General features: G+C 38.1%; 1 pseudogene; it reads left to right on the forward strand.

Moving 5' to 3' along the window:
- Positions 1-261037: 261037 nt before the first annotated feature.
- On the forward strand, positions 261038-261163 carry LOC132222974 (U2 spliceosomal RNA; annotated as a pseudogene).
- The last annotated feature ends 27195 nt before the right edge of the window (positions 261164-288358 follow it).

A 288358-nucleotide genomic window follows, 5' to 3' on the forward strand; every position in this document is an offset into this window, starting at 1 on the left:
TTTCTTCATTCTTTAGTTTCTCTTTCTTCCACATTCATCCAATCAGAAATTCCTGTTTGTTCTATCCTAGTAAATAGTTTAAACCCATCCTTTTCTCCGAATCTCCATTGCAATCAGCCTAGTCCAGTTGAACATCACTTCTTCCCTGGCGCTACATACTAGCATGTCCTGCTTCCACTCTCGCCCTTTGGCAATTCATTTCTCTACATTTGCTCTAATAATCCCTCTGAAAAATACATAACATCAAGTGATTTTGTGCTGAACACATGGTAGATGTTCAATAAATATTTTGAAATGACAGAATTAGTGTGTTATTAATTCATAGCATAGAATCTTAATTATTAAAAAGGGCAGATATTGTCTTACGTATAAGAGCTTACTGTGAATCATAAGAACAGGGTATTATGAGAGAAAGAGAACAACTAGGAAGTGGTCAACATACTTCAAACAAGACGGCTCAGGTGTAGCTACTCTGAGTAACTATGTTTGAAACAAACACGTGCAGATGAGAAGGAGCTACACTGGTGAAGGTGGTGTGCAAAGAATTCCAGGCAGAGGATCTCTGGGTGGGGGAACTTGCCTGTTTCACAAAAGTCAGACGGCCAGTGTAAGGGAGACAAATAAGTTTGGAAATGAAGCAGGAGGCAGATCTTGCTAGACCTTAGTCTGGTAATTGGTGAGGAAGAGAACAGTAGACAGCTTTAAGAAGGGGCATTACACAATCCAATTGATGTTCGTAAAAGGTAAGGACTGGCTTCTTTGTAGAAGAACAGGGAAAAATGAGTGAAAACAAGGATGCTGTTGAAGTAAACCAGAAGAGAGGATAGTCACAGGGGAGATACATTTTGGAGATATAATCAGGTATGAAGTTGGCTTGCTGATGTATGGCCATAGGGAATGGGGAGAAAAACCAAGGATGATTTCCAAGTCTCTTGCTTGAGCTACTGGGTTAGATATTGATGCCAGTTAATGAACTGGTTGATCAGAAGGTACATATTTGACCCTGGAGTTTAAAGGAAAGGTTTGTATCAGAAATATAAATTTGAAAATAATCAACAATAGAGAAAGAAAAGGGGAGGAACTCCAGTTTTTAAAGCTTGATAAAAACAAAGGGATTATCAAGAATATCACCACATTTACCATGTTATTTTTCTACATCTATTTTTTTGTTTGTTTTTGCACAGTAACACCTCCATAATCTGCTTGGCAAACTCCTATTCAACATAAGTATGCTACCACTATTTAAATAATGATCATTATTTAACCAACATTTACCAAGTACCTATTAAATGCCAAATGTACTTTAATATGTATGTTAAATGTGTTATTCATTACAATGACTCTGTGAGGTAGTTATTATTATATGATTTTACAGATGAGAAACCTAAAGTAACTTACAACTGGTTACCAATGGAACTGGGAGTTGAGCCCAGACAGTAGCGAAAGCCTAGGGGTATACATTTCTAGACTGTGTTGTTCCATATATACCTAGTATTTTATTCACAGTGCACTATAATATATTTTGCATATACACATAAGTATAAATATATTAAATAAAATTAAATAAGAATCTAAGCAGATTAAGTTATACTTGTTTTTTCTTTGTCTTTCTTCCTCACTAAACTGTGAGCAAGTTGAAGGTAGAATTTATGGATTACAAAACTATGTAGCTTTCAGGCACCATGGTGTCTTATTTATAGCAGACACTCAACAAATATTTGCTATATGATTAAATAAATATAGACCCTCGATCTTGAGAGTGAATTTTTAAAAATTTTAAGTTCTTCTGCTTAAATTCTTGTTTGCCTGTCTATCCGTTCACTTGCTCAATGTTAGAGGTGGAATCCAATATTCATAAGTGGAGTTTTGAATTTAAGTTTTAAGTAAGTTTATTAGACCTAAGCTTAGCTGTGTGCATCTTCTCCCTACCAAAATTACTTTTTCTAAGATTACATCACCAAAATATCATGCTGGTTGTTTATTGTTATTTTATGTAATTTGTTCTAAGTTGTTATTTCATGCAATTTTCTCAATTCTATCTCTCTTTTTCTCCTGGATTCCCCACCATTTTGAAGTAGTCTTATATTACTAAGAATTTAATTTCATGCTGCTCTCAAGTATCTTGAATAGAGACCAAAATGTGTATGACTTCTGGAATGGTAAAATACTAATTTTGTATAATTCACCAAAGATAACTGTTAAACGTTCTATGCTGTACAAATGCAATAGAAAAAAGGTGAAAATATTCTTTTAAAGTAGTACTAATTCATCAAACTACCTTTTATTGTTAGGATTATGAAAGACTATGGCTTAAAATGGACTAGAATTATCACTGAATTAAAAGACAAATTGTCTCTATTTTAACAATGACTGGGTTCTGCTTCAGAAAAGTTGACATCGTTAAGATGTTTCACTTTGTCAGGCATTTTCCAGTTTCTGTTATTAAGAAGCTTTCATTGCTTTGACACATTTTCCAAAATGCATACTGTTTTCCCATATAATTGAAATCAAAACACTCCAAAACAAAATGTTTCTATGCAATGCAATATTTCACATTCGCAAGGCTCTATTTATTATTTCAAGCATACAGGTAGCAACAACTTTTTCTATTTTATTTACTGGACAATTTTTCTTCCTCCCTTTCATCAGTTAGGATTCACAGTTAGCAGGCTATTTTGGCTACAGGGAGAAATCATTGAAGGTAATTTTATTCTCCTTTAAATGGACTTTGGTTAAGAAATAAATTTTTATTATTATTAAATTTATTGGGGTGACATGGATTGATAGTACCATACAAGTTTCAAGTGTGCATTTCTATGTACAAGATCTGTATATTGCACTGTGTGCCCACCATCTAAATTCAAGCCATCTTCCATCACCATATACTAGGCTCCCTGAATGTAGGCTTGTACAGCTACTATGTATGGAAAAGGGTCTGGTGGTTCACCAAAAAATTAAGAATAGAGTTTTACCATGTGATCCTGCAATCCCTCTCCTGGATATCTAACCAAAAAACTTGAAAACCTGTATATGCACCCCTATCTTTATTGCAGCATTATTCATGGCGGCTAAGACATGGAGACAACCAAAGTGTCCTTCCATAGAGGATTGGATAAAAAGGGCATAGGACAAACATGTAATAACTTAATCAATAAAGAAATTAGAAAAAGAAGGCATAGTACATATATATAATGAAAAAAATGAGCAGAGGATCTGAATAGAAAGGAATTTTTAGTTGGACAATCTCCTTATGTTTACCTAGTCTTTATTTTGATACCTGGGGATATCTACTTGGCAGTCAAACCTCCACTTAAGCATTCACTAAAGAAATGAATCAATATATCCACCATAACTTAACCATTTTATGAGGACAATTTGTACCTGGCAGGAGGTGAATAACTTGTATATATCCTCTAAATAACGACACCCCCGACAGTTTTATCACCTGGGATATTGTAAGTCATTAATAGAATTTATAACTTTTGCTTTAAGGTGGTTAATTCTATCTCATCCTGTTTAACCGTTGGTTACATTTAAACTAGCTCTCTGATGCACTGCACAGGACAAATGGATTTGCATTTTCTAATGATTCCTTGCTAACTCCTTCATTTCTTTCACTTGTGTCCAACCCACCTCTCCTCACTATGAATTCAGTCTCCTCATTCACGTAATCTATTTCTCTACATTTGCTTAACTGGGATCTTTAACATAATCAAGCATTCAATTAAACTCTTAGCATTATAGAATCTATTATCTCTTTGGCCTACTTAATATCTCCAGACTTATCAGCAACATTACTGCAATTATCTGCACCTTCCATGTGTATACTCTGTGCCCAAGCTGGACAGTTATATGCGTATTAACCATAAATAAAAGTCCACCATAAACACATGTTAGCTAACTTCATCTTGATCCACATCAGAACAATTATATTTTTATTTCTCACAAAACTTTTTATTCCCCACTAAATTGTTTATCACAGTGAGTTTGGAAATTTGCATAACCTTAAATTCCCAGACTTATTTTAGTTCTCACCATAAATACATTCATAACAAATGATCTCACCTTCTATATTTAAAATCAAAGGTATTTGAAGTATATTCTGCCCTATTGTATCCTCCATTAATTAAAACGTATCTGCACGTTTAACTCTGATTTCTATTTCATGTTCTTTCTCAGAAGAAAAGGCATTCCTTATCATTTATGAATGCGACTCTCTGCCTGTGCTCTTGTTATATCCCCTCTTGTCTTCCCTGTGAATTATTACCTTTCCTTGCATAAATCAGTCTTACAGGACTATCTCCCTTTGTCTACAAAGTGACTAAGTCATCTTCTAGCCTAAAAAGTACTGCTATTTATTTTACTCTCTTTGTTTCACTACCAATATACCAGGGACACTACTTTCCCTCGGTAACTTTTTATTTTTCACACACAGTTGCCTTTCTTTTCCACCACTCTTCAGAATCTGTTTTCTTGAAAATGACTAATGTCCTCTCTGGAGTATTTGATCCCCTGCCAACCAGTCCTTCTCCATATTGCACCTCTCCTTGGCTCCCCACTACCAGGATATACAAGCACTCAGTTTTCCTTCTTAATTTGTTATTCCTACTTTATTCATTCTTTTCCCTCATGCCAATGGGAATGCTGTGAAAAATCCATCAACACCTTTGACCTTTTCCATTAAAAATATTGGGTATACATGTGAAATTAATTGATTGTTATCCAGTTTTTCAAATGGAAGAAAAATCCCCAAATTAGTTATCATTGAGTGAGTTCTAGGAAGTAAGGCTTCATCTGGACTCATATGTTCTGTGAGAGAGAAACATCTGGCCAGTAAAATATCATGTGGATGGAGACACTATTCATTTTTCAGGTGAGTGCACCACCACAAGGTTAACTTAAAAATGTAAAGAGTTTTGGTAAATTATACCTTTAAATCAATAGATGCTTGCGGAATGGATGAAGTTCCTAGTACCTTGTAGAAGTCCCTTCCAAAGATGGCTTCTACAGATCAACTAAAGAGGAAAACGATCACAGCCATGGTGATAACTGTTATCTTAAAAATTTAAAAGAATAATAGCTACCCCCCCAAAAAATGTGGCATTCTGAAGAACTTTGTTAAACTTGTATATTCCACAGGGTAAAAAAAAAAAAAAGTGTAGGACAAAACTAATTCCGTAGAGTAAAAAAATCAGAGCACTATAATTTTAGTACCCAGAGGGTCCTAAATTACAATAAAAGAAGAGATGACAACAATTTTAGACAAAATCATAGAACTAGAAAAATAATGAGAATTTTCTTAAAATATATAGGTTAGCAATTTGATAATAATAATAACAACCATAAAAAGCAAACTTTTTAAAAAATATATATTTTATTGATTTTTTGCAGAGAGGAAGGGAGAGGGACAGAGAGTTAGAAACATCGATGAGAGAGAAACATCGATCAGCTGCCTCCTGCACACCCCCCACTGGGGATGTGCCCGCAACCAGGGTACATGCCCTTGACTGGAATCGAACCCGGGACCTTTCAGTCCGCAGGCCAACACTCTATCCGCTGAGCCAAACCGGTTTTGGTGTCTAACAGGCCAGTTCTCAATAAAGTACCTGCTCATAAAAGTTTGCAGCATGAGGAATGGCAGACAAAACCATTAAAGCCAGAAGAGGTCAAAAGACTAGCCCCGCGCTGCTAGTAGCTGTCGTGGGCAAAGGTTGGACCGGTCCTCAGTGAACCAGTCCTCTCCACCACCAGACCGCTGGGCACATGAACCACAGAGGTGCTTGTTCAGATGCACATTTCCGGCTCCTACACCTGAGAGTCTGATTCAGTTTGTGGGGCCAATGCGCCTATTAGCCATAGTAGGCCCAGGACCTAGGACCCACACACTTCTAGGGGCCTATGAAAATATTTTTATTTTTTTTAATGTGGTTTTATTGATTTTAAAGAGAGAAGAAGGGAGATGGAAAGAGAGCGAAAGAGAAACATTGATGTGAGAGAGAAACATTGACCAGCTGCCTCCTGCATATCCCCTATTGAGGGTCAAACTCACAATCCGGGTATGTGCCCGACCAGGAATCAAACCGGTGACCTTTTGGTGCATGGGAGGATGCTCAACCAAGACAACTGGCAAGGGTTTTGATATTTTTAAGTATGAAAAAATACAAAAACTTGTAGGTCAAAGAAAACATTTAAAATTTATAATATTAATATACTTGTCTTTATACTAACCTATGTGAAACGTGATTTTCGATATTTCTTATGGAGAAAGGGGCTCATGAAGGTAAAGTTGCCTAAAGCCCACAAAATCATAAAGTGGCCCTGTCAGCCCTAACTGGTTTGGCTCGGTGGATAGAGCATCAGCCTGCGGACTCAAGGGTCCCAGGTTTGATTCCGGTCAAGGGCATGTACCTTGGTTGCGGCACATCCCCAGTTAGGGGGTGTGCAGGAGGCAGCTGATCGATGTTTCTCTCTCATCGATGTTTCTAACTGTCTATCCTTCTCCCTTCCTCTCTGTAAAAAATCAATAAAATATATTAAAAAAAAAAAAGTGACCCTGTCAGTAAGTCTGAGTGGGACACTTTTAAGAACCTGCTGAAATGATTTTAAAGAAGGCGATCCTTAGAACAGCTTCTGAGAAACTGTACTAGATTCTTCTGCTTTAGTCTGGACTCAAATAGGTTTATTAAAGGATTGCTATTTAATTTTCTAAGGAAAAGATATCCCTTTATTAAGAACATCGTTTCTGTCCTAGCTGGTTTGGCTCAGTGGATAGAGTGTTGGCCTATGGACTGAAGGGTCCCAGGTTCTATTCTGGTCAAGGACACATGCCTGGGTTTCGGGCTCAATCCCCAGTAAGGGGAGTGCAGGAGGCAGCCAATCAATGATTCTCTCTCATCATTGAGGTTTCTATCCCTCTCTCCCTCTCCTTCCCTCTCTGAAATCAATAAAAATATATTTTACAAAAAAATAACATTGTTTCCTTGTATTGAATATGATTCTAATCCATAAAAAATATATATAACTTATCTTTGTCACATTTTGGAATAAAATTATTAAATCACATAAGATGACCAAACCAAAGAAAGTGACTGGTAACATTTGTAAATAGAGACACTGGAATTATAAATAACATTAGCACACTTCAAAGAGTAAACAAATTAAATTAAAATATATGTTTCCATAATGACTGAGTAGGATTTAGCACAGCCAAGAAATTCTGGTACATCATGGGAGAGATTATTAATATAATTTGTCATATTATTAGGAAGGATATTAAAAATCATATATAATCTCAATAAATGATGAGAAGAAATATCAAAATTCTATACCTATTCTTTTTTTAATATATGTATGTATATTTATTGTTGACAATATTACAGATGTCTCCCATTTCTGGATTCTTTGTTCTGTTCAATTGATCTATTTGCCTGCTCTTGTGCCAGACCCAGGTTGTTTTGATTATAATGGCTTTGTAGTATAGTTTCACATCCAGTATTGTGAACCCTCCAACTTTGTTCTTCTTTTTCAAGATTGCTGTAGATATTCAGGGTCTTTTATGATTCCATATAAATTTTTGGAATTTTTGTTCTAGTTCTGTGAAGTTTGCCATTGCTATTTTAATAGGGATTGCACTGAATCTATAAATAGCTTTCAGTAGTATGGACATTTTGATGATGTTAATGCTTCCAATCCATGAACATGGTATATGGTTCCATTTGTTTGTATCTTCATCTATTTCTTTTTTCAATGTCCTATAGTTTTCCAAGTACAGGTCTTTTACATCCTTGGTTAAATTTATTCCTAGGTATCTTATTATTTTGTTTTATTTTGTTTTGTTTTGTTGCAATGGTAAATGGGACTGTTTTTTAGTTTCTCTTTTGGAGAGTTCATTATTGGTGTATAAAAATGGTACTGATCTATACCTATTCATAATTAAAACATTAATAATTATGTTTGGAGTATTTCTTTTTTAGCAAGACAGTGTTTATTTAAGACTTGGTACTAACATCATATTTACTAACGAAACATTACAGTTATTCTTTTTAAAAACAGGAATATGGAGAAGAGAAAATGGCGGAGGTTTAGATGGACGTGTCGGTGCCTTGTCCCGGAGCAGATAAGGGCGAGCAGCTGAAAAGGGTAACATACAGCCCGAATAAGCAGAAGAGATTCAGCTGAGAGACAGTCTGCAGCCAGGAAAGACAGAGAACTCCTAGAAAAAGGGGACGGTTAGAAATTGAGGCTGAAACCTCTCCTGGTGTGCCGGCTCAGCTGCAGAGACCGCGCCATCTTGAGTAGCATCCAGAGATCGGCTACTAACCCGGCAACAATGGCTCTCAAGCAGCGAGACTACATGAACTCAGACGAGCCCTGCTTCTCCCCACGGAAAGCAGATCCAAGCAACAGCGGCCTCCTGATCACCACACGCTCTGTCTGAGGAACAGTTGCTGTGTGTGAAGCCTCCCCCCACCAGCCGGAAGAGCCACCACAGCTGTGAACAGCACCCACCAGAGAACCTGCTACCAACGGAAGAGCAGCTGCTACCACAACCACCCAAGGAGCAACCACAGCCCGAGGAGCCACTGCCACCCAGGGAGCAGCCACTGAATGACTCAACAACTAGATCAAACATGGGTAGACAAAGAAACCCCCAAAGGCAAGAAAAGGAGGGCTCTCGAGAAAAGCAGCTAAGCAATACAGAGGCATGCAACATGACAGAAAAAGAATTCAGAATAAGGGTCCTAGAGTGCATAAACCAGATGGAGGAAAAAAATCAACAACTTATGCAAGAAGCAAAAAGAAACAGATGAAAAGATGAATAACTTATGTAAGACCCAAGAAGAAATGAAGAGCGATATAGTTTCAATAAAAAACAGCATTGAAAGTATCAAGAGTAGACTAGGAGAAGTGGAGGACTGAATTAGTGAATTAGAAGACAAGGAAGCAAAACACACCCAAACTGTACTTCAGTTGGAGAAAAAAATTAAAAGACAGGAGGAGAGCCTAAGGGAGCTTTGGGACAACATGAAATGAAACAACATACAAATAATAGGGGTGCCAGAACAACAGAAAGAGGAACATGGATTAGAAAATCTATTTGAAGAAATAATATCAGAAAACTTCCCTGAGGTGGGGAAGAAAAAAGTCACAGAAGCCCAGAGAGTCCCAAACAAGGTGAACCCGAAAAGACCCACATCAAGACACATCATAATTACAATGGCAAACATTAATGACAAAGAGAATCTTAAAGGCTATAAGAGAGAGACATAGAGTTACCTACAAGGGAATCTCCCATTAGATTATGAAATGGCCAGACAAAGGAGGCAAGATTGGGACCATGGGAGGTTGGCTCTAGGGCGTGTTCAGTCCACTAGTCCTACAGGCTGAGTGCTGAGGAAGAGAGTGTTATGAAACAGCAGTAAAGTCAATAAGTAAAAATGTGGAGGAACAATGCTTCAAAGGAATAGAGAATGAGGTATTGGAGGTAAGATCATAATGAAGACAGTACAATTGCTATATTTGATTTGAGGGAAGGTAAATGAAGAGGAATTCAAAGCTGCTGTGGAGGTACTAAAACAAAGCAACTCTGGTTCTTCAAGTAGTAAGGAAAATTGGATAAAGTCGTTATTCAAATGTTGAGGTTGAGGGGCAGCAGGCTGTTCAAAATCAATATTATCATAAAAATAAGGTAGATTTGATGAAATCCAAAAACTTCTGGACCTTAAATCAGAAGGTTTAAGTTTACTATAGAACCTTTCACAAGTCATATAATTTGAGTGTCAGTCTGCTCAAATGTAAAAATGGAGATAATTCTTCCTTATCTATTAGTGTTGTTATGGATCACAAATGACATAATGTAGGAAAAATAAATTTTAATTGTAAAAGTTCTTCAAGATAAGAAATTAATTACCTCCCATTTATATATTTTCATAATTAGACATATATTACTTGTTTTCCTCATTGGAAATTGAGGATATTATTTATAGTCTCAACAAGTTCCCAAGAACCAGTAAAAAATAAATATTTGTCAAATGAACAAATTATTATGAAATGTAAAATAAATTTAAAAAATGGATGCTGACTTGCATCTACAAGAATTAAGAAACTGATAAAATATTTAGATATGTAGATGGATAGATGAATAAATAATTTTAAAAACTGTTCATTTTTCCATCTTTGGTTTTGTATTGTTCTTTCGTATAACCATCCTAATACTTTGCCTTGAGACTCTTGATTACCAGATGTACTCAATGTGGAATTATTTTTACCCCTACAGTAGCTGTATTAGGCTAATAAGAGCATCGTGGGATCTGTTTATTACCTTGGCCTGATCATTAATGAGACTCATGTGGGTTTCAGTGTGTAATTAGCTACGTTAAGGGAATGAGGTGGTTTCCTGCTTGGGAGTCAACCCGGCTACCAGAAGGAAGAGTAGCAATATTTCACCCTGGCAGTTCAATTCTATTTGGAGATAATAATATAGATGACATAACATCATGCTCATAATTCTTAGTGTATTTTATCAACATTAACTGATTTATGTTTAACAAAGTTGTTTGCTGATCTGGGTATCCAGTTACTAATGTGATATTGAAAACGGTGCTTTTGACAATAAAAGCTAAGAAAGTTAGAAGGCTGCACTGAAATTAGAAACGGGATGAGGACTAGTGTAAACTATCCATGTGGTTGTCTTATTTAAAAGAAACATAAAGAGTTTTAAATAGTTTTGAATTGCAATAGAGCTCTGTCCTAAAAGAGTGATTATGAGTCATTTTTTAGAAACCCAGTATTCATTTTCTTGGGAAATTTACTTAAAATGTTGTTTAGGTACTCAGGTCCACCACAGCACATTTACTGTTCAATGGACTGGAACCATGGGTAGTAATACACCTATTTCATAGAAATTAATCCCAGCAATTTTATGGGAAAATATACTCCAAATTTCAACTTAGGTGTCAGGAATATATAGCATTGAGAGAAGATAGCCCATTCTATACCCACTTAACTCCCACCCAGAGAGGAGAATTAGATTCTCTTCTGGTCCCTGGAGAGTAGTAACAGCTCTAGTTAGGAAGGAAAAGGTGTTAAATATTCCAGGACACAAGTTGGCAAGCTTTTTATGTAAAAGGCCAGACAGTAAATATCTTGGCTTTGTGGGCCCAGGGAAAAATTGAAGCTACCATGTAGATACTTATAAACAAGAGAGAAAATAAACCTCCACATTTTTGAGAGGGAAGTGGGGAATGTGGAAGGGGATAAGAGGGGATGAATGGTGATGGAGGGAGACCTGACTCAGGGTGGTGAACGCACAGTACAGTGTACAGGTGATGTGTTGTAGAAATGTGCACCTGAAGCCTGTATAATTTTGTTAACCAGTGTCACGCAATAAATTCAATAAAAAGAAAAAGTGAATAAAAATAACAACGATAAAAAACACTTAATACATGTTTATTTTGTGCCAAGACACACATACACATATAATAATTGAGTATTTTTTTTTAAATCCAGGTCTACTAATGAGAATGGAATTCTATTTAGAATAATATTTTGGTTAATTTTGGTTCAGTCAATATTCTCTATCACCAAAATCAATTGCAAATCTTCACCCATTGAAGCTGATCTGAAAAGAGAAGTTACATATTCCATCTTTTACCATATCTTTTCACAGATAGGTACTGCTAAATATTACTAATGGACCATGATTTATGACCTTAAATTAAACATCGTTTTCATCTGGCAGGTTTTTTATAGAATCCTGTTATATGATTCTCTTGACATTTGACACTTGCTATGTCATTACCATGCATATTAGTCACTGCCAATAGGAAGGGGGAAGCTCCTCAACTGCACAGTCAGATGGATTCTGAAATGTAGAAATTCCTTTGGCACGTCCACTGAGCCCTGACAAATGCTACTGAAACTGTCATCTAACTTCACAAATATAACCACTAAAATATTTTATGAAAATGGATATCTCACATCTTGTTTTAAGTTTTGCTATTGTGGGAAATGTATAAAGCAGCTTGATTGTACTCCAAATTGTAACCCAAGTAATGTTAGTAGTCTTAAAATAAACTTTACCATGTTGTGGGTTTCTCATATAAAAGCAGTTTATCTTGTAACTTTAAGTTGAATTAATTAATAAACATCATTAAATCTGCAGCAAAGCATATTTCCAAAGTCATTCAGTGCTCAGTAACACTAATTGAGGTTCTCACTCATAAAAATTTCCATCTTGACCCTGACCTGAAAATAAATAGATCATAATGAAGCTTTACTGATTTATATATATAAAAGCCTAAGCGAACATTTGCCCTTTTAACCGTTAGCTATGACACGCACTGACCACCAGGGGGCAGACGCTCAATGCACAGGCATGGAAACATGGACCAGACTGATGAATCTCAGAGGGAAGCAGGGAGGAGGGAGGGCAGGAAGAGATTAACCAAAGATCTTATATGCATACTAGAGGCCTGGTGCATGGATTCCTGGACCGGTAGGGTCCCTAGGCCTAGCCTGCAGGGATTGGGCCAAAACCGGCCCAGTGCATGGGTTTGTGCACCAGGGGGGTTCCTTGGTCTGGTCTGTGTGGATTGGGCCAAAACTAGCAGTTCAACATCCCCTGAGGGGTCTCAGATTGCGAGAGGGCGCAGGACAGGCCGAGGGACCCCACCGGTGCATGAATCCATGCACCAGGCCTCTAGTGCTAAATAATGGAGTTGCTATAAATATTCACATAGAACTATTTGTGTGGACTTAAGTTTACAAAACACTTGGGTAAATACCTTGGAGTGCGATTTCTGAGTTGTGTGAGAAATCTATGTTTAATTTATAAAAAAAGTACCAAATTGCCTTCTAAAGTGACTGTACTATTTTTCTTTCTCACCAGAAAGTAATGAGAGTTTATATTGTTCTGTATTCTCATCAGCATTTCTTATTGTCAATTTTTTTTGGATTTTAGCCATTCTGATATGTATGTAGTGGTATCTTGCTGAAGTTTTGATTTGCATTTTTATAATGACAAATGATTTGAGCACCTTGTCATGTGTTTATTTGCCAGTCATATATTAGTTTCAGTGTCTGTTCATATATTGTGTCACTTATAAATTAGTTTTATTTTATTATTGAAGTTTTAGAGTTCTTTATATATTCTGGATACAAGTCATTTATTAGAAATATCACTTGCTAATACTTTCTCTCAGTCTATGATTAATCTTTTCATTCACTTGACAGTCTTTCACAGAACAAAAATTTAATCTTGATAAAGTCCAAGATTTTTTTTCAATTTAATTCAATTATTTTTTTTCATGGATTGTGCTTTTAGTGTTGTATTTAAAAACCCATCATTTATGTAGTATAACTTAATATCTGGGATTGTGATTTCTCCAACTTTGTTCTTCATTTCAAGATTGCTGCAGCTATTTGGGGTCTTTTTTGGTTCCATATAAACTTTTGGAGTGTTTGTTCTAAATCTGTGAAATATGCCATTGGTATTTAAAAGGGATTGCACTGAATCTATAGATTGCTTTGGGTAGTATGGACATTTTAATGATGTTGAGTCTACCAACCCATCAACATGGTATATTCTTTCACTTGTTTATATCTTCCTCTATTTTTTTTCAATGTCTTATAATTTCCGAGTACAGGTTTTTTACCTCCTTGGTAAAGTTTATTCCTAAGTATCTTAATTTTTGTTGCAATGGTAAATTGGATTTTTTTTTTACTTTTTCTTTCTGAGAGTTTAGTACTGGTGTATAAAAATGCTATTGATTTCTGAGTGTTATACTAAAAAGCCACTGTACTCAAAACAGCCTGGTAGTGGCACAAGAATAGGCATATAGATCAATGGAACAGAACAGAGATCCCAGAAATTGACCTAAGCCATTACAATCAATTAATATTTGACAAAGGAGGCAAGAGCATACAATGGAATCAAGACAGTCTATTCAATAAATGGTGTTGGGAAAATTGGACAGATACATGCAAAAAAATGAAACTATACCAGAAACTTATACCATACACAAGAATAAACTCAAAATGGATAAAAGACCTAAATGTAAGTCGTGAAACCATAAAAATCCTAGAAGAAACCATAGGCAACAAAATCTCAGCCATCTCTCACAGCAATATGTTTACTGATACATCTCCTAGCCGTGGTCAGCAAACTGCAGCTCGCGAGCCACATGCAGCTCTTTGGCCCCTTGAGTGTGGCTCTTCCTAAGCCTTAGGAGTATCCTAATTAAGTTAATAACAATGTACCTACCTATATAGTTTAAATTTAAAAAATTTGGCGCTCGCCAAAGCCGGTTTGGCTCAGTGGATGGAGCGTTGGCCTGCGGACTGAAGGGTCCCAGGTTCGATTCCGGTCAGGGGCATGTACCTGGGTTGCGGGCACTTCCCCAGTGGGGGATGTGCGGGAGGCAGCTGATCGATGTTTCTAACTCTCTATCTCTCTTCCTTCCTCTCTGTAAAAAATCAATAAAATATATTTAAAAAAAAATTGGCGCTCAAAAGAAATTTCAATTGTCGTACTGTTGATATTTGGTTCTGTTGACTAATGAGTTTGCCGACCACTGTCCTAGGGCAAGGGAAACTAAGAAAAAAATATACAAATGGAAATACATAAAAATAGAAAGCTTCTGCACAGCAAAAAAAGCCATCCTATATAATAAAAACATAATATGGAAATCGACCGAACGATGGAACGACTGGACAGTGGGAGGCAGGGTTGGCGAGCAAATGGTGCCAGGCCAGCCAAGGCGTGTGCTGGTGGGAAGAGGGAGGGGATGGTGATGGGGGTGGTGGTGGTGACCAGCGGCACCAGAGGGGCGATCGGGGAGGTGGGGCCAGCTGCTTGCCAGCCAGCACCATCCCCTGATGGGCCTGTTGGTTGCCTCCCACAGAGGGAGGCCAGACTGAAGCTTAGGCCCGCTCCCCACAGACATTCCCTGAGGGCTCCTGGACTGCAAGAGGGCTCAGGCCAGGCTGAGGGATCCCCCGAGTGCACAAATTTTCATGCACTGGGCCTCTAGTACTCAAACTAAAAAGGGTACCCACTGCATGGGAGAACATATTTGCCAATGATACATCTGATAAAGGGTTCATTTCCAAAATATATAAGGAACTCATAGTACTTAACAAAAGGAAGACAAACAATCCAATTAAAAAAATGGCCGAAGGACCTAAATAGACACTTCTCCAAAGTGGACATACAGAAGGCCAAGAGTCACATGAAAAAATGCTCAAAGTCACTAATTATCTGAGAGATGCAAATCAAAACGACAATGACGTATCACATTATACCTGTCAGAATGGCTATCATCAACAAATCAACAAATGACAAGCGCTGGAGAGGATGAGTAGAAGAGAGAACGTCCCCTAGTGCACTGCTGGTGGGAATGCAGACTGGTGCAACCAGTAAAAAGCAGTAGGGCATTTCCTCCCAAAATTAAAAATGGAACTGCAATTTGACCCAGTGATCCCACTTGTAGGAATTTATCCTAAGATACTTGAAACATCAATCAGAAATAATATATGCACCCCTATGTTCATAGCAGTTCAATTTACGATAGCCAAGATCTGTAAACAGCCCAAGTATCCATCAATAGACAAGTGGATAAAAGAAAAGCTGTGGTACATCTTCATCATGTAATACAATGCAGCTATAAAAAAGAAGGATCTCTTACCATTTGAGACAGTGTGGAGGGACCTGGAGAGTATTATGCTAAGTGAAATGAGCCAGTCAGATAGAAATAAGTATCACATGATTGCACTCATGTGTGGAATTTAATGAACAAAATAAACTGATGAACAAAATAGATCCAGCAACAGAAGCATGGAATAGACTGGAGGATTGCATTGAATCTATAGATTGCTTTGGGTAGTATGGACATTTTAATGATAATGGAATCTCAGAAGGATGGAAGGAGAGATTAACTGGGGAATTTATATGCATATATGCATAGCCCATGAACACAGATAATAGTGGTGAAGGCATGGGAGGGGCAGGTGAGGGGTGGAGGGGGTCAATGGGAAAAAAAAACAAAGGGGACATCTATAATACTCTCAACAATAAAGTTAAATTTAGCCCTATCAGGTTTGGCTCAATGGATAGAGTGTCAGCCTGCAGACTGAAGGGTCCCAGGTTCAATTCCAGTCAAGGGCACATGCCCAGGTTGCAGGCTTGATCTCCAGTAGGGGGCATGCAGGAGGCAGCCAATCAATGATTCTCTCTCATCATTGATGTTTCAATCTCTCTCTCCCTCTCCTTTCCTCTGTCCAAAATCAATAAAAAAAGAGATTAAAAAAAGATAAATTTAAAGAAAATAATAATAAAACAAAATGGAGACAAAAATACTTATAATAAATACAATAAAATATAATAAAATAAAAAATAAAAACCCATCATCTAAGTCAAGATCATGCATATTTCTTGTAGAAATTTTATAGTTTTACACTTAAATTTAGGTCTATGATTTTATTTATTAATTTTTAAAATTTATCTTTATTGTTGAAATTATTACAGATGTCCTCTTTTTTCCACTATTGTCCCCTTCCACAACCATTCCCATCCCCACCCCCAGCCTTCACCACACTATTGTCTGTCTTTGTCCATGGGTTATGCATATTCCTATATAATAAAAGCCTGATATGCAAATTGACCGAACAGCAGAACGACCAGTTGCTATGATGCGCACTGACCACCAGGGGGCAGATGCTCAATGAAGGAGCTGCCCCCAACCTGCAGGCCCCAGGCCAGCCGAGGTGGGTGCCATAGAGGGAGGCGACTGGCAGTGGGGCTGGTGAGTGGACGGTGCCAGGCCAGCCAAGGCAGGTGCCTGCGAGGGGGCCCCTGATTGCCTCGCTGGTCACCTCACAGATTGGCCTGATTCCCAGCCAGGCCTAGGGACCCTACCTTTGCATGAATTTCGTGCACTGGGCCTCCTCTCTCTCTCTCAAAGCTTAATATGCAAATTGTCCTCTTGGGAGTTTGAACAGGAGACCAAGAGTTCTATTGCTTACTATGATGTGCGCTGACCACCAGGAGGCAGTGCGAGATGAAGAAAGGCCCTGACCGGCAGCCAGAAGGCCCTAATCGGCCCTGATCACTGGCCAGGCCTAGGGAACCTACACATGCATGAATTCTGTGCACTGGGCCTCTAGTATTTATATAAGTTCTTTGGTTAATCTCTTACCACCACTCCCTTCCCTCTGAGATTAGTCTATGATTTATTTTGAATTAACTTTTATTTAGGGTGTTATATACATGTATATGTTTACTGTTTTTTGTATATTCATATCTAATTTTCCCAGCAATGTTTGTTCAAAAGTTATCCTTTCTTCACTGAATTACTTTTTATCCTTTGCCAAAAATTACTTGGCTGTATTTGGATGGGCTCTTTATTCTATTACATTGACCAATGTTTCTAATTTTTGTCAATACTACACTATTTATGTTAATGTAGCTTTATAATTAGTCTAGAAATCAGGATATATATTGTTCTTTGTTAGAATTGCCTTGGCTATTTTAGTTCTATGCCTTCCTATATGAATTTTAGAATCAGTTTATTCATACCAACAACAAAATGGCTTGTTGGAGTTTTGATTGGGATTGCATTGAATTCTTAGATATTAGGGAGAATTGATGTCATAACAATATCGAACTTTCCAAATTGTTTACATGGAATATCTATTTATTTAGATATTTTGTGGTTTCCTTGATCAGTGTTTTGTAGTTCTCTGTATAAATGGACATACTTAAGTATTTCACTTTTGGGGGTTGCTATTTTAAATAATTATTTGTTTTTGCATTTAAATTTTAATCGTTCCCTCTTAGCATATAAAAATAAAATTGACCTTGCATGTTCTTTATTCTGTGAACTTGCTAAATTTACTTATTAGTTTCAAAAGGTTTTTGTAGCTTCTATGAGATTTTTCTACATAGATAATCATATCGTCTGCAAATAAGGACCATTTTATTACTTCCTCTCCAATAGAAATGCTCATTATTTCTTTCTCTTGCATATTATTCTTGCTAGGACTTGCAGCATGATGTTGAGGCCTTGCCTCTTAATTTCTGATTTGTTGATCTAATTCAATAACAAAATAATTCATACTCTTCTGTGTCTTAAAGGAACACAAGAACTCTGCTTTTATTTCTTTTTCTGTTTCAACATAATGGGCATGCACTGGTTTTAAAAATAATAAAAAGAGCCCTGGCAAGGGGGCTCAGTTGGTTGGAGTGTCCTCCCAATGTGCCAAGATTTCAGGTTCGATCCCTGGTCAGGTCACATCTAAGAGTCAACTAATGGATGCGTAAACAAATGGAACAACAAATCTCTCTCTCTCAAAGTCACGAAAAAAGAAAAAAAGAAACAACAGAAGGAAGACACTGCGATTCAGCCACATCTTAATAAAAGCAAAAAAAAATATTAATAATAAGGTCATGAGATGGAGATGTGTGGCACTTGAAACACTGGAGATGTATAACTGCATCCCTAGGATTGGTAGTGTTTTGAGCAGCAGCGTGAAGCAATGAGAGAGACACATAAGGTCTTTGTAGCAATTGTTCAACTCTGCTGTTGTAGTCCAAACACCCTTAGATAATATGAGATAAATATTTATGGCCACTAAAATATAAACCCCATACAATTTTTATATGCATAAAATATTGTTCGTTTTATTTATTCAAACCATTTATAAATGTAAACACCATTCTTAGCTTTCAGACCATATTAAAACAGGTGGCAGTCCAGATTTGGCTCCCAGACTGAGGTCTGCTGACCCCAGATCTTCATGCTATGGAAAATATAGAGGGTGGAGGGGAGGAATAAATGTTGCATAGAAAGACAGAAACCTAGGGTTAGGTCAATACCCTACCATATATTCTTCTGAGAGAGGACGAGTCTGTGTATAAGGGTATGCATTTATGTATGTGTATGTGCATGGGTGAGCATATGTGTGAACATGTTTATGTGTGGGCAAATCTATACATTGTATTTATGTGTCTATTAACATATGCATATGTGTATGTATGTGTGGTTTCTATGCATATTTGTGTGTGGATGTGGACTTGAGTAAGGACTCAGGAGCAAATCTTGCCTTTTCCCATGAGATAGGAACAAATAGTTGTACGTTGACAATTTAGAGTTGCCATCTATTAACTATATCTTGACTTCAGGATCTAGTTCAAAACTGCATTTTGTTATCCTGTTACAAAAGCATGAAGATATGTCTCTTTTAGTAGTATTACTCTTTTGACCAGCTAATTAGAAACTAACTTTTGCACATAACTATTCAGACAATTACCCTGCCTTTAGGACCAAAATTTAAATCTCCACGCCTCTAAGACATTTCTCTGTTTATTTACTCTTGATCTTATCTAAAATCTTATATTAATACATACTGTTCTTTTTCAGAGTACATGACTTAATTTGTCTTCTAGTTTCAATTTTGTTTTCTCTTTCAAATATGTTATTTAACTTGTTGACGTGTTTGGAGACACTATAGATAAAGAAGGAAACTGTTGACTAGAAAAAGGTTTTCTCATCCTGTATGACTATGTGCAGGTAGTGGGGTGGAGGGTGGAAAGGTCAGCACACATTTTGTTGCCAATTCCATACGTGAAATTCATGGGTTACTCAGAAAATAGTGTGTGCCTCAATCTACTCAGCTGGAAAGTCGGATTTTACAAACTGGCATGCAGAGAGAGTATGGAAGATATGGTTCCTGGCAATTGAAGGGACTGTAGGAGATTCCTAACATATTACATGTCTCAAATGATGAGCACTCCAACTAATATAACCAGGAGAGAAAGGGTATTATCAAACACTGCCTTAGTCAACAAGAGGGTTTCCTGCTGTCTGTGGACACTGAGGATGAGAAAACATGAAGTCACGGTAAAATATTTAGAAGTAATTTATCATAAAATTTACTTCTCTTCTGTTAGCTGCCAGAAACCTCTAAAAGGAAAGAAAGGTTTGGGCAAATGAACAGTTCCTGGATCCATCATGTCTAAATACTCGTTTAATGATACACTCTTTATTTACTCAACCTCTAATTACTTCATGTCTGGGGATGGATTGAGATGGGGGGGGGGAAGAATTTTTGACTTGTTTATATAAAATATTTTATTGTTTTATTTCCAAGAAATATTCTGATTGCTTTTCATTCTTTTTTTTGAAACATAGCATTATTCTTATGTTATGCATCTAGCAATATATAAAACAATAGGAAATGAACTTGATAAATAATGTATCAAAACTTTCAACTTTCACAAGTGCTTTGCCTGGCTCAGTGAGGACAGAGTTGTACCCATCATTAAATATAAAAGATACTGCCACCCCCCAAACCTATGTGCCTGTCCTTCCCAAAGACAGAAAGAGGAAGTCAGCTTCACGTGAATTAAAACAAGAATGCATATATCACTCATTATTTATGACTCTAAATAAGTATGTGGACACAGCAGATTATATATTGTATCAGAAATATGGGAAATATCCTGCCATTATGATGTTGGTGAACTGTCTTTGAATACACAATTTATGCTGACCAGATTGTTTCTGTACTAAAATTACCAGTAATATGGGTCTATAGAATCTGTGGAAAATAGATTCTGAATTGCAACTGAAGGTGGATGTTTACCTCTATTCCTGTTTAGATCTGTAAGTCAGTGTTGTTACAGGTCAGGTTTGAAAGCTAAATCCAGTTCATATATCTCCCCCCAAACAAATTGCTCAAATACATGTGATTTTATGCACACTGGCAGTGTATAAAGATTAAAAAAGTTGTTGGCATCCTTGAGGAGGAAAGAAGCAGAAGAAGGAGAGCCATGCAAAATCTTCACTACATAATTAGCCCTAGATTCATCAGACATTTAATCTTGAGTAAACAGAGTGACTTACCCACCCATCTCCAGATTGGACCTCTGTAATCAGCTCCTATTTTAGGAGTGTACATGAGCCATGACTGCATCTCTGTATCTGTCTGTGTCTTTAAATATCTTAGTTTGACTTGAAAAACTGGAGATTACAACAAAATTAAATCAATATATAAATATTTAATGTTTGATCTTAGTTGAACTTAATAATGAATTTTCTTTCTGTTTATAGATAAGGACGTTTCTTCCTAAACTGTTAGATTTTATCATCTGCATGGCAAACATCTTTTCATCTCTATAGTATGAAAACATCCATATGGATAGGCATCATTGTTTTTCAGGTGTCAACATTTGTTGATAAATATATAGTTTATAAGAAGCCTATAAGTGGCAAATAGCCAACTGTGACTATTAAGCTAATCTGAAATTCAAAATGTATATGTGGTCTAATAAATAAAGCTAATAGCCAGGTTCAAATTAGGAATGAATTTGTTCAATCAGTAAAGTCATTTTGACTGGCTATGCATAAAGACAATAAGAAAAAAGAAGCAAAAACTTATTGAAAATTATAAACTATGTTTGGTTTATTGATAAATCACTCAGCATCCTTGTACTGAAATTATCTCTATTTCTAACCTATGGTTGTTTCCGTTCATGTTATGTTCAGGAAGAACAGACTTTTATTACATAGAATGGTTAAATTTGGTAAATCGTGTTTCTCTCTCAATGTACCATCTGTTTGAGTCATTGTTAAGTTGAAGATAATTGAAATTGAGCTGGCTATTTTAATACAGGAATTTAGTTTGTATACACTTATTAGAAAGCCATATAAATAACCCACCAGAGAATCTCTCCCTCTGTTATAATTAAGAACATATACACCCCTATGTTCACTGAAGCATTATTTACAATAGCCAAGATCTGGAAGCAGCTCAAGTGTCCATCAGTAGATAAATGAATAAAAAAAGCTGTGGTACATTTATACAATGGAATACTACTCGGCCATAAAAATGAAGGAAATCTTAGCTTTTGCAATAGCATGGATGGAACTGGAGAGCATTATGTTAAGTGGAATAAGCCAGTCAGAGAAAGACAAGTACTATATGATTTCACTTATATGTGGAATCTAATGAACAAAATAAACTAGCAAACAAAATAGAAACACACTCATAGATACAGAGAGCAGAATGACAGCTGTCAGAGGGGAGTGGTCATAAGGTTATATTTGGTATTTATAGCATCTTTTTTCTATACTGAATTCCATGCTACCATTGCCCTCAGCTGTTTGGAGTTAACTGGTGGGTAGGTTGAAGCAAACCTTCATTCTTTTTTTTAAAAATATATTTTATTGATTTTTTACAGAGAGGAAGGGAGAAGGATAGAAAGTTAGAAACACCGATGAGAGAGAAACATCGACCAGCCGCCTCCTGCACACCTCCCACTGGGGATGTGCCTGCAACCGAGGTACGTGCCCTTGACCAGAATCGAACCTGGGACCTTTCAGTCCTCAGGCCGATGCTCTATCTACTGAGCCAAACCGGTTTGGCCAAACCTTCATTCTTGACGAGCCTGAGCCATTGGTGGTCATGCCTGTCTTGGGTTGTTGGAATTGTATATGAACTTTAACCTCAAGACATGGTAGTATGAGGAGACACCCCCCAATATCCCTTCCATTCCAGGTACATACATACTACTTCCTGACACATGTTTTGAAAGCAGTCCTCTTAAAAGCAACATTAATCTTCCCATCCAACGAGAGGCCTCTTTAAAATCATAAGGCGACCCCAAATGGCCTCGTGGCAGTATCTCCTTCCAGATCTAGGAACCAGTGTGTCATCTGGGGGAAGTATTGTCAAGAAGGCAATACTACCACCTCTAAACCTGGATCAAGTAAAAATTGTGAGAAGAGTAAGACAATTTTTGCAAGAGGACTCACCCTCAAATGTCCAGATTATATATTCTCATTATAGGACAAAATGCATCAAAACAAATGCCCTGCATTTGCCTCTCAGGACCTATGGATTTAATGACTCAACACTGGGATCTCTGCTAATTTTGCCACAGGAAAGTCCAATGTCACCATGACCAGGATGGCCAGCAAAGAGAGCAGAAACAGTGGCAGGATAGCTCCACCTTGCTTCTGCCTACCGATCGCATGTAAGTGCCTCTGATTGTTTGAACCCAGACTATATCTAGACCCTTGCTGCAAGGGAGTTTGGGAAATACAACACATTAGAAGGGAAGTAGAATGGGTGTTGAGTGCCAATCCATACTACTCACTACACTACCTCATTTTACCATTGCAATATTCACTTTAATTCAGGTCATGAGTTGTCCACTTTTAAAAGCCAAACATGATACATTGTTTTTCTGCTAGTTATTATTCAAAATGGCATACAATATTTCTTTTCCCCAATTTGTTCCTCAATTTTCAATTGCCTTTATTTCTTGCTTTACCCTACATCATAATTGTGCTTGTGCCAGGCAGATTTAAATTTCTACAGTTGCAAACAAGATTTGCATATCATTATTATGTCTGCAATGGGTGACCTCATGTTAGCTTACCCAATAGCCAGTAACTGCATCTCCTCATTGTTCTTTGCTAAAAATTGTGCTTTCTCTCTTTAATAACACCCAAAGTCTAATTTTTTCACACCTGCTTTTTGAGAGTCTGGCTACCTGAATTTAATGGATAACCCTTTGTGTTGCTAATTATTTTTAGCCAAATTTTCCATATATATTTGGTTCTAATTAATATTCTTGAAATTTTTACTTTTGAATGTTTAATGTATATTAATTTCAATTTTTTTACATAAGTATATAACTCCTCCCTCTTTTTTTCATTTAACAAATATTTACTCAGTGCTATGATGGGCATGGTGAATTAATTAAATCACAGGGATAGGAAAATGGGTAGCCTGATAAATATGGAATAGTGTTCTATTCATAAAAGTTCTCAGAATGCTTTTGATGTATTATATCACCAAAAAATGTGCAGATGAATGTTGGACACAGAGACACTAATTATATAAATCTAACTCATATTTACAAAGTTACACATCACTCTGCAGACTGACATCTAAATACATATAAAGAAATGAAGTGGAGTTTCATGGATTTAAATATTTTTTATTTTGCTATCAAAGTAATCAACCTTGTAAATGGAAATAAACACTAAATAGGTGGCTATTTTTAAAAAGTCAGTGACTAACAACATTATTATACTTCATGTTGCCAGTTTTATTGTTTAGTTCTTTTGAATTCAAGGGTTATTCCACAAAGAAAAAAATAGTTTTTTAAAGAACATTTAGGCAGTAATTGATTCTTTTATTCCCCTTCCTGCTTAATGGGCTTCAGGAAGTCACATCCTTTCATAAAATGGAGAAAAAAAATCATAATATTACCTCTTTCCTAACACTGCTTTTAAAATATCTAGTGATATTTGTTCTCAAATAATTTGAGTGAAAATTTTTTGCACATAACTGTTTCTTTATGTTTTAGTTGGTATTTGGGGGCCAATTTGTTTCATGATTTTAAGGAAGAAACCTTTAGTGGTCCATATAATTTAAAATATGATCAGTATGACATATATCTAAATCTATATAGCTATACACATATATGCAGATAAATTATATCTCTATATTTATATAGCCACACACACATATACATTAAAATGTCTGGTTTATTTGGGGAAAATGCTTTAGAATATACAAGTCAATTCCTTAATTGCTACCCATATCTAGCCAGTTCTTAAAAGAATAGCCAGTAACTCCCTCCTCCCAGAAGTGAAATAAATAATTATGTGTCTACTAAATAAGTTTTTTTTTTTTTACTTCTTAGTCATATTTATTCATTTAATTCATCCAAATTGTAGAAAATTCATTGTAACTTCTGCAAGGAGACACATTTATACCTAAATACTGTGTTTGTTTTAGGAGAAGTAGAATAGTAGTTGTAGATTTTCAAACTTACTTTAAAAGATTTTAGATCATAAACAATAAGTATTCAAGTTCAATCTCATTTGAAACCCTAAAACAAATCAGGGTTGTATTAGCATATTCACACATAAATCAATTAACAACATAGAACTGTAGACCTATACCTTTGTGTCTCTGCAATTGTCAATTACTAATACAGGTAACAGGGTATAATTGGACCATTTCATAGTGTGAAGTTGTGATGACTTCTTTTTTAGATCCTTGTACCTGTAAATCATAGCAGGTAACACATCTTAAAACTGAGGTGACAGTTTTGCATTCACACACTTGGTGTAAGTCTTCACACTACGTTCTACAGGGTACTGTAATATTTGTCAATTAATATTACTTTATACTTAAAGTTTTAAACATATTTCACTTCTTCAAACTTTACTTGGAAGAATTTGAAGTCAGACAAGAGTCACTTTCCGAGAATCTTGGCCATTCTGGGTTTTAAAACTAGTTTCGGATAGGCTCAGTAACTTGTTAGATGGAGGAGGGACAGGTCTCTTAGGAGCACTCTTCTGCGCTCTAGACTTCCCTTCAGGTCCAGAGGTTCTGGTTCTCACCTTGGGATCGCGTGTCTTTCTGCAACTCTTAGTATCAGCCTGTTCTATCCTTGAGCAATGTGACCAAACTGTAGCTTAGTCTCACAGGAGATGAACAACTTGTGATTCATTTATATACCCTCAGAAAATGGATTTATTCCCACAAAAGCCCTTTATCTTGAGCTTCAGGATATTTCCTGATATGTTGAGTATTAATCATCTGCATTGATATTACGCAACTCACTGGTCAAAAAGCAGTGGGGACCATACCCACAAATCTATGTATCAGAACTTCTGGCAGTGGAACTCAGATTCTTTCATATTCCACAGTTGGTTAATTGCTTACAGAAAAATGAGAGGTTTACATAAAAGAGTGCTTTCAGACAGTGGGGGAGAACAACTTGAAGCTGCAAAGTTCGCTAGTCACACTCTCTGGCCTCTTGGCCTGACTGACGTTCATCACAGTGGTCTTTGGGTTCCCTAGCCCAGGGGCCAGGGAGCAGCAGGGATCACTCAGACCCGGGAGCTCCAATGAGCGAGTACTATTGCGAAACATACCCTCATACCTGACATTTGGGCTATTTTCTTAAATTGAGATTAGAGTCAGACAAAAGATCAATAATGTGCTGATAAGTCACATTTGCAAAGAGGCCAAAATAAAGAATGGATTGGAAAACATAGTGAAAAATGTAAATGGTAGAATTAGGATCCAAAGACATTGTTAATAGGTGACCATGATATGGAGATGAATTATAATAGGACTTAACTTTAAGAACATCTATAAGTCATGTTGAAAATCACTGGAGAAGATAATATATATTTGTTTAGATAGAGAATAGAATGAACTAAATGTATCCCAGTGAGAAAAAGATATGCTTTCCCCCAAAGCAAACAATTTTTTTTCTCTCATCACTTATAAAATTAAGATCCAACTAATGATGAAATTTTGGTTCTTGTTAGATGATAGAATGGGAAATCTTATTAGCTTTTTAAAGACAATTTAATATCTTTATTAATTAGATAACTAAAATAATTAATATATTGATTTATAGAAAAGGTCTTTAGAGTATAAATGAGCTTCTGTTTAGTAGATAAATTTCTAAGTATGTAGGTCACTTTGATGCATTTATACCCTGAACATAGAATTAAAATGGCATTTTATTTGAATGTTATAATTCATGCTAAATTATGGTGATAAAAGTGAAAACAGCACCTGGCTGATGTGGCATGCGGGAGGCAGCTGATTGATGTTTCTCTCTCATTGATGTCTCTATCTCTCCCCCTCCCTTCCTCTCCATCAAAGTCAATACAAAAATATTTTTTTAAAAAAGTAAATAGCAATGAATAGCAAATGAGCTAATACAATATATAGCAAATGAATCAGTCCTCACAGAAAATGTATCAGACTGATAAAGTTATAATTTTTAGTTTCTTTAAGATATTATTTGAATTTTAAGATATTACTACAGGCTATAGCCTTTGAGGTAGTTATGCAGTGTTTTTATTTCTTTTAAAGAGCTTGTGCTTTGTAGTATATTTCTGAGACACACATTCTCAGGCTAATCAAGATCCATCTTGCTCCTTGGGTGTTTTTGTTGTTGTGTTTACTGAATCTACCTTCTCAATTCTCAGTCTTTAAGAGTACACCAAATTACCTAACAAGTTTGGCTTGGTGGATAGAGCATCGGCCTGTGGACTAAAGGGTCCCAGGTTCAATTCCTGTCAAGGGCATGTACCTTGGTTGCGGGCACGTCCCCAGTGGGGGGTGTGCAGGAGGCCCCTGATCGATGTTTCTCTCTCATCGATGTTTCTGTCTATCCCGCTCCCTTCCTCTTTGTAAAAAATCAATAAAATATATTTTAAAAAAGAGTACACCAAATAAATAAAAGTTATTACTAATATGCTCACAGGATTAAGAAGAACATTATGTCACATTCATTTTCATAGCCACTGCTATATTTTGCCTCCTTGATTTTAAAACTATGCTCTCCTTTGTTTATACCTACACAGATGATATTATTTTCTTGTTTTACTTTTTTACTATCTGCATTCTTTCTTTCTGTTTTTAAAATCCTCACTTGAGGATATGTTTCTATTGATTTGAGAGAGAGAGGGAGGGAGAGGAGGAGAACAACCTCTCCTCCTGCTTGTTATTAAAGTTCATAAAGTTCCCAGGAAGAGAATGGCGATCATGCCTTTCGGGGTGCTGAGACCTTTTACGCCAACCACATTCCCACACCAAGGACAGTGGCTGAGATCTAAAATGTAACCGTAAACGAACTGGAGGGTGGGGAAACCAGGAAAACCAGCGATAAGAATAGTGGGTCAGAGAAGTGGGAGACAGTGCGAAGGATGGTGATGCCCCCAGCCAGAGTGTCTTCTTCCCTAGCCCCTCTGGCTTTGCTCGGGAGGGCTAGGCTTACAAAAACTATTTTCTTGAAGGGCCATTACCATTTTTTCACATTTCACTGGGGTCCCTCAGACACCTCTAAACATTTCATGTTTTTTTTATTAGTTATTGAGGAATAAAATTTGGTTTTGTTGTCTCTATTTCTAGTCTATTTCTTGACTGCAAAGGGTTTGAGTATGCAATTAATAAGAAAAACTCTAGCCAGTAAAGACTGTATTGATTTCATACATTTCAATATGGTGATTTCCATGCTGTTTCTATATCACAGAGCCTTTTGATATAGTTATGTGAGTGGGAAATAAAAATTGCAAAAAGATCCAAAATTGACAAGACATTTCCCCTTTTATTATCAGCATTTCATTAAAGGAAAACATTAAATGCCTGCTCCTTTTTGAATAATTCATATTCATTTGGTATTATTAAATTTTTGCCTCTCAGATTGATCTTCATTCACAAAAGCAAATTTAGGTAATGGCTTGGTTGGTGATATATCGTAATTTCAAACCACTTTTCATAAGACTTTAAAAAGAGTTAACCAACTTCCCTTTCAAAATATATTTCTTCATGTATAGACTATGTTGACATTAAGTGAACATGATAGGGCCGCTTTACATGCAATATCGTAGCACTAGACAAAACAATGTTTTACGTAATTAGTGATATATATTAATGCCTGCTCCTCATGATGTGCTTTTTTTTCATTACTACTGTCATTGCAAGAGCAGTTTAGACAAGGCTAAAAATCCACAAGATGACATTGGTTAATACAGTGAAGAGAGCTGAAAATGTAGAGCATTCACGCAGGAGACAATGTATTGTAATGGAGATTTCCGTTCCGTCTCTTAGCAGAGAGCAGCCACTGTCTTTTGTATTTAGATAGACATATGGATATATGAAAAATTATAGAATAGGGTAGAGTACATGGTAATCTAATGAGTGTTCTGACTGAATGTTCTAACCTATGAAATTATCAGTCCATAACTACATGTTCAGAACTTATGAGCAACATTATCCTGCATTATATCAGTAAGTACATTAAAGGAAATAGCTGGAAGAATAAAGTTAAGAAAAGAAGATTTTTACCTAAAAAGCTCCTTTTCATGAATGGTAGATTTTCCCCAAGCCACCTTAATTTTAAAGTGCCTATAAAAACCAAGAGAGTGGTTCTAAAAGTAACTAAAAGTCTCTTAAGAGGTACTCACTTTTCGAAGCTATTGCTGAGATTCATGTTAAATTAAACGTGTGCAAAGAAAATATGCAGAGAATGATTTTAATAATTTTGACTACTTGATCTGATTTGAATTCTTTAGAGTCTTTTTCTCTCCCAAAGTCCATATTAATAAAATATTAAATATTAAATTAAGAGATATTAAAAGGAAGATGTATTTCACTGAACATATCCTTTCCATTTATCAAGAAAAGCATTGAATTCTAGCATACACTGTAATAATAAATTTTCCTCTTAGCTTTTTGGTAGCATAGTTTAGGTAAATTGAAATCTTCTTATTTTTTAGAGATCACACCATTGGTTGCTGGTAAGATAGGAAATACTGCATTCTTTAATATACTTATGAAATATGTAATTGTGCTGCATAACACTCACAAATTGGTTACTGATAAAATCAGTATAATTTTACAAATATTCTTTACCTGGAGGCCTGATGCATGAAATTCGTGCAAGGGGCTCGGCCCTCACAGCCCCAGCTTTGTCTGGAAGGTCGTCTGGAAGGACACCCGGAAGGTCTTTCAGCTGTCTGATCTAATTAGCATATTACTCTTTTTTATGATAGATTCTTTTGATTCTCTATTAACTCAAATCACAGATAAGCTTTAGAGTAACCATGCACATGACTGACAACAAAGATGGAATATTTTCTCCACACCTGAACATCGGGGTTGGAAACCTATACCATTTAAATTGCTATGTAAGAATTAGAAATTACTTTCTAATTTCTCACTTTTGCACATTTTATTTTAAGCTTTTCTATCCTTTTAGTTATGCATGGATTAATTCAATCAACCAGCAGGTAATTTTTGAGCTCCAGGTAATAGTTATAGAGTGAGGTACGGAAGGGTCAGACAGGTTTGTTTCCCAGAACTTCCATTCCCGTAAGAAAAGGCAGGCAAAACAAAAATTAACTAAATAAAATAATTTCAGAGAGCCATAGCACTAAGGAGAAGACAAGCCAGGAATAGGAAGACAAATACTACAGGATCGCACTTATGTGGGAAATCTAAAAAAGTCAAATTTGTAGATAGTAGAACAGTGGTTAACAGGGGCAGAAAAAGGGGGGGAATGTGGAAGGGTACAAAGTTGCAATTATGTAGGAGGAATAAGTTCTAGAGATCTAATGTACAGTTAATAAAACTGTCTTGTATACTGGAAATTTGCTACGAGAATAGATCTCAGGTGCTCTCATTACACACACACACACACACACACACACACACACAAAATGGTTACTGTGAGGAAATGCACATGCTATTAGTTTGACATGTCTATGTATGTTGTATACGTTAAATATATAATTTTATTTAAAAATTAGTAAGGTATAAACAATACAAAACTTTTTGAGAATAGACTTTGATGAGATATTGGAGACTAAAGAGAAAATGAGATCTATGTGTCTTGAAATAATGGTCTCATGGTGAGAGAAGAATAACTTTTACTGTATTTTCTCCTATGCATTAAGATGAAGTGAATCTATGAAAATTGTTCCAATAAAGCCTTAGTGTGGGACTGATACAAAGAAAGCTTATGTGGTAGAAAAAGATTGGTTTAGGGGTAAGGGTACAGTGGGAGCTTCTTCAGATAAGATGGTAGGGAAGGTGTTTCTTAAGAGGTGACCTTGGAGCTGAGAACTGAATGATGAGGAAAGGTTGAACATGACAAAGTTGGGGGGTGGGATGTTCTGAGCAGAGGGAACTACATGCGCACAGGCCTGAGGCAGCATTAAGGAAGGTCCATTCAAGGAAGTGAAACTGGTCACTGAGGCTGGGGCCAAGAGTCCTAGGAGGAAAGAGGCATAGAAAGAGGGGCAGGCAGGTGACAGACCATCTGAAGCTTTATGGGCATGGTGAAAGTTTACATTTATTTTCAAGCAGCGGGAAGCTACCATATAGCATATAGTTAAAGCAAGAACCATCTGAAATATTAGGGTTTCTACTTGGTTAATGAGGTGTGGGGCTTCATTGGGGAGGAATATGATGGTTTGAGGAGAGAGTAACAGATGCACAATGACTGTCTTGAATTGTGGAAAGTTAACATGCTCAGGTAATACTGGCATCTAGTTGCAATTTATAAGTACAGGTCAAATCACTGTCATGTCATGTAGTCTATGAATCAGATTATCTATAGATATAAAAGGCTAAGCGACCAGCCAACCGGCCGATCGGCCGACCAGCTGACCAGTCAGTAGGTATGATGCACACTAACCATCAGGGGGCAGATACACAGCACAGGAGCTGCTGAGTGATAGCAACTTTGCAGAGTGACCTCTCCCATTCCGGGACCCCTTGGGGATGTCAGACTACGGGTTTCAGCCCCATCCATGCAGGCCAGGCTAAGGGACCCACCTGCCAGAGGGACTCCACTCACTCCACAGACACCCTTCAAGCCCTGGTGCTGCCCGAGGTGCGGCTGGCCCGGGAGGGACCGTGGGAGGTTGGCTCCAGGTCATGTCTGGTCTGTCTCACCCAGTTCCACCCTGCCGGCCACCTTCTAATTTTCTTTCAATGTGCATGAATTTGTGTACTGGGTCTCTAGTCCTATGTAATAAAACCTTAACATGCAAATCGACTGAATGGTGGAACAACCGGTCGCTATGATGCACACTGACCACCAGGGGGCAGACGCTCAATGCAGCCGGAGCGCTGCTCAGCCAGAAGCTGGTCTCATGGCTGGCTAGCACAGTGGTGGTGGTGGGAGCCTTTCCTGCCTCCGCTGCAGGTGGATGGTAAGGAGCGAGGGGTCCCAGACTGTGATAGGAGGTCAGGCTGAGGGATCCCCCCAGTTCATGAAATTTCATGCACCAGGCCTCTAGTAAAGATTAATTATCTTGATCCTTCTGCTGACTCTTATTTTCTGTATCAATAACTATACTACTTTACATGGAAATATTTCAATGTACTCAACTATTTATTCCCAATTTTTATAAGTTCCATGATAATACAGATAGATATCATTTATTTCATTATATGCTCTGCTTATTGCTATTCCTAGCAATGTCTTTAAAATATCAGGCACCCAATAACTATTTTTGTGAACAACTTATAGTCCACTGACCTAGGCTGTGTCTATAGCATGTTGCACCTAAGAAATGAATGAGATCAGTGCTAAAATACAAATTTCTCTTAGTGCCACCTGCAATATTTTCCTAAAGACACTGATGAATATGTATGCACAGATTGGAATGACGGTCTTCAACTGAGAATTTGTCATTCTTTTTTCGAATGAATCCCTAGTAGAAGTGACTTTGGGAGGATGTTCCTCTTTGATAAATCGCCGCTTAATACCATGTTTGAGTTCAAACCGGATGCTTTGAAACTCCAGATTCCTCAAAGAGACACTTACTTTACCCCTTTCAGATTTTGAATCTGATCAGTCACTGGAGAGAAGATACATTAACTAACATAAGGTCAAAGAATAGAGTAGCAGCTGCAGATTCTTTAATTCCTGTTTTAACTTCAATACCTTTTTTTTCTTCCATATTTCATTCTGGGAAGGAGGAAAAGGGAGGGCCAGGCTGTCTTTGTGTGTGAGAGGAATGGTGGTTTCCTTCAATTGTCAGCCATTATTGACACAATGTTGCTCTGTCAAAGAGTGCCACAAACTATTTTTGGGGACAGTATTTTAGTGAAACTTGATATGATGTCAGAGAATCATTGAAAACTTAAGGCAGAGAGGGCCCCTGTTAAGTCTTCCTTGTGCATCAGTCCCTGCTGAATGCTGAAGGATTCCAGTATGTATAGAATTGGTCCACTTAGTCTGAAAAAGTACAAGTTAAAAAAACTGTGTTCCTTTTCCTTCTACGTATATCGAAGTTTTTGTATTCTTCAGCTGACCTTTCTGTTACAGTGTTTTTTGTTCTCTACCAATTCAAATCCAATATTTCTGGTAATATCATTGCAGAGAATAAAAATAATCTCCCTCCCTCTGAGAAGCATGCATTTATATGTTTTATGCTAACAACCATCCCTCTTTCTCTTCAAATTATCCAGGCTGCACATTCAGTTGCCATGCACTCTTACATTCAGTTTCCCTTCTCGGTCTGTCATCTTTGTTTACTGGTTGGGTTATACAGCTGCACCTATTAGCATTCTGGGCCCAATTATGACTTTATTTCACAATACTCTGTTGCTTTAGCAGGAAAATGAAATCACTGGCTTCTGATATCACATTAGTACTTGTGTGGCATGCTTCTTCTCAATAATTTCACATCTGCCATTTTTGTAAATCCCAAACACATTCCTGGCATAGTGTGTGTGTATGTGTGTTTTCTCCCAGCCCCGCTCCTCCATTCCTGTCATAGATGGATAGCAAGAGAATGAAAAGGAAAGTTAAGTTACAGGAAGATCTGAAAAGAGCATCTCAACACTCAGGTGGTCATTTATGGAGTAGTGGTCCAGAGGGTAGGCTTGGGAAGTTACAGACCTCCATCTGACCTCTGCCTCTGCTACTTACTTTTTCAGCAACTTTTGCAAGCAACTAAATTTTTGAGATATTAGTATTTTTAAATAAAATGCCCATCCACTGACTGTGATTTATCATCAACTCTCTCCAAAGGTAGATAGTATCTCCCATGCTTTGATGTCTGTTCACCTCCTCAGGTTCACCTCTCTGTCGTACCCTCTTCTTTATGCTACATGAGACTTAACTGTACGAAGAGCCTGGTACACACTGTGCTGTTTGATGTTTTCATGTTACTTTATCTATTTCCTCTGCCTAGTTACTCTTTACCTTTGTTTATCCTTGTCTTACTCTTCCTTTAAGACTAAAGTCGGACATGATATGCTTAAAGACACCCGCTTCCCTGATGCCCCTTGCATGGGCTCACTGTCCTTCTTTCATCTTCCTTTTACAACCAATGCATCTCTCTGTGATTGCACTTGACAGACAGCAGTGTGAGTCCACAATTACCTGTCTGTTACTCCCCTGGAACACAAGCTCCTGGAGATCACAGACCAAATCCTCCCTATCCTTGTATGTCTACTGCCATGTTTAAAGTGACCTCTACCACTTTTGCTGACATTAGGGAAACTCATAGAAATCCACCTCCTATGAGTGGCAAACAGATTGCTATCAAGTCCTTCAGAGATATCCTAAGTATTTTTACCTTTTGGAGTTAAGAGTAACAATATACCCTCATCCATTTGAGAGGGAAATCTGTACGCCCTACAAGGAGCTATTCTAGTGGAACTAGAGGAGAAGGTAATAGAAGATGTGAATAACTGCATGTTCTGCCTACCCTTCATCACCCCCTACACTTTGCTCATACTTTTAACTCAATTCAAAACCTACACACTTGGCCTTCTCATTTGCTATCCCTAATTAGCTACTCCCTAGTCTGTGCTTCCAAGATGTGTGGTTCATGCCTCTATTTCAGCCTTTGCCACATGGCATTGCAATGATCTGTGTATGTCTGTCTCCTCCTACTCAGTGTATGTTTCCTGAGAGCAGAGAGGGCATGCATTTCTCATTTGCCATTTGCAACTGTTATCAGGCCTGGCACACCATAAGAACAAAGTCAATATTGAGCAAATGAGTCGAGTCAGCCAAGCGCTGTGTTTGGGTGAAGTGACTCAATATTACCTACTGGTCAGGAGGAATAGAGTGTATGAAAATGCATTTTAATGGGCAAAGAAGTGAGAAGCTCTTCTCTATACTGGGTGTATTTGTAGCGCCTACTTAAATGTCAAACAGTGAATCAAGTTCACAATGTTCCTGAGAATTTAAGGTAGGAAACATTTCTGTGTATGCCAGGACTCTTATGTTCCTAATTTGAGTGTAATTTTTGTACAGCAAATAGACTCCACTGATCAGGGTGTAAGACAATTTTCTGAACACTGGGCCCTCCCGCTGGGGGTGATTCTGGTGTAACTGTGGTGCTTGCTTCAGGTTCTTCCTGTTCTCACTTGCACTTTTTTAAAGTAGAATTCACCTGAAGCCAGTTTTCACGCTGCAGAGCTCATTTCTATGCAAGATGATGTCTCACATTAAATATTCCCAAGAGCAGAAATATGACTTTGAATGTAAAATTTTAATCAGCTCAGGCAGTACTCACTAAAGGTTGACACAAGAGCAAGGATCACAGGAAATGTAGGTGAGAAGGGAAATGATAGGCACGCTAAGGCTTTCCCATCACCTCAGTGCAGTCACATCCTCATTTATCTTGCTTTTTATTTTTAAAAACTGGGTCAGATCCCTTAGGAAAACCTAAACCTTTGAACAAAGATTAGCGATATTAAGAATCATTAACTCTTCAAGGCCACCAGGAAGATAACGCTGCAAAAGGGACAATGATACAGTTTACTAAACGGTATCTTAATTGTCTGACATACAAATCAGAGTTTATAATTATAAAGGTTTAAGTTTCAAAGTGACATCCTGGTGCTAAAGGTAAAGTTGGCAGATTTACTTCTTAAGTAGACATGTTAGCGAAGAGACACATTTCACACAGTGGACTCCCAGGCCAGTGGAATCCATGAGTGAGTAATTGTAAATATGTAGAGTTGGAGGAAATTCCACATTTGATGGCATGAAAGAGTTAGGTACTCTGTATCCAGGACAATTTTGGATTTAATTCAGGCAAAGACATTATTTATTTAAAATTCATTTTAGACTGTTGACCTTTTGTTAAGCATGGTTGCTGAGGAGAGGAGTGTGCATTCAGCTAATTCCACATGCTGTGAGTTATGTAAATGCACACTGAATGCAAAGGAATCCATGAATACTTTGAAATTCATATGGAGCCCAATATATACATATAGATTGTCCTTTGTATTTGAAGGTGATGCTGCCATTATTGTCTCTGCTATTTTCTGTGTGTTCAGATCTGGCTGTTTGATTGGCAATTCCTACTGTGCACAGTCTGCATATGTGTCAACTAACAACTGCAGCCATTGCCTCGAGGGCTTGATTGCTGGGTTGTTCAATATTTATTAAGCACCCAACAAGTGCTAGGTGCTGCACTGCATAGTGTAAAACTGCTGCTGTCCTCTAGAAATCCTATTCTAAGGTGACTAGTGACATGCATATAGTTTTTATTTCTTATGCAAATTCACTGACACTATGCAATTAGAACAGGTAACACCACTCACCTGATGTTGTTCTTCGGCAATATGTACAGTAAGTGGCTAGTGCCTTTCCCATTCACTTGGAAGTGCTCAGGTTAGAAGGCCATGTTTAAATGAATCTATTATAAAGGCCTACTAGATGCGAAGACCAGGAAGGATGATGTGAAAATATATTAGGGCAGAACAGGATGTGAAAGCAACTCTGGGTCAGAAAAAGTTTGTTTTTTTTTTAAATGAAGAGAACAGGTTTTAAGGGTTGGTCAGAGTAAGCTTTTGAGTCAAATTGAGCAATCCCATCTTTGGCCACAGATTACAATGAATTCTGATATAGTTTCTCCACATTTTTAATCATAGTATTTATGTTGATAAAGACATTCTATAAGATAATAATGGAAACCAGTCGACTCAAATGACAATATTCGTTTTTCAAGTTTGGGTGCACTCTGTCACATTTCTTAAAGTAAAAATCATAGTGTTTCCTCTTGGTGACAATGCATGTGTGTGTTACATGCTGTTGTTGACATGGCGCTGACTCTTAGTGACACTATGAGTGTTGCCACGATGTTCTGTACTCAGCATCCCTGCTCAGCTCCTGAGGTTAAGGGCAATAGGGTTTTCAACAAGTGGAATCAGTAACTAATGAATAGGATAGAGGTTCAAGAAATTGGTTGAAGTCTTATAAAGTGCTATTTACCGTCAGTGTTAACCCAAGCATATTGAAAACAATAAATAATTCAACGTATAAATGAAATCACTAAACTCTTAAATGTTCTTCTTTAACTCAAACCTGAGAGGCTTTTATCCTTGAGTTATTTGCAAGTAAAATAGCCATTATGTTAGACTTTGAAGTGTTTTGGTAGAAAACATGGTGAAAGATTGTGTGTATTAAAAATAATGTAATGTGTTGCATTTTCTTGTAATTGAAGAAGAAAAGCATATTTTAAAAGTTTAGAAATTTTTGTTTTGATACTTTTCAAATGACAAAGATGTCATCTACATAATCAAAATAACTCTCATTTTTACATTCAAACAATTTCAAGGCATTTAGTTCAAAATATCCTTTCGGTCTGATAAAGAGAGTGCTAATACAATGTCTTTTCTTTAGTCATAATTATAACAAAGTGGGTATTACACAAAGAATAGTCGGTCAGGACATGAGTAATAATGGGTATTGACAGCCAACCTGCTTTTTCTTTTGATGATTTTAATTTTTGGGGAGTTAAGTAGAGAAAAGTAAGAATACCACCACCCACTTTGCTGCTACTCATCTAATAGCTTCTTATCTAATGGGAGGGATGTGCATTAGTTCTTTTATAACTGACTTAAACATCATCCACATTTTAGCATAATTATATGGTCATAATGTACCCTGTAACTATGTGGGCAAAGTTAAGAAAAAGTCAACTGTAGGTTTGCAGGAAATTCAGAAACCAATTAGAACTTGATATATGAGCTGGAAAGTTCCAAAGGTAAAACTGAAGAAAGTGTGGGTGGCAGGAGGAGGAGGAGGGGTGATTCGAGGGGATGTGAATCAGCAGAGGAGAAGAAGATGGTATGTGTAAACTGATAAAAAAAAAAACCCCACAGCATATTAAAATTTGAATAGAGAATGAAATCTTATCACTTAAAATGTTTTCCTGTTAGATGGTATGAGTTCTGATTCTATGTGAATAATACATTATTATTTTTAGGCATGACTATTTTATTTTTTTGCCTCATTTTATGGACACATTTCTTCTTAGTCAACAATCATGAATGAAAAAAAATCAGTCTTAGTTCAGAGAGACATGGGAATATCCACATTAGAAATCTAATGGTAGAGAATAATGTATTTTATTCTCTCTCCTTTTCTTTTTTGTATCAATAAAAGATTTGATCAAAATGTGATGCTTTTACTGAAATGACCGAAAAACGATGGGCCCTGATTCTAGTGATTATTGTAAACATTATATCTATTAAGCCTATCTCTTAGCTATGAAGAGATGTGAAGTTTTCAAAAATACAGGGGCAATAAAAAAGAAGGGACCAGAGCTAGAATCCGGGAACCTAGGTCTTTTAATTATTTGTGTGGAGAGATTTTTGCCATCACTCAGCCTTCTGTGGAATTGAGTTCTTTAAAAACAGAAATGCTTGCCGAGAGATGTTTTATTATTTGGTCTTACCCAGAAAATTGAAACGTAATGAATTTAGGATTCAATTATTTTGCTTTGCATTTATGTTTTCATCACAAAGAAAAGGTAGAGATATTGAGTTTGAGTCTCTCAATACCTTCTATAGTTAAATGTGCTTTAAAATGATCATTCCATCAAAACTGTATACACGAAAGGCCGAATGAAAAGTAGATTAAAAACAGTTATTTGTTTAAGTCAGTTCAAATATCCAGCTGTTAGCATCATGAAGATGAGTGTTCTTAAACTCTGGTCGACATGACTGTGGGATTGTCGGACTCCTTTTAGTAAGAGGAGCCAGGCTGGAACAGACGAGGGTAGGTGGAGGGTGGCAAGGGAGGATTTTGCACATTCCTCAATTCCATAAGAGCCAGTGGGCTCTGATTTGTTTAATAGGGTGGAGCCTCCTGGGTCTTATCTTTTGAAGAAATAGTAGCAGGATTAAATAAATTGGTACAGACAATGTATTTAGATGCATTTTTGCATGTTTCTGCAAACACATCACATACTTTATCTAGCAGTTAAATATAGTTAAGATTTTCATGGGTTCTGTTTTGCAGATAAGAAAACAGTGGCACTGAGAAATAAAGTCTCACAAAGAATCAGACGCTCAGCCGAACATAATTTTCAAGGCCATTCATTTCAAATGCAGTGCTCTACCCACTAGACAACACTACCTTTTCGATTCACAGTTGTTTGTATTTGGTTTAATAGCAGTTTTCGGTAATGCCTCCTAAATGATTGAAATACAGTTTTTAAAACCTGAATTGTTACTACTGCATTGTTACCTTTGTCTTTATTAGTAAAACAATCTTTTTTTGTGTTTACTCTGTTAAGTGCTAATGTAAATAACAGCTTTTATTTAGCATATTTTTGCTGACTGTTTTTACACTTTTCTGCTACCTCTAGCCTAACCATATTTGTCTCATTCTTCTGCAAATCTTGGAATTCTAAATTAAATGAGGCTAGAATCTACTCAAAAAGCAATGGTTCCTCCGTGTTCCTGTTTTTCTATTCTAATGTAAAGCAGTCAACTCCCAACTTCTACTTCCTCTAATTTCATCCCTGCAGCACAAACGCTTTGCAGCTTACACGGGAGTAATTTTACTATACTTAAAACTATCTAACATTTGCATTGTTTGCTGGGAGACTAAGTGCACTCTGTGTAGACACGCATCAGTTTAACTTTTACATAATATCAAAGAAAAACATGCCATCTTGATCATCTCCTGCCTGATACAGAACAGTTGCTTTTTGTTCTTGATATGATAATTTAAATATTTATTTCCTTCAGCCTGTCCTGTTGCTTTTTTAAAATTACACTTCTGGTGATAATAAACTGTATGGTTCTAAGAAAAGTCCTGATCTCCTCAAGGCTTTTGTTTCACCAAAGGAGCGGCTGCTAGAGAAACATTCCCTTCCTTCCTTGTGGTACAGGGTTCACAGATGACATGAAGGGGCTTTCAACCTTCCCAACGCCTCCATCTGGGTTACAGTGTATGAGAGTCCCCACCCCTTTCTTCTTCTTCTTCTTCTTCTTTTTTTTTTTTTTTGCATTTTTCAATTTTATTTCAAGACCATATAGTTTTCATCTTCTTTTCTTTTTTTAAATTTCTTTATTGATTAAGGTATTACATATGTATCCTTATCCCCCCATTACCCCCCCCCCCCATGCCCTCACCCCCCTGGTGTCTGTGTCCATTGGTTATGCTTATATGCACGCATACAAGTCCTTCGGTTGATCTCTCCCCCTTACCCCCACCCTCCCCTACCTTCCCTCTGAGGTTTGACGGTCTACTGGAGAGCATTATGCTAAGTGAAATAAGCCAGTCAGAGAAAGGTAAATATCACATGATCTCACTCATTTGTGGAATACAATGAACAACATAAACTGATGAACAAAAACAGACCCAGAGACAGAGAAGCATCGGTCAGACCATCCCCACCCCTTTCAAGTTAAAGCTGTCTCACAGGCCAAGTTAGTGCTGCAGTGGAGGCATGGGTTCCGTGGGTTCCCTTGACTCTGCGAAGAGCAAAAGCAAATGTACAATCCTGAACACCCAGTGGCTGCGCTCTTCTGATCTGCATTTAGGGCCCATAGTCACTAGAGAAAGAAGACCGCACCTGCTCTGTGGATGACGAGGTCTTCAGGTCGTCTCAACTCCAGAATAACCGAAAGGTAATTGTGCAGTTCCTGAACATACAACGACCTCGTTTGCTTGAAGAATAGAAATAAAAAGCTACCAGATGATGAATCTAAAGGAATAGCTACAAAGAGTAAAGGTGAACCAAAGCGCAAGTGGAAAAAGGTGATCCTTTTCCCTTTTCATCAGAAACATCATGCAGGCTCCACCGGAGGTCTGATTTCTCAGCTTCCGCTCAGGGCCCGCTGTCCTGGCTCACACACAGGATATCTCTCCCAGGATGGGCGCTTAGTATTTAGGGGCTTGCTTCTCCCACTTCCTCCTAAGCCAGCCCATTGAACATTCATTCTTTCCCTCACTGCACAGTTGCCATTAAGGACAGGGCAACAGCCATCTATAATTAGAGCTGTCTTGGCATTCCTCTTTCTCTTCAGCTCCTGTCATTTATTCATTTACTCACAAGAACAGTTACAAACAAGAGAAACAGATGTTGTTGAGCTCCTCACAACGTGCACTTTTCTTTGGTTGAATCTTACCTAGTTTCAGATGGGAACAAGATGTTCCTTCTGCTGTGGATGTTCTTCTATTGCTCATTTCTAATGCCTATAGTTTTCCCAACTTCAGTTCAATGGCGTCAAAAGCCATAAAATCCCCAGAAAACAAAACAACGTCTACTTGAGGACAAGACCTTCCTTTCATGAAGGCAAAAAGTCATTAGCAATGGATATTTATTCCTTAAGAGCAATTTAGACTTCTTCGGAAATAAAATTAATAATAGAAACAGAATTGTATAGCACAAAGAATCAGCAATTGTCAATTTCTTACCCTATAAACCTCATTTTTCAATAACTGCTATCCAATGTAATTTGAGGGGTATTATCAACCTTTAGTTTTCTTTCCTACTGGTATCAGGTTTTCATGTAGTCATTCTGATCTTCCTGTTATTTGCAGGTTTGATAGCCAGAGGGGATGTATTGCCTCCAAAACATGAGAATTTTAGAGGAAGCACCCTAGGGTGCTCTTTCTTATTGTCTCCTTCAGTGACACATAGGTATTCAAATTTAATATAATTATCTAAGAAATAATAGAAATAACTGAAAGAAGAATATCCAAGAACATTATAATAACAATAGTTTGTCAAATACTATGCACAGATTCTGGACTAGATTCATTCATTCATTCAACAAATATGTAGAAAATATACTGTTCTCCAGGGAGAGTTATAAACTCTTGGGATATAACAGTAAAACAAACAAAACAAAAACAAACAAACAGACAGACAGACTTTCCTTCTAGCATGTTGTAGGTAAGCAGCCTCTACAATGGCCCCCAATGGCCCCCACTTCCTGATTTTCACTTCCTCGTTTAGAACCCTTCCCTTCACTGTGGGCTGGACCTAGTGACTTACTTTAAAAGAATATGGCAAAAGTATCACTTCCAACATGAGGCACAAACATAATGTGGCTTCATCTTGGAATTTCCTTTCTTTTGCTTGTTCTTTCTTAAGAAAGCCAGCTGCTCTATTGCAAGTTGCTTTATGAAAAGGTATATGCGGTGAAACTGAGGGAAGCCTCTGACCGACAGCCAGCAAAGAACTGTCCAACAGTCCACAGGGAACTAAGTCCTGCTAACACTGCAGAGTGGACTTGGAAATGCATTCTTCCTTGAGCAAGCACCTTCAGATAAGGGCGCAATCATGGCTGTAAGTTTAAGTGAAATCTCACAAGAGACTTTGAACCACAGCCCCTAGCTAAGCTATGACAGGAATCCTGATTCCAGAAAGTGTGCCAAGATAAATGTTTGTTGTTTCAAGCCACTATGTTTTGGGTAATTTGATATGATATGTAATAATAGATAATTAAAGAAGAGACATAGAAGAGAAAATAGGTAATAAAGAAGAGAGATAGGTAGGACTGGAAGGATGATAGCATGGTCACAAAAGGACTCACTCAGTAGTGAACATGTAAGGAAAAAACCTGAAGGAAGTGAGAGGGTAACCATCAAGATATTCAGGGGAAGAAATTTCCAGGACAATGAAAGAAGTTCAAACTCCCCGAGGCGGAAGTAATTCTGTAAGATTAAGGAATGTCAGGATGCCAGTACAGCTAAAAAGGAACTAGTGAGAAAGAAATGATCAAAAAATGAGATCATAAAAGCAAGGAGAAGTCATGTGTGTGTGTGTGTGTGTGTGTGTGTGTGTGTGTGTCTTTTTTTTTTGGAGGAGACAGGTAGGCAGACATTTCAGTACTTGTGGTTTGTTGTAAAGACTGGATTTTTACCAAGGCAAGACCATAAATATTTTTATAGTTTTTAGTAAAGATTATACCATATAGGGTAGCCAATCAGAGGTCTAGTTAAGCAAAGAGATGCAATGCATATCAAATAAAATTTAATTTACTCTTTAGAACAACCCTAAGAGGCAGATATCACTAACTATAGTTTAATGGCAAGGAAACAATTCAGAATAATAAAGGGGCCTGCCCAGGACCATGCAGCTCATTAAACAAAGAATCATTTGAACTCATGTTCTTCTGTCTATAAATTGGAGTCATTATTTCATAGTAATAATCAGCATTATTTGTCCCCTCACCCACCAAGCACCCATACGTAATACTGCCAACAATAAAATAAAATTAAAAAAAATAAGACAAAATACTGAAAGATATACAAGCTAAAAAAGAGAGAGAGAGAAAGAGATAGGACAAATGAGAAACAGGTGACATGGATGGAGGGAGGGGAATTACTTAATTATTCTCTGCAACAGAAACAGTGGAGAAGCACATGGTCAACCTCTTTTAAAGCCAGGAACATTATACATGAAGAAAACAGCACATGTCAGGTGACTTACCTACTAAAGTTACTGAAGTCAATAGAGGGGACAAAAATAGAACTCACTTCTTCGAACTTTCAATTTCTTGTTGAACCATCAGAGAACATTCCTTTCCTATTAGTTCACTTTTGTAAGGTATCTTGCTAATGAAAAGTGCCATTATTACCTTGGAGTTCTTTTTTTTTGAAATTAAGACAAAAACATTTCTAAAACAATTATAATTGATTATGTCATCCTAGTACTTTCAGCTGCTGAAGTTCACCAAATTATAGTGCACTAATAAATGAAGATAGTACTTCATTAAAGACTTTAGACAGTTTCTGAAATAAGTTGAAATTAACAAAAGGATCTAAAGTGTAAAATTCAACTCTTCTGTAAAGTTCTTTTCTACAAAACTGTTCAAAAGCCCAAATGATTTAATACAGCAGTAGATTAGCATGAATTAAAGCAACGCAAGTGAACTTTGCAATCAAAGAAATGAAAAGCTTTCCCATATATTTGTATGTCCAGCCACTGTTAACTTATGACACCATTTATTTTAGCTAATAAATTTTTATCTGTGTAAGAACATGGAAAAAGCAATCTCTTAGCTCTCTTGAATCTATGCTATTTCTCTGAGAAAACATTGTTATTAGATGGATGAATATATTTTCTTTTATTAGAGAAGACTCCCAGTCAAGTAATCATAGTAGGTACAGGCCCTGTGTATAGTTCTCAACATCCATTGCAAACAATGCTAAACAATGCTAATTCTTGCAAACAATGCTAAAAATATCTTTAGCCCTGTTTAGACAAATGAGGATCAGAGAAAATGCTCACATAACTAGTAAATGAGAAAGCCAGGATTTCTACCCTGATGACTTAGTCTTCTATATCCACATACTTCAACTAAGGGTTTAGACAGTGAATAAGAATTTTGGGTCATTTCCTATTTATTTTGTTTACTTGTTTGTTTTTTCTGTATATGTGAACAGGAGAGAGAGAAAGTTCAAAATATTTGAATTTTTTAAATAATTGTTTGTTAATGTCTTCTCTTTCTCAGGAATAAAACACAAAGGAGAACCCAAAAGATGCTGCCTAAAGCTATCATTCTGGGTTTTTCAGCTCAGCCTGCCATGGAGTTTTGTCGTGTGTGTGTGTGTGTGTGTGTATACAAATTTATATGTATATATATATATATATATATATATATATTTATATATGTAGATCTTGTGTATGTAGATTTATATATGTCATTATTTTACATGTTATATGTTATATATGTGTTATATATTTTTTATAATGGAAAACTTTTTGGGGAAATATATATATTTCTGTATATACTAGTATATACATATATATCACTTATTTTTATATCTATTCCCCAATGTTTTCCATTGCTTAACTCCCATAGTTTACCTATCCTCGGAGTACCACCCAGTTGAGGATCTTATTCCAGGACAAAGTACAAGAAGCCTTATTTTTCAAGCACATTAGAAAGGTTGCTAGCTTATTCCTTTCTCCAGCCACTCCCGTGGAGCTGGCATTAAATCAATGCCAAAAGCAACCTGATAGCACCAGAAACTTCTTCTAGTTTGTAAGGTGATGAACATACACTTATTCATTCAGAAATATTTGTTTAGTATCTACTATGTTCCAGGCCCTATTATAGATGTCAGTCATAGGTTGTCTTATCATAAAGTGACTATTACTTTTAAAGTTAGTTAAAATCTCCTTATCACCAATACATGCCAACCTTGACATTTATTGAGAGCAGGGTAAAATTGGGAGGAGAGTAGGCAATTTTGACTTATAAAATCTTTAAAATCTCTCTCTCTCTGAGTTGGATTTGACTTGAGCCAATTTCACATTAATGTAGTATATTTAAAACATGTACAAAAATTATCCTTAAAATTCTGGCAGTTAATAGTTTCATCCTTCTTTTACATTTTCTCAGAAAGTAAGGGGCGATGACTACTGAGGTGTTAAGTCCCAGAAAATTAACCTCCCTGATTTGTGTGTACTTTTCTCCCAAGCTTCTTTTAGTCTACAGCATTCCTTAGATTGATTCCCACTTAGCTACAGACAATAATCAATCGCTCTTTCTTGTTTACTTCTTACTTCTCAGGAAGCTTCATTTTCTGAGCGGAGTTGTCTAGGAAGCCAATAAGCCCCATTACAAGAAGAAAGTGAATCCTCTCTTGAGTGGGAAAGGCTTAACCTAACTGCCATCACATTGGTTACCCAGCAGTTTAGAGGGACAGCATACAAAGCCTTGAAAGGCACATATGGACTGATATAGTACAAGAAGGATGAAATTAATTCTGTTCCTTGAGAAGACTTTGCAGAAATTGCTGTTTCGACCTGAAATAGTTTGATTCCCTGTCCAACTTGCGTCAGTTACTTTTGCAGTCTCTCCGGGCCCTCCTTCACACTCAGTTAATAAGCATTGTCTCTTTCTTCCGTCATTCTTTGTACATATTTTATTTACATGTTTATTACCCCCTATGGACATTCTATTGAAAGAACCATGTAGTTCAACATTATCCCACAGAGGTTTGTGAAAGCAAGTATGAGAGGATACAAAGGAGAAGGCTTAGACAGTGGTTCTCAACCTTCTGGCCCTTTAAATACAGTTCCTCATGTTGTGACCCAACCATAAAATTATTTTCATTGCTACTTCATAACTGTAATGTTGCTACTGTTATGAATCATAATGTAAATATCTGATATGCAGGATAGTCTTAGGTGACCCCTGTGAAAGGGTCATTCGACCGCCAAAGGGGTCGCGACCCACAGGTTGAGAACCGCTGGCTTACAAGAAGAAGGAGGTGAAGAAGAGAAAGAGGAAGGAATGAAGGAATAATGAAGGAGGGAAGGAAAATATATTAGGATTGGGGTTTAAACCCTGTATTACCTGTTTGCAGGGCTTTGGCGCATGTTTTTATGTAGTTTTTCTCTACAGCCACAGCAACTAATTAACCTTTGAAGAATGTATATTTCAAAGGTCCACTTAGTCTTACAGATTCTAATGAACTGATTAACATTATTAGAGCTCAAATGAAAAAATAAAATATAACTTCTTTTTTGTTCTACGATGAGTCTTCTATTATGATGGGTGATGGCAGCACTGAAAAATGTTAGGTAAATTTAAACAAAGCCTGTTTCATTAAAAATTCACAACAAATTTGAAAAGTAAAAAATAGCTTAACATATTTGGTTGGAATAAAAATGATGCCTTCTGTAACTATACCGGAAATTTACATTGTAAAGTTTATTCTCCTGTTTGGATAGGGATAACATATTTTGACCTATCAGAAATAATTTATCAAATAGAGGCTACAGTGACTGAAACATTAATTATTGGTACAGTCACAGGGAGCATGAGTCTGGTTCTCCCGTCTATTTACCCATTCACTTATTTGTAATAGAGTGAATGCATTAATGGGTTCTCTCCCGTTTGGGCGCCCCCAGACTTTTCTCTGTTCAGCTCAGTAGGTTGCTTCCCCAATTCACTTACAGCCAAATCTGCAATCCAGTGGGAATGCTATCCATCGGAAGCCTGAAAACTAAGATTGTAATGTACATTCTGAAGTGTCCCACATTTAAGACATTCACAATTATTTTAATGTCTATGCAATTTTTGCTTTTATTATAAAATCTGCATTCTATATATCTTTTTATTTATCAAGTATATCATTCATGTATTTATTTTTCTTCCAACTAGAGTGTGTTATAGTCTATTGATACTTAACATGTGCTAATAGTACAGAATGCAACACTAGATAATGGGACAAAATGAAGGAAAAAACTGGCAGTTATCCAGATATTTTGATTTCTCTGGAATGTTGGTCTATATAATTGAATCTCCAGTTTTATTTTTTTGAACTTGATTTATATGGCTCCATCATCTGCTAATTGTTAAGCTGATAATCATCCTTTATTTTAAAACCACTAAGCACTGGATTTCATTTTTATGAGGATAAATTGTGATTGTTTATAATGTTTAAACAGTGAAAAAATAACCAAAGGTGACATTGAAAGAATCAAAATCCTGGAAAAGCTATTAACAATTTAGTTTTTTCAATGCATCTGGGAATATTAATTCTACTTTCCTAAGATAATTTGGGGATGTGTTTAATAATATGAAAATACCTCAGATGCTGGCATGTGTCTTTGCTGTGTGTTTTTGACCCTATCATCTGACATTGTTAACACAAGCATAGGTCTTTCTTAAGTCCTTAAATAGATTATTATATCAGTCAATTTATACAGAGGTTGATTACTTTAATAAATGAAAACAAAGTGAATAGAAAGAGTTAATACAAAGTCCCATGGAACAGCAAAATTTCAAATCACTTAGTGATTCTGAGAGAAGAAAAAGTGATTTAAGTTCTAGTTTCGGAAACTGTTAATACAATAATAAAAAGGAAACCTTTGATTTTGGACAAGACATTTCACATCTGTGGGCCTCAACTTTTTAAGGTGTGCCATGATGTGTTGTGTTATAAAATTTTTAAGGTTACTTCTGGGTCTAAAATTATTTGTTATATTATATTGTATTATGTATTTTATTCTATCATATCATACTGTATTTATAATTCAGTCATTCAGAAATAATGGGGTCGTTTTGAACTGTACATGACTATACTTAAGCAAATTTTGAAATTTCATGTAAGAGCATCAACAGCAAACTTGAATTTAATAATATTTAAATAAGCTGCATTGCCAACAACTTTCCATAATTATCTGACATGACCCTCTCAAAAAGTCTTATGGAATATATATCCTGCTACTATACACAGTGGTATAGATAAGGAAATGGAAGCATTGAGAGGTTAGATAACTTTGTCAATTAATGAGGAGCCATGATTTGAATTGTGGCCTCAGTCTTCAAAGTTTTGATATGGTCTGCTTCTTGGATCACAAGGTACTGCTTGAGACAGTCTGTTCTTGGATCCCACTGTTTCAAGATCTACCGACCAGGCGTCATCACTGTGAAGCCATCCTTTCTGTGGAGAGGATCTTTGTCTGACTTCATGGTATTGAAATGCTCTACTTCTGAATTTAAAGAGGCCAGGTCATAGAGCAGCATCACATTCCAGATTTCATAAGTGACAAGGCCTCAAATTCTCAGATGCAGAGATTGGACTTGATGCTCTATCATGCAGAAAAGGTCAAAGTAAAGAAAATACCTTTTAGTTCCTGCAGATAATTTCTTTCTTCTTCTTTTTAATTATTTTATTTTTATTTTTTTCTTTATTTTATTTATTTTTTTTAAATAAATTTTTTATTGATTTTTTACAGAGAGGAAGGGAGAGAGACAGAGAGCTAGAAACATCGATGAGAGAGAAACATCGATCAGCTGCCTCCTGCACATCTCCCACTGGGGGATGTGCCCGCAACCCAGGTACATGCCCTTGACTGGAATCGAACCCGGGACCCTTCAGTCCGCAGGCCGACGCTCCATCCACTGAACCAAACCGGTTTTGGCTATTTTTTTCTTTATTGATTAAAGTATTACATCTGTGTCCTTATTCCCCCATTGCACCCCCCCACCCCCTTCATACCCTCACCCTCCTGGTATCTGTGTCCATTGGTTAGGCTTATATGCATGCATACAAGTCCTTTGGTTGATCTCACCCCCTTACCCCCACACTCCCCTACCTTCCCTCTTAGGTTTGACAGTCTGATTGATGCTCCCCTGTCTCTGGATCTGTGTTTGTTCATTAGTTTATGTTGTTCATTATATTCCACAAATGAGTGAAATCATGTGATATTTATCTTTCTCTGACTGGCTTAAAATTTCATTTAAAAACCTAAAATTATGGATAATTTCCACTTTCAAATACCAGTGTCTTCATTCTTTTATTGTTTTGAAAATATTACATTGCTAATATTTTTACCTCCTTTCAATTAATTCTCTGCCTCCCAAATATTTTGTTTCCTGGGTTTTGGTTTGAGGCTGAATGATGGAGTTTATAAATTACAATTGGGGAGGCAGGGTTAAAGCTGAGCATTACATGAAGAAAAACATCACAAAATTTGTCAATTTTGCAATATTTTCTGTTAAACATATTGGGTACTTTATATTGGTGACCTAAATATACATATAATTACTGCTTTAATTATGTCTGTGATTGCCACTTAATTTACAATACATTATTACCATGAAAATAAGACATTTTAATTAAAAATTTTTATTATCTTTCCTTCCTTTTGTAGATTTTTTAAAGCAACATGTTTAAGAAAATGCCATCTCCATTGTGGCATTTATATATTTGTATACATAAGGATCATTTAGATTCTATCTAAGGTTATTCAAATAGTGAAGTTTTCAGCTATTTAAAGAATTGCTGTAATTTTCACACTAGATTTAATATTCATTTTTTCTTTCTAATGTAAACATTGAGAAATGTCTCTGCAGGGTCATATTTTTTTTCTATACCATGATGAAAAGGTCTAGCATTTAGAAATGCTTTCAGGCAAACTTATATATGACACATAATTACTTATATATTTCCAACAAGATAATAGTATTTGTGAAGGGTAATATGCCATTAGGCATATTTATTTTGTTAAAGTATGTATGTATGTATGTATTTATTTATTTATAAATTAGTCATTATTGTTGAGATTATTACAGATGTCACGCTCCCCCCCCCCCCGCACCCCCCCTCCGCCATAGCTCCCCTCCTCCGGGTTCCCACCCCAGGCCCTCGCCACCCTATTGTCTGTGTCCATAGGTAATGCATACATGCATATAAGATCTTTGTCTAATCTCTTCCTGCACCTTCCCACACACCCTTCCCTCTGAGAATCGTCAGTCTGTTCCATTTCCATGCCCCTAATTGTTTTATTCACCAGTTTGTTCTGTTCATCAGATTTTTTATTCATTTCATTTTTAGATTCAATTGTTGATAGATATGTATTTGTTGTCACTTTGTTGTTCATATTTTTTATCTTTACCTTTTTCTTCTTCTTCCTCTTCTTAAAGAATACCCTTCAGCATTTCATATAATATTGGTTTGGTGGTGATGAACTCCTTTAGCTTTTTCTTGTCCATGATGCTCTTTATCTGACCTTCAATTCTGAATGATAGCTTTGCTGGGTAGAGCAATTTTGGTTGTAAGTTCTTGCTACTCATCACTTTGAATATTTCTTGCCACTCCCTTCTGGCCTGTATAGTTTTTGTTGAGAAATCAGCTGACAGCTGTATGAGCACTTCCTTGTAGGTAACTAACTGTTTTTCTCTTGTTGTTTTTAAGGTTCTCTCTTTGTCTTTTGCCCTTGGCATTTTAATTATGATGTGTCTTGGTGTGGTCCTCTCTGGATTCCTCTTGCTTAGGACTCTCTGTGCTTCCTGGACTTGTAAATCTATTTCTTTCTCCAGTTAGGGAAAGTTTTCTGTCATTATTTATTCAAATTGGTTTTCAATATTTTTCTGTCTCTCTTTTTCTGGCGCCCCCATAATTTAGATGTTGGTATGTTTGAAGTTGTCCTAGAAGCTACTTACATATTTTTGGGTTCTTTTTTCTTTTTGCTCTTCTGGTTGGGTGTTTTTTGCTTCCTCATATTTCAAATCATTGACTTGATTTTGGGATCCTCTAGTCGACTGTTGGATCTCTGTATATTATTCTTTATTTCAGTCAGTATATGCTTAATTTCTGACTGGTCCTTTTCTATTTTTTGGGCATTCTCACTAAGATCCTTGAAAGTCTCACTAAGTTCCTTAGAGGTTTCTACAAGATTCTTGAGTAACCTTATAACTGTGGGTCTGAACTTTATATCCAGTAGTTTGCTTTCTTCCATTTCTTTCATTTGTTACGTGTTTCTTTGTCTCCACATTTTGGCTGCTTCCCTGTGTTTGTTTCTATGTATTGGGTAGCTGCTAAATCTCCTTGAGTTGATAGAGTAGCCTTGTGTAGTAGGTGTCCTATAGTGCCCAGTGGCTCAGCCTCCCCAATCATCTGAGGTGGACACTCTTGGTGCAGCCCTTTGTGGGCTGTGTGCACAGTTTTATTGTAGTTGAGCCTTGATTGCTGTTGGTGTCACTGGAAGAAATTGACCTCCAGGCCAATTGGCTGTGGGGACCAGTTGCGAAATCCACTGTGCACAGCTTGGGTGAGGTTGTAAATTGGGTGGGGTGGTGTTTCAGGAAATCACCAGGGCTGAGCAAACAGAAATGGCTACCAGTCAGCCCTTTATTGGGGACGTCCCAGCACTGGAACAATGACCGCTGTGAGCACCTCTGTTTGGAAAAAAACTGCCCCCGCAGTCCTGCCCCGATGCTAGAAAGTTTAGTTTCTCCCTGTATGTGTCTGGGTCCCCCAGAGCCTCCCCCGGCATTGGAGCTCAGAGGAAGTGGGAGATTGTAAATTCAGTTTGCAGTGCCGGCCTTTTAAGAGGAGCAGCTGGGTCTCCAGCAGCCTGTGTGTCACTCAGCCCCAATCAACATGGGTTTTTACAGTCCGTAGTTCTTATTGCCCGTAGGGACTTCTTTCCCAGCTCTGGAGCCCTGGGCTGGGGGTCTGGTGTGGGGCTGGGGCCTCTCACTCCTCCAGGAGGCCTCTGCAGAGGCAATCTCCCTCCCGATTAAAAAACGGCACATGTGGGCGCCAGACCAGCCCGTTCTGAGCCTCCACACCTCCTACCAGTCTCAGTGTGCTTTCTTTTTTACTGCTCTAGTTGTAGGACTTCCATTCAGCCAGTTTTCTGGTTGTCCTGGATGATAGTTGTTCTGTATTTTAGTTGTAATTTTGATGTGGTTGTGGGAGGCAGTGAGTACAGGCGTTTACCTATGCCGCCATCTTGGCTCTCCTAGACATATTTCTTATTCTCTCATTTTTTAAGCTCATTTAGAAGTAGGTATTTCCCCCACCCCACCATCTGTTTTTTCACTTCATAAGAACCAAATATCTCATAGAGCTTGTTTTAGTAATGAATATATATATTCATTTGAGATAACTCCTGTTATTTTTTTTTAAATATCTAATTTCCCCCCTCAATATTAAAAACTAAATTTTGTTCAAACTTCTAAGGTCAAAAACAAGCAGAGCCCAGCTCATTGGTGAGATCTTGCAGAAGTGTGACACAGACACTACTAGGGAACAAGCCACTGTAGTCCTTGTATTTGACTTTTCCACGGATTAAGTTCTTTTAAGTGATTTTTTCTCTATTTTCCTTCACATGTATGGTACAAAGATAAAGCTACAAAGGGATGCTGTTACCTTTACCCCTGGTTCCTGGAGGGAGACTCACCTCTTTGATTGTAATGGAAAGACTGAGGCTGTAATCATTGTTTCTTTTAATCTTATTGTCTAAAATTCACAAATTCTTCTCCTTCCTGACTGTTGCCACCTTAAGCGCTCCAAGAATGCAGTGCTGTCCTTCCTGCTCTGACTTTGGCTGCTTTCCCAATAGGAGAAGATAGAATTAGTACCAGCTTCCTGAGGAGGAAAAGGCGGGGCGGGGGGGGGGTGGAGGGCGCGGGGGGGGGGTGCTTCCTTAGTTTCTTCAACTCAAGCCAGAGAGTATTCACAAAGGCTCCCCTGGAACCAGCTAACATCGTATTTTGTGATGAGTAATACCAGTGCCTCTGTATTCATGTATAGCCAACCTAAGGGAATTAATACACAGATATTAATTATTTGGAGGTAACAATATGTGTACAGCATTTGATCTGCATGTATAACTCCTGTTGATATTCCATTAAGAAAACAAAAACACATTCACAGTCAGTGTTGGCCCAACTTATTTTTAAAGCAGTGTGGGTGTCTTCTAAGGGGAAAGGTATAAAGAATTGCTGCTTAATAAAATCACATGCCTGCGTATAATTTTAATAGTTGGAGTTAGAATATAGCTTTTTCTTTGCATGCTATTAATGGGGAAGAATGCTAAATTACTACTTTTTCTATGTAAGCAAAGTCTTTAAATTAAATGAATAAATTTGACCAGATTTTGCTCATACATTCCGGATCTGCAGAGCAATCAAGAGGTAAGAAAGTGGCCCACCCGGTATGGCTCCATGGTTGAGCGTTTTCTATGAACCAGGAGGTTAGGGTGCGATTCCTAATCAGGTCATATGTCTGAGTTTCGGCGGGGGGGAAGGGGGGCATGCATGAGGCAGCAGATAATTATCTCTCATTTTGATCTCTCTCTCTCTCTCTCTCTCTCTCTCTCTCTCTCTCTCATATTTTCTCTCTGAAAGCAATAAAATATATTTTTTAAAAGAGGTAAGAAAGTGAGTTATAAGATCATTATTCCATATTATTAGAGGTCAAATCAAAGGAAGAAGGTTTTATGTACTTTTTCCAAGGGTGTGGGTGGCTGTGTTTTCTAAATGGTGTAGATTATTTTCCATCTGTCCAAGCTTTACTTTGTGGGCATAGTCAATGGGATTTCTAAGTGCAGTCATATAGTCTGCCTCTCTGTTAGCACTGGTAGATTCTCCTCCAGACTTGCCACTAGATAGGTATGTAGTAGATTTTACATCTCCATTTCAGTACAATCCATGCTGACACATCTTCTCTCTGGAGAGAAGAGTGTGGCCTGATGATAACAGCACACACTTCAAGAGCCAGGATTTACTGAGTTCTAATCTCAACATCAGGTTTCTCAATGACTTTAGGCAAGTCACTTTCTTATCCCTTAGGTTCCAAATCTGTAAAGGAAAGACCATAATGCAACGGTAGTGTGAGCACTGCTTAATGTTGGTAAAGTGTTACAGTAATTCTAAATATTATCATCATTACTTTCACACAGTTGGTTCATTTGAGCAACCTCCCATGAATTTAAGCATGCTAGTTCATCAAACTATAAATACGCATGGCATGTATTTTCTGCAATCAGGTATATGCCAACAATCTTATAAACTTATAAACAGACCACAGTCTAAAAATGTATTAAGGTCACATTTTCAGTTTGAGATATATTTTCCTATAGAAACAGTTTCACTAATTATCTAGGCACTCCTATAGTGCCTTATCCATCTGGTGACATGCATTTGCAATAAAAATATTGGAAAATTGTAGGGCACGGCTATAGGGTTAAGCCTCAGACTGACCTGTTGGCAAAGCCACAAACAAGTCCCAGCTTAGAGGGCACAGTACTCTTAGCATAATTAGGCTTCACCTTATGACCCTCCCTAGATCTTATCTGGGTAGCTAATGGGCTGTGGGAGGTGCACCAAGTGCTGCCCAAACAAGTGAAACTCACAAGAACATTGTAACTATGGTGACCACGACCTTGTTTACCTCTAGCTATAAAATAGAGGCTCAGCTTGCCTCTGGATCTCTCTCTGTGGCCTCAGCCAGGCACAGGAAGATCCACCTAGACCAGTGGTTGGCAAACTGCAGCTGGCGAGCCACATGTGGCTCTGTGGCCCCTTGAGTGTGGCTCTTCCACAAAATACCATGTGCGGGCATGCATGTACAGTGTGATTGAAACTTCGTGGCCCATGTGCAGAAGTTGGTATTTTGTGGAAGAGCCACACTCAAGGGGCCAAAGAGCCACGTGTGGCTCACGAGCAGCAGTTTGCTGACTACTGATAGACCCAGCTTATTCTCTTTGTCTGTCATTTCTCCATCCTTCACCGCCCTCATTCAGGCTTGTGGAACCCTTGGCTAAGCTGGCTCGGCCCAGAAAATGATAATGGTTTTATTTTTTAAATATATTTTTATTGATTTCAAAGAGAAAGGAAGAGGGAGAGAGAGATAGAATCATCAATGATGAGATAATCATTGTTCGGCTGCTTCCTGCATACCCCCCACCGGGGATGAACCCGCAACCGGGCATGTGCCCTTGACTGGAATCGAACCTGGGACTCTTCAGCCTGCAGTCTGACACTCTATCCCCTAAGCCAAACTGGCTAAGGCGATATTGGTTTTATTGCAAAGGAAAGATGATAAATTATTTTTACATTTCATTCTTAATAAGAATGAGAAAATATCTAGAGAAACATTACGATTTTCAAGAGGCTACCTGAAGACACTGGTACAGAAATCATTCATTCAACATTTACTTCTTTGTTTATTATTTAAGAATAATATTTGAGTATATCCCTGTGTGAGACATTCTAGGTGCTGAGAACACAGCAGTGGCCGAAACACAAAACAAAATAGTATTCTCAAAGCAGGAGAAAGATGCTAAGCAAACAAATATATATTATTTCAGATGAATCAAGTATTATGAAAAATAACAAAGTGAGGTAAGGGTTGGGTGATTGAGAGCTGAGGGTGTATTTCCCATGGGGTACAACAGAAGCCTGCAATTAGTTGATATTTAATTGTAAACCTGAAAGCAGTTGGAAAGCTAGGCATGTGGCTTTCTGACAGGAGAACATTCCAGGCAGGGGGAAGAGCAAGTGCAAACGCTCTACAGTGAAAGTGTGTTTGGCATGTCTGAGGAACAGCAAAGGTCTCTGTGGCTACAACACACTTTATATAGGGTTAGTGATGTTAGATAATGTTGGCGAAATTACCGAGTGTCTGATCACACAGGGCCTTCAGACTGGGGTAAACTTTTCATGTTTCATGCTGTGTAAAATGTCAAGCAAAAGGAAGATTTAGAGTCTAGGATTATCCTCTGATATTTTTCATTCTGGCAGTTTTTCAGGGGAACTGATTGCAAGGGAGGGTGGTAGGCTGAATAATGGTACCATGCCCTAGTCTCCAGAACCTGTGAATGTTACTTTACATGCCAAAAGGGACTTTGCAGATGTGGTGAAGGATTTTAAGGTAAGCAGATTGTCCTGGATCAACAAAGTGGGCTGATTTACTCACCACAGTCCCCAGAGGAGGGCAGAAGGAGGGCAGAGTATTACTAGTAGATGATGTGACCGTGGGGAAAGAAGTTGGAGTGACGCAAGGAAGGAGTCATGAGCCAAGGAATCCATGTGCCTCTAGAAGCAGAAAATACAAGGACAAGGATTGCTCTTTCAGAGACTCTGGAAGTAACCAGCCCTACCGACACCTTAACGTTAGCCCAGTGAGAGTAATTGCAGACTTCTGACCTTCTGAACTATCCTATCTAATAAAAGAGAAACATGGTAATTAGCGTACGACCGCTACCCTTCCCATTGGCTAATCAGGGTGATATGCAAATTAACTGCCAGCCAAGATGGCAGCCGGCAGCCAGGCAACTTGAAACTAACATGAGGCTTGCTTGCTTCAGTGACGGAGGAAACCAACGTTCCCCGCCTGCCTTGCCGGCCTCTGAGCCTGCAGTTTGAAACATTGTAACAAATATAGAAGCTAAACAAAACCCCAGAAACCTGCTTTCAGTGAGCAGGGATCTCAGAGCTGGAGTTATACATTGTTTCGATTATAGAACCCAAACAAACCAGATACCTGTTTTCATCAGCAGAGGCCTCAGAGCTGGAGCCAGAGCTAAAGCTGGCCCAGAATAAAAAAAAAGAAAAAAAGGAGCAGTTGGGAGCTTCAGCCCTCAGCCCCTCACCCAGACTGGACAGGCACCCCAGTGGGGACCCCCACCCTGAAGGGTGTGTGACCAGCTGCAAACAGCCATCATCCCCTCACCCAGGCTGGCCAGGCACCCCAGTGGGGACCCCCACCCTGAAGGGTGTGTGACCAGCTGCAAACAGCCATCAGTCCCTTACCTAGGCTGGCCAGGCACCCCAGTGGGGACCCCCACCCTGATCCAGGACACCCTTCAGGGCAAACCAGCCAGCCCCATCCATGCACCAGGCCTCTATCCTATATAGTAAAAGGGTAATATGCCTCCCAGCACTGAGATTAGCAGAGCCGAGAGGCCTCCCGGCACTGGGATCAGTGTGACAGGGGGCAGCGCCCAAACCCCCTGGCTCTGTGTGTGACAGGGTACAAGGCCACAACCTCCCTATCCGCCCTGCTCTGTTCGTGACAGGGGAAGGCGCCCCAACCTCCTGATCAGCCCTGCTCTGTGCCTGATACAGGGGAGCTCCCCAACCCCCTGATCGCCCTGCGGCTCTGTGTGTGACAGGGTGCAGTGCCCCAACCCCACCCCCCCACGGGCCCTGCTATGTGTGTGACGGGGTAGAGCCATAACCTCCCCATCGGCCCTGCCCTGAGTGTGACAGTGGTGGCACCCCAAACCCCCTGATCGGCCCTGCTCTGTGGGTGATAGAGGGCAGCGCCCCAACCGATCCCTCCATGGGCCCTGCTCTGTGTGTGATGGGGTAGAGCCATAACCTCCTCATCGGCCCTGCCCTGAGTGTGACAGTGGCGGCACCCCAACCCCTTGATCGGCCCTGCTCTCTGTGTGACAGGGGGTGGTGCCCCAACTCCCCTATGGGCCCTACTCTGTCAGTGACAGGGGGAGCTCCTCAACCCCCTGATCGACCCTGCTCTGTGCGTGACAGGGTAAGGAGCCCCAACCCCCCTGATTGACCCTGCTCTGTGCGTGACAGGGGGCAGTGCCCCAACCCCCGGATTGGCTCTGCTCTGTGCGTGACGGGGTGGCGCTGCAACCTCCCCATCGACCCTGCCTTAAGTCTGACAGGGGGCGGTGCCCCAACCCCCCTATTGGCCCTACCCTGAGCGTGACTGAGGGTGGCATCGCAACCTTCCAATCAGGCCCGCTCTGAGCCCGACCAGGGGCTGCACCTAGGGATTGGGCCTTCCCTCTGCCACCCAGGAGCAGGCCTAAGCCAGCAGGTCGTTATCTCCCGAGGGGTCCCAGACTGCGAGAGGGCACAGGCCGGGCTGAGGGACCCCCCTACCCCCCGAGTGCACAAATTTTTGTGCACCGGGCCTCTAGTAAGAAAATAAATTTATATTGCATTAAGCCACCAAGTTTGTGGTCATTTGTTAGAGCAAATGAATACAGGGTACAGAATATGAGGTTGCTAAATGGCTGGACTCTGGGGAAGAGGATGGGGATGATTGGTACTAGAGCAACGATGATGGAGGTGGTGAGAAATATTAATTAAGGTTTGGAGTTTGTGCTAATATGATTTGTTTATGTATTCCATGACTTACCTGGGAGAAAAGTGATAGGGAAGAAGCGACAGAAGATTTGAGTGGAAGAAAACTGTTTTTATATGGGGTGAAAAGGGAGAAGCAAAAGGTGTGTTTAGGGGATAGGTGTAATATATATATATATATATTATGAGGCTTTTTTTTTTTTCGAGATCCAACATGCTTTTGCTCAATTGCTGAAAGGTGTACTCGAAAATACCCCTTAACATATTTTATTTTCACACTAACATTCTGACAGATAGGTAAGTGGTAGTAGTAACAGCTAGGTGATGGGGACAGGACTTTTACCCCTATTATATAGATGAGAATATTAAAGCTAAAGAGTGATAAGGCAATACATTTATAACATTGCCACCATTAAAAAAAATCAACTTAGCCCTGCTGGCATGGCTCAGTGGTTGAGCATCAACCTATGTACCGGGAGGTCCAGGTTCAATTCCTGGCTAGGGCTATCCCCGGGTGTGGCTTGATTCATAGGGTGGGCATGTGGGAGGCAGCTGATCAATGATTCTCTCTCATCATTGATCTCTCTCATTCCTTTCCTTTCAGAAATCAATAAAAAATATATTTTTAAAAAATCAACCCAATATTCTGGTTTAATATAACATACATGAAATCTACTGTGTGTGTGTGTTTTTTTTTAAAGGAAGTTTTCCCCTCCTACTGCTTTATTTTTATTTATTTATTTATTCATTCATTTATTTTTTGTTAATCCTCACTGGAGAATATTTTTCCACTGATTTTTAGAGAGAGTGGAAGGGAGGGAACAAGAGGAGAGAGAGGGAGAGAGTGAAACATCGATGTGAGAAAGACACATAGATTGGTTGTTTCCTGCAACCCAACCGGGGATGGAACCTGTAACCCAGGTGCATGCCCTTGATCAGGAATTGAATCCCTGACCCTCCAGTGCACTGGCCAATGCTCTAACTACTGAGAAACACTGGCCAGGGCAAAAATCTACCTTTTTAAAGATGACATATGCTCCTCTAGATTGATAGCATCTTAACACAGAGTAGGGCAAAAGTAGGTTTACAGTTGTTCTGTACGGAAAATAATACAATAATTAATAAATAGTAATACCAGAATAAAATGGGTTTCACATACAACTGTAGACTTACTTTTGCACCATCCTGTATTTTTCTCTGTATTTTTGTTGTACAAGAGTCTGAGTCAAGTGAAAAACTTGAAATTCAAGTTTGACATATCATGTAATGATTTACTTTGAAACATCATATTTACTAAAATTTTATTAAATTTATTGGAGCGAAATTGGTTAATACAATTATATAGGTTTCAAGTGTACAATTCTATAATACATCATCTGTCAATTGCATTGTGTATTCACCAGCCACAGTCAAATTTCCTTCCATCACCATGTATTTTACCCCATTTACCCTTTTCTACATCACCCAACCACTTTCTCTCTGATAATGAACGGTTTTAACCTGCAGCCAATAAAAAAAATGAGGGCATAAAACAACCATCAGAAAAAAACCCATAATATTTAAGTATCACTTCCCAGTGAGAAAGTGATTTAAAAATGCATTAAGATGATAAATTGATTTACAGATATGTGGTAAAATCTCTACAAACCAACTTTGTGCTTAATTTGCTATTAAAAATTCAATTCTATATATTTTTTTCCTTGATGCCCCAAACTCCAAACCTGGTTTATAGCCTGGATTGTTTTTTAAAGTTTATCAAATACTTCCTGTATGCTAAATATCACATTAAGCAATATATGTGGAATGGCTCACTTAATTCTCAGAAATGTTTACAGTTATAATATTACCACTTTGCTTACTATTGCTGCAGAATTCGTAGCACTTGTGTCAATGAATAGTCTCACAAATTTTTCTAGGTAATTAGTTTCATGGAACATTAAATGGTTGACATTATCCAATTAATGAGTTTAATTAATATGAAGAGACATTCATTTAGTTGATTATATGTGCAGTTGGAAACTGCCCTACTTTAACTATAATGTTGAATTTCCAACTTTATGTTTGTCAGTTGGTTCTCAAATGCCAAATACATGGTGAATCTCTGTGTTTTAGCTCCTCAATTCTAACTTGGGTTCCCTGACATTTCTATACTTCCTGCTCTTGCACTATCTGCGACATAATAGACTTTGTTCACCCTGCAGTATAGTTATCTATTCGAAATATGTGACTCATATCTTGCAAAATTCACTACCACCTTGCTGGGAAGGAGCTCCTTATTTCCTTTCATTATTTTCTTCAGTCATCAATCACCGTACCCCCTCTTGTCACCCACCGATGTAATTTTTAGTTTTTTCCCCCAATTTTATTTCATGTAATGCAGTCATCTCCCACTGATATGCAAACAGGGCCTCTCACAAGGGCCACTACTGAAGTGTTATTCCATTTAATCTATACCATTGCATTATATACACACCATTCCTACAGCCTAGGCCCTAGAACATCAAAACCTCTGCAATATATCTGAAATAAACATACTGCTTAACCTATATATTAACAACTCTGATATTGGAAGTGTAATCAGCCTCAAAGCAGGGTTGTTTTTTGCAATTAAAGCTCTAATTTATAATCATATATTCACTGGAAAACTTTGTAGCTATAAAGGAGAGAGAGAGAGAGAGAGAGAGAGAGAGAGAGAGAGAGAGAGAGAGAGAGAGAGAGAGGAGAGAGAGAGAGAGAGAGAGAGAGGAGAGAGAGAGAGAGAGAGAGAGAGAGAGAGAGAGAGAGAGAGAGAGAGAGAGAGAAATAGAGAAAGAATGGATATTACTAGAAAAGTTCATATCAGGACACAGTTTTGGCTGCAGTAAAAAGTGATTCCAAAAGAATATAGCTTAAGTAAAAGTTTATTTCTTTTACCAGGTAACTAGTTAGGAATGGTATGACAGTTTGATGGTATCAGGAATTCTTCCTCTTTCCATCTTCTTGCTCCTCTGTTGCTAAAGTTTGTTCTCATTCACGTGACCGAAATGCCTTCCCATAGTGTTTGTAGGCCAGTCAATGAAAAGAAGAGAGAGGAGGAAGACAGACATATTCCTTCTCTTTAGGAGCACATCTTGGAAGTTGCACATATCACTTCTCTCACATTCCATAGATCAGCACCTACTCTCATGGTCGTAGATAAATGCAAAAGAGGCTGCTACAACAGGAAAAGTTTAGATAGATTAACCTTTGTGCAGCTAAAGCTTCTGCTCCTATGGAAAACAAACAAATAAACAAAAACATATGTTGGCAGAATAACTATTAGTCTCAGCCAGGAAGAAAATGCTGAACATTTCTATATCATGTACCATGAGATTTTCTTGCTTTTGTGCTTTCAGTCTTCCCTACATATAATGACCTTTACTCCCAATTCCATTGTCAAAGTCAAACTCAATCTTTAAGGCCCAGCTCTCATTTATCTCCCTTTTGAAGCATTCTGTGGTAGAGAAAGTAATGTTTATCAAATATTAAATCTATTTGTCTGTATTTCCCAGCAGTGTTGTAGTGGACTAGGGTGTAAGGGGTGGAGGGGGTGTGGAAAGACTCTGGCTAGTTGTTGCCAATGGACTGTAAACTGAAGTAATGAGGGCTTCCTGGCTTAGTCCCCTGTCAAGGTCAATGTGGAGGTTACTCCAGTGGAGGCTACTACAGTGGAGCCTGCTCCATTCTGGATTCCTGACTGGTGACCCAGCTTGTGTTTGAGGTTGTTTATTATCTCAGTAGTGTTAAATCACTTCTGGGTCTTTCTCAGATTTGATTGCCTTTAATTTCACACTTTCACACACACACATACACACACCATTCTCCCTCTCCCTCTCTCTCTCTCTCTCTCTCTCTCTCTCTCTCTCTCTCTCTATATATATATATATATATATATATATCCTATCTAATAATAGACAAACATGGTAATTAACCATACCTCCACTACGCTTCCAATTGGCTAATCAGGGAAATATGCAAATTAACTGCCAACAAAGATGGCGGCCAGCAGCCACACAGCTGAAGCGAACATGAGGCTTGCTTGCTCCAGTGATGGAGGAAGCCAAAGTTCCCCACCTGCGCGGCCCGGCTCTGAGCTCTGGAAGCAACAATGTTTCAATTATAAAAGCTAAACAAACCCCATATACCTGCTTTCAGCCGGCAGCGGGCTCAGAGCTTAGAGCGCCAGTGATAGAAACGGAGTTTCAATTATAGAAGCCAAACAAACCCAGATACCTGCTTTCAGCTGGCCGGGGCCTCAGAGCTGGAGCCGGCTCTCAGCTCCAGTGACAGCTATAGAAGGTAAATAAATCCCAGAATGAAAAAAAAAAAAGAAAAAAAAAGAGGCTAGGAGCTTCAGTCACCTACCAGCATGAAAAACGGCCCTCAGCCCCTCACCCAGACTGGCCAGGCACCCCAGTGGGGACCCCCACCCTGAACAGGGTGTGACCAGCTGCAAACAGCCATCAGCCCCTCACCCAGGCTGTCCAGGCACCCAAGCAGGACCCCCACCCTGATCCGGGACACACTTCAGGGCAAACCAGCCAGCCCCCACCTGTGCACCAGGCCTCTATCCCATATAGTAACAGGGTAATATGCAAACTGACCATAACAGCATAAGGACTGAGAATGACTAATTGCTATGACACACACTGACCACCAGGGGGCAGACGCTCAATGCAGGAGCTGCCCTCTGGTGGTCAGTGCGCTCTCACAGCGGGGAGCTCTGCTCAGCCACAAGCCAGGCTGATGGCTGCCAGTATAGCAGTGGTGGTGGGAGCCTCTCCTGCCTCCTCAGCAGTGCTAAGGATGTCTGACTGCAGCTTAGGTCTGCTCCCCACTGGCAAGTGGACATCCCCCGAGGGCTGCTGGGCTGCCAGAGGGATGTCTGATTGCCATCTTAGTCCCAATCTCCCGGGGAGCAGGCCTAAGCCAGCAAGTGGTCACCCCCGAGGGGTCCCAGACCACAAATGGGCACAGGCTGGGCTGAGGGACCCCTTCCCCCCGAGTGCACAAATTTTTGTGCACCGGGCCTCTAATATATATATAATGTTTTATACTTGTCACATTATGCCTTTTTTGTCTGAGTGTTTCTGGTTTCCTGGGAAGATCAGTGAGTTCCTCAAAGGTATCTGGTACACAGTAGAGCTCAGTAAAGGGTAATTGTCTAAATAATTATAAAAAACTGAATGTGGAAGTAAGAAGTGGGGAGGTATCAGAGAAGATGATACTTAGAATGAAAATAGGAAAATTTTATGCAGCAAAGGTATGGCATGATGTAGTAAATTAGATGACTATATTTGGCTAGAAGATAACATTCCCATTTATTGGCCTCTGCACGTCTTTTTGAAAAATTTCAGATAAGGTTATCTTTCTACTAGTTCTGATTGCATCAAATATCCACGTTTGAATGTAGCAGTTGCTTCTTTTACATATTTTAAAACTGCTTTTGTGTTAAAGGATTGTAGTAAAAGTTATCAGTTTATTTAGTGCTATAAGTGTTTACTACCAAACATACTCCAAAATGATAATCTTTCTGATAAGAAGTCCAAAGTAAATGATTTAATATCTAAATAAAAATATTGTACTTTGTGGGCTATCTCATCTATTACTCATGACGACACAATGACTTAGGGGTTATCATCATTCCCATTTCCCAGATGAAGAAATTAAGTGAATTGAATGCTGTGAACTAGAGGTCCATATTTTTATGGAACCATTCAATATATTGTGCAATTACTTGTTTCATGTAATAATACCTAGATTTACTATAATATAAATTCCAACATTTGAGGTTTAAAAACATTTCCGCTGATTACTGAATATATTTCAATCATTCAGTTACTTTTTCCTTTATCTATAATAATTATTACATATCTCTACTTTGACTTATCATTTGGATTTAAAATCTGAACTATATTCTAAGATCAACATACACAATGAAAAATGCAGGACCAGGGCTATCCTAAATTGTTTATCACTGAAGTAGTTACTCGAGGGTAGCCAGAAGAGCTGAAAGAAGTAACCCAAGAAGTTAAATTGATCTTTGTCAGATTTTTAAAAGAAGCAAAGCACCATAGATTAGATAAAAACTTGCCTGAGTTTATCCACTCCCTGTACGTAAGTGGGTTTTGTAACTTGTATTTACTTAGATAATGTAGTAGGAAACCCACAGTTTAAGTTCATGTTTTATCAACAGCAACACAGTTGTTTAAGGCTAAAATTAAATGAAAGAATTTAGAGCTGCTTTTCAAGTCAGAGTCGAAGAAAACATTTTAAGCAACTGAGATGTAATTATTTAAACATAGGATTGTATAAAAAGGAGTACATCAGTCATTTCTTTTGGTTTCTTTTTCACATTCATTTTATGTGATGCAGGCATTGGCCCTCATCCTTATTTACATCTATTCTTTCTATTTTAGAAATGTGTTGTAGGGTGTTGAAAAATTATTATTTGTAGCGTTTCCTCAGAGAAGGAAAAGGGAGAATAGTTCAGGGTTATGCATGCCGAAGGCAACAAAAATTACTCGTGCATATTTTAGAGAAGATGTTGGCTCCCTGCCACCAAAGTTCAAGTGACCACTCAGGACTTCTCATTGAGAACTACTGTATGCAAACACATGAGCTGTGGATTGATTCTTACTTACTTATCAGACCACCAACTTTGCCAGTGCCATTAGCTGCAATACAATCTTGGACAATGTGTGAAACCATCATGATTTTCTCTTCTGATCTTTCTGGTATGTTTCGGAACATCTATGGAAGGCTCAAAAGTAGTACATATACTAGTAATTTCACACTTATGTGTCAGGTTGATGAAGAAAATGGGCTTGCTACAATGCTTTCATGGTTATAATTCAAGTGAGAAAACCAACTGCATATTAAATTTATGGATGAACAATGGAAACTTGAAAGCCATAATTTCAAGTTTTATTTCTGCAGATATTGGCGTATGGCACCAAATTATTAAATCTAGCATACTATAAAAGTGAATGCATGAAAAATTTACATAGGGATAAGAAAGTATTGTGGAGTTTAGGAATATGCAAAAAATGTAAAGTGCTTTCATAATAATAAATATTATAAAACATCAACTGAGCAATAGTTTTCAAATAAAACAACCACCTAATTTCTATGGTAACTTACATATGTGTAACCCTCACATATATGTGCAAGAAAGTACTTAAATGAAGAAACAATCTCAGGCAGCAGGTAGACACTTGTTAGCTTTAGTTGTTTATGCATATGGTTAGCTAATGATACAACAGAAAAAATATCTTTAGCACACAGAATTTTCTGGGTAAATGGGGTGGTGGCAGATTTTTATAAGTAACTAGAGGCCCGGTGCACAAAAATTTGTGCACTCGGGGCAGGGGTCCCTCAGCCCAGCCCGTGCCCTCTCGCAGTCTGGGGCCCCTCAGGGGATGACCACTTGCTGGCTTAGGCCTGCTCCCCCGGGGATTGGGCCTAAGATGGCAATCAGACATCCCTCCAGCAGCCCGGCAGCCCTCAGGGGATGTCCACTTGCTAGCGGGGAGCAGGCCTAAACTGCAGTTGGACATCCTTAGCACTGCTGAGGAGGCAGGAGAGGCTCCCACCACCACTGCTGTACTGGCAGCCATCAGCCTGGCTTGTGGCTGAGCAGAGCTCCCCCCTGTGAGAGCGCACTGACCACCAGAGAGCTGCTCCTGCATTGAGCGTCTGCCCCATGGTGGTCAGTGTGTGTCATAGTGATTAGTCATTCTCAGTCCTTATGCTGTTAGGGTCAGTTTGCATATTACCCTTTTACTATATAGGATAGAGGCCTGGTGCACGGGTGGGGGCCAGCTGGTTTGCCCTGAAGTGTGTCCCGGATCAGGGTGGGGGTCCCGCTTGGGTGCCTGGCCACTTGGATGAGGGGCTGATGGCTGTTTGCAGCGGGTCACACCCTGTTCAGGGTGGGGGTCCCCACTGGGGTGCCTGGCCAGTCTGGGTGAGGGGCTGAGGACCATTTTCAGGCTGGCAGCCTCTTTTTTTTCTTCTTCTTTTTTTCTTCTGGGATTTATTTACCTTCTATAGCTGTCACTGGAGCTGAGAGCCGGCTTTAGCTCTGAGGCTAGCTCCAGCTTGAGGCCTCGGCTGCTGAAAGCAGGAATCTAGGGTTTGTTTGGCTTCTATAATTGCAACATTGTTGTGGTCCTGCTCGCTTCAGCTCTGCTGGCTGAACGCAGGTATCTGAGGTTTGTTTGGCTTCTATTGCAACATTGTTTCTTAGAGTGCAGCTCAGAGCCCGGCAAGGCAGGCGGGGAACCTTGGCTTCCTTCATCACTGGAGCAAGCAAGCCTCCTGTTTGCTTCAGCTGCCTGGCTTCCGGCCGCCATCTTGGTTGGCCATTAATTTGCATATCCCTCTGATTAACCAATGGGAAACATGTCGGAGGTATGGTTAATTACCCTATTTGTCTTTTATTAAATTCGATACTCTTCCCAGAAGTTGTTTTCTTTACACCCAAACTAGGGAAATTTATAAATCTATTTCATTATAAAGTCAGCAGTGAAGAGAGAAAGTGTATCACTGAAATGAAATATAAGATGGCATGGCAGGCACATTTGCAATAGCAAATAGAAGAAACAATCTACTAAAGTAATGTAGTTGACAAAAATGTTAAAGCATAGATCATGGATTAGAAGACTTAATATTGTTAAGATGCTACTGTTTTTCAACAGTATAATCCCTATCAAAATCCAAAGTGACTTCTTTGTAGAAACTGACAAACTGATTCTAAGATTCATATGAAATTATAAGAGATTAATACTAGCCAACACAATCCAGGAAAAAATAACAAAGTATATGGACGCACATTACCTAATTTAAAAACTTACTACAAAGCAATTGTAATCAACACAGTATAGTGCTGGAACAAAGATTGATATATAAATCAATGGAATAGAATTGAGAATTTAGAAATAAACCCATACACTTATAGGTAATAAATTTTTGCCAAAGATATCAACACCACTCAATGGGGAAAAGAATCATTTTTTCAACACATAGTGCTGGGACAATAGTATATCCACATGTAAAAGAATGAAATTGGATCCTTACTTCCACCCCATATGAAAAAATTAACTCCAAATGAAATAAAAACATAATTGCAAGAGCTAAAATTTTAAAACTTGTAGAAGAAAACAAAGGACTAAATCTTGAATACCTTGAATTTGGCAAAGGATTCTTAGATATGACTCCAAAAACATGAGTAACAAAAGAGAAAAAAAGATAAATTAAACTTCATCAAAATTAAAAACTTTTGTGCTTCAAAGGATACCATCAACAAAGAGATATATGCACCTCTATGTTTATTGCAGCATTATTTACAGTAGCCAAGCTATGGAATTAGCCTAGGTGTCGATCTGTAGGTGAATAGATAAAGAAGTTAAACATCACACAGCAAAAAAAAGAAAAAAAGAATGAAATCTTGCCATTTGTTACAACATGGATGGCACTAGAGGGTATTATGTTAAGTAAAATAAATTGGGCAGGAAAGACAAATACTGCATGGTTTCACTTATATGTGGAATTAAAATAAAATAAAAACAAAAATAGAATAATAGAAACCGAGGCCAAAGTCATGGTTACCAGAAGGGAAAGAGTGGGGGGATAGGTGAACATGGGAAGGGGATATAATGAATAAAATTGTGATAAGTTTGCATGGTGACCAGATGACTACTAGAATTAGTAGGAGATCATATTTTAAGGTATAAAATGTTGAATCACTATAATATACACCTGAAACAAATATATAAGATTATACACTAACCCTATTTAAATAAAAACCAAATAAATAAAAAAAAGAAAGTGAGAAGACATCCCACAGAATGGGGGAAATATTTTCAAAACATATTTGATAAGGGATGTTTATCTAGACTGCATAAATAACCCTTACAATTCAATAATAAAAGACCTCAAACCCAGTTTAAAAAAATGAACAAAAGATCTCAAAAGACATTTCTCTAAGGAAGATACAAATATGGCCAATAAGCACTTGAAAGATATTCAACATCATTAGCGAAACAGGGAATGCAAATCAAAACTGCAATGAGAAGCCACTTTACACCCACCGAGACAACTAGTCAGGTAATTCGTGCTGGTAACTATATGGAGAACCAAAGCCCTCATATTCTGCTGGTAGGAATATAAAATGGTGCAGCTGCTTTGGATAACAATATGTGAGAGCCTCAAACAATTAAATAGAGTTACTATATGATCCAGCATTCCATGCCTAGATATCTTTCCAAGAGACAGAGAAACATATCCATATAAAACTTATGTACGAATATTTATAATATCAATATTCATAATAGCCCAAACATGGAAACAACCCAAATGTCCATCAAAATATGAATATAGAAACAAATGGAGATATATCCAGACAAGGAAATATTTTTAGCCATAAAAAGAAATGAAGTACTTACACATGTTCCAACTTGGATAAACCTTGAAAACATTTCTCAAAATGAAAGATGCCATTCACAAAATATATTGCATGATTTCCTTCATATGAAAGTCCAGAATAAGGAGATCAGTAGAGACAGAAAGTAGATTAGTGGTTGCTTAAGGCTAGAGGGAAGGAGTGAATGCAGAGGGGATGCACATATGTGTGGGGGTAATAGTTAAAGGGTGTAGGGTTATTTTTTAAGGTAATGAACATGTTTAAAATTTGGGTAATGGTTACATGTATATATGAATATACTAAGATATGTTGAATTGTATATGTTAAATAGTAGAACTGTAACAAATGAATTATATCTCAATAATTCTGTTTTTTTTTTTAAAATAAGGAAACCTTTAACTATGGCTAGATAGCAACTACATAACAGACAAAAATATGAATTCTGGTAATAAAATACATTATGGTGATATGTCCAATCCTACAGAATTGAATATTCAGTTCTTATAGAGCAGTGGTTCTCAACCTGTGGGGTCGCGACCCTTTTGGTGGTCAAACGACCCTTTCACAGGAGTCGCCCAAGACCATCCTGCATATCAGATATTTACATTACGATTCATAACAGTAGCAACATTACAGTTATGAAATAGCAACGAAAATAATTTTATGGTTGGGTCACAACATGAGGAACTGTATTTAAAGGGCCAAAAGGTTGAGAACCACGGTTATAGATAAACAGGAATACAAAATATTCAGCTTCTTTTATACTGAAGCAATTTATTCATTAATGTTAAATAAATGAGGTAGAAACACCAACAGCCACGGATTAGGTTTCTATTGAGAAAAATAATTATAAACTGGAGACTATCATGGTTCCTACTTTACTTACACTGAAATTAAGGAGAGCTATCACAGATGGTCTTTGAAATATTTTTTTTAGAACACAATTCTCTATAAAAGGAAAAGAAAGAGAAAAAAAAGGAAGTGAACTCAAGATCAAAAATAAAGGAAAGGTGGTTGAGATATGTACTATGTAGCCACTGAGACGGTTAATTCTGGAGGTATGACTGATTGTTCTAGACCAGTGGTTCTCAACCTTCCTATTGCTGCAACCCTTTAATACAGTTCTTCATGTTGTGGTGACCCCCAATTTCATTGTTACAAATTGAACATAATTAAAGCATAGTGATTAATCACAAAAACAATAAGTAATTATATATATGTTTTCCGATGGTCTTAGGTGACCCCTGTGAAAGGGTCGTTTGACCCCAAATGGGTCGTGACCCACAGGTTGAGAACCACTGTTCTAGACAAAATAGACTGGAAGACTGAGCACAAGGAAGTTTTGCAACAAATGAATGATACCCATATGAGCACAATAGAGGGTATTCTGTGTAAAATGCTCTCAAAGCTCAAGAGAGCACAGTACACAGTATTGAGACTTATTGTCATTGCACCTCTTCTGTTGATTTTTCTTGGGTGAAACTGTAACCTATTTTAAGTGTTTAGGAGACTCACACATGTGTTTCTCTCTGCACCAACTTCAGGGTTACTTTGGACCTCTAACTCTTTTCTACGTTTCTTTAAAAACTAGAGGCCTGGATGAAATTCGTGCATGGGTAGGGTCACAAGGCCTGGCCGGCGATCAGGGCTGGCTGGGGCCTTCCTGCTGCTGGCAGGGGCCTTCCTTTATTCTGCACCACTCCCTGGTGGTCAGTGCACATCATAGCAAGCGATCAAACTCCCAGTCTCCCGATCAGATCAACTCCCAAGGGGACACTTTGCATATTACCCTTTTATATATAAAGACTAGAGGCCCGGTGCACAAAAATTTGTGCACTCGGGGGGAAAGGGGGGTCCCTCAGCCCGGCCTGTGCCCTCTTGCAGTCTGGGATCCCTCGGGAGATAACGCCCTGCTGGCTTAGGCCTGCTCACGGGTGGCAGAGGGCAGGCCCAATCCCTAGGTGCAGCCCCGTGTCATGCCCAGAACAGGGCCGATTGGGGAGTTGGGGCGCCACCCCCTGTCATGCACACAGCAGGGTGGATCGGGAGGTTACGATGCCACCCTCAGTCACGCTCAGGGTAGGGCCGATTGGGGGGTTGGGGCACCACCCCCTGTCATACTCAAGGCAGGGTCGATGGGGAGGTTGCGGACCCAGCCCCTGTCACGCACAGAGCAGGGCGAATCAGGGGGTTGGGGTGCTGCCCCCTGTCACGCACAGAGCAGGGCCCATCAGGGGGTTGAGGAGCTCCCCCCTGTAACTCACAGAGTAGGGCCGATAGGGGAGTTGGGGCACCGCCCCATGTCACCCACAGAGCAGGGCTGATCAGGGGGTTGGGGAGCCACCACTGTCACATTCAGGGCAGGGCTGATGGGAAGGTTATGGCTCTACCACATCACACACAGAGCAGGGCCCGTGGGGGCGGGGGGGGGGAGGAGGGTTGTGGCGCCACCCTCTATCACCCACAGAGCAGGGCCGAATCAGGGGGTTGTGGCCCCGCCCCCTGTCACACACAGAGCCACAGGGCGATCAGGGGGTTTGGGTGCTGCCCCCTGTCATGCTGATCCCGGTGCCGGGAGGCCTCTCGGCTCCGCTGATCCTGGTGCTGGGAGGCATATTACCCTTTTACTATATAGGATAGAGGCCTGGTGCATGGATGGGGCTGGCTGGTTTGCCCTGAAGGGTGTCCTGGATCAGGGTGGGGGTCCCCACTGGGGTGCCTGGCCAGCCTGGGTGAGGGGATGATGGCCGTTTGCAGCTGGTCACACACCCTTCAGGGTGGGGGTTCCCACTGGGGTGCCTGTCCAGTCTGGGTGAGGGGCTGAGGGCTGAAGCTCCCAACTGCTCCTTTTTTTCTTTTTCTCTTTTTTATTCTGGCTCCAGCTCTGAGGCCTCTGCTGCTGAAAGCAGGTATCTGGTTTGTTTGGGTTCTATAATCAAAACAATATATAACTCCAGCTCTGAGATCCCTGCTCACTGAAAGCAGGTTTCTTGGGTTTTGTTTAGCTTCTATATTTGTTACAATGTTTCAAACTGCAGGCTCAGAGGCCGGCAAGGCAGGCGCGGAACCGTGGTTTCCTCCGTCACTGAAGCAAGCAAGCCTCATGTTAGTTTCAAGCTGCCTGGCTACCGGCTGCCATCTAGGCTGGCAGTTAATTTGCATATCGCCCTGATTAGCCAATGGGAAGCTTAGCAGTCGTACGCCAATTACCATGTTTCTCTTTTATTAGATAGGATTAAGGTGAGTGTACATTTTGAACAGCAAATGTGAATCTATACTCACTATGCATCCAAGCAGCCAGCCCAGTTACCCTATCTGCTCCATAAAGGGCAAGAAAGAGCAAAAATAGACCAAGAGAACAGATGTTAGTTGCACCTATATACAATGAAATCAACTTGCTCTGAAACTGCTCTTGTTCAGCTTCATACTTCTAGGACAGCATCCAGATTTGGACTGCAAGACTGCTTTCTATAGACCACTCATTTGACTTTGACTACAGTGTTTCATGATCAATTTGGTATATTGTCTAAGTAAATGTTAAATGAATGAACTTATCGATATTCACCATTTATTATTTTTACTTGGTATAGTATTGTGGTTTGAAAGGTTATCGTTTCCTTTTGATTGCATGAGGAGCATTCCATGTGATGAAGGTGTAATTGTTGCTACCATGCCCAACACTAGAGTTGACCAATGCTAGTTAAATTCTTGGCGCTCAAATCCATTAGACACTTCTGTTAGAAGAGCAAAAGACTCTTCAAGAATCTCATATATATTATAGAGTATGAGAATGAGAAATGTTGGAAGATACTTTAAAATTGTTAAGAATTTAAGAGTTATGTATATTATAAATTAAGGGACTAGATTATTATATTATATAATTTTAAGCAATCAGACTATCTAAAAATCGCTAATGCATTATGATACTGTTAAGTCATAATTCAATATTTAGGCCTCTGTTATTTGAATTTTCAGATAGATTCCTATTAGATTCACATGAGGTAGGGAATTGATGGTTGATGATTACAATCCTTGTGCTAAGCAATTTTTAGATATTTCCCCCTAGTAACGCTGAGATAATTTTTTTATGTTCACTTTATAGGTAAGGAAATTGAGGCCAAGAGAGTTCAAATAACTTCTCTAGGGTCGCAGAGCTATCAAACAGCATGCTGGATTTGAATTCAGATTGGGCATGTACTTTTTCTGCTGTATAATACAAATTCTGAATTTCATAAATAGAGTAAAATGAGGGAATAAGGAATAGAAAAGAAGCAACTACTCCTGCTATATGCAAAAATGTCCTAAGTTGCTTCTGGAATTTTTCAGAAACATGGATTTTTCTGAGTGTGTCCATAATACATACATGGTATTTCTTAGTATAGATACTAAATTTTAAAGAAAGAAATATAAGAGGAGAAGAAAAAAAAACAAGGAAAAATGGCCTATACAATAAAGAGGTAAATGCAAATTGACCCTCACGCCCTTGCATTATTACAAGATGGCCTACCCCATGTCTTTACAAGATGGCCGCCCCCATATTGTCACAAGATGGCCGGCAGGGGAGGGCAGTTGGAGGCAACCAGGTTGGCAAGGGATGGCAGTTGGGGGCAATCAGGCCAGCAGGGGAGCAGTTAGGTGTCAATCAGGCCAGTAGGAGAGCAATTAGGGGCAATCAGGCAGGCAGGCAGGTGAGCAGTTAGGAGCCAGCAGTCCTGGATTGTGAGCGGGATCCCAGATTGGAGAGGGTGCAGGTTGGGCTGAGGGACACCTTGCCCCTCCTTGCCCCCAGTGCATGAGTTTTGTGCACTGGGCCTCTATAAATATAGAAATGATATAGGGAAAATATCATCATTGCTTTTTAAGACCATTTAATAAATATCAAAAACAAAAAAACAAAAAAAACAAACAAAACTGAGAACCTGAGGTTCTAGACCTATTCCTGTATGACTCTGAAATGGGACTTTTCTAGTGTTATGCTAAATAATTAGGGAAAGCAAAATTGTTACTAGTTTCCTCTAACTGATTGGTAGGCAGGGGCTACAGCTAGTCAGTTGGAAGAGTTAGTAGGGTAACAAACCCTCATGAGAAGGACAAAGGGAACTTCTCAAAAGGCCTAATGGGCACTCATGTTAAGGGTCTCTGAATACCAGGGATCCTTTCCCTAGCTGGGAGTGAGATTGTATCTCTTATTCTGCAGAAGTTTGTTGGCATCTTTCTATCAAACTCATCATCATCCAGTTGTGGCAGCAGCACAGGGCCACAGAGGACAGTGCCAAAGCCAATGAAGTAATAAAGAAACTTTAAATGTAAAAAATATTCAACAGTAGGCTCAACTAGTGGCCATCTCCCTCTCAGAGGTCATCTACGAGCCTCACTACCAAATCAATAGACTTGCTCGTTTTGTCATTCTTTCGGTAACATTTGATATTCTTCTTGAGGAACATTTCCCTATGCTTCCATACACAGTGCTGTCCTCATTCCCCATCTACCTTGTTGAGTCCCTCTGACTCATTTTGTACTCAAGGCTGTGAATGTTTTATAAATTAAGTCTTTGATCCTCTGCTCTTTTCTTTTTATGAACTTAATAAAATATTCGCTCTAATGGCTTTCACTATTCCTGTTCTGTGCTAAATTCACATTTCTTTTTCTGACCTCTCTCACAAATCCAGTAGACTATCTCCATGTGCTTATCTTGCTTTTACTTCCAAGTCTACACGTCTAAACCCAAAATTAATGTATACTCCAATAATAATTGTCAAGACACAAACAGGAAATACACAAAATGAAAAAGAAAAATTACTAACAAGAATAAAATGTTAAAAATAACTGGTTATCTGCCCTAACCGGTTTGGCTCAGTGGATAGAGTGTTGGCCTGAGGACTGAAAGGTCCCAGGTTCAGTTCCAGTCAAGGGCATGTACCTTAGTTGCGGGCACATCCCCAGTGGGAGGTGTGCAGGAGGCAGCTGATCGATGTTTCTCTCTCATCGATGTTTCTAACTCTATTCCTCTCCCTTCCTCTCTGTAAAAGAATCAATAAAATATATTTAAAAATATAACTAGTTATCAAAACAATATAAATTAAAAAAGGCATATCACTTATACCTATTAAGCTGTCAAAGACTATGTGCAGAATTATAATACTATTATATACTGTTGACAGAGGAGTAATTTGACAAAACTTTTCTGAAATGAAATTTGGCAATATGTATCAAAAGCCTTAAAATGGTATAGTAAATATGACCTATTAATTTCATTTCTCAGTATATATTTTAGGGGAAAAATATATGATTGATATTATATCTATCTATCTATCTATCTATCTATCTATCTATCTCACAATATTGTTTATATAAGTGGTAATTAGAAATAATGTAATTGTGCAACAAAAAGATTGTTTAGAAATAATGGCATATCCACTCAATAAAATATTATCTATACTAATAAAGGGGTAATATGCTAATTAGACTGGATAGACCAGACATTTTCCGGACATCCTTCCTGACAAAGCTGGGGCCCAGGCGGCAGGGCCCGGGGTCCCAGGTGCCTGTGGCCAGCCTGAGCGAAGCCACCTGGGGTCCCAGGTGCCTGCTCAGACGAAGCTACCCGGGGTGCCCGGTGCCTGCCCAGGTGAAGCCATCAGGGTCCCAAGTGCCTGTAGCCAGCCCAGGCAAGGCCGGCCCAGGTCCTGGGTGCCTGCAGCTGGCCAGAGGGAGGGAAGACTGGGGCCCGGTTGCCTGTGGCTGGCAGATGAGGGAAGCCTGGGTCCCGGGTGCTGGGGCTGAGGCAGAGGAGATTAGGGGCGATCAGGCAGGCAGGTGAGCAGTTAAGGGCAATTAAGCAGGCAGGTGAGTGGTTAGGGGTGATGAGGCAGGCAGGAAGAGGCGGTTAGGGGCATTCAGGCAGGCAGGCGAGTGGTTAGGGGCAGGCAGGCGATTGGTTAGGGGCAATCAGGCAGGCAAGCAGGTGAGTGGTTAAGGAGCCAGCAGTTCCAGATTGCGAGAGGGTGCAGGCTGGGCTGAGGGAGCTCCCCACCTCCTACTGCAGATTTTGTGCACCAGGCCTCTAGTAGAGAAAATAAGTGCAGCTACAGAAGAATTGTGTTGTAAAAAGATATTATTGATATATTTAAGGTCAAGGTAAATTATAGTATGTTAAGTAAAACATGTAGGCAATGATTCAATGCATAAATGAGTAAACATATTTGTTTGCATATATAAATTTATATGCATGTAGAGAGAGACAGAAGGAAAAAGATCCGGGAAAATATGAAGTATAGGTTAAAGAGTAGTTATTTGTAATTTTTGTACTTTCTTTTTATTAAATTTTTCATTTTTTCCAATAATGAATATATGAATTTGGTTTTATAGTAAGAAAATAATATTTAAAAAATAATACATTCATTTCCCTTCAAAATTCAATATTTTTAAAATGGCAATATGTCAATGGCATGCTCATTCTTGGTTATCATACTCAAAAGCATTTTATATTCCTCTGTCTGAGATTTACATAACTTTATCCAAATATCAAGTTATGTCAATTTGTTTCTATTCTACACCCCACTGATAAATCCGTACTTATTAAATGTTGTTTTTGCAAATAAATTTTTAGACTTAAATCCTGACCCATGCAGAAGGGGGAGATTTTTAATTTTTTAAAATTTATTGTTGAAAGTATTACTGATGTTCCATGCCTTCCCACCCCCCAATTGATTCCCTCCACCTCGCTGCCACCCCCTCCTCAGGCCTGCTATTTAGACAGTAGAGCTACATGCAGTATGTGATAATTTATCAAGTTGTATACCAATGATTTGTCTTGTATTGAGTGCCTGTTTTATTTTGATAAAAAGTAAACAAACGAATCAAAACAGAAATCTGTCCGTTAACCACAAGGTAAAGTTCAAAACCCTTCGCTTAACATTACATTTTTCTATAATCTCTTCTCAATCCTCCTTTGATTCTCCTGCAATCACCTGCAATATTCCTCCTCATAAAACCTGCTAATAGCATAGGTTACATTATTTCTGCAAGAAATTGTTAAGCACTTTATATCATTTGTTTCATTTGATTATCCCAAACCTTGGGAGTATGTACTATTATTTTCCTTATTAAACTGATGAGGAAATGGAGACTTAGTGAGGATAAGTTACTTGTAGTTGTGGAAATTTACTAGTTTTCTCACCCAGTACTAATTTCCTCATTTTGTGGTAATAGCTCCCCGATCTCATAGCCTAGAATGTCCGTCACTCAAAGTGATTTGGGCTCTTCATCCAAAGAAGGAAGCAAGACTTTTCAGATACTCTTCTTGTACGCAAATTTGAAAATAATAATAAAGAGACTGACAATGGCCACCTATGAAGAGAATGCGTATTTGTTTCTGCCACAAACTTAGCAGAGATTCCAGGTTCCCACCATTGGAGCAAGAGTCCATTTCAATCCCTGAGTTACCCCACACTGCGGATAAACCCTTTCCTTCCCTTCTCTTCCTTTTCTTCCTCCCTTCCTTGCTTCCTCCCTTTTCCCCCCCTCCCCTCTCTCTTTCTTTTGCATAAATCAGCCAAAGTGTGTTTCTGTCACCTGCAACCTAAGCAGTCTGATGTGACATTGCTCAAGATTATTTAGCCAGGGCATGTGTTACTGCTGAAATTTGAACTTGAGTCTAGATGACTCCAAAGTTGGTGTTTTTAACCATTATGTTTTAGAGTGTGCCTGAAAAACTCACCCCCACCTCTTGTTCTTACTGCTGAAATGCATACTTGTTCACTTTTACCTAAGGTTGCACAACCCACCTCTACTGCTAAGATATCCTTCCTCTGCTTTCCTTTTTCATCCAATTCTATAGAAATCATTCTACTAACCATCATAATACCATCTCTTCTAGAATATTAATTAAACTCTTTAAACCATAGATACACTTTCTTCTGACATTTATGGTCGAATGAGAGATAGTTGGATCAAAGCCAAGAATAACTCTTCAGATTGAAAAGCCACCATTTGTTCCCTGTGACTTAAAAAATAAAGTCTAAGCCTCAGAAACTTCATATGCGAGGCATCTGTTAGTAAGGTCTAAATCTGCTGCCCATGTTACATTCTCTGCTACTTGCCCCTTTTCTCCTTCAGCTCCTCTTCTCCTACAGCTGAAAATTGGTAGCATTTTATATTTAAAAACCTTTATTGTGCTCATATGAGTTGCATTCATTTGTCGCAAAATTTCTTTGTGACAATTTTTTTCGTTGTCTTGCTTTTTATTTTATTTTAAGACTAGTGGCTCAGTGCATGAAATTCGTGCAGGGGGTTGTCTTTCAGCCCAGCCTGTACCCTCTCCAATCTGGGACCCCTCAGGGGATGTCCAACTGCCCTAAGCGCTTCTGCCTGCCAGCCTAATCACCCCCTAACCACTCCTTTGCTGGCCTGATTGATGCCTAACTGCTCTCCTGCCAGCCTGATCGCCCACAACTGCCCTCCCCTGCTGTCTCAACTGACCCCAGCTGCCCTCCCCTTCTGGCCTGATCGCCCACAACTGCTCTCCCCTGCCATGACCTACCTCCTCCGCTGGGACTGGCCTACTCCTTAGGACCCCCAGGCCTCACTGTGGGAGCGGTCGCAGGGCCCCGCTTCTGCTGTGCACGCAGCTATTTTGTGGTGGCCATCTTGTGGCAGCCATCTTGTGATGACATCACACGTGAGGGCCACCTAAGCTTTTATTAGTATAGATTTACTTTAATGTGTGCAGTAGAGGGAAATAAACATTGTTCAGAGAGTGACAGGACTGAGTTAGTTCACCTCTTCTAACCTGAAGAGTTTGGATAATTTATCACTCTAAACTATCCTTCCAGCTAGGATCGATTATCTATCTATCTATCTATCTATCTATCTATCTATCTATCATCTATCAATCTATCATCTATCTCTATCACCTATCATCTATCTATTCATTTACTTATTTATTTATTTGAAAATGCATGGAAAGAATTGGCTGTGAACATGATAAATCTTAGTTGCACTCAAAAAAGTAGTAGTTTTTTATACTATAAAGAAATTGCACTGTATCATTGTTTAAATTTATAAATAAATATGGTAATCAGAAATATATATCATTTTAATATTTTCTTTGGCATTTTCTTAAAACAATGTGGGACATTATGTTATTATTACTGATATTTTGCCTCAAGAGTTTTTGCCTCTTTAAATACAAAATCATGTTGTACAAAATCAGGTAGAATATTTTTCCTGTAGGTGAGAAGGAGCATATTGTATACTGCTGGAAACAAGTTATCTGAAAATAAATATATTAGTAGACACAAAATGCCTTTTTAAAGATGACATCAGATGCCTAGAGCTTGACATTAAAGGCTTATATATTAAGTGCAATACCTCAACTTGTCTTTGAAACACAATAGCTTTTTACATGAGATTTCAACAGTCAGCCATAGGCCTTTTTCTCTACCTTAAGAGAAGGTAAAACAAGTTTTGCTGCTTTCTTAGTTTCTGATTCAAATAAACATTGATTAAAAAATATTGGTGTATTTAGGGTTTTTAGATTATTTGGGGCATGGGGGTTGACCATGGGATTTCTTTGTAACAGCATCCCAGGTGTTAGGACTTTTTCACTCTGCATAGAAAAGTGACTATATTTATATATTGGAGTGACACTTCCACAGGAAGCCAGGAGACCTATCTGTTTACTACATGTCACCAAAGTTAAAGTGTTAGTGTGGATAAATTTCACTGCTTGTTTAGACTTTACGAATATAATTACTCAGTGTTAGACAATAAGAAATGGAAAACACTTAAGTGGCTTTCTTATACCTGGATCTGTTGATTTTGTTTTGTCAATGAGGGCTTTCATTAAGAGCCACCGAAGGTTAGTCTCTCTCAATTGATGTAGTGGTAACAATTTACTCTCTCCTGCCATCGTAAAGATAGAATGAAACGAACCTGTCCTTCAATCTGTTCGTGGTAGAGATTTTTTTTTTTTTTAAAGTATAAACATTGAATTCCTCTGCTTACTTGGAGATGGAAGGTCATTAACAGGGCACTTGAGCAGATTGGAATTACAGTCAACTGAGACGTTGAAACATCCTAAATGGCTTAATGCAGCAACTAAGTGCTTCTTAAATTCCAAAACTTTTACTTGAACACAGCAATCATGAATTCCCATTGCTTTTAGTAAATCCTGTTTTTATAGTTTTGTGTGAAGAAGCAACACAAATTTAAATTAGTGTTTATATTTCTGGCTTAGCAACATTAATTTGTTAAGATATCAAGGTAAAATTAGATTCCAGCTTAATTGTATATGGTTAAATATTAAAATTAATAGAAAAATTCATGAAAAGTAAGTTTGGTGTTACAGCTAATGCCGATGCAATTTCCTTTAGCCGTTTGAGGTTCTGTATAATTTGTGCTGGTGTAGCCACATACATGCACAACGGCCATGTGTAGGTATCAGTCAAGTCAAAGATAAGGTGCTCTCTTTCTCCATTTTTTTCTAAGCTTACAATCTCTTAAATGCTCATTTAACTCCTAGAAAAAGACATATATTTCCAAAACACACAGATAGAAAGTTATTTGTGGTTCAAGATATAGAATGTGCTACAAAATGGAAAGAAAGAAAACCCAGCCTAATACATTCATCCATGAACAGTTCACAGATTTTTAAATGCGGATGAACGAACACTAGGAAAAGCACTACTGAAATCCTAAAGAGCCATTGATGAAAGACTCTGAGGCCTAAATAAAAAAATGGTAGGGGTCTAGGGTGGGGGGAGGGGGAAGGTGGGAGAGGTCAATGGGGAAACGGAGGACATATGTAATGCTTTCAACAATAAAGACTTTAAAAAATTATTCTTAAATTAATAAGAATGTGAGTGTCCTCATTTTTTCTTTAAATGCTCTACTTGATTTTTATTCCTGTGTTTCAATTTCTGAAACTCTTCAAATATATTTTTATTTATTCCAGAGAATTTCAAGATTCAGTATTTTTTAAATTGAGTTATTGGGTGACATTAATAAATTATATAGGTTTTAGGTGTACAATTCTTTTTTTAAAAATATTGATTTTAGAAAGACGAAGAGAGAGAGAAATATCGATCTGAGAGAGAAGCATCTATTGGTTGCCTCTCACATGCAGGAGCCAAGACTAGGGTTCAAACCCACAACTTGGATATGTGCCCTGACCAGGAATCAAGCCCACCACCTTTTGGTGTACAGGATGACAATGCAACCAACTGAGCCACACTGGCCAAGGCTCAGTGTACATCTATAACAGATCATCTGTATATTGTACTGTGTGTTCACACCTCAAATCAAGTCTTCTGCCATCACCATTTATCCACTCTATACCCCCTTCTCCCTCTCCCACCCAACTCGGGTAATCACCGTACTCTTGTCTGTGTCTATGAGTTTATTTGTTCTTTTTTCTTAATCCCTTCACCTGTGTCACCCAGGCCCCCAACCCATCTTCCCTCTGACAGCTGTCAGTCTGTTATCTGTATCTATGAGTCTGTTTCTATTTAGCTAGTTTATTTTGTTCATTAGATTCCACATATAAGTTAAATCATATGGTACTTGTCTTTCTCTGACTGGCTTATTTCACTTAACATAATCCTCTCCAGGTCCATTCATGCTGTCGCAAAAGGTAAGATTTTCTTCTTTTTTATGTCCAAGTAGTATTCTATTGTGCAACTATACCACACTCATCTACTGATGGGCACTTAGGCTGCTTCCAAATCTTGGCTATTGAAATAGCACTGCAGTGAACATGGGGATACATAGCCTTTCCAATCAGTGCTTAGGGCTTCTTCAGATATATTCCCAGTAGTGGAATCACTGGGTCATAAGGCAGTTCCATTTTTAATTTTTTGAGGTAACTACATATTGCTTCCACAGTGACTGTACCAATCTGCGTTCCCATCAACAGAAAGAGAAATATCACATGATCTCACTCATTTGTGGAATATAATGAACAACATAAACTGATGAACAAAAACAGATCCAGAGACAGAGAAGCATCGATCAGACCATCAAACCTCAGAGGGAAGGTAGGAGAGGGTGGGGGTAAGGAGGAGAGATCAATCAAAGGACTTGTATGCATGCATATAAGCCTAACCAATGGACACAGACACCAGGGGGGTGAGGACATGAGTGGGAGTGGTGGGGGCAATGGGCAAATAAGGACACATATGTAATACCTTAATCAATAAATTTTAAAAAAAGAATTCCCTTTTCTCCACATCCTTGCCACCACTTTCTGTTTATTGATTTATTGATGATAGCCATTCTGACAGGTGTGAGGTGATGTGGTTTTACTTTACATTTCTCTGATGAGGAGTGATGTTGAACATTTTTTCATATGTCTTGACCATCTTTATGTTCTCTTTGGAGAAGTGTCTATTCAGGTCCTTTGCCCATTTTTAATTGGATTGTTTGTTTTTTAAGTCTTTAATCCATTTGAGTTTATTCTTGTGTACAGTGTAAGAAAGTGGTCTAGTTTTACTTTTTGCACATAGCTGTCCTATTTTCCCAACAATATTTATGGAACAAACTATCTTTATCCCAGTGTAAGTTCTTGCCTCCTTTGTCAAATATTAATTGACCATAAAGGCATGAATTTCTTTCTTGGCTCTTTATTCTGTTCCATTGATTTATATGCCTGTTTTTATGCTAATACCATGCTATTTTAATTACCATGCCCTTGTAGTATAGTTTGATATTGGGTAGCTGATTACTCCAACTTTGTTGTGCTTTCTCAAGACTGCTGTGGCTATTCAGGGTCATTTGTGTTTCCATAAACATTTTTGGAATATTTGTTCTAGTTCTATGAAATATGCCATTATGTCCTTGTTATTTGGAGGTAGGCTAATTTAACCTACATATTTAAACATAGGAACAGTTGTCTGTTAAGACTTTTAATTTGTGATAATCAGGAACCTTTCCCAATACCATTATCATTCAGCAAAATACTTTGGGCCCTATTTTACAGAGAAAATGAAAGCTATTGGGAATAATTTATCTCAACTACCATTCGAGTCTCTGAACATCTACTTGTCATCTCCTACTCCCTTAGCCTCTTTCTCTCTAGCCACTCCTTTCCCTAAGTATAAAATATTTTCCAATCTTTTTGCACTAAAACGATTTTGTTTCATCATATATCTCCTCAAAAACTCTATTTTCTTTTTCCTTCTCATGCACATTACTGAGCAATTGGTTTCATCTCAGATGTCTATTACCTCATCCTACATTCATCTTTCAACCCCCTGAAACCTAGCTTCTGTCCCAATCACTCTACAGGGACGATTCTTGCTGAGGTCACTAGTGATCAAACCCAATGAACAGTTTGGTCTTTATTCTACCAGATTTTTTTCAGTGAATGTTCATGATCATTTTATTTCTTAAAACTTTTCTATTCCCTTATCTTTCATGACAGTATGCTCATTTGCTTCTTCTTTTTCTCTTGTCTCTCACTCAGTTTGGCTCTTACATAACTTCTGTTAAGCATCACATCTTACCCTGTAAGATTTTATCCACAACCATGAGTTCAAGTGTCCCCATCTGTATGTGGATGATTTCCAAACTCTCTAGCCTAGACTTTCATCTGCACTTCAGACTATATATTCCCAGTTGCAAATATCCCACAAGAGTATCAAACTCAACAAGTCGAAATGAGACAGCATTTTAAAAGCTAAATGAGCTCATATTATATATATATATTTTGCTTAATAGGATCAATTGCTGTTATACTTCATAAGCTAGAAGCCTAATTCTTGATTCCTTTCATTCTCTTTTTCTCTCCACATTTGAAACATGTAAGTTCTGTATTTCATCAATTATAGATGTAGATATTACATTTTAACATTAAAATCAGGACACATTATAACAAGCAATAATCAATGTATTGTTATAGTTTGCTGAGCAGAGATTTTATTCTCTCTTAGTGGTACAGAAAGAAATGTTATGTTCTGTGGTCTGATCTATGGTGCTATACATTAGATAAAATACAGTACTTCAGAAATTTATCTCAGTATTTCCACTTCTCCATGACCCTTGCAACTCAAGAATCTTTCTGCCTTGAACTTCCAGACTTGAACTTCCAAAATGCTGATGTGCCTGATTCTCTCCCCAAGATTTTTTCTTTTGTGCTCCCTCTCCCTGAAAGCTTACACACACACACACACACACACATACACACACACACACACACACACCAACATCCCTTTCCACAAAATTCATAATTTTAAAACTCAGGATCCAGGAAAGGAGACATTTTAACTCTCTGAGTAGGGTTAGGTGCCCCACAGTAGCCCTATGAATATCTTCATCATTGTTCTTACCATAGGTGCCAAAATATGCTAATCTGTCTGCTTCCCTTACTAAATAGTGTATTTATTTATTTATTTATTTATTTATTTATTTATTTATTTTAGAGCAGAGCCTATATTAAGTAATTTTTATATCTCTAGCTTCAAATATAGGACTTGGAACCTACAAGGATTTTGGTAACTTTTTATTGAATGAACGTTGACTGGGATATAGCAGTGGACAAATGATACTTAAAACTTTGTTGAAGGTTGTGATTGCCCATGAATAGCATCTACAGCAGTGGTTCTCAACCTTGGCTGCATGTTAGAATCACCTGGGAATCTTTTTAAAATCCTGATTTCTGGGCCTCATTTTCTGGAAATTCTGTTTTTTTTGTTATGGGATGGGGCCACAACATTAGTAACAAAGAGACAGAATTTCCGGAGGATGAGGCCCAGAAATCAGGATTTTAAAAAGATTCCCAGGTGATTCTGATGTGCAGCCAAGGTTGAGAGCCCATGAGGGAAAAGAAAAAGAAGGCTGAGGACAGAATTCCAGAGAACACAAAAACTTAAGGGATGTATAGAGGAAAATGTGCCTGCAAAAAATACTGAAAACAGAGATTAGAAATGTCCAACTTGGATTAAACAGTGGTGACAATGAAGCTCATGTTTTTCCTTAGATTGTGGCTGACCTTCCTTCCCAAACGCCCATAATCACCCCCTCCACATTCCACATCCACCTGCTCTCGGGAGGTGATGCCTGAATTAGGAACTGAAGGATGTTGATTAGATTCAGAGCAAAGGGAAGAATATTTCAGGCAGCTGTCAAAGTTCCTGTAGTGGGAGGAATCATAGAAAATGGCCAGCACTTGGCTGCGGTGGAGGTGTGGGTGAATATACAATGTGGCTGGAGGGTAAGTTTGGGGCCATAGCATACAAGGCCTCAGGGATCTTGTAATGGAATTTTCCCCTTAACCTAGAGACAATGGAAAGCTAGAGGAATATTTTAAATCCTGAGCACAGAAGGTCATATGATGAAATATGTACTTTCTAAAAGTCATCTATCCTAATTGGAAGGAAACTAAAGTGGACACAGGAAAACAGTTACGTTTCTTCCACAAATTAGGGTAATCAATATGGTACAAATAAAGAACATGGGTTTATAGCTAGCAAGATTGAGTAGATCCAGATTCCAGCATTTCTAGACATTGTAAGGATTAAATGAAATAACTTATACAAAGCTTGACAAAAATTAGTTCTCTTTCACCTCTCCAAAACCAGGTTCTCATTAAACATTTGTCAAAGAATTCTGTTACACACAAATCACATTCACTTTCAAATTTTAAAATCCACCTGAAACTTATTTTAAGATTTATATCCTTTTATATCATTCTGAATGGCTACATTATCAGTACCTATCTTTATTTTTTAATCTTGACTTCTTGTTATTTATTTAATGTGAAAAGTGAATTCCAGTCTTACAAATAAAAACAAAAAAGGGCAAAACTCATTATATAGACTTAATAAGTAGGTTGAGGTAAGTAGAGAAGATTACAATTTGGGCCAAGCACCATCAACTCTAACCCCTTAAACAATGCCTTCTTTTATGTACTGCACTTCATATGGGTATCAGAGTAGAACTGTGTAATGACAGCCCTAATAGCTACCAGTCATAAAGAAACAACAGAAGAACAAATGTTGAGACTTGAAAGTTGGAAGGATCAATAGCTAGATAGCATTTGTTATATGAGAGCTGAAATTAGAGCTTCAAAGAAATACTGCCAAAAGCAAAATAAATTAGGTAATTTAGTATGTTCAAAAAACAACTTATTTTAAGGTTTGAATCCCAACACACACTATATATTTTTGTCACTGCTCATCTGGTTTAAAGGATTTATCCAATCCAACTTTTGTTTATCCTCTGGCTATTTTCCAGCTCAGTCTACCTTATCTGGTATAAATTTTATTAAAATATCCTCTTTGTGTGTGTGTGTGTGAGAGAGAATTTCATCTTCTGTAAGTTTCTTAAAGTCATATGTTATTAATCATTTTTTTCTAGCATCTGGAAAATCATGTGAATCATGGTGAATACTTAAAGGTATTGTTGGTCAGGTAAACGTGAATTAATGTAGACCTCTGCTAAAAGACTATCTCCTCATAGTCCCTTAGTATCTATTTTCACCTTTCTCTACTGTTTCTTCATGACCCTTATCACTATCTACCTTTGTATGCTTCACACATTTATTTGTTGTCTGTTTCCCTCACTAGAACATATACTACAGGAGGGTGGGGTATTTGTCTTCCTTATTTCTATATTACCAGAGCCAAAAAGAGAGCCTGGTACAGAATAGGTGCTCAAATATATTTGATAAACAAATGAATAATCAATACTTTTTCCTCTGTGTTCCCTTTTCATATTTGTCAGCACTTAAGATAGAAGTTTTATGCTGGGAAGTGGTTATTCTCTAATTGTTGGAATATGTTAGTCAGGGCTCTCCAGAAAAACAGAACCAATAGTTAAATAGGTTCTGTTAAAGAGAGAGGAAGAGGGATTTATTTTAAGAAATTGACTTATACAGTTGTGGGGGCTTGAAAGTCTGAAATTGGCAGGGCAGACCAGCAGGCTGAAAATTCCTACAAGAGTTGATGTTGGAAGATGCTCTGGAGGCATATTTTCTTCCTTTTCAAGGCACTCACATGATTGAATGAGGTCCACCCACATTCTGGAGAGCAATCCTCTTTATTAAAAGTCTACTGATTTAAATGTTAATCACATCTAAAACATGTCTTTACAGCAACATCTAGATTGGTGTTTGACCAAAAACTGGATATCATGGCCTAGCCAAGCTGACACATAAAATTAACATGAAAGGATAAGGTGTTGTGTGTGTGTGTGTGTGTGTGTGTGTGTGTGTGTGTGTGTGTATGTGTTTAACTCTAATCCTTAAATCTTATTTCTTTCAGGGATTTGTTAACAACAGTGAGCTTTACTGCCTACATGCTGCTCGTACAGCTGCTGCCAGCAGAGGGCACCATCAGGCACTGGTTTTCAGGGCCTTCGGTCTATGCCAGATCTACTGGAAGTGTGGTCTGCAGACGCCCAGCGTCTATACAACCTGGGAGCTTAGTAAAGTGTGGAATCTCAGGCCCCATCTTGGATCTTCTGAATTAGAATCTGCATGTTAGTAGATGGCCTGGGGGTCCTGTGTGCATTAACCAGTGGCAATGCTCTTCCCAGGGAGTTTGGAACAAAGAAGTCTTCCTGTTCCACACCCTCCAGTTTTTAGATCCTCCTGTGAGGCACTTTTTATTTGCATATGAGTGGTCATATGACTTGTTTGAGGGTATAAAAGAGGCTGCTATTACTTGGCTTTTTCTATTTTACTCTATTTAGAGGGTGTTGGGTTGACTACTTTGGGATAAGCCGAGATGTATGATTCTGTTATAAGATGTGCAAGCACGGCTCTTTGGAGTCTCATATTTAACAAGATCCAAAATTCTTATATAGTCTTAGGTCTTACTGAGATGAGAAACACTAAGATCTTGGGTGAAGTTGTTCTATTTAAATCTAAAAAGGAAAGTTTCTGAAAGACCCGACTAAAGATTTGATTGCTCGTGGTTGAAGTAGTATTATTCATACATTCTCTGAGGTACTTTGACTCCAATAAGGGACTTTTTAACTTTCCCTCACTAACCACATACACTCCATTAGTAAGTCCTCCACTCCAAAATTTAACGGGATGTTCCATGTTTCTCCATCCATAGACTAACATTGACAACTGGCCAGGCTGCCACCATCTCTTACCTGAATGATTTCAATAACCTCCAAACCAGCCTCCATGCTCACTCTGCTGCTCTGCAGTCCACTCACACAAAGCAGCCTGCCAGGTCTTATTACAGTTAAATCTTATTACATCCCTCCATTTTTTAAAGTTGTCCACTACATTTAAAATTATAACCGAACTTCTTTATGTGGCAAATCTTTCTAACATCACTTTAATTTCTTAAACATTCAACATCTTTCAGACACATTGATCTTTATTACAAGATTTTACCACTATATCCTCTAACTTAATAATGATCCTTCCATAAGAAGGCCCTTATTGTTGTATATTTGTCATATGACCATTAATTTTACTAAGCTTCTATAATCCTACTATCTTTGATTATTTCTCAAAGTTTCATCAATATACAATGGAACTATGCAAATTACCTTCTTTCAGTTTTGCTTCATGCATTATTGAGAATTGGAACATTTTAAACATCATTAAATCATAAAGGTATAGTGGGAAAACTTTTTTTTTATTTTGAACAGAATATTTGTTTCCACATCTGATCTAAATGAACAAGAAAAAATACCTCCTTGGAATCTATAAACATTAAGCATATAGTCAAACAGCATATATAGATCATCAAATAATGAGTAAGATGATGTTTTAAACAACTTGTAGCAATTTCATGCACTGTTATGCTCATTTTAAAAAGAAAAAAATGTTCAAATTCATTAAGTTGTAAACATTAAATATGTACAGTTTTGTATAGCAATTATAGCACAGATAGTTAAAAAGAAAATAATAATAATAAAAGAATACAAATTAATTCTCCATTTTATCATATAAAGAGAAACTTAATTTTGAGAAAATAATCTTTGTATTTCCACAGAGTACAATAGTTACTGGGTTCTAATCACTTCACCATTTCATGGAATCATAAAACTAAAAATCTTTCAGTAATAATAGTAACACCTTTACAACAATGGACTAATATGCATGTTTGAAGAAACTTAGCCTGAAACATTTTTCACAGTTCTGAGGGCTAGAACAACTTATATTCAAATATGAAAAACATTCTTTCTTATAATACTTGACTGTGTGGCAGATGCAAAATGGAAATAATCATTCTTTTCATCCACAAAATTTTTTTGCTTCTCTCACCAGCCATATCTGATGATACCGCCCATCTTTCAATGATTTCATTTTTCCAGGACGTGTGGCACTTTCTGAGCCAGAAGAGTTAGCGATTATCTATAGCTTAGCATAAGTTCCCTCTGCAAGGACATCCATGTGAAGGTGAGGGCACAAGATCTCCACAGGCCAAAAGGGTAATGGGGGAACAAGACTTGTAGGTCAGAGCCTTAGGGAACACTTAGCAGAGCTGGATCAAGGTAAGAGGTCAATGAAAGAGATAAAGGGGTAGCAAGAAGAATGAAAAGAGAACATACTGTCATAATTGAAGAAGAGAGATTTTCAAGAATGAGAGTGTAATCAACAGTCAAGTTGATGGGCTTGGATGATATGCTTAACATATAACTAAGACAGTATCTGCCTTCATGGTGGGATATGCTAAGAAAAATGATGACATTTGTGTTAAATTTTGTTATATTTCAGGTTATATTTACATACTCAGGTTATATTTCATGTTCCCTTAAATAAAATATTTAAGTTGGCTTACAATATTGGAAAGAATGAATGTGGGAGGAAGGAAGTTGAGCACTGTTTCAAATAAAGGTGTGTGTGTGTGTGTGTGTGTGTGTGTGTGTGTTTTAAATATATATGTGTGTATATACTCAGAATGAAAAATAGGTTGGAAACAGAACCAGATAAGTTCTGCTAGTGGACTATAATTTTAATTTTAAATGCACCAACTCCCTTAAAATTGTCCACAAAAGAGGGAAGTATTTTTGCAGACTTCAAATATACAACATCTGAACATTGAAATACCTGTATTTCTTCACTTATTCAAATAAGAAAGCAATTTTAATAGGAAGAGAAAAGGAGTCATCACTTTTATGTTTTTATTTTTGATAGAGTAACTTGCTACTGCACAGTATTTGTGTTTCTGAGATTTGTCTATTGTTCTTGTAGTTCAATACACTGTATTCTCCCCAGGGCAAGAAGTTATTTTCCTCAATGTGTTGTGTTTTACAAAGAAATGCTGCTATTGTCCAGTGAATATAAAATAATAGCTATAGCAACAATTATTCTAGCATCTTAAATGAGGCTGATATATGGCAATGGAAATATGCAAGAAAAAAATAAAGTCAAAGCAGTTATAGTAACACTTTTTATTGATGTCAGACACCTATGCTATCTTTTTAACTCTCACAATGTATTTTTAAATTTATGTTTATTGTATAAAGTATTACAGATGTCCCCTGTTTTTCCCCCAATGACTCCCTCCACCTTGTACGCTTCCCAGGCCATCACCACACTCTTATCTGTGTCCATGGATTATGCACGTATGCATATAAATTATTTGGTTAATCTCTTCCCCCGCCCCCACCTCTTGCCTTCCCTCTGAGATTCATCAGTCTGTTCCATGCTTCTATGTCTCTAGATATATTTTGTTTATCAGTTTATTTTGTTCTTTAGATTCTACATATTAATGAGATCATGTAATACTTGTCTTTGTCTGACTGGCTTATTTTGCTTAGCATAATATTCTCGAGGGTAAGAGGTCTTTTTTTACTGTTGCATAGTATTCCGTAGTGTAAATGTACCATGGTTTTTTATCCACTCATCTATGTATAGGCAGTTGGACTGTTTCCAGATCTTAGCTATTGTAAATAGTGCTACTTTGAGCACATGGGTGCATATATTCTTTCTGATTGGTGTTTTGGGTTTTTTAGGATACATTTCTAGAAGTGGGATCACTAAAAGACCTGTACTCAGAAAACTACAGGAGATGGAGGGAGGTATAAACAAGTAGAAGAATACACCGTGTTCATGGATTGGTAGAATCAATCTATAGAATCAATGCAATCCCCATTAAAATACCAATGGCATCATTCAAAGACCTAGAACAAACTCTCCAAAAATTCATCTGGAATATATAAAGATCCTGAATAGCTGCAGCAATCTTGAGAAAGAAGAACAAAGTTGGAGGGATCACAATACCAGATATCAAACTATACTACAAAGCCACTGCTCTCAAAACTGCCTGGGACTGGCACAAGAACAGATATACAGACCAATGAAACAGAACAGAGAACCCAGAAATCAACCCAAGCCATTATGCTCAATTAATATTTGACAAAGAAGCCAAGAGCATACAATGGAGTCAAGACAGTCTCTTCAATAAATGGTGTTGGGAAAATTGGACAGATACATGCAAAAAAATGAAACTAGACCACCAACGTACACCATCCACAAAATTGAACTCAAAATGGATAAAGAACTTAAATGTAAGACGGGAAACCATAAAAATCCTAGAAGAATCCATAGGCAGCAAAATAGCAGACATTTGTCGTAGCAATATCTTTACTGATACAGCTCCTAGGGCAATGGAAACTAAGGAGAAAATAAACAAATGGGAATACATCAAAATTAAAAGCTTCTGCACAGCAAAGGAAACCATCAGCAGAGCAACACGAGAGCCCACTGTATGGGAGAACATATTTGCCAATGATATCTCCCATAAAGGTTTAATCTCCAAAATTTACAGGGAACTCATACAACTTAACAAAATGAAGATAAACAATCCAATCACAAAATGGGTAAAAGACCTAAATAGACACTTTTAGAAAGAAGACATACAGAAGGCCAAGAGACATATGAAAACATGTTCAAAGTCACTAATCACCCAAGAGATTCAAATCAAAACAACAATGAGGCACCATCTCACACCTGTCAGAATGGCTATCATCAACAAATCAACAAAGGACAAGTGCTGGCAAAGATGTGGGGTGAAGAAAAAGGAACCCTTGTGCACTGCTTGTGGGAATGCAGACTGGTGCAACCATTGTGGAAAATAGTATGGCATTTCCTCAAAAAATTAAAAATGGAACTTCCATTTGACCCAGTCATCCCAACTCAAGGACTGTATCCCAAGAAAACAGAAACACCAATCAGAAAGGATATAGGCACCCCCTATATTCATAGCAGCACAATTTACAATAGCTAAGATTTGGAAACATCCTAAGTGGCCATCAGCAGATGGGTAGATTAGAAAACAGGGGTACATCTACACAATGGAATATTATGCTACTGTAAACAAGAAAGAATTCTTACCATTCGCAACAGCATGGATGGAACTGAAGAGCATTATGCTAAGTGAAATAAGCCAGTCAGAGAAAGATAAATATCACATGATCTCACTCATTTGTGGAATATAATGAACAACATAAACTGATGAACAAAAATAGAACAAGAGTCGTAGAAGCACTGAACAGACTGTCCAACCTATGAGGGAAGGTGGGGAGTGAGGCGGTAAGAGATCAACCAAAGGACTTGTATGCATGCATATGAGCATAACCAATGGACACAGATGGGGGTGGGGGTGAGGGCATGTGCTGGGGGGTGGGGGAGGCCGGATAGAGGTCAATGGGCATAAAAGGAGGCTTATGTAATACTTTAAACAATTATAAATTTAAAATTTAAAAATGTACTATTGTAAGAAGAATATATTCAAAGAAAAGAACCTTCTCACGAAAGTTGTAACAGCAATAACATTTTCAAACTTTGGCTTACCGTGTGTACTATAAGATCTGGTGAATTTCACCAGGAAGCAGGGTGTAAATATGAAATATCAAATTGAAAGTTAGTATTTAATAGTGGTGAGAAATTTATTTTCATGTAACAAATATCTGGATTAAAAATAGTAATTAAATATTTGAAATATTAATTAATACTGATGATTATTTAAACTCAACCACTTTTTAAGAATTTGAAGCAGCTAAAAGCCCTCATAATTATTAAAACCAAAGTAACTTTTATAGCTATGAGACAGCTTTTGATTGCGTGCTTATTTTACATTTAGAAATAAAACTCTAATAATGTCTAGAAAAATAATAGGCATATAGATCAATGGAACAAAATGGATACCCCAGAAATAGACCAAGTCATTATGCTCAATTAATATTTGACAAAGGAGGCAAGAGCATATGATGGAGTAAAGACAATCTCTTCAATAAATGGTGTTGTAAAAATTGAAAGGTACAGGCAAAAAATGAAACTAGACCACCAACTTACACCATACACAAGAATAACTCAAAATGAATAAAAGGCTTCAATGTAAACTGTGAATCCATAAAAATCCTAGAAGGAACCATAGGTAGCAAAATCTCAGACATCTCTTCTGGCAAAATGTTAGCCATTATATCTCCTAAGCCCTAGGGTGAGTGAAACAAAGGAGAAAATAAACAAATGGAACTACATCAAAATAAAAAGCTTCTGCACAGAAAAAAAAATCAACAAAAGGAAAAGAGAGCCCACTGCATGGGAGAACATATTTGCCAATGATACATATGATAAGGGGTTAATCTCCAAATTATATACAGAACTCATACAACTTAACGAAAGGAAGACAAACAATCCAATTAAAAAATGGGCAAAAGACTTAAATAGACACTTCTCCAAAGTGCACATACAAATGACCAAGAGACATGAAAAAAATGCTCAAAGTCACTGATCTTCAGAGAGATGCAAGTTAAAAGGACAATGAGGTATCACCTCACAACTGTCAGAATAGCTATTATCAACAAATCAGCAAATGGCAAGGGCTGGTGAGGATGTGGAGAAAAGGGAACCCTAGTACATTGCGTGTGGGAATGCAGACTGGTACAGCCACTATGGAATTCATTATGGAGTTTCCTCAAAAATTAAAAATTAAACTGCCATTTGACCCAGTGATCCCATTTCTGGGACTATGGCTTCACAATGTATTCTAAAGGTTTTCTTATTTTCGTCTTCACTCTGGAGGAAGTAACTGAAGCATAGAGGAGCAAAACAATTGTCTCCTAATTGAATAAGAAATTAGATGAAAATCCAATATCCAATTATTAGATCTTGATGACATATTCACCTCGTGCTTTATTAGCTATTTACACATACATATGAGAGATCTCTCTTTCTAATAAAAAGAAACTATAACCAACAATAAATATTATTACTTCTTTTTGGTTTTAAAGAACTATCAATTTCTATTCAAGCTCCTTAAATAAAATATCTCGGTGTATCTGTTAACCAGTGTAAAAATAAAAAGTAAAGAAAAATTTAGTAGTTTAAGAATTGGAATGGGGGGTTACAATAATCCTGGGATGATTCCAGTACCTTTTGTTTATCCATGGGTGGATTATCTACTTCGTGAATTATTCATGACTAATTTTGAATGTTAGAGCTGCATTGCCCCACTGCTTGGTTAGCTCTGAGGACCTTTCCTCCCACTACCCAGCTGGTGTGTTCTCAGGGAAGGAAAACTCTTTTAAATACGAATCCAAGCAAAACACAATTAGGCAAGCAAATGTGCTGAAAAATAATAACATCATGAATTACAAAGCCAAATGGGAAAGATTTGAATGTCACCTACCGTTTTGAAGTATCCAACTATTGTTCCTATGTGATGCTTAAGTAACTGATTTGAGCCAGTCACATCACAAAGATAATTTATTCTATAAGAGAGGTCCCCAACTTTTGGTTTTAATTGAACTACAAAGTTTGACTATGTTGGAGAAGTAGCTGCAAGCCTGATTCCTTTCCAATGGCCTGCAGTTTCTCCCAGAAAAAAAAGAACCATCTACCATGAAGAACCATGCCCATAACATTTCTCTTCCAACCTGAAAATATCCAGAGCTAAAGAGGACTCATGCCTACATTTGAAAAGCTGCAGAGCTCCCAGGAGATTAAAGCCTTTCCCATTCTCTCTCTCTCTCTTTCTCTCTCTCTCTCTGTCTCTCTCTCTCTCTCTCTCACGCATGCACTCACACCTCAGAACTTCTGGCACCTGAAAGATTTCACTATAGATTTTGTGGCTTGGGTAGGTTAGCTAGCACACACAAATACCAACATTCTTTAACTAAATTAAATTTCATGATGTTTATGGACATTGTACCAATCTACAAATGACAGAAAGCTGCCCTGCCAGTGTGGCTTGGCAGTTGAGCATGGACCCATGAACCAAGAGGTCTCTGGTTCTATTGCTGGTCAGGACACTTGCCTGAGTTGCAAGCTCAATCCCTAGTAGGGGGTGTGCAGGAGGCAGCCCATAGATGTTTCTCTCATCGATGTTTCTATCTCTCTATCCCTCTCCCTTCCTCTCTCTCTAAAATCAATAAAACATATTTAAAAACAAACAAACAAACCCAACAACAAATGAAAAAACTTTTTAGCAGAGTTGTATCCAAAGGACTCACTTCCTTAAAATATAATGACTTGCACATATAGATATATGGATAAAGTACAAATTTCCATATGTTTTCATTATGCAAGATGACCAATATTTAAAATGCTTTTTAACAGTTAGGGAAAGAAAACATGCTCATTACTAAAAATTATTGCAATTTGTTTATCTAAATAAATGGGCTCTGATAAAAATACTTAAAATATCCATTGATAATTTTAGAATATACGTAAGTGATCACTTTTTATAGTACAGCCTTTCTTTTGCAAACAAGGTTTTGCACTTAGTGTTTGTACTTAAGTTAATGTTTATTAACATATTAGCATTAGCTGTTATAAGTAGCGTTTCAGTAAATGACTCGCACATTGTAAGGGATTTGAATTAAAGCATGTACTGTACTTCTTGATGTATTTTCTTCCTTCTTCTGCAATAACATGCCTAAAGATTAGCATAAGTTATTTTCAAGAAATAAATGTTCTTCATTATAATTATTCTCATCTTGACCTGTTGAACTAGCTTCATGTTTAAAAAAATAAATTGTTAAGTGTTGATTAAAACACAACATCTTATGAAGCTTTCTAATTACCATCTCTACTAATACAGGGTAGTTCTTTACTAACCCAACATAAATATACTTAACTAATGAGTTATGAACCTTTAAGAGACTTCTTCTACACTAAACTTTCCTCAAATTACTTCAAATATTTTTTCTTCATTTCTCAAATGTACTTCCTGTTTTATCTCAATCTTTGATTTTGCTGGTTGTGCAAGGGAGCTATGGCTGATACTTTTAAAAATCCAAATTAACAATTAAAATTATAACAAAACTTCAATAAGATTATGGAGGTATATGTACTTCATTCATAGTAATTAGAAAAATTCTGTTAAATTATAATTATTAAACAGGAAATGTTCTTTTACAGGGCTTTGCAAAAATTTTGTGCCATCTTTAACAGTACTGAAGCATAGAATGTATGAAATGGAAAGAACCCAAGAAATCATCTATTTTAACCCCACCTTATTTATAGCTATGTTGGTGAAGGCCCAGAGAAGTAAAGAAATATGTATAATGTCACACAGCTAGTTAGTATCAGATGGCATGCTATTTTTATGTAAGTTTAAAAAAATATTTCCTATATTTGTTAACCTTCCTATATTTTTAATCACTTCAAGGTTATTTGTATATATAGACGTATACATACATCAATGTGTTTTAACTTTCTCAATGAAAAATTATTGTTATCTCAATATAGTGCTGTAGTATTCTGGCTTTGATTCTAGAACAGTAAGAGTAAATTAAACACACACACACACACACACACACACAAAACACAGAGGTGAAATCTGAATGAAGTCTAGAGGTCAGTTCATAGTTAGATACCACCGTTCATTCCTTAGTTTTGGCAACTGTATCTTGTATAATGTAAGATGTTAACATTAAAGATGCAATAAGCAAGATAACAAGCCCCAGATGGAGTTGTTTATGCTAAGCCCCATGCCACCAAACCAGCTTGATTTAATAATAATCTCAGCTCTCCAGAAATGGAATCTTAAGTCAGTCAATCAGGAATCACCTGATCAGTACTAGTTCAGCAGCCCGATAGGTCCCTGCCATCCCCTAGCCTAGAGAAAAAGTAGCTTTTCAATAACCAACCTATTTTCCTGCCTAGTACACCTTCCTTACTTATACTCCCTATGGCTATAAAAAAAGTCTTCCATTTTCTACAGCTCCTCAGAGTTCCTTTGTATCTGCTAGGTTGGATGCTGATGGACTCAAATGGATTTTTGCTCAAATAAACTCTTAAAATTTTTAATATGCCTCAGTTTACCTCTTCAGAGAGAAAGACTACTTGAAACAAGAAAAAATTGAGCCAAACTTAACTTGGCTTTAACTGCCTGTGCCCAGTGAAATTTTGTCCCTGCCTAATTTCACAGTCATCCTGTGGCTGCTGTGGCTCAATACTGGGAACACTTTTAGGAATTTTAAGGACCAAGGTGTTCACTGCCTCCAGCCACCAGGATGCGTGAATGTGGGGGGTACGAAGGCCTTTGTGCTTACCATGTTCACAGGTCTTTGGAAGTAGCTGCCTTGGGGAAGCGGGGTATTGGGGGCAGGCAGTGATCGTCAGTCAGGTGCAATTCCTAGGGAGGGACTATACTATGAGTTCTCAGCAAGGAACATCTCGTGACTGGAAGGAATGAACACCTTGGTCCTAAAAGATCTGAGTGTTATGTCACTGCTGCCATTGAATTGAAACCAACTCTTTAGCACATTAGTCGGCCACAGAATGAAAGTGAACTTAGGCAAGGAAGAAATTTTAAAACCAGGTGAGTTTGGCACAACTTTTTCTTGTCACGAGTATTTTTTCTCTTCAATTTCTCTTGTTTGTATCTACCATTATCTACACATTTCATGGCATCTATTCCAAGATGTCAGCTATTTGAGTTTAAGAGAATACTTAGAACAATTGAAAAATATACTCCTTTGGTTCTTTGAGGGATATGACTTTACTTATTTTTATTAAAAATATATCTTTTATTGATTTTTTACAGAGAGGAAGAGAGAGAGATAGAGAGTTAGAAACATCGATGAGAGAGAAACATCGATCAGCTGCCTCCAGCACTCTCCTACTGGGGATGTGCCCGCAACCCAGGTACATGCCCTTTACCAGAATTGAACCTGGGACCTTTCAGTCCGCAGGTCGACGCTCTATCCACTGAGCCAAACCGGTTTCGGCGACTTTACTTATTTTTAATCTTTAAAATTAAATTTATTGGGGTGACATTGGTTAATAAGATTATACAGGTCTCAAGTGTACAAATCTATGATACATCACCTGTATATTGCATTTTGTACCCACTGCCCAAAGTCAAGTGATGTGATTTTAGGTGCAGAAAATGTGTACAGAAAGTCCACTGTTTGCCAGTCCAAGGGTAGAGTAAATTCTCACCCCACCCCTACCTTTCACATTTGTCCAAGTGAAGTCATATTCAGTTTCATTAGATATGGCTAATTTAGATAGTGGTAGCAAATCAATCCCCAAGTCTCAGTGGCTCAACACATCAAATCCTACATGTCCAATATGGGGTAAAAAGGGTACATAGAAGACTCTCTCATCTTGTAATGGCCCCATTTGCAGCACACAAACTCTAAGGTCACAGCAGAAGAAGTAGAGAATAGAGGAGGAGCCATACCTGTTTTTAAAAGACTAGACCCAGAAGTGACATTTCTGCTAATAGTCCACAGCCTAAAACATTTTTAAAATATATTTTATTGTTTTTTTACAGAGAGGAAGGGAGAAGGATAGAGGGTTAGAAACATCGATGAGAGAGAAACATCGATCAGCTGCCTCCTGCACACCCCCTACTGGGGATATGTCCACAACCAAGGTACATGCCCTTGACCGGAATTGAACCTGGGATCCTTGAGTCCGCAGGCCGACGCTCTATCCACTGAGCCAAACCGGTTAGGGCAACAGCCTAAAACTTTTCTTATGATTCCAACATACCTGTCAAGGAAACTAGGAAACGCAGATGAATGAATGGAGTACTAACATACTTTGCTCAAACTGACTAGTAAACCTTCTGGAATAGCCTTATACCTATGTGCAATGCAGTAAAAACTACTGGCTAGAGTCTAATCCATCAGTATAGCTTCTCTGAACAAAGATTATGGTCAATCTTTGTGTCAAATCTATTTTTATATGTTTTTATTGATTTTTAGAGAGAGAGGGAGGGAGAGGAAAACATTATTGATCTATTGGCTGCCTCCTGCACACCCCCTACTAGATAGAGATCAAGCCCACAACCCGGGCATGTGCCCTGATTGAGGATCATACAGGTGACCTCTTGGTTCCTGGGTTGATGTTCAATTGCTGAGCCATATGGCTGGGCACCAAATCTATTTTTATACCAAGTAAATTGATTAATAAAGCAACAATTTGAACATTCAGACATTTTTAAGGACACACAAAAGTGCTTCAGTGAGTTGCACAGTTATGGAAAGGACAAAAATTTTATTTAAAAATCTTTTAAATTTATTATGGAAATTAGCCTTACAATTCTAAAGTCCTAGATATTACATACCTAAGCAGGGGTGATTTCTGTTCTGGTTGTTTTATAAGGAGCCACAGTGTGTTAGGACAAATAGGATTTGCGGAAATTGTTGGCAAGTACCCAACGGGGAGAGGCTTCAGTTCACAGGCCTGTATTTCCTTACCATGTGGTCCTAGCTTCAGCAAAAGTGTTTCTCTTTCTGGAAAAAAATTGTATTTTTCCTTAATGATATAGCAGACCTGTTTTAAAAAATTAGAATTACAATTTTTGATGAATACTGGTCAATGAAATATGTCTTTTTAATGGAGAGTCATAAAGTAATGGCTGAAAACTGCCTGGGTGCAGTTTTGGCTCTGCTAGTTCTTATGTCCCTGTGTCATCAATTAACCTCTCTATGCCTCAATTCTTCATCTATAAAATAGACACAGAACTATGATAAACCCTACTAGGCATGATGAGAGGACAGAAGTGTTAGTATTTGTAAAACGTTTAGTACAGAGTCCAACACATAATAAACTCTATGTGTTTGCTGCTGTTGTTTTCACTAATGTTCAGCTACTTATAAATAAACTAGAGGCCTGGTGCATGAAATTCATGCATTGGGGGGGGTCCCCTCAGCCCAGCCTTCACCCTCTCCAATCTGGGACCCCTCGGGGGCAGTCAGACATCCTCTCACAATCTGGGACCACTGGCTCCTAACTGCTCACCTGCCTGCCTGCCTGATCACCCCTAACTGCCGCCCCTGCCAGCCTGGTTGTCCCCAACTATCCCCCCTGCCGGCCTGATCATCCTATGCAGCCTGCTGTTCAGTCGTTTGGTCGTCCCTCACTAAACCCCTGTCAGCCTGGTCACCCCAGGCAGCCTGCTGGTAGTTACTGTTACTGTGTCGGCATCCTGGACAATTTGCATATTCCTCTATTATTAGTATAGATTAGTTTTACAAGTGAGGAAGCCTTTATCATGAAGTAAAGTCCAATATAAAACTTATAAAGTAATAGTGCCAATATAAAATGCTAAATGCCAAAGTAAGTTGTACTAACATTATTCAATTTTTTCTTTTCTTGTTCCACAACTTCCCCAACCAGAAATTCAGTTCTAAGGGAAAATGTTATCATGTTGTGTAATTTAATATATTTTCACATGTGATCAGTTCAAGAAAGCAATTAAGGAATAAAAAAACGAAAATATCTCTCTTCTTTTCACATACTGAGCTGTGCATGATCCTGCTCTACTCCCCTCCCACCCCGCCACCTACAAAAACATGCTCACTGTTCCACAGTAATAAGCTGGTTGGCATTCTAACTGTGAAGAGAAAGACAAAACATCATGGAAAGAAGGGACTAGAAAAAATAGCTGAAGGATGTGGAGAATTTCATACTCAGAGACTCTGGGTAGTCCGTGGGAAATGCAAGATTGGAATCCTATATAATAAAAGGCTAATATGCAAATTGACCAAACAGTGTAAGGACCGGTCGCTGGTCACTATGATGCTTACTGACCACCAGGGGGCAGATGCTCAACGCAGGAGTTGCCCCCTGGTGGTCAGTGTGCTCCCACAAGGGAAGTGCTGCTCAGTCAGAAGCTGGGCTCACAGCTGGCAAGTGCAGAGGGAGCCTCTCCCGCCTCTGCAACCTCCCACAAGGGGTCCCAGACTGTGAGAGGGTGCAGGCCTGGCTGAGGGACCTCCCCCTGCCCTCCAGAGTGCACTAATGTCAGGCACCAGGCCTCTAGTTAAAGCTATAAAAAGGTAACCCTAACTTCTGACACTCCTCTCATGCCCTGAAACAGTCTCCTCAGGCAGGGAAAGAAAGAGATGTGATCAAAGCATGTATAGGCTTTACAGTCTTCCAGGTAAACTTCCCTTCCACTGATACCCATGAATAAGACTTTTCTTGGTCCTACCAATGTGTACGCAGGAATCCCACCTCTAATTGCTATAGGGCACTGCCAAGATCTTGGTACCCAAAAGCCACAAACTTCCTAACTCCAGAAGGCAGTTGTCATTGGTTGAACAATTTTCCTTGTCAGATGTATCTGTTGAAGCCCCACTACCTTAGAAATTAGCTGCATTTGGAGAAAGGGCCTTTAAAGGTGTGATTAAATTACAATGAACCCTCATGGGTCCTAGTCCAGTATGACCGGTGTTCTTACAAGAAAACAAAAGGGGGCACACAATGAAATATAATGGATGCATGTACACAGAGGGACAAATAAGAGGGCACAGTGAGAAGATGTCCATCTGCGATGCAAAGAAGGAGGCTTTGAAGATATTAAGCCATGATCTTGGATTTCTAGGCTGCAGAACTGAGCAAATATATTCCTTTGTTTAAGCCACCAGCCTATGGTGTTTTGTTAAGGCAGTCCGGTCCTAGTGCACTAATAGAATGCATTTTGGGATTCATTGTAGCCAGCTTACTTGCTTCATAGCCACTGTTTGCCAGGCAACCTTATAATATGTGCTATGCCCTGTCTCATTTAACATCAGTCCTTGTGCTGGAGAAAATAAAGTGAAAAATTATATATTTTAATAGTTCACTTCAGAAAAAATATTCTTACTCTGAAACTTTGGGGTGTTGATAAACAATTACATTTGTTATTTAGACTCTAGCATACATTTATCCATAATAATTTTGAATGTTGAAGAAGTGATGTTGAAATCATATTCAAATTATCATTCTTTGCCCCATCTATTGTACTCCCCCGAGCTAAATTTATTAATATCAAAGATTTCTATTCATTCTATGTAAATTTACTAAAGTCTGTTGAAATTCCTGATTGCTGACATTTTAGAGTTTAATACACTTTTTGTCTCTCTTTTGACAAATCACACACATATCTTCAGGGACTCTTATTACAGAGCTAAGTACATTGTCTGACAAAAGCTGAAGAATTTTAATAGATAAATGACAAATTTTAACAAAGAGCTCTACTGAGTTAATTTCTGAAATCTTTTACTGTATGTATAGAAAACTGGCAGAAGTAATTTTGTGAAGTGCACGTTTTCTATACATAATAAAAGAGAATTATTAGTAGATATATTCGACAAGATCCATCTATTTGATGGATAACCACAAAATAACCTACCCATACAAATATGCCTTCATGCTTATTTATTAGGTTATTTTTCTCCTGGACTAAAAAAATAATAATGTTACCAGTTATTCAGTTCAAGTTTAAATGAGAAAAGGAAGCAATTCTACCACTGCAAAAATCAATGTCATCTTAGATTCAAAAACCAAAAATCTTTTTAATTTAAATATATACATCTAGGTATATATTTTTGAACGCCCAGTTTACATTGTGTGAAATGTGTGTGTGTGTGTGTGTGTGTGTGTGAAGGAATGTACTTGATACAATCATTGCATGATATGTTCTCTGCAGGCACTAGGAAAGGTCAGAGAGAATCATCATCTAAAAGTGAAGTGATTTTTTTCTGTACAAGTTCCTGATGTAAACAGACTAATGAACACAACCCCATTCTTACTCACATGACATCATACACAATCACAGTTAAGTGTTTCTATCTGTCACAGCCTGGAGAGTCACTTCCAGATTGTGCCTGACTGGCATATAATCCAAAATAATATTTCTGCAGTTTTACTTAATCAGGGCTTATTCTGCATGATTTCTGGGCTCTCCAGGGGCAGGTCAAAGACAGTGAGCACAGAGGTACGTTTAGAGTTTAGCCTGCTCAGAAAATGAGCAGGCTGTGTTGGTAACCACACAGCAACATTATTGAACATCTGTTGACTGAAGAGTAAGAAAGAAATAAGCACGTAAATAACCTTTCTTATTGTAAAATCAGAAATTACATATCACTTGTTTTTGGAAAAAGAAGATTTGTAAGCATGTGGCAGTTGATCTTTGTTCATAATTTATGCTCGTGTTCAAGACATTTTAAAAATCCATTTTCTTACAGGCTCTAATTTGGCTGCTACATTTACTGCCAGTTAAGCAGCAGCTTTTAGTATAGGGAGGCCCCACTGAACATTCACCTTCTGAGTTTTCTTACCCAAGACATTTAAGTCAGAATCTGGACCAATCTGCCACTTCATAGCTAGAAGCAAGTGAGGAGGACTCAAAAGATCTTGCTGCTATAAACATCCTCCTTGAGGAGCAGCCAAACAGTTTCAAAGTTTGAATTTTTTCTTTTAAGAAAAAAGAAACAATCCCTGGGTAAAGAATGTTCCAGAGTATTTTGGAAAAGCTTTGTATACTTTCTAGGAATGATAAATAATTATCTTAATTAAAAATGAAAGTATGAAATGATGCAATGTGTAAAATTTACAAAATGTCAGATCAGATGGAAACAGGAGATCAAATTTCTTATAACTTAGGGCAGTATTTTCTTCTACTAACTAGATCATGATCTTGCTCGATCTCTTACAATATATAAGAGCTATGAGCAATAGGGCAGACTCCTGTTTTTTAAGGCACATGGAAAAATAAGATGGTGAATTTCAGCAGCTGAGTTACAGTCCACTCCATACACCAAAACTTTATTTTGGCGTCTACACCATTATCTAGCTAATGAAACACTAAAAAATAGGCAAGCAAAAGGAAAAGTGCAATGATGCACATGATACGTGAATATAAATGAAGTAAAGCACAACGCATATTATTTTCTATTAAAAACAAAATTGACTAGCAATATATTATCATTGTCAAATATTAATTTATCCAACGTATTTTAAGGAACATGGCATTATCCTACAATAATCTATGGTTACATCAGATATGATGGTTATCTTTTTAAAAAATTAATGATAGCTTTCTCACTTCATAGATTTTCCCCTAATAGCAAGCTGCATCAGTTGTCCAGGATCAAAGAGCAGTTTTCAGTAGTCTAAAGTTTAATTGATTTGAGCCATGTTTAGCTTTAATCCATCCTTGCACATGCCTAGGGAACGAGATATTCTATTGGATTCTGTCCTTGTAGCTTGGAGTCTTTCTCCGTGTGCATCTAGAGCGGGGAAAGTTTTCAAACCCAAGTAGAGTCAGGATTTAACCCTTATTTAGATTTCATTGTGACTGACTGAGGGAGGACTTGCAATATCCACAAAAGAGCAGGTCAAGGCCTAGGGGGAAATACAGAGGGTTAAGGTGGGGTTGTGACTCTTGGCTTAAACAAATAGAGTTAATGGCTTGGAAAAGGATTTCGGCTCCCTCTGGTATGAAACTCAGTGCCTAGTCACAGAAGAACCAGAGCTGACAGCCCCAGCAAGGATGGGTAGGGAGTGGGGCAGAAAGGAAGGGGATGCTAAGTGGAGAACAGCAGGAGGTCTGAAAGGGGTAGACAGAGTATGATATGAGTTGGGGGAAGAGCAGATGGGGTGTGACTGCCAACCTGTTGGCTAATTAGAAAGTCCTGGTGTGTTAAACCTGCGCTCTGAGAGAAAAGTCCTTAATGTGTACAATCTAACAGAAAGAACAATTGATTATTTTTTTCATATGAACACATTCTGAAGTATTCCATAATACCACTTATTTTTGAACCACGTTTTCATGACTTGGAATGACAAGAAATATAATTTCCTCTAAGTAAGAAAAAAAACCTTCCAGAAAAGTTTCCAATTAAATTAGAAATTTTAATGAAGCATAATTCCTCAAAATATTATACAAGGGTAATATTATTTAATATTATATTAAACCAATATAATTCACAATCATATTTTACTTGTGATTGACCTGAAAATAAACCTTGTTTCACTTAAAAATAGTTTATAAGCAAAGAATAAACCATCATATTTGGGAAAATGGGTCCACCAAATTATGTGAATGAGTTATCTTTCTGACAAATCAGAACATAATTCATTATACATTAAACATACAATTTGAATTTCAATCAGGCCCTATTTAAAAATATATTCTTATTGATTTCAGAGAGGAAGGGAGAGGAAGAGAGAGGTATAGAAACATCAATGATAAGAGAGAATCATTGATCGGCTGCCTCCTGCATGCCCCCCCCTGGGGATCAAGCCTGCAACCTGGACATGTGCCCCGACAGGGAATCAAAGGATGACCTCCTGGTTCATAGGTCCAACCTCAACCTCTGATCCATGCTGGCTGGGCAGTCAGGCCCTATTTTAAGTTCCTGGACCCAAGTCCAAGGTCTTTGTGGGAGGCAGGGGGAGACTTCCCACATAATACCAAGCAATTCTTGAACAGGAGCAGGGCGTGTAAGAATTTAACTTAATTCAACTCAATTCTGACACTGTTTTCCTAGAGATAGAATCAGATTCTATAGGATAAGGGTTCAGTCCTTTATAACTGCCTCCGCATACCCCATGCTTAAGTTGCCAGTGGCAAGCTCAGATTATCACCCGTGTTTCTGACCAATCGGTTATAGATTGGAGCTTCCAATGACCCCTCCTTGGACTTCAGATCACAGCTGCAAATCCAGGTGGTTACCTATACTTCTGACTGACTGGCTATGTATCAGAAGTTCCCAGGATACCCCGTAGGGTTCGATTTTTCTGCTAGACTGGTTCACAGAACTCAAAGAAACAGTGGTACTTACTCCACCACTGGTCTATTGTAAAAGGACATGACTCAGGTGCAGCCAGATGGGGGAATGCATAGGGCAGGGATGGTGAAAAGGGGAGGAGCGACCATGCCCTCTCCAGGCACACCATTTCCCCTTCATCTACAAGTCCTTGCCTACCAGGAAGCTCTTGGAACCCTGTCTTTTTGTAGTGTGTGTGTGTGTGTGTGTGTGTGTGTGTGTGTGTGTGTGTGTGTGTGTTTATGGAGGCTACCTTACATAGTCACGACTGATTAAATCATGCCCATTGGCTATTGAAGTCAATCTCCAGCCCCTCTCCCCTCTGGGAGGTTGGAGGTGGGGGAGACTGAAAGTTCCAGCCCTGCAGTCACATGGTTTCCTTCTTCTGGTGATCAGCTCCCATTCTTAGGGTGCTTCCAAGGTGACCGCATTAACATAACAAAAGGCATCTTGATAGTTCTCTTCACCAAGGAAATCACAAGCCTTTTAGCTCTGTGCCAGAAATGAGAAGACCAAATCTATATTTCTTATTATAAATCACAATATCATAGGCCCTCCTCCAGCAGCATAATTCAATCTGCTTTATAGAAACAATGGTTTAATATTGACAGAGGCCACATGCGGGATGGGCAAATATGTGAGTAAAGCATTGCTTGACCATTTACTTTTTACTCTGTTGAAAGGTAGACCAGATCAAACAGATCACTCTAACCTGATCTAATCATCATCATTATTATTATTTTTATTAGTAATAGTAGTGGTAATAGTAGAAGTACTGCTTGAATGGGCAGAGTTGTTAAGTTTTAAAACTTAGTATATAGAAGTTATGACCTAAACAGGAGGTTTTCATTCTGTTGTTTCCATTGGGAAGTAATTCACTGACTTAAGTGTTCATATTGCCAAGATAGAAATATCTTGTAGATAAATATAACTATATTTAAAATATCTAATTATTGCAACAATTGCCCATTTTGGATCAGGAAAAAATAGCATTTCATTAACTCCTCTTAGACTATGTTAGATATATTTTAAAGTTTCCTGCAATGCTGCCAATTACTACATTTTCTGCAAAGGTGGCTTAAGGCAGTACATTTTAAAAATAATTTATTAAGAAAATAAGGAAATGAAAATATTTTCCTGTGAATGACAACAAATAAAAAATAACAGCCAAAAAAAATATCAGCATAGTATAACAGGTAAGGATGTTGCTTGACCTGTGAAATTAAAAAAATAAGTTTTGGGGAGAAATTGCTAATGTCCAATAACCTTCTCGCTTTCATTTTTAATTGCAATGAAAAGGAATGAAATGAGTCAGGAATTTAGGGTTTGACAAAATAGCAGATATAAAAAGAGCTCAAATTCATAATAAAAATCTAAAAAATGTTTAGATAGAAGGAATCACAGGTTATTTACACAAAGCTCTGCATTTTATTAATGAAGAAATAGAGGTTCCTATTAAATGCCTTGCTTTCTTCTTCATTTCCCATTCTCTCCTCAACCTCTCCAGTCTGACTTTTATCCATACTATACCATTGAAACATTGTCAAGGGTATTATTGATACCTATCAGTTGCCAAATCCAATGATCCTATTCTAAGTCATTTTCATACTTGATGTCTTTGCAGAATGTGGCAGAGTTGTTCATTGCCTAGTTATTGTAGTTCTTATCTCCCTTCCTTCCTTCCTTCCTTCCTTCCTTCCTTCCTTCCTTCCTTCCTTCCTTCCTTCCTTCCTTCCTTTCTTCCTTCCTTCCTTCCTTCTTCCTTCCTTCCTTTGATTGCTTTCTGCTTCCATTGCAGGCTCCTCTTCTTCTTTATGTTAGAGAGCCCTGACTCAGTTCTTGGTATTCTTTTCTATATACAGTCAATCTCTACCCAATCTTTTCTAGTCCCATGACCTTCAATATGTCTTCCAAACACTGATGATATCTAAATATTTTCCATCAGTACAGACTTCTCTCCTGAGCTATACTTTTTAATAATATTCAACTAGCATCCTGGTGCACAAGTATGTGCACTGGTGGGGGGAATGGCCTGCAGGGATCAGCCAGCTGTTGGAGCTCCACTCATCCTGGCCAAGCAGTATTCTCACTGTGGGAGCTCACTGACCAACAGGGGCAGCTTCTGCATTGAGTATCTGCCCCCTGGTGGTCAGTGCGCATCATAGTGACTGGTTGACTGGTCATTCTGGTCGTTCCACCATTTGGTTGCTGGGCTTTTATACATATAGATTACCTCAACACTCCATTTTTGTTGTCTAATACACATCAAAAACTTAATGTAAATTAGAACTTTTTCTTGTACCTTCCCCAGCTCCTTCTTCACAACCTGTTCCTCTCTAGTTTTGTTCACCTCAGCACCTCAGCACCTCAGCACAATTCATCTATTTGCTCAGACCAGAATCCTTGGAGCCATTTAAAATTGAAACCGGTGACATATCTCTCTTCTACAGAGAAATCTCTAATGTTTCTCATCACATTCAGGATCAAAGTTAAATCCATTCCTGGGGCTTATGAAGCCCTGTATGATCTGCCCCTGCCTAACTTTCTATCATGATTTCTGATTATTCCCTAATTAGTTCTTTCTCCAGCAACAATGACTTTCTTGCCTTAATGTTAGAAACCACTTATTTAGGCTTAAGGTCCTTTGTATTTGCTATTCTCTTTCATAAAGATTCTTCCAAAGATCTTTTTAAAATATATTTTTATTGATTTTAGAGGGGAAGGGAGAGGGAGAGAGAGATAGAAACATTAATAATGAGAGGGAATCATTGATTGGCTGCCTCCTGAATGACTCTACTAGGGATTGAGCCCACAACCTGGGCATGTTCCCAGACCCAGAATTGAACTGTGATCTCCTGGTTCACAGGTAGATGCTCAATCACTGAGCTGCACCAGCCAGGGTCTTCTTAATATCTTTACATGGCTCTCTGTCTAACTTCTTTGACTTTTCTATTCATATTGCACCTCCTCTGATTGATCTTCACTGCCCTGGACAGTGTTGTTAAGTGGTTAGAGCGTAAACCTGAACACTGCAGGGTGGCAGGTTCAATTTCCCACTAAAGGACACATGCCTGGTTTGCAGGTTCCATCCCATCCTAGTCACGATGTGTGCAAGAGGCAACTAATCAATGTGTCTCTCTCAGATTTCTCTCTCTCTCTTTCTCTCTCTCTCTCTCTCTCTCTCTCCTCTCTCTCTCTCTTCCTTACCTATCCCCTTGTTACCCTGTATGTTTCTTAATAGCATTTATCATTGTTTGAAATATATTGTATATTTACTTGTTAATTTATATCTCCTGACTACATTATAAGCTTCATGGGGGCATGATATTCATCTTGTTCAGCACTATATCCACAGCATCATAAGTGTCTTGAACACAGGTTCTTTTCAATAAATATATGTAGAATGAAGGAATAAAATATATTGCTTGACTGTTATACATGACTTAATTTGGCAGTTAGTTTTGGAAGTATAAGTGTGTCCCAGACTGAGGGGAATTTGTGGCCCTTGTGCTTATAATCATTATTCTTTAGGAGATGGCTCATTGTTTTTATCACTATTTTCTTCTCCCTCCCCTAACATACCTGTCATACACACACGGTCAGTGTAATCCCTGCCCAATGCACCAACCCTCTAGTACGCCCACTTTAGCTATAGAAATGTAGGGGAGAGTAGAATAAAGCTGCTCTTCTTTAGCTGTGAGTAATAGTGGCATTATAGGCTGGATGGAAGGACTTTAGCTCAGAACTGCTTGATATATTTTGTTGGCCTACCTACAGAGTGTTTCTCAACTTCTCTGCGTCTGGCCAAAACAAATTCTGCATCTAAGTTTCTGCAAATTCACCCTCCTCCCTTCCTTTCCAACGTTTCTGATTTTTTTTTGCCACTGTTGCAAATTTCTTTAAAAAAACTCATAACAGAAAATTGAGTTCCCAAACAAAAATCCCTACCATATGTAAAAGAGCATGTCCCTCTCTCAACTGGAGGTGTATTTTGAAATAAGACAGTGACAGCTCAGCAGTCATCTGCCATAGCTTGCTGAGTAAGCTGGGCTCAGGTTAAAAGGGGGTGATAGGCTGCCAGCCAAAACACTGACGGCATTGCTGAATTCAGAGTTTCAGAAACTCTATATGTCCCAATGATTCTGTGTAGATGCCATTAATTACATTCTCTCTGCTCTATCATTGTGAATACCTCAATTCAGTTCCCTCCTGTGGATCCAACAGATATGAATTTTATCCATAGAATTTGTTAACTTCTGTTTTTAAAAAAATATGTTTAGCATTAATAAAAAGATCATGGAAGAGTATTGCATCTGAATGAAACAATGTCAGAAATGAACATAACCACATGTTTTGTATCAAATCTTTTATAAATTTAGATGGAAGATGAATTATACAGATTCTGTGGGTCATAATTGACCCAATAGTAAAACTTGATTATGTTAGAGATATAGTTATTGGGAGTAACAATAGAATTTAAAAAATCAAAAGTAAATAACTTCAAAAGCATATATTGCATAGATGACAAAGTTACATAACCGATGGTTAACAGTAGGGGCTTAAATTATTATTTTTTACCTCATTCATTTTTATACAAGGTCTTGCAACTGATAAGGAGTTCTTGAGGGCTCATGATTCCAAAGGTACATTTAGATGAGTCTGTGCTACTCATAATAATGATGCCATTCATTGCCATGTGCAAGTCTCTGAGTAGTAAAGGTGAGGTCTTTGCTTTTGAAATCATTATACTTATTTCTTATAAAACTCTTGATGACGAGAATTCTTCAGGCTTTTTTCTTCCAACAATAGACCAATGCAGTAAACCTTGATAGGTTTCGAAGTGAAATTTCATTTCATAGGAGCTTTTAAGCTGTCTCCAGTGTGTAACTTGGAGACATTTCGATCAGAGTTTACATTTAAAATTTTCTTATACCCTAGGAAAATATTTTGTCTTTATATTTATAGAGCACCCAGTGTTAGTTTCTATTTGAAGCAATATTTAAAAGGATAATTGAAAAGAAAGTTTGCCTTGTGAATCAACACTTATTTTTGTGATCTTTATTTAAGACATTTAACAAAGTAAATTTGTTATTATTATAAGTGAGTGGACAATTTTCCCCCACAAGGTTAACATGTATTTACATTATTTTATTATCTGTTGAATGATATGATATGAAGTCTCTTTACTGCAGTTTAGCTAAAGAAGTAGCATGCCTGTGAGGGAGCTGTCAATCAGCGTTTAGTCATACAGTATCTATTTCTATGCTGTTCTTCTTAGCACAGAAGGGCTATTATAGTCTACATTACGGCATAGCTACTTTGGATATAGATATCCTTGAGGGGCAGGATTTATTTTGAAAGAAGATACTCAACATAACATGACATATCATTTAGACATCCTTTAAAAGTACACATGCAGGTATTTCAAAGCAAAATATACCAAAGGCTATTTTTAAGTATTTAATTTAATATTTTATGAATTCGTTTCTCTTTTCTCACTTTAATAGCACTGCAGAAGACCAACAGGGTCATGTGACTCTTTGTAACTGAAAGTGTCTTTTTTAAAGTGATCCCTGTGCAAGCCTTCATTGCATTATCACCTATGAAGGGCTAACTTTTGTAAGATATGATGCATGTCAAAGTTAGCAAGAGAGAACCATTTAAAGCCAAAGAAGTAGAAAAGCAGTGCTGAAATGCATTTATAAACACCTGAAAAGTGAAACTTTTCCAGATGTTCAATAATATATATTTCCAAGTACACCAGTATATATGGAATATGACTAAAAATTAACGAGACTGATTACAAATCACAAACATGAAAATCAGTCATGCAGCTGTAAAACACACTGGATATACTTCCAGATGTGATGATAAAAATGGATACAACCTTTTAAAATATGAGCTCTGGATATGCTGTGCATGTGGCACTCATTAGCTGAGCAAATGGGTGTTAATCTTTATGATAGTCGATCGCTGTGCTGCATTCTTATGAAGAACTTATCAGCTGGTCTGACCAGATCATCAAGACCATCACGACTTAATTTACAGGATAATTATTTTCCCTTCCCTTGCGATTCCATGGATTTAAAACGCACAAGAAACTTTTCCAAAAGAAATAACTGAAGCATTTAAACTTCCCTTTCCTCATAGCTGTGCAGTAAATACGTAATGGCAAAAAAAGATTTAGATTCACAGATTCCATTAGGAATTCACCAAGATTGAGTATCGAATTTCTCAGTTCAGGACTGAGAAACTAACCTTATTTTCCTAACAGATTTGATTTTCATTGAATACCCCAAAGGTGCTCATGTAAGAAAAGATTTCATCTTTTAAAAGAATAGGCATTTTTAATCTATAGCTTATAAGTGTTATCTTCAGTAGATAAATAGTTACAAGGGAAATGTCATGTCAGAGCTCAGGAAGAATCTGCAGCATCCCTACTGCCCTAACAAACATTACTTCTCTTCAGAAAGTTTCATATTACCATTTTTCCTATGTACGCACGGTATTGCTATCAGGGAACTTGTTGCTTTGGACTACCTTGAATTAATTATGGAAGATGTGATAGAATACCAGACCTACCCCTCTGAACCTGTGAGCTTGACATGCTAGACACAATGTAGAAGAGGCAATTCAAACTTCTCACATAACTCTGCCAGCAAGCACCAACCTATTCAACAGTAACTTCCTGTTTCTTAGGCAACTTTAAGTGGAGATAGCCATTGTGCCAATATTTTCTCTTTGTGGGGTGACTTGTGGTCCCCTAGGGGTGGAAGGTACCATGAACTGCATCTGTGTTCTAATAATAGTAGTTAGATAGAAACTGAAGATGGTCTCTTCAGAAAGAGATAGAATCATCTCTTTGTTGGGAAAAGCCTAGAGCCGTGGTCGGCAAACTGTGGCTCGCGAGCCACATGCGGCCCTTTGGCCCCTTGAGTGTGGCTCTTCCTAAGCCTTAGGAGTACCCTAATTAAGGTATATAATAACAATGTACCTACCTAAATAGTTTAAGTTTAAAAAAATTTGGCTCTCAAAAGAAATTTCAATCGTTGTACTGTTGATATTTGGCTCTGTTGACTAATGAGTTTGCCGACCACTGGTAGAGTATCATGGGCACTTCATTAATGAGTTCATGAAAATAAGTAAATCACTTCCTTGCAGAGTTTTAGATGGATGCTTTGGGAGTAAGTTTAACTCATTTAATTCATTATGGAACTAGTCAATGTCCTAAAATTTTTACTATGCTTTTTTTTGGTGGCCTGGATTAAAACTTTTCCAAAATATCTGATACTTTCATGCACAAAGTCATGAACCATATCCAGATCATTAAATATTAATGAAAAAAATCTTCAATTCAAAAATAGTAAGGAATTACTCTTTTAATAAATCTATGAAGACAATTTAATCCAAAATTGTAAAAAAATAAATTGACTAATTATGGGTGGAGTGGATTATGACAGACACTACGAAAAAAAAAACAAAAGGTGAATGGGACAGATTGTTCTCTCTTAAGAAATGATTGTTGAAAGTATTGTTGAAAATATTTCATATGTTCCTTTTTTCCTTATGCTAAGCAAAATAAGCCAGAGAAAGATAAGTATCACCTGATCTCACTCATATGTGAAATGATAATATGTTGAATGGACTGTGATGCATGGTAGAGTGGGAGCCTTGGGGAGGCAGCGGCAGGATCGTGGATCCTGTTGAATAGAAGCAGGGAGGAGGAACTTCAGCAACTCTAGCACAGCTTTTACCCAAGTGTTTCCTACCAAATACATGATTAATACTAGATTCTTAAAGGTTTTACATTCTAGAGCCTTTCATGTGATAACAGTCATTATTCTTCTTCACCAGCAGACTCTAAGACATAGTAATACTCAAATATTTTTGACCCTTGATTTTCTTTTTCTTCAAGGAATATCTCTTTATATGAGTCTTCTATAAAAATTCATCTGGGGTGAAAGGATTCAGAAGTACAAATTAGTAGTTACAAAAGAGTCATGAGATATAAAGTGCAGGAAAGGGAATATAGTTAATAACATTGTAATAGCTAAGTATGGTGCCAGGTGAGTACTTGAAATATCAGGGGGATCATTTTGTAAGCTGTATAATTGTCTAACCACTATGCTGTACAACTGAAATGGATACAAAATAATGTTGAATTTAAACTACAATTGAAAATTAAAAAAAAATCATCTTGGGAAATAAAGTTCTACTGATTATAATTTGGTGATTCCAGTCTGAAGGCCAGAAAAAGAACATTTACATTATATTACATGAGAGATTTTTGAGATCTAATCTAGAGTAGGGAAGCTGGGGGAGAAAATGATAAAGATTACAGAGATATTTTATCAGGTAAAATGAATAGACTTTGGTGATTAATTAGTAAGATAGTCATATGGCAGTGTTTAGCAGGCAGAGAGAAATGCAGGGCTATAAGTGAAACTTGGAATCATTCATATAGAAATAAATACATGATGTCGCCAGGCTTGATGAGGTTGCAGTGAGAATCTGTGTAGGGTGAGAAAGAAGGGGATTTCTATCTTCAACGTTGGAAGTCTGCCTACTTGGAAGGACCAACCAAAGGGAAAAGAGCTTTCCTAGTAAATGTGAACATGGATAGAGTAAAATGTGCATATAATGAAGAATTAGGGCAATGGGAATTAGCATTAGGAAAGAGTTTTAAGTTTCAATTTGGTTAGTATGGAATAGGAGAAAGACTAAAAAGATATGAGTATAGGATGGCAGCCATTAACATTGTTGGTAATGGAATCTGGTCGGCAAAGCTTCAAGGAGTGAAAGAGATAATAAATACAAACCATTTGTTTTTCAGAGTAGAACACTGGATTGAAAAGTAAGTTTTTATTGTTTTCTCTTTTTCTTTTTATTTCTGTTTTTACTTTGTTGGTAAGACTTTACTGGGTTTCTATCTAAGTAGGAGGCTTTTGAGAGGGAGACATTGGGGTTACAGAAGATGTAGAATAGCTGTGAAAAACAATGTTATTAAAATTTTGATTGAGGATTGATTATGATTTCTATGTTTAATGAACACAAACAATTTATATATGGAAATTAACAATAATTATTGGATTGACTATCCATTGCATGCAAGGAAATAAAAAAAAGTATATTTGTAAATCAGTTTTATGTATTTAGAAGTGAACTAAGCCCTTTCTAATTTCTAGATGTTTTAATGGCCAATCAATATAATCTATTCATCCATGATTTGAAAACAAAAGGAGATTTTTATAAGCTCCATGGTAGGAGAAAGATAGTAGGCCTTATTATGAAAGATATCACAAATTATCATCTTTTTAGTCAATCAGCTATGATCTTTGAGCATTTATGTGTATGATGTAAAAGATACTATTATAAAACAGGACCCATATTCAAAGATCTTATAATTATTATGGTGAGACAATTCAGACAAAAAATAAAATAATACCATTTTGCATCTGACACTTAGCAGAATGCCAGCCTCTATATTTTGGAGTAGCCTTCCAGAAAATGGCTTTAATAATTGATGATAATATATATCAATCTGTCCATGTATACATATGTATTTTGGTGGATATCAGCACCCATCTTCCCTTGAGTGTACATATAGGAGTGGAAATATTGGATGATAGACCAAGTTCATGTTTAGCTTTAGTTTATACCACCAAATAAATTTCAAAAGTGTTTGAATTTACATTCCAATCAAGGATGTGTTAATTTACAATTGATCTACTCTTCCCATTATTTGGTATTGAACAACCTTTTTACTTTAGCCATTCTTGTGGGTATATTATAGCATAAGAATGTAGTTTATGTTTCATTTCCTTATTTAGTAATGATGTTGAGTATCTTTTTATATGCTTACTGTCAATTTAGACATTTTCATTGTTTGTGAAGTGCCTGTTGAGTTCTTTTGACTATATTTGTGTGCGTGTGTGTTTAACAACAAATCTCTCTCTCTTTCTCTTTCTCTCTTTCCCACTCCACTCTCTCTAAAATCAATCAACAAATAAAGTTTAAAAAATAAAATTGAGTTGTCTGATTTTTGTTGTTGTTTGGAATCCCAAATATTTTATGAATTTGAATTCTTTGTTGGACACAGACATTATAAATACCTCTTCTAGTTTATTACCTGCTTTTTAGTCAATGGTTTCTTTTGATGAACAAATGTTATTTATTTTAATGAAATCTAATTTATCTAAGTTTTATTTAATTTATAAGAAATATTTGCCTAACTCAAACTCATAAATATAATTTCCTCTGTTTTCTTCTGGAAGACTTAGACTTTTAATTTTTATATTTCAATATGATCCATCCACTTTGAACTAATATTTGAATATGGTATAAAACAGGAAAGAATTCATTCTTTCCATGAAGGTATCCAATTAATTCACCACCATTTATTTGGAAAGACTATACTTCTCTTCAGAATTGTACCAGTACCTTTGTGCCAATCCCTGTGCCAATACCACACTGTCTAATTACTGTAAATTTATAGTAAGTCGATATCTGAAAGTATATGTCCTCTAGCTTTATGTTTCTTCTCAAGGCTGCTTTATTTTAGATCATATGCATTTCTACAGAAACATTAGGATCAGTTTTTAGATTTCCATACAAAAAGTATTCTGGCATTTTGATCGAGACTCTACTGAATTTTAGGTCACCTTCAGCAACAACTGACATAATGGTAGTGAGTCTTCTAATTAGTAAAAATGGAATATTCCTCCATTTAATTGTCTTTAATTTCTCTCAATAGGGTTTGTAATTTTTAGTGTTGAGGCCTTACATCTTATTTTAGATAAACATATTTTAAACTCTATAAGATATTACTATTGTTAATTTAGACAGTCAACATTCTTTTGGATTTATCCATATTTTTACATGTTTTGTTTAATATTTCTTTGCTTCTGTTTCTGAAGTACTTCCTGAGATATTTCTCTAATATGGAAATGCTCAGTATAAGAAACTATCTCTTTATTTATAAGTGATATTTTCTGTGTTTATAGGCTCTAAACAAGCCCATTGGGGTAAAAAAAAAAATCACATTCATTTCACTGTTCTCTGACTTCCACTATAACTATTAAGAATAAGTTATTAATCTTACTGTTACTGCTTTGAATATAATATCAGAATCTCTGTATGCATCTAAGACATCTTCTTTGATTTTAATCAGTTAAGACTCTGATATATCACAGGGTGATTTTCCTTATATTTATTCTTCTCGAGGTTCATATATATTCTATTGTGTTTTAATGTCATTGTGTAGTTTCATAAAATTCCCTTCTAATGACTCTCTGTTCCTTTCCCTTATTCTCATTCTTCTCTTTTTCTGATACTTCATATACACATGCTTTAGACATTTCATCACATTGCACATGGCTATTATATTGGTTTCTGTATTTTACATTCTTCATTCTCTCTGAGTTTCAGTTTGGATATTGTCTCCTAATTACATATCTCTTTATTAATCCTCGATTATGTTGTAGAGGTTATATCCTGCTTAAAAAATCTTTGCCTCACTAATTCTTCTCTCTGAAGAAGGTAAAACAGTTAAAAGAAGTTCATCTGCCATAAAATTCACATACTGATTTCTGACTTACATATTGTTCTCAACTTTGGAATATCCATTGGCTTATTTTACACAGACTATATGATTCTTTTACTGAAAATTTCAAGAATTTTCTTGAATTTCATTTATTTATTTAAAAACCTGTCTGATAACTCCAGTATCTGGATCAGCAGTGGGTCTAATTCTATTATCTATTTTTTTCTCTCTCTCAGTTTTGGGACTTTTGTTTTTTGTGTCCTGATATGTCTGACAACTGTTTGTTAAATGTCAGACATTATATATGGAAAACTGTAGAGATAAATTGTAGCTCAGGCTCTGACTGATGTATTCTCCACCCAGAGAATATTTATTTCTATGTCTAGCAGACAGTCAGACTAGGGGGAGATTGCCCTAATCTGATTCAATTATTGATCCCTCAACCCTGTAAAACCTATTCTTGGTCAGAGACTAGAGGAAGAACCTCAAACTTTAATTGGGATTCAGCTCATTTGTGGCTTAGTATCAGTTCTGTGAGAGTTTATTTCTCATGTGTCCTTAATTCTTGAGCATAATCCTTCAAAATCCCAACCGGAAGACTAGAGGTAAGTATCCTTTATCCTTGGTGGGCTTTAAACTCCAAAACTTAAGGGTTTGGGTATATCAACCTACAACACCAAAAAAAAAACCAAACACAAATTAGAAAGATATAAAGAAAATATATTTAAGTGGACTGGTTTGTTCTCTGAAAATAGTAGATGAAGGAGTTGTTGTAAGAAAGCTTATACCTGTGACATCTGATTTTGAAAAATATGTTATTGGGATGGGTATTTGAGTCATATTTACATAAGTAAAGAGAAACATATTGCAAGTAATAATAAAAAAGAGTTCTAAAGAGAAGATGACCACTTCTATGAGATATAGAGTATAGAAGTTGGACAAGTAAGAAAAATATGAAGTAATTCATACTTACTTGAAAGCTCTTATTTTTTTAAAAAAGAAAAGAATCATTTTAAAATTTCAAAACATTGTCTATAAGAGTTTGAGGTATAAATTACTATACAGTAGTGGAAAGTTTAGGCTTTATCTTTTTCGATGATCAGTCAAATTTGGCATATTCTCTAATTTTAATATCTGTTCTGACCTGAATATAAGACTGGCATACTAAAGTTAATTGCACTCAGCTTAATTGCTCCTTGATTTTTGGCTCATTATTTGAGTTGAATAAGTCAAAATGTTAGAAGTGGGCAGGGAGTTCTGATAAGTGAAACTTTGAAAGCATTCCTCCTAGCTAGCATGCTGAAATGGAGAGTCAGAATTGACTGAGATCAAATTTGACTCTACTTATTTTCACATATTTGGAAAGACACGACAATTTATTATCTTTTTCTCAAATCTATTGTCCTTGCTGTTTATCAGTGAGCAAGCATCGTATGTCAGACTAACTGACATCTGACCACAGGTAGATATGCGGATGCTGATGAAGAATGCACACCACTTGCCCTGGCTGGCATGGCTAAGTGGTTAGAACATCAGCCCGCTAACTGAAGGGTCCTGGGTTTTATTCCAGTAAAGGGCACATACCAGGGCTGCAGGTTCCCCACCCCAGTTGGAGTGTATGTGGGAAGCAACCAATTGATGTGATCTCTCACATCCATGTTTCTTTCTCTCTTGTGTCTTCCCTTCTGCTCCCTTCCACTCTCTCTCTAAAATCAATGGAAGAAATATCCTCCAATGATGATTAACAAAAAACAAACAAACAAACAAACAAACAAACAAACAAACAAACAAACAGAATGTGCCCCACCAACTACAAATATGTGTCTATTACTAAAAAATAAAAATGAAACTTCCAAACCATTGACCATCTTCTTGATTTTTTTCTTGTGTCTATGTTCATGAATTAGAAGAAAGCAAGGCAACATATTCATCATTATGTGATTAATTAGTTAATAAGAGAATTTCAATATAATTGTAAAACAATCAAGGGACAACTGCATAAGGCAATTCATAATTGTAACTGGTTTCTGTAGGCAGAACAACAATCAGTTAATCTTCACATCCAATGGGACTATATTATAGGGTTGGAATCAAATGTTTTTAAATATTAAAATACTTGTTAAAAGTACTTCCTGATGAAGAAACTTGTAACACCTGGAAAATTATCTGTAAATTTATCCAGAACTAGTTAAGATAGTTTGCTAGGATCTGGTGGAATGAATTGAAGTATTACCATAGTGAAACTTGTAAAATGGGATACTAATGTAAAAGAAATGCAACATCCATATATTTTAGTCATTTTTCTCTGGGTGAAACCTCAAATATTTCTAAAGACTGATTGTGTGTGTGTGTGTGAGAGAGAGAGAGAGAGAGAGAGAGAGAGAGAGAGGAGCAGTTAGACAAGAATATAAGTGTATGTGAAAACAAGATTTGTATTGATAGATAAGAAACTGTAAATAAACAAATTTGGAGTAGCATTTCACAAATTGGCTCTAATAATTGATGAGAATATTTAGTTGCTATTGTTATTGGTATTCTTATGATTAATAGATACCAAGTTAGACAAATTCTAATATCTTCCTGCTCTTGTTATGTTTTACCCCATAGAACAGAATTAACTTTTTCTTTTTTGTAATGCTTACCTTTAGATTGGTCCTGTCTATCACATGAAGCATTGTTCATATGGGAATCATGGTCTCCATTCTCTTCAAAACCTCCCCTTTCATCTCACTGGCAATGGATAGCACAGTATGGAATCTGTGCAAATGAAAACTCTAGAAACCAAATTCTTCCTAAAGCTAACAATGCTTCCCTGGGGTATAGTGAGAAGGGTCTCAATTCACCTCCTCCCCATGTTCTCACTAGACACAGGAAACCCTTTAGCCACCAGCAATGAAGTTTCATAAAAGCCACTTCACTTTAGGAGTAACAAAGCCCCTTCCAGGAAGCAAACCAGAGACTCTAGTCAGATTGTAGAATTGCCCAAACATTGGGGTCCCTGCTTTTACACAGCACAGAATTGCGCCATAATGGCACCAGAGGCTCCTTAACAAGCTAACAACCTTGTGGAGCAACAAAGATCAGGCTAAAAATCACAGAGTTTCTGATTGAAGCTGAAGTTGAATTGCCATTTCAATTTTCCCCCCAAGAAAATTATCCAATTAATCTGCATGGATCTTCTGGGGAAATTTTTCTGTTACGCAAATAATTACTAGGGAGGATAAATGAAGCATTTAAAAAATTACAAAAGCTGATGCATTTAAAAACTTTTACTTCTCAGGCCCATTAGAGTTGGAAATCCTTCCAAGGGGTATTTCTCAGGCTTATTCTTAACTAGAGGCCCATTGCAGGAAGATTCCTGCAAGAATAGGGCTTCTTGCTGCTGGAGCGAAGCAGAGAAGGAAGCAAAATCTGCTGAGGCAGGCTTCCCTCCCACCTCCACCGTGCCCCGCTTGCTTCTCCACAGCTTCGCTCCCTTCAGCAGCACTTGGCTTCCTTCTATGTTGTCTTCAGTCTTCGTTCTGGTGCTTGCATATGCAAATTAGCCTCCATCTTTGTTGGGTTAATTTGCATACTCATCTGATTGGCTGGTGGGCATAGCAGAGTGACACCAATTTGCATGTTTCTCTTTTTTTTTTTTTTTTTTTTTTTAAATATATTTTATTGATTTTTTACAGAGAGGAAGGGAGAGGGATAGACAGTTAGAAACATCGATGAGAGAGAAACATCGACCAGCTGCCTCCTGCACACCTCCTACTGGGGATGTGCCCGCAACCAAGGTACATGCCCTTGACCGGAATCGAACCTGGGACCCTCCAGTCCGCAGGCCGACGCTCTATCCACTGAGCCAAACCGGTCTGGCAGCATGTTTCTCTTTTATTAGTGTAGATACGTAACTAGTGCTCAAATTAAAGCTATACAGATGCCTTAGAGCCAGCAATCCTAAAACTAAGCACCAAAACAAACAAACAAACAAATAACCCAAACAATCCAATTAAAAAATAGATGAAGGACCTGATTAGTCATTTCTCTGAAGACATACAGATAGCCAATAGACATATAAAAAGATGTTCAACATCACTAATCATCAGAGAAATGCAAATTAAAACCACAATGAGATATAACCTCACAGCTGTCAGAATGGCTATCATCAATAAATCAACAAAAATAAGTGTTGGTGATGATGTGAAGAAAAGGGAACCCTCAGATTGGTACAACCTCTGTGGAAAGCAATATGAAGTTACCTCAAAAAATTAAAAATGGAACTACCTTATGACCCAATGATTACACTTCTGGGAATAGATCCAAAGAAACCTGGCACACTAATTCAAAAGAATATATGCACCCTTAAGTTCATTGCAGTGTTATTTATAATAACCAAGATTTGGAAGCAGCCCAAGTGCCCATCAATAAATGAGTGGATAAAAAAGCTTTAGTAAATTTACACAATGGAATATCACTCAGCTGTAAAAAAGAAGGAAATCTTACCCTTTGCAATAGTGTAGATGAACCTGGAGGGTATTGTGCTAAGTGAAATAAGCCTGTCAGAGAAAAACAAGTACCATATGATTTCATTTATATGTAGAATCTAATGAACAAAAATAAACCAGTTAAAAAAATAGAAACAGACTCACAGCTATCAGCTGGGAGGTGGATTGCAGGGCTGGGTGAAAAATGTGAAGGGATTAAGTAGCAAACAAAACAAAAACTTAGTACACACAGATAATTATAGTGATTACCAGAGGAAAAGGGGGTTTGGGAAAGGCAGAAGAAGATATAGGAGGGAAATAATTGATAATAGAAGACTTGACTTGGGGTGATGAACACAATACAATATATAGATGGTGTATCATAGAATTGTACACCTGAAATTTGTATACTTTTATTAACGAACTAGAGACCTGATGCAGGAAATATGTGCAAGAGTAGGCCTTCCTTCCCCTGGCTGCCAGCACCAGCTTCTCTCTGGTACCCAGGACCCGGGCTTCCCTCGCAGCCCCTCTTTGTCCAGAATGACTGAAGGATGTCTGGTCTAATTTGCAAATTACGCTTTTATTATTATAGATGTCACCCTGATACGTTCAATAAAAATTAAGAAGAAGACCTGGAGGATGATTGTTAAGGAAATCACAGAAGTCAGAGGTCCACCCCAAATAGGCTTTTCTTCACTTGATCAGACTTCGAAGTCACTTCCATTGTGGAAAGTGTCAACATAAATTTCATTTCTCTAAACTTCCCAATTTCTTCTCAAGTCCCCTCCAGGAAGGGCAGAAGCTAAGTGATAACTAGCACAATTGGTTAAGTCAGCAACACTGATACCTTCTGAAGATGAGAGATTCAGAATCATCATATAAGCCAGCCAGCACTGCAGCTTTATTTATTAATAAAGAAAGAAAAATGGATAGATCAGATTACAGCAGCACTTTACTATGGGAGCTTTTACAGCATATTGCAAAATATCTAATATCCTCAAGCCTCCCCTTCAGTTCTTTTGTGTATAAAGAAACCATTTACCTCCCCTTCCTAGGGAATCAAGTGCTTACTAGTAGCTGGTATCAGTTCCCAACCCCTCCTCTTTGCTTGGGTCAGATTGCAATATATCTATATCTATATGCATATCTATCTATCTATCTCTCTCTATATATATATCTTAACCTTTTAGGTAAGGCAAGAAAAGTAAAAATATTATTGTACAGAGGATATGCATATGAATCATAGTTTGCTTTGGCATGTGAAAATGACATGGATCATAATCTGAAATTTCATATGCAGTTGACATAATACATACTCCTTGCTCCTATCTAGTTTTTCTTCCTCATTCAGTTTGTATCCAACATTTGAAAATTGATACTAACAATTTGGGCAAAAAGGCTGCCTACTTTTGGCATCTAGGATCTCTTCCACTTACAAAGACTCTTCTATGTTCTACTCTGCGATATTTACTTGTTTAGAATACTGTAGTAATAAAAGGACATATTGTTTGAGTAGGAATTAAGACATTTGCAGTTATTTATAGTGTTAGAAAATCAAATTCTAGTGGAATATCCAATTGCTGTGAAATTACAAACATAAGTGTAACACTACATTTCAGCTAAGGCATTGACAATCCTACACACGTACATCATGAATAAAAAGCAAAATACATCTCTAAAATGCTTTAGTAGAAGGTACTTCTTTTCCTGAGGACAAAAGATCAATTTTAAATCATAAAAAAATGTCATTAATGGGGATTTGGAAAATAAGATAAAAAAATAAAAAATATATAATTTAACGTACTACATATTGTGCCCTTTATATTTTAAAGAGCAAGTAATCAATACACCACTGTACCCAAAAAAGACAGAGAGCTTGTGCCCTGTATTTGGAGAAACTAAGGTGATAAGATGAGATGGATTGGCTCAGGTGATGTGCTTCAACCAGAGTAGCAAACCCTTGCTGCTCCAATAATCAAAATGACCCCGCTTTCTGTGTTTGACATACCTATGTCTATCTGTGCCCTTCTCCTGGACATCTGTCATTAAATCCAAAGCCCCGATCAACTAAAATTGCTTTGTTGATACCTCATGATTTTAGAGCAAATGGGAGGTAAATGACTGGTTAAAACCATTCCTTTCTAATGATACTAAAATGAAAAGATATTAGAGGTGGCTTTTCATAATAAGAGTCTTTTTTTTTCTGGATCAGATACAGTAAACAAGAATTAAACACATGCAGAAAAATGTAATTTAAAATTTTATGTTGCATTTCGTTGAAATGTTAACTGAATAATATTGCTTTGGCACATATGTTATATTCATGTCAATATGTTTCATATGCTAAAAAGATCTGTGCAAGAGTGCCTCGCCTTCCCTGTTTACAAAAGAACTAAACAGCTGTAAGCTGATAGAAGCAGAGAGAAATTTAATTAAAAAGTTCTAGGACCAGTTCAGATTATTCAACCATACTTATCTAATAAATCTTGTGGTTTAATATAGAAAATAAAATACGAGGATACTGTTCACTAGATGCTCCAATTGAGAAAGAAGAGCCATTTAGTTGAATTTAATGTTAGAAGGTTCTTTCCCACTTCTTTCTTCATTCAGGTTCCCTTTTTAGACTCCCCAACAGGTTAAAATAATAATAATAATAATAATAATAATAATAATAATAATAATAATAAAGCACTCACTAAGTTACAGTGAAAGTTATAAAATGAGTATTAATGTATAGCATTTGAACACAGGAAGCATCCAAGGCCTTCTATACTGCTATATTCCAGTCGAGATTCTTAAATAAATTACTAGATGTATAACTGTATGAATAGTCACAGCAATAGAGAATAAGTCAGCTAGGAATATTGGAAGATAATACCCTGGTAACTTCTTATAGAAGTTACTCTTTTGAATAGTTCCGGATCCAAATTTGGCAGTGTAATATCCTAAAATTTTCATTTTCATATTTGCCTAATTTTGACGAACATACCTCTTTCTTCTCCACTTTCTTCTTAGAGAATTAATTCTCTGTCAATTTCTTAGCAAAATCATTCACAGCAAAGAGGGCATATTCGCCACAACTCATCCAGAAAAATTTGAGATTTTTCTTCATTAGAATGTTCTCCACATGTCTGCTGTAGTTCTCATAACTTATAATAACCTATCAAATATTTTACTATAAAAGTTCTTTAAAGTCATCTGTACTATCAGAAAAAATACATTTAACAACACTCCTTTGTGCCTAAATATTGCAGATACAATTGTTTGCATTGTAAATCATATTGTGAATGAAATAAAGTTCATGTTGTGTTCACATTATAAGCATTGTTTGTTGTTCTTTTCCGGAATAGTCAAATGCTAATTACCTTTTTTCATAAATATTCTTGAATATACAAAATATATATTGCTATGTGAGCAGTGTCTTTATAAATAAAACCTACTCAGACAATTGGAGGGGAAAAGCAGCAACCCAATCTTTAATTTGAATAGCCATTTCTTTTTTAGGATGCTAGAGGATAGGATTTCCTGGCTGTTAATTCCCTTTTGTTTCTCTGAGGTGATCTTGGAAATGTTTGAGATTTTTAGTTTAACTTGATACAATATAAACTGCTTGGAATACTTCAGTTCTTATGTCTGTGAGCTTTATTACTTGATCCTTAAGTAAAAGTTGTGTTATCAAATTCTAAAAAATGATGACAAGATAATTCTGAAGGGACTTTATTTGATTTTATTAACTACATATCCCAGAAATTACTCACTTTACTATGAAGTTTGGATTGGGGGAAAGAAAAATTAAAGAATTTAATGAGTAATACTAATGGGATATGTACGTTCTTCATTTTTGTCATCACGAAATATTCAGAAATTAATATATTAATAACATTATGGTATACATATATGGATAGTGATTCTTACTGTGTTTATGATTATCATATTATTCCAAATATGAATAATATCGTTTATGGTTCTAAGTTTTCTCTTATTCATTTTATTTTTAAAAATATGAATTGATAATAGTACAGATATATTATGTTTTTATTTGAAGTAAAGAATTTCATTTTGTAAATATAATTGATAGAAAATATTTTATCACTTTTAAAAACATGAAGATATTGCCGCATACAGTGATTGGGGCTTATTCTGAAAACAAATTATTTCAATGAAGGGGGAGACAGCCCCAGTGAGGAAGTCATGGGGTGCAGACACATGACACTCTTATACAACAATGAAAAACCTTTTAAGCATGAAGAAATTGTAATATATGTGGCACTTGTAGGTACATTAAGATAAAATATCCAGGAGCCAGTAAATTTTTTCATGCTGTCAGAGTATTCAACGGTACATATGAGCTGTCGAATTTCAGTCATCAACATCCAAAAAAGCTTAGCATTTGATAAAACAACTTTCCAATAGAAACAATTCAACTTCATACTACCAGGCACAAGGAGACTAAAAGATTAAGTAAAATAGCAGTTGCCACTCTCTGAATGTTTACTATCCTCCTTCTACCTCCTTTTGAGCAGGGCCTTGTAGCCTGTAGTAGCAATTACCTCTTTTTTTTTTTTTTTTTTTTTTTTTTTGGCTAAGGCAGAAAGAGGGTAAGGGAGAGGGAGAATGAATCAGAATAATCAGGAAGCACTAAAGGGCCACAGGGGCGTGTAGTTCTCAGAATTCTTTTTTATCAATTTGGCTTCAATGAGCTTTGGGATTTACTACAAGTCTATCTGGGAAAAGAGAAGCAGAAAAGAAAAATACTGAGAACGTGTGTACACTCATCATGTTGTGCCTCAATTGACAGGACACTCTGGAATCACCTTCCACATAAAACATTAATACAGATGTTGTCTTCTGCACATGAGGTCAAAAGAATTTATAAATTGATTAAGTAATCAATAAATCTGACTATTCTTAGCTCCTTCACCCCGTCACAAAACATTGTTATAACAGGACTTTGGTTTCCCTAAAGGTTTGAGTTAATTCTGTTTTGCTATTCTAGATTCAAAACTAGGCAAAATATTATACTGGTTGAGGTACATTTATTAATTCTATAATCCTTTATATTTCATAGGAATCCATTCTATATTCTTAAAATATAATGGCATATACAGCTAAAAAGATTAATGCTTCAGCATTTTGCCAATTATATCTTCCTTCCCTCTAAGACAAGACATTTTATACTTATTTACTTTTCATTGCAGTATATCCTTATAATACTAGTGTTTATGGATAAAGCATTCAGGTAAAATCCTCCACAGGAATTCCAATACCACACACACACACACACACACACACACACACACACACACACACACACATATGTCTACTATGTTTGATATACGCTATCTTACATTTGTTTTTGAAGTTCCCACTCTGCATTTATAGGAAACGGATACTGTACTTTCCTGGGGGACAGAAAATGATGATAACATTTATGTAAAAATAATGTGTCATTAAAATATATTTACTGTGCTACTGTGAACCCAGAGCTAAGCAAGACACAGTTCTTATCTTCAAGGAGCATATAGTTTACAGGGAAGAGAGACAAGAAATATAATTACTATTATTCAAAATATGCTCTAAAGACCGCACATGGTCAATATCTGGGAGCGCGTTAAAGCTGTACCACGTCAGGTCATTCACCGGACCTACTGAACAGAGCATGAACTTCCACAAAACCCCCAGGTGATCTGTATGCACATTCAAGTTCAAGAAACAACACAGAGATTCAAACCCGAGTAGGATTACTGTCACAAACCTAGAAGCAACGAAGGGATGGAGAAGTGTGAAGATGAGAAGGTTGCATGATGGGATGAGAAGATCCCGGTGCCTGCACTTCATTCTTCAAATGGAGGAGAGGTCACTAGTCAGGCAACTTTTACTGGCATAAAAATAAATGTTATAAAAGAGATATTAGTTTTTTGAATGTTTTTGGTTTACACATCATTTGGTAACATAGTCATATTATTGTTGACAATATGCCTGTTTGACAGAAATATGATTATATATGTCCAACTCAGCTTATGGCTTGCAGAGGAATGAGTGACCGGGGTGGCTTCTGAGAACAGCTTGGTCAGGTCCTGCCATTCTTCAGTGCAGTGACAACATAGGAAACTTTCTGCATCAAGACCTCAACCCAGACCACACCAGTAGAGCCGGGTTACATAAAGATGATCATTTGGAAACCAGGCAGTTAAAATCAGTTTCATGTGCTCCCCAAAGCTTTAAATAGTGATAGGAACTAAGAAGGTCACACCAACATGTTTTGATCAGGTCTGATTTGTGTAAATCAATACCTCAGCCACTCTCCCTCCGCCAGTTTGCGTTGACTTCAGGGTACTGTGAACATGTGGATTGTGGCCAAGAGAGAGTCATGCAAGCAACTGACTATTCTCTACTCTGCCGTTACATGTTATGTTGGTGTGTTTGAATGTTACCTCTTCTACATTAAATATCAGATAAGGGTAACCTTCTGAAACAATATTTTTCTGAATGTGACTGTATATACATATAAATGACATGCAAGAATCATATATAAGAGTTGATAAAATTGTATGGCATATTAATAGATGATCCTCTGGGTAAGACATATACAAAAGTAAAAACAAAGCCTTTACTTTTCAGTGCTGGTGGAGACACTAAATTATTTTAAAATAATTCTAGTTAATAGATCATATTCTTATGGTATATCCCAAAAGACAAAAAGATATTTTGGGATATAATAATTATTATTTGGAGCCAAGTTAGGAAAATAGCAAATTATTATTTTTGGAACTTGATTCAGTTATTTTATTAATAATTATTTGATTTAATAAGGTGTAGGCATTTTTAGCTTTTGCATATTTTATTTTTTACATATATATCAGTTTATATCTAACTATAGTTAGAATATAATTCATTGTCATTGTTTATGCTTTATGTTCATTCAATTGAGGTTTTCTTTCTAGGATAAAGAAAATTCATGGGAAAATGCTTGGACATAAAAAATGCCTTCAGCTCTGTCTGGTGAGCTAAGTGGTTAGAGCATCACCCATGCACCCAAGGGTCACAGGTTCCATTCCCTATCAAGAGCATGTACCTGGGTTGTAGGTTCAATCCTAGCCCCAGCTGGGCATGTACGGGAGGCAACCATCAATGAGTTTATCTCACATGGATCTCTCTCTCTCTGTCTCTCTCTCTCTCTCTCTCTCTCTCTCTCTCTCCCATCTTTCTGTCTCTCTTATCTCTCTTCCCTCCTCCCTTCCACTCTTTCTAAAAATTAATGGAAAGAAATCCTCCATGAGGATTAGCCAAAAAAAGTATTCATAAGTTAGAAAAGGTAAATAAGATTTTATATACCGTATAAGATGATCTTACAGAGGACTTGATTTTTTTTCTTTATAAGTTTTAAATGTTTCAAGTAGTCCTAAATACCCATTTTAACTAATCCCTTTCTGAATTGCAGCCTCATTATTAGGAATTTTTTGTAGGATTTTCCTAAACAGTAACTTTTCTTGTAAATTTATTATTGGATTTATTCAGATTATACCATAGCCTTCAAAAATTCTCTTCTGCATGTGCCAGTGATACCTTTGTTAAATTTAAAATCTTCCTATTTATATTTAACTAAGAATTGATGTTTGGGGGTCTATCCAGAAAAAAAAAATCCACTTCAATAGTTTACAAGGAAGAGAACTTAATTTAGAAAATTAATTGCATAGGTGATGAAATAGCTGAGAAAAATAACTGGTAACATTAGGGATGCAGTAATTTAGAAATTAACACCATCAGAGACTCACTAATACCCTCAGATTGGAGAATCAAGTGGAGAGAACTGGTCTGGTAGCCTCTCAGGTTAGAGAATGGAACAATAATGGGCCCGGATGATGGCAGCTGGAGTCACAGAAGAGGCAACTGCTCTCAGTGAACCTGCTTAAGGAGGGGCTATTCCAGCTGCCTCCCTCACCCTGCCCGCCACCTCTCACCTTCACTCCCCACTGACGGATCAAGCCAGAAGTCAGCTAGTATTGGAGCCAAGAAAATTAGCCTTCAGGGATCAGAAGGAAGAGGAATCAATCTGCTAACAAACAGGCCCAAGACCTGCAAAATTATCTTTCAGGTTTTTATAAACAAATGTCAGAAGGGAAGTTTTATAAGCACTTGTGGCAGTAAAGATAGAAATATACACATCGCCCTCTGGAAAAATCTAGCACCTACATTTTTTCACTCGTCAAAGCGGGCAATGAATCACAAAAGAAATTATAGGAGAAAGAGAATGATATTAATCAAAGAAATTCCCGGTGAAGGAGGTATGGAAATCTCTAAGCAAGTTACAGAAAGAAAGCTACAATCTTCAAGCCACTGAATTGAAAACAAAGCTTTAGATGATAACTGTATGATTTGACAAAGATACCTCAAATTGCTCAGGAAAATCTCTTTCTTTGCAGTAATGTTTCAGGCTATTTAAAACAGACTCTCAGTCGAGGAACTAAACAAAGATGCTAGGATTGGATATAGAAGACAGATGAGTTTGGCTGTTATCCACATAAGAATGGAAGCCAAAATTATGCTGACTGAAAATGGAGCCAAGCGATGTCATATAGATTTGAAAACCATGTTGTGCCAAGGAAGATGTTACTGTTTTTCAGTTTCAGGTTTTAGTAAGGATCATACGTTGTTTGATTTCTTATTTAGTTTATATATCCTAAATATCTCTGCAACTTTGCAATGCTCTATTTTTTTTTTTTAATTCTAGATTTGACAGTTTGGTCTAGATTCCAAGCCTGTGTAGATGGGTGGTATGATCCAGCATTTTGGTTCATTTGGGTATATCTTATTGATTTGCATTGCGTGACTTATCAGGTGATATCAACTCATTGAAGTGAAGATAGTTTAAAATTATTTATAACTCTCGCTTAGACTAGCAATTGAGTCAGTCATACCCTTGAAGGAGATGCACTAGGACTTTACTAAAGGTGAAGGGTTCAAGGGATGTTTCCTTCTCTCTCTTCCTTGTGCCCTGAAACTGAGGTAAAGAATAAGAGTCATCTTTGCTTTGTATAATGATGTAGAGCAGCGGTTCTCAACCTGTGGGTCGCGACCCCTTTGGCGGTTGAATGACCCTTTCACAAGGGTCGCCTAAGACCATCCTGCGTATCAGATATTTACATTATGATTCATAACAGTAGCAACATTACAGCTATGAAGTAGCAATGAAAATAATTTTATGGTTGGGTCACAACATGAGGAACTGTATCTAAAGGGCCAGAAGGTTGAGAACCACTGATTTAGAGCAACCAGACCCAAAAAATATGTGGTGGAATCATTTGCAAGGGTGAGATCTGTGGGCATATTTTCAAACATGTTCAAAAGTTCATGTGCACATGTATATTTACAAATTTGTGGCTGTTAACATTTCCTAGTATTTTAAATTTCATAAGTGATTATTATAACATGTGGCATCTTCAGATAAGAAATGGAGTTTAACTGGAAAAGGGATCTTTCATAAACCTTTTAAAAGCTGCCATCATTTTCTTTGTAAATCTATGGATAGCTAACGTAATCACAAGCTTCCAGAAGATAAACCGCACAATGTTGAATGTCACTTGTATATTTGTGGCAATACTTTTGTTCCAGAAAGGATTTCCAGAGAGTTTTAAAGGTCTACAAAATGGAACAAATTAAAATAAGCTAAAAAGTTGCATGACAAAAATCAAGTGAGTGGGATTAGGAAAATACGTGTGTGGACATGTATCTGTGCATACTGTGGCTTGTTTTTATTGTTAACAGGATGCAAAACAACCCAAGTAGCACCATCAAATGTTCTGGTTATATGAGGATGTACTAATGCTAGTAATATATGTCAACATATTTTGTAAGTATTATAGAATAATACACAGAGGAGATGTTATTGTAATCATCTCACTTCAGCCTAAAAATGCCCCCAAACAACATTTAATTCTACTATTTGTTTTCAGTGGTTTTAAAATAAGAAAGCCTATAACACTTTCCTTAAAATAGATGTTTAAACCTAATTTCCATTTCCCTAACTCCCTATTGTCAATATGACTTTCTTACCATAGAACTTTTATACAATTAAAGACATTTTATAGTGATTGAGGTCCCGCAATTTAGGAACCTGTATTCTACTTCAAAATCTTAAGTCACCATTGAACCTTGTCTCCTAATCTTTGCTCCTTATACAGCTCTCAGGTGTACAACTTTATCCATCTGTATCCTAGGATCCAGTCTGATTTTCCTGTTTCTGCTTCCAGACCTCAGCATTTTGCTGATAAGGTCCATGGTCCTGGCTTTTTGTGTTGCTCATCTTGTCTCTCATCCAGGTCTCACTTGCTGCAGCTTCCAGGTTCCTGTTGAATTCTGCTTTGGGCCAATTGTGCAAACATATCACTGGCAAGCTTCTTCACATGCAGACACTCTCTTGCTCCACCTGGATGACTGCTCTAATTTCTCTCCCACGTTTGCCCTCATCCCTCCAGGCCCTTTCAAGATTTTAATACATTTGCTCTCATTTCCCGTGTAATTGCCTTCTAGTTAGGAGATTCTATTCCCAGAATATTCATTTCTCTTCCTTCTTTTCCTATCATAGTCCTGAAATAGCAAGTTTTCAATTATAAAAATAACTAAAAACATCTTTCAAAACAAGCACATTCATTCATTCATTCATTTTCTCTGCTTTGTAAACGTAGCCACAATCCAGCAGGGCAAGAAATAATTATGATATGATATAATATGTTCATGATGGAAGACTATCTCAAATACTACAAGAGCATAGAGGAATCTGGACAGAGGTCAGGAATATGTAACATTTCAACTAGATCTTGAGGGATTAATAGGAGAATGTGGCAAAGATCTTTAGAGGAGAGGGAACAGCAAGGGTGCACACTTGGAAGGCATTAACAACTCGATAAAAAGGAGTGTCAAATCCCTAGATGGGAACAGAGCGCCAGGCTGAGAAGACAAGTGGTACTGGTCTGCAGGTTGTGGCTCCTCACAGAACCCAGGCGCATCTGAATCAAAAACCTATCCTCTTAACTGCTCCGCATTATCCTCCCAGGAAGGCCTGTCAAACTTTATCTATAATAAATCTCTCATTTAGTTCAGAAGCTAAATTACTCAAAGACACAGGAGTCTGTGCTAATGGATGTTATGGCAGGCTCTGCAAACTCAACTATCTACAAAGACCAGACAGTAACGTAAGTCTCTGAGACTCTGTGATACAATACTGGTAGCTTTATGATGAACATGGAGTTCTATGAAGTCTAGAGAATGAAAGTAGCATTTAAATATGACTGCCTTTTAGGTCTATAGATTGATCTCATGAGAAATGCCCACTTAGCATTGCCTTATATTCTCCTTTTCTAGAAATCCAGATGTTATCTAACTACTAATTCAAACTTTTAAAAGTGAGCCAATGCATTGGGGACCAAACCAACAATTAGTCCATACTTGGCTCTCCAGCAATTAGTTTATAGCCTCTGAGAGAAGACCAAAATCTTTCTTTCTTTGAGGCTAGTCAGAGAGCTTAGTCCATAACTGAAAAGTATTTAAAACAGCAGGAAAACAATGGAATATTGCTTAAAATACTTCAGTTGCTCCAAATTCTGATTGGTATGAAATTCAGCATTCTTCACAATTGGCAAGGCCTCTCATGATCTGGCAACTCCCCAAATCTCCACCTTCCCCTCTGCTTGCCACAGCCCACCCACAACACTTCTAGTTTCTCAGAAGTGCTAAGCTCCTTCCCTGAAGATATTTGCACATGTTTTCGCCATGGCTTAGCATGTGTTTCTGCCTGTTTTCAAGGGGTAAATTCTTATCTAGCATTTTTATCTCAGATTCAATGCCACTGTTTCAAGGGATGACCTCCACAAGATGGCATCAAGTCCCCTCTTAAACTTTTGCCTCAGGTCACTCTGCCCTATTCTTTAAAACTTCTCGATATTGAAATTAAATGGCTATTTGAATTTTTAGCCTCACTATTTATAGCTCCATGAGGGCAGGGCTTGTCATCATTGAGTAGGACACCTTTCACTCAGTAGGCACTCATTATTCGTTGAATAAATAGATCAGGGATTTGTCTGTTCGTAGATCCTTTATCACATTTAGCATTTATTGTGAAATTTAAATAAAATTTTCCATGAAATATGGTTAGCATAGTGCTAGGAATATAGTAGTTGCTCAATTAGGTGTTAGATATTCTTAGATATATGTTTTTACTTTCATAGAAACAGAAAAGAAAGAGGTAACACAAAAACACAACTGATATTTTCTAATATGATTCCCCAGGTGGATTCCCCCAGATGTCATATTGAGTTTCCAAAAAGCAGACTCCAAGGCAAGATTTAGGTGCAAGATCATAATTTTGGATGTAAACCCAGGAAGCATGGTAATGGAGTGGGAAGGTGAGGCAGGGGTGGAAGAAAAGCCAATTGGAGTGTGTTAATTAGCAAATCACCACTGAGCTCCAGCCTGCTGGAGATCCTCAGAAACACCGTGTTAAACATGATAACCTCAGAGTTGTCCCACAGTGAGCAAAACAGCTGATTTAGTGCTATGTAAACTTCTGTTCCTCATTAGTTCAGAGTTGTCACTAAGAAGCATTAAAAAAATCCCAAGGCCTTTTTTTTTTTAACCAATTGATTTTCTACTTTTTTTTTTTTTGGCCATGATCTCTGAAGGTTTTCTTTTTAAGATCCACTTGTGCTTTCTTTATAACAAGTGTTTGTTTTTCCTAGTATTATCTTAAATTGGGACAATATTTTTGTAAAAAATATCAGTGATGTGTAGCAAACAAATGCATGCCCTTTGACCATATAATCTACCTCAAAATGCTTTTCCTAAGGCAATAGTTATAATACGTGCTACTATTTTTCTTATTTTACAGATATATTACTTTTTGTAGAAATTTAGAAAACACTTATAAAATGTACATAATAAAATATAGCAGCACTGCCACAATGCAGACATAAATTAGTAAATATAAAATATTTGTTTTTGAAAAATATTGTATTACACATGTTTAACTTTTCTATATATTTTTATAATAAATATATGCTCATTTTCATAAGATTCATTAGTAATAATAGTGCTATCCTAAGACATTCTGAAGCATACTTAACCAAATATATCAATTTAAAAAATATTTTTATTGATTTCAGAGAGGAAGGAAGAGGGAGAGAGAGCTAGAAACCTCAATGATGAGAGAGAATCATTGATTGGCTGTCTCCTGCACGCCCCCTACTGGGGATCAAGCCACAGCCCAGGCCTGTGCCCTTGACAGGTATGGAACCCGGGACCCTTCAGTCTGCAGGCTGACACTCTAATTAATCACTGAGCAAAACTAGCTAGGGCAAACATCAATTTTAAAAAAATCCTTCCCATCATATTGTCTTGGGCTAAATACACAATAAATAAATTTTAAAACAGCAATTAATAGAGAAAGGGTTAGTGTCTAACCAAAATATTTATTTCCAGAATGGGTAGCTCAGGTTAACTATAGCTACTTCTGCTACAATGGTGTTAGAGCCCAGCATGCACCATAGTACTTCCGTGGCTTTTATTACGCTGTACTTCCCTGTCCTCCTCTTCTTCCTTCTCCATTCCCCAGTTTTGTGTCCCCTGCGTGCCAAAGTGGTGCCACAGCTAAGGTGGCAACTCTTAACATACAGGGTCCAGAGACATGTACACACGTCTCATTTCTTATCTTCTGCTCCTCACATTTCCAGCCCCCACTCTTCTCAGCCTTCCATCTAAAGCTAATTCTTCCATCTTTGCTCTGGTTCCCCCTTTTTCCTGCTTTCAAAGGAAAAATGATGCTCCCCAATCAGCATTTAAACTTGCTGAAGTTTCTTCCACCGTAAGAAAAGAACAACAACAAAAAGCAAAATTCTCTCTTTGTACCAAAGTTCTCTAATTACTGACCCATCATGTTTCTGTTGACAACAGTGTTATAAGAGGATTCCTTTTACTGTTCTCACACCTCCTCTCTCATTCGCCAATCAGCCCTTTGTAATCTGTCTCCTCCACTGACCTATTCTCAGCAAGGACACGAGCCACTCATTTCAAATTGTCATGGCGATAGCATTTTTCATCACTCTTGGCTGCCATGATGCCACAATTATTATTTTTTGTTTGTATTTAGTTTTGCTTTCTGCATAGCCTGGGTTCTGAGTTCCCTCTCCATCTCTGTATACTTTACGGTTTCTTCTTCAGCCTGCCCCTTAAATCTTGCTATGCTTTAGGAGTCTGGGCAAATATCCTTTAAGTCATTTTTAAAATTTACCTTTAAAAATTCAATGTATTGGTGTTACACTGGTTGATAAATATAAAAATTTCAGATGTACAGTTTTATAATACACTAGCGGTCCGGTGCACAAAATTCGTGCATGGGTGGAGACCCTAGGCATGGCCAGCAAACAGGCCAATGGGGGCCTGATGGCTGGGGGGTAAGGATGGGGGGAGGGATAGGGTGTGGGAGGTTGGCTGCTGACCCTGAGGAGGGAGCTATCCTTCAGCCCCCCCTGGGAAAGGGGTTGCATCTGCCGCCACCCACCCCTGGTTCCCCATCCCAGCTCAGGGCCTGAAGGCCCCAGCAGGGTCAGGAGAGTAGGCTACGGTTGCTGGGCCAGGCACGGAAGGAAAGGATGCCGATGCCTCATGGTTCCCCGCCTGCCCCCCTCCTCCTTCCCTCACCTCCCTGCTGCCACGGTGGCAGGCGAGTGGTGGGCTGATTGGGGTCTGCCAGCTGGGGGGAGGAATGGAGCATAGGAAGTTGGCCACAGGCCTCAAGGAGGGAGCCAACTCTCATCCCCCCGGGAAAAGGGGCCACATCCACCCCCACCCACCCCCAGTTCCCTGTCACAGCCCAGGGCCTGGCTGGGAGAACGGACCATGGAAGGTTGGCCAGCCAGGGAAGGTTGGCTGTGGGAGCACACTGACCACCAGGGGGAAGCTCCTGTGTTGAGCATCTGCCCCCTGGTGGTCAGTGCACATCATAGCAACCGGTTGTTCCGATCGTTCAGGTTGTTCAGGTCAGTCGGTTGTTTAGGCTTTTATATATATATAGACTAGGGGCCCGGTGCACGAAATTCGTGCACTGGGTGTGTGTGTGGTGGGGGGGAGTGTCCCTCAGCCCAGCCTGCCCCCTCTCACATACTGGAAGCCCTCAGGCGTTGACCCCCATCACCCTCCAATCGCAGGATCGGCCCCTTGCCCAGGCTTGACGCCTCTGATACAGGCGTCAGGCCTGGGCAGTGGACCCTCATTTCCCCCCATCACTGGTTATGCCCCCAGTCCAGGCCTGATGCCTCGGCCAGAGGCGTAGACCCCCATTACCCTCCGATCGCCTGATCGGCCCCTTGCCCAGGCCTGACGCCTCCGCCAGAGGTGTCAGGCTTGGACAGGGGACCCCCATCTCTCCCTGATCACTGGCTCTGGCCCCCGCCCAGGCCTGAGGCCTCTGGCTCAGGAATCATGCCTGGGCAAGGGACCCCCATTTCCCTCTGATCGCTTGCTCCACCCCCCGCTCAAGCCTGACGCCTCTGACCCAGGCTTCAGGCCTGGGCAAGGGGACCATCATATCCCCCCAATCCCCAGCTCCGCCCCCCGCCCAGGCCTGATGCCTTGGTCAGAGGAGTTGACCCTCATCACCCTCCGATCACCAATCACCGGATCGGCCCCTTGACCAGGCCTGAGGCCTCCGGCAGAGGTGTCAGGCCTGGGCAGGTGACCCCCAGCTCCCCGTGGTTGCAGGCTCCGCCCCTGCCAAGGCCTAAGGCATCTGGCCTGGGCGTTCCGCCCCGGCAGCAGGGACCTGCAGCTGCAGCGGCCCCGCGATCATGGGCTTTGCTTTAGGCCCAGGCAAGGGACCCCTAGCTCCCGGGACTGCCAGCTTCGACCGTGCCCAGCTCCCATTGCTGGCTCCACCCCTACTTCCTGCTATCACTGGCCAGGGCGGCAAAGGTGCCTGATTCTCCGATCATGGCTGGGGGGCAGGGCAAAGGCAGCCCCAGGGCCGCCTTTGCCCTGCCCCCCAGCTCTTAGCTCCCCCCTGGGTTTCTGATCACTGTCAGTGGCAGGGGGCTTCTTCCTGCTTTCCCTTTTGCCTCCCTGCATTGTGCCTACATATGCAAATTAACCGCCATCTTGTTGGCAGTTAACTGCCAATCTTAGTTGGCAGTTAACTGCCAATCTTAGTTGGCAGTTAATTTGCATATAGCCCTGATTAGCCAATGAAAAGGGTATCGTCGTATGCCAATTACCATTTTTCTCTTTTATTAGATAGGATTATCTGTATATTTCATGGTGTGCTCACCACCCAAAGTTTACTCTCCTTCCATCACTTTTAAGCCTTATTCTACACACTTTGCTACAGTTGCAAAACTCCAACTCTTACTTATTTGTAATGACTTCATTTACTAATATAACTCTATTCCACATGGCTCTCCAGGGCTTGATAAACATATATTGATTCATTTTAAAAATTATTCAGTGAGTGCCTGCCGGGGCTGACCAGGAGACCCTGAACAATGGATGAATGATTACTCTGACACACATTTCTGTGAAAGAGAGAGCTAAGGGACTGCCTGGCTAAAGGAACCAGACAGACCCATTCAACTGCCTCCTTAGGCTTTTATTGTGACAATAGCTTGAAATAAAATTAACTATTAGATATTATCAGTAAGGTAAACATCCTTGAGAAAACACATGTATTTGTAGTGTCCTTTAGGCAAGGATGTTTTGAAGTCTAAACATAAAGATTCCAGTAAAACACCCAGGAGCTCAGACTTGTTTGGAAAAGTCAAGGTAGGGTCTGCTGCCTTCGGCAAGGTTCCCCTAGAGCAGCAGTTCTCAACCTGTGGATCGCGACCCCTTTGGCGGTTGAACGACCCTTTCACAGGGTTTGCGTAAGACCATCCTGCGTATCAGATATTTACATTACGATTCATAACAGTAGCAACATTACAGTTATGAAGTAGCAACGAAAATAATTTTATGGTTGGGGGTCACCACAACATGAGGAACTGTATTTAAAGGGCCAGAAAGTTGAGAACCACTGCAGGTCTCCAAGTTTTCAGAAAATCCTCCTTATAGACTTTTTAACCAAGTCCTATGCTTCCCCACAAATGCCTACTATGTCTTAAAAAGCAAATTGCTACATGCTGAGAACACAATGGAGAGCAGGTGAAAAGAGCTTAAATTTTGATGGTGAATATACACAATAAGTAAATATGCAAAAAAATTTTTGAAAGATGAGTTGTATGGTTATAAGAGCTAAAAAGGAACTAAGAAACTAGTGTGATTGAATAACCATGAAGATAGTGATTAGTTTGGAGAAGGTAGCCTTAAAGCTGAGATTAAATCAGGCAAAAGTTGCTCTTGAAGAGAGTTTCATGAAGGAACAGCCGGTACAAATGCTTTGAGGAAAGAAGCTGACGTGTTTGAGGAATTAAACAGAGACCAATGAATCTAGATGTGTAAACTGGGCTAGGGGTAATATGACATAGGGTTGAAGAAGTATATTTGAACCACAAAAGTGTTTGGTCCCATAACCCAGAGTTTAAATTTTATTTTCAAAGGCATTGAGAAGCCACTGAAGTATTTTTAAAAGGAGAGAAATGCATTAATAAAAAAAACTCCACTTTTTAACTTAAGTAAAGTACAACTAGAGAAAATTATAGATACAATGAGTGTATGGCTTGCTGAAATATTATAAATAGAACACTTGCCTGTAACCAGTATCTAGGCTTAGAAGTCAAACATTACTCCTATCCCAGATATACCCTCATGCCCTCTTTCAGCCACTACCTATTCCCTGTCCCCTGCCCAGAGTAACACTGTCCTGACTTCTAACATAGATTAATTTCACCTGTTTTTGTACTTCCCACGAATGCAATAGTATGCTATTTTCCTGTCTGGCTTCTTTCACTGTCCATTATGTCTATGAGCTTTTCCTATATCATGATGTCTAGTGATATTTTCTTCATTCCCATGCAGCAAAACAATGTACTATGTGAAGATTCCACAATTTATTCATCCGTTAAACTAATGATGGACATTTGAGTAGTCCCAATTTGGGGAAATTATCAATAGTTGTCCTATGAACAATCTAATACATGTTGTTTAGAAAATATCTGTACCAATTTCATAGTAATATACCTAAGAGTGAATTTGGGGGTAATAATTGATGCATATGTTCACCTTTCATGAGATTCTATTAGTTTTCTGAAGTGATTATAATACACATTTGTGTGTACGTATATATGTACACATACTTATGCAGGTTATATTTAACTTTTTAAAAATACATATATATTTTTATTGATTTCAGAGAGGAAGGGAGGGAAGGAGAGATAGAAACATCAATGATGAAAAAGAATCCGGCTACCTCTTGCATGCCCTATACCAGGGATCGAGCCTGCCACCAGGCTGGATCAAACCTAGGGACCCTGTAGTCCGCAGGCCAACGCTCTAGCCACCGAGCCAAACCAACTAAGGCAGTATATTTAACTTTTTATTTGGAAAATACTTCAAATATACATAAGAATTACAAGAAGTTCCACATAGTCCTTTATTTAGAATAAAATATTTTTAATATATCTCTATTTTCTTTGTCATTTGCATATTACATTTTCTCTTCTATTTGAGAGTAAGTTACATACATGATATGCTTTTATTTCTAAATACTTTAGGAAGCATTTCCTAAAATTGAGAATTTTGTTTTATGAATGGAAGCATGGGACTTGGTTGGAAAGTCTATAAGGAGGAATCTCCGAATGGTTGGGGCCTCTAGGGGAACCTTGCTGAAGGCTGCAGACTTTTCCAAACAAATCTGAGCCCCTGAGTGTTTTAGTGGAATCTTTATGTTTAGACTTCAATATGTCATTGTTTTAAATACACTACAGATACATGTGCTTTCTCAAGGATGTTTACCCTACTGATAGTATCTAATATTTAATTTTAATTCAAGCTGTTGTTACAATAAAAAGCCTAAGGAGGCAGGCAAAGAGGGCTGCTTGGTTGCTATAGCCAGGCAGTCCCTTAGCCCTCTCTTTTACAGAAACGTGTGTCAGAGTAATCCATTCATCCACTCACGTCTGCTGGTCAGTCCCTGCAGTTTTACATAATGATAGAATAGTTATTCATTTTAGTAAATTTAATATTGATACATAATATTTTTCTTAATCCATATTGATATTCCAGTTTATAAGTTTATCTAAAAATGTTCTTAACAGCATTCCTTTATACCAATGCAGGGTCACACAATGCACTAGTTTTCATTTCCTTTAGTCTCCTCTCCATCATTCTAAGTTCTTTGGCTCTTTTAGTCCTTTATGACGTTGACATTCTTGAAGGACACAGTCCCACTTTTTAGTAGCATATCTTAAGTTGTCTGATAATTACTCACGATTAGTGTCAGTTTTTGCATTCCTGGCTGGAATACTACATAAACAATGTTGCGTTCTCAGATGATCACACCTGGAGGCATAATATCTATTTGCTCCAGTCCAGGTCATCTGATTTCTCTATCATTCATTTTAGTTACTAGTTTTTCTCTTGCTACTAAAAAATTGTGTGAATAAATTTTAAGACCATACAAATGTCCAGCTTCTCATCAAAATCTACCCCTTTAAATTTAACCTAAATTGGTAACTCCTTCCTGAACCAATGTTTAGGGTGATGTTTACAAGATGATGGTTTTATAACTCCAGCACTCCCTTTACATTTATTAATCAGCTCTTAGCATTCTATTGTAAGCAATAGCCATGTTTTGTCTTATTTATTTATGATTATATGCTACATTTTTAAAGAATAATTTTGGTTGCTGTGTAGAGTGTGGGTTAAGTGGGGCAAGAGTGGAAGGAAGGGGAATCAATTACCTAGCTATGATAAGAGTTAAGGGAAGACAATAAGCTCTTGAATGAGAATGATAACAAATGAGATAGAGATAAATGGAGGGATTTAAGATATGATTGGTATTCACATAAACAAGGAATGAGAGATAAGGAAACTCCAAGGTTTTTATTTTGAACAAGTAGATGGAGTTACCATTGGGAAAAGACAGATAAAAGCAGTATTGGGCAAAGAGGGGATTGGTTTCAGTTCTGCTAAATTTAAGATATCTATCAGACATTGAAGTTAAGATGTTAAACAGGCAGTTGCTTAAGGTAGTTTGCAACTCAGGATTTTGATCTAGACAAGAAATACGTATTTAGAAGCCAAGATCTTATAGACAACATTTAATCATTGAGGGTTTACTTAGGAACAGAAAAGATAAGGGGATCCAGAATAGATCTTAGGCACATTAGGGTTGAGTAGCGAAGAGGGAGCTAGCAAAGGAATCTTAGTGAGGTATAGAAAACCAGTACAGTGATCTCTCATGAAAATGCAGAGAAAATAATGTTTCAAAAATAAAACAGTAGCCAACTGTGTGAAAATACTGAGTTAAGATTAAAGCTGTTAAAATATTCACATGGCTACATGGATATCCCATAAGAATCTCCAAAAAGTTTGAGTCATCCTTGAGTCTTCTCTACCTCTACATCTAATTTATCAAGAAATCCCTTTGACCCTACTTCTGAAATATATGCTTATTCAATCACTTCTTACCACTTCCACTGCTACTCTTCTCATCTAAGTAACAACTATTACCAACTGACTATTACCAATAGCTGCACAAGTAGTCTCCATCTTTACATCTCCCTTTGGTTTATGCTCAACATAGAATGATCCTGTAAACAGACATTTCAGCTTATGCTACTCATTAGCTCTCACTACGAATAAAAGCCACACACTTCACTGATGTTATTTCCTACCACTTTACTCCTCATTGTCTCTTCTCTAGCCACATAGTCTGACCTAGAACATGCAAGACAACCTTTCACCTCAAAACACACAAAAAACATACTTCATACAGATGGAAAATAAGCACATGAAATGATGTACATCACTAGCCATTAGGGAATTACCACAGTGAGACATTACTACATTCCTACAGAATGATTAAAGAAATTATAGTAACAATAATGAATGCTGAAAAGAATGTAGGGAAACTGGATCACTTATACATTATTGGTGGGAATGTAAAATGATGCACACACTCTGGAAATAGTTTGACAGTTTTTTAAATTTTTATTTTATAAAACTATACATGCAACCCAGGAATTGCTCTTTTGAACATTGATTCCAGAGAAGTAAAAAGTTATATTCACACAAGAACTGGTGCAAGAATGTTGATAGTAGCTTTATTCATGTGATTAATAATGGCTATATGAACTGTGGTATATCCATACAACAGAATAATAAAGGTGAAAATTATTGATAAATGTAACCATATGGATGAATCTCAGTGGAACTATGCTGGGTGAAAAATGTCAATCCCAAACGGTTCATACAGTATAATTCCATTTATATAAATAACTAGAGGCCCGGTGCACAAAAATTTATGCACTTGGGGGTATCCCTCAGCCTGGCCTGTGCCCTCTTGCATTCTGGGACCCCTCAGGGCATGTCCACCTGCTGGCTTAGGCCTGCTCCCCTGGGAAGTGGGCCTAAGCTGGCAGTCAGACATCCCTCTGGCAGCCCGGGACCCTCAAGGGATGTCCACTTGCCAGCAGGGAGCAGGCCTAAGCTGCAGTCAGACATCCTTAGCGCTGCTGAGGAGGCAGGAGAGGCTCCTGCCACCACCGCTGTGCTGGCAGCCATCGGCCTGGCTTGTGGCTGAGCAGAGCTCCCCCTGTGGGAGCACACTGACCACCAGGGGGCAGCTCCTGCATTGAGTGTCTGCCCCCTGGTGGTCAGTGTATGTCATAGTGACCAGTCATTCCCAGTCATTCCCAGTCGTTCTGCTGTTAGGGTCAGTTTGCATATTACCCTTTTATTATATAGGATATTATTAAATGACAAAATTATAATAATAGAGAACATATTAGTAATTACCAAAGGTTGGAGATGGAAGAGATGGAAAGAAGGAGGTAGGTATGGTTATAAAAGGAAGCACAAGGGATCCTTGTGGTAATGGAACTGTTCTGCATATTTACTGCAGAGGTGTTTATACCTACATATGTGATAAAATTGTATATAACTAATCAAATGCGTGCACACCATAACTATTGGGGAACTCTCAATAAGATCAGCACATTGTATTAAAGTCCTAGTTGTGATATTGTACTATACTTTTACAAGATGTGACCAGGGGTAGGATGGGGGCAGATTAGTAAAAGGTACACAATTTTTTCTATATTATTTCTTATGAGTTCATGTGAATATACAATTACCTCAAAATATTTAAATGTTAATTAAAAGCCTTTGTAATTATGAAATGCAAGAGGCCCGGTGCAAGGAATTTTTGCACGGGTGAGGGGGGTCACTCAGCCCTGCCTGCACCCTCTCCAATCCGGGACCCCTCAGACATCCCTCTCGCAATCTGGGACCACTGGCTCCTAACCACTTACCTGCTTGCCTGACTGATCTCCCCTAACCGCCTCTGCCTGCCTGCCTGACCGACCCTAACAACCCTCCCCTGCCGGCCTGATTGCCCCTAACCGCCCTCCCCTGCCAGCTTAATTGCCCCTAACTGCTCCCCTGCCAGCCTGATCACCCCTAACCACCTCTGCCTTGGCCCCCGCCACTGTGGCTTTGTCCACAAGGAAGACCGGATGACTGGAAGATGTTTGGTCAATCTGGTCTAATTAGCATATTACCCTTTTATTAGTATAGATTATTAGATACAAAGTACATTAATTATAAATGTACAGTTTATCATGATGTAAAGTATTATATAACCACCACCTAATTTAAGAAACAGAACATTTTCAACACCCTAGAAGGCCCCATTTTACACTTTAAAAACACCCTCTACCTTCCCAGCCAGCATGGCTCAGTGGTTGAAGTTTGACCTATGAACCAGGAGGTCCAGTTCTATTTCCTGCCAGGGCATATGCCTGGGTTGCAGGCTCCATTCCAGTTTGGGGCATGCAGGTGGCAGCGATCAATGATTCTCTTTCATCATTGAGGTTTCTATCTCTCTCTTCCTCTCCCTTCCTCTCTCTGAAATCAATAAACAACAACAAAAACCCTCTCCCTTCTCTCATCAATAACAACTATCTGGATTTCTACAGTAATCACTCCACTTAAATGTGAAACCCTAAACAATGTAGTTTTTCTTGTTTTAGAACGTTTTCAATATTATATTTTAAAACTCTGCTAATAGTTGTTATATGAGCTACAGTTTGTTTTTGTTGTTGCTGTATAGTATTTTAATATATGAGTGTACTACAGTTAATTTGTTCTTTTTGTAACAGATGTTTGTTTTCTTCCATTTTTGAATAATAATAATCTTTTAAATAAATAATATGGTAGCGATATTTTAATCTACATCAGCATAGATCAGCTTTGGCACTTTCGACATTTGGGGCTGAATAATTCTTTTTTTGTTGGGAAGATGTCTGATATATTGTAGGATGCTTAGCAGCATCACTGGGCTCTACCTATTAAATGTCAGTAGCACTTTCTATGTAAGCTGTGAAAACAAAGTCTCTCTCCAGATATTGCTAAATGTCCTCTGGGGACAGAATTTACTCCTGGTTGAGAACAACTGATGTACATATATGCACACTTCTTCAAGGATGTATCACCAGAGTGGAATTACTGTTAATTATCACGTTTAAGTCTAGAGAGAGAATACTAAAATATTTCTGAAAATTATTTTCCCAGATATATGACTACACTCATATATAAAAGCTCTCATTTTTCACATCCTTCTTGGCATTAGATATTATCAGTTTTTTAAATATTAGCCATTCTGGTATGTTCACAGTAAATTTTCAATTTAATTTGTATTTCTGCCATTACTAATGAGGTTGTCTATCTTTTAAAAATATTTATTAGTCTCTTGAATTTACTTTTTCATGAAGTGACTACAAATATTTTGACCATATAGCTACTGGATTGTGTATATTTAAAAAATTAATTTGTAGGAGTTTTATTATTATAACACATTCTGGATATAAATCCCCTTTATGCTATGTATGTATATACAGACACATACACTCACACAATATCTTCTCCAATCAGTCGTTTACCTGAAAATATTATTCTGTACTAGAAAAGAGCAAAGGCTAAGAACAGCCAGAACATTCTTGAAAAAGAATAAGAAGTGAGGCAAAGGCGAGAGGCACCACACTGCAGAAATGAGGCAAGAACACAGTGGAAAAATCTGTACTTCTCAATATAATACCTACTACAGTCACATTAGGACAGCTTCATACTGGTTCAAGTGTTGATGAATAGACCAACAAAATAGAATAGAAAGTCCCGAAACAAACTCACATACATTCATGTTTGATTTAAGAGGAAGACAGCATTACAGAGCAGTGGGGAAAGGCTCAGATTTCAATAAATTAAGCTGGGAAGTTAGTATATGTTCAGGGAGGTAAAAAGTAATTCCTACCTTATACCATACATAAAAATCAAATCCGGGTAATTTACAAAACTTATGTCTATGGCAAAACTATAAAACATTTAGAAAATATATGAAAATATTTTAATAGCCTTGGTGTTTCAATGGGGACACAAATTTCAAGATAAACATAGGGGGGGAAAAAGTAACAGCCCTAGCCGGTTTTGCTCAGTGGATAGAGCGTCAGCCTGTGGACCAAAGGGTCCAGGGTTCAGTTCCAGTCAGGGGCACGTACTTTGGTTGCAGGCTCCTCCTTGGCCTGGGCCCTGGTCAGGGCTCTTGCAGGAGGCAACCAATCCATGTGTTTCTCTCACACCGATGTTCTCATCTTTCCCTCTCTCTTCCACTTTCCCTAAAAAACAATGAAAAAATGTCCTCGGGTGAGTATTAACAAACAAACAAACAAAAAGATAAACATGGGTAAACTTGACTCCTTTACATTAAGAAGTATTTATCTGAGCCTTGTTTTTGCTGATCCCTCTCTGGAATGCTGTTCCCTACTTACCACATGGCTAACACCTTTACTTCCTTTACTCAACTTTCACAGTCTAGGTGAAGCTTTATTTGGCCACACTATGCAAAACTGTAATGCCTCCTCCCTACTACTGTTCATTTTCTGACTTTTTATTTTTTGTCTTAGCACTCAACACCATTTAATATGGTGAAGCTCATTGAGGCCAGAAAATGTTGTCTTTTTTATTGTAATGCTATATTCCCAAACCTAGTCCAATTGTAAGTGGCAAATAGGCACTAAATAAATATGAATAATAAATTAAAAATAATGTCTAGATGTCATGTAGTACTGTAATTTAGGATTTTAATGACTCTAACAAACAAAATCTATAACCGTTTGCAAAGACATGACCAAAATATCAAGGTAAGCTGCTTTAAATTTATGTCCTTCTTCCTTCCAATTCCATAAAATATCAGAAAGAAATAACGCAATTCATTCCTGCTGCTAAAAAATGTATTAAATCAAGCCACTTTCCAAAAATCCCCCTCCCCTCAAAAGTGGCATATTTCTCCTGAATTGAATATAGCAGTAAAACTGGGAAAGAAAAGTTATGTGGCAGATTCCAGATTATGGAGCAAAACTGCTCTTAGATCTGGAGCTCACCCTATAGCGTCGGCGGTTCCCAACGCCTGGGAACATTGGGGAAATATTTGGTAACAGTGCTGACAATCACTGAGGAAGATGCAGTGGAAAGGGCCCACTTAAGCACATATGGTGGGAACTGCCCCCTATTCAGGGCTTCTCGAAATTGATACGCTCCCAGATGACAAGATTGCAGGGTGTGATCTCCCTCCGGAGCCCAGGGAGCTCCCTCTGGGAGAGCCTGGTGCTAGGACATATGTGCCAGGACACCACCAGCAGAGAGACTGAATGGGCGAGAGTGATACACGTGGTCTGATGGTCACAGAAAGTGAGACAGTCCTCCCCTTCCAGTGGGTGGAGGTCCTTCTGCAGGAAGAAACATTAGCAGGTCATGTCATTGTAAATGGACACCCAAGAGCACTGGCATCCCCAGAACAAAAATCGTAGTCACGAAAGCGGTTAGAAATCATGACTGTACTCCTCCCAGTGACTGAGGGGCACACTGCCATGCTAAGAGAGTTTCTAGAGTGGGATTTAGGGAAGGTGAATGGAAATATATGAAAGCATATTTATAAAGGACTGTTTTTTCAATGCTCACTATTATTCTCAAAAGGAAATTTTGAAGGTAAAAATAATGATATTCAAGATTACTCAAGGAGACATTCAACTGTTTCTCCAAAAAGAAAAAAAAAATGGCAGTTGTTATTGTGGCAACCAAGCGGTGTGAAATGTAAAAGAAAGTTATGTATGTTTCTGTCTGTGTGTATATATGATTCATGTATTACACATTGAACAAGGACTACTATACTACATGAAATTTCAAAAACATGCAAATGTTTTTATTGTTGTGATATTTTTGTGGGAATGACAGTACTTTCAGAGACATTTCATTTCCAGCACAAGGGGGTTATGTATCAACTAAGAGAGCCAGAAAAATGAAATGACAAAAAAACCCTACAAACCCAAAAACACACACACACGCATACACACAAATGCAACACACACACACACACACAAATGTAACTAAAGAGAAGTACTGTCCAAATCTCAGGCATATAGAAAATACTATCAAAGACTCAAACCTGTCAGTTAGACTTTATAATATCAGTCACAATAGAGACTTATGACATTTTAACTATGTGTAAATATAGATATACATATATGTACATAAATACATGTACACATATATAATATATTTAAATATAGAATCTCACTGTTTTGACTTTACAAAATATTAAAATTCATTTTCTTCAGAATGGTAGGAACATAAGCTACTCTGATTAAGTTAATGCTATATTTGGCTTAACTGAGATTTATTATATATAATGTGTGATGTATCCAATTTCAAAGACTGCGAATAGCAGTCACATCCTAAGTATCTTTCATCTTTTTCATTTTGAATGATTTAAAGTATGCTTTAATATCATTTAGTAAACATAAGTTATTAGAATAATTAATATTTTAAGTTCTATTTTAAAATATTATTAATAAACATTAAATCAGAATGCTATTTAGAGTTGAAACTGCTAATGAATAAAATGAGGATATTTTCTTCTTTAAAGTATAGTTGTATTGCTTATCTCTATATTTGAAATTGGCTTATACACATTTTGGTTGTTCAGGATGTGAATACCTAACCTCAGATTGATTAAGTTCCAGACCTTATACTTTAATTTTTCTTTCTGCCTTTGCTTATCTATTGCCTTATCACAACCTTATTATAGAAGAGTCAGGACATTTTTCAAAAGAAAAAAAGACAATAAAATACTGTTTACAATATATAACATATATCCGGTCTAGTGTAGTCCCCATTTTCAGGCAAAAAAAACCTCATTTCGGGAATTTTAAGTGACTTGTTCAGATACACAAAGCCAATAAGTGTTAAACTCCTAAGCTATCAGGACTTGACTAAAAAGACAATTATTTTGTCCTGTACGATGGGCCAGTAAACAATTTCACACTCACTTGGGAGTTTAAAATCACTCCTAACTTCAAGTAGAATGGGGTTTTCTGAGCAGTAGCACATTTGTGGAACAGGGACATTTCCAGAGACTGCATTTCTAGCAGGAAGGCTCAGTGCCCAACTAACAGAGCTGAGACCAGGCAGGCATGGAACCCAGGCTCTCTGGCTCCAGAGTCCACACTTGTAAGCACGGTCGGTCCCATAACGCTTCTACTGTTAGTCAGTTTTACCGATTCATAGAAACAGTAGCTAAGTGGTTGGTAAAAAATCCTTTATGCTATTGATTAAATTTATATTTGTGATCTCTCCCTGCACTGAAAACAATCCTGTGCTTTCCATGCCACAAAATATTGCCAGTCTGCTATAATTTCATCCAAACTGCTGAGGGAAAGTAGTTATATAGCATTAGTTTTGAAGTAGTGACTCCAAGTGGCTTAATATTAACTAGTAGCTAAGAATGCATTCTAATTGTTATGTGAATTAGCTGAATGCAAATGGTAATTATAAAGGTCTTAAAAGTGGTTCATTGTCTTCCTTAGATAAACATTTCCCTAAAGTTATTAATCATATTATGAATTTTATCTACAAGCTTGTTGAAGGTAATTCATAGATGGGAAGTCTAAGGTCACTTTATTATGAATTAATTTAAGTTCCACATAATACAAATTCAAATTAGCATTTTCTTTTAGGGACCTGAAATATGCATATAATTCAGATTGAGAGAGCTTTACAATTCTTTAGCTTTCAGAGGAAAAAACTCAATCAAACATACTGTAATGATGCCCCCGGATAACTATAATGAAGTAATAACTGACCTTAGCCATGTTCTAAACTGTGACATCTTGAATTCTGTTGCCAATATAAACTACAATTAACAAATCACTCTGTGGTTTAGAAAATCAAACCACATTCTTTCCAGTTATTCTTCCTGCTTGGCATTACCTTCTAAATTTCAGGCTCAGCCAGGTCTGCTGTGGTGCAGCAACGGTCTACGTTTATTGACAAGCGAACCTTTCCTGATCTGTTACCACAAAGGAAGGATCACCCAAGCTGGGAGGCCAGATAAAAAATTGAAATCCTGTCAAATGTCCAATTGTCAGCATGACTTATTATTACGTATTGTCGTTCTCTGTACCCACAGAGTTAAGTCTTGTTAATTTTAGCACATTTAAAAAAAAAATCCTAAATCCTGGGTTTAAAACTAATGGGGTTGAACAGACATTTATTTATCCAGCAGGCCAATAAGCAATTTTATGTTTCCAAATGCTAATTCAGGAGTTTGAAAGTCAAACTTCTATCAATACAAACTTCTTTCAATACGTTTGAAAGAATGTATTGCTAATTTTAAGTAAAATGGATTACTTTAAGTAGGCAGGAAAACAAGTACACACATGCTCAAAAAATATTCTTGCATGATCCATCTGATGCCCACTTCTATGACAAGACATAGAAATCAGAGAGGTTCGGCTTTTCAGTTGCCACGTAAGGGCAGGGTCTTGGGGAGGGTAAGAAGAGGCATGGAACTGCTTGCAGTGCCTCAGTTCTTTAAATCTGAAACAAAATCTATGCCTAAAAATCTTAGTTGGAGTTAATGGTCTGAGAGTTGGTCATGTTTACCTGGCACAGTGAATTGCCTGCTGTTTACATTTAAATCTTCCCTGCTCTTTTCTTTTCTCTTCTAGTATTTATTTCATTCATTAACATAATAAGGTTGAAAGAAAAGAGAGAGTGAACATTGATTCCTTGAAATGGAGGTCTCAGAAAGTGGGGAATTTACCAAGTCAGGAAAGCTTTAATTTACAACACCGTGAAACCCTTGATACACTAAAATAGTATATTGTCAAAAGTACCAAACTATTGGGGAAAGATGTTAATGTGATGATATTTCTAATTTTAGTCTATCCCTATATTACAGTCCTATAGCACCTGTTCTCCAAGGAGATCAGGATGCTTTATATTTAGAAAAAAACGGAAATGCAAATCATAGTGAAATTTCCCCCAGAATTATGTTGACAAGATTAAGAGTCATTGAAAAAAGGTGACCAGCATTAGGAAAAAATAGAAGCATGAGCAATAGGAATCCATAAAGGTCATGGCAAGTTGTCTGACATGATTTTGCTGCTACTGTCTCTAAATTTAAAAGTAAGGATCGATAACAGATGTCCAAGGTAGACCTCATGACTGGTCCAGTCTAGTGGGTCTTTCACACAGCACCTCAATTTGATCATTTCCATCATTCCCCAGCATACTTCCGGCTTAGTTCATAATTTCCTTTAGAGAGTTATAAAATACCCAGACTTGTCTCATAAGTCTTATTTTGCACATGAGATTTTGTACCTGGTAACAGTGGCGTGGAGTGTCACTCAGAGAGGACTTTTCAGCTACTACAGACATCTTTGGAATTCAGGTACTTCACAGAGGTTAAGGAATTCATTTTACTTGGGTATGATAAATGTTTTGTGATATCAAAAGATGCCAAAGGAAAAGTTTCAATAATTCAGGAATACTTAAACATAAATTTTATTTTCAATTATCTATTGGTATCTATATATAGACATGAATTAAGAAGGTCTATGTTCAAATCATGCTATATTAACATCCACAGATTACTACCTGAATTACCTTGGGCAAGTTATTTAACCTCTCTGTGCCCCAGCTTCCTCATCTGTTCAAATGAGCACAAACCATTTCCTATCTCATAGGTTATTGTGAAGACTAATATGTTGCACATAGAAATAGCACAATACATTTATTAAATGGACTAGAGGCACAGTGCATGAAATTCACTTAGGGTGGGGGGGCTGTCCCTCAGCCAGGCCTGCACCCTCTCCAATCTGGGACCCCTCAGGGGATGTCCGACTGCCCTCTTGCAATCCAGGACCACTGGCTCCTAACCACTCACCTGCCTGCCTGCCCAATGCCCCTAACTGCCCTCCCCTGCCAACCTGATCACCCCCAATGGCCCTCCTCTGCTGGCCTGGTTGCCCCCAATGGTCCTCCCCTTCAAACCAGGTCACCCCCAACTGCCCTCCCCTTTACAGCCTGATCTTACCCCTAACCCCCTGCCAGACTGATCTCGCCCCTAACTGCCTCTGCCTTGGCTCCACCACCCTGGCTTTGTCTGGAAGGAAGTCAGGCATCTGAAGATGGCTGGTTGACCCAGTCTAACTAGCATATTGCCCTTTTATTAGTATAGACTAGAGGCCCGGTGCACAAAAATTTGTGCACTCGGGGGGGAGGGGGTTCCTCAGCCCGGCCTGTGCCCTCTCGCAGTCTGGGACAACCTGCTGGCTTAGGCCTGCTCCCGGGTGGCAGAGGGCAGGCCCAATCCCTAGGTGCGGCCCCTGGTCGGGCTCAGAGCAGGGCCGATTGGGGAGTTGGGGCACTGCCCCTTGTCATGCACTGAGCAGGCCGGACAGGGAGGTTGCGATGCTACCCTCAGTCACACTCAGGGTAGGGCCGATTGGGGGGTTGGGGCACCGCCCCCTGTCACACTCAGGCAGGGTCGATGGGGGAGGTTGCGGTGCCACCCCTGTCACGCACAGAGCAGGGCCCATCAGGGGGATTGGGGCTCCATACCCTGTCACACTCAGGGCAGGGTCAATGGGGAGGTTATGGCTCTACCTCATCACACACAGAGCAGGACCCGTGGAGTGGGGGTTGGGGCGCCACCTGGATCAGGGTGGGGGTCCCCACTGGGGTGCCTGGCCAGTCTGGGTGAGGGGCTGACGGCTGTTTTCAGGCTGGCGGGTGACCAAAGCTCCCAACCGCTCCTTTCTTTTTTTTTTTTTTTTTTTTATTCTGGGCCAGCTTTAGCTTTGAGGCTTGGCTCCAGCTCTTAGGCCTCTGCTGCTGAAAGCAGATTTTTGGCCTTTGTTTACCTTCTGTATTTGAAACAATGTTGCGATCCTGCTGGCTGAAGCCTGATGGACTAAAGCAGGTTTCTGGGGTTTTGTTTAGCTTCTATATTTGTAACATAGTTGCTTAGAGTTGCAGCTCAGAGGCTTGCAGCAGCAGGTGGGGAACGTTGGAGTCCTCCGTCACTGAAGCAAGCAAGCCTCATGTTAGTTTCAAGCTGCCTGGCTGCTGGCCGCCATCTTGGCTGGCAATTAATTTGCATATTGCCCTGATTAGCCAATGGGAAGGGTAGCGGTCGTACGCTAATTATCATGTTTCTCTTTTATTAGATAGGATAGTAGACATTTTTGGTTCCATCTACTAATAACAGCAAAGGAATTTGATTCATTACCCCTTGAAAACACTCTATGCCCTGCCTCCAGGTGCTAGTTGCTCATGTTTGGGAACCATGACTCTACTAACACTTTCCTTAGGGAGTTTTGGGATAAATTATGGCACAAGTAAAAGTTCATAGGGTTTTGTTGAGAGATAGTAAAATAAGACAAGCCATTATGTTGGACAGATTTTGATTACTACAGAGTTGCTTCATTTCACATAGATCTACATAGTCCACTGAAAAATACAGTAAAGACATAAATGTAAATATAGTAACAATGCTCATTTCTATCTTCTATGCAGCAACTTTTTGCCATCCTCTGAAGTCACTGGTTTGCCGGGGTCCAACCCCAGCAGGTCCAGGGGTTCCCAAAGGTGTAGATGGAGTCGGCGAAGAAGGAAGGACACGGAGACAGCGTTCAGTTGATCAGCAGCCTAGCCAGGATCTCCAGCCAAGTTCTGGTCTCGATCTCCAGAGAGGTTCTGCTTCGGATCTCCAGCCAGGTTCTGTGGCCATGTTCCCTCGCTAGGTTCTCCAGCCAGGTTCTGTCCAGGTTCTCCAGCCAGGTTCAGTCACCAGGTTCTAGTCAGGTTCTCTTGGCAATTTCTGTAGTCAGGTTCAGTCCAGGATCTTTTGCCATGTTCTCTCCAGCGAAGTTCTTCTGTCTTCTGAATTCTGTCTTTCTTTCTGTCTTGTTACATCTGTATTTATACCAGTTGATTCAATCCTATCAATCTCTATTACAAAGGTTAGGGCGTTTCTTATCTCCATTCCAGGGAGTAAAGATTATGTAGCTTAAGCATGATTGTTCGTAGTTAAAGTGATTAATTACCCGCCTGGCACTTAGTTGAGGGGTTTTATCCCCTCCCCGACTTCAGGGAAAAATCCCTACCTGGGGAAACAACCTTTCTCAGAGAGGAGACCTTGGTTAAAACACATAGTGCCAAGAAGGTGAGCAAACATATTAAGAACAGTATGCCATATATGCCAGGTCCCTTGAAACAGCAAGGATGGACCGGCTCCCAGCACTGGTTCATCTGACTCACAAAAATAACAGCTAAACCTGTGTTATGCTTCTTTAGAGGACTGTGAAAAATTGCGAAAGAGAAGCTGCATACGTTAAAATATTGAGAATTATATAAATTTCATACCTTAGGATAATTAGAAATTTTTTATCAATTTTCCTGAAGGAACTGGGCAACACTGCAAGAGCCATTAGAACACTCCTTCACATGTCTCTCCTATGAGAGGTGGGACTGAGAGCAAGGGGCCATGCAAGTAAGTCTAGAGGTCCTGGGAACCAAATAGAAGGCACTAGGATTTGGGTTTGGTCCTCAGCTGTGCACCAATCTAACGTGAGGCTGATCTTAGCCAAGACAAAAATATCAACAGAGCCTCCAAGTCATACCTAACACAGCAAATCTTATATTTTGGATTCTCATTGTAGATAATAAAGACAGTCATGGGACTTGAAGATTTATCTTTTTCATTCTTAACTAGAGGCCCAGTGCAAGAAATTCATGCATGGGGGTGTGTGTGTCCCTCAGCCCAGCCTGCACCCTCTCTAATCTGGGACCCCTCGAGGGATGTCCAACTGCCCATTTAGGCCCAATCCCAATGGGATCGGGCCTAAATGGGCAGTTGGACATCTCTCTCACAATCCAGGACTGCTGGCTCCCAACATCTCGCCTTCCTGCCTGCCTGATTGCCCCTAACCACTCCCTGCCAGCCTGATCAATGCCTAACTGCTCCTCTGCTGGCTCGATTTCCCCTAACTGCCCTCCCCTGCCAGCCTGGTCACCCCTAACTTCCCTCCCCTGCCGTCCTGGTCACGCATAACTGTCCTCCCTGTAGGCCTGGTTGCCCCCAACTGCCCTCCCCTGCTGACCCAATCAACCCTAACTGCCCTCCCCTGCTGGCCTGGTTGCCCCCAACTGCCCTCCTTGCAGGCCTAATCACCCCCAACTGCCCTCCCTTTCAGGCCTGGTCCCTCCCAACTGCCCCCCCCCCCTGACTGGCCTGAACGCCTACAACTGCCCTCCCCTGCCAACCCTCTTGTGGTGGCCATCCTGTGTCCACATGGGGGCGGGCATCTTGTGTGTTGGAGTGATGGTCAATTTGCATATTACTCTTTTATTAGATAAGATTATGCTGATTCCAATAAGTAAGCCAGAGTTGGTTCTCAAAATATGCTCCCTGGGAAGGTAAAGAACACTTATGAATACTCACACATTCACTCACCTTCCACAGATCCCTAGTGAGCTGAAAGTTTTATGGACAACAATGATTCTTAAGCAGTATTTCTAAACATATGCCTTCTGTTGGAAAATATAAATAATTAATTTTTATCTTTACTCTCTGGTCAGATGCTGCAACTTAAAACCTGAACTACTCTATCGGCTAGTTCAGATTTTTCTTATTCTGTTCATATATCCCCTCACCTCAAAGACTTTCCCAAGATTAAATGAACGTTCTAAATCCTCTAATGGGCACTGTCAGTCTGGCTGCCCTCCCAGTTGCAGAGTCAGCACTTCAGGACCCAGCACTTTCTTCATTAATTGTTAAGTGACACCACTTTCCTGGGTTCATAGTCAGAGACATAGGAACAGACAGTTTGGCTACACTATGGAGCTTCACACACACACACACACACACACACACGAAATTCTCGTGTTTTTTTTTTGTTTTTTTTTTTTAAGTAGAAAAGCAATCTAATAAAAATATAAAAGCTATAAAATACTTTATGTATATAACAGTTCCATATCGTTAGGGGCAATTGAGGTTTTCTACCCTTAATTCTAGCAGCTTATATCCAATCACTCATACATTTAGCCAACAAACTTGAGTGTTTATCAGGCATTGAGCTCTTATAGATACTCTAGGAGCCCCAAGTTCAGTGGGGAACATTTTTAAAGGGCAATGCTGTGTGCTAAACAAATGGTAGGGTACGGAGGTCTGAACAATTAACTCCATCGGGAAAGCAATTAACTCCATCAGGAAAGCTACTGAAAACTTCCTAACCAAAATGAGTTTTGTGTTAACTCTTAAGAGATTAGCATAAGTTAGCTATTGAGGGGATAACATGCACAGAGACCCTGAGCTATGAAAGTGTTTGATGTGTCAGGGGTGTCTGAGCTGGACACTGGAAGGAAAGAGTGGTAAGTAACCTAAGTGGATGGAGATAAGACCAGAAAGGCAGATGGAGACTGATTTTGCACATCCTCAATGCAGAACTATAGAATTTAGATAATATTCTATAGATATCTCGGGACCATTAAAATTTGAGAATGACAAGTTCACCTTTAATGTTTTAAAGGCAATCATTCTGTGGAGAATGAATTGGAGTTGGCAGTGAGGCTCTGGAGACTGAGTCCAACCATGTTAAATGAGACAGAGAAAAAAAAGTTTAGAGCCCCAAATAAGACAGTGGCAAAGAAATGGCAGAGAAAACATAGTGAATGTTTTAAAGATAATAATTCAGATATATACTGATTACCATTATAAAGGGATTTACCCTCAGTAGAAATTAAAGATGTATGTAAAATAGTTAACGGAATGTGTGGATTAAAAAACAGTGGTGCATGTACACAATGGAATACAAGCTGCTGTAAAAAAGAAGGATCTCCTACCATTTGCAACAGCATGGATGGGCCTGGAGAACATTATGATAAGCGAAATAAGCCAGTCAGAGAAAGATAAATATCACATGATCTCACTCATTTGTGGAATATAATGAACAACATAAACTGATGAACAAAAACAGACAGAAAAGCATTGATCAGACCATCAAACCTCAGAGGGAAGGCAGGGGAGGGAGGGGGTATGGGGAAGAGATCAACTAAAGGACTTGTATGCATGCATATAAGCATAACCAATGGACACAGACAACAGAGGGTTGTGGGCATGAACAGGAGAGTGGAGGGCAAGGAGGGGATAAGGACACATATGTAATACCTAAATCAATAAAGGCCCTAACCGGTTTGGCTCAGTGGATAGAGTGTCGGCCTGCGGACTCAAGGGTCCCAGGTTTGATTCCGGCCAAGGGCATGTACCTTGGTTGCGGGCACATACCCAGTAGGGAGTGTGCAGGAGGCAGCTGATCGATGTTTCTATCTCATTGATGTTTCTAACTCTCTATCCCTCTCCCTTCCTCTCTGTAAAAAATCAATAAAATATATTTAAAAGAAGAAAAAAAAATAGTTAACTGAGTTTATCTGTTTCATTTGAATTTTACTGCCTCATATTGAAAGACCATTTATTCTTGCTTTTTCCTTTATACTTTTCATTATTTCTAAACCCACAACAATTAGATGTCTGTGTACACCATTATACTCTTCCTCCTCCAGGAGTTGCCTATCTCATGTTCTTTATAGGCTTTCCCCATACCTTCCTGTGGCGTTTGGTATGGTTGACCAATTCCTCTCCTGGAACCGTCTTCCTTTGATTTCCATGTCATTATTCTTTCAACATTACTGTCCTACTTCTCCCACAGCTTTTTCTCAAGGTTTCCTGCAACATGGTTCTATGTTTCTGCCACAGGCCTTTCTCAGTCTGCCAGACTATCTCATCCGCTTCTAAATCACCGTGTGTCTGCCGATGACACCAATTAGACATTTGTTCAACACACATTTCTAAGCATCTACCTTGTGCCAGGCTCTACATGCTGGGATTTTGTCATAAATGACTCCAGCTTCCCTCCTCAAGAGTAAATTGCCATTCACTTCAAATAGAAGTGGGAGAAGCTCAATAGCAAGATGCTGTGGGCTAACAACAGGAAAATCATAAACATGTTTCCTGAGGGTGGGGGACATGTAGAAGTTAGGCAAAGGGATACATTTTTGGCAGAGGAGATATGGGAAAAGGAAAACCACTTTATTCCCTGAATTTCATCCCTATCAGGATTCAGGGTAAAGAGTAGCAAATGATGAAGTTGTAAAGAAGGCAGGGTTAAGATGAAGGATGGTCTGTATGATTTATTAAGGAGCTTAGGTATGAGTTGGGCATATGAAGAAATGATTAGAAGGGTGCAGTACTAGAGTCGGGGATTAGTTAGGATACTTCTGCTGGATAGTTAATGTGAAAGACAATATTTCAGTGATAGTGAGATGGAGTGAAAGGGGCAGTTTCAATAAGTGTGTAGGAAATAAAAGCAATAGAATTTAATAGTTGATTTGATTAGGCATGAAGGAGAGAGACTCATCTGTGAGTCTGCTAAGTGTTCCTAATAGTCATGGTGCCAAGACGTCCCCTGCTCATCCATCAGTGCCCAGGCTGAGCATCACCCTACTTGTGAAATTCCCCTTTGGCCCACCACGGTACCTTGTATACACTGCTTGTAGACAAGGCATTTTATTATAGTTATTTTTCTGGATCTGTTTTCACAACTGGACTGACTATGGTAAAAGTTAGAGAATTCCAAATGCTTTCAAGAAAAAGTCACTAGTGTGTTTTTTTAAGCAAACAAAAGAGTTTCTTATTAAGATATGTTATTTCTTCATAATCCCTTTTGTAAAATAAATCTTTATTGTTGAAAGTATTATATATGTCCTCCCCCCCCCCGCATTGCCCTCTCCTACCCCCTCTCCCCAAAGCTGTGGTACATCTATACAATGGAATACTAAGCTGCTGTAAAAAAGAAAGAACTTTTACCATTTGCAACAACATGGATGGATCTAGAGAGCATTATGCTAAGTGAAATAAGCCAGTCAGAGAAAGATAAGTATCACATGATCTTCATAAGCCCTTTTGCAGTTTTAAGTCTGGAAACATCAAATCACCACTAGGGAATTACTATAGCAGCATTGAAGTTAAGTCCTGCAGGACTGGCACATAGGTGCTGTACAATAATGTTTGTTTAAACAAACACATGAAAATAAATTTGTGCTTTTATAAATGGACTATTAGCATTTTATATTAAGTTTTTATTTCTAGAAGTCATCTTTTGGAAGCTAAGGAAGTGTTTTTGGCTGATTCATTGTGCTATTGATTTAATCTATGCTATAGTTTTGTGTCAATTTATTCCTGACTGGGCCACATCAGTAACTATCCTTATTATTTCAATTCTTATTAAAGTTATTAAAAATGATTGACACATGAAAAGTTAATTATCATTATAAGAATCTCAATTATATTAAATTTGATAATGTAAACATTATTTGAATCACTTTCAAAGTTGTCAATTATTTTAACAGGCTATTTTAATCTATTTTGCTATTTTAGAGGATGCGCACAGAAAGTATTTACAGGATTTTCATGCAATTGTTTCAGTGCTCTTAGCAATATAATAGTGTTTTCCACCTACACATCATCTTTTATCAAGGGACCCCACAAACATTTGAATTGGTAAATCCCTACACATCTTAGTGAGAAAAGTAAATGTGGTGATTCCCTTTTGAAAAATTACAATGCAATGTTTTTGAAAAAATACAATGTGATATTTCCCCCTAGAAAATCTTGACAGTCCTAAGATTAGCATGGGGAGCCTCCACCTGTCACCAGACTTGCTCTCATGAGGCAAAGCTGTTGGAAATATAGCTGTGATAACTAACCTCAGTGGACTGGGTTTCAACTCTATGGGAGCACATTGAGAAGAAACATTTATCAAACTCGTTGCTAGAGAATGTCATTAGTTCTCAAACTCAAACTAAGCTAATATAAGACTTCCTCCCTCTCATGGTCTCAGTACTGTATGTCCATGGTTATTGTAGGATTCCATTAGGATTTGTGGTAAAAGTTAGAGAATTACAAATGCTCTCAAGATAAAGTCACCAATGTGAGTGTTTTTTTAAACAACAAAAGAAAGTGTTTCTTATAAGATATATGATTTCTTCATAATCCCCTTTGCAATTTTAAGTCTGGGAACATCAATTCACTACTAGGGAATTACTATAGTAATCTTGAGGTTAAGTCCTACATCAAAAAATTCTCCACAAATAATAAATAAAGTTGAGTCTACTGTTAATTAAAAGAATACAGCAGCAAATAGCACCTGGGGTGCACTATATGATATGCAGATTTAGGCCAAATTCTTAGTTCAACCTCATTGGGGAATGAAGGTGCTTCTCAAATTAGAAAAAAAAAATTAATCCTCACTTGAGGATAATTTTTCTACTAATTTTCAGAGAGAGTGGAAAGGAGTGGTGAGGGGGAAAGAGAGAGGTGGGAGAGAGAAACATCAATGTGAGAGAGATACATCAATTGTTTGCCTCCCACACATGCCCTGACCCAGGCCTTGGAGTGAAACTGCAACTCAGCTATGTGCTATTGACCAGAATCGAACCCACAACCCTTGGGTGTGCAAGCCGATGCTCTAACCACTGAGCAATGCCAGCCAGGGCTACTATGCAAATTGTCCCCTTGGGAGTTTGACCAACCAGGAGTTCTATCATTCACTATGATGTGCACTGACCACCAGGGGATGGTGCAGAATAAAGGAAGACGTCGGCCGGCAGCTGGCAGCTGGGGGAAGGAAGGCCCTGATAGGCCATGATCACTGGCCAGGCCTAGGGACCCTACCCATGCATGAATTTCGTGCACCTGACCTATAGTAACTACATATGGTACTAGCTGGGTACTGGACTTATTGGAGTGATCACTTTGTATGTTATGTAAATATCTAATCACTATGCTTTACCCTTGAAACTAATACATGAGTAATATCAAATGTCAACTGTAATTAAAGACAAAAGTAAACATTAATTCAAAAAGAAAAGAGAAAGTGTTGCTTTTCGGAAAAAAAAAAAGCCACAAAAATACTTTCATTTGCATACTTCCAAAATACTGATGCAGCAATTCACCAAACATGAATTGAGAATGACTGTGAATAAAGGACTATCTAGGTGCTTGGGAAAGAAAGATAAACAAGATGACATATTTGCCCTCAAGGTGCTCACTGTCCCCAGCATGACTGGCATCATTTTGTAGAGTGACTTTCTTTACAGAGGTGTTCGGAAAGGTGAGATGTGGAAAAGTGGTGATGTCAAGAACCTGCTGGGCACTGAAGGGAACTCGATAAAACATATCCCAGGAAACATTATTTGAGCTTGACATTAAAGACACAGGTTAAATAGACAACTGGAGGGGAAAAGGGAGATAAAGGATATTTACAGATGCGCAATGATTCTATACTACCACTTGCTAGCAATGTTTTCTAAAGAAGGATACTTCCCCATGCCTACACCAGGACAGCAGATGCTGCTCTTTTTGGAACCACCTAGTGCAAGATGGACAAAAGGAGTTCTCCAGGATTTTAATTAAAGATCTTAATTGTCTGGAATGAAGCATGTAAAATTTGAGAGTTACAGTAAGCCATGCCCTACTATTTAAACTGAACCACAGAAGCAAGCAACACACATCAAGAGAGGACACTAAATAGTGTGCTCAGCTCAGAAAACAGAACAGTGAAGTGAAAAAACAGGACCCTCACAGTGTTAAGGGCCCAACTCTATGTATTCCTTAGGCTAAACTTTACTTTTATCATTGACTCCTATTAGCCACTCCATTTTAATTATAATGATAATTTCCTTACCTTTTTCTTTTTCCCTATTTCTCTTCTTTTGTTTCATTCAATTCAAATTTTGTAATATGTAAAGGAAGTCAAACTATATAAATACCTCATATATTCAGGCAATTCTATTAGGTGAGTTCACAAATATGAGGTCACTGACATCCTCTCACTCTTCCTAGTAAGGGGATGCTATTATCCCCATTTTACAGCTAAAGAAATCAGGGCTCAGACTCTTGCAGGGCTATGAGCAACTAACAAATGATGGGCCTGAAATTCTAGCCCACGTCTTGTTCCAAGGCCATTTTTCCTCACTGCATCATGTTGCATTCCAAAAAGAGAACTGCAGGTATAAAATCTCACAGAGGCATGAAAGGCAATGGATGCTTCTAGACCCCATATACTCCCCATGTAGCTTGGGAAAAGAGCTCACAGGAGAAAGCTTTTAAAAAGGAAGCTTGAGAGTAAGGGTGAACGCATGAAGGATGTGTTATGTTAGGGAATTTAGCCTGATTTAGTTACAATAAAGTATTACCTCTCTTTTTCTGTTAAGCATTTTTCAAACCAAGGGAGAAATATGATCAGATTTTGTTCTAGAAATACCATAATAGCAGCGTTAAAGGTCCATTAGAGATGGGAAAGATGGTGAAGTAACTCCTGTGATAATCTATGGCAAAGATGGTAAGGGCCTGATCTCAGGTGGTGATGGCAGGAGAGCGATGAGCTTAGACCTCAGAGATACTTCAGATAGAACGTCTAGGACTCAGAACCACTTGGCAGGTGGAAAAGATGAAAGAGTTGAGGCTAACTCCACCGTGTTCAGCATGGATACCTGACATAACAGAGATTCCCAGGGCCAGGTAACTTTGAGATGAAGAAAATGACAGAATTGTAGGTAAATCCTAGAGCTCTGGTCATGTTTTAAAAATGGACCCTTTGTGCTGCTATCTGAATCATGCTGATACTAGATTCTGTCTCACTGGGTTTGCACTCTCTTCAAGGCTCCGTAAAATGAAAATATAGGACATGTTATTTTGAATATTTTTCAGTTACCAAATTTATTGAACCATGGGTACCACTATTTTAACTCCAAATCTAATATGATTACTGACTTTTAAATTTCTTTCTCCACTGATTGCTTTGGGTCTGGGTTTTTCAAAAGAATGGAAGAGTTCTGTACGGGAAACAAAAGCTGTTTAGAACTGTTTGCACCTCTCCTTTTGGAATTCTGATGTATTATTCCCCAAGGTAATCTCCTGAATGAATCTTTTCCCTTTGTTGTGTAAGAGCCTTCAAAAGCAGTAAAGAACATTAATTTTTTGACTTGATTTTGTTACTCTGCCAGGAATAGCACAGGGGTCCCTTTAGTGAGTGAGACTAAGGGCCCTAAAATGGTTGGAAATCACTGAAAACAGTAGCAGGTTTATTTGAACAAAATCGTCAGGGTGGTGTAATATACATTTTTAAAAATGCATTTTCATTAAAATTAAAAAAAATGAGCTTCCAAACAAACTCCGGAAAGGGCTCCAAACACAGCTTTACAAACCCAAAATGAAATCAATGAAAAGAAACCAGCCAAGCAGCAAGTTGAGAAAACACCAATTAGAGATTTTTACAAACAGAGAAGCTCACTGTGGGGTACAGTTTTTAAGTCAGACAAGAAAAATTTGGGCTTTTTTCTCTCCCTCAGCACTGCTCCACTGTGCTCTCCCTGGAACTAAAATTGATGGGATTCAGAATGCTCCCCAGGAAGGAACCACAAACAAGCGGGCACTTTCAGCATTATATCTGCGCAGATGAAAGCAAATATTATTCTGATCGCTTTTCATTTTGCCCTCCAAGGAGCTTTGCATTATTATCCATGACTAGGGATTTTAATAGCCAAAGTACCACAAATTTGTGAAACACTCAATTTCTGCCTGGTTTTGGAGTACAGCTTCTACCCATGGAAGTTAACTCAGGTCTCTGTAGCCACGAAATTTTCTGAAGCAAATCGTACTCTGCTCCTGTGTCTCCCTAGATAACCTTACACTAAACTGGCAGGTAAGTGAGGTTCATCTCAGTCCCATCGCCCAGTGCAGCTATCACACACTCCTGGATTTAGTCCTGTGCCTGACAGTGCTCACTCTTCTGCTTCTCTCTGGTTGGCTCTCCTCAAAGTTTATATGTCCAACTCATATTAAAACTGCCCTGTCTTAGCATGGAGGGACCTGGAGAGCATCATGCTAAGCGAAATGAGTCAGTCAGAGAAAGACAAGTATTACATGATTGTACTCCTATGTGGAATCTGAGTAACAAAATAAACTGATGAATGGAGCGGATCTAGAGACATGGAAGCATGGAACAGAGTGTGGAATCTCGAGGGAAGGCGGGGCAAGGTGGGTGGGAGGGAGGTAATCAACCAAAGACCTTGTGTGCATATATGCATAGCCCATGGACACAGACAATGGGTGCTGAAGGCTGGGGCCCCGGGGGTCAGTGGAGAGGGTCAATGGGGGAAAAAGGGGGACATATGTAATACTTTTAACAATAAAGAATTATTAAAACAAAACAAAACAACAAAAACTGTCCTGTCTTATTCTTAGGCCCTCAGGAATCAGCTCTGTGCTTCTTGCAGGTGAGACAAAGTGACTGTCATGACAAACCACCTGCCAGTGCCCAGGAGTCCAGGGCTTTTGTCTCATCAACTCCACTTAATGAAAAGGCACTCGCAAACTCTGAGTAATCATAAAGCAATATTCATGTGTGGATCATTTTGATTGTTGCTACTTGTTAGTATATACTAGTATATGCATGTATATGTATGCAAACACATATGTGCATGTGTATGTATATACACACAAATATATATGTACACACATATATTTTTCCACAAACCCTAAGGCTATTTTGTCTGAGGATGTAGTTTTAGGTTCCCATACAATGAATACCTATGTATCAAAGAAACATCTTCAGTGTTAATTATGTTTCCTTTAAGCAATGAGTTTTAAGTCAAAGCTCATAATCTGTGGTGAGTATAGGTTATAGATATGTTTATATTGTACAAGGCCCACGGATCTAAGAGTGAAACTTCTGAAACATATTTTGAATCCCTTCACTTTCATCACCCCCACTGGCCCCAGCCTCACGGCCAAGCTGCCATCTTTTCTCTCCCAATCATTTTCCTTACTTCTACGCTTGCCTCCATCTGTCTGCTCTCCACACTGCACAGTTATCTTTAAGTAACCCCATCACATCCCTCAGACTTCCCATTGACTCCTCGCTTCCTCCGCTTAAAAACCCAAGTGTTTCAATTGCCTCCCGAGCTCCCAATGACCTTGTTTCTTCACCTCTTGGTCCCACCATCCAGCTGCTCTCCCTTAGCACACGCGGCTCCATCAGCATTGGACACTCTTCCCGGGATGTCCGCTCCTTAGATATCTTTTTTGTTAACTAGCGCCCCTGCCCCGCCAACCCCCCCCGCCGCCAACCTTCAAGTCTTTGCTTAGTAAGAATTACTCTGACCATCCTACTTAATACTGAGACACCTCCCCTCCCCACCCCTGCAAATATCATACCCATCTCCTGGCTTGCATAATTGTCCTTTTCTTACTTTCTTCCTATAGGACTTGTCTCCTTGCATACAATCTAATTTAGTTATTTCTTGTTTTTATTTTCATTCTCTATCTCCTTTGCCAAAATGTAAATTCTCTGAGGATGGGAATCTTTGTCTAATTTTGCTTGTCAATCCCTAAATAGGAGCTTGTACATAGTAGAAAATTAATAAATATTTGCTGAAAGAATGAACACTGTCTAATTATATTGAAAATCATGGATTATATTTTATATTTAACTAAATGATGTACATGAATGTGTACACATACTAATACCATTTTAATTATGAGTCTCTTATTTGAGCATATGAGGAAATGGATTAATATTTTTTTGGTGAAATATGGTTAAAAATGTTAGTATGTTTAAAAAGAGAAGGTTTTGATTGATTGCATGTTTGATTTAGTGATCAACATTTAACAAGCACCTGTTGTGTATTTGAAGTATTATATTGAATAAGTCATATATTAGAAATATCTGTATTGGGTGGAGGGGACTGACTTGGTGCACCGGATGTTCAAGGCCACTCTGAGCATGGGAATCCTAATCAGAGTGTTCAAGACTAATGCACCATACCCAGGTGCAAAAGGAAGGATGCAGACACTGCACAGGCGGGCCCTCTATAACCCAAAGACTGAGGTCACTATTTTGGCAAGAAGCCTCTCTTGTCTAAGTTAGTATAAAGTATGTTATTGACCAGCCGGTGAGAGGCCACTGGTATGTGAGGCTGCTTGGTATGGCTCCTGTGTTTGCTACTGTGTTTTGCAATGGCTGTTATGTTAGCAGTGGCTATTGTGTGAGCCTCCTTTAAAGAACTGCTTTGTCTGATGGTTACTTAGTAGGAATGGCTACTTAGACTGCAATAAAGACTCTCTTATATGCCCACAACTTCTCACGTTTCCTCTGTCTCCAAATGTCCAGTGTCCAAGGAGGTCCAGTCCCTGGCAGAGGAGCTCAGACTCAATACTTGGAAACAAAAAACACAATAAAAAACACAATAAGTGAGTAGTAGAATCGTGCACAAGGAGCCGCATTGACAAGCAAGAGAATAATTTTGCAAAAAGGTAGACATTGCTGAGGTTAGAACACAATCAAGTACCTTTAACATAACTCTTTAGAGCAGGAAACATATGTGAGGGCCTGAGCTTTTATTTGTCTATTTTATCCCATAAAGAAGACCTGAATACAGGGCTCTTCCGTCACTCTGTTCTTGGTATTCCAGCTCTATTTAGGCTGGACTGTGGACAGAAGTATGTCAACAGAGGGGGGCTAACACACAGGCCAGGGCAGGGTACCACAGGGGAAGGGGAAGGGGAAGGGGAGGGGGGAGGGGAAGGGGAAGGGGAAGGGGAAGGGGAAGGGGAAGGGGAAGGGGAAGGAAGAGCTCATGTGATGCCATACTTAGACTTCACAGTGTACACAGTAAGCACCGTCATTGACTAGGACATGGCAATCTTCCCATAATCCCGAGTAAAACACAGAGGGAGAGTCATCATTAGTTAGAGAGTAAATGCTGACTCTTGCTCTGGGATTAGAGAGCACTAGCCCACAGCTCACAGGATGGAGAAAATCAAAACCACCAAAGAATATCATCTAAATACCAATGTGGAAAAAAAAATAAGCAGGAATTGTGTCTATTTATTTAGTCAGTTCTAGGTCAAGTTTTGTGCTTGAGTTAAGTTTCTATGGAAATTCTTACTCCATTGCCATTATGAAGAGACAACTCTGTTTCAACAGGCTTTGGATGCTGGTCCAGGCTCCAGCCTGTTTCAAAATCCAAACAGAATCCTAAAATCTGTTCCTGCCTCTATCAGAACTCGCTGTTTTCTCTCTGCCTCCTGCCACCGCGCAGTTGGATGGACACCAAGTATAGAAAATTTCAGCCTCAAAAGAACATTTTAAGAAAGTTATGAGCCAGATTCAATTGCTTGTATAATATGCATTATCTCTGAAAAATATTGTTGCAATATACCTTTGAATGCAACTTAAAATAGCTACAGATTTAAACTCTAGATACAGATGGACTTGGGTTGGAATGCCAGGTTTGTAACTTATTAGCTATTTTACTTTGTGCCTTAGTTTTCTTATTTGTAAAATGGGAATTAAAATGACATCATAGAGGTACTGCAAAAGTCTAATAAGACAAAGTATATACCGTGCTAAGCATGGTGCCTGATTCCTACCTGAGGCCTGACAGATCAGCTGTAATACCTGTCATATTGATTATAATTTTTAATCACCAACACTTGGTGTATAAGTTTTGGGAGTTTTCCATAAACTCGTATATAAACATTCTTTTAATTTCCCATGTGCAAAATGAGTCCAGTGGCTACCATCCTCTCTACTGCATGGTTATCCTCTCTCCCTAAAGGGGAGAACAGTAGATAAAAATGATATTAACATTTATTTTAGCAAGAGTTTCCTTCATAAAAGTATGAGTGAAATGCTGGTAAATGTTAACCTCGCAGTGAGAGTTTTATCAGCAGAAGCTGATTTTCAAAAGCAAAATTTTGATCTTTTTGTTGTTGTTTATTCTTACCCAAGGCTATTTTTTCCATTGATTTTTAGAGACAGTGGAAGGCAGGGAGGGGGAGAGAGAGAGAAACATCGACATGAGAGAGACATTGTTTGGTGCCTCCCACATGCACCTCGATCAGCCTGGGAATCCCCTGCAACCCAGGTATATGCTCTTGACCGGGAATCAAACCCAAGACCTTCAGTGTGTGGGCTGATGCTCTAACCACTTACCGTTCAAAAGGTAAATCGCGTAAGAGTCTTTATGCCATAATATATAGTATAGGCAGTACATAGAGTTGGGGATAACAGTTTTATTTACTAATTACAGAATCCATCACTTGGTACACTACGCACCCCTTCCTCTCCATCCTCCTTCTCCCTTCGTTAATAGACTTAGAACTGACAGTGCTTTCACGTCTAAGTATAAAGAATAATTTTCTTCTGAACATAGAGACAACTATGAAATCGAAGTTTAAAACATAGACCTCTTCTAACAGCAATTCAGATTTCCATTAAACCTCCTCCCACCCTCTCAAATTAAAGTTTGAAAGGCAGAGCTCAGAAATAATCTGACAGGCGCTAGTGCTTCGTTCATTTCCAGCAAGGAAGCACCAATTTGATTCCTACCATAACAATTTCTGCTGTTGCCAGTGCATCAAATTTTTTTATCGCAGCTTCTCAAGTGATAGAAATCATCCCGTCACTTTGTTTCATAAAATTGACACCCTGGGGAAATGCAAAATAGAGTAAGAACTTGAGGGGAGCTGCTCCTGCAACCCCTGCGAGGTATTCCTGAAATCCTCTTTTCCTCTTCAGCGAATGTCACCAGGTCCCAACTGCTTGCTGTTCTTTCCTCCTTGTCCTGCTCATGCGCTGCCTCATCCATTGGCTTTCCTCAGCGCAGGGGTTGGTGTTTGGAAAAGCACAGGAGTTGGTGTTAGTAAAAGCACTGCTCATAGATAGGGATTCTACCGCTGGCTAATTTGAATGCAGTGACAGAAAAAGGGGGACTTGATGAAATTATTTCACACACAGAGCAATAAGCATATGGGATATATTACTACAGAAGATGATTCAAAGAGCTTAAGAAACACCTGGATTTATTTCTGGAGGCGGGAGGCTGGAGAGTAGAGTGAGAAGAAGCAGGGAGGTGAAAGGAAAGCACACTCCCCAAGCCAAGTGTGAAGGCTCGAACTTCTTATTGAAATGGCGCCTCTTGCATTTATCAGGAGCACCAGCTATTACACAGTCTGTTTTAAGGGAAAGGTGTCTCGGATACCCTGACTAACCACAGGAGCTACCTTCCTAATAGTGCTGGCCTCTGGCTTTGAGGAAAGGACGTGATTGATGGAAAGAGGGGAAGAATATCTGAATTTCTAGGGACCAAACTTCAGCAATTGGTTTACGATCTGGTCCAGGCCTCCCACAGTATCCACATCTCTGACCTCCCCTCGCTCCAGGCACATTCTGACCTTTCAGAAACAGCCTTGCTCCTCCCAGGCTGTAACTATGTTGCTGTTTCCTCTCCCAACTCTTCCCCTCATTCTTCAGTCCATAGACCACCTTTCTGTGACGTCTCAGTTAATTGTCACTCCTCCCTCTTTGTTCCCATACCACATGCAAAATATCTTTATGTTCAGCTTATTAACACTTATCTCCTCCACACTTCACAAAATGTCTGGCTCATTGAAGATGTTTGATATTTTCAAATTTTATCTGCCTCACTTTGTTTCAGAGGATTTAAAATGCTTGATAAAAATAATAGCTAACATCATTGAGCCTTTGACATGTGTCAGGCACTGTTTCAAGTGCTTCACATATTTGAGCTCCTGCAACCCTCACAACAGTGCTGTGGATGAGTGAGTTTGTACTAATATTATCCTTATTTTGCAAGTGAAGAAATAGAGGAGCAGAGATGTTAACTAATTTGCTCAAAATCAGCTGAGGGAGAGCAAATATGAGATTGGATTTAACCAGCTGGTTCAGGGCTAGTGCTCAGCCATTATTCTGATTACTGGAATGCCTAACATAGCAAGGAAACAAAAATAGGGAAAGGTGGTGAGAAATAAATTGTTGTGCTCATAAAATGGAGTTATTAATTAAGCTAATTAAAACACATATACTAAAACCCAGCATGCATTATATAGACTTTAGCAGCCAATTCAAAAAGGTGAACTTGATCAATTAATCATTAAACAAAAGCAAATCAAAGACTCAGGAGAATATTCCTGATATTAAAACTTGAAATACATTTTTGTGGGGTTCTTCTTCTAAGATGGTGATATATGAAGAAATCATTCCTTCATTCACCTTCCACATTTGCACTTATCCAGATCTAGGTGTTCAAACAAAAAGACTGATCACAGGACAAACATTTTGCAAACTTATATATGACTGTCCAAAATGACGTGCCCTGATTTCACATATGCACGACACTCATCCACTCAGTCAACAAATGTACGCATGTTGAGCCTCCACTTTGTGTCACATGCTGTTCTAGGCCCCAGTGCGTCAACAAGGTACTGAAGGACCAAAATCTCTGCCCTCGTGGAGATTAAATTCTAGGTGAAAAGACACAGGAAAAAAGACAATATCAGATGGTGTTAAGACCTAAGAAGTAAAGTAAAGTAGATTACGAGATCAATGAACAAGTAGGGGAGGGGCAATGGAGTTCTCTTTTAGATAATAGGGTCAGGAAACACCTCTGAAGTGGTATCTAAACTACACCTGAATAAAGAAACACAGAGACATTTTTTTTTGTTTTCTCCCTAATTATTCTAAATTGAAAAAGCAACTGAAATTTTATCATTTCAGGCCAATAAAATCAAAGTGTCCTTTATGATTTTTTCCATAAGTCTCCCTTTTTCCCTGAGATGTTCCTTAATTTGTATTTAAATGCAAATTTTATTTGGAAGTTTGATTATAAGTAAATGAAGAAAATGAATGGGATAAATTTTGTGCCTTCCAACTTAGCAAGAGTCTGACAATAATGTGATTTAGTTTAATAAAAGCCCAAAATCCTACACTGGACCCATCAAAAAGAAGACAATTAGAAAAAGACACCTTAGAGTTGAATCATATGATACCTATTTCATTTTTAAAAAGTATGTTCATGAACTAGTTCAACTTTGGGAAATTCAATATTTTGATTCTATGGTACAGATTATTATGTTCAACTCATGAAAACATGTAAGCCAATGTCACCCCGATAAATTTAATTTTATATACATACATACTGGAAGCCCAGTGCGCTATTCGAAATCGTGTGGCACCGCCCACCCTCTAGTCGCCCTCAGCTCCTGCCTCGCCCGCCCGTCCAGCCTAGCCTCCCTCTCTGGCTCTTGAAGCAGCTGCAGCAGCTGCTGATCAGGCCCTCCCCGCCCCCAACACTATGTGCACAACCTCCTCCTGTCCAGTTGACCCATTACAGTGTCCCAGTTAATTAGCATATTTCTGGGCTGTGTGTTTGTCATGCCCATCAGTTTTGCTAATTTCACACTTGAGTATGGAAAAGAAGTTTGACCAATGGACAAAAGCTAAAACAATGTGAAGTTACTAATGCATGTTTTTGCAACATGCAGTCTATTTAATTCTCCTTTTCAGAAGCTTCACTCATTCTTTTTAAAATGTCCCCCCACCTTGTACTTTGTGGAGCAATCAGCTACCTGTTCAATCTGAACAGTAAATTGCAAACTTAATGCTCTGTAGTGAAAGGAAACAAAAGGCATAGCCATTTATTTTCTTCACATTGATAATGCCCCATGATATTATATCATTGGAGGGATCAGTGCCTTAAGTATTAAAATGCTCTGAGATAAACAAAACAAAAAAAGTGGGAAAGTCTCCAAGACTCATAACGTGGATTAAGACTAGAGGGACTAAGTGGGTGCCTAGTTCTCTGCTAGCTTCTTTGCAAAGTTAGTGCATGTACTTAATTTAAACTCGCTATTTAGCATTCAAGTAGCTACCGTATTTATGTATGGATGGGATAGTGAGGCAAAGTAGGTGTTGAAATCCTATGATGTCACATAGACTTCAGCATAGCAGAGACCAGAGCTTTGTGAGTGTCATTGCTGATGTGCTATAGAGTGCTTTTCTTATTTATCAAGCTGGTGCATACATTCTATTACTCTTATTCTTAGATTTTCAGACAGCCATAATTTCTGGTCTTTTGTTTGAAATGAAGGCCTGCCTGGAAAAATTGAGGGTGCTGCCAAGCTGACTAAAAGACATTTTTTGTAGCATACTATAGTCTTTATTCCACTACCCCCTCCTACAGCCCCAACTCTTGGGTATAGGGGAGGGAGCACAAGATTTGAGAAAGATGTAAATTGTGAAATTGAATGCACATTAAAGCAATTATGGAAAGAATCTTGTCAAATGCTCTCTTAGCCAGAAAAACACTGGTGTGTACTAGTGTGTGGTAATGCGCATCTAAGGATACCTCAAGACTATGTTCCCAGAGTGAAATTATTTGCGAAATTCAAGTTATATTGGATTCATTTTGGAGGAGGAAACAAAAGTTAAAATTCAGGTTACATATCTAGAAGACTAAAGTAGGCAATCAAACTTCAACTTCTACATCACATTTATTTGACATGATTTCAAAATAAACTAAGTTTAGTAAACCTGTTGGCAAAGAAGTATAATTTGTCAAGCGATTAACAGAGACACAATCTGTAATTACAAATTGCTGAAAGCTGGCCACTAATGAGAGAATGACTCACAGTTTGGGGTGAAGGGAGGAGGGGTCTCTCAGAAACCGTAATTTGATTTACAAAACTCTAAATAGCTAATGGCAGGTAACTCTTGCCAACTAACCAGCCAACTCTTGCAAGCTCATTAACAGAACTCCATGGTCTCACTGAAGGATAAACCATATGGAGGTGTCACTGAAAGCTGGAGATGAGAGACTGTAATTCATGTGCAGTCTTCTGTAAGTCGGTCATATGGGCAATGATTTGAGCCTTTGTTTATCTGAAATGATCTGTTCTTAAGAAAGAAGAGAAAATAAATTTTGAGGAGTTGTTGGTTCACAACTTCCCGCCGCCCCTTCCATCACCTTATACTGCAGTGTTCAGCTAATTATTCAAGTTCTTTATTCTGCTCTTGTCCCTCCAGTTTCTCATCTCTGTGTCACATTTTAGTTCTAGCAGAACAATTGAATAATAGCATCACACAAGTGCCTAATTTACTATTTGCTTGAGTACTGATCTTTGTGGGTTAAGTTGCTCTTCTGTGATTTGCCTAGTGATTGTAAACATGTGGCTATAAGATCACTTTTAACTCTGTATGCACATGGGCTTTGTGGATGCTTGAGGAAACACGATGAGTGACAGCACACCTTCATGAGGCATCATTTTGTAAGAGGCTCTGTTTACTTAGTTGCTCTAACCAGAGTAACATACTAGTGTGTGTATAGGCACTGCAGTTTTCAATTGATACCCATATGGTCCAGGAAGCTCTAAAAAAATTATCAGATTGACACATGAGCATAGTTTTAAAAATAGTACTAAAGGCTATTTAATGATAAGCAAGTGTTCTGGTCTATTTTTCTGTATTCTCAGTCCTATTCTCCAGAAGCAGTTTTAACTACCTGGGTGTAAAATCTTTTAGTGCTCTAAATAATAAGCTTTAGTGACCAGTTCTTGATTTATTAAATTAACAGATTAGCTAGCTAGTGTTTCTGGATATGATAGATGAAATTTTAGCTCACTTATATCTCCCTTTCCTCTCACTCTCTTTGAATTTCTATTTTAAATTTCTTTAACTTTTAAAAATTGTTAAATAATATAATCAAATGTTTATTTCTTTATTATATACACTGTGTGTAAATATATAGTACATATATCTTATTTATATAGTATTAAATATTTTATCAATTTTAAACTGTAATTATTACCCCCTCATTTTGAAAAAGGGGAATATTTGCATACTATTTCCCCCACTTTTCTTTCCTCTTCCATCTCTAACATTTTATCAGCTTTACTCTTACATTTCCATCACCAAAATTGATGACATCTGCATTCTATTTTGATAGAATTAAGGTTACTTTTGCCAATAGCAAAAGTTATTAATCATATGCTTTTGTAAATATTGTTTACCTGCGGTTTTGTTGCATTTTCTTTCTTATGGGTTTAATGATATGGCTTTACTATTAAAAAGAGAAAGTTTCTAGAGTCACATTTGATAGTCTTTTCTTTTCTTATATTATTCCAATTCAAGCAAATCTTTAGTTTGCCCCATATTTGGACTATGAGTTTTTTTATTCTGTTTTATGTATTTTCCCACAGTTTCTGAAGGAATATGTCTAATGCAATCAAGCTCCATAATTATTTACCCACGTATCATTCCTTGTAACGTTATTATTCTTGAACTCCATCTGATAGCCTTACAGCACATGGATTAATTGTTTTCCAGAGAGAGGTCAATTCCATTCTTTCTTGTATCCAGTGTTTTCTGCTTTGTTGGTTTCTTTTCCAAATGAATACATACAATTGAATTTTGAAGTTATAATGAATCTGAAAATGGTTTAATTTTGCTTTCATATTGGTTGCCAGTTTGGTTGTATAAAACACCTAAGATTAAAAACTTTCTCTAAACCTCAAAGGTTTTGACATCAATTACCAGGTGCCCATGAGAAGCTATAGAACAGCCTAAAATAATTCATTCTTTTGTAGGTAATATGTAACCCTCTCTACCTCTTATTTTGAGTTTAATTATTTCTCTTTTTTTCAGTGTTTTAGACTTTAATATTAATGTAGTGGTATAAATGGTTTTTGTTCATTTCTATTTTAGATGTGTGTGCATGTGAGTGCCCATCATTGCTTTGGCTAGACCTAGGAAGAGTTTCTTGAATAAGGAATAGGCGATGGCTGGCTTATCTTTGTCTTTTCTTCACTTTACAAAACATTAGTGCTTTGATCATTCACCACAATTTTAACTGTTGTATTTAGACAGATATGTATTTTCATACTTTAGCTAATTGCTCTTTTTTAAGAAAAATTTGATCAAAGTCCAAATTCCTTTTTGGAACATATTAGGTTATCCTATTACATATTTTTTGCTAAGTTGAAAAATACTACTAATATATTTTCTAGCATTGAATTGGAGTTGTAAACTAATACTTTCTAGTAATAACATAATTATTAAATAGCATTGGGCTAAATTTTATATTACTTTGTTATTTCTATATATCCATGGATAATTTGAGAAGGTAGTTTTCTTTGTGCAAGTACTGACTTTAATATAGTAATATACTAGCTTCAGTTTATATAGAAATATTTGCAAATGTCGTGTGTTTTGAAACATTTTATAGGCAAGCATGGCAATCATCTCATCTTTGAAAATGAGAAGCATGAAATATTCACTTATAAAATTATTTATGTCTGTTCCTTTTAAAAAAGAAACAATACTTTCAATACATTTGATGGGTTCTATGGCTATTGATTTCTTCAGATTCATTCATAAATTTTAGTATGTCATCTTTTTTAGATGATTCTTTACTTCATCTATGTATTCAAATTTACCATCAAAGTTTTACTTACCATGTTATCATCTTTGTGGCTGAAATTATATTGTTGCATTAAAAAATCTTTATTTTTGAGAGTGTTACAGATGTTCCACTTTGCCCCCTTCCACCTGGTTCCCGCCCCACCCCAGGCCTTCATGACTCTATTGTCTGTGTCCATTGGTATGCATTGTTAATCTCTTCCGGCCCCCCTCTTTCCCCTTTCCCTCTGAGATTCATCAGTCTGCTCCATGTTTTCATCTTACTGGTTCTAATTTCTTCATCAGTTTACTTTGTTCATTAGATTCCTTGTTCATTTATTTTGATTTTTAGATTCAATTGTTGATGGATATATATTTATTGCCTTTTTGTTGCTCATATTTCTTCCTCTTCTTCTTCCTCCCCTTCTCCTTCTCCTTCTCCTTCTCCTTCTCCTTCTCCTTCTCCTTCTCCTTCTCCTTCTCCTTCTCCTTCTCCTTCTCCTTCTCCTTCTCCTTCTCCTTCTCCTTCTCCTTCTCCTTCTTCATCTTCTTCTTCTTTCTTCTTCTTCCTCTTCCTCCTCCTCCCCCTCCTCTTCCCCTTCCTCATTCCCCTCTTCCTCCTCCCTCTCTTCCTCTTCCTCCTAGTCCTCCTCCTCTTCTTCTTTCTTAAAAAATGCCCTTAATACTTCATGAAATACTGGTTTGGTGGTGATGAACTTTAGCTTTTTCTTGTCTGTGAAGCTCTTTATCTGACTTTCAATTATAAATGATAGCTTTGCTAGGTACAGTAATCTTGGTTGTAGGTCCTTGCTATTCATTACTTTGAATATTTTTTGCCATTCCCTTCTGGCCTGCAAAGTTTCTGTTGAGAAATCAGCTGACAGTTGCCTGGGTGCTCCCTTGTAGGTAACCAACTGTTTTTCTCTTGCTGCTTTAAATATTCTCTCTTTGCCTTTAACCCTTGATATTTTAATTTTGGTGTGGGCCTCGGTGTAGGATTTTTTTGGTTCCTCTTGTTTGGGACTCTCTGTGCTTCCTGGACTTATTAGTCTGTTGTTGTTTTTCACCAGGTAGGGGAATTTTTTGTCATCATTTCTTCGAATAGGTTTTCAATATCTTGCTCTATCTCTTCTCCTTCTGCCACCCCCATAATGCAAATGTTGGTACACTTGAAGTTGTCCCAAGTTTCTTTACTACTATCTTCATATTTTTGGATTCTTTTTTCTTTTTGCTATTCTGACTGGGGGTTTATGCTTCCTTATATTCCAAATTTGATTCTTGGAAACCTCTACTCTCATGTTGAAGCCCTATAAATTATTATTTATTTCAGTTAGTGTATGCTTAATTTATGACTGGTCCTTTTTCATGTCTTTGAAATTCTCACAGAGATCCTTAAAAATCTCACTAAGTTCCTTAAAGCTTTCATCAAGTCCCTTAAAGCTCTCATTAAGATGCTTAAGCAACCTTATAACTGTTGTTTTGAACTCTGTATCAAGTAGTTTGCTTACTTCCATTTCATTTACTTACTTTTTTGGGATTTCTTCTGTTCTTTCATTTGTGACATGTTTCTTTGTTTCTGGATTTTTGTTGCTTCCCTGTGTTTGTTTCTATGTATTATGCAGAACTGCCATGTCTCCTGGAATTGGCAGAGTTGCCTGTAGGGCCCAATGGCTCAGCCTCCCCAGTCACCTGATTTGGGCACTCTAGGTGTGCCCCTGTGTGGGCTGTGTGTACAGTCTTGTTGTAGTTGAGCCTTGATTGTTGTTGGTGTCACTGGGAGGAATTGACTTCCAGGCCAATTGGTTGTGAGGACCAGCTTCAACTACAGTGGAAGAGCTGCTGTGCAGGAGACACCCCTAAGGAGCAGAACTTGCTTCAGTGGGGCTTTGGTGCTCACTGAGTCTGCCCCTCAGTGTGTCCCTTGTGGATGTGTAGACTTGTAATCTGGTATAGTCTGAAGCTGTCCCCTGAGTGCACTGCCTCTGGGACCTCCTGGGAAGTTCAAAGTCAGCCCTTGCCTGGGACCACCTGGCAGGAACTACAGAGTGATCTGCAAATGGCTGCTAATTTTATTGGGCTTGGAAGTGCCCAGGCAAGGCCAAGCTGTGAAGCAAGGCAAGCTGTTGCTAGTGTTGAGTATTGGGCCTCTTCTTGATAGTTATGGGGCATGCTGACGCCAGCTGTGCTTTTTTGAGAGATTTTTAGGAAAGTCTAAAGCCTGATCCTGGAGGAGCTATTCATATGCAAAAGCTTCCACAAACAGTGTGGGAAGCCTGCAAATTGAATGGGGCATGGTGTCAGAGAATCACCAGGGTGGAGCAAACAGTATGAGTCAGGCTGATGGAAACTCATATATGGCTGCCAGTCTGCTCTGCAATTCGGGAGGTCTCAGCACAGGAACAATGAACTCTGTGAGCACCCCATCTAGGAGAAAACTGCCCCCAAGTTCCTGCCCCAGTGCCAGACAACCCAGTTCCTCCAGTATGTCCCTGGATAACCCCAAGCCGTTGCCCCAGCACTAGAGCTCAGAAGGAGCAGGACCGTGAAAATTCATACACTCGCCCTTTAAAAGGAACTGCCTGGGACTCCAGCAACCTCCATGTCGCTCAGCCACAATCACTGCTGGTTTTTACAACCCAAAGTTATGGGGACCTCTCTTCCCATTTCTGGACACTTAGCTGGAGGTCTGGTGTAGGGTTGAGACCCCTTGTTTCTCATTGGAAGCCTCCCAAGTGGATATATCCCTCCCAAACAATAAAAACAAAGCCACACATGGGTTTCAGACCAGCCCGATCCATGCCTCTACACCTCCTACCAATCTTGATGTGTTTACTGCTTTTCTTCTCTAGTTGTAGGACTTCCATTTAGCCAGACTTTAGGTGGTTCTGAATGATGGTTGTTCTGTAATTTTGTTGTTATTTTGATGTGACTGTGGGTGGCAGCAAGTACCAGTGTTTACCTATGCTGCCATCTTGGTTCTCCCATATTGCATTTTAAAAATTTGTTTTCTCTTTAAACTTTATTGCTTTGCTCAACTAAAGTTGTTCTATTTAATTAAATACCAATTCTTAAATATATTTATGAATTCTGTTTTTTGTTTATTATTTGTTTTTGTCTTTATTAAATTTTTCTTACTATTCCTATTAATATGTTTTGATTATCTAAAGTCTTGAAATAAAATTTTTAGTTATTTATATTATATTTTTGGTCTAACAACAAAAGCATTTAAGTCTGTGAATTAGTTTCTGCTTATAGCTTTAGTTGTATATAATTATGTATGATGTATAGTTTCCTTATTGCCCCATATTTTTGAAATATTCACTTTGCATTTTAACTTGTCATTTGATTCAAGGATTACAGTATTTTTTGATTTCCAAGTTGCACTTACTTTAATTAAATATTTTTTTATTACTTTGAAATTTCCTTCTTGTTGGTTATTTTAAATGTGGGCATTTTTTATCTCTCTTTTATTGTATTAAAGTTGTCTTCGTGGCTTAATATATCATTATTTTAATTAATAACTACGAATGAATGAAAAAGATGTATTTTTCTCTGTTATAGTAAATTTTACATATTTATATATCTTGTTATATTCTATGTAATCTGCCTAATTTATCTGAGATATATACATATGCATACTTATGATGTCTTCTAAAAGTATCTTCCCACATCTTGATACACTGTAAAAATATTTTTGATATGTGATTTGGAATGCAAATATTAATGTAGTTATATATTAATTATAGAATATTCCTTTTTTAAAACTTTATTGTCCATGTAATATTTTCATTAATTACTTTTTCCTAATATCAATACAACTTAACCTTATTTCTTTGTGGTTTTCATGATCTTAAATATTTTTGTTCATCAATAAGTTTCATTTACTGTATTATTTATTTAAGCTGTAGATCGTACAGCATATAGATAGACTTTATCTTCTAATCTAAGAGTTTCAGCCATTTTATGGAGGGTATTAATTCACATTTATTGCCATAATTGCCATATTTGTTCCAAACTGTCATCTTATTCTAATCTTTTCTTGAAGGTTTCATTTTTATTTTCTATGTTTTCTGTCAATTTATTTATGCATTCATTTATTCATTCAATAAATATTTATTGATTCCTAACAACATAAGAAGAAATTTGTTGATGAAACAACTGCTTGCCACTGGAGGGTATATGACGCACCTGCTCTGGCAGAGGGATTTGTAAGGGGAAGTTTCTTGAGGCAGTAACACCTAAGCTAAGTACCTCAGGGATGAATGAAGTCTGAGGACAGAGGGCATCAGAAGTTTGCGGTTTCATAGTGAGAAAAGTATGTTCAAAGGCCCAGGGGAATTAAATTTTGGAGAATTAAAATAAATCAGAATTCAAGACATAGGCAAGTGGGAATGCTACAGAGCTGAGTAATTTTGTATTTAGATCTATTTATGTTCAAGGGTGTGTTTGCATGTGTATGTGGATATTATTTATCCAGAAGAATGTGAGGGACAAGAAAAGATTAGATCCTAGGAGAAGATACCAAAATTGAGTAGAAAGACAACAAATTATAAGTGGTCAAAGAAGATTGCTTAGGACCGTGGCCGGCAAACTGCAGCTCGCAAGCCACATGTGGCTCTTTGGCCCCTTGAGTGTGGCTCTTCCTGAGCCTTAGGAGTACCTAATTAAGTTAATAACAATGTACCTACCTATATAGTTTAAGTTTAAAAAATTTGGCTCTCAAAAGAAATTTCAATCATTGCACTGTTGATATTTGGCTCTGTTGACTTATGAGTTTGCCGACCACTGGTCAGGATGACACCATGCCACAAGTGTGGTCTCATAGATGTCATCAGAATAGTGTTTCACAAAAGATGGAGGATCAGAAGTTTAGTGTTTCTACCTTATTTGATAGACAAGTAAAACTTAATATACATACCTAACTTCTATTTGCCTTGATCTCCATACAAGTTACAAACTATTGCTGCATCAGTCTTGTTTCCTGGCACTATGTCTACCCAAAAATCCTGCTATGTCAGACAGAAGTCCTACCACACTGGAGGTTTTGTTTTTGTTTTTCTTGTGTTTTTTTTTTAAGTATATATTTTATTGATTTTTTACAGAGAGGAAGGGAGAGGGATAGAGAGTTAGAAACATTGATGAGAGAGAAACATCAATCAGCTGCCTCCTGCACACTCCCCCCCTGGGGATGTGCCCACAACCAAGGTACATGCCCCTGACCGGAATCGAACCTGGGACCCTTGAGTCCATAGGCCAATGCTCTATCCACTGAGCCAAATCATTCAGGGCTACACTGGAGGTTTTCCTCCAGTTCTGCTCTGTGAGAACCCCGAGACCATTCTATGGGGATGCTTTGAATATTTTAGTATAGAGTTGTGAAAAGTATAATTTTTAGCACTACTCAGTCTATTGATGGCCTGCCCTTTGCCTCAGCCCTCACTTTTCTTATTAGAGGTCACTTTAAGATTTTAGCCCAAGTTGTATCTAACTGATACGATGCTGCTTTCTTAAGAGATAAATCGAGGGTTAGTCTCATCTCTTCCTTTAGAGTATCTTGCTGTACTAGAAGAAATTTATCAGAATTTTTAGTGCGTTTCCAATAATGGTACACATTTGAAAATTTCATTCCTAGGTCATCTCCATGAAAATCTGGAAAATGTATTATCAGAACTGGCATTGCCATTTTGCCGTCATGGAACTTAGCATTACTTTAAGTTATTAATTGTTTTATTTATTTATTCATTTATTTATTTATTTATTTATTTATTATTTTTGTTTCCCTCACTAACCTTTGAGTTTTGTGGATACAAAATGGTATCTTTTTAGATCTCCAACTTATTCTTCATAATACACTAGTAAAATACCTTGATGTTTAATATATATTTGTTCAATAAATGAATAAATACATTGAGTAGAATGGCATATGTTTGAAATGATGAATCTTTAGCTATATATTCATCTAATGTTCAATATATCAATTAAAAATGTATAAAGTGCCTATATTTGTACATTAGAGTTTTAGCCATATACTATCAAAGCTAAAAAAAAAAAATCCATGGAATAGAACAAGATGTACATGCTAAGAGTTAAATAAATGCCTTAATTAGAAAATAAGTGGGAATCTTATATTTAGTTTTAGATTGAATTAATTGAGCAATAAATTGGTAGGAACCTTTTTAGTTTGAGATATATAGATGTGTCAAGTTACCTATTAATATTCCCATACAGTTTAAAATCTGATTAAAAATATAGTCCTCATAAATTCATTAGTCTTTTACGTAGATAACAAGTCACCAACATACTCATTAATGAGAAACTAATTATGAGAGAAACCATGTAGTGCAGCAAAAAGGGCCATAATTTGAAACTAAATATTCATAGAACCTTCTATTCACCTATCCATCAACCTTTCATTCATCTTTCTATCCATTCAGCAACACACAAAATATTTGCTAAATAATAGCCGTACACTGTGCTGCTTGCTCACTGGATTTGAATAGATAAAATGCTACATACTAGTGAAGTGCCATGAGCAATATTACTTAATATCCTCAGCTACAAAGTTATCATTCAGTATTGTTAAGGCAAAGAGATAATATTAAAGCATGCTGCCTAACCCTCCTAAAGGCTATATGAATATGTAAGCTATTATTAATTTTAAATAATAACTTTTATTCTATGATTATATAGTGCAATCTACATTAGAAGCTTTCCAAACTGAAGTAACATTGTTTGACTTTTTAATTTATTTATCTATAAACCCAGTGTTTACAAACCAATAGCACAGAATTTCATGACTAGAGAATTGAAAGTTTATAATTCTGATGATAAATTCACATCAGGAGCCTTAAATATTACTTGTGGGCCATCTGGCTAAGCCTCTATTTTTTATACAAAAATAAAAATTAAAACAATACTGAATAAGAATTGTACAAGACAGACATAAGGAGTTTTCTCCTTTCCTGCTTGGACTTCAAGGGAACAGACGTTTTATTTTGTCAGAGAGGGTTTTGTCTTTTACTGCAACTTCCCCAGTTTTCCACTTTCCCTTTTGCTTGAAATTAAGTTACTGTTGCTTTCTGCTTACAATTTCTAGATTCTTATAGAAATAGTCTGCAAGCACAAATATCCTGATGAAGGCACTATAAACAGTTTCTCAAAAGAAAATAAATAGCTTCTTTCCAGCACATAAATAATTAAAATGGAGCACATATGTTGGAGTATCCAAATAAAGTATGAGAACTTTTCCATTTTTAAAAAAATTTAATTTTATTATGAAATATTTAAAAACAAAAGGAAAACTACTGAAAGTTATACAACAGATTTTTATATTAACATTTTTGCCATATTTTTTATATTTACTTCAGTTTATTTTTTAAAAGGAAATAAAAGGACACCCAGTTTTAGCCCCTTCTCTCCTATTTTGTCTTCTTCCCTCTCTTCCAAGAGACAAATACTATCTTAAAACTGATATAACTCCAAAACACGTTTTAAAAATGTACCTACATGTATTTATAAACTATGTAGCCTAGTGTTTTTGTGTTTAATGTTATTCATAAATGATTTCATTCTGAATTTGATAGTTTGCAATTTTATTTTTTATTTACATTGCATTTTTGAGGTGTACCCATGTTACATGTAAAGGTCATTCATCCAAACTTCTAGATTCTACTATTTAACTACGTGCATGAACCTAGGACAATACAATTGTTTCTGTTCCATCACTTAACAAACAAGGTTGCAGTGAACACCATTGAATTTGTCTTCATGTTCATGTGTATGGCAGTTTCTCAAGAGAAGGCACCCAGCATTGGTTGCTGGGCCGTGCTGATTTATCATCTATTAATATAGAAAAGAGTTCTATTTCCCCATGTCCTCCCACTTAATTGTGAATGATCTTCTGTTACCTGAGTTATCACTTTTCCAAATACTAGTGAAACTTGGCAAATTTTCATTTCTTATTTTTTTGATATTTTCTACTCTGCCTCTGTGGATTTCCTGATACCTACTTTCAAATTGTGTTATTCTTTTTAATTTGCAAATTCTCTCTTTTTTTTTTTTCAGTTAAGCAGTTGGTGGGCTATGTGTCTTAAATAATATAACTCAGCTTGTGGGTATTCCTTTCACTTCTATTACGATGGCCTTTGTTATATCGAAGTTATTTTAATTTTAAGGTAACACTGTTTCTTTTCTTTTATGATTTTTGTTCTCTGAGGCTATTTTACAAAATCTTTGCCAATACCAAATTCAAAATAAAATTGTCTATTTTTTTTTCTAGAAGTAATGAATTTTTTGCTTTTCCATCCAGATCTCTAGACTTTTATTTTTAAATAGATGTCTATTTCCACATGGTTAGCCAATGGATCTGCCACCAATTATTGACTGATCCATTCTTTGTCACTGATTTGTAATGCCATTTCTGTTTTCAGTATGTAGTTTTATACTCATTTCTATAAATTTCTAGCTTATCTCTTGTTATATTTCCCCTTTGAATTTTTATACTTTGGTCCTCTTTATAATCAGTACCCATTCTTCCCATACCAGAATGCTTCATCATGAAAAATTTTAAACATATCAGAAAGTTGAAAGAATAGTATACTATGTACTCACCAACTAGGTTCTATAGCTAAATTTTGCTTTATCATATTGTTTATTTATACATCTATTCATATTTCTATTCATTAATCACTCTTTCAAATTGTTTTGAATCTCAAAGTAAGTTGCACCTCTAAAACTTCAGTATGCATATCATTAGCTAGAGTTCAATACTTATTTACTGTCTTTTTGAAGATAACACTACACACATTGAAATGCAAAAATTGTACTATTATGAGTTTTGACTAAGGTATACACCTATACCCAAGTCTCTATCAGTACATAAAATATTATTGTCAGCCCAGAAAATCCTCTCCTGTCCCTTTCAATCTTCCCAGAAATAATCACTCTCCTATTTTTCTTCATGATGGGTTATTTTAGCATTTTTGAGAATTTCATAGAAACAGAATCATACAGTATGTACTCTTAAGCAAGACTTAATTTACTCAACATGATTTTTTTTTAGAAATAAACCATCTTGTTTAACATAGCAGTAAGTTGTTGATGTTTTTGTTGCTGAATACTAATACATTGTATGATTATGCCACCATTTTTCATCTTTTTAATTTTTGCTATCATAAATAAAACTGCAATAAGCATTCATCTTCAATTCTCTTTGTGGATATATATTTTCAATTCTTTTGAGTTATACCTAAGAGTGGAGTCATTGGATTAATGGGGAGGTATTTATTTAACTTTAGAAGTATCTGTCAAACATTACAAAAAGGTTTGTATCATTTTATATACCTATCAAGAAAAAACGAGAATTCTGGTGCCCTATGTCCTCTTTAATATTTAACACTGTTGTTCTTTTTAATTTGTTCTATTCCAGTGGGCATGTAGTGCTATCTCATTATTGCTTTAATAAATATTTTCTTGATGGCTACTAGTGTTGGACATTCTTTCACATGCTTATCGGCTGGTAGCATATATCCCTTTGCAAAGTTTCAGCTCAAATATTTTGCTTATATTTTAACTGGGTGGTTTGTCTCTCTACTATTGAGTTGTGAATTATTTTTATATCCTTTTGTTAGGTACTCATTCTGCAAATATTTCTCCAAGTTCGTGAGTTACCACCTATTAATTTTCTTAAATGGTGAATTTTGGAGAAGAACTTTAATTTCAAGACGTCTAATGTGTAGTTTCCCAGGGCTGCCATAATAAAGTACCACAGACTGGGTGGCTGAAACAATAGGAATTTATTTTTTCACAGTCTGGAGGCTAAAAGTTCAAACTCAAGATGTTGGTAAGTTTGGTTCTTTCTGAGGACTCAGAAGGAGCATCTGTTCCATGTCTCTCTTCTAGCTTCTGGAGCCTGGCAGCAGCCCTTGGTATTCTCTAGCTGGTAAATGCATCCCTCCAAGCTCGGCCTCCCTCTTCACCTGGCATCCTTCCTTGTGTGTTTGTTTTTTCTCATGGTTGTCATCTTATAAGGGCACCAGTCATAAGGGCTCATCCTAATTCGCTATGACCTCATCTTAATAATTATATCTGCACTGACCTCCCTTCCAGATCAGGTCACATTCTGAGGTAGTAGGGGTTAGGAGATCGATATATCTATTTTTTAACTTAAATTTTATTTTTTAATTATAGTTTACAATTAATATTATTTTGTATTAGTTTCAGGTATACAGCATAGTGGCCAAATTATATGATTGCAAATGTTTCTTTTTTAGAAGGACACAATCCTATCTAATAAAGATATAATATGCAAATTGACCACCACACCATCACAAAGATGTGATGTCCCCTCAACCCCACCAGAGTCCCCCAGTCCTTTCAGCCCAGCCGGTGGTGGGGGGGGGGGGGGGCGTTAGGTACACAGTGTGGCCTGATCTGCCCTCAGCCCCCCACCTGCCCAGGGCCAGCCTGAGGCACAGGCAAGCCTCACATGTTGGCTGCCCAGCTGCCCAGGGTGAGCCTGAGGTGAGGCAAGCTTCGGATGGTGGCTGCCCAGCAGCCCAGGGCCACCCGAGGTGCAGGTAACCAGGGCCAGCTGAGGCTTGAGCTGCCAGCAGTGGCAGCAGCAGAGGTGTGATGGGGACGTCACCTTCCCCTGATGGCTGGGTCACCTCCCACCCCTGAGGGCACCCAGACTGTGAACAGGCCGGGTTGAGGGACCACCCCCTCCAGTGCATGAATTTTCATGCACCGAGCCTCTAGTCAACCTATAACATCCTTTGTCAACTTTTTTCTTTTATGATCATTGCTGTCTCAGAAAGCATTGCTTCCCACAAGTTAGGAAGATTTCTCTATTTTCTTCTAGAGGCTTTTCTGGTTTAGCTTTTAGTGTTTAGAATTTACCTCAAGTTAATTTTTATATGTTATAAAATAATAATTAAGATTTTGAGGAGGAATATGGGGGTAACCTGGAGGGGCTGGGACTAGCAATCTGAATCTGTGTCAGTGACTGGTGTCTTTATGCACATTATTGTTAGCCTATAATTAAGTCACTGCCCCTTCCTTAGGCAATAGTCAGTCTGTTTTCCTGGGTGCTCCCAGTTTTCAGGGGCCACAGGCTGGGAATTTGGTAGTGTGGCCAGACCGGGGGTTGCTGGCACCACCTGGGCCAGGCATTTAGATACAATCTAACATCCCCATTCTAACTGACTCAGGAGGGGCCATGAAAGCCCACCACAAAAGCCTAGTAGTTAGGAAACAGATAGGAAACAATGAAACTTAGGAATATATACAAGGAGTAATCTCATTGTATGAGAGGTTCAGGCTTTAGATCTTTGAATCCCTTGAGCAAGTAGTGCTGCTTTAAGTAAAGGGTTTTTTTCTGAATCTCCAGTACTCATTGTATATTTTCTGGTTGCCTGGTAAATTCTGCAACAGTTTATTTTATTCCTAAATAAAGTGTGGATACCTAAGTTTTCTAGCCCTTGCATTAAAATGACTTTCCTTTTCCTCATTGCATTTCATTGGCACCTTGGTAAAAAAAAAAAAAAAAAAAAAAAAAAAAAATCAATATATTGTAGAAATTTAGGCTTATTTTAAAATTCTCTGTTCAGTTTAATTCATCTATTTATCTATTTCATGCCCATTCCATAATTGCCCATACCACATCCAAGAGAAACAAGAAACACAGAGCTAATCTCTTTGTCTGTCCCCTTCCCTACTTCATCATGGCTTGGAAATTATGTATCTCTTATTACCTACCTCTCCAAATATCTAAATTTTTATATTTAACTCAGCTTTCCTGGTTGCCCTACTTGTGAGCACTGATTAAAGATATCTATCCATCAATGCTAGGAGCAGATATACCTTAATATTGCTAATTTGTTTAATTTTTTTGGATCATTCTAGCCAGAGATATGTCTATTTTGATATCCTTTAAGTAAAGAGATTCTAGTTTTGTTCAACCTGCACTTTTTGTTTTTATAATCAACTAGAGGCCCAGTGCACAAAAATGTGTGCACTCGGGAGGGTGGGGGGGTTCCCTCAGCCTGGCCTGTGCCCTCTCGAAGTCTGGGACCCCTCAGGGGATGACCACATGCTGGCTGAGGCTCACTCCCCGGGGGATTGGGCCTAAGATGGCAATCAGGCATCCCTCTGGCAGCCCAGTAGCCCTCGGGGGATGTCCACTTGCCAGCGGGGAGCCGGCCTAAACTGCAGTCGGACATCCTTAGCGCTGCTGAGAAGGTAGGAGAGGCTCCCACCACCACTGCTGTACTGGCAGCCATCAGCCTGGCTTGTGGCTGAGCAGAGCTCCTCCCATGTGAGAGTGCCCTGACCACCAGAGGGCAGCTCCTGCATTGAGCATCTGCCCCCTGGTGGTCAGTGTGTGTCATAGTGACCAGTCATTCCCAGTCTTTCTGCTGTTAGGGTCAGTTTGCATATTACCCTTTTATTATATAGGATAGAGGCCTGGTGCATGGGTGGGGGCCAGCTGGTTTGCCCTGAAGGGTGTCCCGGATCAGGGTGGGAGTCCCGCTTAGGTGCCTGGCCAGCCTGGGTGAGGGGCTGATGGCTGTTTGCTTCTGGTCACACCCTGTTCAGGGTGGGGGTCCCCACTGGGGTGCCTGGCCAGTCTGGGTGAGGGGCTGAGGGCCGTTTTCAAGCTGGTGGGTGACTGAAGCTCCCAACCTCTCCTTTTTTTTTTTTTTTTTTTTTATTCTGGGATTTATTTACCTTCTATGGCTGTCACTGGAACTGAGAGCTGGTCCTATAGGACTTAGTGGCTCAGCCTCCCCAGTCATCACCTGTGGTGGACACTCTTGGTGCACCCCTTTGTGGGCTGTGTGCACAGTCTTGTTGTAGTTAAGCCTTGATTGCTATTGGTATCACTGGGAGGAATTGAACTCCACAAATGCAAAACTCCAGCCTCAATCCTTAAATTAAGCCCCAAATCAGCTCATTAACATAATAAAAGACACCTTTATAGCTCTTACTACAAGAAATTCCAAGGGTGTCAGGAGCTGTGAGCCAGGAACCATCACAAAGACCAAATAGATATGAGAAATATATTTTAGTCATTTAAATTACCAAATGTATATGTATTATAAATAACAATATTATAGTCAAATTGTTATCATAATTAGCTATTTATTTTTTAAAAATATATTTTATTGATTTTTTACAGAGAGGAAGGGAGAGAGATAGAGAGTTAGAAACATCGATGAGAGAGAAACATCGATCAGCTGCCTCCTGCACATCTCCTACTGGGGATGTGCCCGTGACCCAGGTACATGCCCTTGACCGGAATCGAACCTGGGACCTTTCAGTCCGCAAGCCGACGCTCTATCCACTGAGCCAAACCGGTTTCGGCCATAATTAGCTATTTAATATTAATAAAGGAAGAGAGAAAAAGGGAGGCCAGTGTAAGAATGGTCATCTGGGCAGCTTCACCAGGAAGCTACAGCTTAATGTTCCTGAGGGAAGCATTGGTCCATTCCCTGAAGATCACTGGGGGAAGGGATCCAACAAAGGGAGAAATAGATGCATGTACAATGAAGTCGGGGTGACGTAGGGAAAGTGCTGGCTGGTCCGTCTAGCCTGGGGAACAATGGATGGGCTAGGAGTTGAACCCCATCAGAAATGTGTGAAATCTCAGAAGGTTAAAATTTCCAAAGAGTTTCCTCACTTGTTTGCTCTTATTCTCTCTTGCTTTATGACCCACAGTTGCCCACGCACTCACCCATACCACCTCCCCTTGCTCCTGAGGGGCGATCAGGGCAGCATGGGCCTTAAGCAGCTGCATGGCCATGGCCATGAGGGCTCCATGAACCATGACTGTGCAGACTCCACACACTATGGCCTGCAGCTGGGAACATAAGCTAAGCTTCCCAAATGTTGGACTGGGGTGCACTTTAATATGGAGCAGAAAAATATGGGCAGTGGCCTTAACTCTGGCCCTGTTAAAGACAAGATTGGACTTCTTCCATGGTGAGACAGACAGAGATGGGACCTTGGAGGGGAATCACCTTAATTTTCATTATCAATAAAGCTTTCCACAGAACCCCATCCTCCCATGCGGGGCTCAGGAAATACTTGTGACACTCCAAAAACTCCACTTCCACTGATAACAGAGTTAGTGTAGATAACCTCAGTGCGAATATATGAGCTATATCTTCTTTGATATTCTAATGCCTTTTATCCATATATATAAAACCCTAATATGAAAATAGATTGAACGGAGGAACAACTGAACAGCCCGTCGCTATGACATGCGCTGACCACCAGAACATGGTGGGCATCTGCAGCAGGCGGGATGGTGGAGCAGGTGAGTGGGAGCACCAGACCAAGGTGGGGCCCCAGTTGCTGTCGTCAGGGTGAGCTTCTGGTGGTTACTGAAAATTCTTTGCTCCTGTACGCTGCGGTCCCACAGGTGCTTGCACCTGCTGCCAGTGCCAGAGCTGCCGCTTGCACCTGCTGCTGGCACCGAGCGCCGGCCCCAATTGCTTGGTGCCATCCGTGGGTGTAAGAGGCGGCTTCCAGCCCTGATTGCCCCTGAGGACTTCTCCACCTCCCCCTGCTCCTGAGGGGCAATCAGCCCAGCAGCTGCTGCTCACACCCACTGATGGCACTGGCCCCGCTTGCACCCATTGCTGGTGCATACCCCAATTGCTCCATGTCATCAGCAGGTGCAAACAGCACCAGCACCATCAGCGTGTGGGAGCGTGGTGGCGGGAGTGGGGTCCACTGTGGGAGGGGCCAGGCGGGGGTGCAGAGTATGGGCTGAGACCCGCCCCTGTGCCCACCACAGCCTCAAGGCCCACAGTTCCTTTCGAGGTGCACAAATTTGTGCACTGGGCCCATAATTCATTTATAAAAAGCCATTTAGAACAAGAGTCTAGAGATGTAAGATTTTTTTTCTTAAATTTGAAACATAATTTTATCAATGATAAATTTGACCAAAGTATGTGATTTATTTCAAGTAAAAGAGGTCCAGGAAACCCACTTTCTTCTGGGGCACTTTCTCTTTTTAAAATCTATTGTTCACATCTTATTTTTCTGAATGAGATATGAAGACCAGTGAAATTAGCCCTTCCTATAGTTGTAAATACAGTGGCAAAATGTACAATGATCTAATAAAACATTCTCCGAAACTTAGCAATGAAGTGATACATTTACTAGGTATTATTTACATTGTTAAACTCTAACCGTTCTTCATCATTTGAATAACTAAATAATGATACGGTTTGCCATATGTTTCCATTTAATGAAGCCTTGTATTGATACTAAAATGCTTCATTAAGTCACAAGCTGCCAAAATAAGTAGTTTTTCTCTTGTCATAAATATGACATGGTTTAACTAAAAAGTCTTGTCATTTTAAAAATTAAGAATGCTTTTATTCCGCATATGTTATAAGCAACATCCTTCTCAATATTTCAGGTTTAGATACAAAACATTTTTAGGAGGCTGACATTGTAGTTTGGGATTTTTTGCGCACAATTTTCTTGTCAGCAGAAGGTTGTATGAGTTGTTATAACTATCATTTCATCATAACTAAACAAAGTTTATATGCAATTTTCAAAAGCTTCTTGAAAAGACACCTGTTTCATTAATAATAATAAGTTTTAAAAAGTCCTAGTCTGAGCTATAAACACCAAATAAAAAGCTGTAATTTCACCAAAATCATATTTTTTTCAAGGCAGCAAGTTACCTTGAAAATAGCAAGTTTGGAAAATGACAAGTTCAGGTATTCTGAAAAACACATGCAGCTTGGAACAGTAGTAGTAGGTTTTGCCTTTCTACCTTTTCAATGAACTATAGTATAACACTGACTTGATGGCACAGTCATAAGTTCTAATTGGTAATAAAGTCTAACATGTTTATTTTGAGCAAAAAAGAAATTTTTTAGAACTTGATGTGTTGTTTTCAAGGAAATTAGGTCGGATGGGAGAAAGTACAGGCATGAATAGGTAATTATTTCAAGGTTGATTGGTTATATATGATTTTTAAAAAATTCTCACTCAATGATATTTTTTCTATATTTTTAAAGAATGGCGGGGAGGCAGGAGGGAGGGAGAGAGAGAGAGACACATCAATGTGCGAGAGAGAGAGACATTAATGGGTTGTCTCCAATTCGCACCTAAGGTATGATGTGCCTTTGGCTGGGAATTGAACCTGTAACCCTTAGGTCCACAGACTGATGCTTTAACCACTGAGCAAAACCGGCCAGGCTAAATATGATTATTCTTAAAGAGAATTAAAGGAAATTAATTATATATAAAAGTTGACAATACAACATGTTTTGCAAACCTTGGTTTGCAAAAGCAATAAAACACTGATTTCAATACTTGAATGTTAATACATTTATACTATAACAAATGTATTTGAACATGTATGAAATCTTACTTAAAATTTTAAAAATACAGAATTTGTAAAAAGCATTCTGAAGTTTGATTGTTTCCTGTTCAAGGGTAATGATTCATGTAGCTTTTTATAATTAGATCAAAAAACAAAAGACTTTAAAAAAATAGAACCAAATATTTGTTTAACGTATAGGATTACATTTCCTTTTTTTCTCTTGTTCATTTCTTTATTACTATAAATTATCTCAGTCCTGCTTCTATGATAATAAATTAATCATATGATTATATGAAAATATATTATTGCTCCCTGACCTAATGACAGGGTTACATCCCAATAAACCCATTATAATTTGAAAATATCAAGTAAAAAATGCATTTAATACACCTAGCCTACCAAACAGCATAGCTACACAAGTCTAACTTAAATGTGCTGACACATATACATTAGCCCAGAGTTGGGCAAAATCATCTGACATAAAGCTTATTTTATAATAGAGTGTTGAAATCTCCTATAATTTATTAAAAGTGAAAAACAGAATGGTTAGACACTGGGTGATAGGGGAGGCTAGGGGACTGTCTAGGGCGGGGGGATAAAATGGATACATATGTAATACCCTTTGTAATACTTTAAGCAATAAAAAAAAAAAGAAAAAGAAAAACAGAATGGTTGCATGGGTATTGCTTTGCACTATCATAAGTTGAAAATTTGTCAAGCTGAAACACTTGAGGACTGTCTGTGTAGCTATATTTCTATAGCTATATGTATAAAATAAAAACTTAATTGCCTATAACATAAATGTGTAATAGATGAGAAAATGTAGTAGGATTTGTGGCTAAATGATGTTTTGCCTAAATGTATTCAAACTGAACCAGCATATCAAGCAAATAATATTTCAATATTAATGTTAAACCAAACATACTTGCAGTTTAAATTTGGGCCACCAGTTTTTAACCCCTGCCACAGAGATTTCTAATTAGTTAACATTGGAAATCAATAATCACTAAAATTTCATTTCCAATGCTCTTTTCAATATATTATTCATGTTATATAAAATAATTGTCTTTTTTTCCTAGTTTTCATTTTCATTTTAGTTTCCTCTCTTTCTATACTTGAGCATCAAAAAGACCAATGAACTATAAAAATAAATGGCAAACGATGGGGCAGGAAAAAGCAACATATTTTGAATAGACACTAACATGTTTCTCAGTAACAGTCATCAAGCATTCTCATAAAATGATCCCAGAATCGTTTCTCACATACTCAACAATGGTATTCTACAACGTGTTAAGGTTTTTGTTGTTGTTGTTGTTGTTACATATGTAGAAATTTACACGTTTGTTAGTAAAGCCACTTAAGACAATGAATCCTGAATCTAGTTGTCCATTAGAATCTTCTGGGTCTGTTTAAACCTACAACCCCACCTTAGTTGATTCCAGTTCAGTAGGTAGGTACATGACCAGATGATGACTGAAGTTGACAAAAATAGGCCCAGGTCTTGAGACAGACACTGACCCCAGAATGCCAATGTATTAGTTTACAATGAGAAATAACACCTATCACAAAGTCTAAGCTATTCAAATCAATAGAGCTAACATCTTCACATGTGAGCCAACTACCTCTTTTTAATCAATTAAATTGATTTTATTATAATAAGCCAATTCATAATAAAATTAATTTAGAGGATCTCACCCAAAGTTAACCCTGAGGATATCCACAGGAACTTTTTAACATAGCCACTGGATGAGAATAAATCTTTCCATCAAGATTCCTTCTCATTTGAACAGTGTAAATTGTGTAACAACAAAGTTCTTTCCCTACTCTCCTTTGTCTGTGTACTCTTATGTTAACCTTCTGTGGATATTTTAATTTCCATCTTTTTATATGTATTACTAGAAGCCCATTGCACGAATTCATGCACAAGTGAGGTCCCTTGGCCTGGACAGCAATCAGGGCCATTGGGACCACAGGAGGTTAGCCAGCAGGAGGAGGGGCCACGGGAGGCTGGCTGGCTGGCTGGCCCTGGGGGGAGGGGCTGCAGGAGGTTGGCCGGCTGGCCAGGGTGGGAAGGGGCCACAGGAGGTTGTCTGGCCAGAGCGAGAGGCTGCGGGAGGTTGGTCACCCTGATTGGGGTCATTGGGCCAGTCAGTTGGGTTGGGGGAGGGGCTGTGGGAAGTTGACTGTGGGAGCACACTGACCACCAGAGGGCAGCTCCTGCATTGAGTGTCTGCCCCCTGGTGGTCAGTGTGCATCATAGTGATCGGTTGATCAGTCGTTTACATAATATTCTTGTCTGGACACAACCTTAATACTGATGGCTTACCTGTTAAAAATGCTTACAATTTTCCCTGGCCAGTGTGACTCAATTGTTTGGAGCATCGTCCTGTGCCAAAACGTTGTGGTGTGGATTCCTGGTCAGGGTGCATGCCTAGGCTGCTGGTTTCATCCCCAGTTAGGCCTGTATGGCAGGCAGCAGTTGATGTTTCTCTCTTCCTTCCTCTCTCACTAAAAATAGATAAACCATATCCATAGGTGAGGATTTTAAAAAATGCTTACAATTTTATGACTGTTTCTTAGTATTATCATTCCAAGTTTCTGGATGAGAAAACCAAGAAATAGAGAGGTAAATAAATTGCTCATTGTCCCAGAGTTAGTAAGTGATAGAGCTCAGTATTCAAGCATAGGTTTTTCTGAATTTAAGCCTTTGTAGTATAGCTTGGTGCAAGTTCTTATATTACCAAGTCTAGAACTACCCCAGTTTACCTGCTTTAAAGAAACCCTATTTTTCATTATACTCTTTTAACTTAGTGCTTTGGGGATGGTCATATGTCTTCTAGGTGCTGTTTTTATAGTTCAAATTGCATTTTTCATCATTCCAAAATTTGGGGTATTCTTTAGTGTAATTTTCAAGCACTAACAATGATCTTTTCCAAGATCATTAAATGCTTACAAAATATCTATTTAATAATGCTTTAGAATGGATGAAGACATAGTTAAAGAATCTCAGTAATTGGGCAAAATAAAAAAAATGCAATTAAGTTGCTTCAAATTTACTTTTATTAATCTCTCTTTTGTGCTGCTGAGTTTAGAAATGAGGAATTTAAACGAAGAAATCAGAGATGGATAATTAACTATTCTCTATTTTCTTGATTCTGGGGTTTAAAAAATATGTTCTCAGCAACACAAATATTAATTAGATGCTAATTAATAATTTCACCTATGAAACATTTACAAAACAAATATGCAAATCTTCATAAACCAACATGCACTCTAGTGATGATTAGGCTATCATTATATTCGGGAGCAATTCTGATGAATGCATAACATTTGAAGAGTATGTCCTACTATTAATATAGTGAAAACCTCAAACATTTTTTTCTGATTTTGTTTCTCTCTCTACAGAAACTCATTTTCAAAAGACTGAGAATATGTTTCTAAGATTCATTTTTAAACTACCTTTATACTTTTATATTTCATTTAATTTTTAAAATTATCAGTTTGATCTAGATCAGTGGTTCTTAACATTTTTGGTTCATGAACTGCTTTGAGAGTATAATGAAAATTGTAAATGAATTGTTCATGTAGATAGAATGTCCTACACAATATATTAATAGTTAGTGCAGAAGCTTCTCTAAACTCATACATGGATGTTGCATGGACAGACTGTGATATAGGTGGGAATTAAGAGATCAGTTTTTCCCAATAGTTTTAATTTTATCACTAATGAAATATGTGATCATCAATATCTTGTTTTATCTCCTAGATATAAGATTTTTGATCCATAAAATGTGAGAGTTTATTGTTAAGGTACTTTCTGTCTCTGAGAAAAATGAATACTAAATTTCACTCTTAGATGTGTTGATGTAGTGATTGCTCTTTAATAAAATAAATTCATCAACTTAGATTACAGATGAATACTGTCTTACCTTGGGAAGCCATCTGATAGCAATGGGGATGAAGCAACATCTCTCCACACAGGAAACATTACTCAAATATTTTAGGATTTATCTTTTGTAATTGCCAGTCACAGAAGCTTTTTAAAACCTAGTATTGCAAAAACACCTTGCAGAGCAATTGCTGAGAAGCTGCTAGAATTCTTTGAATCACCACTAAAAATCAGGAAGCTCCAGAAAACGGATGTTGGCAAGATTATCAACATTTTCTCAATAACAAAGATGGTTTGAGAGACAGGATATGGACCGTGAGCTTGACATAAATCACAGTAAAATCTGGATTATATTATTAAGCAGAGAGTTTCCATGTTCTAGTAGTCAGAGGGTGTTGAATTATGTCAAACAAGTCACATTTCCTTTCCTGATACAGTTGCTAGGTTAATTGATCCAAGTTGCATTTCAACAAGGTATTTAACAATCTCTCTTGTACCAGTCTTAATAAAGGAATAGAGAAATTTGGATAAAATGATAATGAAGTGAGTGGAACCAGCAACAAGTATCTCCCTCTAACATGTTATTAAAGGAGTTTTTAGGGGTGAAATAGGCAGGTTTAGGAAATTTTAGGAATTAAGGGGTCCATGGAAAAAACACAGGACTACAGAGCTACAAAGAATACATTGCCATAAGATAAGGGAGTTGGGAGTAGCAGAAGGTACATTTCCATAAGATAAGGAAGCTGGGAATAGCAGAAGGTACATTTCCATAAAATAAGGGAGCTGGGAGTAGCAGAAGGTACATTTCCATAAGATAAGGAAGCTGGGAGTAGCAGAAGGTACATTTCTATAAAATAAGGGAGCTGGGAGTAGCAGAAGGTACATTTCCATAAGATAAGGAAGCTGGGAGTAGCAGAAGGTACATTTCCATAAAATAAGGGAGCTGGGAGTAGCAGAAGGTACATTGCCATAAGATAAGGAAGCTGGGAGTAGCAGAAGGTACATTGCCATAAGATAAGGGAGCTGAGAGCTGCAGAAAGGTATACATTTACAGAATAAAGGGAAGGAATACCCTAATTCAGAGAGGGAGGAAGAAAGCCCAGAGGGAGAAGAAGAAGGGAGCCTCGCATACTTCATGTGAGGTTTGAGCTCAGGAGTTGCTAGAGTAACCAATCTAAGGGGATATAGTGACCAATCAGAGGGGATATCAAGGCACAAAGATCTGCAGCCTTTATAAAATGAAGGAAAAGGGACCCAGTGGAACTCTTCCTCCCTCCCCACATGGGAGTTTGTGCTTGTTTCTCAATAAATTTCCACCTTTTGCTATACCGTCTTTCATCCTTGGTTTCATCCTTTGACTCCGCCGGACAAGAATCCGGGAACCATCCTGCCCATAGGAACTCGGCGTGTTCCAGTCCAATTTTCCCATATCATTATTGGGCTCTATATTTGGGCCTTCCTGTGACATGATATATTGAGGATTGGATAATTATATAGATAACAATTAACTCTGCAGAAAAGCAAATCCAACAGATAATAGTACTTCTAAACACTTTAATAAAAGAAAAAAAATTATTTTAACACGGTATATGTATTATCCAACTCTTCAATATATCATGGTGAAGGAAGGTCCAAATATAGAGCCCAATAAACATGGACTTTCATCCATAAGGAGGCCAAGTCAATCACGGGGTTCAAGGTTTATAGGGAAAGGATGACAGACTTGTTTGAAGGCAATGTTGCAATTTGCAGATTATGCAGTGAAATGCTTTGTGATCTGGCACAGTGAGAACTCCAGGGCCTTCAAGCATGTTAGTAAGCACATATTTCCACTGTACTTCAGGAGCAGTAAGCGGTCATGGATGACCCAGATCTAGACTATTCAAATCAGTAGAGTTAGCATCTTCTGGAAGGCCTACAACAAAAACCGTGTTTGGCTTGTGGTGATGTCATCAAGGAGCGTATAAATGGCATCTGGAAGAAGACACTCAAGAGATTTGTTATGACCTCAAGGAAATTGCCAAGTTAAGGAGGCTGCAAAAATCAAAAAAGGCTGTGGTTGAGACGAAAAACAACTTTAACCGGGGTATGTATGAGGATGATACTGAGGAATTCCTTGAGGTGGTTCCTGAGGGATGACAAATGAGGCATTGTTGGAACTGGAACAGGAACTCATAGCCGAAGAAGAAACAAGAGAAAAGAAAACTGCAGGAGGAAAGAAGAAAATCCCTCAAGAAATTCACAGGGAAGGGTATAACAGAAGCTTTTGCAGACCTCACCAAGCTCCATAAAAAGCTTGAAAACATTGACCTCAACACTGGAAGGTTTTCATTAATAGAGAGGAATTTTCATGGTGCGTTATCTGCTTACCATGCAAGCAACTCTCTGATTAAAACAAAAGAAATAGCCCTAACCAGTTTGGCTCAGTGGATAGAGCATCAGCCTGCGGACTGAAGGGTCCCAGGTTTGATTCTGGTCAAAGGCATGTACCATGGTTGCGGGCACATCCCCAGTAGGAGGTGTGCAGGAGGCAGCTGATCGATGTTTCTCTCTCATCGATGTTTCTAACTCTCTATCCCTCTCCCTTCTTCTCTGTTAAAAATCAATAAAATATATTTTTTAAAAAAGAAATAAGCCAAGCAGGCCACCATGGACATATTTTGGAAAAGAGTAGTACCTCCTCAAGGAGGGGCCTCAAATAGGTTCTTCACGAGATATTCCAGAAGCCATTGTCATCATTGGAAACGATGGCTCCATGGGTGTTATTGCTCCTGAAGACCTTCCAGTGAGACAAGATGTGGAGGTGGATGACAGTGATCTGACCCTGTGTAGGCCTAGGCTAAAGTGTGCTTTTATGTCTTAGTCTTTAAAAAAAAAAGTAAAAAAAAAATTAATAGAAAATATTCTATAGAATAAAGATATAAATGAAGTATATATTTTTGTATAGCGAACAATGTATTTGTGTTTTAAGCTAAGAGTTATTACAAAAGAGTCAAAAACTTAACAAAGTAAAATGTTTATAAAGTAAAATGTTACAATAAACTAAGTTTTATTTATTATTAAAGAAAGAATTCTTTTAAATAAGTTTAGTGGAGCCTAGTAAAGTCCTAGGCCTTCACATCTACTCACCACTCTCTCGCCGATTCGCCCAGGGCAACTTCTAGTCCCGCAAGCTCCATCCATGGTAAGTGATGTATTTAAGTGTGCCATTTTTTTGTCCTTTATGCCATAATTTTACTGTACCTTTTCTATGTTTAGATGTGTTTAGATACACAAATACCATTGTGTTACAACTGCCTACAGTATTTAGTACAGGTTTGTAACCGAGGAGCAATAGACTATATAATATATCTTAGGTGTGTAGTAGGCTATACCATCTAGCTCTGTGTAAGTGCACTCTATGATGCTCTTAGAATGATGAAATCACCTGTGGACACATTTCTCGGTATTTATCCCCGTCATTAAGCTATGCATAGCTATTGATGTTTTTCCCCCATTTAACTCAGTCTGCTATAACCCACATTAATGGGCAAACCTCTAATTAATGGGTATTTATTATTATCCCCATTTTGCAAGTAGGAAAACTGAGGCTCGAAAAGATTACAGAAATTGTTACAGTTTAATTTTTTACTTGTTTGATATATCACTATAGAGAATTTTGGAAATCGAGGTATCTTGTGTGAAACTAGGAGGGAAAGATTATGAGCTTGGCTTTGGACATGCTGTTAAGATATCCAAACATTTTCAACTAATTAGTAAATGTCTTATGTGGCAAGTGTTGGTTGATATACAAGATTGTGGTGGCTATTGTTTTTGTCTAGTCAAGCCTCTCCTCCATCTTCTGGTAGTAGATCTTACTTCTCTGCTTATTGGATAAGAACACAAGGAATTGAAATCATCAAAATGTCACATGCTCACCCTTCAAAACAGGTTCAAAAATGCACACTGATCCAGGCAGACCCCGTTAGTGTCCTTCCCTGCTAACTTTTCTGCTATAGCAAATAGGAAGGAGTATCCTTTCCTTACTTCGCTTTCGAAGCAACAAAGACACCATCACAAAACTGCCTGTATCCAAGTCTCTACTGCATGAGAGCAGTCAGAAAGAAAAAACATGACTAGCATAGAGGTCCCCCTGTAAATCCCAGAAGCCCCGAGTTGACCTGGTTCTATAATCTGTCCCTTTGAGGATTTGATGCGCTTCAGATCCTTCCCAGTACATTTCCGTTGCTGTTTAACTCATTTTTGCTTTGCTTCTGTCACAAAAGTATCCTAATAAACACTAAACTCTAGAGTTCCTTTCATTCTTCCAAAGCAGGGGTCCTCAAACTACGGCCCGCGGGCCACATGCAAATACAAATATTGTATTTGTTCCCGTTTTATTTTTTACTTCAAAATAAGATATGTGCAGTGTGCATAGGAATATGTTCATAGTTTTTTTTTTAACTATAGTCCGGCCCTCCAACGGTCTGAGGGACAGTGAACTGGCCCCCTGTTTAAAAAGTTTGAGGACCCCTGTTCCAAAGAGAGGTTGGCTAGATAATTTCCAAGGACATATTGGCTACTTGCCTCTAACTGACTTTGCTTTAAGTGATTTCATGTTTCTAAAATCCAAACCCACCCTCAGTGGAACAGTGTGAAAATAGCCAGCTATCCCAGGAAAAAGAAAATCTTTATTTTAAAAATGCAATACTGATTGCTAGGCCGGTGTAGCTCAGTGCTTGAGCGTTGACCCATGAATCAAGAGGTCACTGGTTCAATTTCCAGTCAGGGCACATGCCGGGGTTGTGGGCTTGATCCCCCGTAGGGGGCGTGCAGGAGGCAGCTGATCAATGTTTCTCATTGATGATGTTTCTATCTGTCTATCCTTCTCCCTTCCTCTCTCTCTAAAAATCAGTAAAAACATATTTAAAAAAATACAACACTGGCAATGTAACTGGAATCATTGTAATTTCCTAGCTGACTACATTGAAAGGGGTAGCATTCATTTTATATTCTGGTAGATTCATTATCTTGTTGATTAAATTCAATTTAAAGTTGAAAGAAAAGAAACAATGGAATAACATTAGTTGCATTTTATATTTTATTTTCTTTCATCCTTATCTCTGTGTGTATGTATGTATGTGCATATATGCATATGTATAATTTTTACATTTTTCTTACTTTAGGTTCCCACTCTTTCATTTCAAGTTTGTAAATATTTAAATTTCAAGCATCTTTCTAGAAATCACTTGACTAAAATTAACTAGACCCATTTAAGTATTTTCAACTTCTTACAAAGTCAATTATCTCTAGATTAAAAATACTTTTCTAATTTCTTCTCTTTATTTACTAAAAAGTTTTTATTTCATTGCATATATTGAACTTAGGAACAAAATTTATTTTAATTGTTATATAAGTTTAACATTGTTAGCTTTATCACTCATACTTGGATAAAAGTGCTCTTTCAGTTTTCACACATCTAAAATTTCCCTGAATAGCTTTAACTTCATTATAAGTACCCTCTATTATCAACTCTAATGCATGGCCATTCTGTCTAGATACTAACTATTTTCAAGTTCTAATTATCCTTGTTCACACTTTTTTTCTTTGCCCTCCAGGCATAATGTGGGTGGAGTACATTTTGCTTATTGTGCACCTCAGAATTCAGGTTGGCATACATGTTGAATCAATATGTCTACTGATCTCCTATTTCTTTATTTTAATTAAATGTGGCTTTCATTTGAAAAGCTCAAAGCACTGTATATAAAATGCATTAAAATTATTGTATGGGATTTGGTTAAAAGAGATGAATAGTGAAAATCAGTAAATGCACAAGGCACTAATTAGTGAAATGAAAAACAAATACCTGTAAATAAAAGAGGAATAACAGTATACTTTGAGGCATAGTATCTAACCCAAACCTCTGCTTTATGAGATAAAAAATAGTTCAGAGGCTTCTTACAACCTGCCCAATAAAGTCAAACTTTTAAGCACAGTGTTGTCACTGACATAAACTTCTTTTCCAGTTCAATCTCCCACTGAACCCAATCAGTATGAATGCTGTACACTTCTTTTCTGTTTATCTTTGTAAAAGCTGTTCCCTTTTTTAAAAAATGTACTCTATCAGATTGTCAGAATTACCTACAATTCTATCTTTGTAGTATTTTGATGCTTTCTCTATATTCAAATATGTTTTCTTATGGATTGGACAACTGAGACTGAAATGGAGAGTAAGCAACAGAAATAAAATTTCAACACGTAATAGCACTTGATGACTTTCTTAATGAATTAAGCACATTCTGCTTTGTAGTATATGTTGTATATAAGCCTTATATCATAGGGTCTATTAATTATCTGTCTTTTTCCAAAGAGATTTAAGGTAACTTACAAAAATAAATGACTTTTATTACATCATTTTTTAAATAGCTGGGTGTACTTCAGGAGACAATAGTGATGAAGACCAAAATCTTATTCCTTCTTCCCATTAAAATCATCCACAGAGAATGAACATGGGAGAAAATGTATGACAAGGATTGGAAATTAGAGAAGAAAGTCAGCTATATGACCCAGAGAATAATTAAAAAAAAATATTTTAGATCTAATACCCCTGGGTCTACTTACAATGTGATTACCAAGAATATTTCAAAACTCTCCTTTATAAAATTTGTCCAATTTGTTAGCCAAACAGGAAAGGCTTTCTTGGGAAAAATAAAATAAAATCTATTGATCAGGAGGAACAAGAATTGGGGACAGGGGTGGGCGTAGCTATTTCACCTGGATTCTTCTTTGCTTCTTCAGATGAGTTCTTAGGAAACCAGGACTAAAGCTTATCTGAATTTACACGGCAGCTGCCTGCATCATAAAGACAAGAGGATATACACTGGCATATGGTTAGCTTGTTACAATGTATGAAGGCAGGGCTAGAAATGAGAGAGGAAATGTGGCAGAGACCAATTATTTAGGTAATTTTCTTTTTGCTGTATATTAGTAGCATGCCAAAAGCTTTGTTCAATATTTATACATATTGGTTGCCCAAAGGAGAAAGCCCAGAGTGGGGTGAGTAGCAAGAACAAGACCCTCTGAAAAGGCACTCAGTAGGCTTGTTTTGGAGGACAAAATATGGGTAGAAATATGGGTCTGCACTAGACTTTCATTATCATCATTGAGACAAAACAGAAGACACATGACGAAGAGTCCTGCCAGTAATGTCACTTCTACATTGCTTGGTGGTTGTAGATTGGCTTCTGGATAGCTGACTTAGTCATGTCAATTTGTATGATGTATATTCATGGCTTAAGATCACCTGAAAGTATTTTCATTGACCATACTGACCACGAGGGAAATAAAGGAGACTGCCCCTACTGTATTTATATGCCAGCATCAAAATTGTACAAATTCTCACTCTAAAAAAAGTGAGTAAACAGAAATGATATACAACTTGGTACCTATGGGAAAATCTGAAAAATAAATGAAGGTAAATATAGCACTCAGGTTATAGTGAGAAAATATTTTTTAAACATACTTAGTTAGTACAGGAAAGGGAAGACAGTTTGGTACTAAAAACATCACATTATGTTAAAAACACACAATAAAACATAGACCCTATGAAATAAAAGGTAAAGTTGATAGGATAAGGAAACAGAGTTGAAGTAGACTGTATAGTTGCTTTTACTACAGCCATTCATTCTCTGTAGCTACCACGATTTTCATTCCCCTATCTCCATCTCTCTTCATTCTCATCTCCACTCAGCCATTTGCTTTCAGGGCATCTCATTCTATCCTGACGTATGGGAAAATGGCAGGTGCTTTAGGCCTCGCAAAACCAAGCAATCTTATGTCCAGGTTAAAGATATTGATTTGAGTGGGGTCAGGGTTGGCTTCATAGGGGCAACTTGTGTGGTTACACAGGGTCCCTTGTTCAGAACACATAGACTCTAACAATAATCTAAAATATTCTGAATGTAAGAATGATCCAAATCATGTAAAAAGGATTAACCAAGTTATAAGCAGAATTAGTAAAATATATTAGTACTACCAATAACCTGATGATGTTTTATATCTTAAGAATAAAGAAAGAATTATTCAAATATTAAAACAGAGAAGACCAGATAATCTTTAAAGGAAGCAAAATCCAATTAGCCTTGGATTTTCCTCTTCAGTAGTATATGTGAGAAAACAGTAGAGAAATATGTAAATAGTTTTGAGGGAAAGGGTTATGATTCAAGATTCCTAAACCCAGCCAAGTCGTGATTAGTATGTGAAGTCAACACAAACATAGGCTATCATATACACAACTCAGAAAGTTTGCTATTTACAGACTTTAAAATTATTTTTCAAAAGTGTTATTCAGTCCACCTCACAGTGATTCAGATTTCACAATGGGTAAGGGAGTATCCATAAAGCCAAAAGTCCGTCCTAATATATAAAAATTCAGGGTCTGTAATATCCAAAATGACCGAAGGCTACACTGAACGCCAGGCTACGCACAGCAGGCTCCCGTGGCCAGGGATTGGCAAGCAGGCTGAACTGCTGATCTCTCGGGGAGAGAGAGAGGTGGGGCTGATCAGCGGCTACCGTGGCTGCTGGCGAGGCCCAGAGAGAGAGAGAGAGAAACAGGGTCTGATCTGCAGCCTTGTGGATCAGACCCTGCTTCTCTCTCTCTCTCTCTGGGCCTCGCCAGCAGCTATGCCTCTCTCCCTCTGAGAGATCAGCAGTTCAGCCTGCTCGCCAGGAGCCTGGCATGGCTGTTGATCAGCCCCACCTCTCTGATCAGGACGGGAGATAGGCCTGGAAACACTGGCTGGCATAGAAACTGACCAATCAGAACCAAATCTGAGTGAAGTGCGAGGAGCCAATGGCTGCCTAGGAGGCGGAGCTTCTGTTGCTGACTGGCATAGAAACCAACCAGTCAGAACCTAATCTGGGTAAACTACAAAGGCAGAACCTAAGGTGGGGGCTGAGGAGGAGTTTTAAGAGAAACAGCTGTTTGGTGTAAGGTGTAAGAAAGAGGTTCAATTTTTTAATGACCAGTTTGGCAGTATAGTGCATATGGCTGGCTATCAGTCCAGATATAGGGATTATGTATTTTTGTCTGCCAAGAGCAACTCATTCTGCTGAAAAAAAGCTTTTCTCCCCCATTTAAGCAATCCTATCCTATATAATCTATCTATACTGCTAAAAGGGTAATATGCTAATTAGACTGGGTCAATCTGCCATCTTCTGGAGGTCCGACTTCCTTCCAGACAAAGCCATGATGGTGAGGGCCAAGGCAGAGGCAATTAGGGGCGATTAGGCCAGCAGAGGAGAGCAATTAGGGGTAAGATCAGGCCAGCAGGGGAGGGCAGTTACGGGTGAACAGGCAGGCAGAGGCAGTTAGGGGTGATCAGTCCAGCAGGGGAGAACAGTTAGGGGCAAGATCAGGCTGGCAGGGGAAGGCAGTTAGGGGTGATCAGGCAGGCAGGCAGGTGAGTGGTTAGGAACCAGGAGTCCCAGATTGCAAGAGGAATGTCTGACTGCCAGTTTAGGCCCAATCCCTGTGGGACATCCCTCAAGGGGTCCCTGATTGGAAAGAGTGCAGGCTGGGCTGAGGAAAGCCCCCCCCCCCCCATGCACAAATTTCATGCACCGGGCCACTAGTCTATATATATAAAACCTAATATGCAAATAGACCGAACAGCGGAACAACCGAAAAAAGCAAACAACCAGTCTCTATGACTTCCACTGACCACCAGGGGCGCACGTGGAACATGGCAGGCATAGGCAGCAGGTGGCAGAGCACATAACATGGCGGGCATCGGTCACAGCAAGATGGTGGAGCAGGTGAGCAGGGGCGCCAGACCAAGATGCCTAACCCTAATCCTAATCCTAACCCTAACCCTAACCCTAACCGGGGTGCCAGTTGCTATCATCAGGGTGAACGTCTGGTGGTTACTGAAAATTCTTTCCTCCCATGCCCCACGGTCCTGCCCGGCGCTCACCCCTGCTGCTGGCACTGGCCCTCCTCGCACCCACTGTTGGCACTTGGCACCGGTTCCAATCACTTGGTGCCATCAGTGGGTTCGAGCTGCAGCTGGCGGCCCCGATTGAACCTCAGGGCTTCTCCACCTCCCCCTCCTCCTGAAGGGCAGTGGGGGCAGCAGCCAGCATTTGCACCCACTCACGGCACCTGCTTGGACCCACTGCCCCAATCACTCCACCCCGTCAGTGGGTGTGAGTGGTGCCAGTGCTGTCAGCACGTGGGAGCAGCAGCGGCAGGAGCAGGGCTGCTGGCAGACAGGGGAATGGGGGCCATGGTGGGAGCGGCTGGGCAGGGGTGCAGAGGATGGGCCTGCCCATGTGCCCACTGCAGCCTCACAGTCCACAGTTCTTTTCAAGGTGCACGAATTCATCCACTGGGCCCCTAGTATATAATAAAGTCAGTTTTCTGAATGCATATGGTAAAAAAATGACAAAGTAGTTAGCTTACCAGTGCCTCCAAGTCATCCAAGCTTTAAGATTACCCTTCCCATTAACGCTCAAATAAGTACTGTTGGAAACTCAATTCAAAGAGCTTGGAGGAAATAAGATGGTTTTCCAAATATTTCTTAGGAATCAAAGGATCAGTTTTATTATATTTCTTCCTTTGAAATATAGCACTTGTCATTTATTTATGATATTTACATGCCATCCCAGATTTTTGCAGTCTGATTTATTTCAAAGTATGGATACAATTGTTTTCTTTACTTCCCAAGACTTGACAACATAAGTCTGTTACTGGATTGTAGTGATTAATAAAATTTACCTAAGTATTTGAGGGTTTCTGTAGATCTGTAGATCTCTCTTCTTAAATTCCATTTTCCAATCCTACCACAGGATCTGTGTCCCAGACCTGCTCCTGTGTTACCAGCAATCTTCTCATTATGGATATTGATCTAAAATATGTTCTCATTCTGCAAGTTGCAAGTTTTAGCCACTCTCTCACTTTCTATTTCAATCCAGAAAATGAAAATATCAGCCAGCGGTTATTTCAATACAGTAAAACTTTCATATAATGGACTAATTCAGGCAAGGGGGTGTCCATTAAAGCCAAAAGTCCATATATAATAAGTAGGTTTTCTGAATGCATATGGTAAAAAATTGACAAAGTAGTTAGTTTACCTGTTTTTACTTAATGTCGACATGTTTGTGTAATTAAAATTATGTATGAAAAGTAATACTTTACAGAAAAGTCTTCTATATGTATTACAGTAATTTTAAATTTATACTGAATATGTCTAGTAAATGCATGCATTCACCAGTCACCATGAGAAAATAAATGCATGCGGCTGGGCATGGCTTAGCCCACGTGGGAACATCAGCCCCACACATCAAAACTGCCACAGAAAGTCCTGCCACTCAACAACAGAATTAATAAGCGTGGGAAGTGGTGTGATCACGAACTAATCATTTGCCAAACATTGCTTATGAGTGGTAACTCTTGGATTTAAATATATAGACTATAGTTGTAAATGTGTAATATTTACTTATTTTGATGAAATTACCACAGTGTTTTTTCTAATATATGGCCTATTCGCTAAAATTTGTTAAAAATAACAGTGAATTGCCCGGCCAGTGTGGTTTAGTGGTTGAGTGTGGACCCATGAACCAGGAGGTCATGGTTTGTTTTCCAGTCAGAGCACATGCCCAGGGTGTGGGCTCAATCAGTACCGGGGGCATGCAGGAGGCAGCCAATCAATGATCCTCCCTCATCATTGATGTTTCTATCTCTCTTTCCCTCTCAGAGAAATCAATCAATAAAAATATATTTTAAAATTACAGTGAATTAAAACAAACCAAAAAAACCCCCTGATGATTTATTAATAAGCAAATCTTGTTTAAAAGCATCTTAAAATTAACAGGGTGCTAATTTTCACATATGACATACAGACTGAAAATTTTGTCCATTAAATTGAGGTCTGAAAAGGCAAGAGTTTACTATACCTGAAGAAACTTACTCTTTGGTATTTGCTTATTATTTATTTATTCAATTTATTCAGTTATATATATTTTATTATTCAATATTTCCCATCAGAAATATTATTTTATCTTCCTCTGCCTTTTTTTTTGTTGCTCTCAGTTAGTGACTCAATTATTTCCCCCAAAAGTAAAATTGTCTTTACCAAGTAGGTGCATCTGAATTTAGACATGTAAAGATAACACATGCACACACTCACACATTTGTGCACACATGTGCACACTCACACCCACACAACTTTCAGGTTTCTCATTAGGTTTTCTTTACTGAGCTCAAAGTTACCAGTAGAATTCTTTGTCATGGCTCATGTTCAAGACACTTCTGCTTTTACAGTCTTGAAAGATAGTCCTTAAGTTTTTATAAATTTGTTTTTAATCCCTAAACCTATTTGGAATCCTACTCTGCTTTGGCAATGTGATCCAAAGAAGACACTTCCTCCTTTCTCTAATAAATATTGGAATAAAGGCTCTTTCTTTTCATCCATTATAAAAATTAAATAAAATTTAAGGTATTTCAACTATTTTTGTCACTTAACTAATACTGGGATAAATATATTATGGATAGTTACGGAATGTAGTTTTAAGTTTATAGTTGTAAAACTACTAGGAAAAAAAGAATGTATACTTTTTACTAGAAAAAAACGAAGAATGATCCTTATTGGCAAATACAGGAACACCAAGAAACCACTATAATAAGAAAGATAAGATGACTAAATGTGTCAGCTATAACAAAAGATAAAGGGTAAAAATTAAAATTCAACTCTGGACTGTCTATGTTAATCATACTAAGATTTGGTAATAGCAAGGGAAAAAAGCTAAAGAAAAATGAATTGTATTACTAGGAGAACGATGACCTAACTACAATGCATTCACATTCTGAAATATGAATCAGCTCAAATGAATTTGGTTATGGTACATATCGTATGAATTTAGACATGGAATCTTCCTCTAGACAGTAAGTTAAAAATAAAGTTATAAAATGATTAAAACACTTGGTTAAAACAAAACAAACTGTATATTTTTATATGTACAAAGACCAGATGTAGGTAAATGCACAGGAAGAGTTCTGAGATGATACATCCTATATAATAAAAGCCTAATATGCTAAGTGTCCAGTCATCCAGAAGTCCAACCAATCAGAGTGTAATATGCTAATGATATGCTAAGGTTGCTCAACTGCTTGCTATGACAGGCACTGACCACCAGGGGGCATATGCTCCAACTGGTAAGTTAGCTTGCTGCTGGGGTCAGGCCAATCGGGACTGAGTGAGACAGGCCAGACACACCCTGGAGCCCTCCTATGGTCCCTCCCCAGCTGGCCAACCTCCTGAGTCCTTCCCTGGCCCCGATCATGCACCTTCGGCCTGGTCTGCACCCTCTTGCGATCCGGGACCCCTTGGGAGATGTCGGAGAGCCGGTTTTGGCCTGATCCCGCAGGCCAGGCAGAGGGACCCCACTGGTGCACAAATTCATGCACCAGGCCTCTAGTCCCATTATAATGATAGAAGTTATCTCAAAAGAGGGACTAGAACTAAGTGAGGTTCAAGGAGGCTTTCATTGGATATATATTGTCTTTATTTTTTTTAATGAGAATTTATTTACATGCTATATTTAAATTTGCAAAAAAATGTTTAAATAAGAGATATCGAGCTTATTATTACTTGAATTAGAAAACATTATCTAAATTGTTCTCTTCCAAATTAATATATGAATCAATGTAATTCCAATCAAAATAGTAACAAGAACTTTTATTTTACATTTAGATTGTTTCTAAACAGGTAAACATATGTGCAAATTATTCTTATTGCCCCTTGACTCTGGGGACAGCACTTGATGAATTTTCTGACACCGAACCTCAAGCTTAATTTTCCTTTGATGCTCTAACAGTAGCTTCCCATGTGACTTACCAGAGGAGGCGGCATTATTGGAACTGCCTATTGTCAGAGAGGAAACTCTGTCCACTGGAGAGCATCTTCGGGTCCACAGTGCAAATTCCCTACCTTTCGCCTCTAGGTGGTTTGTGTAGTTTTTAACTCTGTCTTTATTGTTCTCAACAATTCAAGGGGTGTATTCTCTCTTCTCAAATCAATTTTCCATCCCTTATTTTCATTTAGAGGCAAAAGAATATATTTTATCCCCTTCAGTTTTTCTAGATGTAAAGCAATAAAGCATGCCTCTCTCATTTAGTACTTCTAAGAAATATAGGCAACATATTTGGACCATAAGAGACTTGGGGGAGCAAGCAGTAGCTCCCACCTTCTAGCCAGTGGGATGTAGAATGGCTATTTGACCGAGAACTGAGGAGAGCTGTCATCCAGGGGTCCTGTGTCCAGGGAATGTACAGATCCATTAAGGAACCGACATGAGTTCTGGGCCAAGATGGGGATGTAGGAAAAATCCAGAACTCGCAGACACATCTTCAATGACATAAGGAACAATTTCTTCTGAAAAAGCCCTAAAAACTAGCAGAGTGACTCCACCCTGGGGGACAAAAAGAAAAGGGAAGCAAAAAACTACACTGAAGTGGGCAGGAAAGGCCGAGACACAATGTTGCCCTAAACCCTTTCCCCCCTTCACTGCCTCCTGGTGACAATCCCTGAGGACAGAAAGATTCATAGCCCACACTGGGCATCCCAACTTTTAAGACCAGTATCTGACAGAGGAGCCCCAGAACATTTAGCTTTGGAAACTAACAGGGCTTTTATCTCCAGGAGACCCCCAGGCAGTGGCAACTGAGGAAGTCTCTTAAAGGGCCTGCCCCAGACTCCCCCCCGGGCGCAATGCAGACGCAGCCTTTTGTGAAAGTGTTGTATGGGAAAGAGGCTGATTTGCTCTTTGTAAAGCCTAGGACTGAGATGCAGGGCCTTCTGGGATACGATCCCTGAGGAGGCTGGTGGGCGCTGGCTTCAGGCTCTCCCACTGCCTTCCTAAAGCCAGCCGGTGCCTTTTTATCCCTTTACTTGGCCCTGTTCCTGACCTAAGGGGGAAAGTAGTCATTCTTTCTCCAGTAAGTATGTCAGGTGGTCATCATCAGGTGTAAGAAATTCTTTCTACTCCTACTTTTCTGAGAGGTTTGTTTGGTTGTTGCTTTTAGTCAGGAATAGAGGATGGATTTTTGTGAAACGGCCCCCCTCCTACCCCGGCAAATCAAATTATGCCAACTGGTGTTCCTGAGATAAACCCCACTAAGTCATCTATATGTATGTTGTTGGATTTTGTTTGCTGAGATTCTGTAAAAAGTTGTGTCTATATATTCATGAAGAACACTAGAATGTAATCTTTCTTGTAATATGCGTCTTCATTTTGGGTATAAACAAAATGCAGCTTGTAGAATAAGTTGAGAAATATTTGTTCCTCTTCACTTATCTGAAAGATTTTGTGTAGAACTGGTTATATTGTTCCTTGGTAGAATTAAAAAAAAAAATTCAAATTTCATGTCATTTCCACATGCCATGAAATATTAATCTTGTTTGGATTTTTTAATCTTTTAAAAATAAAGAACTCATTCCTGGCTCAAGGGCCATACAAAAAGAGTTAGGGGTTCAAATTTGGCTGGCAGGTCATAGTTTGCTACTCTTGCACTAGAGTGGCAAGTTAATACTTCATATAATGATGACGACTGCCCATATCCAGTGTATTGGAAGTGGAGTCAGAACCAGTGAGGAAGAAGGGTGATGTGAACATGGCTGTAGAAGGGTGACGTCATGGCAAGGTATGGAGTTAAGGGGAAGACTTCTTTACAATTATATATTGTTTTTCTTCTAAACGAGGCCTCCGTAAGTCACACTGTACTTTTCTTGCTTTCCAGAAGTCTCAAGCTCCGCTCAAAGAACACTGTTACATGTACTCAAGGGATCTGCCAGCCCACTCTATGTGGTTTCCTTTGTCTCAGCAGCTCTTAGCTACCAATATCAACCAGAGGTAGTTCTAAAAGCTATGACTCTTAGCTCTCAAACGATGGATCAGGTCATTTTCTTTTCCAGAGGACCTGGACACTAAACATCATAGTTAAAAAGTTTTAGTTAAGAGACTGAAGTGGAGTTTTCGTTCAATACAAATGTAAATGTTACTATCTAACCCCTCAATTCCCATACACTATTCTTTCCCCCTGCTATTATTCAGCCTTAGGGCAAACTAAAAAAGAATTTAAAGTTGAAAACAAAAAAAAAACAAAAAAACCCCCAGGTCTGGTGTGTTGTATCTAGCAGGAGGTGGAGTACAATTAGAAAGCATAATTACTAGATTCTTCTCTTTCTAGATTTCCCCCCAACAGTTATTGTCCCCCCCCGTCCCCCCATTCTGTCTCAGGATAAGTCTAGCACATTAAAATAAAGATGGAGTGCTTTGGCCTTTAGGTTTGAGGGAACAATGTATTTGGATTTTTCAAATTAGCAGCTAAGCTCATGGCCCTAGAGATTTGTAAAACTATTAAGTCAAATTTTAAAGAACATACTGTAAAATTATTTTAATTTCTGTGTGTGCTATGTGATATTTCTGGTTCTCTTTCACACTTAAAGCTCTCATTGAGAATAAAACAGTCTTCTGCATTCAACTGTAACATGATTTGGCATTTATATATCCTGTAGGAGAGAATGAAACACTACCTGCTTTAAATTGTGATTTCTAGGAGGGTTTCTGGATATAGTAAAGCCTCAGATACCAAAAAATAAAGGTTTTGAGATTGCCTTGCCAAGGCAAAGTTTCTCATGTCTATTTTTACTCAATACTAAATAAAGGTACCATTTCTAATCCAAGAACTTCACTCTGCTGTCTTCCATCACATCAACATTTTCCACAGGCATTTCTTGTTTTATTTAATGTACTTTTTCTACTTTTCCTTAAAATGATATCTCAGAATATTTGTTGCTAAGTATTTAATTAAATGTAAAATTATGATTAAATTGCGACCAGCCTGCACATTGTCAAAGGTGTATTTACTATTTTCAAAGCTTTATTGTTCTTGTTAGCTTTGACTTAGAAAATAAATATTCTAAAGGAAACTTCCAGGAAGACAATTCAGATAATTTTTTTAAAAATGAAGCAGAGCTTTGAATTAAAGATTAAATGGAACTTTCCAACACTGCAAGAGATTTCCTTTGCCCTCCGTATGTAGCTGCATAAAGAGTAGTTTTGGTTAAAAGATTTAATTTTCCCACAGCTATAGCATGCTGGATGATAGTACGATTTCCCCAACTGCTAAATTTAATTATTTTGAGGTAACTTATATATTATAACTCAAGTTCTCATCAAAGTAATTAATTCATCCCATTGAGTATTCAATTATATGAGGTCAAATTATGTCTTTCATAATCATTTTGTAATCAATAAGTTATGATTTCAAAGATAACTTGGTTTCAAAACAGAAAACATGGTTACAGGTACATTATTACTATGTAGAAAAGATCTTAAAATATTTTATTTCATAAGTTCCTGAGAAGGCAAATAGATATTGTGTGTGCGGGTTTATTGTTGTTGTTTTTTTCATTTGTTTTGGTTTTCTGTTTGATTTCTTTTAACTTTCCCAAATTATGCCAAGATTTTTTTTGATATTATAATGTGTCATTTCTGATATTTCAAATAATACTTGTAATGCAATCTTTACTTTGCTCTACATTTCCCCCCATAAAACATAAGCAAGAGGAATTCTCACTTTATGTGTAACATATACTTTACCCAGTGAAAGACTCAACTGAAAGTAACTGCTGAAGCCAATTGCTTTGAAAGTTTAGGAGAAAATGATTAGAAACTGATATGAGCAGAACTAATAATATTAGGGCAATAAATTAGGATAAAATAACCAGATTTATCCATGCTTATTCTGCAGAACATAATCTCCTAACATTTGAAAAAACACCCAAGCTCTGTTTTTGGATTAAGTGACATGTCTGCATTTTACCACTTGTTTAGCGTGGCCCATTGGTTATATCATTTCCCCCAGTATGATTAGATAAAAACAAAACAAACAAACACCCCCCCCCCCAAAACCCAGTCTTTAAAAGCCATATTGTTCCTACATATCCCATAAACCTAAAAGGAAACACAGAGGTAAAGGTTACAAAAGTGTTTTCTCTGTCACACCATGAAATCTGTCTTGCTTGCAAGTTAAAAGACTCCTGAAGAACCCTTTCTTGCCATCAAGAATCCAAATTAGCAACAGCTTGCAAAGATAATCAGTTCATTTCAGTGTACTCAAAATGGGCTCATTATTATTAATTTTTGCCAACTCCCAAGCAATTCATGAACCATTTTTAGATTTTTAAAAAGCAGTTCATGAATCAGACAAAAAAAAAAAAATGTAAAAGGAACCCATCCCACAATGAGATGATGACTCAGAGTCCTTTGCTGTCTCTGTGTCAACTGCCGAGCATCTGAAATCTGATGAGGATGGGGTTGATGGAGAAAAGGCCATGATGAGCATGAAACAATGTGTTGAATTTACATGTTAAAACTTCTTGTTGGTTTTGGCAATTTTTGCTGAGGATTATTGAGAAATCCATAACATCTGGATGTGGGGGAGAAGCTCCACTAAAATGATGAAGTTTATATTGGTCGACAAGACTATAAATGGAAAAGAAAGTAGTTTCTTAACACAGCTGTTTCCAATTTTGTTAACATTTTAGGCCAAATTCATTTGAAAAAAAAAATAACATAAAACTCTAATGTTTGAGATATACTTTACAAGTTTGACTTAATATACACATGCTGAAGACATTCTTGACTCAAACTAATATACCCAGAGGATGGACAAATGAGCCACTTGCCTAAGTCTGGGCCCTAAAATTGTCTTTGAAATGGACATTAACATAAGCCATTTAACTAAGAAATTTGGATTTCAAAGTCAAATAATCCCTTTAGGTTAATTTGTTTTTTAAGTTTTTTAAGTGGAATAAAACCATCTGGCACTGTCTTATGTTTCAGTACATATCATATCTTTGATGTCTTGGAAAATAATTTAATTTAATGGATAGATTATTGATTAAAGCTCAAAAGATTTAGATATTTTCCATTCTTACTATCAACTGGGTTACTTCCTACTCATCATTTCTTATTTTTAAACTTTATTGTCTCCCTCTGCAAAATTAAAATTATGTAAAAAGACATAATTGAAAAGAACACAGAATAAATATAATACATTAATATATGTATATATATGCACAAATGTACAGATATACACAGATATATTTATTTGAGTAAATGTCGCCTTGCCTTCCAATTTTTTATTTCCTAGTATTTGTTTTCTGACATCTCTTTTCCTATATTTTTAGCAGGAAAATATGGCAAACATTTAAAAGTTCTCTATTCCATATTATCTTGGCCTCTTTTTTCTTTCTTTTCCTTTCCTTTCACATTTCCTCTATTGCAGCCTTCAAACAATTTTCTGTTTTCTAGCACAAGGAACTAAAGTAAAATAAGAAGCTCAAAGATAAACAGGTTTCCCTATCATTTTTATTTTATGAGCCTCTGAAGTCATTATGCGGCTAAATAAAATGGGAGCAGCATCTTTGTAAAGTGTGCTATTAACTTGTTGATGCTTTTTGGCTAGAGATGACTCTTAAATATTGATGACAATTATAATTTACTTCCTATGCCTTTATTTTCAGATTTCAAGACTTGGTAAAGGCATGAACATACAAGTATCAGATAGATTTGTTAATTTTCCTTGACATAAGTAAAGTCTTGGACAGCAAGATGTTGTAAAGATCATCAACAATATGATCAATACAGATTGCCAAAATCAATTCTGGAGTCTGACTCTGCCTGCTGTGAGCAGTTGTCACAATGTTCTTTGAGAAAATTGGCAGGAAATGATAAGGATTCTGTCAACAGACACCCATCAATAGAAAATAATCCCCCTGCAGACATATTGCACTCCTTTTGCCTTTTCCTTGCAAACAGGTCATAAATAGGAAGAGCCTGGCTGAACTTTATAATAAATCAAGTTAATATAAGAGATCTTACGTAAGATCTCTGTCATAAATAGATTAAAAACATTAAATGGGAAAATGCATTTCTCAATTTACAGAGTACTTCAGAAGCAGTGCCTTCGGTACAAGATTTGTTTGACATCTCTATAAATAATTTTCAAATTGAATGAGATCCCTTCTATAGGCACAAAGCTTGACACTTTGGGGAGCTTGTTGATTGACTTTGGTGAGGAGCATTTAAACATTTTTTTTCATACGTTTACCACATCTCAAAAAAGCTGGATATTTGGTAGACTATAGCATTCCTGGTTTTATAACATTCCTCTGTTTTTAATTTGGAACCTAAGGATCCTGGGAGCTTATGAGTACCTTCAAGATGTCTGTGAATTGTCTAAAATTAAATAAAAATATTTGTGGGTGTGTAGACATTTATATTTTTTTATGGAGATAAAAATCCTAACAACTGTCTTATATACAAAGGCATCTATGAAAATTATTTTAAAAGGAAGGAAGGGATGGAGGAAAAATGTTATCTAAGACAAAACTATTTTTAAAAATTTGAATAACTTAACCGTACTTAGGCATTCATTCATTTAGAAATATGAATGCTTGTTGAGTGCCTAGTATGTGCCATCAGTGAACTATAACAACAAAAAGCTCTACCCTTAAAGAACTTATATTCAAGTGTCAGGAGAAAGAAAAAACATATCAAGTTTTATCTGATGCAAACCCAACCTATAACTCTACAATAACTTTATTCATTTTATATCTATGGTATTTGGAAACAGTATACACATTGTAATTGTTATACACACAAAGAGGTACCCTTCTAACAATTCCATAATAATAGAATCAATACCTTGTTTTGAAGAGTTGTTCCTTATCCTGGGTACTACTGACATCTGAGCCAGATAATTCTGAACCTCTGAATAATCATAACAGACTAACAGACTAGAGCAGTGATGGCGAACCTTTTGAGCTCGGCGTGTCAGCATTTTGAAAAACCCTAACTTAACTCTGCTGCCGTGTCACATATAGAAATTTTTTGATATTTGCAAACATAGTAAAACAAAGACTTATATTTTTGATATTTATTTTATATATTTAAATGCCATTTAACAAAGAAAAATCAACCAAAAAAATGAGTTTGCGTGTCACCTCTAACACGTGTGTCATAGGTTCGCCATCACTGGATTAGAGGCTTGGTGCACAAAATTTGTGCGGGGGGTGGGGGCAATGTCCCTCAGCCTGGCCTGCACCCTCTCCAATCCAGGATCCCACTCTCAACCTGGACCACTGCCTCCTAACCGCTCACCTGCCTGCCTGATGCCTCTAAATGCCCTCCCCTGCAGGCCTGATCACCCCTCCTCTGCCTCAGCCCCCGCCAACGTGGCTTTGTCCAGAAGGACATCTGGAAGATGTCTGGTCTAATTAGCATATTACCGTTTTATTAGCATAGACAATTCTGTTCTGAGGAGCTGGCCTGTGTATTTGTTTAGCAGTAATCCTCATCTCTACACACTATATGCCTGTAGTGCCCTCCTTTCCAGGTGTTATAATTAAAAACATTTCTAGAAATTACCAAATGTCCAATAAGGGCCAAATATTACTCCTGTTGAGACCTGCTACTCTGAAGGACGCATGTGTCAATAGTTCAAGCCAATGGCAAGGCATGCAGTGATGAATCAATGTTTTCATTGTCATGGAGAACTTCACATATCTTGGAGAGAATTCAATCTTGAGGGAATCAAATTTGGAATTCATCAGTATACAAAAATTCTACTAAAAAAAAACATACCTGTCCTAGAGGAAGATTTTTCTCCTCTTGTTCCTCTCTTTCCCACTTTCTTTTACTTCTTATTTACTTACTTATCTTTTGACTGTTTCTCTTTCACACCTAAGCTAATAGAGGCCAGTGTTACAGGCAATCTGTTACTTAAACAGAATTGGTTTTGTATTAATAAAATATAACTTGCTGAAACCAGTTTGGCTCAGTGGATAGAGAGTCGGCCTGTGGACTAAAAGGTCCCAGGTTCGATTCCAGTCAAGGGCATGTACCTGGGTTGCAGGCACATCCCCAGTAGGAGATGTGCAGGAGGCAGCTGATCGATGTTTCTCTCTCATCGATGTTTCTGACTATCTCTCTTCCTTCCTTTCTGTAAAAAATCAATAAAATATATATTAAAAATAAATAAATAAAATATAACTAATATTGGAGATACTCATCTAAAGGGAGGATTATCTGGATTACCTAGTAAATATTATCTAGAAATACAAGATAACAAAATGAGTGAAAGTTAAAAAAATAAAGATGGGTACAGATTTGTTGATACTTTTCTTTCATTGGAGATAAAATGCCTAGTTATTCCAGAAGTTCCAAACTCAGTAGTAATAGCTTTTATTTTCTACTTTGTCACTATCATCCCTGTAATGAAAATACTTCACCTTCAGTTCTAGGAAAAAAAAAGGAAAGAAAACAAGGGAGTATTAAACTAAGTAGAAGAAAACAAAGAGAACCAATTTAATTAGAAAATATAGAGGCAAGGAAAAGGAAAAAGGTAGGGAAACAGGACAGAAGATGAGAAAATGTAGGTGTAAAATAGGAATAAAGAATTCAGGAAGAAAGTGAATGGAAATATATATATATTTCTTTATTGATTTCAGAGAGGAAGAGAGAAGGAGAGAGAGCTAGAAACATCAATGATGAGAGAGAGTCATTGATTGGCTGTCTCCTGCACGCCCCCTACTGGGGATTAAGCCCGCAACCCAGGCATGTACTCTTGGCTGGAATCGAACCTGGGACCCTTCAGTACGCAAGCTGACGCTCTATCCACTGAGCAAAACCAGCTAGGGCAAAATTATATATATTTTAGAGAAATAAATGGGAGCCTATGCTGACATGGGGAGAGAAGAGAAAACTGTACAGCGGGGCCTTGACTTACGAGTGTCCCGACTAACGAGTTTTTTGAGATACCAGCTGTCTCTCGGCCGATTTTTTGCATTGAGTTGATAGAGTAATTTGAGTTAACGAGCTCCTTAACGAGCTCCTTAACGATCTCGGTCTCGGAACGAATTAAACTCCTAAGTCAAGGCCCCACTGTATTCACAAATAAATAAAATGAGTTTCTAACATAGTAGGCATAAATAAATTTGCTACTTCTTTTCCTATGGATTTTCATATGTGAATATGATGCTTGGAGATTGGCCCTGGAAGGACACTTATCAGGCTGACATAAGACAAGGCCATGACTCTTTTCTTCAGGCAAAACCTCGCCAGCTCCTTAAGCTAAATGACAGTCCCCTTAGTCTAGTCTATATATACTCTAACTTATCAATACCTTCCCACACACATTCAAATACTGTGTCAGCTCTGTTCATCATCTAGGAAAGTTTTAAACCACCTTTTTAAAATTTCTGTTATTGTTCCCTAAGGTTAAATTCACTTTTTTTGACAGCTACATGATATTTTTTACTCATGGGTTCTTTTTGAAGATTAATAACCCAAGTCTTTTCCTTGTACTTTGTATACCACTTTTATCTTGAGCAAGCAAAATTATATTTAGATTCCTAATGCAGGTTTTACAATGATCAATGCTAGATTTAGTCTATTGCTCAAGATTATTCAGTTATTTTGTCCAGAATTTCTCATTCAAAGCATTTGCATTCTGATTACATGTACTGGTAACTTGCAAGTTTCAATAGATTGGCAAGCACTATTGTTTTTTGCCCAATAGTACCTCTGCTTTCTTGCTATAATAGTTGGTCTTCTAATAAAAAGGCTGAAATACAAATATTCACTTTCCCAGCCTTTTTTGTGGTAGGTCATGGGCATGTAATTTAACCTTGGCCAGTGGAATTTGGATGTCTCCTCAGGGCTTTGTGGAAAAGTCTTGCTCCATAAAAATGCAATGGGTATGGTTGTGCCTGCATATGATACTGGGATCTGCCACAGCTGCCTTGCAAGGAAGACAACAGTGATAAACTGAAGTTGACAGAGTGGGAAGGAAGATAAAAAAGCCTCTGGTTCTTTGATGATATCATTCAGCCACAAGTTGAGCTTAAAACAGTTCCTTCTAGATATTTTTTTTTACATGAGATTACACATATCTTCACATCTAATTCACTTTGAATTGTCTATTTGATTACTTATAGCCCAAACAATTCCAAGTGATACAATAAATTTCTTCTATATCTTTTCATGCTTTCTTTGCATTTATTTTTCAATGTATTAATTTGGTCTTAGAGATCTAAGCATATTTAGAATGGGCATTCTTAAAGAGCTTACCCATCACAAGTCTCAGATCCCTCTGTGAGTCTGCTTTATTTTAAAAAATCCATTCCATACTTTTTATCTATGATTCTTCCTGGAACTATGGCATTTAGTCCAAGTGAGAGAAATATGCAGAGAAATAATATTTGAATAGTGTATGAAGACAGTAATGAAGAAAGAGAGGAGAGTCAAGAGTGAGAGCTCTGGAAATCCCTGTTTTATATTGGGAGTAGAAAAAATTAAACAGTGAAATAGACTAAAGAGGAAATATCTGAGATGAAGGGGCACAGAAATGGTGGTGCCATATATTAACAGGAAGTAGGCAATTATGAGAAAGATTTGATAAGTTCTTGGACTGGATCTTTTAATGTCCACTTTGCCCTCATTCTTTTTAGAAAGGCTATGCATTTAAATCTATGTTTCCTGAATTCCTGGCCACTGGACCTCTGGATGTGACTTGTATTCTCTTAGATACTCTTAGTCAATATCTAAAAGGTGAAAGAGAGGCAGAGGTCATCTTTCTATGGCTAGTGGCTGGTAAGCAGTGGGCAGACCCCAAGTTCCAGGTGCCCTCCTTGTGGGTGTGAGGTCTTTGCAGCTGTGGCTGTGGTAAGAGTAGCAGGAGCAGCTGCATTCCCGATAACTGCATCAAAGCAGCAATGCATGACTTTCAAACCAATGATGCAGAGTCAGGCTCATGAATTCTGCTCCATCAGGACCTCCAACAATTTTGAAGCATTTAATTCCCTGGAAGAAATCTTTTCGCTTGAAAAGTGATATAGAAATGTTGACAACATGGTCAACTAATTGGAAGCACTTAAGATCATGACTATTAAGAGAACTTTTAATAGCAATTACACTATCTAGAAACCATTTCAGCAGATTAATAAGAACACAGATTCAGTTACCAGAAAGTAAAATATACAATTCAGAAAACTGTTGATTACAAGTTAGAGAAAACACACTCAAACTTTCATAAAAAAAAAAGAAAGAAAAGAAGAGAAGAGAAAAGAAAAGAAAAGAAAAGAAAGGAAAAGAGAAGAAAAGAAAGGAAAAGAAAAGAAAGGAAAAGAGAAAAGAAAAGAAACCTGGGTTGAGGCATATTCTCATCAAGTGATATAAGCAAGTTAATTAAATCTCTCTCTCTCTCACCCTGAACTCCTGACTCTACTTATCTTTGATGATTCCCACCCTCGCCCCTCTCTCGATGGGTGAATGACTTCTGACTACCCTAAGACCACAATATCCAGACAATTATAAATAATTCCACAGGATAACTCAGATTCACCCTCATTGGTTCACATGGTCCCTTTGGATTAAACTCTGTATCCAGAAGAGTTTTTATGGGATATTTTTCAGGTGTGTCAGGTACTCACCTCTTTGGTTACTTCACCAAAACCACATGAACAGGGGAGAACATTTCTACTCAAAGAGCGAAATACCATTACCACAGGAAATGAGGGAAAGAATGGTGGAATAAAAACTAATAAAATTCCTGTAGAAGAAATAGGAAGTAGGGAGAATTGAGTGAGATTAAGGCCAATGTAGCATGTACTAGATATTAGAAACCTGATGTGTTTTTATAGTGAGAGAAAGAAGTATCTTAGTGGAAATAATGTGATTTTTAATGAGAGAAAGCAGAAATATTTGCTGAGTCTCCAAATGGATGGAGAAGTGGAGAGATCCAATTTGGAAAAGAAAGAGGTTGTTTATCTATCTATCTATCTATCATCTATCTATCTATCTATCCATCTATAAAATACTTTTATATTTATATGTATACCTAGTATTTATAAATGAATGGTCATAGATAATTACTTATATATGGTTTAGAAACACTGGATGTAAAGAAGAAATGAAACTAAAAGACTTCTATAAGATTATTCTTAACAAAAAAAAAATCATTTGCTGAAATTCGCACATTGGAACCTTAAGGAAAGAGGAAAAGGTTTGACTTTTAATTTCATTTTACAAACTTTGGTATGCTTTGAATTTATATGATAATCAGATACTACTTTTATTAAGAACAAAAAATGAGAGAGCCAAATTAGAAAGTGGAGCATTTCTGAGTAATGACAAGAAATAATAGGTGGTTGCTTCAATGAAAACCACAGCATGACGTACATAAATTATACGACAACTGCAGAGATTTTAACCCTACCATTGTCTTTATGAGTCAGGGGAGTCGAAGTAGGTACCATTGGAAATATGAAGCATGTAGTGCTGTTGGAGGAAAAATCTGGGTTTCGATCAGGTGGAAGTGGTTGAAGGGACAGTGAGGAAAGTCAAGAGTAGGAACATGTCAGTAAATCATGAGTGCAAATTGCTGGCTCAGTCTAGCCAGCAGTCAGGACTTGTGTGTCCCAATGGTGGTGTTCATTTTTATGCTTTTATCCTAGGCTTGCATTCTCTATTAATCACAATTTCGACCACTTACTTTTTTTTTTTTTACCTTATTCTGCTACGTACCTGATTTCAGATTTCAGAGTTCTTGTGCAATTTTCATATGCATTATCTCACTTATGCTCACTTCAATTTTCAACAGATTTTTCCATTTGCAGTTGAGCATCACTGGACAAGGGTAGGTCCAGTAAACAAAATAGTTGTCTGAGATTCTTTGAGGTTGTCTCCTATTTCTGGGACTGTTTGGAAGATGAAAGGACATAAGATTTGAGTTGGAAATTTAGCTCGAATACTTCCCTCTGTATTAGGTAATCACTTTAATTTATGATCTTAAAAAACAATGGACTAGGACTCATAATATCTGAATCCTTAAATTCTATTCCTGGGAATCTATGCTTAAAATCATGAAAAATAAAACAAGCCTCATGAGTAAAGACAATCAAGGAAACATTATATATAATGGAACAGAATTAGAAGAAAATAACATTTCTAACCATAAAGGAATGGATAAGCAAGCAGTGATAACATACCATGGAACCATTAAACATATTTATGCAGACATAAAAAATAAATAAAATGATGTTATTTAAATAAAGCAAGATAAGTTGCATACACAGTATAATGAGTATAATGTAAAATAAACAGGTAAATAAATGTAGTTATTTAAAATGAAATTAAAATAGTGACAACACTTTTCCTTAGATTATGTTACAATAGGTTTTGTTTTCCCTCTTAATGTTTTTATATCTTCAAGGCTTTTCAATTAAAAGTAATTAAATACAATTAATGGTCATTAAAGTAAAACAATTTCCAGACTTTAGGAGAATACCAAATGCCAGAAAATAACTCAGGCCTAATATATGCTTTTAAAAATGAGCTGGATAGAGGGAAACAAAAGCTATGTTTTAAAAAAAACAAAACAAGAGAGAGATCAAATCTCAAAATAGAGTTAGTAGGTGCTGTGAAAGGTAATGGAGTCATTTGGGAAGAGTGGTAAAAATGAGTATGTTGTTTCCTAGAAAACAAATTATGTTTTGCCCAGTATATTTCTGTTTTACTCAAATTTAATATTCTACTACTAGATATTGAATACCTTATTTCATACTCAGAAAGAAAAGTTACCCCCAAAAAGATATCAAAGGAATTAATTTTTCTTTCTCTTCTTCATTCAGTTTGGCCATTACTATTGACTTAGAAAGAAATGCACACTGAAAGATGTTATGATTTTATGAATTAAGATAAATAAAGTTCTTAGAAAATAGTCTGGCCTAGAATAATAACTATTTAAGCATTTGTTATATAAAAACTTTACTTTTGAGTAGCCTAAGGTACTGCATAAAAAAGATCTTTAAAAAACAAGTCCTTAGTCCCCAAATACCAGAAAATAACTTGGAAACATTATACTTTTTTTAATGCTTTAGAACAACTACAAATAGGCACAAAGCAAATAACTTTGTTTCATTAGATACAAAAGAATGAGAATGGATATATTCAAATTTGAATTTTAAAAAATGAATAAGCACACTATCTTTAAAGGTACTGTAAATTACCAGCTCAATAAATTGCAAAGAATGTGTGTAGCTATTTATTCTTCTGTTCAAGAAAAAAATATAGTTACCATAGCAACCACCAAATCTCATAGTGTGTGTGTGCTGCCTCTATGATATGATCATTTTTTGTAATAAAGACATGAGTAATATATCATCTGAGCTGTGGTATTAAATGTTTTGAAATGCTTTAGAACACACACATTGCTGATATACATATTTACTATTTTTACTCCCTTAGCTCTCTGACATTAAATACACTCTAAATTTTAACATGTGCTTCAGATAGATTCTGAATGTATAACCATATATATATCAAATCTCTAAGAATTGTGGAATTGGAGTCAACACCCCAAATTTTTCGATGACTTATAATTGGCTTCCATGGGCACTGCAAAAATTTATAAACGAATGTTTTTTTTCCTAAAGAATTTAAAATGGAGTTCCATGCCTTAGCTGGTTTGGCTCAGTGGATAGAGTGTCAGCCTGGGGACTGAAGGGTCCCAGCTTCGATTCCAGTCAAGGGCACATGCCCGGGTTCTGGGCTTGATCCTCAGTAGGGAGTGTGCAGGAGACAGCCAAACAATGATTCTCATCATTGATGTTTCTATCTCTCCCTCTCACTTCCTACCTAAAATCAATAAAAATGTACTTTAAAAAATAAATAAAATAAAATGGAGTTCCAGTTTTTTAAAATTTAAATCTTCTAAAGGAAAAAAATATTCGTTAAAGTAAATATAAATAAAAATTTATATTAGAAATTGACCAAGACGCTGTTTTCCAAGTCTTCGTGTTTCTGTTACATTAAATTAGAGTACCCTTATGAAACCCATTTATTCTATTCTAAAATAGAATACAGAAGTGCAGCATTTGTTCACAGCTTTCACTAAAATAATTGATATAAACCCCTAAGATGAACTCATGCCTTAGAAAATCTTGGGAACATGAAATTATGCCTCCCTAGCTGATTTGGCTAAAATTTAGATGGAGCATTGGCTCATGTTTTGTCATGTGTCCTTGGCATCTTGTGGAAGAACTAAAAAGAGACTATTCTCTCTGAAAATCTCACCAGGTAAATAACAGAGCTTAAACCCCCAGGATGGCTGATGGGATCCTTTTCATAAAAATTTGACCTAACTGAAATATGGTTAACTTCCTTGCTTTCTTCCCTAAACAAATTAGCAGGAACTACAATAAGCAAAATGAAGTGGAAATTTCACAAATTACAGAATGATTTTAGTCTATATAGTTTTTGAGTCCTTCCACTTTTTTGTTTGATTTTTTCACCTTCCCAGAAAAGGGAAGGGCTTAATTACATTTAATTTTTAATGGAATTGAATTAAAATTAAACTATTGTTACAGAAATTTCATGTCACACTTTAAGATACAGTGGGGCCTTGACTTACGAGTGTCCCGACTAACAAGTTTTTCTAGATACGAGCCGTCTCTCGGCCGATTTTTTGCTTTGAGTTGCGAGCTAAAATTCGGGTTACCAGCCAGCTTCAGATACCCCACCGCTAGTTGGCACAGCGAACTTCACAGTGAACGCCACAACATCAGCCCAGCATCACGTGTCATTGTAATGGTGAAAATTGATTTGACATATGAGTGATTTGAGTTACGAGCTCCATCACAAAACAAATTAAACTCGTAAGTCAAGGCCCCACTGTAATTGAGTATATCCTTCATTGTTGTGAGGAATCAGCATTATTAAGAAGGTATTTAAATGCTGTCATTTTTTTTTTCATTTTCTTGATTATCAATTTACTGCAATGTCTGTTTACTTCACTTTGCTACTGGGAAAAAGTCTTTTTTATTCTCTCAATTATAACAATACTAGTGGCCTGGTGCATGAAATTTGTGCAGGGGGGGGGGTTCCCTCAGCCCAGCCTGCACCCTCTCTAATCGGGGAACCCTTGGGGGATGTTCGACTGCTGGTTTAGGCCCGATCCCTGGGATCCCCCTAACTGGCAGCCAGACATCCCTCTTGCAATCTGGGACCACTGGCTCCTAACTGCTCACCTGCCTGCTGACCTGATCTCCTTAACTGCTCTCCCTGCTGGCCTGACCCCCCTAACTGCTCTCCCCTGCCAGCCTGATTGTCCTAACTGATCTCCCCTGCTGGCTTGATCTCCCTAACTGCTCTCCCCTGCCGGCCTGATTGCCCCTAACCGCCTCTGCCTTGGCCATGGCTTTGTCCAAAAGGACATCCAGAAAGTTGTCTGGAAGTTGTTTGTTCTAATTAGCACATTACCCTTTTATTAGTATAGATTGATTTCAGAGAGGGAGGGAGATAGAAACATCAATGATGAGAGAGAATCATTGACTGACTGCCTTCTGCACGCCCCACACTGGGGATCAAACCCATAACCCAGGCATGTGCCCTGACCAGGAATTGAACTCTGGGCCCTTCAGTCCTCAGGCAGAGGCTCTATCCATTGAGCAACACTGGCCATGGATACACTTTCCCTTTCCACTAGGTAGTGTTCTGTTTGCTGGAGCTGAAACACTGAAGCTGTCTCACTGGGGCAGAGTGGGGTGCAGTGGGTTGGAGTAGGTGAAGCCCCCTGAAAGCTGGAGAGGGGCCTTGTTTAACAGCCAGACTGTTTCATGGCTGTGCTGCCTCGCAGTTGAATGGCCACACTGTTGGGCTGTGCTACTGTCAGTGGGAGTTTACACAACTGAACTGTCTGCACAGATAGCTTCCTCCTCACCACACTCCCAAGCTGGGCGTTCCTCTTAGGGTTGAAGTGACACCGACAACCCTTGGTTGGTAGCCCAATCGGCCACTTTGGAAAGAGAAGTGGGGAATCCTGATTTTACGTGAATGCTCCAATTTCTTAAGTTGGCAACTAATGTGAACTTCAGATGTTTGGGCCAAACCAGAGAGGGGGTCAGGTCTGGTGTCCAGGCCACTGGGTGGCACTGGGCTCAGCCCAGCTATAAAGGGACCCTAGGCGTCTGGGCAGGTGAAGGGGTTGGGGGTACGCTTGGGTAATTCCGATGTCACCCCACTTGGTTTTTTGTTTTTTTTCCCCCACTGATCACAATTTATTATAATCTGTTGGCAGCATAGAAAGATATAAGTTACCAGAACTATATCTTCATAGAAGTGGACAGTATGTAGCCATTCTATGGGGAACTGTGTGCACTTAAGCATCAGCATGATCTTTCAGTTTCTTTTTTGTTGTTGTTGTTAATTAAAATAAGCTTTATTACATCAAGTAATAAATACATGCAAAGATGCAAACACTATTAGTCACTGTCTTCCAGATGTTTGGATCCACTGATGGGGAAGGCGGAACTGAAATGTACATACATCCTTAGGGAAATTTCAGGGGTCCTTGTCAGGCGAGGTTCAATAAATTGCTCTTTCTTCTGTATAACTTGTGCATTTTAAAGATTGACTTCAAAGTACTAATAGTCATGCAAATGCTTAAGTAAAAAAAAAAGTTACATTGAAAAGAATTTATACTGTGTGGTGAATGGGCACTGGCTACTAAAGTGCTGCCTCAGGACTCACTGAAACAAACCCTCAGAGTTGGATCAGCTCAGAAGAGAAACATAAAGAACCATGTGAGTAACAGAAATGTATCCAGAAGAGAAACATGTATCTGGAAGGCCAACTACAGTTTGCTGTGATAGGTAACTGACATGCATCATGTAAATCAATGCTTTAAAAACACATACAAAATGCCCTGGGTAGTTCCTAACTAATATGGAAATCTAATAACTGCAAAAATCTCTTCTCCACCTCAGCGATGGGTGGTTCAGAACCTGATGAACCATGGGAGGGGCATGGGGAGGAGAAACCAAGCTGTTACCATTTTGAAACCAAGTTTCATCTGAAGGGCGTGCAAGCATGAGCTGTCACTTCTTGGAAGAAGAGGGAAAGCCTTTCAAGCTGACTTAGGGGCTAGGACCTGGTGTTCCGCTCCATCTCTTCCAAGCACTCCGAACCAGCCCTGTCGTGTAGATGATGCCTCCTTTCAGTCTCTCCATCGCACTCTTGCTGCCCGCTTACGTGAGTCAGATCTCCTTCTCTAGTCCTCCGATGATGACCAGCAGCTCAGCATATTTGCTCTGGGGCACCTGGCTGTTCTCTGTTCCCTGCGTGTTAGAGATGGTGGTCCTAGTCACTCAGCAGCTGGCGGTACTGGGAAGATGTTGCCATGCTGGTGGAAGGTGGGTGAACACTCCCAGAGGCCTTGATGGAGGTGGCAGGCATGTGCATGGTCAAGTTCGGTTTGTAAGACATCCCCCCCTGCCCCCCGCCTCCCCCTGTGGGGCACAGGCCCCATGAGAGGACATCAGCAGCGGTGGCGGTGAGGCCAGGCGGTGGCGAGGTGGGCCTGGGGTCTGTGTGCCTGTCTGTGCGCCCGCCCAGCTCCCAGACACTTTTTGTTGTTGACAGCTCGGGCACACTGGCAAATATGGCTGTCCCCTCACCCTGACACTGCCGCAGTATCATGATCTTTCCGTTTCTTGATGTTCTGCTTGTGCTGCTCAATTTCTTTCTGCAGACGTTCAATCTCCTTTTTATGATGAGTGATCTCTTCTTCATGTTGTTTCTTCAAGGCTGCCAGCTGTTCTTTAATCCGCTCTGGGAAGTATCCTTCCTCTTCAGCCTTCTCTTTTTTTGTGAAGATCCCCATGGCTTCCCTGATTGCGCCGGCTTTGGAGCTGAAATTATCTGACCATTGCAGCCAAAGCCTCTGGCTTGCATGGCCCTCACCCCCCACACTTCGAGTCGCAGATGTGCCACGGACGCAGAGACTGCCCTGGTTGTCAGTGCCACCACGCAGTTCCGGACCACCCCACTTAGTTTTAAATGCAAACCTGCCTTGGACAGGCCTTGAAGGTCTTTTTACCATGGCGATCACGGGTTAGCAGGCCAGCCGGCACCCACAGCCCGGGGGTCTGGGGTGCTAGCTGGCCTGCCAGCGGCTCTCTCTGCCTCCAATCCACAATGCAATCACTGATCATGGCCGCCTTTGCCCGCCCCCCACCTCTTGCCTGCCGCCTGGGTTTCCGATCCCTTTTGCCTCCCAGCATTGCGGCTATGTATGAAAATTAACCACCATCTTTGTTGGCGGTTAACCGCCATCTTGGCTGGCAGTTAATTTGCATATCACCCTGATTAGCCAATGGTAAGGGTAGCGGAGGTATGGCTAATTACCATGTTTCTCTTTTATTAGATAGGATGAGAGAGAGAGAGAGAGAGAGAGAGAGAGAGAGAGAAAGAGAGAGAGAGAGAGAGAGAGAGAGAGAGAGAGAGAGAGATGTAAGTGCCACCTTCAAAATCTTATTCTTAAAAGGTTCCGTAGTTAAAGAATGCTTTTTTACAGATCCATAATTTCAGGAGAAAAGAAAACAGGCATCTAAAGCATAGAAAGTCCTGTATCAAGGTTGCTTAATTTTACTTTTCTAGTAGGTTTCTCTTTTAGAACTTGATAACTTTACTTCTCTTGCATTTGTCTAACAGCTTAAAGTTTGTAGTACTTTCTTAGACCTGATTACCCATGCTCCTCACAACATCTCTATGAGGGTACAGGGTTCATAGTATTTATTTTTTATTTCTGTTTAGCAAAACTTAGACAGAGAGAGAGAGAGAGAGAGAGAGAGAGAGAGAGAGAGAGAGAGAGGAAAAGAATAAAGGATGATGGGAAAAATTAGGAGAAAGCAATACAAGTAAAAAAAAAAAAAAAGAAAGATGAACAAAAGTAGATGGAAAAAATATCCCACAGACTCTAAACAAGTGAATGGCGACAAGCCATTAACAGTCACAGGCATGATAAACAGAGGAAGCAACTGGGTGTCTGAGAATAGGAGAGCCTGCCACCAGCCTCCACGCCTTCACTGGTCAGCATGTGGAGAGGAACAGCTGGACATGGGAGGGGTTCTGCCTTTTCCAGTTCTGGGTAAATGCAGAGACCAACAGCAAGAGTTTGAGAGGCTAAGAGGCAGGAAAACTTGTATGAACTCTCCACCTGACCCATCAGGACCCCACCCAGGACAGGGCGCCCCACTGGACAGAAATGTAAGGGAATGGAATAGCTGTTGAGAAGAAGCAGGGGCCAATGACAAAGGTAAGAAAAGGGAATCTAGATCTTTGATGTCGTATAAAATAGCCAATAGCCCCATTTTGGATATATTGGGTTACGTAAAATCAAGTTGATTTTACCTTTTTTCTCCATTTTTTTCTATGTGACTACTAAAAAGTTTAAAATTACATATGCGCCTCATATTTGTGCCTCTTATTACATTTCTATTGGACAAATTATACCAGAGGTAGGCAAACAATGGCTTTTGGGCAAATCCAACCTGCCACTTGTTTTCATAAATAATGTCTTACTAGGACATTAGCCATGCTCATTTGTTCAGGTATTGGGTGTGGAGCTGAGTATTTATTTGTGACAGAGGCCATATGGTTTGCCAAGCCTAAAATATTTACTATGTGGCCCTTTAAAGAAAAAAGTTTACTAATGACTAGTATAGATAAGAAGGAGAAGGAGGAGGAGGAGGAGAAGGAGGAGGAGGAGGAGGAGGAGGAGGAGGAGGAGGAGGAGGAGGAGGAGGAGAAGAAGAAGAAGAAGAAGAAGAAGAAGAAGAAGAAGAAGAAGAAGAAGAAGAAGAAGAAGAAATAGTTTAAAAATCCCAGAAATCAAATTAATTTCTGAGTATTATAAAAACAGTAGGAAAGCAAGTTCTACAATGTTAGAAAGCTTTCTTAAATCTCACCTCATCTTAGAAGTTTGCCAAAGTTAATTTCCTATAAGAAAGAGCAACATAAAATGATCACGGTCAAGTTCCATGAAAAATTATTATATAGAAAAAAGAAGAAGAAACAGAATAATATCCCACAGAAGAAAGATAAGCTCGCAAAACAGGATGAAACTAAAATCTCTATTTGAAAGTGAGCTAAAAGATATCAAGAAAATGTTACAATACTTATAAGAAAATCAAAAATCTGATTGCAAATGTTCAGAAATGAACTCAGAAACTAGAGGTAAAAGAGAAAAATTACCTTTGAAATAAAGACTAAACTAGATGAGTGATGAAATCAACAGTGTGCCTTAATGAAAATAGAAGTTGAAAAAAAAGAATGTTTTAAAAAATTAGAATGAGAGAAAAAGTGAAAGTGACAAATATTGAAAAAAGGCAAACAAAACAAAACAAAAAACCCCCACCAACTATAAGATGGGTCTTGTGCAGTTTGATATTGTTTCATGCCTGAGCTTAAGGCTTAGCAACAAAATGGAAACCACATAGAAATTCTTAAGGCAAGCACACTAGCTAAAGACCTGCGATTATAATCCTCCTACCCTCTTCCTAGATGGCAGTTCCTCAAGAAGATAATGTGATAGAAATGAGACTTTTGAAATAGTCAAGAGTATGAGAAAGATGATGTCTTTAAGCATAAAAAGTTACTGGGCAATAGGAGAATAGTTTGTGCAGTGCAATGATCTTGTCTTTTAGATAGAATACCAAGGGTAAATTATGATGAGTGCCTCCTTCTCCATCCTCCCCGTCCTTTTGGAATACTAGCACTCCATTTGTTATTTGTTAACAGAGTACAGAAGAACAAGAGCCTTGTCGTGGCAAAAACAGACAGAAAGAGAGGCGGAAAACTGGGTAGCGGATAGTGAAAGTATTCAATGGGCTTAAGGTGTTATGAGTGAGGGAAAGAGCCAAAGGGAGAGAACAAAAGAAAGGTCCTGGAGAGTACATTATGGATTACCTTGTGAGCCCAGGACTAACTACACTACCCTCCCTGGATGAGCCACAGACTAAGTTAATCAGAGTAGAAAGTCTATTATGACCCTCCATGACTTTATGAAGTCTGTTTGGCTTTTGTCACTTGGATCTGAAATAAAGGACTGATGTAAACATCTTTTGGAAAACTTGAGTGTGCTTGATTAATCAACAATCAGAGTACATTCATGTGGATAATGGCTGAGATTACTAATAGTACCCCCAAACTCTTAGTCATATAACACTTTGTAATAGAAATAAATAAATTTTTAGCAAGTCACATCTCCCAAGTTGCGATCACATTTTCCTCCTCCTTTGCTGCCAGTAAATGGCCATGTGACTAAGCTCTGCACAGTGAGATGTGAGCAGAAATTCTGTGTTATTGTGCCCATGAAGAAACATCTTGCCTTCCAATTTCTCTTTCATCCTTGCCACCAACTTGAGCGTGGAGTAGCAGGGCCAAAGAGGGTGACAGAAAAGTAAGATAAATGGTCTTATGGAACCATCATACTTCACTGTACTAACTGCCAGGTCAAATGTCTCTATGACAAAGTAGTAAATATTTTCTCTTATGTAATCTACTCTTATATTGATCCATATTAAAGCTACTAAAAATATCCTAGTTCATATACTACAGCTTTTTTATACGATTAAGGCCTAGCACATGACCTAGAATTTAATAATATAGTTCATATGGATTATTGAATGATGGCAGGAGCCAGCTGCACCTGAATCAAATTATACTTCAGCAGTGAGCCAAATGACATCTCACGGTGGCAGCCAAACTCTTAGCAGGATGGTACAATAAATACAATTAGATGAAGCACCAACAGAAAACGTTTACAAGGAAACTCTTAGACAGGCTAGAAATTCTCTTTGGAGAGAAAGACAAGGGAGCCAAACCATGGGTTTCTTAGGCATTGCACATCATGCTACTGGGAATACTATCATTCAATAAGGATTTATTCTTTATTTCTGTATGTTTAAGTAGAAAAGTGGAAGCCCCCACTCTTCATATGTTCAACTTTTGTGAAGTGAGGAAAAGAGGGAAGAGAGTTTCATTTGATATGTCTCTACACTGAAGGATAGATCCAAAATGGCTCATTTATTGGTTACTATGTCGATATGAAATAGTGGTTAATAACTTATTTAACCTCATCTGCAAAGGAGTAATAATATTATCTACATTATCAAGATGTTGTTTACTAAATGAGCTAATACATGCAATACACTCAAATCTGGGCCTGTCACATAGTAAATCTTGGAAGACACAGTGGAGGGAAAAGCCTCAACCATCCCAAAATAATGCCCCAAACTAAAAAATATTGCTACCAAATATTGCAGTATTGGCTGTCCATGAAATAGCTGACCACTGAAAATGATCCAATATTCTGTGGTGAATCAGCTAGTTGCCTGTCAATTTAGAAATTGTAGAGTTGAGATAATAACTCATCATGGTGGGAAGGAACTAAGACCCAAGATACTAAAGCCCAAGTCAGGATTTGTTAGAGGTGAGATAAAGCCAGTAGGATAAGATGGTAGACTTTAACCAAAACTAACAGTGGTGGATGTGTTAACTAATATGATTGTAATCATTTTTCAATAAAGATGGTTATTAGCCCTAACTGGTTTGGCTCAGTGGATAGAGCATCGGCCTGCAGACTGAAGGGTCCCAGGTTTGATTCCGGTCAAGGACATGTACCTTGGTTGTGGGCACATCCCCAGTAGGGGGTGTGCAGGAGGCAGCTGGTTGATGTTTCTCTCTTATCGATGTTTCTAACTCTCTATCCCTCTCCCTTCCTCTCTGTAAAAAATTAAATAAAATATATTAAAATAATAATAATGGTTATTAAATCATCACATACATATTATACTAAATGTTATATGTATTTCAATTGTATTTCAAGAAGCTGGGAAAAATTAAGATATTTTTTCAGGTTATTATGTACAGCAGAAATTCATTCATTTACTTGCTGCTAATATTCCATTGAACAAATAAATCTATTTATTTATTTGTACTTCTATCAATGGCTATTTAGATACTAAGAATTTTTCACAATTATAAACAAGGTTACAAATGACTACTCCTCTCTGTAATTTCTGGTATGTCTCTGCAATGTTTCTCTATATTGTTTCTATATATAGATTTGAACGTTGTGGGTCATAAGACAGAGACAAATTTAATTTGTCTAGAAATAACCTAATTGCTTTCTCATTTGGCTTTACTAAATAACAATCAATTCTTTTCTTTTTCTTTATACCATGAGTCAAACCATAATTCAGAGAAGTATATAATATAATTTTAACACTATATGACACTATATGAACTAACTTATATGCTTTATAAATCAATGCTTACTTCTAATCTAACATAGGACAAAGACAGGGACAGTAGATTAAAACAAGTCTTAGGATAACTAAAGGACAGAACAGACAGCATCTAGAACCACAGGAAGGCTGGCTGAGTGGAAATTCTACAACTAGGAGGAAAGAGAATATCATACCCAGACTCAGAGGAGGCGCAGTGCTGAAGTTAAATACTGAGGTGCAGAGTGGGCTGGCGACGGGGGGGAGGGCGCGGTTGTTGTTTTCAATCGGGAGGGAGTTTCAGACTCTGAGCTCCAGATCCGGGCGAGTCTCTGGGGACCCAGACTCAAACGGGAGAAGCAGGACTGTCTGGCTTCGGTCGGAACTCAAAGGCAGCTTTCTCTCCGAGGTTTGCAGCCATTGCTGGGACTCTGAGAGGCAGAGCCCCTGGGGAAGGAACTAAGAGCAGCCATAACTGCTCGCTCCGCCCGCCCTGTAGATCCCCGGGGACCCACCCAGCCCAAGCCCGGCGCAGAACCATTTGCCGGATAGCCTCAGGCAAAGGCTAGATTAGCACCGCCCTAGAGATCCAGCACAGAAGCTCTCCCACTGCAGACACAGCTGACTCTCATAGCCAGTTAGCCAGGAGGTCAAATCACCCCCGGTATTGCCGACAACAATCAAGGCTTAAAGGCAACAAGACTGCACACAAAGACCACTTGGGGGTGTACCAAGAAAGCATAAAAAATGCGGAGACAAAGAAACAGGACAAAACTGTCAATGGAGGATATTGAGTTCAGAACCACACTTTTAAGATCTCTTAAGAACTGTCTAGAAGCCGCCGATAAATGTAGTGAGATCCTCAAGAAATCTAATGAGACCCTCGATGTTGTGATAAAGAACCAACTAGAAATTAAGTATACACTGACTGAAATAAAGAATATTATACAGACACCCAACAGCAGACCAGAGGAGCGCAAGAATCAAGTCAAAGATTCGAAATGCAAAGAAGCAAAAAACACCCAACCGGAAAAGCAAAATGAAAAAAGAATCTGAAAATACGAAGATAGTGTAAGGAGCCTCTGGGACAGCTTCAAGCGCACCAACATCAGAATTATAGGGGTGCCAGAAGATGAGAGAGAGCAAGATATTGAAAACCTATTTGAAGAAATAATGACAGAAAACTTCCCCCACCTGGTGAAAGAAATAGACCTACAGGTCCAGGAAGCGCAGAGAACCCCAAACAAAAGGAATCCAAAGAGGACCACACCAAGACACATCATAATTAAAATGCCAAGAGCAAAAAGACAAAGAGAGAATCTTAAAAGCAGCAAGAGAAAGAAACCCAGTTACCTACAAGGGAATACCCATACGACTGTCAGCTGATTTCTCAACAGAAACTTTGCAGGCCAGAAGGGAATGGCAAGAAATATTCAAAGTGATGAATACCAAGAACCTACAACCAAGATTACTTTATCCAGCAAAGCTATCATTCAGAACGGAAGGTCAGATAAAGAGCTTCACAGATAAGGAAAAGCTAAAGGAGTTCATCACCACCAAACCAGTATTATATGAAATGCTGAAAGGTATCCTTTAAGAAGAGGAAGAAGAAAAAGGTAAAGATAAAAATTATGAACAACAAATATGCATCTATCAACAAGTGAATCTAAGAATCAAGTGAATAAATAATTTGGTGATCATAATAGAATCAGGGACATAGAAAAGGAATGGACTGACTATTCTTGTGGGGGGAAGGGGGGTGGGAGATGGGAAAAGAGACTGGACAATAATCGTGCACCTATGGATGAGGACAGTGGGTGGGGAGTGAGGGCGGAGGGTGGGGTGGGACCTGGGAGGATGGGGGGGAAAAAAAGAGGAACAAATGTAATAATCTGAACAATAAAGATTCAATTAAAAAAAAGAAATAAAAAAAATAAAAAAATAAAAATAAAACAAGTCTTAGAATTTACAAAATATCAGGGTTGTAAGGTTTTCTGGGTACACTTGGAGGAGCAGTAAAACCAAACTTTTTCACTGCCACATTTATGTAATTTTTATTATTCCTTGTCTGTCAGTAGTTTTGTAAGTTTTTTGCATGATAGAAGACAGTTCAAAAATGGGATATCAAATATAGAAATATACTTTATATACAACTCTACATAAAGCATCTATGTATTAAACTCAAGCAATTGATAATAAAATACTCAGAAATCATTAACTATATTTGCATTTAGTGTACTTAATATCCAACTCTGTAACTGAAAGCAACACTACTGAAAATCTTATCTTTATATATAAAAAATAATTGTGATTTTTTTTCCCCCTGCCATGTTTCACTTTTTTTGATGATATGTTTTTCAAAATGAGTACTCGAGGAATAAAGATGTAGACCACATAGGATCTTCTTTCTGCTTAGAAGAGACACAGTTTGGAAATGAGAAAGCATAAACCAAAATAAGTTTTCACAAGTGCTCTGAATAAAGCATAAGATGCTTCAGCATGCATGTGTTGCAAAATGCTATAACATTAACTCAATATTCTAGACAAGTTTTGCCCCAAACAATTTTTTTTCTGCCTTACCTTGCTAACTGCTACATGCATGAAATGTTTCTCTATATATTATTCATTCTATTCTGACACCATTCTTCAAATATCTTGAAATGATGATAATAACAAATTGCTGATTTTTGAAAGCTAAATCAGTGATAGCTTCAGTAGTGTACTGTCATTACCTTAGAGACTTCAGACATTGTTGTATAACTCAGATGTTTAGGACATAGTACTATTGCTTCTTGTTATTTGTCTTAATTGAATTTATTAGGGTGACATTGGTTCACAAAACCATACATGTTTCAAGTGTACAGCTCAACAAAACATCTGCACATTGCATTGTGCACCCATCACCCCAAGCAGAGCTTTTTCCCATCTCCACCCCCCTTTTACCATCCCCACCAAGCTCCCACTACCCTTTCTCTCTGAGGATCACCACACTGTTGTCTGTGTCTGTGTCTTATGTATATATGTTTTTTGGCTAATCCCTTCACTTTCTTTTATCCAGTTTTCCAATACCCTCCCCACCTTCTGACAGCTGTCCATCTGTTCCATGTATCCATGCTTCTGCTTCCATTTTGTTCATCAGTTTATTTTGTTCAATAGATTCCACATATAAGTGAGGTCATATGGTATTTGTCTTTCTCTGACTGGCTTATTCCACTTAGCATAATACTCTGCAGGTCTTTCCTTTCATCTATACTAATAAAAGGGTAATATGCTAATGAGACCAGACAGACCAGACATCTTCCGGACATCCTTCCGGACAAAACTACAGTGGGTGCGAAGGCCCAGGCCCGGCAGTCATGGCGGCTGCGAGGGCTGAGAGCTTGTGGCACTGGAGAGGCAGTGGTGCAGGCCGGTCCAGCGCCACAACCCCTTCCACAGAGGCAGCCACAAAGGCAGCGGTGCAGTCCCAGTCCTGGTGCCATGCCTACACAGAGGCTGGACAGGGTGTGACCCGTTGTGCCTCAACCTCCCAGCCGGCCCCTCCCCCAGCCAGTCTGGCCCCAGAACACCCCCCCACCCACTAGTGGACAAGAGGTGGGGCCAGTACTAAGAAGTGAGGGCCGAGGGTAGGCAGCAGTGGGGTAATGGGGGCGGCACCTTCCCCTGATCGCCTGGTCACCTCCTGTAGAGGGAAGCCAGACTGCGGCTTAGGCCCACTCTCCGGCCTGATATAATTGTGCATTCAAGAAAGCACATCCTCTGTTATTCTTATCTATGCAATGCATTACTTCTGCCCTTCTGTTTTGCTAAAAACAATTGTTCTTAGCTAGCAACACAAATGATGTTATCAATCTATTGCCACCTAACTATAATTCATGAAGTTGGCTACTGTTCTCTATTCTTTTGTTTTATTATCAAACCACAAATCAAAGACTTATCTTGCCCTCGCCTCCATTTACAATGTAGGAGCTAATTTTTCCATGTCAGGTGTGCAGAACTATTGCAACAATCTTAAATGATATTATAACAAGAAAAAACATTAAATGCTTTTAAAAAATTGAAAGATTCAATAACTTGTTATAGAGGAATGTACTAAAAGATAAATAAATTTCAAACTGGCAATATGTATGCAAGGGACACAAAGGGGGTGCATAATATTCTGGGAATCAAATTTCTTCATAATGAATAAAATTTTTACCTTTCATTTCTCTGGATTAAATAATGTTAGTATAAACATATCAAAGTTTGAATATTTTCTTAAGATTATAAATTTTATGTTTGTCTTAATCCTGTATTTTACTAGATGACTTCAATTACAATACAAAAAATATTCAATAATATGTTGAATTAAAATTTTCACAATAATAGTTGAAAGTAAGTGGAGAACCTATCTCTTTAACTCAGATATCTTTAGTTATCAATATTTTTAACTTTGGCTTTGAATATGAAGTGAAATACTCATGTTGTAAGTAGCTAACTTAAAGGGCAAGCAAATAACTGAAAATTACAATTTTAAACTTATTTTTGCAAGGATTATTCCAACTTTTATTTAATACAGGGCAGTTTATCAATTTTTTTGTAATTTTAGAAATGTTAAATAAGATTCTAGAGAACCTAGAGTCCTAGGCCTAGTTCTGGCACTAACTGCATTTTAGGAAAATAATTTAGTGTCTCTATTTTAAAATGTGTAAATAGTGGCTAAATGTAGACTTTAGTACCGTAGCTTTGAAAATCCTGAACAGGTTTTGGCACAGCCATAATTACAAAGTGTGTGCACAGTGGGAGAAGGAGAGATTCAAGTAATGTGAAGGAGCAGGAAGACAGAACCCAGTGAAGCTCCTACCTAGCTTCACAGCCGATATGTTCACTGGCCTTCTACTAGTAATCTTGAACTTCAGACCTGCTCCAGGATAATCTCTGTAAAAATGTCTCCTTTTAAGTCTTCAAATAATATCAATATGAAATAAAATATATTTTTAACAAATCAGATCTGTTTTGAGCTGATGTGAGAAAAATACATTTATATAGACAAGGGGTAGCAAAAGTAGGTTTACAGCTGTTTATATGGCAAATAATACCATTATCTATCTATCTATCTATCTATCTATCTATCTATCTATCTATCTATATAAAAGCTTAAGTGACCTTTATGACCGGCCGACCGGCTGGTAGCTATGATGCACTCTGACCACTAGGGGGCAGATGCTCAATGCAAGAGCTGCCCCCTGGTGGTCAGTGTGCTCCCACAGCCAACCTCCCGCAACTGGCCTCCCCTGGCTGGCTGGCCCCGAACAGCTGATTGGCCCCAATCAGGACTGGGCAAGATGGACCCGATTGGCCCCAATTGCCAGCCAGGCCATGGGACCCCACCTGTGCATGATTATGTGTACCAGGCCTCTAATTAATAAATAACACGGTGCCTTGTTGTGTTGTATTTTGTGCCTTTAAATCAACGCAGCAGATCCAAACAACAGCAGCCTCCTGAGCACCACACCCTCTGTCTGAGGAACAGCAGCTGTACGTGAAACCTCGCCCCACCAGCCAGAAGAGCTACCACAGCTGTGAACAGCACCCACCAGAGGAGCTGCTGCCAACTGAGAAGCAGCTGCTACCGCAACCGCCCGAAGAGCAACCACAGCCCAAGGAGTCACTGCCACCAAGGGAGCAGCCACTGAATGACTCAACGTCTAGATATGTCAGTGAGATCAAACATGGGTAGACAAAGAAACCCCCAAAGGAAAGAAAAAGAGGACTCGCCAGAAAATCAGCTAAGTGATACAGAGGCATGCAACATGACAGAAAAAGAATTCAGAATAAGGGTCCTAGAGTTCATAAACTGGACGGAGGAAAAAATCAATAACATATGCAAGAAGCTAGAAGAAACAGATGAAAAAATCAACAACTTAAGTAAGACCCAAGAAGAAATGAAGAGTGATATAGCTGCAATGAAAAACTCCATTGAAAGTATCAACAGTAGACTAGGAGAAGCGGAGGACCGAATTAGTGAATTAGAAGACAAGGAAGCAAAACACACCCAAACTGTACTGCAATTGGAGAAAAAAATTAAAAGACAGGAGGAGAGCCTAAGGGAGCTTTGGGACAACATGAAACAAAACAACATACGAATAATAGGGGTGCCAGAACAACAGAAAGAGGAACAAGGATTAGAAAACCTATTCGAAGAAATAATATCAGAAAACTTCCCTGAAGTAGGGAAGAAAAAAGTCACACAAGCCCAGAGAGTCCCAAACAAGGTGAACCCGAAAAGACCCACACCAAGACACATCATAATTACCATGGCAAATGTTCAGGACAAAGAGAGAATCTTACAAGCTGCAAGAGAGAGACGGAAAGTCACATACAAGGGATCTCCTATTAGATTATCAAATGACTTCTCAACAGAAACACATCAGGCCAGAAAAGAATGGACAGAAATTTACAAAGTGATGCAAAGCAGAGGACTGAATCCAAGAATACTCTATCCAGCAAGGCTATCATTCAAAATTGAAGGGAAAATAAGAAGCTTCACAGACAAAAAAAGACCAAGGGAGTTTATCACCACCAAGCCAGCAATGCAAGAAATGCTAAAGGGACTGGTGTAAAAAGAAGAAATAAAAAGCTCAGAAAGAAAACAGCCACACAAAAAAAGAAATGGCTACAAACAAGAACCTTTCAATAATAACTTTAAAGGTAAACGGACTAAATGCTCCAACCAAAAGACATCGAGTGGCTGAATGGATAAAAAAACATGACCCATACATCTGCTGTCTACAAGAGACCCACCTCATTAGAAGGGACTCACACAGACTGAAAGTGAAGGGATGGAAAAATATCTTTCAGGCAAATGGAAAGGAAAAGAAAGCTGGGGTAGCAATACTTATATCGGACAAAATAGACCTCAAAGTGAAGGCCATAACAAGAGATAAGGAAGGCCACTTCATAATACTAAAGGGATCAATACAACAAGAAAATATAACCCTGGTAAACATATATGCAACCAATGCAGGAGCACCCAAATTCATAAAAAAAACTCCTGGAAGATATCAAAGGAGAGATCAACAACAATACAATCATAGTACGGGACTTTAATACACCACTGACAGCACTGGATAAGTCCTCTAGACAAACAATCAGCAAAGATACAGCAATCCTAAATGACTCACTAGATCAGATGGACTTAATAGACATCTTCAGAACACTTCACCCCAATGCCACGGAATATACATTCTACTCAAGTGCTCATAACACATATTCAAAAATAGACCACATATTGGGTACAAGCAAAGTATCCCCAAATTCAAGAAGATTGAAATCATAAAAAGCATCTTCGCAGACCATGATGGCATAATATTCGAAATAAACTACAATAAAAACCAACCAAAATACTCAAACACCTGGAAGCTGAATAGCATGCTATTAAATATTGATTGGGTTACCAGTGAAATCAAAGAAGAAATTCAAAACATCCTGGAAACTAATGACAATGAAAACACAACAATGCAAAACCTATGGGACACAATGAAAGCAGTCCTGAGAGGGAAGTTTATAGCTCTACAGGCCTATCTCAAAAAACAAGAAAAAATGGTAGTAAATCATCTAACTCTACAACTCAAAGAATTAGAAAGAGAGCAACAAGAAAACCCCAGAGTGAGCAGAAGGAAGGAGATAATAAAGATTAGAGCAGAAATAAATGACATAGAGACCAAAAAAACAATACAGAAAATCAATGAAACCAAGAGCTGGTTCTTTGAAAGGATAAACAAAATTGACAAACCTCTAGCCAGACTCACCAAGAAGCAAAGAGAGAGGACCCAAATAAACAAAATCAGAAACAATAGAGGCGAAATAACAACAGACCCCACAGAAATACAAATGATTGTTAAAAAATACTATGGACAGCTCTACTCCAACAAACTAGACAACCTGGAGGAAATGGGCAAATTCCTAGAAAAATACAACATTCCAAAACTCAATCAGGAAGAATCTAAAAATCTCAACAGGCCAATAACTATGGAAGAAATTGAAGCAGTCATCAAAAAGCTTCCATCAAACAAAAGCCCAGGACCAGACGGCTTCACAGGGGAGTTTTACCAAACATTCAAGGAAGAACTAAAACCTATCCTCCTCAGACTACTACAAAAAATTCAAGAGGAAGGAACACTTCCAAGCTCATTCTATGAAGCCAGCATCACCCTAATACCAAAACCAGGTAAAGACAACACAATGAAAGAGAATTACAGGCCAATATCCCTCATGAACATAGATGCCAAAATCCTCAACAAAATCTTAGCAAATTGGATCCAGCAGTACATCAGAATGATCATACATCATGACCAAGTAGGATTTATCCCACGGATGCAAGGATGGTACAATATCCGCAAATCAATAAACGTGATACATCACATAAACAAATTGAAAGAAAAAAACCACATGGTCATATCAATTGATGCAGAAAAAGCATTTGACAAAATTCAACACCCATTTTTGATAAAAACTCTCAGCAAGGTGGGAGTAGAAGGATCATACCTCAACATAATAAAAGCCATATATGACAGGCCCACAGCCAAGATCATACTCAATGGACAAAAACTAACACCATTTCCCCTAAGAACAGGAACAAGACAGGGATGCCCACTCTCTCCACTCCTGTTCAACAAAGTACTGGAAGTGTTAGCCATTGCAATTCGGCAAGAAGAAGAAATAAAAGGCATCCAAATTGGAAAAGAGGAAGTAAAACTGTCCTTATTTGCAGAAGACATGATATTATACATACAAAACTCTAGAGACTCCACCAAAAAGCTACTAGACTTAATACATGAATTTGGCAATGTAGCAGGATACAAAATTAACCCCAAGAAATCTGAGGCATTTCTATACACCAATAGTGAACTTTCAGAAAGAGAGATTATAAAAACAATCCCGTTTACCATTGCACCAAAAAAATTAAGCTGCCTAGGAATAAACTTAACTAAAGAGGTAAAAGACCTCTACTCAGAAAACTACAGGATGTTGAAAAAAGATATAGAGGAAGACATAAACAGATGGAAGAACATATCATGTTCATGGATTGGTAGAATCAACATCATTAAAATATCCATACTATCCAAAGCAATCTATAAATTCAATGCACTTCCCATTAAAATACCAACGGCATACTTCAGAGATCTAGAACGAACTCTCCAAAAATTCATCTGGAATAAAAAAAGACCCCTAATAGCTGCAGCAATCCTGAAAAAGAACAAAGTAGGTGGGATCTCAATACCAGATATCAAGTTGTATTACAAAGCCACTGTTCTCAAAACTGCCTGGTACTGGCACAAGAATAGGCATATAGATCAATGGAATAGAATAGAGAGCCCAGAAATTGGCCCGAACCAATATGCTCAATTAATATTTGACAAAGGAGGCAAGAACATACAATGGAGCCAAGATAGTCTCTTCAATAAATGTTGTTGGGAAAATTGGACAGATATATGCAAGAAAATGAAACTAGACCACCAACTTACACCATACACAAAAATAAACTCAAAATGGATAAAGGACTTAAATGTACGACGGGAAACCATAAAAATTCTAGAAGAATCCAAAGGCAACAAAATCTCAGACATATGCTGAAGCAATTTCTTCACTGATACAGCTCCTAGGGCACTTGAAACTAAAGAAAAAATGAACAAATGGGACTACATCAAAATAAAAAGCTTCTGCACAGCAAAAGAAACCATCAACAAAACAACGAGAAAACCCACTGCATGGGAAAACGTATTTGCCAATGTCATATCTGATAAGGGCCTAATCTCCAAAATTTATAGGGAACTCATACAACTTAACAAAAGGAAGATAAACAATCCAATCCAAAAATGGGCAAAGGACCTAAATAGATACCTTTCAGAAGAGGACATTCAGAAAGCCAAGAGACATGTGAAAACATGCTCAAAGTCACTAATCATCCAAGAGATGAAAATCAAAACAACAATGAGGTACCATCTCACACCTGTCAGACTGGCTATCATCAACAAATCAACAAACGACAAGTGCTGGAGAGGATGTGGAGAAAAAGGAACGCTTGTGCACTGCTGGTGGGAATGCAGACTGGTGCAACCACTATGGAAGACAGTATGGAGTTTCCTTAAAAAACTGAAAATGGAACTCCCATTTGACCCTGTGATCCCACTTCTAGGAATATATCCCAAGAAACCAGAAACACCAATCAGAAAGGATATATGCACCCCTATGTTCATAGGAGCACAATTCACCATAGCTAAGATATGGAAACAGCCTAAGTGCCCATCAGTAGATGAGTGGATTAGAAAACTGTGGTACATCTACAGGATGGAATACTATGCTGCTCTAAAAAGGAAGGAACTCTTACCATTTGCAACGTCATGGATGGAACTGGAGAGCATTATGCTAAGTGAAATAAGCCAGTCAATGAAGGAAAAATACCACATGATCTCACTCATTCATGGATAATAGAGACCATTATAAACTTTCGAACAATAATAGATACAGGGGCAGAGCTGCCTCAAACAGATTGTCAAACTGCAGCGGGAAGGCCGGGGAGGGTTGGGGGGCAGGAGGTAGGGGGGTAAGAGATCAACTAAAGGACTTGTGTGCATGCATATAAGCATAACCAATGGACATAAGACACTGGGGGATAGGGGAGGCTAGGGGACTGTCTAGGGCGGGGGGATAAAATGGGCACATATGTAATACCCTTTGTAATACTTTAAGCAATAAATTAAAAAAAAAAAATAAATAATAACATAAGAATAAACTCTATGTTTTGCATACTCACAACTGTAAACCTACTTTTGCCCACCCCTGTATGTAAAACATGTTTTGTGGACATGAAAAGCAGTTAATCAGAAAACATTTCCTTTTCTAGAATGCCAAATATGGTGATAGAAACACGTCCTCATTAATACCTAATGCACTCAAAAGGTCTTAGAGCATAGTTCCCTCTCTTTTCCATCATCCTAAATTTATTCTCTAGTTTCTTAGGCTTCACACAAATTTATGCAAGTAAGTGTTGTGATGATGGTACCATTTAGTTGTGGCCAATATAGAATACTACACAATGAAAGTCTTCACTGCTTTTGCCTCTTTTCTCCCTCAAAGGAATAGTCCAAATGACATGCTCTCACTTCTTCCTTTACAGTTTACTCCTAAATTAAATTTATTCATTTAATTAAGTCTTTTTATCATATGAGCACATATATCTTTTTTTAAAATAATATTTTTTATTGATTTCAGAGAGCAAGGAAGAGGGAGAGAGAGATAGAAGCATCAATGATGAGAAAGAGTCAATGATTGGCTGCCTTGTGCACCCCCCACCCTCCTTACTGGTGATCAAGCCTGCAGCCTAAGCATGTGCCCTGACTTGGAATCAAACTGTTGACCTCCTGGTTCATAGGTCGATGTTCAACCATGGAGCTACACAGGCTGGGCATGAGTACGTATATCTTTGCAAATATCTTATTTCCTCAGGTCTTGCATATATACATGCACACACTAGAGGCCCATTGCAGGAAGATCCCTGCAAGAATATGGCTTTGCTCCCATCTCTGCCTTTCCAACCCCACCCTTCTCTGTCACTCCTACCCCGCCCTTCTCTGTTGCTCCTACCCCACCCTTCACTGCCACTCCTACCCCGCCCTTCTCTGCCACTCCTACCCCACCCTTCACTGCCACTCCTACCCCGCCCTTCTCTGCCACTCCTACCCCCCCCTTCACTGTCACTCCTACCCCGCCCTTCTCTGTTGCTCCTACCCCACCCTTCACTGCCACTCCTACCCCGCCCTTCTCTGCCACTCCTACCCCGCCCTTCTCTGTTGCTCCTACCCCACCCTTCTCTGCCACTCCTACCCCCCCTTCACTACCACTCCTACCACGCCCATCTCTGCCACTTCTCTCCCACCCGTCTCCACTACATCAGCTGTGTTGCTTGGCTTCCTTCTATGGTGTCTTCAGTCTTCACTCCCAGCCAGTATATGCAAATTAGCCGCCATCTTTGTTGGTGGTTAATTTGCATATTGCTCTGATTAGCCAATGGTGGGTGTAGTGAAGGTATGGTTAATTTGCATCTTTGTCTATTATTAGATAGGAGATATACATATATATATATATATATATATATATATATATATATATATATATATATATTCTCTTGCCTTTTCAACCTTTACTCCTTTTTCTTTTCTTTTATCCAAAGAAATCTAATCTAGTCTAATAATACATAAGGTTTCCAGTGTCAAGAAATAGAAATCTGGTGTTTCACTATAATTAGACAAAATAGAGATTTGGTATCATTGATTTCCGTAACCTTGACTATACTCAGAAGTCTCTTTTAAATGTTTCAAGTACCCTTTTTTTTTCTTGCATTTATTCATTCTCCTTCTTCAGTAAACATTTCTTGAGCACTATGCACTCACATTGTGTTACTCAGTGGAAATGTGGTAATAAGTAAGGTATAATTCCTGACCAAAGATAGGAAAACAAATATATTACCTAAAGACTCATTATTCAATTTGATTTATTTAATAACATTTATTGCAGCAATGCTATTTAATTTATTTTCAGGGCAAATAAAGTTTACTTAAGTTATATCATGGGCTAAATAGGTTGTGTGATAACTGACAACTGTTCACAAGAAAATAAAAACAATTTTTATAACATTCTTCTCATAAAAAAATAGTCTGAATCCCAACCCACTGCTTACAAACATAGTTTTGGAACACAACTCATTTATATATAGCCTGACTGTAATATTATCTTGAACTTTAAATCGCACCTTTTCTCAGGACGCTACATATCTCCATGTGTAATATCATTGGGTCTTGTTTGTTTATACTTTTCCTTCTTTCACAAACGATTTGAAATAATTTACATATACAACAAGATGATAATACAATATAAACAAGGTAAAGAAGTAGAACTATGAAAAAATGTAAATCTAAGCATAAATCTAAGCCTGGAATGGGGCAGGGCCAGGTGGTCACTAGCACACCTGTGTAGACCATAACTGCCAACAGAGTTGCCAAGTTGACCATCCTATATAATAAAAGGGTAATATGCAAACTGATCCTAACAGCAGAATGACTGGGAATGACTGGTCACTGTGACACACACTGACCACCAGGGGGAAGACGCTCAATGCAGGAGCTGCCCTCTGGTGGTCAGTGCGCTCCCACAGGGGGAGCTCTGCTCAGCCACAAGCCTGGCTGACGGCTGACAGCACAGCGGTGGTGGTGGGAGCCTCTCCTGTCTCCTCAGCAGCGCTAAGGATGTCTGACTGCAGCTTAGGCCTGCTCCCTGCTGGCAAGTGCACATCCCACAAGGGCTCCAGGGCTGCCAGAGGGATGTCTGATTGCTATCTTAGGCCCAATCCCCCTGGAAGCAGGCCTAAGCCAGCAAGTGGTCATCCCCCGAGGGGTCCCAGACTGTGAGAGGGCACAGGCCGGGCTGAGGGACCAACCCCCACCCCCCGAGTGCACAAAAACTTGTGCACTGGGCCTCTAGTGAGATGATATTGTACATTTGCACTAAAGACTCTCCTTTGGAGCCTCTTCTGAGTTGCTGCTTGAGAGGGAACCTATAGGCTTTGGAAACTTAATGAGTAGGTTAGAGGCTGTCAAGCCTTTTGAAAATGATCTCTTGAACATACAAAAGTCACATTTCTACCTAGAAATGGGTTTCAGAGCGGCCTATAGAAAAAAATTCTGAGGTTATCACAATAAACCACCACAGCTTCTCTCTAATAATTTATTGATTTATTTAGTTCCCCAAATTTTTATCAAGCAAAGCGAAAATGATTTGGAACTGGAAGAGTTACAAAGCAATATTTCCAGGTTGCTGACACAGATAAACAATAATACAAATTACAAAGATATTATGGAATGCTCAATTGTGGGTTATATATTGACCTACTGAACCTGTCAGAAAGGATTATTTTCTAAAAGTATTACTGAGTAGCTCAAAATTTAGGTTGCTATGTAAGGTTAATGAAAATAAAATGCTTAAATTTAAGGGGCAATCTGTAAAAAGTATGGTTTAATTTTTTTAAAATTTAAAACATGTTGTATAATTTAATGTACACCTTAACATTCAAGAATTCTCAATTTCAGGGAGTATGTATTTTTTTCTTTATTGATTAAGGTATTACAAACTAGTCCTTATTCCCCCATTGTTCCCCCACCCTCCCAGTCCTGCCCTCGCCCTCACCCCCTGTTGTCCGCGTCCATCACTTATGCTTATATGCACCCATACAAGTCCTTTGGTTGATCTCTCCCTCTTGCCTCCTCCTTCCCATACCTGCCCTCTGAGGTCTGAGCATCTGATCGATGCTTCTTTGTCTCTAGATCTGCTTTTGTTCATCAGTTTATGTTGTTCATTATAATATACAAATGAGTGACATCATGTGATATTTATCTTTCTCTGACTGGTTATTTCACTTAGCATAATGCTCTCCAGTTCCATCCATGCTGTTGCAAATGCTAGGAGTTCCTTCCTTTTTACAGCAGCGTAGTATTCCATTGTGTAGATGTGCCAACGTTTTTTAATCCACTCATCTGCTGATGGGCACTTAGGCTGATTTCAGATCTTAGCTATGGTGAATTGTGCTGCTATGAACATAAGGGTGCAAATATCCTTTCTGATTGGTGTTTCTGGTTTTTTGAGATATATTCCTAGAAGTAGGATCACTGGGTCAAATGGGAGTTCCATCTTTAGTTTTCTGAGGAAACTCCATACTGTCTTCCATAGTGGCTGCACCAGTCTGCATTCCCACCAGCAGTGCACAAGGGTTCCTTTTTCTCCACATCCTCACCAGCACTTGTCATTTGTGATTTGTTGATGATAGCCATTCTGACAGGGGTGAGATGGTACCTCATTGTTGTTTTGATTTTCATCTCTTGGATGACTAGTGACTTTGAGCATGTTTTCCTATGTCTCTTGGCCTTCCTTATGTCTTCTTTCAAAAAGTATCTATTTAGGTCCATTGCCCATTTTTTTTATTGGGTTGTCTTCCTTTTGTTAAGTTGTATGGGTTCCTTGTATATGTTGGAGATTAAGCCCTTATTGGAGATATCATTGGCAAATATGTTCTCCCATGCAGTGGGTTTTCTTGTTGTTTTGTTGATGGTTTCTTTTGCTGTGCTAAAGCTCTTTATTTTGATGTAGTCCCATTTGCTTATTTTCTCTTTAGATTCCATTGCCCTAGGAGCTGTGTTGGTGAAGATATTGCTTCAGCATATATCTGAGATTTTGTTGCCTGTGGATTCCTTTAATATTTTTATGGTTTCCCATCTTACATTTAAGTCCTTTTTCCATTTTGAATTTATTTTTGTGTACGGTTTAAGTTGGTGGTCTAGTTTCATATTTTTGCATGTGTCTGACCAATTTTCCCAATACCATTTATTGAAGAGGCTATCTTGACTACATTGTATGTTCTTGCCTCCTTTGCCAAATATTAATTGAACATAGTGGTTTGGGTTGATTTCTGGGTTCTCTATTCTATTCCATTGGTTTATATGTCTGTTCTTGTGCCAGTACCAGGCAGTTTTGAGAACAGTGGCTTTTTAATACAGCTTGATATCTGGTATTGAGATCCTTCCTACTTTGTTCTTTTTTCTCAGGATTGCTGCAGCTATTCAGGGTCTTTTTTTTATTCCAGATGAATTTTTGGGGAGTTCTTTCTAGATCTGTGAAATATACTGTTGGTATTTTAATGGAGTGTGCATTGAATCTATAGATTGCTTTGGGTAGTATGGATTTTAATGATGTTGATTCTACCAATCTTTGAACACGGTATGTTCTTCCATCTGTTTATGTCTTCTTCTATCTCTGTTTTCAGTGTCCTGTAGTTTTCCATTTGCAGGTCTTTTAGTTCCTCAGTTATATTTATTCCTAGGTATCTTAATTATTTTGATGTGATGGTAAATAATTTATTGATTTTTTTAGTTCCCCAAATTTTTATCAAGCAAAGCGAAGATGATTTGGAACTGGAAGATTTTCAAAGCAGATATGTCTAGGTTGCTAACACAGATAAATAATAATACAAATTACAAAGATATTATGGAATGTTCAATTGTGGGTAATATATTGACCTGCTGAACCTGTCAGAAAGGATTATTTTCTAAAAGTATTACTGAGTAGCTCAAAATTAAGGTTGCTATGTAAGGTTAATGAAAATAACATGCTTAAATTTAAGGGGCAATCTATAAAAAATTGTGGTTTAATATTTTAATAATTTAAGTAATTCTTGCCAACAAAGGTAGTGGAGGCGATTGACTTTCCTGTCTATTTTAGTGAGTGATAACATGATCTTATCAACAGTTATTTATGATGTTAATTTAGACTGAATTCTGTTATATAATTAAAAGATCTAAATCTTAATTTGGGGAACAAGTCATTATGAGTGTAATCAATTGACCAATATTTATTGACCATCTGGTATATTATTAATACTGAGCTAGTGATTTTTGGAAGAGATGTTAAAGTATAGGATAGGGGGTCTGCTTCTCAGGAAATTATAAGCTAAGATTGTATTTGCAATCCTATATAAACTGATACTTGACTCTTTAAAATCATTTTCCAGAAAACACAGTCTCAAAGTAAAGGAGAAACCAAAAGGACGATGAACACCACAAGATTTAGGAGATGTTCTGAATAGTTAATTAATATTGGAATGTGACTGAGATGTGGTTAAAACCAAGTGTAGGAAGTATCTACATTCAATGAAGTGGTAGTTGCCAAAATTCTGTTTCACTATTGAAAACAACTCTCTCCCTTAGTTAAGGTGTAAGTCAACTACTTGGATATGGTTGCACAACTCTTTCTTTCAATGCTAAAAGCAGAATCATGGTTCATTTTTCTTTTACGTGAAAGGAGGTGAAATCTGACAGCTCAAAATGAAGCAAAAAATCCAAGATAAAATAGACACCATTTTGTGCCCACTCACTCTTCTTTCCAGGGTCATACATGTGTAAGTAGCTGTTTGTTTATAGTTGAGACCTTCTGTGGGTAAATCTGGCAAGATATCAAAGACATTTAGCATAGATATTTCACTTTCAATGTGTGTCTCTATTTTTTCCCTGCTGATGAACCAATTATAACACAGGCAGATGATTTTTATGAATTTATTTTAAATCATAAGTGTTTCTTTTATTTTTTTTTTCTGAATGTTCATCATAGCTGGGAAACAAATATTTGCTTACCTCCCCCACCCATTGTAGCACTGAATGGTTGAATAGAACACAAAACTGCATAGCTGTGGCTGGGTAGCTCAGTTGGTTAAAACATCATCCTGGCACGCCAATGTTGAAGTTTCAGTTCCCAGTCAGGCCACATACAAGAATAAGTCAGCGAGTGCCTAAATAAGTAGAACAACAAATTGATCTTTCTTTCTCCCTCCCTCTCTCTCTAAATTTAATCAATCAATTATTTTATTTTAAAAGCTGCCTAATGTGTTCCCTCCTTTAATATCGCCATGTATCTATGAATTTATTAGTTACTAATATATATATCAACTCACTGATCATCTGTCTATTTATATAATCCACTAGAGGCCTGGTGCACAAAATTCATGCACTGTGGGGGGGTCCTCAGCCTGGCCTGCACCTTCTCGCAGTCCGGGACCCCGTGGGGGATGTCTGTCCCCCAGTTTAGGCCTGGGAATCGGGCCTAAGCCAACAGTCAGACATCCTTCTTGAAGTCTGGGGTTCTCGCAGTCTGGGACCACTTGCTCTTTACTGCAAACCTGCAGTGGAGGTGGGAGAGGCTCCCGCCACTGCTGCTGTGTTCATCAGCCATGAGCCTGGGTTCTGGCTGAGTGTCTCTCCTCCTGTGGGAGTGCATTGACCACCAGGGGTCAGCTCCTGCATTGAGCGTCTGCCCCCTTGGTGGTCAGTTAGTGTCATAGTGACCGATCATTCCACCAGTCATTTTACATATTAGGGTTTTATTATATAGGATGACATGTTGTTTAAGAATGTAGGCTTTGGATTCAGTTAAACCTGGATTTGAAGGCAGGATCTACCTGTTATTAGCTGAATGACCTTAGTTAATCATTTAATGTTTTTAAGCGTAATTGGTTTATCAATTAAAACCAGGCAATAAAAATCTTCATTTCATTAGGAGTACTGTGAAGATTAAATGAGGTAACTCCTGCAAAGGTCTCAGCACATTGCTTGGCATACAGTAAATATAATTAATTACTAATTTATAATGTTTAGTTTAATATCTTTATGGGCATTTCATTTATTTATGAAAAAAGTCATGATTTTAGTTAACTCTAGGCAAAACTGAGATGTAGTAAATTTTTCCTTGTTTTTTTTCAGCTTCCTATTTCTGACATTTTCACAATGAAAATGTTTTCTCTTTTTCTAATCAGAATAAAGTTTACCCAGTGTTCTCTTCTCTCAGTGGCAAAATACTTGTATTTATAATTTATTGGGCCTCAAATCAATACATTACTTCCTTGTTACACAGTGTGGTGGGGTTGGTTTGGTTTGATTTGGTTTTGGCTTTGAAGTGCTGTTTGGGCCCAGTTTGAAGTGCTGGCTAGAGGACCATAAGTTTCCCTCAAGCAGCTGGTTAAGCTCTGTACCCCACGTGCAAAGGAAGTAACATCTTCTGTAGAGGGAAGGATTCACTTGATTGTTTCTTGTTCAAGGAAAGAAGGGTAAGTGTGATCCTGCATGAAGGTGATAACATAAATAAAGACAGAGCAGTGAAAATGTACAATGGGGGGGCATATGATGATCTGGAGGGTATCATGTGAGACAAAGCTGGATAGGTGGCTTGAACCCATACATGGTTTTATATATTGGGCTTATTTGTTTCTGTTTTATCCATTGTGCAGACCAGTGGTTTTCAACTAAAGTCTATTTTGTTCCTCAGAGGACTTTGGGCAATGTCTGGGGACAGATATTTTGGGGATAGGGTGCCACTGGAATCTGATGAGAAATGAGGGATGTTTCCAACATCCTATGATAAACAAGGCAGCACCCTCACACCAAAAAGAATATTTAACCCAAAATATCAGTAGTGCAAGATTGAGAGACCCCGGTCTACACCAAGGGTCTCCAAAGTAGGATGTTTGAACCTGACAGAAGATGAAAGATAGAACATTAGAATGCAGAAACAATATTAAAATTTTATAATTATGTTATTTTAAATTTTTTGTTTTTTTTAGAAAGTATGTTTATAGCATACACCATATATATTAGTGGTACACATATATAATTTATAAATATGTATACATACATTTATAATGCCTGTTCAACCATTTTTACTAATGGGGTACACAGTTGCCAGGAGCCGGTCCATGCTTGCTGTTTCAAGGGACCTGGCATATATGGCATACTGTTCTTAATATGTTTGCTCACCTTCTTGGCACTATGTGTTTTAACCAAGGTCTCCTCTCTGAGAAAGGTTGTTTCCCCAGGTAGGGATTTTCCCCTGAAGTTAGGGAGGGAATAAAACCCTTCAACTAAGTGCCAGGTGGGTAATTAATCACTTTAACTACAAACAATCATGCTTAAGCTACATAATCTTTACTCCCTGGAATGGAGATAAGAAACGCCCTAACCTTTGTAATAGAGATTGATAGGATTGAATCAACTGGTATAAATACAGATGTAACCAGACAGAGAGACACAGAACTTAGAACACAGAACTTAGAAGACAGAACCAAGAGAGACAGAACCTAGGCACAGAACCTACACAGAACGTTCTCTAGAGACAGAACTTCACTGGAGAGAACATGGCAAAAGATCCTGGACAGAAACTGGCCTCAGAACCTAGAGACAGAACCTAGCGAGAGAACATGGCAAAAGATCCTGGACTGAACCTGACTACAGAAATTGGCAAGAGAACCTGACTAGAACCTGGTGACTGAACCTGGCTGGAGAACCTAGCGAGGGAACATGGCTACAGAACCTGGCTGGAGAACCTGGAGAACCTGGCTGGAGAACCTAGCAAGACAACTGGACACAGAACTTGGCTGGATCCAGATCAGAGCTTGGCTGGAGATCCTGGCTAGGGTGTTGATCAACTGAACGCTGTCTCTGTGTCATTCCTTCTTCACCGACTCCGTCCACACCTTTGGGGACCCCTGGACCTGCTGGGACAGGACCCTGGCACACAGTCAAAAAATTTGTAGACTGCTTCTCTAGAAAATAGGAACTCATAAAACATGTAGGTAGGTTATAAAAAACTTTGTGCAGGAAATGTGGGGAGATGATGAGAAAAAAAGAAGACTCTGGAGCCATCAAGGAGAACTGTGCATCAATTGCAACACTCCAGGCAAAAATGAAAGGAAATGATATAAAGCGTTGTTAGAGATGAAATAAAGAGATAAACTTAGGATATTTTTAAAAAATAGATTTAATAAGAATTTTCGGGTGACAGACCCCATTGGGAATTGAGTAAGAGGGAGATGTTGGAAAGTAGTTCTAAGGTTTCTTTGTTGTGGTTGTTTTTCTGCCTCATTCTAGTAGCAAGTAAGCAGATTTCTCTGATTTTCTATAAAGGCAGAGCCCATTTTAATTATCTTCGGGGTGGTGGATGAGGGAGAAACTTAAGATGACTCCAATGAATAAGTTGTGGATAGTGAAGGTACCATCAGAGATGAGAATGTGAGAGGAAATACAGTGGGTATCTTTTTAAAAATATTTTATTGATTTTTTTTCTTTTTTTTTTTTACAGAGAAGAAGGGAGAGGGATAGAGAGTTAGAAACATCCATGAGAGAGAAGCATGGATCAGCTGCCTCCTGCACACCCCCTACTGGAGATGTGCCTGCAACCAAGGTACATACCCTTGACCGGAATCGAACCTGGGACTTTTCAGTCCACAGGCCGATGCTCTATCCACTGAGCCAAACCGGTTAGGCACAGTGAGTATCTTTTTTTGAGAGGTGTATAATAAGTTTGTTTGGTTCATTTTGATTCTATAGTCTCTCTGGGAATTCAGATAAAGATTTAGAGACTACCTTATCTGCTTAGGTAAAGCTGAAAGGATAGGTTTGAGGGAGCAACTGAAAAAAAAACACACAAAAAAAACACACCACAATGATGTTAGTAATAATTTGAAATCCTATAAATTATCTTACTTATATAGTTTTCCTTGATCCCCACACAGTAAGCAATAGAAAAAGAGAGTTGCATTAATGCAGACCTGGGGATTGAAAGGTTTGATAGAAGGAAGAATACAAGGCTTACCAGAAGTTAAGATTGCAGCAGAAGGATTAATAGATGTGATTTCAGGCAAGGGAAGCAAGGGAGGAAGTAGAGATTACTTATTAAATGAAGATAATGTAGAAGGTTTGTGGAGAAGGTCCCGCTGATGGTAAAGGGTAGATCTAATTTGGAGTAACAGAGTGGGAAGAATGGAAAAATTAGGAGTTATGGTCAAGAGCACAATTACTGAATTAATAAAATTTAGTTTTACTAACTATTCCCATAGGACTACATAGAAGACTATTATATATATCAAGATACATACACAAAAGTCTATGAAAGGAATTTGGAAAATAAATCATTCATTACAAAGAATGAATTGAAAAAATAATGAAAGGAAACAATATTTGGTCTTAAATGTCATCTTCTCCTGAATTTTTCTCTTCCTACACAGTTTAGGCAGTAATGAGTATGTTTCATCTGGCCTTCCAGATCTCTCAGTGAATCAAAAAATATTCTTTAAGGCCAATCCTGCAACTGTATTTTCTCAAATAGAGATAGCATAAAAGAGAGAGATGGGGGAGAGGGAAATTCATCATAGACACATTTGCTGAAAAAGTCTGGCAGATGAACAAAACATGATTTTTTGAGAGGTTCTGTAATGGATAGTTCTTTTTCTCACTTATGTACTTATGTGAAACTAGAAAAGACAGTAAAGTGTAAAAAGAATCTACCAACTTAAAAAAATTACTAAATCTTAGCAGCTTTGACTGTACCAATGTATAGTTAAGTTATCCAAATGCTCTTAAGGCTGCCTTTTTATTTCCTTTCATTTTGACACCATAATATAATGTTTCATTTCTCAAAATCAGAATGTGAATCAGATAGAAAAGGTAAATTGATAAATTCTACATCTGTGATTTCTTCTTTAGCAGTAAAAATAATATGTCATGTCTTAAGGTTGAAGATTATTAACCACAAAACATTAAAAGTACTGCATTTCAAATATTTTTTTTTTTTGTCTTCTAGGGGAAGAGGCCAAAAAGCAAATTTGAAGTTTTTACATTTTCTCCACACATTAGTTGGGATACAATATTTATTCTTAAGGCATAATTAAACAAATATGCCTACTTTAGGGAGAATCTATAAACCATCAATTCTGTTTGGGTTAACAAGAAATTTAAATCTATAATAAAACTTTTGTTGAACTGTCATTGTATTTAGTAATATCTTCATGTTTTTTTATGTTTTGTATATTTCCTTCACATTATTTTGGAAGGGGAAGTATAGTAAAAATAGGTTTTGATGCTAACAAATAAACTGAAATTCTTCTAGTATACTCAAGAAGGCATGTTGAAAACATTTTCCTTAATAATCTCCGCTGGTAATCATTTAGAAATTGGTGAAACTCTAGTGAGGCATATTGCTAGTTACCATTAGAATAGGAAGGTTGCTGGATGTGGGCTGTCATCAACAGGGTTCATTCTTTTAGTCTTGCTCCTCAAATTGCTAGTCACACTTCACTTTTAGGGCTCTGTGCCCTAAACTATTTATATGACTGTCAAGGACAAATTGTTCTGATATTTATGCTCTGCTGTTTTGCACATTGCTCCATTAAGAACAGGTTTCCTAGGGACTAGGAAATCTGTTTGTTTTATTAGAATACTTGTGTTTGTGGTGTTTCTTTTCATGAGATGATCAGTTATTGGTTGGGATAATGACAAAAGTCCAAAGCACTTTTGTTGGGGTAGAGGTTGCCCATTAATGACTGACAAAACCCTTTAATGTCTTCGATGTTCTCTTCCTGGCTGTAAATAAAATATAGAATAAAACTTTGAGGGGGTGAAAATAAGGAGCTCTTAAGGTATTTCTTCGTACTTCTGCCTCTCTCATATGAGGGGAAGTCTTACATACCAGCCTCAGAGCTAGACCCTGGATGCCCATTATAGGTTATTAAACCTAGTTTCAAACTGAAATAGAAACCAAGAAATGGAACATATAACAAGCTAATTTTAACCAAATAAGACTCTGCTATTTCAGCCAAAAGGGCAAAGCAAAGGATTTTCCTTACAGATTAGATATATTGGAACACAATTTATATATATATATTGAAAAACGAAGGAAATTGCAAGGAAAAATGTTCTCAGAGATTTTAAGATAAAGAGATTGAGAATGAGAGTTTTCACTTTTTCACATGGATAAAATATAATATGGGTATCTTAGGGACTATGTGGATCTGGAAACCCTGATATAGATACCTCTCAATCACAGGGGGGAAGTTGACCAATATTTGGGGGGAAAAAAAACTCTAAATTTTATCTTTTATATATATATATATATATATATATATATATATATATATATATATATATATTAGAGGCCCTGTGCACAAAAATTTGTGCACTCAGGGAGGGGGGTAACTCAGCCCAGCTTATGCCCTCTCGCAGTCTGAGACCCCTCGGGGGATGACCAACTGCTGGCTTAGGCCTGCTCCTCGGGGCATTGGGCCTAATCTAGCAATCAGACATCCCTCTGGCAGCCTGGGATCCCTTGTGGGATGTGCACTTGCCAGCGGGGAGCAGGCCTAAGCTGCAGTCGGACATCCTTTGCGCTGCTGAGGAGGCAGAAGAGGCTCCCACCACCACCGCTGTATTGGCAGCCATCAGCCTGGCTTGTGGCTGAGCAGAGCTCCTCCATGTGGGAGCGCACTGACCACCAGGGGGAAGCTCCTGCATTGAGCACCTGCCCCCTGGTGGTCAGTGTGTGTCATAGTGACCAGTCATTCCCAGTCTTTCTGCTGTTAGGGTCAGTTTGCATATTACCCTTTTACTATATAGGATAGAGGCCTGGTGCATGGGTGGGGGCTGGCTGGTTTGCCCTGAAGGGCATGCCAGATCAGGGTGGGGGTCCCACTAGGGTGCCTGGACAGCCTGGATGAGGGGCTGATGGCTGTTTGCAGCTTGTCACATCCCCTTAGGGTGGGGGTCCCCACTGGGGTGCCTGGTCAGCCTGGACGAGGGGCTGATGGTTATTTTCAGTCTGCCCGCACCCTCTTTAGGGTGGGGGTCCCCACTGGGGTGGCTGGCCAGTCTGGATGAGGGGCTGAGGGCTGTTTTCAGGCTGGCCAAGCCCGCTCCCAGCCTCTCCTTTCTCTTTCTTTTTTTTATTCTTGGATTTATTTACCTTCTATAATTGAAACTTTGTTGCTGCTCCTGCTCCAAGGCCAGGGCCTGCTGAAAGCAGGTATCTGGGGTTTGTTTAGTTTCTATAATTGCAACTTTGTTGCTTAGAGTGGAGCTCAGAGCAGGGCCGCAGCAGGCAGGAAACCTTGGCTTCCTCCATCACTGGAGCAAGCAAGCCTCCTGTTCGCTTCAGCTGCGTGGCTGCCAGCCGCCATCTTGGTTGGGTTAATTTGCATATCCTGCTGATTAGCCAATGGGAAGCGTAGCAGAGGTATTGTCAATTACCAAAAAACACTAAAATAAACACTTGAAATGATGAGAAAGCATTTCATAGTTAGCAAAACAAATGTATAGTTTTCAAGAGTATTAGATTTAAAAAGAGTAGATTTTAATGACCTAGTCATTTTGGCTTACTACTGAAAAAGGAAACAATATAGGACTGGTCTCTGAAAATTCTAACTTTGATATCTGGTTTGGTAAGAGATGGGATTTCTGATTTAAAGAAAGCCTTTAAATTTTAATCTACAAATGAAGGAAAAAAGACTGCTATATCTGTATAAGGGTTCTATGGAGAAATACACAAGTGCAACATTCCACACAAATGCTAAATAATTTCAAATAAAACTTTTTTTTTCAATGAGTTTAATGTCAAAATTGAACCATTTCAAACATTCACATAACACAACTTTATTAATTGCTATCAAGCGTGGCCCAGTCAGGGAAATCCATATGTCATGCCATTCCTAGTTCAACACTGCACAGATTTCTGAAAGTGCTTTCTACTCATGTCCATGAGCAGAAAAACATCACCAGACAAATAACACGCAAGATTTTGTGGCTTCGTTTTCCTTACTCCTTTACTTCCCTTACTTCGTATTGTTATACTCCCTCTACTATCAGGGGGGCATAGCCTGCTGCTTAAAATAGTGCTTAGCAGCATATAGTAATTTTCAATTTAAATTCATGAAATGTAGTGTGCAATAGAGCAACATTTCAGCTTCTTCTTTTTATTAAAGGGTTGTCTTAAGTTCTGGGTGAAGAATTTGGACACCTGAATTCTTTGGGTTTTGCACTAACCTGAGATGTTTTCTGTCTAATGCGTAAACACTTTTTGTTCTTTCTAGACTTACTTGAATGCTGAGAGGGAGTCTATTATCATTTCTAACTTGTCAGAGAAAATGTTGTATATTAACTGGTATCTGACCCTGCATGAGAAGTCCCTTTTATCTCCTAGGATATAAAAACCAGGAGTGTGCTGCCTGGAAAAGGTAAGTAGTTCATCTTTTGTTTCTGAGGCTTCTTTGGGAGAAGTTTAGAACCTTTAGCATAGTCTGTTGAAGTGGAAAAATAAATGAAAGAGGGCTTTAGATGAAATAGTCCACAATTTCAATCTGGTATACCTACATACAAATTTATCACTTTGGTAAAGTTCAAAAGCTAAGGGTAGTAATATATATCTATTAGTATACTAGTAAATGTGAATGTACAACATATTAGCTTGAGCCATAAAAAATCATAATTTCTGAAAGACAAAAATGCTCAAAAATCAGCAAATTTATATGGTTCTTAATATATAGCAGAGGCTCATTTAATTAGGTGAAAATCCATAATGCATTCTCCTTTCTTCTTATTGTTGTTTTGTTGTTGTTATTTTCTTATCAAATTTATTTGCATATAAAACATTCTTTGAAGAAAAGCTCTCTATCTTTCCACTCAATGTAATAACTGGTTAAAGTACATCTCATTAGATATAAATAGAATTATTAAAATTATGATTTAAAAAGTAAACAGGTCTGGAGTTTGTCCCTTATCCAAATCCACATGAAATGGAGCCACTAATATTACTGCTTGCTAATATTTTCTAATAAATCTGCAGAGTTTTGTTCTCCTTTTGTTGTGTTTGGAAATATGTGTGTTAGATAGCATGACTGTGTGTTCAGACTGCCAAATGCCAATAGGAGCAGACTGCACAGCAAGCAAAGTGCGTTTGTTTGACAATGTGTGATACACTATTGATAATGATTTCAAAATGAAAGTTGGTACTCTTGCCTTTTGCTCAGTGATATGAAGTTTTAAAATTGTCATTATTTTAATTAAAGAGCAATGGTTAGTGCTGTTGTTTATGTTCATCCCTCCTGTCAGTGTATGTGTGTAATTAAAACATGTGAGGCTTTAGTCTCCCAAATGCTTTTGAATTTTTTCCAGGACAACATATTTCTTAAGGTACTTGCATTTATTCAGCAGGGACTATTCATGATGCCGCTTGTTTTCTTGATTAGTGTTTACTCAGAGTCTCCTATCTCCTCTGTTCCTAATTCCTAAGCCAGGACCACTCATCTTTGGATCCCATGATAGATACAGGATGGGCACACAAGGCTTTGGGATTTTTTTCCAAGCAAGCCCTCAACTAATATTAAGCAACTTAAGTTCTTATTGCTTACAATATGCTTCACAGGAAATGTGGAAAGAAAAGAGTTGGGAATCTTGCTTTCCACCAATATGCACATTGCTTGGCAGTTTACAAATGTCAGATTATAAGAGTAAATTACTTTTATTTTCATCAAAATGACTTCTCTAGCTAATAAATGAAGATAATTGTACTTGTCTCATACTTGAAGGTCATGCAAAAGGCTATAGAGAAGCAGGTGAAGAAAGATGACTGATTCAAGTGTTTGTATTTGTGTGCATTTTCAATGTTCAGAACAAAGGTAAGACAGCCAGCCTTAATCCAGAGGAAACTGCAGATTTCAGCGAGCCCTGCAGGTGATACAAAGGGAGAATTTCCACATTATGTGGGCCATATCAAGTTGCTAAAATGCTGAAAGTAATCGCTTCTCGGCCGTTTTGCTAAGATCAAGTGTAGTATCTGTTCTTATCAGTTTAAAATGCTGAAAGTAACTCTGTGTTATCATTTCATTTTCTGAGATTAATTCACACAGTCTATATACCATTCTGGTGAAATGCCATATATTTAAAGGATCTGGAATGTCCCTTCATAAGGATCTGAGAGGAGGGTCCTGGCATTAATAGGTGGCTAATATTTGAGGATTATAAAGAATCTAGCAAGGAGACCAGGACTTCACTATTCAAGTTTTGTTTTCTTCTTACTACAAAAGGCAACTTAGAATGTATGTACTTCATGGAGTTATTTAGTTGACAAAAATATGTACCCACTACATGAAAACATTTCATAGGAGAGCTTACTAACTGGACAGTCATTCCATTTTACCACACTTGCAACTTTGTAGCTGGAGAGGCACTTGGTGTGGCTCACCAATAAGACGAGGGCAGAAGTACCTGAGGCGGCTCCCGTTTTTGTTTCATTCCGCCATAAGACAAAAGCTGCTTCCCCTCTGTGGAAATGGCAGTATAGAGGCTGGAAGTACAATAGTTCTTGTGTAACCCTAAGAACAAAAGCCACATTCTGATAATGATGGAAGTAGAAAGATAGAAGGAGTCTGTGTTCTTGATGGCACCATTTGGTCACTGGGCCATCCCTGGACTGCCTTTTCTGAGAATTCTCCTTGAACATAAAAAAAGTGGGTCAGATTTTTAATTTCTGGTTGCTGGAAATGTTTCTACTGAAACATCCTCCGCCATGCCATTCTCTAAAGCCTCTGGTTTTCAGACTTCAGTGTGCATCAGAGTCACCTGAAGGGCTTTCTGGAACTTGGACTGTTGGGTCCATAGTTTGTCTGTGATAGCACCAATTTGCTGATGCTGACGGTCCAGACACGCGAACGAACCATTGCTCAGGAGAATAATTTTCCTAAAACATAAATTTTGATATCACAATCATCTGCTTAAAATATATCAGTACTGCTCCAGATCCTTCAAAACAAAAGCTGAGCTCCTCGCAATGGCATCTACATCCATTTCTCCATCTCCCCCTTTGTGTCTCTTCCATGTTGACCTGAAGCTCCTGACACACTCAGCTGTTTATAGTTCCATGATAATGTTCTATTCTCTGTAACACCTTTCAACACATTTTCCCTCTGCCTAGAGCAGTGGTTCTCAACCTTCTGGCCCTTTAAATACAGTTCCTCATGTTGTGACCCAACCATAAAATTATTTTCGTTGCTACTTCATAACTGTAATGGTGCTACTGTTATGAATCATAATGTAAATATCTGATATGCAGGATGGTCTTAGGCGACCCCTGTGAAAGGGTCGTTCGACTGCCAAAGGGGTCGCACCCCACAGGTTGAGAACCGCTGGCTTAGAGAGTTCTCCTCTACATTTTCTTGGCCCTTCTCACTTGTGCTTCAAGACTCAGTCTTTACTTGACTAAGTTACTGGGCTAAGTACCCTAGATTGTGAATCAATTGTTATTTACTTTTCAGTGTTTCCCATGTAATTTTCTTGCAGCGGAGTCTATGGCATTCAAGAGTTCATCTTTGTATCCCTAGGATCTAGCCTGAGTGCTGAAACATAGGAAGCACTCAGTCAAAAGGCTTGCTGAGTGAAAGACTGAGTATTTGTTGAAGCAGCAACAATGTTATGTGTTTATGACATAGTTCTTTTTACACCCCTGGGCTGCAAGAGAACATCCCTCTTTCTGTGTATATCTGTTTATTATTTGTTATATATGCAATTTAATACATGATATATTGACTTTCATCACAGTTTAAAAATAATTTTGATGGGCGACCTTCGAACATAGTCCTTTGCAAGAGACAAAGTCCTCATTTTCTCTCCTCTCTCTCTTTGTGTATGTGTGTGTTTTTTTTTATGTAACAGAAATTGAAACCAAAAAATTCTCACAGAACAGATGCCCTTGAAATTGAAAAGCACTCCCTCTAATAATGCTTGGCATAATTTTTGTTAGGTTTGTATCTCTGGTATAATTACATGATGATTTTAATGGAAATTATAAAGAAGTATTTTACAAAGGAGCAGAATATTTTATGTGTAGTTATATGTAAATTTACTCTTATAAATATGCAAGGTTTCTTCCTCACATGGGTATTTGCTTAGGGATCACTCTGATAAATGCAAACAAGACTCATATTATTTATTAAAAGATTGCTGAGATATATAACAGTAATTGTTATACCATTCTGTAGAATTCACTTCCAGAATCTGCTGTTGTTCCTATTGACTGATAATACGCAGTAAAAATTGCCCCATTTATAAATTCTGTTGAGATATTAAAATGTCTAAGGTTTTATTTTATTCTGATGCATAAATCATTTTTATGTGCATGTAGTTATTTATCAAACCAATCTGGCTTTCAAATGAGGCAAAAGCTCTGGTTTATACAGTGTGATTTCTGAAAGTATCATTCATATCAATGTTAATCTAATAATAGAATAATAATAAAATTTAAGGGAAGGTGGATCTCTGGAACCTTGTATTATATGATATGATTTATCATGAGAGGAATGTTTCATTCCTGGCTGTGTTCTCCCAATATTAAGTCTAAGGTACAAATAACATTAGTGTCCATTTCACAACAAGATATAGACTATTCTATCCTCTTATAAGTGAAATAGCAGCACTTCCATAAGAAAAAATTTTTAAAAGCTTGAGTTCAGTTCTCTTCAGTTAATACAACCACTTGTTGAAAGTCTTCTACTTGATTAGCACTGTTTATATACTTTGGGAAGCACATAAATGCATAGGTGCATACAGTCATACAGATAAACATTAAAATTGTTTATATATTTTGTTTTTTGCTTTTGTTAATCCTCACCTAAGGATATTTTTTCCCCATTCATTTTTAGAGAGGTGGAAAGGATAGAGGGATGGGGGGGAGAGAGAGAGGGAGGAGAGAGAGAGATCTTTGTGAGTGAGAAACATTGATTGGTTGCCTTCTGAATGCACCCTGAACAGGGTTGGGGATCGAACCTGAAACCCAGGTCATGCCCTTGATGGGGAATCAAACCCCTCGAACTTTCTGTGTGTGTGTGTGTGTGTGTGTGTGTGTGTGTGTGTGTGCGTGCGCGCGCGCGGGACGGGTGGTCAACACTCTAACCACTGAGAAACACAGGCCAGGGCTTGCATTGGTATTTTAGGCCAACTACAGAACAGTGGCTTGGTTTCAGCCATGGCGATTGTTCATTGTTTATTTCCAAATTCATTGTGCATCAAAATATTTAATCATTCAAGAGATGTTCTTGTTTTCTAAGTGAAACTCAGGAAAGGCATGACAAGCCACTTCAGTGATACTGAGATATTATCATAATGACTTTCTCTAAATGATTTAAATTCTGGCATGGTCAGAAAATGTTAGGAAATTAAATACATCTGAAGACATAAGTCATGTATTATTGAATTTATTAGGATACACACACTGGCTTCCTATTTCTCCATTGTATGGTATGATATCATGTTGGAATAGTCAAGTAGCTCATTGACAATTGATGGCATGGTTGGCACCATCTCTTCATGTCAAATAAGTCTCATGACACCTGTCATCTGAGTCCTCTCCAGGGTAGCACCTGTGGAGGCTGCTCTTCCAGACCCACTCTTGGTCTAAGTGTTTTTTCATGCAAGTAGTCACAGCGAGAGTGAGAAAACTATTTAGACATTTCAATCTAGAAGGATCCATCGCTTTGCTTATCTATAAATATTTTCTAATTACCAGGCAAATGAGACTCTGACGCAAGTTACTAAACTTGTATGTTGCCTTTATATTACTTATTTATTCACTACAGTTACTTAAACCTGATTTGGATTTTTATAATAGTGTAAATGGCACCAACTCCTCATGCTCAGCCAGCCTTGTGCAGGGATACCCTCCCCAATCTGATCGGGCTCTGAAACTTCACTGTGCTTCACACTCTCTGTGGGTCACTCCCTTAACCCGCTTTATTGAGACAGCCTACGCTGGGCTACCACAACCCTTAGCCTTTATCCTTAGACCTACCTAATGGCTTTTGGACTGAATTTTTAAGGAGAGAATGAAAAGAAAAAAACAGGAAAGAGCTGTTTGTTAAGTCTTGTTTTTACATAATAAAATTCTGATTTTATTATGTAATAATTAGTTCTATAAGCACCAGACTCCAGCAGGAATGTAAGCTTGATCTGTTCCTCTAGTATAGTCTTATATACAAACAAAACAATGACCAGAGTTGGGATACACTAACAAGACAACATTACAACAATACTACTTTTAAAAAAAATCCTCACTAGACGATATGTTTTTATTGCTTTTAGATAGAGTGGAAGGGAGAGAGAGAGGAGGAGAAGATGAGAGAGGAGAGAGAGAGAGAGAGAGAGAGAGAGAGAGAGAGAGAGAGAGAGAGAGAGAGAAACATTGATGTGAGAGAGACACATTGATTGGTTGCCTCCTACACTCACTCTAACTAGGGCTGGGAACAAACCTGCAACCAGGCACATGCTCTTAACCAAGTATGGAACCTGAGACCCTTCAGTGGGCAGGCCAATTGAGCAACACCAGCCTTGGCAAGACAATATTACCTTTAATTTCAATCTCAGATTGGACCAAAGAGAAGTAGATAGAGTGAGGAGCCTTGTTTAAATTAAAAAGCCTGGAAAATAAAGACAATATCTAATTTATCAACAAAAAGTGCCAAAATTGAGATTGTCAAGTTCTCAGGTCCTAAATCTTGAGATCCAGGTAGATTCTAAATAGCACTAGATTCTTCAGATCCCACATATAAGCATAAGACACATATTAACAATTGTTTTAGATAAGGTAAAATATTTGAAAATATTTGATAATAGGTAGAAAAATTGAAATAATCTTCAAAGTGTATAGGAAATTTTTTCATGTTTAATACTTCCTGTGTAGGGAGCTGATATAGGGTTAAGCCTCGGACTGACCTGTTGGTAAAGTCAAAAACAATTCCCAGCTTAGAGGGCACAGTCCTCTTAGCATAATTAGGCTTGACCTTATAACACTCCCTAGATCTTATATGGGAAGCTAATGGGCTGAGGAAGTGCAGGAAGTATAACCATGGTGTAAACAAGTGAAACTCACAAGAACAAAAACAAGTGAAACTCACAAGAACAGTGTAACTTTGGAAACCACTACCTTGTTTACCTCTCACTATAAAATAAAGGCTCAGCTTGCCTTGGGATCTTTCTCTCTGGCCTCAGCCAGGCACAGGGAAGATCCACGGAGACTAAGGAAAGCTAGAGAGTTCTGAATGCTGTCTCTGTGTAAAACATTCTTCGCCGACTCCATCCACACCTTTGGGAATCCCTGGACCCGCTGGGGCTGGACCCCAGCATATGGCGCCCGAACAGGATTCCCCTAGGTAAGCCCCCCTGCACTCGGGACGGATAGGACTCCACCATAGGGTGCTGCAGACCCCCCTATAGAGGATAAGTAGGGTAAGTGGGTGGATAGTGCAGAACTTAGATTGAGAAGATGTGCCATACTGAGTCTAGAAGAAAAAAGACTCCGTATTGATCCTTGAACACATATGCTTGCTAGCAGAGGAGTAAAGGTTACACCCAGTCAGACGGAATGTTTTATACAAGTGTGTCCATGCTTTTCTGAGGAAGGAGAGGTGCCGGAAAGGTAAATGTAGAGGCATGGGAGAAGGCAGGCCCAAGGAGCCTTATCCTTAACCCCAGTGCAGCCTTTCCACCCAGGGAAAGTGCAGGACTGGCAAGCTCTCCCTGGTGTGATAGATCAGGACTCAGGTAATAACGGAAAGTGCCAATCCTACTCTTAAAATGGATACAAGAGAGCATTTGGGGTTTTTCTTTTTAATGCCTGTTTTGGATTGAGTAAATGCATTTTACTTAGTTTTAACATATCAAAGTTAGCTCTTGACACAAAAGGAAAAACTAACAGTTTGGCTCAAAATTGGGGTTTTGTTTTTGAGGTGCTGAGGCTTGGGGGTGGAGTCAATTCACGGTAGAAATGTGAAGCTACAGCTTTTGGGGTTGAAGTGGGAAGTTGTGAATACAGAGGAGTATGTATGTTTATATATGGTCAGAATTCCATCAATGTAAACCTTTTCTATAAAAACAAAAAAGGGGGAGAATAATGTTATATGTTAGATTTTTTGGAAATACAATGCAGAGGGTTGTACAGCAGCCAAAAGGCATTGGGCCTCCTGTGCAATAGCCTCTGCCGACTTAGCCCAGTGGAAGGATGCAAACCACACAAGAGTTTTACAAGATCTAGTAATGATGTGGGGAAGAGGTTGTGTTTTGTATCTTTCCAGAAGGAGCAGCCTCTGCCTCCCTCCTGGGGACCGTCACCCCTGGGAGGCTGAGTTAGCACACCTGACCAGTGCAGCCCTGAGCTGGAACCACCTGTCCATTGGAAGGATCACGTGTGCCTCCTTTTTGTCTGTCCATGTGTCCCAGCTTTGCCCCACATCTCCTATCCTTTTTCTTTTTTTTCTTAATCTAACTACTTGCTTGCTGGTTCTTTGGCCTTTCTCCTTCTCTCCTGAACACAGCCTTTTCTAGAATCTCCCTACCCTACTGTTCCAGGAAGGGCACCTCCCTTTTCTGCCATTACTGGGAGTGTCTGGTATATGCCCCATACGTGGAGTTGTCTTGTACCAAGAGCCTGACATCATGGGCTGAGAAAGCCCTGTCCCGGGCCCACAGCTGTTGCCTGAGTTCTCTGTTCTTGCTGAGGTCACGGTGGCTGGTACCATGGATCTGTCTCTCGTCCAATGGCGTAAGCTGGGCCCTCTCTGGAGAAGAAACCTGGGTTTCCCAAGATATGTGATCAATGCCGGGGCCCCGCCAGCAGGCGAGGGGATCCCAAGGCAGTTGCTGGGCATGGAGGCCACAGGGGCATAGGCTACCAAGGAGACGGAACTGAACCTCACATCACCCTACTTGGCCCAGAGATGGCTGGTAGTCAAAGACGGGTAAGACCCCACAGGGTGGGGCAACCTAAGACAGGCACAGCCGGGGGCCAGTAGGAGAGAACTTGGGGTTCAACAGAGGTGGGGCACAGATCCTCACCCCCCCAATTGTGCAGGGGCTTGAACACTCGCCCCTTCTGAGGAAGGTCTCCTGCCCCCATGGCTGCTTCTCGCTTCCCATGTCCAGCCCAGATCGGGACCCAGATAACAGAAAGAGACTTGGCCCAGCTCAGATCGCGACCCAGGTAAAGACAGAGACTTGGCTGACAGCAGCTGCCCTCTCACTGCAACAGGACTTGTTTCCCATTTCTACCTTGGACCACAGGGAAAGGGGCAGCTGAAGGAAAGGGCTGTGTCAGGATGCTGCCTTCTTCACTTTCTTCTTCCTCTTTTTTCTAAACACTTCCATGCCTTGTAGTTCTTTTGCTTTCTCTTCTTTTTCTCTACTATCCTCCATCTCCGCCTCATCCTCCTCCTCCCCAGTATCATCCATATCAGCTGACCCAGAGGGCACAGCTGACTCCTCCCCAGACACCGACACCACCATCAAACGTGGCCCTGATGGACCCTTTGATCCAGTCGTACAATGTGCTGACACTTCAGGAAGCCCGTCGCCAGTGATGACACCCATTAGCCAGATCAACAAGGACAACCAAACCACCGACTTGGTGTCAGCTGAAGAAGTTAACAACTGAGGCCCAGCAGATGGTAGAAAAGCAAGAAGTGAAAGCTACTCTCTCAACCAAGTCGGAGGACTCTTAGTAAATCGGCAAAAGGAACTTTCATTTGTTAGAAAAATGTTACTGTGGTTTGATTTCTCACTTATTGCTGTTTTGCATTGCCATTGTTTTATTATTATTACTAGTTTTAAAAATGTTATGTTCAAGTTTTAAAATGTTTTGGGTTTTGCATTGGCATTATTTTGTTATTGCTTTAATAGCCAGAGTTTTGTTCTTGATGCTTAAGTTTGATGCTTAAGTTTTACTGTCATTATGGTAGCTTAAAAACTCTCATTATAGTAGCTTAAAAAATAAAAGAAGGGTGAGATGTAGGGAGCCGATATAGGGTTAAGCCTCGGACTGACCTGTTGGTAAAGTCACAAACAATTCCCAGCTTAGAGGGCACAGTCCTCTTAGCATAATTAGGCTTGACCTTATAACACTCCCTAGATCTTATCTGGGAAGCTAATGGGCTGAGGAAGTGCAGGAAGTATAACCATGGTGTAAACAAGTGAAACTCACAAGAACAAAAACAAGTGAAACTCACAAGAACAGTGTAACTTTGGAAACCACTACCTTGTTTACCTCTCACTATAAAATAAAGGCTCAGCTTGCCTTGGGATCTTTCTCTCTGGCCTCAGCCAGGCACAGGGAAGATCCACGGAGACTAAGGAAAGCTAGAGAGTTCTGAATGCTGTCTCTGTGTAAAACATTCTTCGCCGACTCCATCCACACCTTTGGGAATCCCTGGACCCACTGGGGCTGGACCCCAGCATTCCTGTAAATGTTCTGCATTTCTGGAAAACACTCATGTAGCTAGACTCATATGTGGGATATAAAACTGAAACTCATAGACACAGACAACAATATGGTGGTTACCAGAGGAAGGATAGTGGGGTGTCAGGAGGGTAATGGAGGGATAAATATATGGTGATGGAAAATGGTTTGACTTCAGGTGTTGGGCAAATAATACATATTATGAATCATATAAATGTACACTTGAAACATATATGATCCTAATTAACCAATGTCACCAAAAAAAATTTAATAGAAAACAGATACACCTAAAACTAGTTTTATACATAGACTTAGTCTTTACTAAACATCTAATATATATTTATTTATTTTTTAAAGTTTTAAGCTAAATGTTGTGATAACTATTTTATTTTTTCTTTATTTTATTATTTTGCTTATTTATATCATAAAAAGCCTGTGGTTGTGATGCCCGTCACGACCAAATGAGCAGCAGCTCTCGAGGGGGCAGGGCAAGAGCTACTAGCAGCGGAGAGCTAAACCTGGGGATGGGCAGGTTGGCCAGCTGAGGCAAGCGGAAGCAAGCTACTCGCACATGATTTCGTGCGTGCTAGTCCTCTAGTTTTTCATAAAAACTGTAGTTAAATATAAGATGTAATTTATTGACTCATGCTGCAAAGTGTAAGGCATTCACTTCCTAGTTACAGCTGTGCATCAAATGGTAACCTCAGGGCTCTAGGTCAATTGTCTTCTCTATAATGCATCATCTGTTCCATTTGGTTTTTCTCAAGTAGATTCTTCCCACAAAGGGAAAATACAACTACCATCCACTCCAGACACTTAATGTTTCTATTTCAATAATTGCAGCTGTAGTTCTTGGCTGAAATATCACTGAGCTTGTTGGCCAGTCTGTGTCCTAAGCCCACCAATAGTGCAAAGGAAGAGGAGTCAGCCCCACCCTGAACACAGGAACTCAGATAGGGACGGGGAGTTCCTCAAAGACAAGTCAGAACATTGTGCCCCAAAAGGGAGAACCAAGGCTAAGAAAGAATAAGCGAGAGCTGTTGAGTTTAATAATGATCCTAGAGGTTAAGTACATCTCCTGTAGGAGATGGTCACAGACCTAGATCTTATGTTTCCAAATAGAGTGCTTGTTTCATTACACTGTAATTTCATCTGATTTGGAGGAAGCTTATGTTTATTTTGTGGAATGCATTGGGATAGTTATTTATAATTTGTAGTGTTTCCACATATGCTTTCTCATTTGAGAAGGCAGTAGGACAGTGATGGCGAACCTTTTGAGCTCTGCGTGTCAGCATTTTGAAAAACCCTAACTTAACTCTGGTGCAGTGTCACATATAGAAATTTTTTGATATTTGCAACCATAGTAAAACAAAGACATATTTTTGATAATTATTTTATATATTTAAATGCCATTTAACAAAGAAAAATCAACCAAAAAAATGAGTTCGCGTGTCACCTCTGACACACGTGTCATAGGTTTGCCATCACTGCAGTAGGATATGGATGATATATATGTTTTCCATCCTGAATTGTTTTAGCTCTTCCTGGCTGCCTTCACTTTATTAAGCTGAAGCCCAATAGCACTCAATATCAGAGCTACTCTCTCTCAACTTACATGTGGCAACAACAGGTGGTTAAGTCATTATACTATACTAGAGGCCCAGTGCATGAAATTTGTGCAGGGGTGGGGGTGTCCCTCAGCACGACTTGCACCCTTTCCAATCTGGGACCCCTCGGGGGATGTCTGACTGCCAGTTTAGGCCTGACTGGACATCCCTCTCACAATCTGGGACTGATGGCTCCTAACCACTCTGCCTGCCTGCCTGATCCCCTCTAACTGCCTCTGCTTGCCTGCCTGATCACCCCTAACTGCCTCTGCCTGCCTGCCTGTCACCCCTAACTTCTCTCCACTGCCAGCCTGATCACTGCTAACTTCTCTCCCCTGCCAGCCTGATTACCCCTAACCACTCTGCCTGTCTGCCTGATCACCCCTAACTGCCTCTGCCTCAGCCCCACTACCATGGCTTTGTTCAGAAGGACAGCTGGAAGACATCTGGTCTATCTGGTCTAATTATTATATTACCCTTTTATTAGTATAGATTCCTACTATGAGGAGGCCTAAATGTAAAGTAAAAATAGGAAAAACAACTGGATCAACCAAAATAATAATAATAAATCTGAATATCTTCTTTCAGCAGACCAAATACTGCAAGCACTGTTAATAAATGTGGAAGCAAAATAGTCCAGTCTGAGATAACTGAGTTGATTATATGTGAAAAAGAAGTTATAGCTTCATATTCCAATGTAAGAGTCCTGACATTGAATTACTCTGCAGCATAATGAAAGGACTATTTTAACCCAGCAAGAACATTCTATTACAAAGCAATCCAAAAATTGAAACCAACTTATTACACAGGGAAAACCCAAAAGCAAAAATGGAATAACAAGTAATGCAAAAGGATAAAATTTCATACTTTGTACATAATGATAATCATTATTACATTAGATTGAATTTAGTACTCAGAAATATTTCTTTTTTTCTAATCTGAATTTAATTCTTTAAAGGTTCATTCAACAACCTATAATAAATTATGACCAGTGGAAACCTAAAGAAAAGTTTCTAATGAGTTTATTGCTGAAATGTATGATTTATACAAAGTTTTCTTTTCTTTCATATTTCTGTACATTTTTTCAATTATGCTAAAATATTTTGAGATTTTTTAGTCTCAGTTTTACCTTAGAGTAGACTTATGTGATTATTAATTTCTGTCCTACAAGGATGGTTATTTATTGCATCATTTGAAATGATTGCATTTTAATTTTTTTATGTAAAAGGTTGTTTTGAGGAATGAACAAAATGAACCTGATGCACATTATCCCTACAGATACCTCACTGCACCATCATGAGCATGAAGCATGTACACAAGACATTACAGAGTATTCAGGGATACAGCTCATGCTTGTAGAAAGGAATGATTACTTCATATTGGTGGCAACAGATAGAATGTTTTCAAGAAAGCAGCATTTGAGCTAGGTGGGACACATGAAAATCTAGCATGAAGACATTTGAGGTAAATAAAGTAGAAGGAAAAATCTAAGCTTGCTGTTAGATCTCTGTCTCTCTGTCTTGTCTACCCTCTAGGCACATCAGACTATATACTAGTTCTTAAACACTCTAGGTTCCTTTAGAATTCACTTCACATTAATGTTCAGAATGTCCTCACATTCAAAGGTCAATCTTTTTGTTTTGTTTTGTTTGTATCTCAATGTGCTGTTTATTTTATTTATTTATTTTTTGTTTAAAGTATTACATATGTCTCTTTTTCCCCCTCCCCGGCCACTCCCACCCCCAAGACAAGCCCCCACCTCCCCAGTGTTCTTGTCCATTGGTTTTGCTAATATGTATGCATACAAGTCCTTTGGTTGATCTCTTACCCGTCCCTCCCCTGCCTTCCCCCTGAGGTTGGACAGTAAAAGTTCCTTCTTTTTTATAGCAGCATAGTATTCCATTGTGTAGATGTACCACTGGTTTTAATCCACTCATCTGCTGATGGGAAATTAGGCTGTTTCCAAATCTTAGCTATGGTAAATTATGGTGCTATGAACATAAGGGTGCATATATTCTTTCTGATTGGTGTTTCTGATTTCTTAGGATATAGTCCTAGAAGTGGGATTACTGGGTCAAATGGGAGTTCCATTTTTAGCCTTTTGAGGAAGCTCCATACTGTTTTTCACAGTGGTTGTGCATTCTGCATCCCCACCAGCAGTGCATGAGGGTTCCTTTTTCTCCACATCCTCTCCGGCACTTGTCCTTTGTTGATTTGCTGATGATAGCCATTCTGACAGGTGTGAGACAGTACCTAATTGTAATGACTTTGAGCATGTTTTCATATGTCTCTTGGCCTTCTGTATGTCCTCTGTCAAAAAGTGTCTATTTAGGTCCTTTGCGCATTTTTTGATTGGATTGTTTATCTTCCTTTTGTTAAGTTCCCTGTACATGTTGGAGATTAAACCCTTATTGGTGATAACATTGGCAAATATGTTCTCCCATACAGTGGGCTTCCTTGTTGTTTTGTTGATGGTTTCTTTTGCTGTGCAGAAGCTTCTTATTTTGATGTAGTCCCATTTGTTTACTTTCTCTTTAGTTTCCATTGTCCTAGGAGCTGTGTTGGTGAAGATATTGCTAAGACATATGTCTGAGATTTTGCTGCCTTGGAGTCTTAAAGATACTTTCCCAATAGAGATTTTGAAGGTGTTTGAAAAGTCTTCTGAAATGATCAGAGCTGTACCTTAGGAAGTTTAATATGACAACAGGGTAGAAGATGGTTTAAGCTCATTTATAGGGAAATGCACTTGTGTTAGTGTGAGGAAGTGAGAACTTAATATTAGATAATACCAATAGTGTCTTAAAAGAGGGAGAAGTAGTTATGAGAGAGATTTGTTACTGATCCTACTATATTTTCTACTTCCTTGTCTGGGAGTAAGGTGATTCCTTTAAAATAAGTTGAAAACATAGGAGAAGGGGAAATGTTTGGGATGGAAAATAATTAATGAATTGAATCCTGGTCATATTGAGTTAGAGGTGTTTGTGGGGCCTCTAAATAGGGATGTTCTATGGATACTTGGAAATGAGGACCTGGGCCTTATCAGGACTAAAATATCTAGAGTTTGGCTCCCTACAAAATCCACTGCATTAATGAATTTAGACTGCGAGTTATGGGAGAGCCATAGAAATGAGAAAAAGGTAGAATAGTTGTAATTGTCTCTTGGCCTTCTGTATGCTTTAAATATATTATGTACAAATATTGGTGTCATCAACAGTAGGAAGTGACAAAATGTTAATATCTAAAGATGTTTAAAAATTAAATGATTCCTTTCTGTTAGTAGTCTACCTATACTAAGGATTCATTTAGAACTCACCAAAACCACCTAATTCTAAGGGACTCAACCATTTAATGGTTAGAGAGCTAAATATACAATCTGAGGTTAAAGGTTAATAGATAACTCTCTCCCAAAATAAAAGGAAACAGCAGACATACACTTCTATGAAATGTAACATTTACTAAAATGACCTTGATGAATTCTAGGTACCATTTTTATGTTGTTTAAAGAAATCTCCACTAGATGGTGATTTAATTTTTAATAGGAGCAGATATTCTTTGTCTGTCTGTCAGATAATGAAATTATCCATTTAGTAAAAGTTAATTTAAAAAAAATCTATATATCATAGAAAAATGTTAAATGCATTTTAAAAGAGCATGAGTTTTTTAATCTTGTTCAGAAACATCATATTTAATTATGTTTCTTAACACATTTTCTTCTGTCAATGGTTTTACTATAATCAAGCTCTTTTGTTTTTGAAGGTTATATTTAGAATTAACTCAGAAATTAGAACTGATAAGTAAACTGCTGGTTTCACCAATATCTCATATATTATTGTCACTAAGCAAGGGTGGAGAGATTGTTCTAGTTTTCTCTTGTCAGCAGTCATTTCAATATAATTTCTTTAAATTGTTTTTTTGTATTGAACACAACGTAAATTTTAATATATTTCATATTTTTAATGTAAGACATTTATAGTCCATATATGGATTGACTACATCTAACTTTGAAAAATGGAAACTTTCTAATTTTTGTATTAATTTAACTGGAGCAATTTTCTTCTAGGCACTGGAAAGTAAAATGACATAATATCCCAAGCCTAATCTCTTATAGGCCCACACCATAACTTACTCAAGTAAATAACAAACAAAAAAAACTAGTATTTGGAGATAAGACCCATGAGACATTTTTTTTTTTTTTAGTTTGTTGTAAAGCTAATTAAAGTCTTGAATTCTTCCAGATTACATAAGACTATTTTGAACAGAAATTATTTAATGATATGATTTTTCAGAATTGAGTAAAATTTTCTAACATATTTAAATTATCAACACTTAATAATCATTTTGAAGAACCTTATAATTTATCTCTATAGGATACTGAGCTAAATATATACAAATGAGTAAAAATAAATATGACCCAAATACATAATTAATTTAAATTTGGTCTCTGAATGCTGAAATATTTATTAGTCATAAGTACTTAATAGTATAGCTAACATTCAAAACTAATCTAGTTGATTCTTGTTCTTTTTGCCCCTTTCAAATAGGTGATATAAATGTGAGCTAGTGTCAGCTGCCTAAATCAACCATCATCTCATCCATATTGCTAGCTTTTCCTATAAAAACCATCTTTGTTCTTCCTACCTTAGCAATTTGACCTCATTTCTTATGGTGTACTCTTCATTTTATGTACCTTCTTTTTAACCATGTGAGTATACATTTACATAATAACTTCCTGGCCACATCTGTTACATCTTTATCCAGGAGTGAAGGAGAGATTACCAAAGAGAAAATCATTGCCACTGGCTCCTCTTCCCTAGGGGAAAAATCAATCCTGTTTGCATACTCTTTCCAAGAGTTACTAAGAAGGAGATCTTAGTCTTGCATCAGTTTAGAGGGCAGAGATATTCCTGAGCAAATGAAACAATTTACTTGTAGGGCCTTTCTTTAAGGGTTTGAGGTAAATGAGAAACAATCAGGATTTAGATAGTCTCTTTCTAATTCTTTAATGAAAAGTAGTTTTAACTGATAATTTTAAATATAAAGATGGCTACTTCTGGATTCTCAGACTCATTGGCACTTCCAAGGGTGTTTAGATAGATAGCAAGGAAGTGACTCATCCGTTTGTCTAATTTTACTTTAAATGCTCAATAGATGTTTAGCGGACACGATTACCATCTGTTTTGATTTACATATAAAATAAAAAAAGGAAAAGGAGCTTTTTCTGACCTAAGTGGCCTTAGATTGGAAGGAGGGCGGGGGAGAAAGTGTGAATATGTTTGAGAAAGACATTTCCAAAAGTTGAACTAACTGAATTAGGAGAAGCAGAAGAAAAAAACAGGGGGAAATTAGTCTAGGAACTCTGGAATAAAAATCAGACAAGTTCACTGGAATGAAACAGGGTAGTCAGAAGAAAGTGAGTTCTAGGAGCTGGTAAGAAGTTTGGATATATAACAGTTAGCTATCCAGTTAAGAAGCCATATTTATATAAAGTTCTGCCCGACATTTGACTATTCACAGCATACAAAAATGGTTATAGGCAGATAGGAACTAGACACCAGTCTGGAATTCCAGGGATGCTAGGACTCCTTTCATAGTTAGAATAGAGACAACTAGATAGAGCTTCTAACGTAGAAGAATTGCAGTATAATGTGGGCTATCAATATAAGATTTTAGATCACATCTTAGCTGAAACAGTGCAAATTCTTCACTATGGAATTAAAGTTTAAGGCAGGAACTTGTTCACAGGAACAAGAAAAGCTAAAATTGATACACACCATTAAAGGGAACCAAATAGTAAGTCGGACCTGATGCAAATTTTCTGAATTAGAACCTCTTTATTCTCCACTTATAGTAACAGAATTAGTTCCATATTTTTAGTGGGTTTTTGGTTGTATGTAGAAGTTAATTGCTCCAGAAGAAGGCATATAGAGGAAGGTATAAAGAGCACATTTTATACTTTATTTATTAGTGATTTCTTCAATCAAACATTTATATATTTATTGAAGTTCTCTTATAGTCAAGGCTCTGAGCTAAGCAGGGTACAAAAATATTAAGGTATCTAGTTGTGAGACAGATAAGCAGATAAACTTGATCTCTATGAAAAAGTTACTATATTAGGATAATTTTTTAAATGTTGGAAAAGAAGAACACTACTAAGCTGGGAGAAGTCAAGAAATATCACTGAACAGGTGGTATTTGAAATTAATCTTAAGAATATGTTTATTTTTTTAGCTGAAGAAATTGAGAGAAAAGAAGAAATAATAAAATATAGAGTAATTGATAATAATAATAGAAGCTAAAATTTATTAATAATACCTGTCACTTAGAGTTTTATATATCTTCTTATGTAATCTTAACAACTCTGTGATATGTGCTAATATTTCCATGCAGAATCTAAGATTAGAAGAGAGTCAGTCATTTACTCACGTTTCCAGGGCTAAAAGTAAAAGAGTTGGATTTTTATTATTTATTTTTATTTTGTTTTTCTTCAAAAACACCTGCTGTTATTTTTTATATATAACAATGCCTATGATATGTCCTAAGAGAGATGGGAAGTGAAGTATGTCAGGAGCATAGACTTTATGGCCATGTTTTCATGGGAATGGATGAAACTGGAAAGGCAAAAGGTAGAATTTGAAAGTTTTTGTATAATTAGGTTTAAAAAGAAAGAAAGAATTAAGCTTAAGAAATCTCAGAGATTCCAAGATGTCTATATAGTAGGTAGAAGTTGAACCCATCTGCTCCAGGCCAACTGATAGCTAGCTAAACTGAAATTTTATAACCAACAATTACAGAAGAAGCACATAAGGATGGGCGGGAAGTTCACCTTTCAGACTACCACTGCCAGCCAGGCCATGCTGCCTAACTCAGGTCCTGTGGAGATGGTCTGCTGGCCACACCCAGCAGTGACTTTAAGGGACCCTCTTCTTTTCTGTGATCCTTTTTATGGAGACTTAGATAGTGACTAAACTGTATAACTTGGGAAAGAGGGCTGATCTCCCTACCTCAAACACACAGCTGGTGCCCCTCGCCGACTCGTGTTTAGCACTTAGCCTGCCCAGTCCTGCAGGGTTCCATGGTGGGAGGGAGCCATGAGGAGCTGGAACATTCAGCCCTATCTGCTGAAACCAGCCACATGGAGAGATTGGAGTACTGCCCTGTACTGCTTGGTTCTGTAGTGCGGAGGGATGGAGGGAACCAGGGAGCTACAAAGAGTTAGAATTTTCATTCCTTGTCTGCTAAGGAGGCTTATGTCCAGGAGCCAGATGTGTGAGTCCTGGGCTGTGTGCCTACATTGCTGGGTGGTAAATCCAATCTCCCCTATGAGTTCAGTCCAGGCTACCCCAGGAAGGGAAAGAAGTGCTTTCATCCCTCATATAGGCTTGCAGACACCACCCCTAGTGGCTGCATGCTCAGCCATGATAAGTCCTGGATAAACCCACTATACACAGTTCCATGGGAGAAAGGGAGAGTGGCTCAAAACAGGACATACAAAGTGTGAGACTCTGAGAGGCTATTATCTGAAACGAGGATGAAATGCTTAGTCCTCTCCTGTGGGCTGGGCCAGCATCATTCCCAACAGGAGAACCTTAATTTAACCCTTTGAGCCTGGAGGCTGAGCTTGCACTTGCAGATGTGAACCCAACTTGAACCTGCAGTGAACCCTCCTATAGGGAACTAGAGTTGGAGACTCTGTCAGAGACTGAGGGATGTGGCTTTGAGGCAGGGACCACTTTTCCCTCATCGAGTGCCTGACTGTATGATCCCCAAGTAGGGGACCTACTAGACCTATCTTCCTGACCCTGGTTGTCCTGCCGGACCAAAATCTCAACCTGTGGAAGTGGCAGTACATTGTGGCTAGGCTGGACTCATCTTACAGTCTTTCTTTGGAAAGCTCTGGAGGGACCAGGCAACCTCAGAGGGAGGCGGAATAGTTGACTTGTGGAGGAGGATCTCAGGGAGCCTGGGTTCTTTTACACATCTGCCCATAGCTTTAAGCTGGAGGAGGTCCACTTGTTTACAAAGATTGGCCACTCCCATGCACACTGAGGTCCAGTAGAAGCATAAAAAGTTAAACAAACAGTGAACAATATGGTAGCTATAGACAGGTAGCCAAAGGATGGTTATACACAACATCTGAAAGCAAACTGTACCCAAATTTCACCCAAGTGGACCCAAAACCAAGACAACCAATGATGGTATTCAGACCACACCAGAGCTTGACCAAAGTTGCTACACATATGGCACACCCAAAGGGGGATTTTATCAGACCCTGTTGGGAACAACTCCACCTCAGGGGGAAGTCTTTCAAAGCATCTCATATATGGATTGATGTTTACCTTTATAGTCATCCAGCCTGAAAGGTCAACTCCCTCCATGCATGAATGGGTAAAGAGCATTTAAGACTGAAATAAAACATGGGGGTGCACATAAACCACAAGTAACATTCTGGTGCATTGAGCTCAAGTGATCTGGAAGACTGTCCCACTGAGCCCAATAAGACACCTTCATTATAAAGCCATCATAACACATTTTGTAGTCACAGCAGATGACAAAATGGAGAGACAGAGATTAAATGAAGAAACAGAGAAAAATTCCCCAAACAAAAGAACCCAGAAAAATAATTAAATGAAATGGAAGTGACAAAACTATCAGATGTAGAATTCAAAACAATGGTTATAAGGATGCTCAAGGACCTTAAGAGAAGAATGGGTGATCTCAGTAAGAACTTAGACAAAGTGATAGTAAGCATTAAAAACAGCATTTAAGCCATGAAAAAGAACCAGTCAGAAATGAATACAGTATATGAACTGAATACACTAGAAGGAATCAGCAGCAGGTTAAATGAAGCAGAGGATCAAGTCAGCAAATTACACGATAAGATAAAAATAAGCACACAAGCAGAACATAAAAAGGAAAAGAGGCCTAAAAAAAATGGAAGTCTAAGAAACATCCAGGACAACATCAAGCTTAATAACATCTGCATCATAGGAGTACCAGAAGGAGAAGATAGTGAGAAAGGGATAGAGAACTTGTTTGAAGAAATAATGGCAAAAACTTCCCTAAACTGGTGAAGGAAAAAGTCACACAAGTTCAGGAAGCACAGAAATCCCAATCAAGATAAACCCAAAAGGACTCACACCAAAAAAAAAATATAATTAAAATGGCAAAGGTAAAAGACAAAGAGACAATCTTAAAGGCAGCAAGAGAGAGAGAGTTAGTTACCTACAAGGGAGTTTCATAAGGCTTCCACCTGATTTCTCAATAGAAACACTATAGGCCAGAAGGGAATGGCATGAAATATTCAAAGTGATGAAAAGCAAGGACCTGCAATCAAGACTACTCTACCTAGCAAGGCTATCATTTAAAATTGAAAACAAAATAAAGAGCTGTCCTGCCTCCTCCAAAAAAGGTAAAAGAGTTCATTACCACCAAAATAGTATTACAAGAAATGTTAAAGAGACTGCTTTAAGAGGAGAAGAAATAAAAGGAGAGAGGAATATAGGTATAAAGAAAAAAATGCCAATAAATAAGTACCTATCAATAATAACCTTAAATGTAAGTGGCTTAAATGCGCCAATCAAAAGACATAGGGTAGCTGAATGGATAAGTAAACATGACCCATATTTATGTTGTTTTCAAGAGATCCACCTCAGAATAAAGGATACACACAGCCTGAAAAAGAAGGAATAGAAAAAAATTCCATGGAAATAGAAACAAACAGGGCTGGGGTAACAATTCTCATATTTGACAAAATAGAATTCAAAACAAAGGCCTTAGTGAGAGACAAAGAAGGCAACTACATAATACTAAAGTGATTGATCCAAAAAGAGGATATAACCCTGGTCAACATATATGTACCCTATATATATAGACATATGGACATTAAGGTAGAGATTCACAGCAATAAAGTCATAGTAAGGGATTTTAACACCCAACTGTCCACAATGGATACATTAGTCAGAAAAAAAAAATCAACAAGGAAATAGTGACTTTAAATTACATACTAAATTGGATGGATTTAATTGATATTTCCAAAACAATTCATCCCAAAAAAGCAGAATACACATTCTTCTCAAGTGCACATGGAACATTTTCAAAGATAGACCACATGTTAGAACATAAAATAATTCTTAAAAAATTCAAAAAGAAATCATATCAAGGATTTTCTCAGATCACTATGCCATGAAACTAGAAATCAATTATAATAAATAATTCAAAATCATTCAAACACATGGAGGCTAAATAGCATGTTATTAAACAGTGAATAGATTACCAATGAGATAAAAAATAAATTAAAAAATTACCTGGAAAAAAATGAAAATGAAGACACAACAAGTCAAAAACCAGTGGGACATAGTGAAAGTATTCTTCAGAGTGAAGTTCACAGCATTACAGGCTTATTTCAAAAAAAAAAAAATCTCAAATAAACAATCTAACAGTACACATAAAAGAACTAGAAAAAGAGCAACAAACAAAACCTGGACTAAGCAGAAAGAAGGAAATAATAAAGATCAAAGTAGAAATAAATGACAAAAAGCCTAAAAAAACAACAACAAATGATCAATAAAACTAAGGGCTGGTTCTTTGAAACAATAAACAAGATTGACAAATCTTTTAACAAACTCATCACAAGAGAAGACCCAAATAAATAAAATGAAAAAAGAGAAACAAAAATTGACATCACAGAAATACAAAGGATTGTGAGAAAATGCTACGAACAAATCTATGCCAACAAACTCAACAACCGTGTGAAATGAATAACTTCCTAGAAACATACAGTCTTCCAAAACTGAATCAGAAAGAATTAGAAAACCTGAATAGAGAAATTACAACTAATGAAACAGAATCAATAAAATAATAATAATAATAATAATAAGGATAATAATAATAAAACTCCTAGCAAACAAAAGTCTTAGACCAGATGGCTTCACAGTCAAATTTTATCAAACATTCAAATAAAAACTACCACCTGTCCTTTTCAAAATTTTCAAAAAATCCAAGAGGAAAGAAGACTTCCAAGCTCTTTTTATGAAGCCAGCATTACCCTAATTTTAAAACCAGGTAAAGATATTACAAAGAAATAAAAATTATAGACCAATATTACTGATGAACATAGATGCTAAAATCCTCAACCAAATATCAGCACATTGGACTCAACAATACATTAAAAGGATCATACACATTGATCAAATGGGATTTATTCCAAGGATGAATGATTGGTACAAAATTAGCACATCAATAAATGTGATAGATCATGTAAACAAAATGAAACATAAAAATCACATGATCACATCAATAGATTCAGAAAAAGCCTTCAATAAAATACAGCACCTATTTATGGTAAAAAGTTTCAGCAAAGTGGGAATAGTGGGCTCATACTAAAGCATAATAAAAGCCATCCATGAAAAACCTACAGCCAACATCATAGTCAATGGGAAAAAACTAAATGCATTTCCCTTATGATCAGAAATAAGACACGGATTTCAGCTATCACCACTTTTTTTCAACACAGTACAGATTGTCCTAGCCACAGCGATCATACAAGAAGAAGAAATAAAAAGCATCCAAATTGGAAAGGAGGAAGTATGACTGTTATTATTCACAGATGTCATGATATTGTACATGGAAAACCCTAAATACTCCACTGAAAAATTACTAGATCTAATAAATGTATTTAGCAAAGCAGCAGGATACAAAAATTAATATTCAGAAATTGGTGACATTTTTATACAACAAAATGAACTATCAAAAAGAGAAATTAAGAAAATAATCTCATTTACTATTGTAACAGAAAAAATAAGTTATCAGAGAATAAATTTAACCGAGCAGTTAAAAGCCTTATACTAGGAAAACTACAGGACATTGAAGGAAAAAATTGAAGAAGATACAAATAAGTAGAAGCATATACTGTGTTCATGGATCAGAAGAATTAACATTATTAAAATGTCCATACTACCAAAAGCAATCTACAGATTCAGCACAGTTTCTATTAAAATAAACTACCAATGGCATATTTCACAGATCTAGAACAAATATTCCAAAAATTTATATGGAACAACAAAAACCTGGATAGGTTCAGCAATCTTGAGAAAGAACAAAGTTGGAGGTATCACTACAGCTGATATCAAACTGTACTATTAAAACTACAATGAGATATCACCTCACACCTGTCAGAATGGTTATCATCAATACATCCACAAACAACAAGTGCTGGTGAGGATGTGGAGAAAAGGAACCATAGTGCACTGTTGGTGGGAAATAGACTTGTGTAGCCATTGTGGAAAACAGTATGGAGTTTCCTCAAAAAAAAAAAAAATGGAACTGTCTTTTGATCCAGAAATCCCACTTCTGAGAATATTTCCTAAGAATCCCAAAACACCAATCAGAAAGAATATATACATCCATATGTTTATAGCACCGTTATTTACAAGGCCCGAGATCTGGGGACAGCCCTAGTATCTATCAGCAAATGAGTTATTTAAAAAGCTGTGGTACAGCCCTGACCGGTTTGTCTCAGTGGATAGAGCATCAGCCTGCAGACTGAAGGGTCCCAGGTTGGATTCTAGCCAAAGAGGGCATGTGCCCTGGTTGCAGGTACATCCCCAGTAGGGGGTGTGCAGGAGGCAGCTGATCAATGTTTCTCTCTCATCGATGTTTCTGGCTCTTTGTCCCTCTCCCTTCCTCTCTGTAAAAAAGCAATAAAACATATTTAAAAAAATAAAAAAGTTGTGGTACATTTTCATAATGGAATACCACCCTGCCAAAAAATAAATAAAATAAATTAAAGAAGAAGAAACTTACCTTCTGTGGATTGACATGGAGATTGTTGCGCTAAGTGAAATAAGCCAGTCAGAGAAAGAAAAATACCATATGATCTCACTTATATGTGGAATCTAATGAACAAAATGGAAACAAAGGCATGGATATAGGGAACAGACTGACAGCTGTCAGAGAGGAATGGGGCAGGGAACTAGATAAAAGAAGGTAAAGGGATAAGACAAAGAACATATTGCATAATCCAGAGAAACATGCAACAGAATGGTGATGGTCAGAGGGAAGAGTGAGAGGGTGCTGTTTGGAGGTATGCAAAGAGGGGGGAAATGGGGACATCTGTAGTAAAGTCAACAATAAAAGTAAAGTTAAAAAAAAAGAGGAAATATTCTTGCTTTCTGGGTCCCAAGTATGTGATAAATTGGGGCTATTCTGGTGAAGTGAAATTCTAACTCTACCCTTGGTCACCATAAGAATTAAAATTAACAGAGTTATTATAGATAGCCACAGGGAAAAAAAATAAGTTCTAAGAAAAAAAAATATCAGGTGATGAGTTTCACTGAAATGGAAAATTATTCATTAATCTCATTTGAGATTAAACTGTTTTATTCTAAGAACTGTAGATTTGGGAACTAGAAAAAAATAGAAAGTTATGTTGTTAAAATCTTCAGAATTACAAATAAATAGACTTGAGATCCAGGTCTAGAAGATAAATTAGCCTGAAATTAAAGCTTCTATAATTCTGTCTGGGGTTCTACTAAGCCTGCACTTCTCCCTCTTAGAACATGACATGTACAGACACATATGGAGTGGAAAAGTAAGCTTCTTAAGATGAGAGAACAGGAAAACAGTGTATAAAGCAATTGAGTAACATGAACATGGGGACTAAGGAATTATGTATGGAAGTCCCAATTTCTCTGCTGTTTTTTTTTTAATAGAACTCAATTAACTAATGTTTTCAATTTTGATGGTTGAGATTCCACAGTGTGTTTGGGGCCTGGAAAGTACAAAAGCAATTTTCAGATTATTAATAATGGCAAACTTCAATATGAAGTTGATTTGTAATGACCAATACAATAATCCAGAAAAGTCAATGGCCTAAGTATGTTCCTAAAATTATAGCCTCTAATACTAAGATGATTTTGATAAATATGACTATTAATAAGCCTGAGAATGATTTATTCATTTTTTAATCAAGGATTTTCTCATAAAAACAAAATTGAGCTCACTCCAAGTTGATCATAGGAAAATGCAGAAAGAAAGAAAGAAAGAAAGAAAGAAAGAAAGAAAGAAAGAAAGAAAGAAAGAAAGAAAGAAAGAAAGAAAGAAAGAAAGAAAGAAAAGAAAGCAGGGAGGGAGGGAGGGAGGGAGGGAGGGAGGGAGGGAAGGAAGGAAGGAAGAAAGAAAGAAAGAAAGAAAGAAAGAAAGAAAGAAAGAAAGAAAGAAAGAAAGAAAGAAAGAAAGAAAGAAAGGAAAAGAAAAGAAAAGAAAAGAAAAGAAAAGAAAAGAAAAGAAAAGAAAAGAAAAGAAAAGAAAAGAAAAGAAAAGAAAAGGGAGAGAGAAAGGAGAAAGAAAGAGGGAGGGAGAGAGAGAGAGAGAGAGAGAGAGAGAGAGAGAGAGAGAGAGAGAGAGAGAAAGAAAGAAAGAGCCTCAGCTGTGTCCTAACTGTAGACTTTTCATTACTGTTGACAATGAAAATGAGAGTCAAAAAAGAACACAGCTGGAATTTTAACCCTCAAGTTGAGATCAAAGATTTGGCAGTTAGAAAAATCATTCTTTTGACTTGTAAACAAAACAAATCTTATATGGATGTCAGAATAAATAAAGTATTTCTTTTTTAAACAGTTACTGTTTTGGCTAAACTGTACTCATCCTACCTATTAAGAGATTTAAGGTAGGGAATTTATCACTCTTATTGCATCTTAACCTCAGACACAATTATTTAAAATGAAATAAATATATACTTAGCAAACAAGGAAGATATATTACTAATTGTCCACCGGGCAGTCAATTGCCAGTTAGAGTAGCCACTTGTGTAAACTCTGTCAAACATGCTGACCCAAACACGTCTCCAGCGATTTCCAACATCTGGCTTAAAAGCTTCCCTGTAATTATTTTCATTTTGCATAAGAAAAACTCACTAAACCCTGCATCTGTGGTGGTGATATACAAAACATATAAATTGGAGGGATTCATTAGATAATGCTGAAGAAAATGCACCAATGGCACAATGCCATTTAACTCCCGCACTTTTGGTGAATAAGCCAGCAGCAAAGTCCTTTTACTCTTCAAAAGATTATACATATGATACAGTGTTTCTTGACTTATTTCTGCTGTGGTTTTGCTGGAGTGTTTAACATGTAGAGATTGACATACAGCAAAGTTACACAGATGTGAGTGCATTTTCCTGATATTCTTGCCATCTCTAATTTTTTAGAGAAAGAGACAGGTATTAAGATGATACAGATATCAGATACATAGATAAGAGATATTACCTAGAATTTTTTCTACTCTAAAGTTGTTTTCTTATTTTCTTGAAAGACTGTTTAAAACATACTTACCATCTTTTATCAAGCATTTTCTAGATTCTAACAGTGTACACACATATTGATTCTCAAAGGACTGCAAATCATTTACAATTCTAAATTATAGATACAGATATTTGTGAATAAAGTATAGACATATATTTTTTGATATAAAGAAAACCTTTCCATTATATCATAACTTGATCTAAACATATATTCTAATTGTATTTTGGAATGCTACAATAAAATACTACTTGATCATACTTGGATTTATTAACTTTGGTTAAATACACTCAACCATATCAAAATGTTCAGAATTGTTTTGAAGATATGTTTATTTTCTTAGCTCTCATCTTTGCTTAGCTGTTTCTCTGAACCTGTTCTAGGGAAACTGGAATAGTCTAAGTTGGATGATGTATATTTATTAGCTTCAGAATCACATCTGTGTGCTTGGATTGGAGGAAAGGTCATAAACACAATGAATGTTGCTAGGAAACCATGCCTTTTAGTCAATATACTTGTGAAGTTGAAAGGGTTTTTTGGTACAAAGATGGGCTATTTGTATAGTACAATGAATAATCATTTTATTTTGATCTTTGAATTTATCATTTAAAAATAACACTTTTCATTAGTAGCTTTTTCTACTTATTACTTACTGGGATTTCAAATTCAAGTTGTGAATGTAGCTTTCTATGAAAAGGAAAATTTGCTGCAATTTTCATTTAAATAAAATAACCTTGTTGATGAAATTTAGGGATCTTTAGAGCAAGACATATGAATAATAAAAAGATTAATAATCAAATAATAAAAGTCAAGGAACAAGTAGTAGCTAAGCCCCTTGAAATATCCATTAAAAGGATTTTGAAAATTCAAGTGCTATAAACAATTCTGACACTTATTTTTGTGTTTCAAAACTACAGGACTGTGTTCCTGGTAACTTTTCACGAAGATTAATCGAAAAGAAAACAGGCATGTATTACTGGTCAGCAATGATTGGATGATCCTTGGACATAACTAAGTATTCTAATTCCACAGGGCTGTATTTGCCCACTTAAGTACCCAATTAGAAGCTTATTTTGTCTGTGCCTATAGCATTGATTTAGAATCAAAATGTAATTTTAAGCATGTAATTTTTTATTGGCTCCATTTCACTTGAACATTTAAATGGTACTGAGGGTACAAGTTTGACAATGACAAATCTAGCAGGTTCATACTGAAATAAACCTCTGGTGTTTTTAGTATGTGACTTATATCCCTCTTTTTAATAGCTCTTTCTCCCATTCCGTTTGATTCTGGCAGCTCTGTTCAATAATTTGTCCTCTTCTTCCCTCCACAGGGTGAATATGTTACTCAGGCTGTCCAATCAAAATAATCCATGGGTCACATGTATTTAAGAAATAGAAAGAAGGCCAGTGTGAATAGAGCATAGTAAAGGGTGAGGTGGTAGTAAATGAGGTTGTGGAGATAGGCAAAAAACAAATTGTGTAGAGACTATGGACCAGAGTAAATAAATTAGATTTTACCTAAGTATGACTGGAATCCTGGTTGATGCGGGTTATGACATGATCTCATTTATGATTTTGAAAATATCACATTAGCTGCTAATTCAGAAAGGGTCCCAGCTAGCATTTAGGAGGCTGTTGAAGTAGTGCTAGTGAAAAATGATACTGGATTGGGCGAGGGCAGTAGAAGTTGATGGACTCAAAATAAGTTTTGAAGATGGAGCTAACAAGCCTTGCTGGTGGATTGGATATAAAGCATGAGGTTAAGAGTGGGATTAAGGATGACGCCTAGATTATTAGCTTTAACAACAAAGTGTGGTATTACCTTTGAATGAATTGTGAAAACAGGAGGAAAATAGTATTGAGAATGCAATTAAGAGTTCTGTTTTAGGCAAATTAACGAGAATATTTCCAAGTGAATATGTTAAGTAGGCAGTT

The sequence above is a fragment of the Myotis daubentonii genome, chromosome 1, assembly GCF_963259705.1.
Source record: "Myotis daubentonii chromosome 1, mMyoDau2.1, whole genome shotgun sequence".
Classification (NCBI taxonomy): Eukaryota; Metazoa; Chordata; class Mammalia; order Chiroptera; family Vespertilionidae; genus Myotis; species Myotis daubentonii.